The sequence below is a fragment of the Acomys minous genome, assembly GCF_964271855.1.
Source record: "Acomys minous genome assembly, chromosome: 12".
Taxonomy (NCBI): Eukaryota; Metazoa; Chordata; class Mammalia; order Rodentia; family Muridae; genus Acomys; species Acomys minous.
In genome coordinates, this window is record NC_140493.1 from 5138927 (window position 1) to 5424696 (window position 285770).

A 285770-nucleotide genomic window follows, 5' to 3' on the forward strand; every position below is an offset into this window, starting at 1 on the left:
ACCACCATGTGGGTGCTGGGAACGGAATCTAGGTCCTCTGCAAGAGGAACAAGCGCTCTTAAAAGTGGAGCCATCTTTACAGACCCCCCCCCCCACGCTATCCCCTTTAAATAAAAAAACATGTCAATGTTTTCTCTGGGCAAGCTGAAAAGTGAAGGAGTCTGTCTGGAGGAGCCTATTGCGTTCCCCCATTTGTGGTACGTCATCACTCTTGTGAATGTCCGCCCTTTTTCATTCCTTCAGATAACCCTTACCCAGCACACTGTATTCCAGACCGTATTGTTTTCTTAGTGCTCTTTGTATTTTAAGCCACTCCTACAAAGGAAACCACCGTTTCCTGTTTCCACCAAGGGGTACATGAACCCTGCCCCACACCTAGAAGTTCCGTCTATCTCTTCCGGTGATCACACTGAATGTGTCTGGGTGGGAACTGAGCTGGCAAACCACACTGGTCCTCAAAATGGGGTCTCCGGAGGCCAGTGACCAGCCACTGGCCAGAAATTCAGATGCCTTCAAGCCGCAATGCTTTGCCCACTAAGCGGAACAGGCTTGTCCTGGTTCTGTCCCCTAATTTCCTCCGTCCCAAAGAACTAGAGTTAGTCATTAACTTCTGAACCGCCTCCCAGCTCCAGTGATTGACTGGGACCCGGCATTTCACTATCTCATATTTCACACTGGAAAAAAAGCCAAACCAAGCCAAACCAAACAACAAAACAAAACAAAAACACTGAAGTCCGTGCCTCAGGCTCCGCCCCTCTTTTCTTGTCACTACTTTTGCTCCCCAGCAGGCGGCGCCCTTCCTGCTTCCTTCTCACTTGTGTCCTTCCCTTGAGTTTTGATTTGCCTGAGCACTCTCCCCCCTCCTCAAAGCAGATGTATTTCTGCCCCCATTTCTGTCTCTGCAAACCTTGTTTCTCTCTCTAAGCTTCTGGCTAACTCTCCTCTACCCTGATCCACGCGGCCCTCTGCCTACCACCAGTATCACCTTTAACTCTGCTACGCTGGAGTCAACCCATTCTTCCCTCCGAATTGACTACAGCTACACTTCTCCCCTTCCCTCTTCCCCCTTCTCTCTCCATCTTCTTCCCTCTTCTCTCTGCTGTATTCACAATCTCACCCACAGTGCACCACCACCATCCCACCGCTGGCCTCTGCCTGTTTGACCTAGCTCTTTCACTCCCTTTCCCAGATGCTTTTCTTTCCTTCCAAATGCGCTTTCCCACTCTGCCTGCCTCTCATGGGGGAAAGGAAGGGGGCAAGGGAGTTAATTGTTTCCTGTGTTTCCTGAGCCTCAAACTGTCTCGATTCAGGGATATGGGGATGCACAGCTATATGCACCTGCACCCAAGCAGGAGGATGACATCAAGTGCCCTGTTCTAAGTTTCTGTTCCTCATTCATCCCTCCAGCTCAAATAGAGCCCTAGGCAAGTTCACAGAAACTAGAGGCTTAAATGGATCAGCACAGGTGGAGTTAGGACGTGCAGAAAGGTGGCCCTGGGGTTGCTTTGAGGGGGGCAGGGTAGAGCCAGGGAGGCTGAGGACTGGCTCACTGATCTGTTGTTTTGAGACCAAGCCTCTGGGCTTGCAGACAGAAGCACTTCCTGGCATTAGGGTAGCCCAGGAACCCTGGGCTCCAGGCTGTATAGAGAAGCCACAGGACCCCTGCTTAGAGGATGTGCCTCAGGGTCCTGTGCTGATTTGCTTCCCATTGGCCGAACTGATCACCTCGGGGCTTCTTAGGGTTCCTTGTTTTCCTGTGCTTACTCTCACTTCTCAGCCACTTGACAAATATTTCTAACAAATCTGGTCTTTCCCATCACAGAAAGAGGTTAGGGAACTGAAAAAAGAAAGAAAGAAAGAAAGAAAGAAAGAAAGAAAGAAAGAAAGAAAGAAAGGACGGACAAAGGCCAGGCATACTCGTAATCCCAGCACTCAGGGAGGCAGAGACAGGTGGATCTCTGTGAGTTCAAGGCCTGTCCTGTGCATAGGACAGCCAAGGCTACCATGGAGAAACCCTGTCTTGGGGGTGGGGCAGGGGGGCTGAGGAGAAAGAAAGGACAGCCACAATGATTCCAGATGCATTGGGGCAGAATTCTGACTCGATGTCTGCCCCATGTTCTATGTTCACAGTGCCTAAGTCTTTAGCTCTCTGCTTTGGATCTTTGGTGTGTTGCCCCTATATTACTCAGACCACCAGTTTTCATGTTTTTAGGTATTTAGCGTTTGGCTTGAATGGTATCTCAACCAGACTGCTTGCCATGTTGGAGTTCTCCAGAGGGTGAGAGCAGGAGAGAGCTGCTGGTTGGGACCCATGACACTGAGCTACTGTGTGGAAGTGGATTCTGAACATGTGACCTTCTCCCACACAGACACAACATAAACAAGCCAATCATAGGGAAAGACACACCCATGCAGATGCAAGAAACACACAGAACCCCAAATAGACTGGACCAAAAAGAAAGTATAGTTAAAACACTAACTATACAGAACAAAGAAAAGGTGGCAAAAGTGGCAAAAGAAAACTCACGTCACAGTGTGATGGCTATTCTTGGTTGCCAACTTGACTACATCTGGAGTTAACTCTGAAATTCAAGTGGCTAGGTACATTTTAACAGATTTTTTTCTTGTTTTGCTTTTTTGTTTTGTTTTTTTGTTTCAAGATAGGGTTTCTGTGTGTAGCCTTGGCTGTCTGGATTCACTTTGTAGACCAGGCTGGCCTCAGACTCACAGAGATCCGCCTGCCTCTGTCTCCCAGAGTGCTGGGATCAAAAGCATGCGCCATCATCACCTGGCTTAGATTTTCTTTCTTTCTTTCTTTCTTTCTTTCTTTCTTTCTTTCTTTCTTCCTTCCTTCCTTCCTTCCTTCCTTCCTTTTCCCCAAGACAGGGTTTCTCTGTGTTAGCCTTGGCTGTCCTGGCCTCCATTTGTAGACCAGGCTAGCCTTGAACTCACAGCAATCTGCCTGCCTCTGCCTCCCGAGTGCTAGGATTAAAGGCATGCACCACCATGCCCAGGCTTTATATTTTTTTTCTTAATTGAATCATCTAATGAAGAACTCTTGCAGTGGGAAGACCTACCTTTAACCTGGGCCACACCTTCTGCCTGCAGCCTATATAAAGGTCATGGAAGGATGATGCTCTCTCTGCCTGCTCTCTCTCTCTCTCTCTCTCTCTCTCTCTCTCTCTCTCTCTCTCTCTCTCTCTCTCTGGATAGTCCATTCATGCCTCCACTGGCATTAGAGCCCTCTTTTTCAGGATTCTAAATTATTCTGAAAACCAGCAGGGACATCCAGCCTTGTGATCTGGTTCTTGGATTTTCCATTGCTAGATACCTTTGTTGGACTAGCTGGACCACAGCCTGTAAGTCACTGTAATGAATCCCATATGTGTGTGCATATAATATGGATTTGTACATATATATGAATTCTATCAGTTCTGTTCCTCTAGATAACCCTCTAGATTACTAATTCACAGATATAAAGGAAAATCCATCAGAATATCATTTGGCTTCATAATAGAAAATTTAAAAGCCAGAAAGGACTGGAACATTGTATTCTAGGTTCTAAAAAAAAACCAAAAATTCTGACCCAGACTACTTTACCCAGCAAAGCTATCTGTCATGGTTTAAGGACAAAGAAGAACTTTTTATGAAAGACATATGTGCACACACATATACATATATAATTTACATCACCCAAAGCAGCCCTACTGAGAATACCGGAAGTAACACTGCAAACTGAAGAGTGGACTAAGTGTTGCAAAGAGGCCACAGAAAGAAAACAAATGAAGCTATAATGAAACACGAACACAAATAGGAAAAGGAATGATAGTGACCACAATGACTTCAACTCCTCAATCAAAAGAGCTGTTGGAAGGATTGGAAAGAGCATCCGTCTTTCTGTCATCTGCCTATACGAGGTCCATCTTCCATTCAGACTAGGCGACACTTCAAAGTGAACAGACAAAAACAACGTTCCAAGCAAGTGGGACCAGGAACTAGGCAGACAAAACAGACTTAAAGTTAAAATTAAGCAGAAGAGATAAATACAGCCATTTCATCCTGATCAAGGGAACAATTAACCAAGAAGACGTTACAAGTCAAAATTCTTGTCATAAAAATCATGCTAATGGACTTCAAGACACACATTATCTTGAACTCAGTAGATGGTCTCAACACCCCCCACTTTCTCCAATAGATAGGCCATCTGGACAAAAATACAAAGGAAATAATCCACTTGAGAAAGATACACGCACCACATTATTAAATCAATTAAAAGTATGAGTCCTCTATTTTAAAAAAAAATCAACAAAATTGACAGGCCCTTAGCCATATTAACTGGAAGATGGAAAGAAATGAAAGGTCAGTTTTCAGGGAAACACAGATACACAGACACGGGCTGCGAGGGCGGGTGTAGGGAAAGGGAGAAGATAGTTAAACAGAACCCTAAGTAATACAAGAACTACAGTAGGCATTACTAATCCTGATTTCAAGTTATACCACAGAGCTAAAACAAACAAACAAACAAACAAACAAAAATGCCAGCATGGTAGCTAGGTGTGGTGGAGCACGCCTTTAATCCCAGAACTCTGGAGGCAGAGGCAGGCAGATCTCTGTGAGTTTAAGGCCAGTTGGTCTACAGAGAGAGTCCAGGACAGCCAAGGTTATACAGAGAAACCCCGTCTTGAAAAACCAAACCAAGCCAAGAAAAACAAAACAAAACAAAAACCCCAACCAAACAAACAAAAACAAGCATCAATGGAATCGGATTGAAGACCCAGACATAAACTCACACAACTATGGACACCTGATGTTGATAAAGAAGCCAGAGGTACACAACGGACAAATAATAGAATCTTCAACAAATGATGCTGATGAAACTTGAATGGCTGAACTGAGAAGAGTCCAAATGGGTCCAAACTTTTCACCCTGCACAAAACTAAACTCCAAACAGACCAAAAACCTCAACATAAAACCATATACACTGAACCTGGTTAAAAAAAAAGACAGTGCTTTGAACTCATTGGCACAGGGAAACACTTTCGGAATAGAACACCTTTTCCCAGGATAAGGTAAATCAAAACTACTTTGAGATTTTTCACCTTACACCCATTAGAATGGTTAAGACCAAAAAACAAAACAAAACAAAAAAAAAAACAACAACAAAAACAAGTGACAGCCTGTGGGATATGGAGTTAAGGGGAGCTCTCATTCATTTCCGTCAAGAACAAATTTGCGCGGCCACTATGGGAGTCAGTGTAGAAGTTCCTCAGGAAGATGGGCATCAACTTCCTCAAGATCTAGCTATACCACTCTTAGGCAATATTACCCAAAGGGAGCATCATCCTACCACAGAGACACTTGCTCAACCATGTTCATTGCAGCTTTATTCATAATAGCCTGAAACTGGAAATGACCTAGATGTTCCTCAAAAGAAGACTGGGTAAAAGAAAATGTGGTACATTTACACAGTGGAGTATTACTTGGTCATTTAAAAAAAAATGAAAATCATGAAATTTATGGGTAAATGGATGGAACTAGAAAAAGTTCTGCCGAGTGAGGCATCCTAGACTGAGGAAGTGTATTCACTTTTATGTGAGTACCAGGTGTTAAGTCAGTGATAGCCAAGCACGATGCAGAGAACCACAAAGGGTAGGTTATAAAGTAAGGGACCAGAGGGACCAGACCTAAACAGATGATCCTCAATACAGGAAATTCAAATGTCTGAAAACACTTAAAGACATGTTTAACATTATTTTTTTTTTTTGTCGTCAGGGAAAGGCAGAGCAAAACTACTTTGGGATTTCACTTTACACCCATGGGAATGGCCAACATCAGTAACATAAGTGACAGTTCATGCTGGAAGGATGTGGAGAAGGGGACCAGCCACCCATTGCTGGTGGGAGTGCAAGCCTGCACAGCCACTATGGAAATCAGTGTGATGATTCCTCAGGAAGATGGGCATCAATCTACCTCAGAATCCAGGTGTACCACTCTCAGGCATGTACCTAGAGGATGCTTCATCCTCCCACAGAGAGACACTTGCCCAACTGTATTCATTGCTGCTCTATCATAATAGCCAGACACTGGAAACAACCTAGAGCATCCTTAACATAAGAATGAAGGAAGAAGACACATTTATACGGTGGAGAATTACCCTGCCTTAACCAGAGAAGTGTCTCTGCAGTGAATGGAATTTAATTTAGAGATTCCTGGCTCCCCCTGATATTAAGAATATGTGACAGTTAATGGCCTAGACCCAAACAGGATATTATAACCACCCCATCTGACCCCTTAGACTTGACACATAAATACATCACTATGAAGCCACGACTTTTCCTTCCTCATTCATCCTCAAGAGCTCACATTAAAAATGAAATAATTTTTAAAGTCCCATAGTCTTGACAAATTGAAACACGTTAAAAGTCCAGTTGATTTAAAATATCAAATCCCTTTAAAAATTCAGTCTCTTAAAAGGTCAAACTCTTTCACATGTGGGCTCATGCAAAAAATCAAAATTAAGTTAAATACTTTCTTATTTCAAGAGGGAAATGTAAAGGAACTTTTATTCATCCGCTTTATTTGTTGTCTGCTAACCTAGGCCTAGTCCTGGAAGCTTCTAGCCTCCATACATTCTAACCTAGGCCTAGAATGTTTTCTGCTTCTGAGATTTACTGCTTAATAAGCTCACCCTTTCTTCTTTCTAAGCTCTGGGCTGGCTGGTTCAACTTAGCTGCTCTGGCTCAAATTTATTTAATCTGGCTTCTCTCTCAGCCTGGAATTGTTCTGCTTGGCCTCAAACTAACTCAGCAATCTGCTCTAATCTTCTGGCTCCTTCTCATTCTCTGGCTCATTCCATCTTCACCTGAGTTCTCTCTCTGTAACCCATCTCTCTATTACTGTCCTGGTTAAAACAAAACAAACAAAAACAAAAAACAAAAGACTGCCTCCTCTCTCTGTAAAATTGCCTCTCCTGAGAGTTGGGCGTATCCTATTCTGTCAAATCTTCTCTGATTCACCACCTTTTCTGCCACTCAATTAGACATCACTTTCAAACATGGGGGCTTCCTTCTACAAACTAACTTTACCTTTGTTTGGGATGTACCGCCATGTCTGGATGTAAGCTTTTCTTTTCTTTGCCTGATACTTGCTCTTTACCAGGCTGACCCTGAACTCACATCTGTTTGCCTCTGTCTCTTGGAGCAAAGGCGTATTTGTAGGCCAGCTGGATCACACAGACCTAGAAGATATTTGGATGTCATCTCTTACCAGAACAGCCATGTTCTGAATTAATATTCCTCTATGGGGAAAAACCGGGGCACGGTCACAATCAGATCAAAGCAAAACCGGCAGTGTCAATAATGAAATTTGGGGGGAAACCACTCACCATCTTCTGGGCTCCTCCAATGGGCTTGGGTCACTTCTCTAGCTCCGCCCTCTGCAGCGCACATAGCTTGTCTTCCAGGCTCTGGCTGGCTCCACTCCACGGCTGCTGCTGTCGTTGGTGGTCACCCCAGGGTACTGGCATCTCCAAATGCTGGGGTCTTCTGCTGCACTGGGCTGCACTTTCACCAATAGCCTTTCATAGATTCTCTCCCTGGTGCCAAGCCTCAACTTCTCTGCATGACCCCTTCAGTCCTGGGCCTTCAACTGCTACTGAGGCTACGCCTTCACACATGGCTTCCTCCAGCCTCTCACAGTGCCGAGCCTCAGCTGCTCTCCATGACCCCTTCATGCCGCCAAACTAGTACCACCTGGGTGACTCTTGCACATTACCAAGTCCAGCTGCCAGTGTGAGGTGCAATCAGGGCCGCCTCTGGAACATAGCTTCTCTGTGCTCTCAGGGAACACTTCCCAGAAAATTTCACCCCAACATGCTGGCCTCTCCTTAATCATGGCTAATTTCTCAGCTCCAGCTGACCAGCACTGAGATCCCAGGCAAACAGAGCTTCTATTATCTTATTAATCACAGCTGATTCTCCAGCTGAACCACAGAATCTTAATTCAAAACAACAACTGGCCCTGATAGAGTCTTTAAACCTCCTCTGAAACTTCACAAGCCAGGCCTTCACCGTCCACACGAACCTTAATATTCTTATCTTCCAAGCTCACCAAGCATTGGATGCAATGGCTTTTCCTGCACAAAGTTTCAAAGTCCATCCACAGTCCTCCCCCAAACCGTGTAGCAATATTCTATTCATGGATCCAACTTGTCTTGGGGTGTCTACTGCTGCTATGAAACACCATAACCAAAAAGCAAGTTGGGAGGAAAGGGTATTTATACGGCTTCCACGGCTTCCATATTGCTGTTCGTCACTGAAGGATGCCAGGACAGGAGCTACTCAAACAGGGCAGGAACCTGGAGGCAGGAGCTGATGCAGAGGCCATGGAAAGGTGCTGCTTACTGGCTTGCTTCACGTGGCTTGCTCAGCTTGCTTTTTTTTTTTTAATAGAACCCAGGACCACCAGCCCCGGGATGGCACCACCCACAATGGGCAGACCCTCTCCCACGCCACCGATCACTAATTAAGAAAATGCCCTGCAGGTTTACCACAGCTTGATTTTAGAGAGGCATTTTCTCAACAGATGCTCCCTTCCTTCAGATGACTTTAGCTCGTATCATGTTGACATAAAACTTACCCAGCAAACCATCTAAGGTCCAGGAAACATTATCAGAGGGAGCATGGGAAGAAAGCAAAGATAAGAGAAAACAGCTGTGAAATTCCACCCCCCGACGCACAACATTGCAACCTTGAACTCACCACAGCCATGATTGCTTCCACATGTCACTACACCAGACTGGCCCTGTTCACAATCAATCACGAATAGGGCAAGGGCTTGTGGGGCCGTAACCCTATGCCTAAGCTACTGATTATTGGTAGATTGTAAGAGAGGAATCCCAGTGTTTAGCTGCGCACTTACTGCTACGCCCCCCAGGCTCCTATCCAAATCCTAGTCATACAGACAGACTAAACTCAAACCAAGCCAAAGAGGAAAGTGAAAAAGTATTTTCAGAAAAGTGGGGGTAAACAGGTGGGAGAGAGTTAAGAAAGCCTGGGGGATGCAAGTAATCAGAACGTATTTTATACATGTATACATGTGCGTGTGCGTGTGCGTGTGCGTGTGTGTGTGTGTGTAAACCAGAAATCAGCATGTGATATTCGTCCAATTTTCCTGAAAAATGACAGAATTTCATGCTGTTAATCACACTAGATGAGAGACAAGACCACCATCCAAGTTTCTGATTGAATTAGGCAAGATTTACCTTCTGTCAGACAAGGCTAGCTCCACAAAGCAGGGTTTGAGAGACTAGCACTGGACACAGGAGAAAGTGGGGCTTATACAGTCCCCTAAACTGCAAGGCTACGGAGCCTCCAAGAAGCCTCTACATCAAAACTTGGTAGAACATCTCAAAATTATTGGGCAGAACATCTTATCAGGGTGGAGGTCAGGTTATAGCGTGTGCAACACGTGAAGTTCCATAAAGTGGGCCAAGACATGGTCAAACTTAAGTCTTACAGAAAACAGGAATGAACCTATTTTGATCTTGAAATAAGATGGCTTTTCATCTTAAGATGGAGTCATGCTGGCCCATCATTCCCCATTATGTGCCCCTTGCAAATCCTTGATAGGGGATGGCTATTTCTATCTGTGGCAGGGGATGATACTGCCAGAGTAGGGCCAAGTATCTTAGCAGTCTCTGTTTGACAAGAGGTTAATTTGTATCATGGCTAGGGTCTCTCTAATTACATCTGGTTGGTTAGCATAGAAAGAGTAAAAATGTTTAAAGCTATTCTCTTTGTTTTATATAGAGTGGGTCGAGTGTCTTAGCATATTGTAGAACTGTTTTAGCTAATATTTTTATCTATTTAGTTTTAACAGGTGCCTTTTTGAAAATGAGGGAGCCTGGTAAGCTGATAGGCATTATTTATTGCTATTTTGTCCCCGTTGCCAGGCAGATTCCTTTGAGTTTAGCATTCTAGCCTTTTGTTGAAGATAAGGGCAACACAGTCCCTTCTGTAACTACTTCTCGGCTGAAATTAGGACGTCGTTGTCAGGGTCTAGGAAGCCTGGAATGTTAGTCAAAGGCCAGAGGGCGCATTTAGGCAATGGGGCATTCACCATAATCAATTGGTTTGCTGACCAAGCTGAAGAGACAGGGAGCAAGCATGTTGGCCACAGTCCTATTAGCTTTCAGCAAGTTCAGGGCTCTCAGTTTCGTAGGACTACCTGGGTCTAGCATGGTTTAGATCACCTTTGGAACAGTCTACAGTCCACAGCTACAGACTGGATGGCGTTGGTCAGTCACGTGGAAATCTGCCAGGACAGATAGAGACTAGGAACAACAGTTAAAGTTAAGAAACATAAATGAAAATCTTATATGTGGATCTCTTCCCCGAGGAACAGGTAACAGGCAGGGACACACTTTGTTGATTAACATGGCCGGAGTCTGTATTTGGAGTCCATCTGGCTTGTGACAGGTGGTTCACGTTGCAACTCTCTGAAGCTTATAAGAATCTTTGTTTGTTTGTTTGTTTTAAAAAGTTTTAGGTACATTGGCATTACCACTGCTTGTAGTTTGCGTTGAGATCCATACGTAGACAAAGCAGCTGAGGTGTCTGTAAAAGAGCTGGAGTAGACGCGCGTCTTTGAGTCACAGCAAGAGCCATGGCTTAGTTATAAAGCACCAACATTTTTTTTTCTCCAGGGGGCTGGATTTAGAATGGACAGAGAATTTTTTTCTTTTTAGCATGATAAAAAGTATCTATAAGTTTACATTTAGATGGAGACTTAAGCTTGTGACTGATAAAAGTACTCAATGCTTTTCGGAACTTCATTGATCTATGTTAAATTTTTTGAAACTTTGAAATCCTGGTATAACAGTAGTATACAGGGTGAGAGAAATTTAAAATGCTTTTTTTTTTTTTGAGACACGGTTTCTCTGTGTAGCCTTGGCTGTCCTGGACTGGCTTTGTAGACCAGGCTGGCCTCGAACTCAAAGAGATCCACCTGCCTCTGCCTCCCAAGTGCTGGGATTAAAGACATGCACCACTACCACCCGGCTTTAAAATGCTTTTTATTTTAAATTATTTTTGTATCTTTATAACATATGAAGAGCAGTCACTGACTGCAAAGCAGGTTTTGTTTGTTTGTTTGTTTGTTTGTTTAAATAAAGGAATAGTACAAGTTACACCTGAAACCTGTTTATCCTTTAATATGAAGCCTGATATCAAGACAAATCTGTCTGTGAGTTTGGCCTTTCTCACCAGGAGAACTAATAGCTCTAGAAAAACAAAACCTGATCTTTATATATGAAATGCACTGATCAGACGGCTGTTGTTAAACTGATGAAGCTACAGTTAGCCATCAATATCACCAGAGATCTCAGAAGGATAAATTATAGCAAGAATTATAATCCAAATGCTCCTATATCAATTAAAATGATGGAGACTTACCAGCTACCTGGATAATTACCCTAGGCTCCAGTGGTAATTTTGTTGTGGGCAGAGATGGTCTTTGGCAGTCACACAGGACAGCATAGGCCCTTTGGATGAGGAACTTGGGTAACTAGGCCAGGCTTGACATAGGCAGAGCGGGGCAGTCAACCCAACAGTGTCCACCATTTGTGCAGGGCCCGGGGAGCAGGCGAGGGACGGGGCAGTGCTTTGCCCAGAGGCTACCACAGTCCAGCTGGTGTTGTTCTGTGCCTCTTCATCTTCTTCAGATACTTTACGGTCACCTCCAGGAGCCGCCTTTTCTATCACGAGAAGCTTTTTTTATTAAACATTTTAAATGCCATATTCAGCTGATCTCTGAAGAGTTTTAGGACTGTCATCTATTAAGTATGCCTGACTTTAAATAAAGTTTTGCTTGTTTTCAGTTATTTGCTTTTAAAAGGTGAGTGACTATTATGTGCACGTCTTAATCACCTTTGACAGCTTACAACAAGTTAGTAGCTTTTATATGATTAGGATTTGCATTTTTAATCCCTGTTAAATTTAGCCTTTAAAATTAATTATAATTTTTAATTTAAGCCCTTTCAGTATCAAAATAAAACCTTGACTCACAAATGCAGTTCGCAGGGAGCCTGGCAACATTATTTTCCTGAGTAGACTTTAGGTAAGGAGAGACATTTTATAGGCTCCCTGCCAGACTGCCGAGGCTATTGCCTTGCTGAATCATAAGACAGAACTGTCCTAGCTTCTGGCATTCTGTGTTTGCTGCTCATAGCCAGGACTTCAACTCTTTAGCCTCCCCCTATCCCCCATTTTGTCTGGTGGTGCTGAGTTTGCAGCCTGAATGGTACCCTCATCATGGAGTCAGTTGTGTTAAGGTCTGAGGTCCCTGCTTTATCTCTCAAGTGGGAAGAAACAGGTCACAGTCGTAATCTGGACACGGCAAGGTTGAATTCCAACAGCGCAAACACTGCGGTGCTCAATGCCTGGGGTTTGTTCGTGATTCATCAGCTCCGCTAAGAGGCTCAGGTGATCTCCGGCTTTGCCCTCTGAAGCCTATGTAGCTTGTCCTCTTGTCTTCTGTTGGCTCCATTTCGTTGTAGCTGCTGTTTTTTGGTGGCCAGCCATCATGTGGCACTGGAATTTCCAAAAATTTGGGGGCCTATTATTGCAATCAAGCTGTATTTCCACCGATGGTTTCTCCTGGACTCTCTTCAGGAGCTCCAGCTCTGCCACTCAGTGCCAAGCCTCAGCCATGGTCTATGGCTCCTTTATGCTTTTAAAACAAGTACCACCTGATCACTGCTGTATTACAAAGTTTGGCTCCCAAACATGAGGCGTATTTTTTTTTTATATAAACACATGGAAATGGAGCTTTCATATTTTACTAAAAAATATATATATTGTTTCATTTGGAGGCACCTGAACTGGTTAGTTGAAAACATATGGGAAGTTGACACTGAGCCATTTCTTGTACAGTCCAACTGTGTCTTTTGACTGGAGACAGGACGTTCAGCTGGGAGACATTTTCTCACAGAGAGTAGCAGAATTAGGTGGCTTGCCTCACGCAGGGCAGAAAATTTTGAAAGGACATGCTTGAGTTTAAAGTGGCAGAAGCCACATGCAATCCCAGAGCCAGGCTTGTAATGAAGTAGAACAGCACAAAGTCATATTTTGATTTTATCCACACCTGAACACTGAATCCAGTGAGCAGAACAGCAGTCCCAGCAAAGGCAGGGCTGGACAGCCTTCCTTGACTGGGCCTAATCCCCTCACTTTGGGCAGTGGCAAATTTAAAGGGATAGAGACATAAAAAAAAAAAAGATGCAAGCATCAAACATAAAACATTTACATAGTCAGAAAAGATGGGTGGAAAACAAAACATGAGACTTCTCACTAGTGCCCTTGGACAGAAGTTTGTGTACCTCATCAGGTGCCTCTCTGTCCCCAGATCGGATCCCATCAGAAACACTCCCACATATCACCGGAGACACTTTACTATGCATTACCCATGGGGCCTCCTCAGACAGGGGCTTGCTGTTTCCTTTTTAGTGCGACGGTTAGTTCCAACAATCTGCCGAACCAAAAACATTCCTGGGAGCCCTGAAACATCGTCAAGGTTCACACCTCCTGAGGCGGCACTCTGGGCCTGCAGTGCAGGAGTGAAGGTCCAGCTTCAGGGTTTGTGTTGGGAACTTAATCTTGGGGGGCCTCCAAGTGTGAATCCTACCAACCAAGACCATTGCCCAAATATTTGATTGAATTAAGCAAGCTTTATTTTCTGTTAGACATGGCTATCTCCCCTAAAGTGGGGTTTGAGAGGATAGCATTGGACACAGGAGAAATGGGGCTTATACAGCGCACCCCCAAAAAAGCTGCAAGTCTAGGGCATTTCCAAGGGTTGGGAACTTCACAGAACATCTCAAAATTATTTGGCAGAACTTCTTATCAGAGTGAAGGACAGGGTATACAGAATATAGGTCAAGTTACTACAGGTATAAGTTTATTTTGACCTTGTACTAGGATGGCTTTTAATATTAAGATGGAGTCATGCTGGTCCATCGGTTCTTCTTTATGACTTTAGAAAACTCTTGTTTGCATATATCACATTCACTTGTTTGTCGATGGGCGCCTGGGCTGGGTCCACACTTGGCTAATTTGAGTAGATGACCAGCATCCCTGTGGTACATTGATTTAGTCTTTCAGATAGGCACTCAGGAGCTGGAGTGTGGCTGTATCTCTTGGGATGGAGGTCTACTTTTGTTATGTTGCAGAACCTCCACACTGAGCTTCCAGCGGCAGAACTGACCGCTTTCATCCCCAGCAGCCTATGAGGGTTCTCTTCCCCCACATCCTCCTGGCACTAGGGTCTTCTTTCTTTCTTTTATTATTTAAAGACATTCTGACTAGGGAGATAAGGGAACTCAGTGTTTTTTAAGTTTATGGCTCCCCAGTGGCTATGGATGTTGAGCATTTTTCATGTTTATTAGTTGTAAGTCATCTTCTGGGACTACACGGGTGTTGAATTCCTCCACCTTCCCTGCACTTAACTAATCTCCTGGTTTTACATTGTTCTTTGTTTTATTTCTACTTTGTTGACTGTTTTCTTTTCTTACCCCCATTACATTTTGTTTAGCTCTATTAAACCTAAGGCAAATTTAATTTAATTTTCATATTTGAGATAATTCTTGCCTCTTTTTGTTATATCCCTTTGTTGAGATCAATTAGCTTTAATTTTATTTCTCTTTACTTTTCTAAAGTTTTAGAAGTTCTGGTTCAAGATTTTTTTTTTAACTCTGTGTATATTTATGTATATAGGTATGCGTGCACATGTCTGTATGTATGTGTGTAGAGTACAGTGGCAAGTGCCAGGTATATTCCTTAACTGCTCTCACCTTATATTTTTTAATTCTTTTATTTTCACTTTTATTCATTTTTTGAAATTGGCAAACCTATGTATAATATATATGATATATGTACAAATATCAGATTTACTACTCACTTCCTACTCCAGCTCTTTGCAGGATTCCCCATCACATCCCTCCTAACCTCATATCCTCCTTTTACAGTTTTTAACTAATTTTTGTACAATATGTTTTGACCGTTTTCCCCTACCCCAGCTCCATGCCCACCTAACTTCCGGTTCTTTTTATTTTTCCCTTCTTTACTTTCTCTCAGAAAAGCCCAATCTCAAAATAAAAAAATTTTTTTAAAGTGAAACAAAATATCAATAAGGCAAAAACTAAACTAAACAAAAAGCCCCCCCCACCCAAAGTAGAGACACAGAGAAGAAAACCATGGAGCTAATTTTGTGTTCTCCAACTACCCCTAGGCATGGGGCCTGCCCTGGAGTGTGACTGGTATTCCCAGTGGCACTTCACTGGAGAAGGCAAATTTCCCCTTTGCAGATCGCTTCTTGGTTGGAGATAGGACCCTGTGTCCACTTCCTTCTGTAAGTGACGGGACCCTATCCAGCTTGAGCCATTTGTCTTGCTACAGTCTCTGTGAGTTCATAGGTGCATTGGTCCTACTGTGTCTGCAAGACACTCTTTCCTTAAAGTCATTCATAGGGCAAACCTTTCTGCCTGACCCTTGAGGGGAAGGATTTGGTGATTTAGGATTGAGTGTTCCAAAGCTTTAAGAGCATCATTACTTACATGTTTGTTTGTTGAACAATATCTCAAAGCGTTGATTACTGTAGTCTTACATTAAGTATTGAACTTCAGCTGTAAGCACTCTTAACTGCTGGCCCATCTCTCCACTCCTGATGCTGAATGCAGAACCTAGGCTCTATGCAGGTTCTACCAATGAGTTATAAACGCCCAGTTCATGTGCCATTATTTAAAAATAAAATAGACATTTTCTGATTTCCCTTTGTTAGCTGGTTTTGGGGGGGGGGGCGGTTCAAGTATAGTTGCACACTGACCACTCAGACACCAGACTCAGATAGATGGAAGATTATTGAATGCTTAACAAAGTCTGGCTGGTCAGGGACACAGTCTGGATTCAGGAACCAAGATTGTGAGCCTGAGCCATTCTCAGAGTGAGTTTTTAAAGGAAAAAGACCATAACCAAGCAGGAAGAATCAATTCTATTCCAGGTACACTGTGCCTACATAGCTAGACAAAGCATTGCACACTTGTTGGGTGGGATTTAGGGTAGGGGAGCTTGGGGGCTTTCCAGTTCCCTGCCTTTTCCATGAGAAAGAAACATAGCATGGCATTGCAGTTTAACTCGAACAGAACGCATATTTATCTTTGACTCAGGCAGAACATTTAATGACTATTGAATTGTAAATGAAAGGATATTCTTATGTCAGGCAGGCAGAGCCCAAGACTTTGAACTCACTTTCACCTTATGATCAAAATGGAGACTAAAGGCAAAATGGCTTCAGTTATGCTAAGGATGAAAGCAGGAGTCAACAGAGGAGCTACAGCTATGCTAAAAGCTAAAGTAGATCTCAACAGAGAGGTAAAAAGTTAAAGCAGGCCTCAACAATGGCTCAACTGCTATACTCTATGTATCCATTTTAGTCTCTTTGATTTATGTTTTTACTTATTCCTTCAGGAGAATATAAGCTACATAAAGGCAGGGACCTTTCTGGCTTAGTCACTGTTGAATACGTTCACCTGGACTTAGCCCTGACACTTTGTAGGTTTTGGGGAAAAATGTTGATTGAGTGGATAAATAAGGTAACAAGACTTTGATCCAGGACATATGGGCCTGGGGGAGGGGAAAAACTTTTAAGTCTCTGTTAAACTCCTAATCCCTTGAGATCCATCCTCTCTCCAATCAGAAAGTGAGCATAGCCTCCAACTGCTGAACATCTTCTCATTTCTGCTTGTCTGTGTTCCCTTTGTGGGCTTAGCATACCTTCCATCTTCTAGAGAATGTCTTGAATGTTCCTGCAAGTTTTCCCCATCTGAAGGCAAAGGCCACTGTTACATCAGTCTTCTCGTTCTCACAATAGCAGGATGCTTGGTACACCACAGAACAAAGATGCCCTGAATGAGGGGTTGATGTGAGGACTTTGCTGGTACATCATGAATCAGATCCCTGGGTACTTTCTCTGCTGTCAACCTTTTGGAGAAGGTCTGAACTTGCTCAACAGAGTCTTGTTGCAAAGCTTCTCTGCCCAGAGTATGAGCTTCTCTAGTTTCTGAGGTAGATGAAAGAAAGGTACAGATGACTCAATCAACTTTCCATATTTAACAATCTCAAGTAAGAGCTTTAATCACACAGGGCATTGTCTGGCACCCGATAGTTAGATCCACAGAAACGACTTTGTGTTTCTGAACTTTTCTCCCAAGGGAAGCCAGATAGTGGTGCTGAGCACAGTCTGGGGAGGCCCTTGGGTCCCTGCCACTCTCTGCCCAGTCTGGGCTCCCTATCCTTCCTCCCCTCTTCTCTGATGACTGACGAAGGAGGTCTATCGGGGAGGTCTATTGAGAGGAGGCTCTGGGGGTATCATTAGCATTTGCTACCTACACATTCCTGGAAGTTGCAAATGTGAAAATCCCAGTGGGCAGCTTTACTTCAGATCAATTAAGAGCAGCCCCAGTTTAACTTTGACTCCAAACGAGTCTCGGGAGGTTAGTTAGGGAGATGCTTAGAGCAACTCTCTAAGTGACAGACACAAAGGATTAGGACCTGCCGGTTTTATTAAGTGAGCGAGCGAAGGGCCAGTGCCAGCAGGTAATGTTCCAAGCATCCTTAGAAAACTTTACCACCAGCTCTTGCAGCTGTATAACTCTGGCAGGATCTGTTGCCATGCCAACCACCACAGGATTAGCTCTCCAGCACCATTGGATGCTAGAGTGGTCAAGCGAATTGTTCTAAAGAGTTAATGTGGGTTAATGTGAGTGATTGTTACTGTGGTGTGTGCTCTGTGTACACAATGCTAGGCTTGATGCAGGGATAAGGGAGAGAGTCAGAGCAAACCCTCTGTCCTCATGAAAATGGCAGCTGTGGGCTGTGGAGATGGCTCAGCCAGTAAAGGAGCCTGCTGCCAAACTTGATGACCTGGGTTTGATTCCCAGGCCCCTCATGGTGGAAGGAGAGCTGTCCTCTGACCTCCATACCCACACCGTGCTTCGCATACCCTCCCAAACCACACAAATAAGTGTAAAAATGACTTAGGTGGTAATTATGAATTAATTCCTGGATTTTTCAACACCACCACCAGCACACTGTTTTCTTTAATACCCATTATCTGTCGTCAAGCTTAAAATTCAGTTATGTTAGAAAGATAAACTTTAAAATATATTAAAATATCAAGATGTGGGATGATTTACTAATGATCTAAGGTAGAGAAACAAGTCATAAAGCTAAGAAGCCATCGTAAGAAGATTAAAATAAACTGACAGCATAGAATAAGAAGCTTATCAATGACAGAAAAGGCCAGATATAGGGTTCAGTGATCAGAAGATCAAGGGGAAAATATCCTTCTCATGCCTGACAGCAAAATGCTAATGTGTAGATGCCCACTGATACCAGGAGGCACTATTGCAGCAAAGGTGTGTGTGTGTGTGTGTGTGTGTGTGTGTGTGTGTGTGTGTGTGTGAGAGAGAGAGAGAGAGAGAGAGAGAGAGAGAGAGAGAGAGAGAGAGACGCTGGAGAGGATACCTCAGTAAGATGGGAAAACAGTGTTTTGTACATTGGGCTGGTGCTAAGTGGGATTGTCAGGAAGCAGGACAATCTATGATTGGATATCTTAATTGTCATCTATGAGGTTGGGAATACCATGGAGCAAAAACTAGTGAACAAAACAGCAGCAAGCCCTCATGGTTGCAGCAAGAGAGGGCTACTTGTTCATTTTTTTGTCTAGTGTTCCTGTCTATAATGTCTAATATACACTACAATATATATTAATACTATATATTATATATACATATATTATACATTCTTATAATATAATATAACATACATATATGCAATATAATATACATATAGTAGGCATATACATACTTGTATATGTACTACAGTAATATAGTTTTTGAAATGATCCAATGTGTGATTGGAATAATAATTTTGTGACTTTCCTTGCTTGGTGTCCAATAGACCTTGTGTATGGAGCAGATTCCCTGAGAGATTTGTTCACACTGTTCTCTACCTCTTTAAGCTCTGTGACGTTACAGGAGATGGGGAATCTCTTCTTGTGGATATACACTGTGTAATTCATGAAATTACAGTGGTCTTCACTTTCCTAACTTCCACCATGTGCTGCAGTGTTTACATTTTTGTGTTGTTCCATTGCAGTACCACAATAACCTGGCCTAAAGCTGGTGTGTGTTTTTTTTTGTTTTTTGTTTTTGTTTGTTTTAACCAGAGAGCAACTCTATCTAAGAACTGCCTACAAGCCAAGCTTACAGATAGCTACCATTTTTCCTTCTCACCAAATGTGTAGAGTTCTTATCAGCAAACATCCTGGCCAAAAAAACAAAAACAAAAACAAAAAACAAAACAAAACCAGAGAAGTGTGTGAATCACAACGGTATGGCCCAATTGTCACCACTAACACGGAATAGATATTCAGTAACGCTCACTATCTGTAAGGAAGAGGTTCATTCGCCAACAGTCCTGACGTTAAGTGGGTGAGAGCAACGCCTGCTTGGCTCAGCTCTGTCACTGAGGACATTAGAGGAGTAAAACTCTATCTGGTGGAATTTCAAACCATCCCAGCCTTTTGGAGGCAACTTGACTTACATATATTCTTCAACCAGACATTTCTAAACCTGTTCCCACAGAGTTACAAGTATAAGCAAAGAGGTTTGAAGGATGCTCACTGCAATGTGCTTTCAATATAAAACCAAAAAGCCTAAAATCTATCAAAAGACAATGACTAAGTTCTAGAATGTCAGTAAGTAGCTTAAATCTGATCTTACTTAACTTTGTTATTAATTTAAAAATGCCTTGGGCTGGAGAGATGGCTCAGTGGTTAAAAGCACTATCTGATTTTCCAGAGGTCCTGGGTTCAGCTCTCAGCAACCACATGGTGGCTCACAACCATCTATAAAAAGTGATCTGATGCCCTCTTTTGGCCTGCAGGTGTACATGCAGCTAGAGCACTGTATACGTAAAAATGCTTAAAGGTTAAATTATGTCTCTATGCTAGAGTACATTAACAACCACCTATAACATTTCATAAGGAAAATAGCATTTATAATCACACATAATTATGATTGCAAGTTTTTTTAAAAGAACACTTGGATGAAGACATTTATAAAATGTTCTTTCTGAATTGTGTATTTAGATAGTATAGGTTCAAGGAATTCTTTCCTAGCAATTTTCAGCATTTCCAAACCATTCCTAATAAATATGGAATTCTCTCAAAACCGAGTAAGAATGTTTTTATTACATTTTATTTTGTATTGTTGTTTTGAGATGGGTCTTATGTGTGTGACCCTGGCTGTTCTGGAACTCATTATGTAGATCAGATTGGCTTTGAACTCACAGAGATCCACGTGCCTTTGCTTACACACACACACACACACACACACACACACACACACACACCACCACCACCACCACCACCACCATCATCACCAACACAATGACAACAATAACACAAGAAAACAGTAGGCTTTTCTCATGTCAGCAGATGCTTATCTAGATCAGCAAAGTTGGCTGAATGGTTGTCAGGTGCTCTGGTCCCTCAGAAGAGGGTTGAAGGAGCTCCTTCTCCCTTCTCCCTCAGGAAGAGGTTAGGCTTTAGAATTTTGTTTTTAATCATGAAGTGGTGTACTCAGAGGTGGTGAGAAAGTATATTTGTTATTTTTTTATACCCAGTCCAGCTTAGATCTTTCCCTGTTCATCCAATGTTTACGTTTTTCAGCTGGACTTTGGCTTTCTCAGGGGAAAATGTCTCTGTGGGTTGGTGCTCTCGCAGCAGGTACATGTTGGGGAAGGACACCCGAAGCCCCCAACTCCTCCAACATGATGATGTCACTCGTGGTATTGGGGTTTTTAGAAAGCTATTTAATATTCCAATTTCTCAGGCTTCCTTATCTAGAGGATAGTTTTAACAATAACCATGAGACATTGTTGGTGTGACAATTACGATGAACATTGGAACCCACTTGGAGATTTATCAGGTCAGAGCAGAAATCGTGTCTATCATTTATGGTTCCTAGATTTTATATAGATACATAAGAGCACATATGTGTATGCATGGAAGTGGAAGCACACTGTCTAGGGAACAAAGGCAACTGAGTGGATGGAAAAGGAGGACGATGAAGAGGTAGGGACGGGTTCACTGAGTAATACGTACTTGTGTGGAAGTGTCCTTATGTAACATAGTATTATGAACAATTAATATATGCAATGAAAAATGTTAACGTTGGATTATCTACTCATAAGTGCTGTTGTTATTTTGTTTTCATACAGATTAGAATGAAGTTCACACCATGAGCTATTGTTCATTTTTCCACTAGCAATCTTGTATGTCATCATGGTTACCCAGAATCCCCACAATAAACCCTTGAAGCAAAACCATGAGGTATGTGTTGAGTCCTCCCTCGAACCCTGCGTGCATGCCCTTTCCCCCTTGCTTCTAGGTTACAACCAAAACTCTTCTTTAGTCAACAAATGACTTCTCAGAAAGCCATTATTTTGGCTATCCTGGTGACACAGGACAAGTCTTTGCTGTGCAAAATAGTGTGTCGGCATAAAGCCTCCTGGTGGCTCTGCTGTACCCCTGGAAAATACACCCCACCCAATCACCTTTTACTTAAAAATAATAAACATAAGAGTTTCCAGGAAGTTAGATGAAATTAGTTTCAGGGGAGAGAAGTTAAAGAGAGGATTGTTTTAAAGCACATAGACTATTAGAGGTTAAGTCAGGGCTAACTAGAACATTCAATTAAAGATATTAAAAAAAACCTTGCCTCTTATTCCAGCTTGGTGGCCTTGCCATCCTTTCCAGTCTACGCATGTCAGGCCTTTAGTAATCTATGTAAAATTAAGATTTTGTTTAGTTTATAAAAACACCTGTGTTTGCTTTGTAGAAAGTAATCATCCCTGGTCAACAGCAACAGTCCTTCATGTAATGGTTTCCTATAATGGAAGTTGTGGTTTCCTTGTAAACTCAATTATGTTATATAAATATGTTTTTGTTTTAATCCCAAGTGTGGGATTTTAGTTTGGGCTTTAGTTTGTCCACAGCTGATAACTGCCTCCTTGTGGGGCATGGTTTTTGCCAGCTGGTAACGGCCTGTCTCAAGCAGCATGGAGAGGGGCGTGGTCTAGGACTGTGAGGATATAAATAGGAGAGCCTGGAGAGAGAAAGGGTAGTGTGTGGCGGTGGCATGTGGCACAGGCATGTGGCACGTAGCAGTTTGGAGAGACCAGAGATGAGTGGTGTGGTGGTTTGAGGTAGACAGAGAGAAATGTTTCAATACAGTGGCTCAGAGGGGACTGCTTGCTGCGTTTACTGTTGTTAAGAGATTTGAATTGCCCTGAAAGACCCAATTGATCTAAGCAGCTGGGAGAAGTAAAGGGGGGGGGTCTGCAACACCTCTCCCCACTAACCTTTTTTATACACAGGGTTAAGGGGTTGGTGGAAGGGAGGTAGAGGCTTCAATACCCCAAATAAAATAGAGTTTAAAAACAAACATCAATAGTTTTCTGTAAAAGTATTGCCTGAAATAATTGTCTTGGAAGCTTACTGCTGCCATCTGCTAATCTAGGCCTAGTCCTTGAAGCTTCTAGTCTTCATGTAATCTAGTCTAGGCCTAGAATATTCTCAACCTCTGAGACTTACTGCTGAGTAAGCTCACCCTTTCTAGATCTTTCTGAACTCTTGCTCACTGGTTCAACTCAGCTGTTCTGGCTCAAACTTCTCTCCAAGCTGACTGATTCAAGCTGGCTTCTCTCCCAGCCTCTGACTGAGTTGCTCTGTTTGGTCTCATACTAACTTTGGCAATATGTTCTAATCTGGCTCCTTCTCATTCTCTGGCTAATTCTGTCTTTACCTGTGTCTAGCTTGTTCTCCAACCTACCTCTGTAAAACTCTCCCAGTAACTGCCTCTGAACTCCATGAACTGCTAGGAACTCAGCTCCACTGCACCGCCTCTCAGTTCACTCTCAATGAACTCCCTGAACATCACTGACTAGAACTCAGAGATCTGCATGCCTGTCTCCTGAGTGCTGGGATTTACTTTCCAGTTAGGATTGACTTCTCTCTGTCCATCCCATACATGCTTTCTGGTTGGCAGTTCAGTCTCTGTGAGCTCCCATGGGCTCACAGAGTTAGTTGATTCTGTAGGTTTTCTTGTGGTGTCCTTGACCTCTCTGTCTCCTTCAATCCTTCATCCCCTCTTCTACAGGATTCACCAAGCTCTGCCTAATGTTTGTCTGTGGGTCTCTGCCTCTGTTTCCATCAGCTGCTGGATGAAGCCTCTCAGATGACAATTATACTAGACACCTGTCTGCAAGCATAGCCATAATATCATAAAATGTGTCAAGGGTGGGCTCTCTCTCATGGCATGGGGCTCAAGCTGGGCCAGCCATTGGTTGGCCTGTCTTTTAATTTCTGCTTCTGAACCTCTTGTAGGCAGGACAATTTGTGGGCTGAAAGTTTGAGGGTGGGTTGGTGCCCCCCCCCCCATTCCTTCATTGAAAGTCTTTTCTGGTTACTGGAGATGGCTGTTTCAGATTCCATATCCCCCATTGCTAGGAGCCTTAGCTAGGGTCATGCTCTTAGATTCCTGGGAATGTCCATTGTCCTGGGTTTCTAGCTTGTTCCAAAGATCCTCCCCCCCACCACTGGTTCCAGTTCCATCTCCTGTACGCTCTCCTTTCTTCCCCACTAGATCACCCCTGCTCCCCCTCTCACCCCTCCCCCACCCAACTCCCTCTCTCCACTCACCCCCCATGTCTATTCTATTTCCCCTATTCAATGAGACCCAAGCATGCCACCCCTCCCCTTGAACTTTCTCATCCCAAAGGACTGGGAAGCAGGAAACCAATAGGAAGAAGGCTATACAATCCTCAGTGTCCTGATCCCCACCCCAAACTCTACTTTTCCAGCCAGGTTCCATATCCTACAGGTTCTACATTCTCCCAAAACAGCAACGCTTGCTAGAGGCCAGGTACTCAAACATATGCACCAGCCTGCTGGACACAGTTCACGTTCAAACCAGAACACTGAAGAAAACGCACTCTCCTGGTCTGCACTTTGCTGATGAACTCAACTCTTTCCTCGGGTGCCCATGACCCGCCCCTGACCCCTCTCCGCTTCTCTGTGTTCCTCCTAGTCTTTGCAGTCTCTGGTCTTGTCCTAGTATACATGCTTTGCCTTTTGATGCCTATGGCTGCCGTCACCATTTTCCCCTGGGAAGATTCTTCTGTTAGGGTTCTTGTGGACTTGAGACAGGGTCTTGCTTTGTAGCCCAAGCTGTTCTGCAATTCAGAATCCATAAGCTCATCCTCCTGAGCACTAGGCAAGATAATTTGTTCAGTTTTAGGTACTTTTGACCTATCGTGCAGGGATGGGACCAGGAAAACAGCTGTTCTTATGAACCAACATCTGCTTCCACCAGGCAGTGACTCCTGGGCGGGGACTTGAAGATGTGTTTCCCCCTCTCTAATGGATGCGCCATTGAAGTTTCTGGGTTTGGACCTGTGGCTTCACAGGTGTGAGGCCACCTGTGTTACCCAGGTGTGTTACCTCCTGTGTCGGTTGCACTGGGGGAGCAAAGGTGTAGCTTGTTCCTCCTCAGCCTTCTCTGGAAAAGAGATTTTCCAGCCCTGTGAACCTTGCTGCAGTCTGGGAGCCTACCTACCTCTTGAGGTGCCCTCCTCCCCCTAAACAGGCCTCTGACCTTGTCTCCCTGAGTTCATCCTCTTCAGGCTCTTGCTTGGAAAGTGAGATGTACTAAATTTTGCTGAAAATGCTATTTTTATAGGCTATGAAGCTTCTCAGCATAAATATATGCAGGAATGAAAACAGCAGGAGAGGCATGAGAACACTTTGGCTATAGCAACAAAAGGGAGACAAAATAGTGAAGTGTTGTTTTCCTTTGGAAAAAATTCACTTAAAAATTGAATACATTTGGCATTTGGCTTTGGTTTGGTTTTGGTTTGGTTTCTGTGAGGACTGAAGAAATATTGTTCTTTGCAGTCACTTTGTTTATTCTTACCTTCCTTTTAACTTGATCTTTCTAATAGGACTACCTTAATTTTTCAGAGTAGATCCTTTCCAAATATTCACATATTTAGCATCTTGCATATTTTCCATTCTATTATGTGTGCATTAACAAGTTAGAAAAATTACACACACACACACACACACACACACATTATATATAGCATTAAAGTAAAAATAATTGCTAGAGCTTAAGAGATGTGGACGGGTCAGAATTTGCCTGTAACATCTCAGTCTGTTTTGTGTTGCTATAAGAAGAATACAGTTTATTCATAACAGAGGATTATTTTGTCTCATGATTCAGGATGCTGAGAAGTCAAAGATCCTCACACTGGTGAGGGCCTTGTGCTGCCTCAGCTCATGGTGGAAGATGGGAGGGCCAAGATGGAAGGGAAAAACAAAAAACACGGAGTAGCCTTGCTTTAAGAACAGCCTGCAGTTTCAGTAACTAATTTATTCTTGAGAGTGAGGACGTATTCATGAGTTAAAGAGGGCTCTGTTTTCATGGCCCATACACGGGTTAAAGCCCACCTCCCCTCAGCACCATTGCACTATAATTACACATTCCCTGGGGGCTTTGTGGAGGGACAAACCATAGCATTTTACTCCTATTTTATAAGGTTTTGGGTGCCTTCTTCATGCAGCTACATATACCGGTAGTGTTACTGTCACCTGACAGAGACTTGGTACTTTGAGTAACGATTTCAAGGTCAATGGGTCATAGATTTGAGAACTCAAGTGAGGAGCATGCGGCAACTTGTGGGTTCAGAGACGGCAGCTGCAGGCTGGCACAGCACCAACATTAGAGGCACATTGCAAAGCAAGTGCTTTGTAGTGTGGTCCTTGTCTTCTGGAAAGTCATATTTAGGATTCCAAAGCATCGTTTTTCTTCTGGAGAACTGAGGACATCGGATATAAATCCTGAAATCCAACGTGTTCTGCTCTTTAAAAAATTAAATCTTTCCTAAAGCCTCACAGGATTGCCCTCCCCGATGGATATTAAAAATGGCTTTTCAAACAACCACACACTACTGGTTTTTTATTTAGTATTTTGATGGTGAAAGGAAGCATAGGTGGAACACATGATGGAAGTATTTCCCCAGCATCCAACAATGAATGAATGTGAGGCAGAAAATGAGTGTGTTTTTTTCTAAAAATCTAAGAAGGTAAACGCCAATAGGCCAACAAGAATCCAATGTAACGACAGTTGGGAATTGAAATCAGCCTAAATATGCATTAATAGATGCACAGATTTTTTTAAAAGTAGTAAAAAGATGCTATGAAATCTTGTTCATCTGGAAAGGGAAATGAAAACATGATACCTTCAGGAAGATGGATGGGACCAGGGCTTATCACGTAAAGTGAAACAAGCCAGGCTCAGAAAGACAAATACTACACTTTCACTTACATGTACATATAGATTTAGGGAGGTGTGTGTGTGTGTGTGTGTGTGTGTGTGTGTGTGTGTGTGTGTGTGAGAGAGAGAGAGAGAGAGAGAGAGAGAGAGAGAGAGAGAGAGAGAGAGGCAGACAGACAGAGACAGAGACAGAGGGATCATAAAGTAAGAAACAGGGAAGGGAGAAGAGCTGAGGGAAGAAATTGGGAGGAGAGGGTTAATAGAATTCGGGTGACATGAATGCAGAAAGCAAGAATGTTTAGAGAGGACAGAGAAGCTGAAAGAGGGGCAAGAGGAAGGGCACTGGGGAATTTGGGGGTGAGTTAAAAAAGTGTCTGGCTTATATATGAACAACACGATTAATGTAACCCCTCACTCACGCTGACTTTTAAAAGATTAATTGTAAGTGACCCCCGCGTAAGCAGGAAATGTAGGAGGTTACTTTGTTATGGTGAAAGGTAGGGTGGTGTTCAGTTGGAGTTTGCCCTTGACACATTGAATGAAACACATTTGTGTTGGCGCAGCAGTCTGAGTTTAATGCAGACCTATGTCTTCTGACCACAGACACAGGGTTACAGAAATAATTGCAGTTGCGGTAAAGGGTCCATTGTCTTAAAGAGCTTCAGTTAAAAACAAAAAGCAAAACAAAAACTCTTGCAAGAACTTGAAAGTAGGGTTTGTTTTGGCAGACAAAGAAGTAGAGCGGATGGGCAATTAAGAAAGTGTTTTCTGAAGGTTTGAAACCTGGTGGTTCTGGCCCAGCGGAAGTCCTCTGACCCTCCCGTGGTGAGACCACAGTAGCACCTGCCTTTTCCTGCCCTTGCTCACTTTCCACCGTGCAGCCAGGGAGCCATGAGACATAAATGCGTGGGGCCTCTGGGTCCTTGTTTCCTGGAGCCCCTCTCTTACTTTTCACAGACATCATATTGCGTGTTTGGCACGAGTTGGGAGTGTCTCTATTCTTGGGTGGATACTCCAGAAAGGTGGTGGACACAACCAAGAACCAGCCCAGGGCAAATCCATGGAGGTGACGGTGATGTTGTTAGACACATGCAGATGCGAGGAATTGAGATGGCACCGAGGCCAAAGGAGGTCAGCATGCGCCTGGGCCGAGAGGTGCCTCCTTTGTGACGTGGGCGCCCAGGAACCCCACACCTCGCGAGGCGAGGCGCGAGGCCAGACCAAAGCGGGTGGCCCCGCGGTGGGGGAAGCGGGGCCATGGCTGAGGCTGCCCAACCCAGTGGGGAATCCCATGGTTCAGAAGTTAGGACCCAGATCCAGCAGCCCCCAGCGGCGGTGGCGGCGGTGGCGGTGGCGGAGGAGGAGGCAGCAGAGGAGGAGAGAACTCTGAGGACACCAACCAGGCGCAGTCCGCACTCAGTACTCAGAGTGTCCCAGCTGCTGCTCAGAGCCATCGCGGGCCACCAGCGGCTGACTCTGGCGGAGCTCAAGAAGGAGCTCGGAAATGCTGGCTATGAAGTGCGCCGAAAGGTCAATCGCCAAGTCGGGGAATCCACCAGGTCCGAGAAGGGCACGCTCCTGCGGGTCAGTGGCAGCGATGCCGCGGGCTACTTCAGGGTCTGGAAGATTGCAAAGCCGAAGAAAAAGGTGGGACGGCTCCGGCAGACACTGGACCACCAGACTTCTGGGAAGACCGGGTTCAGAACCCCCAAACCACTCAGGCCCCGCTCCCGTCGCAAGGCGGCCAAAAAGGCCAGAGAAGTCTGGAGACGCAGGACCAGGACTTTGAGGGCAAAGTCTAGGAGGGACAGACTAAGGGCCAGGTCAAGAGCCAGATCAAGGGCCAGGTCACGGGCCAGGTCAAGGGCCAGGTCAAGAACCAGGTCAAGAGGTAGGGACCAGGTGCGTGCCAAGTCCAGGGAGCAGTCTCGTGCCAGTGCCAGGGCCAGGGAACAGGCTAAATCCAGAGCCAATTCACTTGAGTGTGTTGGGGCCAGGGAGCAAGAATGTGCCAAGGCCAAGGAGCAGGAGTGTACCAAAGCCAGGGAACAGGCACATACCGGAGCCAGGGAGGAAGCCAGGATCCGGACAGCGGACTGCAGAAGACAGCCTTCAAGGGAAGACACCTGCCTTCGGTCTGAGGCTGAGAGGAGCCCAAGCTCAAAATCCGGGCAAGAGAGAAGGCAGGAACCCGAGAGGCCGGTGAAACGAACCATCCAGAAGCCAGCTGTGGCCAAAGCTGACAGTGTTTCCATCAGACAAGGCAAATCATTCACGAAGACTTCTACCAAATGTGAAGGTTCTGGGAGCTCGGGGAATCCTTAATGCCCGGAGCTGTTCCTCTGGGCACTATTGCCTTTCCAGATAGGCTCCAAGGAGAGTAGCGCTCTCTGTTTCATTAAAGCTATTTACAAGACTGTCCTGAGTCTGTGTTTCCTCTCACTCGCCACTGGAAGGGAAAAGATGCGGTGTTGACGGGAGACCAATGCCAGGAGCTTGGGAGGTGAGATTCCACTATCCTCACAGGGCCCAGAGAAGTTTGCTTCTTAAAGGAAACAGGAAATCTCCGGGGTTACACAAAAAACGCCCATCAGGGACACTATCAAATCCTCAGTGAGTTTTTGAGAGGAGGACAAGAGATGAAAAATGGTCTCTGAATGTCCTGCTGATTTAGACATGTTCTTAAAAATAATTTAAGGGTAAAATTTGATTATAGACAAACTTGTAGCTTTCAGCCCAAATTACAGTGTTTTGATTGAACAAGACAACAGCTTGGGCGTGAAAGACGTTAAATGAGCTCATGTGTGGACGCATCCAGCACGGGGTGTGGCACAGTGCAGGTGTTCATACCCAAGTGTCAAGTGTGTATAAGTAGTCCCTGATGGGGTGTGGATGCAGAGCAGAACAGCACAAGCGGGGAGCTTAGGGAAATCAGGGTTCCAGTATTAGTTCTGCTCTGCTGTAGCCCTGGGTGGTTGTTACCCAAAGAAGACAGCAACCTGCAATTAAGCATTTCTACCTAAAGTAGGCTGTGGGTGACTTGGACCGCTTCCTAGAAACCGCCATACCTCTGTTGTTACTGTTTGTCTATGCAAAGTTTCATTCAGTACAACTTAATGAGTGGTTTACTTTCTATAGGACCAGTGAGTAGGAGATCCAAACGCCAAGTCCTGTCTGGACAAGAGTGATCAGTGCTGTTTACTTCCATTGACACACTTGAGTATTCCTGGGAACCATAGGAAGTCTTGAGAACTCAGTTCAAACTGTCTAGCTCATTAGGCTGAGTGTTCTGATTAAGGAATTCCTCCAAAGGGGTAATTATAGGCCTCACCTCTGGTCATTAACGCAAGACTTGGGGCCCTGTCCTGAGAACACTAAAGTGGATAAAGCACCATGTCTGCTTTTCTATAAAGATTTCATGGTATACTGGCTGGTTTTTGCGCGTCCACTTGACACAAGCTCCAGACAGCAGAGAGGAAGGAGCCTCCATTGAGGAAATGCCTCCATCAGAACCAGCTGTAAGGCATTTTCTCAAGCGGGCCCAGTCCATTGCGGGTGGTGCCATCCCTGGGCTGGTAAGGCAAACTGAACAAGCCAGGGGAAGCAAGCCAGTAAGCAGTAAGCCGTCCATGGCTTCGGCACCAGCTCCCGCCTCCAGGGTCCTGCCGTTCCTGTCCTGTTTGAGTCCTGTCCTGACTTCCTTTGGTGATGCACAGCAATGTGGGAGTGTATGCTGACTAAACCCTTTCCTCTCCAGCTTGCTTTTTGGTTGTGGTCTATTGTTGCAGCAATAGAAACCCTAAATAAGCTGGGCATAGTTTAATGCCAGCACTAGAGAGACAGAGGCAGGTGGATCTCTGTGAGTTCGAGGCCAGCCTGGTCTACAAAGAGAGTCCAGACCAACCAAGCTTACACAAGAAACCCTGACAAAAAAAAAAAAAAAAAAAAAAAAAAGAAAGAAAGAAAAAGAAAAAGAAAAAAGAAAGACAAGAAAAGAAAAAGAAACCCTAAATAAAACACATGGGGACCTTTGGTTACTTTAATCAGCAAATGAAATGTCCCTAGCCTCAGTTCCTGGCTTTCCTATTACCTCACTTGGCTAATACAATACTAATATTATTATTGCTGGTCATGAAAGTTTTAGTGAACACTTATGTGAGACTATTCCAGGAGAGAGATAAACATGTTTACCCAAGATGGAAGTGAGGATACCACCTCAGTCCAACCTGGTGAACCGGAGTTTTATTGGGGTTACAAGAATATGGGTGAGGGGTTATTTATGGGAGTGGAATGACTCAAAGACAGCTATATCACCAAATAGCCCAGGGTCGGCATGCGTGGTAGGTAGCTCATGAGAGCTAAGGCCCTGGAGCACACTCCACAACTCAGTGGCAGCTCAGCAGGCTGGAGAACATCCTTTGCAGGTGGTCCAGTTGGTCTTAGCCTGGTCTGAGAGTGTCTCCCAGTACAGCTTTCTTATGTCTGTGGAGGGATGAGTGTCTTAGTCAGTGTTCTGTTGCTGTGAAGGGATGCCATGAGCACAGCAAACGCCTATAAAGGAGAGCATTCAGCTGGGGCTGGCTTACAGTTTCAAAGGTTTAGCCCATCATTATTATCAGCCTGGCAGGAAGCATGGCGGCATGCGGGCAAAGCAGGAGCCGATGGATCTCTACACCAGGATCTGCAGGCAGCAGGGAAAGAGAGAGCCCCCCCCCGACCCCCCCACCTCCACCCCCACCCCCACTTCCACCCCTCCACCCCCATCCCCCACAGTGACACACTTCCTCCAGGAAGGCCACACCTGCTAAGCCCTCTCAGGTAGCCCCACTCTCTAATGACCAAGCATTCAAATCTATGAGCCTAGTGTATCTGGTCAACTTTAAGGACTTATTGAAACCTTTGAGTTGTTTATTTCGTGTGCTTCAACTTGCCTTGCAGGGTGGAATGTGTCATCTCCCCCTTAAAACGGTTTCACCTCCTTTCTATCCTGTGCCCTAAAGAGCTTCCCTCCGAGGTGGAAGGTTTTAATTGGCAAAAACTGTTAAAACATTTAATGCTCTCTAGGATCAAATATTCAATAGCTGTTTAAAAACTGTTAATAGAACTCCATGTGGTAGCCTTTTAAAACATGAAAAGGTCCAGCTTATTTAAAAAAAAAAAAACCACATTAAATAATGGTTGTATCATAAAATGTAACAAAATGTTCCAGAACCTACAAGGCTGTGGAGAAACAGTGCTGGTAGGTGTGTTAGATACTTTTCTAGTGCTGTGATGAAACACCTGACCAAGGCAACTTATAGAAGACAGTTTGGGTTCATGGCTCCAGAGGGTTAGGGCCCACAATACTGAAGCAAGAGCATCGAACATGGCATCCGGGGCGGAAGCTGGGAGCTCCTACGTAATGGGAGTTTTGGTTTCTTTTTAAAATTATGTAAATATGTTTTTGTTTTAATCCCAAGTGTGGGATATGGGGGTGAGGGTGGGGTTAGAAGGGAGGTAGAGGCATTAAGGAATCCCACATAAAATAGAGTTTTAAAAAAGCACTTACACTCCTACCTTAAAGTGTAGGCACAAAGCAAAGAGGGCACAAGTCAGAAACCCCAAGACCGCCGGTAGTTACACACTTTCTCCAACCACGGTCACACCTCCTAAGCAAATGCCCAAGAATATGGGGCACAATTGATCAATATCTTGTTTATATATTTATGCATGTGAAATGATGCATTTAAGTTATTTGGTGTAGCGTTGCATTAACAAAGCCTGAAAATAAACGTTCCCTTCGGAGCTCTACCTGGGAACCCATGGCCACGCCTGCCTGCCCGGAAGTCAAGGAAGCAAGCTTCACTCCCCTTCCTGCCACACCTGCCCCCCATGTGCACTTCCCCAGCCTCTCCTTCAGCCCTGTTCTGGGGACTTTGCCAAACCTTGTGCCAGATCTAGGTTTCCTCCTTTCTGTAGACCCTTCCAGACCCTTCCTGTTCCTTTGTGCCAGTCCTCCACACCTAGAAACATTCTCCCTGGAATCCCCGGGGGCCACACTTGTCAGGGATTCAGAAACACATCCTATCAGGCAACCCACCGTCACCACAGGTTCCTCAGACCCAGAGAGGCAGGCAGACAGCAAAGACTAAAACACTCACTACAAAACACTACCAAAAAACACCAACACCTTCAATCACAGCCATCGCAACCCCAGATTGCCTAGATGCCACGGCCAAAATACAACCATCAGCACCCAAAACAATATTCCTCTGCCAGAACCCAGCCAGTCCTGCATCAGGCTGACGCACAGGACAGGCACTTCAAGATAGCTGTTAGGCACACGCTCAAGAGCCTCAAAGAGCTTAGAAATAAATCCCTTAATGAAGTCTGTGGAAAGATAAACCATGGAAGGAGATGAATAAAACAGTTCAATATCTGAAAGGAGAAGTAGAATCACTAAAGGAAACCTCAGCTGAAGTAAAACAGGATATGAAGAATTTAGCAAGTGAAACAAAATCTCAGAGAGGCTAAGTCTCACCAACAGAGTACAAGAAATACAAGAAAGACTGCCAGGCATGGAAGATAGGATAAAAGAGATGGATGCCTCTGTCAAAATGTTAAGCCTAAAAATATCCAGGCACCAAAAAAACAAAAACAAACCAAAAAAAAAAATCCGGGAAATCTGAGACACCATGAAAAGAATAATAATAAAATAATAGGAATAGAGGAAGAAGAAATCCAGGTCAAAGGTAGAAAAAAATATATTCAACAAAATCATGGAAGAAAAATTTCTTAACCTAAAGAAGGAGATGCCTACAAAGTACAAGAAGCATAATTAGCACCAAATAGAATGGACCAGAAAAGAAATTCCCCACAACACATAATTAGAACACTAAGCACACAGAGCAACGAATTTTAAAAGTTACAAGGAAAAGAGACCAAATAACATATAAAGGCAGGCACCTTAGAATAACACCTGACTTCTCAGTGGAGACTCTAAAAGCCAGAAGGGCCTGGATAGATGTTCTGAAAACTCCAAGACATCACAGATGCCAGCCCAAACTATGACACCCAGCAAAACTTTCAATCACACTAGATGGAAAAAGACATTCCACAATAAAACCAAATTAAAGCAATATCCATCTACAAGTCTAGCCCTACCGAAAGCACTGTGAGAAAAACTTCAGTCTGAATAGATTAGCCACATACAACACGAGGAATAAATAATACCAGAACAGCAAATCAAAAAATGGGGGGAGGGGGCACCCACACCACGACAAGCAACAAACACTGCTCATTGATAACAATATTGATGGTCTCTAGTTCCCAATAAAAAGACTAACACAATGGATTACAAGACAGGATCCATCTTTCTGCATCCAAGCAACACCAAATATGTATCTTACCATCAAAGATATCACCTCAGGATATCTTTGGCATTTCACCCAAACACAAAGGAATATATCTTCTTCTCAACAGCTCATGGAACTTTCTCCAAAATAGGCCATATGTGGACACACATCAAGTCGCAACAGATACAATAAAAAGCAAATAACACCCTGTGTCATATCTGACCACATTAGATGACAGCTGGCTATCACCAGAAGGGACCAGAAGCTTACAAACTCATGGGAACTGAACAACGCACTAGCGAATGAAAAAAAAAAATGGGTCAAGACAGAAATAAGAAAGAAAGAACTTTTTAAAGTATTGAATGAAAATGAAGACACAGCACACCCAAACCTATGGAATAACATGAAGGCGGTTCTAAGAGGCAAGTTCACAGCACTAGGTGCTTACGTCAGAGAAGTGCTCTCCTGCAGTAGATGCAAACTAATACAGGGACCCAAAACTTGACCAAGTACAGAGAGTGAGATGCCTCAGAACAGGCATTCCTAGAAGAGATAGTTTAAAAACAATCTACCCAGCATTCTTAGTGCCCAGCTGGTGGACCTGTTTGGAAAGGAGTAGGCAGTGTGGCCTTGTTGGAGAAGATGAATCGCTAGCAGCAGGCCTCGAGGTCTCAGAAGTCCATGGTATTCCCAGCTCTCTCTGCCTCCCACCTGCAGATCAGAATGAGCTCTCAGCTACTGTGCTAGCATCACGCCTGCTTGCCTACTGCTATATCCCCACCCCTCGAGGGTCCACAGACTCTCAACAATAAACTTTCCTGGAAAAGTTTTCTTGGTCATAGTGTCTCTTCACAGGAATAGAGTAGTAACTAAAGCGGTCATAGTATCAGAAAATGTGCTACATAGAAAATAGCAGTGATTTCCTCAAGCAGAAACAGGTCAGACCTCATCTATTGGATCGCCATGAAACACAACCAGAATACAAAAATAAAAGGAAAACCAGTAAGGAAGATCAGATAGATGTGGGTTTTGTCATCAATCGTGTTGATGGTGTCATAGATAACACACATTAACCTCCACACTTTTCAAGGTGTCTATATTTAAATACTTGAAAATTTTTATGTCTCAATCGTATCACAAGAAAGTGCTTTAAAACAAGATGGGAAATATTAGAAACTAATTTCCCCTCCCCAGTGCAGGGAGTAAGTGAAGTCCCAAATGAATATGTCCATGTTGAAGACCAAGGCCTCAGACCCACAGGAAATTTGCAAAGCCTTCCCGACATGGGTCAGGCTCAGAAATAGCAAAATTGTCCTTTGGTCTGAGTGCACAAGTTGGCAGTGTGTGTAAGGACACGCTTATGAACAACTAACCACTGTGCGTTATGCCTAGCATCTGCAGCCTCCTCCTCCCAGATGCACAAAGCCTGAGATTGCTGGCCTACAGCACCTCCGTCCTAGTCAGGGTCACTATTGCTGTGATACAACACCAGTGCCAAAGCAACTAGGGGAGGAAAGGGTTTATTGCTTTCACTTCCACATCACTGTTCATTACTGAAGAAAGTCAGGACAGGAACTCAAACAGAGCAGGGACCTGGAGGCAGGAACTAATGCAGCAGAGGCCATTGAGGAGGTGCTGCTTACTGGCTTGCTCCCCATGGCTTGCTCAACCTGCTTTACTTTGGAACCCAGGACCACCAACCCTGGGATGGCCCCACCCACAATGGGCTGGGCCCTCCCTCATCAATCATTAAGAAAATGCCCTATATGCTTACCTATAGCTTGAACTTATGGAGGCAATTTTTAACTGAGGCTCCCTCTTCTGAGGTGGCTTTAGCTTATGTCAAGTTTTCATATAACTATCGAACATGACCTCCTACAGAGCCTCACCAAACCCTGCCCCTGTGTTGTACACAATAAATACGCTGAGGTTCCGTGTCACAGTGCAGTTGGTGAGGCTCCACCAGAGTGTGCGTGGCCCACCTGAGCCCAGCTTTTCTACACGTGTGTCTGTATGTTTGTCCTTTCTTCATTTTGTCATGGCCCCTATCCAGAACTTAAGCCACGCAGGATACAGTACCTCAAAGGAAATCAAAATTGAATTTAAACTATGCGGAATTAATACCAAGAGCCCCACTGCTAGGATGAGAAACCTCCATGAATGAGTAATTTGTTCACCTATTAATGATATTTCAGTGGTTTTCAATTTTTTTGCCATCAGTTTTATACTTTGTAACTTATTTACCTCATGGTTCTTCTTATCCTAGTGCTTTGCTTAGGACCTCAAATACAATGCTGTCTAGTAGCTGTTGTGATAAGCATTCTTTTCTTGCCCATCTTATTTCTAATTTGAGTAAAACTGACTCTGTCTCCCCGTGTAAGATGTCCTATTTTTTTTCCCCAGTAGATGCTCTTCATTACAGAAATGTTTTATTTCTGATCGGATAAGATCCGTTTAAACTCAGCGATTCAGTTTCAAAACGGATTGGGGAAAAGCACACGTGTAAGAATGGCAAACTCTCTCTTTAAAACAGCAGTGAGATTAAGGCCTGAGCTGTGGGTGTACTGTTCAGGAAGTTGTTTCCTGCGCCTATGTGTCCCAGGCTCTTCCCCACTTTTTCCTCTAACTGAGTTAATGTCTCTGGTTTTAAGTTGAGGTCTTTAATCCACTTGGACTTGAGTTTTGTGCATGGTGACAAATAAGGGTCTAATTGCATTTTTCTACATGTAGACATCCAGTTAGACCAGCACCATTTGTTGAAGATGCTATCATTTTTCCATTGAATAGATTTGGCTTCTTTGTCAAAAATCAAGTGAGCAAATGTGTGTGGGTTCATCTCCGGGTCTTCAATTCGATTCCATTGATCCACCAGCCTATTACTTTGCCAGTACCATGCTGTTTTAATTACTGTTGCTCTGTAGTACAGCTTGAGATCAGGTATGGAGATTCCTCCGGAGGATCTTTTATTGTATAGGATTGTTTTTGCTATTCTGGGTTTTTTATTTCTCCATATGAATTTGAGAATTAATCTTTCAATATCTTCAAAATATTTTGTAGGTATTTTGATAGGGATTGCATTGAATTTGTAAATTGCTTTTGGTAAGATGGCCATTTTTACTATGTTAATTCTCCCGATCCATGAACAAGGTAAATCCCTCCATCTTCTGATGTCATTTTCAATCTCTTTCTTCAAAGGTTTGAAGTTTTTTTCAAATAAGTCCTTCACTTGCTTGGTTAAAGTTATTCCTAGATATTTTATATTGTTTGTGGCTATCGTGAAGGGAGTAGTTTTCCTAATTTCTTCCTCTGCCTGTTTGTCATTTGTATACAGAAAGGCTACTGACTTTTTCGAGTTTATTTTGTATCCTGCCAATTTGCTGAAGGTGTTTATCAGCTGCAGGAGTTCTCTGGTGGAATTTTGGGGATCGCTTATGTACACTATCATATCATCTGCAAATAGGGATAATGAGGCTGAGAAGCTTCTGTAAGGCAGCAGACACTGTCAAGAGAACAAAGCGACAGCCTACTGACTGGGAAAAGATCTTCACCAACCCTTCATCTGACAAAGGTTTAATATCCAAAATATATAAAGAACTCAAGAAATTAAACACCACAAAACCAAACAACCCAATTGCAAAATGGGGCTTAGAACTAAACAGAGAATTCTCAACAGAGGAATATCAAATGGCTGAGAAACACTTAAAGAAATGCTCATCCTCGTTAGGCATCAGAGAAATGCAAATCAAAACGACACTGAGATTCCATCTTACACCCATCAGAATGGCTAAGATCAAAAACTCAAATGACACCACATGTTGGCGAGGATGTGGAGAGAGAGGAACACTCCTTCACTGCTGGTGGGAATGCAAACTAGTACAACCACTTTGGAAAGCTATCTGGCGTTTTCTCAGAAAAATGGGAATAGGGCTTCCTCAAGACCCAGCTATCCCACTCCTTGGAATATACCCAGAAAATGCCCTAACACACAACAGGGACATATGCTCAACCATGTTCATAGCTGCTTTATACACAATAGCCAGAACATGGAAACAGCCTAAGTGTCCCTCAGTAGAAGAATGGACTAAGAAACTATGGTACATTTACACTATGGAGTATTACTCAGCTATTAAAAACGAGGAATTCCCGAAATTTGTGGACAAATGGATTGACCTAGAAATTATCATAATGAGTGAGTTCACCCAGAAGCAAAAAGAGACAAACGGTATATACTCACTTATATCAAAACACTAGTCCAAGGGATACGTCCCATGAAAAACCTTACTTACCAAGAAAGTGGGTCAGAGGAGAGGACATCCTATTGAGACTTTAGGCGAGAGTAGCATGGAAGAATGGGGAAATAACAGGACCCACAGGGTCCTGGAAACCTACAAGAAGAACTTTATGACAGGCAGATCTGGGTCCTGGGGTCCTCCTCAAACTAAGGCACCAGCCAAGGAGAAATAGGCAGTAAACTTCGAACCCCTACCAAGACCTAGCCGACGAACACGATATTCTCCACTGTTGAGTGGAGAGTGAGATCTGATTCTCACGTGAACTCTGGTGCCCCTTTTCTGACCATGTCCCCTGGATGGGGAGGCCTGGTGGCACTCAGAAGAAGGATAGCAAGTTACCAAGAAGAGACTCAATAATCTTAGAGCATACATAGGGGGAAGAAGTCTCCCTCAATCACAGACATAGGGGAGGGGAGAAGGGGGGAAGTGGGAGGGAGGGAGGAATGGGAGGAAACAGGGGAAGGGCTAACAATCAAGATGTAATATGAATAAATTAATTTAAAAAAAATTAAAAAAAATAAAAAATAAAAAATAAAACAGCAGTGAGACCCGGATGTAGTTCAGTGGCAGAATCCGTGCCCAGCATCTGCGGAGTCGTGAGTTCCATCCTCAGCCTCACAGGGATGAAGAGGAGGAATTGTGAGGAAACTCTTGTGTTGAAACACATCAGAGAGCGTTGGCAACAAACAGGGAAGCAATGGGAAACAGAACAATGGGCAGAATACAGCATGTGTAAATAGATTTATACCGCACTAGAATGTGACATTTCAGATCAACAGAGAAATGAATGGCTATTTTATGAATGACATCGGGACAGTTAGTTACCCATGAATAATGAAAGTAAAACTCTGCCATCCTAAAGGCAAAGCCTAAGCTTATCAAAAAACCAAATGTGTACATTAGGGATGGGCTTAGTGGTGGTGCGGAGGCTTAGCACGTACAAGAACCCTCATTTAACCCCCGCTGCACAGACGCCAACAACAAAGGAAGTGAGAGAAGACACCTAATACAGAACGGACTCACATGAAGTGTTAGAAAAATAATCTAACCGTGATCCGAGGAAGCACAGCTTCAAACGACACAAAATGAAAAATCCATGGTTTAAGACAATGCATCGATTATGTCGAAATGAAACCCTCTGTATGACAAAAGACATGATGATCAAAATAGACAAATTATTTACCTGGGAGAATATTTGCAATAACTTGCTTACAATTGGGACAATATTGATTATTAAGAAGAAAAACACTATCTTATTTTTTTAAAAAGGCACCAGAAATTAAATAGAAAATTGAACAAAAACGTATGGGAAACCAACACAAAAAGATGCTTAGCCACAAGTAATCAAAAGATATGCAAATTAACACAATAAGAGGCTGTTTTGGAAAATATAATGAAAACTAACAGTAATGACTATAGAAAACAGTTTTGACAATTTGACAGCATTTACCACATTTTTAATGAGCATGCCTTTGAAACACAAAAATTCTTGTTATCAAGAAACAACAGCACAGAATATATGAAGGACTCCCACCAGTTCTCTCAGAACTAATTATGACAGCAAAATATTGAAAGCAGTGACATGCTGCTAATAACTAGATGAATTACCCATTCACAGGGAAGAATGTTCCGCAAATCACATATAAACAAAAGAGGAATAGCACAGAAGGTTCTCTGAGACAGACAGTGAGGTGAGCAGTGTATAACAGGGAATAGCAGGCTGAGCGACATTAGTGAAGGCATGCCTGTAAGTGTGAAACCCTCCTTCCATCCCGCATACAGGCGTAAACACATGCAAAGATATGGACGAACACACGTCACTGGCAATGTGAGGGTACATATGAGGACAGGGCTTGGGCAGAGCAGATGTCTGATAGAAATGTTTGCCTCTCTTGACTTACTTCTTGTGTTCTTCCCAGAAACAAATCATCGTCTTTTTTTTTTTTAATTGGGGAAAAGATCATCCAGAGAGCCAACAGCTGACTCGGCTCAATGTGTCCCTCATAGCTCGCCTTAGTCCGTCCCTCCCTTCAGCATTTCCTATGAGTCCCGGCTCTATGGCCACTTGTCATGTAGTTATTTTTTTTCCTGTCTTCTCCTTGGCCTCTAAGAAATTTTGGAATGGTGGCACACCCTAAGATCATAGGTAAGCCGCTGCTAAAATTAAATCTACTTGAATTAAAAAACAAACAAACAACAACAACAACAACTCAAGGGTGATTTTCTAAGAGTGAAAAGGGAGGGTCTGTTGCCATATTTGGATAGAATATTCAATATTTCTCCTGGCCCTGACTTCTCTAGCTCCTTTTCCTGTCTTCTCTGGTCATACAGAGATCACCCTCGTCGGGGGGCCGGGGGTGGGAGGGGTGTTTGCCATGATCCAGACACAGGAGAAAGGAGATATTTTGACAGGTGGAAGAAGGAAAAGCATTGATTTGCTGCTTGACCTCATGCATATGCAACTTCAGAGAGGACTGGCGTTCATAGCTGAGCCTGTGAGGTACCGAGAGAAGCACCAAGCAAATGGCCCAAGTAGATGCTCTTTGATCACTAGTGTCATTGAAGGAGGACGCGCTCTGTGTAGTCGCCCAGCAGGCTGGTTTGCTCTCACTGTGTGTTGTCGTCTCTCTCGTCTGTGTCATCTTCTCACTGCGACCTTACAGTCCTCTAAGGAACCTACTCTTGTCTTTGAACTCAAGCAAAGTATTGTGAGGATGCCTGTTCACAGCTACATCACCAGCTCTCATTAAATTTTTATTTTATTATTTTGTGTGTACGCGTGTTTTGCTGCGTGTATGTACGTGTGCCCTATGTGTGCCCTATGTGTGCCCTACGTGTGCCCGGTGCTCTTGGTGGTCAGAAGGATCACACTCCCTGGAACTGGAGTTACAAATGATTGTGAGTGATGGTGTCAGCACTGGGAATTGAACCTGGGTCCTGTGCAAGAGCAACTAGTACCCATCACTGCTGAGCCAACTCTCCAGCTCCATTAAATAACTTTCCCCAATTTTTATAGCAACACTGTGGATTGAACCTAAGACCTTGTGCATGTTAGGCAAATACTACCGCTGAGCAATAGCCCTAGTCCTCCCAACTCTCTCTTAATAGTCATGCGGCAAGTAACTAATTTTTTCCCTTGTTATTCTTTCATATATTACATCCCTTCCCACCTACCCTCTCCCCAATATCCACTGCTCTTCCCTTTAGATCAACCAGACATGACATGACAAGATGAAATAAGACTACACATAAAGCCTCATAGCTGCACAAGGCAACCCAGTAGGAGGAAAAGGGTCCCAAGATCAGGCAAAAGAGTCAGAGGTACCAGCAATTCTTTTATTTCAGGAAGATTTTCCTTGCACTATTCTCCAAGATTTGCTATACTCTGTTGTATGTAAGCCAAGCATGGCGACACACACCTGTAATTCCAACATGATCTCTATGAGTTTGAGGCTAGCCTGGTCTACAGAATGAGCCCAGGACAGCCAAGGCCACACAGAGAAGCCCTGTCTCGAAAAACAAAACAAACAAAAAGCCAAAATAAAATAGGATGGTAAGTGTCAGCATATTAGGTGAAATGATAATACAGCTCATGCCCAAATTTTGCATTCTATCTATTCTATCTGGAAAATCCCTTCCGGATCTGTGGGCCTCTAAATATGTATTTCTATATTTGTGAATTTTATTTCCTTTATTTAACTGTTATTGTTTCTTACCATTTAAAATAATTTTCATCTTTAAAGACTTAGATATCCTATACATACAGAAGGATAATTATATCTTAAGTAAACAACTCAACAAACTTGAACAAAATATATTTAGTTGAATAGTCAACATTCCTATGAAGATATAGCCATGGCCTCAGACCTGGCTAAAAAAAAAAAATTCCTGCCCCTGTCCTGCCTCCCTTCATCCCACCACCATGGAACTTTGTGTTCCAGGTGCTCCGCGTCGTGGCTGCAGATGTAGATCTGGGAAGAGTGGGAAGAGAAGTCCCCTACCCATTAGTTCCCTGTTCCCTCAGCCTCTAGACTCATACACACCAATTGTCCCATCTAATGACTGTAGACTCAGACTGGATCTGGTAAGAGGACCTAGCCCAGCCCCAGGCTCCATCCATCCCGCCTGCCCCTGGACACACACGCTCTAGCCCTTCATGCGGTGCCTCTAACGGCTTTGTGTACTTGTTGCAGCACTGGACCCAGTAAGAAACCCAAGCCCCTCAGTGCTGCCTCCTCCAAACTCTTCTAGGCTCTCTATCCTGCCACCCTGCCTTTGGATTCCATCCAGAGAAGCCAAATATAGGGGCTAAAGATACCCTAACTGCAGATGCCCAAGTCCCACCACAAAAAACACAAACATTGAAAAAAAGAATATATTCCACCCCCAAATCACCAATAGTAACAGCCCCCACAAAGAACGGCTTAAATGAAATTCAAGATACAGAATTCAAAAGGACAAGTGTAAACATGCCCAGTGAGTTCAAAGAACTCAGAAGAGAGAGAAATAAACACCTGAATGACAAACGGGACAAGAATAAACTGAAGTTCAAGAAAACACAAATGACTAATAAAATAATGAAGATAATTCAAGATAGGAAAATTTGGTGAAATAAAGAGATAGAAACACCGAAGAAGACCCAAACTGAAATAAAAGAGGAAATGAAAAGACCCAGAAGTCTAATAAAAAAAAAACTCAATAAAAAGCCTCAACAACAGAATAGGGGTGTGTAGCAGACGGAATTGAATCATTGGTCAAGTAAAATGATAAATATTCTACAGTTGTGCTGACTAATTTTATGTCAGCTTGACACAAGCTAGAGTTATCAGAGAAGAGGGAACCTCAACTGAAAGAAATGTGTCCATAAAACTGGGCTGACAGCAAGCTTATAGGACATTTTCTTAATTAGGGATTTGCTATGGGAGGGCCCAGGCTACTGTGAGTGGAGCCAGCCCTGGGCTACAAGGTCCTGGGTTCTACAAGAAAGCAGACTAAGCAAGCCATGAGGAGCAGTCCAGTAAGCAGCACTCTTCCATGGCCTCTGCATCAGCTCCTGCCTCCAGGTTCCTGCTCTGTTTGAGTTCCTGTCCTGACTTCCTCAATGACAGACAGTAATAATGGAGTGTGCATCAAATAAACACTTTCCTTCCCCGACTTGCTTTGATCACGTGTTTTGTCACAGCACTAGCAACCATAACTAGGACAGAAGTTGGTACCAGGAGTGCAGTGTTGCTACGACAGGCCTGACCATGTTATTTTGGGGAGGATGGTGGAAGGACTTTGAAACTTTGGGCTGGGGTCTTCTGGAGCAACTGGGCTGCACCTTCACCACTAGCCTCTCCTGGCCTCTCACAGGGCCAAGCCCCAGTTGCTCTCCATGACCCCTTCATGCCTTTAAACTGGGTTTAAAGCTCAGTGAGCTGTTCTGCAGGAGCTTGGAAGATAAAGTGGAAGGCAGTGCAGACGATGGAGACCTGGCTTGTGAAGTTTTAGAGGGAAGTTTAAAGACTCTAAGGGGCCACTTGATATTTTGAATCTAGATTCTTTCATGTGCTCAGCTGAGGCTGAAGAGCTGGGCATGATTAACAAGGGACCAGCACCGCTGAAGTGAAACCTTTGAGTTATTGGGAAAATTGACGCTTGAGAGCTAGAACTAAGAAAACAGAGATGCTTAAGAAAAGGCCAGCATCACTGAGGTGAACTCCTCTGGGAAGTGTTTCCTGAGACTCAGCACACAGAAGCTGTGTTCCAGAGATGGCCAATGTTGTACCTCAAGCTAACAGCTAAACTGGGCAGTGTAAGAGTCACCAGGTGAAATTTGTTGTAAAGGCATGAAGGGGTCATGGAGAGCAACTGGGGCTTGGCACTGTGAGAGGCCAGGGGAGGCTATTGGTGAAGGTGCAGCCCAGTTGCCCCAGAGGACCCCAGCATTTGGAGATGCCAGTACCCTGGGGTGACCACCAAGGACAGCAGCAGCAGTGGAGTGGAGCCAGCCAGAGCCTGGAAGACAAGCTGTGTGTGCTGCAGAGGGCGGAGCTGGAGAAGTGACCCAAGCCCATTGGAGGAGCCCAGAATATCCATGAGTGAATGGCAGGTATTGGACATTGAGTTATTTTTACACTGTTGAGGTTTGGTTTTTGCTTTGTTCAGATTTTTACTGTGCCCTGGTTCTTCCCTCTTGAAGTAAGGAAATATCTAATTTAGTTTTTTATTTAGAAGGAACCCACCACTGAGAGACTAAATTTTTAAAGGGAGAGAGGGAAATTTTGGAATTTTTTGTTTGTTTGTTTTTGTTTTTGTTTTTGTTTTTAACACAGACTGTGTTTCCAAAGAGACTGGATATTTTAAAGAGACAACTTTTAAAGTGTTTGGGTTTGTAGGTTGTGGGACTTCAAGGTTTTTTTTAATGTTTTATATTGTGATTCTTTATATGTGGGTGGTCTTGGGGATGAACAAGAAAAAAAAAAGGTTGTGGTTTAACAGTGATGTGTTTAAGTGTCAAGTTGACAAAGCGTCAGTCGTGCCAGCTAGTTCTGTCAACTTGGCACAACTAGAGTTATCTGAGAGGAGCGATCCTCAATTAAGAACATGCCTCCATGAGAGAAGGATGAAGGCAAACATGTAGGGTATTTTCTTAATTAGTGATTCATGGGGGAGGTCCCAGACCATTGTGTGTGTGGCCATCCCTGGTGGAGGAGGTCCCAGACCATTGTGGGTGTGGCCATCCCTGGTGAGGGAGGTCCCAGACCATTGTGTGTGTGGCCATCCCTGGTGGGGGAGGTCCCAGACCATTGTGGGTGTGGCCATCCCTGGTGGGGGGGGTCCCAGACCATTGTGGGTGTGGCCATCCCTGGATGGGGAGGTCCCAGACCATTGTGGGTGTAGCCATCCCTGGTGGGGGAGGTCCCAGATGGTTGTGGGTGTGGCCATCCCTGGTGGGGGAGGTCCCAGACCGTTGTGGGTGGAGCCATCCCTGGGCTGATTGTCCTATGAGAAAGCAGACTGAGCAAGCCACAAGAGCAAGCCAGTAAGCAGCACCCCACCATGGCCTCTGCATCAGCTCCTGCCTCCAGGTTCCTGCCCTGTTTGAGTGTCTGTCCTGATTTCCTTCAATGACTAACAGTGATATGGAAGTGTGAGTCTAATAAAACCCTTTCCTCCCAAAGCTGCTTTGGTCACAGTGTTTCCATCACAGCAATAGCTACCTTAACTAGAATACTAATGAATAGAATATGTAGGAACTTTAGACACTATGAAAACACTAGATATACGAATTATGTACAAAAGAGTCGAAGACTTCTAGGTCAAAGGCATGGCAAATATTTTCAATAAAATATTGGAGGAAAATTTCCAGGTCCAGAGAGAGAGAAGATGCTCATCCCAGTTTAAAAGATTTACAGAACAAAAGTGCAAAAGAGAACCTGAAAAGATGTGCCTTGTGACATATTATAGCCAAAACACTAAAAGCACAAACAAAAGAAAGACTATTAAAAGCTGCAAAAGACAAGAGCCAAGGCACATCATAAGCACAGGTCAGTTAGAGTGCCAGCTGTTGGGGCTGATCTGGAGCTACTGTGTATTCAAATGTTAATTACTTGCCCCCCAAGATCCTTACTGTCCTATGAGCAAATTCTCATGTATCCACAATGACGCTGAGTGAATCTTGCCTCCCAAATGATCTCTAATTGGCTAATAAAGTTGCCTACAGCCTGAGCTGGGCAGAAGAGAGTGATGGTTAACAGGCTTGTGGGGTCGCAGAGGGGAGAGAGGAAAGAGGGAGGCAGGAGCAGGTTCCTGTGGGTTAGGGTAACCAGGAGCACATGGCTAAGAGCAGCTTGCTCTGAGGACTGGCCTGGTGGAGCAGGAGCAGCCCAAGCGGAACATATGCAAGTGTTTATGGGGATTTTGGCTGGGGAGTAGACAAGATAGCTCAGAGGGTCAATATCTGTTCAGCTCCAGAGTTTATTTTTTGTTTTTGTTGTTGTTGTTTTAGTTTTTCTAGACAGGGTTTCCTTGAGTAGCTCTGGCTATCCTGGACTTGCTTTGTAGATCAAGGTGGCCTCAAACTCACAGAGATCGCCTGCCTCTGCCTCCCGAGTGCTGGGATTAAAGGCTTGAGCTATCCTGACCAGAGTCAGCTCCAGTGTTTTAAGGCTTATAGTAAATCTTAGAGGTTTCTGTGTCTTTTATTTATAAAATAGCAGATTAAGGAATGACCGCTGCTGTTATTAATAGACTAATTAATTCCTTTTAGATATGCCTTAATAATTACATGAATCAATATTAAATGTTAATTATCATTCTATGACTAGCTGATTATTTGATGGAAACATTTAAAGAGCATGGGAAAAATGCATTCCAAGTTCTGAAAAATCTCAACTGCCAATCTAAATTCCTGGCAAAACTATTTATTAAAATTGAAGGATAAATTTAAAAACTGTCCATAATAACAGACCAAAGGGATATATGCTCAATAAGCCAGCTATACAGAGGCTACTGGAAGAAATACTTTAGAATAAGGAAGAGGCCATGGGGGGAAAAATAAGCAATACCAGAACAGTTAGCAAAAGGGGTCCAAGAAAACACCAACCAACCAACAAAGCAGTAAGTAATAAACATTTTTCAGTAATAGAACTCAGAATATTTATTATCCTAATTCCCCAATAAAAAGACATATACTACTAGATCCGGTTAGGTAACAGGATCCAGATTTGTGCTCCCTCCAAGAAAGATACCACATCATCCAAGATAGGCATCAACTCAGGCTAAGGGGTAGAAAAAATTATTCCAAGCTAATAGAAGTAGGGAAAATGTTGGCCTAACTCTTCCAATATCTGACAAAATGAATCAAATCAAAACTACTTAGAAGAAGCCAGGTGTGGTGGCACACGCCTGTAATCCCAGCACTCGGGAAGCAGAGGCAGGCATATAACTGTGAGTTTGAGGCCAGCCTGGTCTACAAAGTGAGTTCAGGACAGCCAAGGCTACACAGAGAAACCCTGTCTCAAAAAAAAAAAACCCACAACTTAGAAGAAATAGAAAAGATAGCATCAAAACCATTAAGGGGACACCTATCCAGAGAGTGTTACAATTATAAACACTCAACAATCAAATACTAGTGCACCCAATTTCATAAAAGCAAAAACTATGTATTTATTTATTATTTTATATCTGCACCTACTCCTGCATCCACTGTCCTCTTCAGGAAAGGGCCGTCCTCCCATGGATATCAAACAGCCATGGAATATTAAGTTGCAGTAAGACTAGGCACACCCCATCATATTAAGGCTGGATGAGGCAACCCAGTAGGAGGAAAGGGTCCCTAAAGCAGGCACCAGAGTCAGAGACAGCCCACGCCCGCACTGGTTAGAGTCCCACATGATGCTCAAGGCTACACAACTGTAGCCTATGTAGAGAGGACCTAGATCAGCCCCATGCACGCTCCCTGCTTGTCAGTTTAGTCTCTGTGAGCCCCTAAGGGTCTGGGTTAGTTGACTCTGTGGGTTTTTTTTTTCTTGTTGCTGTTGTGTCCTTGACCACTCTAGCTCCTATAATTCTTCCTTCCTCCCCGTCTTCCACAGGATTCCCCAAGCTCTGCCTAATGTTTGCCTGTGGGTCTCCACATCTGTTTCCGTTAGTTGCTGGGTGAAGCCTCTGATGACAATTGACATTAGGAATCATTTTGCTGACTTTTTTTTTCTCCATTTGTGTTTGGTTCTATCCTATGTCCCTGGGCTATCCAGCCTCTGGTTCCTAACCCTCTGGGCAGTGTCATGGGTGGGATCCCTCTCTTATGGCACGAGACGAGTCTCAAGCCAAACCAGTCATTGGTTGGCCACTCCCACAATTTCCACACCACTTTTGCCCCCAGCACATCTTGTAAATAGGACAATTGAAGGTATTTGGATTTATTCATTCATTATTATTATTATTATTATTATTATTATTATTATTATTATTGGCTGGGTTGGTGTCCTAATTGCTCCACAGTCAACACAGATACAAATAACCAGTCAAGGTGCTAAGGACGTGAGATTTTGAGGGCTCATCCCTGAATGGAACATCTTTACCAGCTGTACAAGACCCAAGGAACACTGAGGAGGAGGAAGCAGGCAGAGTGTAGGAGCTGAGGGACGGAGAGGGATTCTGTGAGGAATGCTGTCCTCTGGACACAGCAAGGCTCTTCCACCCCAAGTAGCTGTTGCGACGCACAGGGCATATGGTTGTCTGAGTGACGTCAAGCCCTCTGACGTCCTGGCAGACACATACAACGGGCTCTCTCCAGTCCCCACCACACACCAAGGGTCTGGTATGTTGGTTGCTGGCAATTGAGATTTCTTTTTCTGGGAGGGCGTGGCCACTGGCGGGGTTTCCATGCTCCAGGGCAGGACCCCCAAACACATCACATTTGGACAGCACTAGGTTAACTTAGTGGGCTATCAAAACAAAGGAGGAAGGCATGAAGCTGAGGGAGGACATGTTGGAGGGGGTATGAGGAAATTGGAGGTGGGAAATGGGGGAGGATAAGGGAGTGATTTATGGTATATATGTATGAAATTCTCAAAGAATTAAAAAAAAAAAAAAGAACTCTTGAACAGAAATTCCAGGGCATTTTGTCAGTGAGCAACTGTCCCCTGGGGATTCTGGGTGTGCACTAATGTAACAGGGCTCCTGAACTCCAGCCAAAATAAGAGAGACTCCAAGAGCGGATTATTTGCCAGTTGTGGTCAGCTTCTCATTGGTGACCAGAGAAAAGCAGCACCTTCCTCCTTGATGCTGAACGCCCATTGGCTGCCCCACTGCCTGCCTGTGCGCGCTTTGTGTATGCGGTTACTCCAGCTCATGGTCCTACAAATACCCAGTGGGTTTACGACAGAACTCATTGCACCTTTGCTCCGGATGGATGTAAGAACGGCAGAGCCAATAACCTTGCCAGTCTGCGTCTCTGCTGACGGAAGAGGTGAGTGAGTGTTGCGTTCCGTGAGAAAGCTGAGCCTGCATCTCTGGGCATCCTAGAAATGAACCCTTTGTAAGTTCCGTAACCAGATCACACCCGTACCACACTGTGCAATGGGGTAGATGGGGTAGAGCTTGACTCCAGAATCCCCACACTCGCCTGTTTCTCCTGTAGATGTCTAGTTCTGTCTCTGCCAGCGCAACTCTGGCTGCCTGGATGCCTCTACTTCCTCTGCCTCTCCTCTTTGTGTCGCTGTCTGGAGCTCTGTCTTGCCCTACCTCTGGAGAGAGAAAGATGGACTGTGTGTCACTTTCAGGTTGAATCTCCTGTGGAATTGATCTTTCTACATGGAAATAACACAAGGAGACCCAAGTGTTCTCACCGCCAGAGCCCTGGGATGGGGTCACCTTAGACATCCCGTCCAGGAAGTTGTCTGTACAACCATCAAAAAAGTTCCATCATACTTACTCGGATGCCTTAGTCTGTCTCCTGTTTGACTACTCATTTTTTTTCTAGATTCCTTATTTCTATTGTTCTTTCTGCCCACATCTCTTATCTTAATTCTTTTACCAATTTCCCATCGTCTGCAGTGACAGAAAGGGTATTGTCTGAGCTCTAGCTCCATCTATATCGGCTTAAATAATTTATTATTAAGTATCTCAGAGAGAGAGAGAGAAAGAGAGAGAGAGAGAGAGAGAGAGAGAGAGAGAGAGAGATCTCAGAGAGAGAGAGAGAGAGATAGATATTTGAGGACACTTGAGAGTTAGTTTTGCCTCTTCTGTCCTGAAGCTTCTTGACAAGTCGGAGCATTCACCCTTTTTTCAGGGCTCCCTTCCCTATCCTCCAGAATCTGCAAGGAACCTCTTTAAAGCACTCCCCGTGCCTTCCTTGCTCATGCGGCGATGAATGTAAACTGTAGAGTCCTGCAGAAACCATGCTTGCAATGGTTACTACACTTTTGCAATGTCTTCTTGTTTCCCCTTTCCTCATGTCCTCGCTCACGTCCGTTTTCAATTTCACTTGTTTCCACTCATCTGCCTCTCCCCCCCCCCCTTTATTTACCTCATAACTTATTCGTCTCCCTCTTTTCCCATTAGTGCTTTCTCCTCAACCCGTTCCCCTGAATGAATAGATTTCCTGTTTGTCTGTGCGTTTTCCTTTCTTGCGGCTCCTTTGAGAAAAATAATGTTAGAGTGTCTTCCAGAGGCATGTGACTATATTACAACGAGATCTGTAACACATGGACCCGGCTTTTCCATTTTCTCTAAGATCTACGGAATAAGCAAAACTTAAAAAGAAATCGACTGGGGGCGGCAGTTAGGGATGTGATGAGAGGTTTAAAATTAAATTCGTATTCATTAAAATCCACTCACAATGCTTCTCCCCTTCATCCCCTTCCTCTAACATCTCCTGAGTTCCTCATTTCTCTACTCTGCAACGGGTGCTCTCTTTTTACGAGAACTGTAAGCAACATGATAGTTCTCTAAGTAAGGACTCTCTGGTCTAGAAAAGTGCTCTATAGACAAACTACTGAGACCTTGAGAGATCTCTTCTCACACGCATGGTGCAGGGAATAAAAGGAAATCGTGAAGGAGACGTGGTGAGCAGGGGCCCGGGTGAGCGCTGTCCACCACTTACCCCGATTTTAGTATTCCTGTTATCAGTTCGTCTCTCACAGCAACCCACACGGGAAAGCTGTCTTATCAAAGTGTTTACACAGGTGGCCGGGCTGAGGGGTCGGCGTGTTCTGCGCATCCACAGTCTGAGCGCATAAGATAGAAAAGGCTAAAAGCCCAAACCTGTTGAGGGTCCATAGCGGTCATTTGACTTCATGCAACCATTTGTAGAAAAACTCGGGTACGGGAATCAGTTTATTCGGTCTATCCCCGAGGAGTGAGAAGACCCTTTCCAGCCCCCTTCAGGCTGGCTACCCCTCTCACAAGCATTGTCCTGGGTGGCTGACAGAGTTAGCCCTTTGCTTTGCAAGTGGTGCAAGGTGCAAAATCCTCCACAACACTATATTAAATTACTTCCAGGCTATGTGCTTAAGGTATATATGAAATATAAGTGAATTCTGTTTCCTCGAGCTAACTCATTGAATACAGATATGAAAAATGTGAAACGCAAAAACACTCGTGGTGTCAAGCATCTCAGGTAAGAGATACTCAGCTTAATTTGGTTTACCTAAGTCCAAATCCTGAGCTCTGGGCACATAGCTACAGAACCCATATATGGTTTTCACATATAGCTATTGAGTCTCAAACAAATGTGTGTTTCATGCGCTAATTTTGCCCGTACCATTGAGTAATAAACAGCTTAGTTCTTCCAAAGATGTGATGAATCGTCCTCTTGTCTTTTGCTTATTGATTCTACAACCAGTGTATGTTTTCAAGTCGGCATGAAGAGAGCTACAGCTCTCAGGACCCGTGGTCATGCTGAGGTCGCTGAGAAGAACCAGCCTGATGCTCACCCCTGCTATTATCAGCGTCAGAAACATTTATTTCTTTTCAAACCTATTCTGTACAAATAACCAAACCCTTCGTATCTAGAGGCTAATTCTATGTGTGTATTAACTGGGCACATTTTTCAACTTAGGTTTCTCTGTACCTCGTAGGGTTTTGTGAGTCTGAGTATGTTTTAGTAGAGAGAGGTTTTCCTTGGTGTTGTCTGCTCTCTCACACGATTTAAACGGCCTTGTAGGAGCAGTTCTCAGAAGGAACTTGTGATTACGTTTACCTGGCTGTTTTTACTTACAGACAATTGTGGTTAGCTTGTGTGACCATCCTGTCATGTCCTGCAAATGCTGTTTCCTGGCAAATGGCCACTATTTCTGGCTTTAACAGTTTCTGCCACCTCGGTCACAACGAGACAGGAGCCTTGGGAGAAAGGGATGTGATATAGATGTCCCATTTAGAGCTGAAAATGTCAGTCTTTCATTCTCTGCAAGATAATCCGTGGTGGGGCTCTGTGTAGAGCACCGTCTCCTGCAGCAAGGTGTCTCTGCTGTGGGCCGAGAGATGTACCGATCTGTGGGTGTAAAGGTGAGGACTTGGGGGAGGCCTACTACTATGCCCACTTAGCAGAATGATATTAATTGGTTCCCCACTAGAGCCTATAACCTCACCCACAACAGGGGTTTGGCCCAGTTAGAAATATTATATTTAAGAAGCTTGTTGAATTCATCTAATTCATAGTAAAGAAGGCCTTAAATATAAATCTCCATCTTGATGAGGCCGGGACAAAACGAATTCCGCCAGGAAAGTTGTAACTGGGATACAGTCATGAGTTCCGTGCCAGTGACTCTTGGTTCCAGGAGCAATCCTAACAATTTTTAAATATTGATTTCAGTGTGGCAAAGGGAACAGACAGAGTTTAATAAAATAACCCTTCTCTGGGCCCAGTGATTCATTCTCACAGTGGCAGGTCACCTAGAATTTCTGTTTACCAAATTCATAACATTTTATATACAAATATTTACAATCCTTCAAGTCTCAGAGTTTCCTAATTTTTGCAACTGTCCAGGCTCACAAGATCGTGTACAACACACACACATACACACACACACACACACACACACACAAATTAAATAAGCAAATAATCTTCTCATAGCCCCATCATTTAAAAGCAATCTTTTGGGGCAAAAGAAATTTGCTTTTAAGTAATGCGGCCATGAATATTCCAAACACACTGACATATATCTTGCTTTTTGTTTCACTTTAATTATATTTTTATCATTATCATACGTTCATAAATATAATTTTAATAACTACAAAATATTTCATTTATTTCTCTAAGAAACAATTCTATATGCTAGTTCCTAAATTTTTCCATACAAATAACACTTGGATGTACAATTTTGTGTATAAATATTCTGTTCTTTTCTTTTGTTTTTTGTTTTGTTTGTTTGTTTATTTTTGTTTTTTGAGACAAGGTTTCTCTGTGTAATAGACCTGGCTGTCTTGTAACCCTCTTTGTAGACCAGGCTGACCTTGAACTTATAGAGATCCACCTGCTTCTGCCTCTTGAGTGCTGTGATTAAAGGTGTGTACCACCACACCTGGCTAGTGTATAAAGATTTTAAACTGATAATTTATTAGAGTGAAATTTTTAAATGGAGTCATCTACTTATTTAGTAAATTTTTGTAACCTCATTCTGTGCTAAGTACTGTCTCAAGAATTTTGTAAGAATTATTCATTCCATCCTTGGCTTAGCCCAATAGTATCAGAGCCATCGTTATTTTTGCTCTGCAGATGAGGAAACTAAAACTTGGAGACTTAAATCAGTTCGGGTCACAGCGTTGGTAAAGTGAAGGAGCCATGGCTTAAATCCAAGCCCTTGAACTTTCCAGATGGTAAGTAGTATCTACATTAGAGGGATAAATATATTTTGATTAAATCCTTGAGAATCTCATCCCATGTGTTTTGATCATGTTCTCCAACTCTTCCACTCACATCTTCCGAGAGCCACCCTGCTGCCCAACCAACCCCCTACTTCCTGTACCTTCTGTCCTTTAAAAAAATTTTTTTAATAGCCCATCAGCTTGAATGTGTGATGTCCACATACCTTCTAGTGTGAGGCCAGCCCCTGGAGTGGGTTGGCCTATCAGGAAGCACACCCTTAAGGGAGACTGACTCTCTCCTCCCCTAGAAGCCATCAGCTGACAGACAATAAACCTCAGTTAGGGATTTATTACCCGTACCCCTCCATGCTAGACAGTGGGTAGATTTGATCAAGTGCAGGTTTTGCTCAGTCAATGACAGCTCTGTGAGGGCAACAGTCCTGTCACCCGAGAGGACACCCCTTCTCTCCAGTCTTCCCCAAGGCCTCCGCTTCTTAAGGCTCCCTCTTCCAAGATGATCCCTGAGCCGTGGGGAGGGGTGAGACATAGATGTCCCATCTGTGTCTGAGCACCCGTGGACACGTGTTGACCAGCTGTGAGTGTCTATGCTAACCACCTTTCTCTGATGAGGTCTGAGAGAGAAAATGTCCTACCAGACTGGCCTGTGTGGACAAGCTGTTTCTTCCAGAGTGCAGCCAACATCAGCTGTTCTCCCTGGGATAGCTCCGCTTCGGGTGTCATGGGATCCTCTCTCTTACCTGCCACAGTGACCCTGTGACCAGCCATCTTAGTCACAGCCACACGATGAGGTAAGGAAATCCTTAATCTCTCTATGTCCTGGACTTGCTTTGTAGACCAGGCTGGCCTCGAACTCACAGCAATCTGCCTGCCTTTGCCTCTTGAGTGCTGGGATTAAAGGCGTGTGCCACCATGCCCGGCCTTTGCTGTGAATCTTAAACGTCTCTCTCTATACAAGTGGAGAGACTGAAGATGGTGTTTCAAGACCAACCTAGTAGACACAAAGTCCTTGGTTGATGCTCACTACTGCAACTTACAACAGCCCTGGCATTTTTCTCTACCTTTGATAGAATTTAATGTAACTATAATTTGCTATTCTTTTTTCTCATTCACCCCTAGCCGATACTTAATGAAAGTAGGTTATCCAAAGAGCTCTTTATGCTGGTTAGCCTTTCTAAACCTGACACAAACCTAAACATGCCAAGGAATCTCAGTTGAGGAATTTGCTTCCATCAGTTTGTCCTGTAGGCATACTTGTGGGACAGTGCCCTGTTACTTGATACAGGAGGGCCCAGCCCACTGAAGATGGTGCCTTGTTTGGGAGGGTGTGCTTGGACTGTATTTTAAAAGGGAGGTTGCTGAACAAAGCCAAGGAGAGAAAGCCAGTAAGCAGCGTTCCTCCATGGTCTCTGCCTCAGTTCCTGCCTACAGGTTCCTGCCTGGAGTTCCCACCTTGGTTTCCTCCAATGATGGACTATAACTTATAAGCTAAAATAAACCTTTGCCTCCACAAGTTATTCTTAGTCAGTGTTCTATCACACAAACAGAGAAGCAAAGTGGGACATTCCTACACACTGGTCACTCACCTCTCCTTCCTTTCTTCTTTCTTGAAGCAAACTACAAAAGGTGGACCTGAGGAACAGCAGCACAGTGACAGAGTTCATCCTCGTGGGCTTTGAGCACAGCTCCCCTTCCACTCAGGCACTGCTCTTCACGCTGTTCTTGGCTCTCTACAGCCTCGCCATGGCCATGAATGGCCTCATCATCTTCATCACCTGGACTGACCCCAGACTCAACAGCCCCATGTACTTCTTCCTTGGACACTTGTCCTTCCTGGACATCTGCTTCATCACCACCACCATCCCACAGATGTTGATCCATCTGGTGACCAAGAACCACACTGTCTCCTTTGCCTCCTGCTTGACTCAGATGTATCTGGTTTTTGGTGTGGGTGTGGCTGAGTGCATCCTCTTGGCCTTTATGGCCTATGATCGCTATGTTGCGATCTGCCACCCACTCAACTATGCCCAGATCATAAGTCGGCAGGTGTGTGTCAGGCTGGTGGTTACTTCCTGGATCTTTGGGATGGTCAACGGCATCCTTCTCGACTACATGACATTTCGAGGTCCATTCTGCAGAGAAAACCACATAGAAAACTTTTTCTGTGAGGCCCCCATAGTGATTAACCTCTCCTGTGGGGACGCCAAGTTCAGTCTGAAGGTGATCTTTCTTGATGCCATTGTGGTGCTGCTCAGTCCCATGGTGCTCATTGTCACCTCCTATGCCCGCATCCTGGCCTCCATCCTCGGCAGAGCCTCCTCCTCGGGCAGAGGGAAGACGTTCTCCACCTGTGCCTCCCACCTGACTGTGGTCATCTTTTTCTACACCTCAGCCATGTTCTCTTACATGAATCCCCGCAGTACACACGGGCCTGACAAAGACAAGCCCTTCTCCCTCCTCTACACGATCATCACCCCCATGTGTAACCCAGTCATCTACAGCTTCCGCAACAAGGAGATGAAGGGGGCCATGGGGAGGGCCCTAGGGAGAGGGAATCTGGCTCAGGCTGTTGTCTAGCCTGAAGTTCTCTGGAGGAGGTCAATCTACTGGAAATAGAAGCTTACCCCCTTTCCAGCATTACTCCCCAGTGCCAGAGCGCTTCAAGAAAGACATTCATATCTTCCTTGACACCAGACTCAGACGTTGAAGCAATCACTCCTGATGTCTAAGGCTCGTGTGTTGAGTTGACTTCCATCATAGACTGAGCCTCTCTGGTTTCTCTTGGGAATCTGCTTTCATGATGGGAGACAAATGCAATGCAATAGGGGTTATGTCGTTAATCAAGTCAGGCAATGCTGTCTCAAGATGGAGCAGTTAGCACTGTCTTAGTTAGGGTTTCTCTTGCTGTAAAGAGACACCACGACCTCAGCAACTCATATAAAGGGAATCATTTCATCAGGGCTGGCTTACAGTTTCAGAGGTTTCACCCATTATCATTGTGACTGGAGGCATTGTGTCATGCAAGCAGGGATGGTGCTGGACTAGGAGCCGAGGGTTCTAAATCCAGATGGGCACGCAGACAGCAGAATAGGAGCTGCCCTGAGGATCTGAGACCTCAAGACCCGCCCAAACCACACCTACTCCAACAAGGCCACACCTCCTAATAGTGCCACAAATGTGAACACCGAAATGATTTGGAGAGCTTTTGCTTAGGGAGGATGATGGTTTGAAAGCTCAAGTGTGGATGCAGCGGGTTGGAGAAATATTGGATGGGGGATGCCGAGTGCCGTCCCTGTGTGGCTGACCACAAACTCTTTATGTGTATAGAGGAAAAGAGGGAACTAACCAGCGGCCTCTTGTCACCTTGCAAACCCAACAAGAAGAGGCACGGGATTCTAGATTAGTCTTGAGGAGGGGGAAAGAGAATAGAACTAGATTCAAAGCCTGAAGACAGGAGCCCGCCAGCTCAGCTCGTGGTTGTCATCAGGGAGCTCCATCTGCATCACGAAAGGGCCAGGGGATCTCTGAGGCACTCACTGCATTCAACAATAGAGCTAATCACATTAGCACCTTTGCTGTTTTTATCTTTTTGCTCCCGTTTCCTAGGTAGTGACATTACGTGCCCGAGCTACCGCACCTGGCTGCAGTTGGAGTGTTTACCACCATCCTGGACATACGTTGAACTGATTAATACCCTCATTTTCCTCCAAAGCTGGATCTTGGTAGCTGGGCCTTTATTAACCACCTCAGTGAGCTTCCTTGCCTTTTAGGTCTGGTTGAGTTTACTTAAGGACCGTTGCCAGCAGGATGCAGGGGGACAGAGAGACAAGGTGTGCGTACACTGGGCTCCTTTGATAACCCAGATTCTGCAACCTTCATCCCAGAGTCACAGCTGTCTCTGCTCTTTTCCTTTCCCCCTTAAGGTGGTACATGATAGAAGAAGAAATAGGAAACATGAATGTTCTTTAAGCGCAAATCTGTAGTTTAAATATTGCCATAAATATAGAGACAAACATATAATTGTAATGTCACCAAATAATCAAGAAAAAAGCCTAATTTTGAGTGTTGCTATAGCTAGGATCTTAGCTGTCTGTAACAGCCCAAATGTTAAAGACTTTGTTATGGTTTCTAGCTAGATTGTTCCCCCATGGGTCCCCAGCTTGTGGCCGAGTTTCTAAAGGGCAAACTCCGCCCTGGTTTGGATCTTGGACTCCACTGGTCTCAACCAAGAGGGCAGCTTCTGTCTCTTGCTCCCAATGCCACGGGTGGAGTTGCTGCATCACCGTATTTTCTTCCATTTGGATGAGGAAGAATCTCTGAAACCATGAGTCAGAATAAACCACCCTTAAGTTGTTGATGTCAGGTGGTCAATCACAGTGACTTAAGAGAAGCCAAGTTGGGCTTGGTCCCCAGGGTACTGCCCTAGAAAGATGATGGAACGGTTGGGGCCCGCTGGGAGTGTCGTAAGCTATTGGGGTTGTGCTTTTCAATAGGGTTGAGACCTCAGTCTCCTCCTTACCTTCTTCTGCCTCCTGGTGACAATATAAGAGGACTTTCCTGCTACACAGTCTGGCAATAGCCTGCTGCATCACCACAGGCCTAGGTAAACGAAGCCAATAAATCATCAACCAAAAGCTTCAAAACAACTAATCAAAATAAACCTTTTCTCTGTAAATGTGAATTATCATGGGCACTTTGTTATAGTGATGGGAAACTGGCTCGCACAAGTATAGTAGAAAACAGGGGACCATCTGAATTTTGGGGATGATGTTTATGTAACTTTGAGACCAAAACTTGAAAATGCCAAAATAATCCCCTCCTGAACATAGTGGTGAAGTTCCTAGGGAAAAATTTAATCCCAGCACTCAGGAGGCAGAGGCAGACAGATTGCTGTGGGTTCAAGGCCAGTCTGGTCTACAAAGTGAGTCTAAGACAGCCAGGGCTACACAGAGAAGCCCTGTCTCAACAAACAAACAAGCAAACAAACAAACAAAAGAATTCTATTCTATATGTATTAAGGAATGTTTTGTGACGTCCTGGGGAGATGTGAGCAAACATCTGTTCATCTCAGAGAGGGCAGGGACAACAGACGACAGAAATTATTCCACCCAAATCCAAGGTGGTGAAGCAGTGGGGTTACTGACAGAAACATGGGTGACCCTGTGGCAGCATGTCACCAGAAAGCTCACCCCAGTATGAGGGAACCATTCATGAAAGCTGTTGCTGCCCATGAGCCCTTTACCCAACTCTCAGGGGAAGAGACCCTCCTCTCCTTTAGGTTCTTGCAACCTTGGGGTGGAGCCTTGTGAATTTGCTAAATTCCATTAGCTTCTTGTGCCTTGTGAGTTTCCTTGGCTTTTCAGTCTTATGAGCTGCCCCACCCATATCCCTTCAGGAGGAAATTCAGCAAAAGTAGCTACAAGAGATAAGACTTACATATTATGGTCCAAATGCAGCTATCCCAGAGTTTCAAAGTTGAATTAGCATAAAAAAAGTTACAATAAATCACAGACAAATGAAGAACACACAATCGACTTTACTGCAGAAAAATCATCCATTCTGCCAAAAACTCATACTTACTTATAATTTTTAAGGAAGGCCCTCTGAGCAGAACAGGAATGGGAGAAATGTTCATTAAAGCATTCAATTTTAAACTAAGCATGGTGGTGCACACCTTTAATCCCAGCACTCAGGAGAAAGTAGCAGGCAGATCTCTGAGTTTGAGACCAGCCTGGTCTACATAAAAGCCAGGGTTACACAGAGAAACTCTGTCTCAAAAAAATCAAAACCCGAAGAAAATTTCTCATGCTTTGGGGTCTGATCTGTTCTTGTTTTTCCAAAGCCTCACGGTCCATCCTTATTATTTATTTCAATCTTTCTGTTGTTGTTGTTTTTTCCAATGTAAGCTACACTGTGCAAATGTAGTTATAAATATCCCTCTTAGGGCTGCCTTTTGTATCCTGTAGGTTTTGATATGCTGTAACTCCACTCTCTTTTTCTTTAAAAAAAATTAATAAAAAAATTTTATTATGTATACAGTGTTTTGAAAGCATGTACACCTGCAGGCCAGAAGAGAGCACCAGATCTCGTTATAGATGGTTGTGAGCCACCATGTGATTGCTGGAAATTGAACTCAGGACCTTTGGGAAAGGAAACAGTGCTCTTAACCTCTGAGGCATCGCTCCAGCCCATAAATCCACTTTCATTTCTTTCTAGGATTTCTTTTTAAAATTCCTTCTTAATTTTTTTTTTGATGATGCATTCATCACTCAATAGGGTTTTCCTCTCTTTAAAAAACTTTTAATTGATTCTTTGTGATTTTTCACATCATGCACCCCAATCCCACTCATCTCCCCTTCCCTCCATATCTGCCTTCTACCCTTGTAACCACCCCCGAAGAAAACAAAAATAACATTAAAAAAATAAAATAAAAAAGACACCTCGCTGTGGAAGTTGCAGTGGGTCACGCAGCATACCCTTTCATCCAGATTTACTTGCAAATGTTCATTGCAGTGAGCCATTGGTCTGGTTCGAGGCCTCTGGCTTCTGCTACACCGTCAATACTGAATCCTCACTGGGAATCCTCTTGGAGATCTCGTTGTTGCCCTGTGTCATGGAGATCCTGCGGCTTTGGGTCTACAGGACGGGCCCCTTCGTGTGCTCCACCAGGTCGTATACATGGAGTAGACATTGAGGTGGGCCAACTCAAAGGCCTGGATCTGGGCCTGGGTGGTGGCTATGCTGTTCAGCCCACCAGCTCTCCTGCACCCATGCCACCTGGACTAGCTCTCCTGCCTGCCACAGGTGGGGAGGAGTGTAGGGTGGGGCGTCTCTCCCTCACTCAGTGTAGCCCACTGCCAGCAGGGGGCAGCAGTGCCAGCTCTCCGACTTGCGCCACCAAGTCCGGCTCTCCCATGCTGCCCAGGCAAGGGGCAGGGCCAGCTCTCCCTTGCTTATGCCCTCTGCACAGCCCGTGAGGGAAGAACTACCTCTCCAGCATTCATTCTCAGAGCCGTTCACTCATTTCCCCTGCAAACCAGAACCAGCTCTCTACTGTGCTGCCCAGGCAAGGGGCAGGGCCCGCTCTCTTGAGTGCTGTAACCAGCGAGGGGCGGGGCTAGCACTGTCACTCTGAGGCCCTTGGGGTCAGTCCTCCCACACTACCTGATCTATTTTTATTATTTTTGACTGACAGTAATTATATTGTTTAAGGAGTACTGTGTAATGACTTGATACATGTATTTATTATGCAATGATCAAATTATTATAACTATCATATTACCAGCATGCAGGTCTATCGTTTCCTAATCACTCTAAAATGTCTCATTTGGCTAGTTTGGTATATACAACACAATGTTGCTGGCTTTGCTCGTCCTGCCTTGGCCTGGGACACTAACATTTATCCCTCCTCCTCGCTATGTGTATCCTCGTGCCCGTTCATCAGCCTTTCCCTAGCTCTCACTCGCTTTTTCTCTCTCTGGACTCTGGCAACCATTCTGTTCTCTTTTTCCATTCACTCAGCGTTTTGCTGAGTATGTCAGGCAGCCTTTTTAAATAATATGAAAAATGTAAAGCACATTAGAATAATTTACATGACGATGGGAACTCTTTATAGAGAAAAAAAACTTTGTACAAAATTATAAAATGGCACCATCCAGAAAATCTAAATGAACGAAACTGTGTAGAGACCGTGTGCGTGTGCGTGTGTGTGTGTGTGTGTGTGTGCGTGCAGTATATAGTGTGCAAGTGTGTGGCCAGGCTGGCTACATGAGGCCCTGCCTCAAAAGCACATAGACAGACAGGCTGACAGACAGCACAAGAAAGGAAATGGCATTTCAACATTGCATCTTTTAGACAAAACCACAACTTACTTACGTGAGTATTTCCTAGGAGAATGGTATCTTGGGCAGCGGCTGGAACCCTACAGCGTGGTTGGGTTGGAATTCTGTGAGTGAAATGTTGCAGAAGTCGTAGAAATGTGTGAAATGAACGGACACGACTCCTTACTTGTGTCGGTACATCTTTTAGCTCAAGTCGTTCTGGAACGTTTTAGAGAGCTCTGAAGCGTTTGCCTCTGAGGTGTTGAGTGTCTGTGTGTATTAGCTTGCTTTCTGTTGCTGTGACAAAACACCATGGCCAAAAGCAACTGGAGGAGGGAAGGGCTTATTGACTTACAGGTTACATTTCACCGTCAGCGAAAGGCAGGGCGGGAACCTGAAAGTAGAACCTGAAGCAGACGGAGGAACGCTGTTCACTGCCTTGCTCCCCGTGGCGTGTTCCCATGGCTTGCCCAGTCTCCTTTCTTATACACTCCAGAACCACCTTCCAAGGGAGGGCACTGTCTACACAGGGCTGGGCCCTCTCATATTAATCATTAATAAAAACCCCAAACAAACAAAAACCCAAAACCAAAATTCCCTACAGTCTTGCCTTCAGGCAGTCGGATGGTGGTGTTCTCTCAACTGAAGCTCCTCTTCCCAGATAACCCTAAATTACATCAAGTTGACAAAAACAAACAAACAAAACCAACCAGGACACTATAGGAAGAAGCATCAGACATCTTATACTGGCAAGAGTCTATTTCTTTATGTTTTGAGTGTGTTCCTTATATGCAAATTGAGGTATATGGTGCCAAGATATCCTAAGAATATTAGACTGAGTGAAAACCCAAAGTGTGAGAGGCTGGTAGATGATATTCTGGGAAGAGAGAGTCCCTCGCATTTGGAATGAGTCAGAACACAAGCATCATACACATGAGCTCTGTAGCAACCCAAGGTCTGCAGGAGCTGGGAGTCAATGGGAAAGGTCTAGGTCACGCAGAATGCTAAGTCAGTCGACATCAAGACTCTGGAAGAATGGTGAGTAGGTTAAATTGGAGAATAAATCTGCTTCCAGTAAGAGATTTGTGATACTGGAGAAGGGGGAGAAGGACGAGAGGGTTCTGTAGAAATCAACCTGTGGACATGCTTGCTCCGCGGGGAGATCCTCTGTCTGTGCTTTTACCCACCTTACGTGAAGCGGACACAGCGTGGGTGCTCAGCTCACATTGGTGGTTGGGTTGAACGTGGTATATGATGAAGTGAGAAAATGATTGGGTGGCGGCAACAGGGATGGTAATTAAGTCTTTGGAAGTCTGAGGGAAAAAAATTAATTCCAAGTTAAGTTAGGGAGTAAGTGGACAAGAGTTATAGGGTTCCCTGACCTCATGCTGAGGTTACAACGCTCACATTTGCTAGGTTCCCTGCCTATAGCAGGACACAAGTTTCTCAAGAAAACCTGGGAGTATGTCTGGCCCTCCCGGTCACTTGCCATGAGCACGCCCTCACAGGGGAGCCTTAGAACGTCCAAGTAAAGCTATCCCCCAGGGGCACACTTGGAATGGTCAGGCCTCAAGAACAAATAGTTGGACTTCTAACAGTTGGCTGCCATAGTAACCAACTGGAAGCTCCTGTCTGCCTGGGGAAGGGACAGGGCTCACATGCTCAGGCAAACACACCTGAGAGACAGGAAGGAGGGCAGTGGGGAGAGGAACTCCAGCGCCCTGCCAATAAATGCACAGCTAGTCTGCAGCAAATGCCCTGCACCCGCACTCTGAGCCTCTGTGTGCCTCTTCTGCATCCAAGACCAGCACAGACGATGTCCTCATCAGCGTGCCCCAAGCCCCACGGTCAAGGTCAGTGAATGAAGTCCCTTCTGCTGTGACGCTGACCTTGTCTCTCACCTTGTCACCAGAGCCAAGCATTCTCTGGGTCTCTCAGACACTGTCTGCATTTCCATCACCCAGGGCTCTGTACATGGTGGCCATGAGAGAGGGGTCACAGCTTTGGCTCTGTTAACCTCTGCCTTACTTGGTTTCTCCCTCTTTAGAGTCTGAGTCTCTGCTGTCCTGGAGCTTTCCTGTTCACTTCTTCCTCTGTGTTCCTCCTACAGACTTCCATCAGGACCTCTCAGCCTACCCGCCTGCCCTCCTGGCTGAAACAGAACTCATCTCATTTTCTTCTTCCTAGACCGTGTGGAGGGACCCAACTCCTTGGGTTTGCTTCCACATCACTAGCCAAGCATGCCCAGCCTCCCGGGCTCCTCCCGTGATGGGCCTCTTATCTCGTTTCTTTGTCCTTGTCTGTAGGTGAAGGCTTTTGGAATCTGCCTCTCCCGGTGTGCTTCTCTGTATTAACCTTTTCCTTATTTTCACACATCTCTTCTTTGGCATCTGTATGATCTCATTGAGAATTTTGTTTATGTTTTGGTCCTGTTATCTCCTCCCCTCTAGCTCCTCTCAGGAACATCTCCATCCATCCAACTCTGTCCACTCAGCTTTTATTAACTCATCAAGTATAACTCATTCTGTCTGTACTCTTGAGTGCATGGCGTGTAAGGGTGTGTGGGGCCACACCCTTAAAGAAAACTGGCTCTTCCTCACCCATCTGTCACTTCCTCTGCCAGCAGTTGGACATCATTCCCACCAACCCCTCCATGAAGGGGTTTTGTCTGCCTTGAGGACACCAAGGTCCTGTGTGTGCATAGAACCAACTATTGCTATGGTTCATTTGTACATCTATCCTGATGTGCCAGAGGACACTGTGTCCTTGTAGTCGTCCGCCACCCACCCCTGGCTTTTAGGATCTTACTGCCCCCTCTTCCACAATGATTCCTGAACTTTGGGAGAAGGGGTTTGATTTGTTTTTTAAAATATGTTGCTTTAGGGCTAAGCATTCTTCAGTCTCTCATCTCAGCACCTTGACCAGCTCTAAGTCTCTGTATTATTTGCCATTTCCTGCAAAAAAGAAACTTCTCTGATGAGGGTTAAGAAGTACATTGTCTATGGGTTTAACAATAAATCATTAGTAGTCTGGTGAATTTTATGCCCATTCAACAGAGTAGTAAGGGCTTATTCTTTGTGCTTTGTGACCTGGCTAGCTACAAGTTCTTGACCACAGTAACAGTGACAGGTATGGGTTTCAACTTGTGAAGTGCACCTTATCAAAGCAGAAAGTGGTTAGATACGTTCATGAAATTAATGCAACTATTATACCATGTCATGTCGGACCAGTCATTGTTGTAGCTCTCAGAGGTCACAGCTGGGGACAGCTGACGATAGCGTTTCTCCTCTGTAGTACGCATAGCACCTCCCAGAACTACGAAAGCTAGCCAATAGGAATGAAGCTACGAGGTTCAATATAGGCTTGGTTTCATTTATCACTGTGTTTTAATCCATTTAATCCACTGTTCTTCTCCTCCTTGTCTTTCTGTACTGTTTGGTGTAGTGGTTCTCAGCCTGTGGGTCGCGACTGTGGGAAAACACATAGTTCTGATGGTCTCGGGAACTTAGGAACTCCCAAGCATAAACTGATTCTCAGTGCTACTTCAGAACTGTGAATTTGCTACTGAGTGGTGTTTCGGTTCCTAAGACCTTTGTAACCGTGTGTTTTCCGATGGCCACGCTTCATGGCTGTGTTTTCCGATGGTCACGCTTCATGGCTGTGTTTTCCGATGGTCACGCTTCACGACTGTGTTTTCCGATGGTCATGCTTCACGGCTGTGTTTTCCAATGGTCATGCTCCACAGGCTGGGAACCGCTGGCTTGGTGAGTACCCTTCCTCTCTCTGCCATCTTTTCCATCTTTTCTCTCTTTGTGTCTCTGCTTTTCCATTTGGCTTTTCCTTTTCCTTTTCCTTGGGAAACAGAGGCTGAGAAGTGACTCATGGACAGCCCTCTCTTAAATGTTGTGGCAAAGAGCGTTGCCCCATGTTATGTTGCTGTTGTTGTTGCTGTTGTTGTTGTTGTGTGTCTCGGGAAAGCGGATGGCGGGGGTGCTTTAGGAGCCAAGCAAAAGGAAAAGGTTCTTAAATATATCGGGGAAGGAGCAGGGTGAGTGTGCTGTGTCTCTAACGATGAGCCCAGGGCTTATGGGTAAAAACATTTACCAGACAAAAATTCATATAAGCATTTTAATAAAGAATAGACAATATAGACAAAAACAATGGAAAGTTTCTCAGAGAAGGAGGGAAAGAGGAGAAAGGGGGAGGGAGATAGAGGTGGGGATGAAGGGAGACATGGGAGGAAATCGGCTCTGCTGAGAAATGAGCTCCCTTTATAGCACTTAAGTCTCCTGGCTTCTTGATCTGTATGTGTCAGCTCCAGTTGGACAGCTGAGAGGGCGGAAGCTCACTAGCTTGTTAGAAGCACATTTTAAAGCATCCTTTGTCCTTCCTAGGACTGGCCGTTGGGGTGAGGTGCCAGTGGTCACTAGGCTTTTATCGTAGGGCATTGTAATTCTCCGGGTCACGTGCCAAGCTGCTAGGGACTGAGTGTTAGTGAGAAGAGATTTTGCTTTGTGCTTTCGGCCCTCTACTTCCGGCTTCCCTGTCTCTACGTTTATCCCCTGACAAACTCACAAGATCGAGTCCCTGGCAAGGGCCAGTTCTCTTTTCTTCTGGCACCACTTGGGAAGATGAGAAGGGATAACAGTGTCGTTGCTGTGGTCCAGGGCGAAATAACCATGAAATGCTTGAGCCACACTGTGGAGGGAAGAGGGGCCTGCAGGAGACTGAAGCCTGGGCCATGGCTTGGCTAGAAGTCAAGAGGTCCTTGGTAGTTGGCGACAGGCTTTTTTTTTTTTTCAGTTTTTCAAGATAGGGTTTCTCTGTGTAGCCTTGGCTGCCCTGGACTCACTTTGTAGACTAGGCTGGCCTCGAACTCACAGAGATCTGCCTGTCTCTGCTTCCCATGTGCTGAGATTGGAGACAGGCTTTGATGTAGGTGACAATGATGATTAACAGCCCTAGGGACGATATCAGCTGGAGCTGAATTCCCTGTAATGTGGATGGTATCAATCAAACTTGCTAGGGAATATGCCATGTTTTATATAACAGCTGGACTCATATTTCCACCAACAGTGTACAAGAACGGGCTTTCTCTCCACACCCTTGTCAACACTTATCTTTCTTTTTTCTGATAACAACTGCTCTAATTAGTATGAGTTCATATCTCATATGGCTTTAATTTGCATTTCCCTGATCATTAGTTGTAGTTTTCTCCCTACACCTATTGGCTATTTGTCTATCTTGAGAAATGCCCATTCACATCCTTTGCCCACTTCTATCATTAATAGAATAATAATCTATTATTCTAATAGAATAAATAACAATCTATCATCTTTCTCACAAAGGAGTCACTTTAACCATCTAAATTGCTTGAGTATATAACATTGCACAACTTATAATTATCTATATTTAGCCGAGGACTCTCAATGCCTGAGTGTTTCTATTACACTTAAGGCCTGAAAGGTCACCTTTATGGTGAGTAAGAACCAAGTCATTTTCTGATTGTTACAAGCCTGCTACTGAATTTATTCGCTCCATCCCTGTTCGGTTCCTGATGTCCTTAGGTCATTTCTCCTTTTAACCATGAAGGCAAAATTGGAGTGCATGTCGATGGGGAATGCAGTCTAAAGTGTTCTAGCTACTTTTAGCATTAGGTTATTAAGAGCCCCAGGAGAAAGCGCTCGTCAAGCAGTCACCCCACTCATGAGAGCTAGAACATCACCCCCATAACAGTGGGGAGCCAAATAAACAACTTCCCTGGACTTCTCTGTGTGGTGGGATGAGGTGTCCAGTCCTATGGGGGTCTCTACAACCACCAAGGCCAGCAGAGTGTCAGCCTGTGTGAGGCAAGAAGGAAATTCAGTTCAACATGGCTCAGCCAGCGTTGGTTCAGACATTGCAATGAGACATTTTCCCCACAGGTCTGGTTTGCAGCATCACACTTTGTTCTTTGAGCTCATGGCCATCTACGGAGACCTCCCCTTAACTCATGAGCCCTGTGCTTTTGGTAATCCAGATTGTGGAAGGTGCAGGAGCCTCATTAAAGAGCAGTGGGATCAGTCACGTGAGTGGAGCACGGCAATCTTGCTTAACCACAGGCTTAATGGGTAGAAAAATAAAAAGTTTAGACACTGTTAGAGGTCCTGATGCTTCCTTCCATGGTGTGTATGAACTACTTTGAAAATTGTTGCTAACTTAACAGTGATCACAGATCCTCTGTGTGTCTCTACCCAGAAGCCTGGGGTTAGGCAGCCTCGTTCTCTACTCATTGGTAGCTTGGTAGCTCTAGATGGCAACCAAGCCTCTCAAATAGGACCAGAGAGTGCCCTGGGGCAATGGTTGTCAACCTTACTAATGCTGAGACCCTTTAATACAGTTCTCCTGCTGTGGCATCCCCCAACCATAAAACTATTTTCATTGCTACTTTGTAACTGTAATTTTGCTGCTGTTATGAATCATAATGCAAATATCTGTTTTCTAATGGTCTTAGGTGACCCCCGTGAAAGAGTGGTCCAACTGTCAAAGGGGTCATGACCCACAGGTTGAGAACCACTTCCTACATAAAGCCATGCTCCAGGAGAACCAGAAAAAAAATCAAATGAACAAGTGATGAGTTTCTCTTTCTACAAAAACCAATTAGGTAGGTATATCCTGTCCCGTCTGGTGGTGTGATGGCAAGACGGACACAGTGCAATCCTGTCCCCTGTGGTGGTGTGATGGGAGGGCAGGCACAGAGCAGGAGTGTTATATTATAACAATTCCAGCCACATGGAAAACAGCATGAGGATCTGCGTGATGGTTGCTATTGGTTGTCCGCTTGACCACATCTGGAATTAACTAAAAACCCAAGCAGCTAGGCACACCTGTGAGGGTTTTTTTTTTAAATACATATCATGTGAGTTATGAAGACCCACCTTAAAAGTCTGATCATTTGAAATAGGAAGATCTGCCTTTAATCTGGGTTACACCTCATCATGGCAGCCTATATACATGGAAGAAAGAAAATTTTACTTTCTGCCTGCTTGCTCTCATTCTGGGTGACAAGTTCACATACCCTGATGCTGAGGTACTCCTTCATTGGTCTTAGAGCCCACTTCTCCAGGACTCTGTCATATACAAAAGACCAGCTAAGATGTCCAGCCTCAGGCAATGAACAGCTATTGGGTTCTTGGACTTTCTGTCAGGGAACAGCTACCGGAGTAGCCGGACCACAGCCTGTAAAGTACTGTAATAGATTCCCTTTATGTATGTACAGGTCAGTCCATCATATGTATAGGTCATTTTAACAGTTATTTCCCTCTAGAGAAACCTGACTAATACAACCTCTAACAATGGATAGATTTCCTTTTCCTACTCATTGTACCTATGGATAAGCAAAGGGGTGGGAATCAAGATGGCTGTGCTCCATACTCATAAAACTGATCCCCCAGTACAAATAGCTGCTCTTTCTAGAGGCTCTTTGACTTTCTGCAGGAGTCTCTGTTTTGCTTGTAGATGGTCCTGAAATGTGTCAGAATTGTGTGGTCAGTTAAACCAACTATGACCACACAAGATTCTATGGAAAATTCACCCTCTGCTCTTTGCTACTGGAAAGTGTGCATGAATGACTTCATTGTGCAAGCGAAGTTACCCCGGCTTTCCAGTGAGCTTGAACTACCTCACTAAGGTAATAAAATAGAGGCTCAAATGCCATGATATGCATCAACTGTTTTTAAAGTTGTTGCTAATTTACCTGAGCTCAAAGACTCTCTGGCCTTTAAATAAGGATCAGTGGAGTTGAAGATGGTGTGTTTTCGCTGTACGGTTTCGGCAATCATGATGCTCTTCCAGATGACTGGAGAAATCACAAGTATATTGGGGTGTTTACATGCATATCTTTCAAAAGATGGCATCAATTCAAATAACTTCATTTCTGGTAAGACAAACAAGTCAAATTACATTTCAGACATTAAGATTAGTTGAAGAGACACTGGGTGGTGGTGACACATGCCTCTGATCCCAACCCTCAGGAGGCAAAGGTAGGAGGATCTCTGTGAGTTTGAGACCAGCCTGGTCTACAAAGTGAGTTTGAGGACAGCCAGGGCTACACAGAGAAACCCTGTCTCCAAACCTCCCGCACCAAAAAAAAAAAAAAAAAAAATTGAAGAGGACATAGCTATCATACATTATCAAAAGTAATTTCCTTTATAGTGAGGCTACTAATTTTGTTTTGTTTTGTTTTTTGAGACTGGGTTTCTCTGTGTAACAGCCCTGGCTGTCCTGGAACTCATTCTGTAGACCAGGCTGACCTGGAGCTCACAGAGATCCACCTGCCTCTGCCTCCCAAGTGCTGGGACTAACAGTGGTATCACTACACCCAGCGAGTAAGGTTGTTTTTGTTTTGTTTGTTTATTTTGTCTTTGCAGAAGAATGTTGTGGATTTAGATAAAGCTAAAGAGAATCAACATTTCCTTTTTTTTTTTTTTTGTATTTTTTTAATTAACAAAAGACCATGTCATTTTTAAGGCAAATGTGGACATGAAAACTTTAAAGAGGCAAAAAGGTCAAAAATGTACAATCTGAGTGGCAGGTGACAAGGTAAGAGTTTCATTACCAAATGACAGCATGAGGCAGAGAGCTCTCACCCACACCATAAGGTGCTGTACACATGTAATGTGCCAGTATTGGTTTTGTCTGTAGAAGCATAGATGTCAACAACTGTCAAAGAACAAAAAGCTCAAAAGATACCACTGTCTTCCAGAGTGGCCGTCCAGCTCAGACCACCCTTCCTGGAGCAGCTCTTCCTCAAACACCATGCCATCTCGGTTACTGGGAACCGGCATTCAGTGACATAGCATGAGCAGCAGAGCCACGGGATGAGGTAGGTGTGCTTTGCTTTACAGAATCCCATGTATGTCCACAGATGCCTGACTGGCCAGCTGCTAGTGGTACCCAACAAGGCACTGGATGCTGGCAAGCACAGAATATTATCTGCTCAGGGAACTACAGGCAAGTATTGTCCTTTCGTGGCACTTAGGAAGTCCCTGAGTTAAATTCCAACTTCTTCTTGGCCAAGTCTAAGGATTCTACGGTTTGTATTCTTTGCTGACTTACATTGTCCAAACATTAACTTGGTCTCAATGTTTCTACTGAGTGAAGGATTATGGACCCATATTAGACTATGCCCTATGCTTTCCTTTCCTTTCCTTTCCCTTCCCTATTTTTTCTTTCCCCTCCCCTCCTTTCCCTTCCCTTTCTTTTCCATTCCCTTCTCTTTGCAGACCACAAGAGTAGTCCCAGATACCAGAAGTCTCTAATGTGAAGATGATAGGAGTAGGCCCAGTTGATGCCTTGACCAACCAAGACATCTCACTTAAAGGGAATTTAATCCTGTAAGGAGTGGCCCCAACAGGGTTGTGTAGCCTTCATATAGCAGAAAGGAAATATGAGATCCTGAAAGATTAGAGAGTTCAGTTCGACTTAGCTATCTGGCTGATAACCAGTAAAGATGGGAAAGTTGGGAGAGAGAAAGAGGTAAGATCTAGTAGGAGTTGGAAATCTAAAAAGGGGCTCACGTAGAAGGCGAAATGAGGGTACACCAAAAAGAGAATAGAAGAGGGAAATCTGAAGGGCGGTGCTGAAGAACATGGAGTTTGGCAGGCAAGCCTGGCCGTCTAAGGCATCTGCAGGTGGAACAGACCACATTCACGTTAACTCCAAACAAGATGAGAGCGAAAGAGGTTTAATTTGAATGTAGTGGTTTCCCAAATGTTACAGGAAAGAGTGTAATAATAGTGAACACTAACCCTTTAATGATATAAAATGAACACTGTGCACTCACAGGGCCTCCGGTACTTTGCAGGCCAAGTTCCAGAAAGGCTGGCATCTATGAGCCTCGCTCATCCATTCCCCATTCTCAACCATGTGGTTGGATTTTTTTTTTAATTGAAGTTAGATTATTCTCTCAAACAATACATCCCAACCACATTTTCCCCTCCTCCCAGCTGCTTTCCCATAGGCCTCCCTTCTCCCCGAGAGTCTTTCTGCCCAATGGTATGCAAAACAGACTGGAAAGCACAGGTGCCAGTACTAAGGAATCCCTCCAACCAGACCCCCATTCCTGTGCACAGCACAGTGGTCGAATGCCTCTGAGGGAGTCTGGCTGGGACAGTGTGAATCTCTAGAGTGATCTAGGAATGACTGCCAGGCTCTGTCACCCGAGTGATCTGACTCCTATACTTTGAAATCTCAAGACATCTATCCTCTTAAATTAAGTATGTGAAGACGGAATGTACTTTTCTAGACAGCACTTTCTCCTGTGCTTCATGCCAATGGCCTTTATTTAACAAACTTGTCACCATGACCATCACTCACTCCATTCCTCTGCATCTTGAAACTTCCCTCATCTGACATGAGTCCCAGACATAGCTCTTTTATCCTCTTCCCCTGAATGCATGCAGCCATAAGTAGTCCTTTCATGGTGAAGGCTCTGGAACACACACACACACACACACACACACACACACACACACTACTTCATAGAGCATCCAATCCATCCAGAGTAAAGGGAAACCATCACTTCCTCAACTTCTAAAATTAGAATCTATGTATAGAGCCTATGGTGATCCTGGCATTGCACTACTATGCCACCACTACACAGATTTACCAGAGATAACTAAGTTCCAAAACTTCTACTACCACCTGGGGACAGCCTCTTGCTGGGTGTCAGGGTCCAGGCGAGCATCTGACCTTCCACACAACTGTGTCCTTTGTGCTCTCCCTGCCCTCCTCCTCAAACAGGCCCCAGACAGCTGACCTGAGGAACAGCAGCAGCATAGTGACAGACTTCGTCCTCGTGGGCTTTGAGCACAGCTCCCCTTCCACTCGGGCACTGCTCTTCACGCTGTTCCTGGCTCTCTACAGCCTCGCCATGGCCATGAATGGCCTCATCATCTTCATCACCTGGACTGACCCCAGGCTCAACAGCCCCATGTACTTCTTCCTTGGACACTTGTCCTTCCTGGACATCTGCTTCATCACCACCACCATCCCACAGATGTTGATCCATCTGGTGACCAAGAACCACACTGTCTCCTTTGTCTCTTGCATGACACAGATGTACTTGGTCTTCTTTGTTGGAGTGACCGAATGCATCCTCTTGGCCTTTATGGCCTATGATCGCTATGCTGCAATCTGCCACCCACTCAACTATGCCCAGATCATGAGCCAGCAGGTGTGTGTCAGGCTGGTGGTTACTTCCTGGATCTTTGGGATGGTCAACGGCATCTTCCTTGAGTATCTATCATTCAGAAATCCCTTCTGCAGAGACAACCACATAGAAAACTTTTTCTGTGAGGCCCCCATAGTGATTGCCCTCTCCTGTGGGGATGCCAAGTTCAGCATGAAGTTGATCTTTCTTGATGCCATTGTGGTGCTGCTCAGTCCCATGGTGCTCATCGTCACCTCCTATGCCCGCATCCTGGCCTCCATCCTCGGCAGAGCCTCCTCCTCGGGCAGAGGGAAGACATTCTCCACCTGTGCCTCCCACCTGACTGTGGTCATCTTTTTCTACACCTCAGCCATGTTCTCTTACATGAATCCCCGCAGTACACACGGGCCTGACAAAGACAAGCCCTTCTCCCTCCTCTACACGATCATCACCCCCATGTGTAACCCAGTCATCTACAGCTTCCGCAACAAGGAGATGAAGGGGGCCATGGGGAGGGCCCTAGGGAGAGGGAATCTGGCTCAGGCAGAGTCTGTCTAAGAGGACGCACCACAGGGAAGAAGTTCTCTCCACAGGAGTGGAAAGTTAACTCCTTTCCTGGGCCTCAGCATCTCTGTCAGATTCCAGGAAGGAGCATCCGCAGCCATCTTATCACTGGTAGTTTCTTTTGTGTCCATATCTCATATCTCTAATTGACTTTCACAGATGGATCTTCTGTGATTGGGGGGTGGGGGGTGGGGGCGGTCTCTTCCGCCTTCACGGGCAGCAGAGAGACTTGTCAGGGAGGCAAACCGGCACTTCAGCATAACACGAGTCAGTAGCCAATGCTGGTCCACACTTCAGGTGTCTGAGGTTTTTGTGGTTTGTTTTTTTTTTAATTTAATTTAATTTAATTTCAGTGTATTTAAACACAGCACAATCTGTTGAGACCTGTTCTTGTGATGGATAACTCCACCTTGTATGTGTAAGAAAGCATACCTAAATCTCGTTGAGGAACAAAGTAGGCTGCATACAGCTCAGATGTGAGCACTCATCATCCATAAAGGCAGATTCCATAGACTGACTGAGAAAAGCACGTTTACTCCAAGAGTCTGGAGGAGGGGTCCTGGGTCAGGAAGGCCCCGGCCACACGGTTCGCACAAAGGTCTCCAGGCCAGAAAGCATGCCCACTCCAGCCTTCTGGTTGGAAAACACGTTTTGGGTCCCTTCCTTTGAAGGAACAGCCCTGCGTACGTAACTCCCAGGTTCCCCTAGTGTACGTCTGCAAGCCGATGACCTCTGTGTCCCCTACGCCTCAGTACCACACTTCCACTCTTGGAGGCAGAAGTGCAATGCGAAGGACTTAGTTCACACATGATGGAGATGCTTTCTGAGGAGACGTCATTGAAAAAGACAATCAGATCATGTCTGGGGAGCAGCACTGTGTGTGTGTGTGTGTGTGTGTGTGTGTGTGTGTGTGTGTGTGTGTACTGAAAGGATGGGAATCTTCTGTCGTACGCTCATATTTACAAATGTTTTAAACATCTTTTTTCTTTTTTGAGGCAGGGTCTTCAAGTCTTGATCCCTTTAGACTGAACTCCCAGGTGCTGGCATTGCTTGAGTGTACAGCCATTCCTCGTGATTTTCCAATTTTGTTGGTTCCTGCCATAGTCTCCCTCCCTTATCTCTATTTTTTTTTTTTAAATTTGGTCTTCTCTCTCTCTCTCTCTCTCTCTCTCTCTCTCTCTCTCTTTTGGTTAGTTCAGCTAAAGGCTTGTCAATCTTGCTTATCCTTTTGAAGAACCTCTCCTTTATGTTATTGACTCTTTGTAGTGTGTATGTGTGTGCACATGCATGTGTGTGTGTGTGTGTGTGTTGTATGTTCACTTCCATTTTGTTAACTTCTTTCTTGTCCTTAGTAATTTCTTCACATCTTCTGCTTTTGGTTTCAGTTTGTTCTTGTTTTTTTTACAACAACCTTAACGTGCATCTTTAAGTTCTTTATTTTATTTCTCTAATTAAAACAAAAATACTTTTAGGTGTGAAGAGGCATCTCTGGGACAAGTTAGATGCCTAGGACAAGGGAAACTCCCAGGAATCAATGAGGGTGACTTTATTGCTAAGTCTCACAGCAACAGGGAATACAGACCCTGAAACGGCCACCACCTATAACCAGGCACAAAAACCTTCAACCCACAATCTATCCTGCTTACAAGATGTGCAGGAATAAAGATGGAGCAGAAATCAAAGGAATAGCCAATCAAGACTGGTCCAATTTGAGACCTATGCCATGAGAGAGAGCCCGCCCCTGACACTATTAATGACGCGCTGCTATAATTGCAGACAGGTGTCTAGCATCAGTGTCCTCTGAGAGGCTTCGCCCAGGAACTGATGGAAACAGACGCAGAGGCCCACAGCCAAACATTTGGCAGAGCTCAGGGGATCTTATGGAAGATGAGGAGGAAGGACTGAAGGTGTCAAAGAGATCAAGGACACCACAAGAAAATCTACAGAATCAACTAACGTTGGCCCATAGAGACCCAAAGAGACTGAACCACCAGGCAAAGAGCAAGCATGGGATGGACGTAGGCCCTCTACACATAGGTAATAGATGTACAGCTCAGTCTTCATGCGGGGCCCCTAATAACTGGCGTGGGGGTTGTCTCTGACTCTGTTGCTGCCTTTGAATCCCTTTTCTTCAACTGAGCTGCCTTGATTAGTCTCAATAGGAGAAGATGTGCCTAGTTCTACCTCAACTTGATATGCCAAGGCAGGCTGATATCCATGGGAGGCCTCCCCTTCTCTGAGGAGAGTGGGACAGGGGCGGGGAGGGGAGATGTGAGGGAGGGGCTGGGTGAAGAGTTGGGAGGGGAAGCTGGGATTGGGATGTAAAATAAATGAACTAATGAAAAAGATTTTTATTATTCTTAATTATGTGGTATGCCAATATGTGCACATATATGTATGAATGTAGTGTACTCTTTTGGTTTTATTCAATTCTAGGAAGTTTTTTTTTTTTAACTTTATCCTTAATTTCTCAAGCAGCCTGTTCAGCATTCAACAGTGTGTTGTTTGACCTCTATGAGTTTGTGTACTATCTTAAGACAGGTACCCACTCTGTAGTGCCAGCTGTCCTGGGACTCACTTTATAGACCAGGCTGGCTTAGAGTGCACAGAGATGCCTGCCTCTGCCTTCTGAGTGCTGAGACTGAAGGAGTGTGCCACCACACCTGGGCTCTGCAGTGTCTTTGGCTGTTGATCTCCGGTTTCAGTTCATTGTGGTCACACACAATACAAGAGGGTATTACAACTGCCTTAATTTGCTGATACCTGCTTCATATCCCAGGGTGTTCTCTCTTTTAAGGACTGTTCCGTGAGCTTCCCAGAAAACATTCTGTGGAGTATGAGTGGAATGTTCTGTATCTGCTAGAGCCACTTCATCTCTAATGTCACTGAACCTCTAGTGTGTCTCTATTTTTTTTTTTTTAGGTCCAGATGACCTTTTCCATTACTGATAACGGGAAACCAAAGTCTTCTACTATTAATATTATTATGCTGAGGTTAGATGGGTGAGTTTGGTGTGCATACATGTTCAGACAGGTATCGTCACCTTGGCAGATTTTTTTTCCTTGCTTAGTAAGAAGTGCCCCTCTTTAGCTCTTCTGACTACACTGATTGCAGAACCCATCTCATCAGATATTATAAGAGTGACACATGAATTTTTCCCGGCTCTATTTTCTTGGAATAATTTTCCCAGTCTTTTACCCAAACGCAGTGTCTATCTTTGATGGTGGAGTGTATTCCTTAAAGACAGCAGCGAGTTTGGTCCTATTTTCTAAGCCAGCTTGCTAGCATATGTCTTTTGCCTGGGGAATTAAAATGATTAATATCCAGATTTGTTATCAGAAAAGTTTATGTGTTTCTTCCTGTCATTTTAGTTTATTTTGTACCTTTTGGTACATTCTTAGTCCCTGTTCACTTAACCACTATCATAGGATTGTTTGTTTCCCATGTTGGCCCTTGGATATGCTTATCTTTTTTTTTTTTTTACTTTTTATTGATTCTTTGTGGATTTCACATCATGCACCCCAATCCCACTCATCACCCCATCCTTTCATATCTGCCCTCTGCCCTTGCAACATCTCCTCAAAAAAAAAAAAAAAACCAAATATAGAAATAAAAAAAAAAAAAAAGAAGTTGCAGCGTGTCCCAGTGTGTCCCACAGCATATACCTTTTTGACCAGACAGCTTCACTTGCAAATGTTCATTGCAGTGAGTCATTGGTCTGGTTCGAGGCCTCTGGCTTCCGCTACAATATCAACACTGGGTTGTCACTGGGACTCCTTTTGGGTACCCTGTGTCATGGAGATCCTGCAGCTTTGGATCTGTAGGACTGGCCCCTTCACGTGCTCCAGCAGTTCATGCATGGGGTAGATGTTGGGGTGGGCCAACTCAAAGCCCTGGATCTCGGCCTGGGTGGAAGCTGAGTTTGTCAACCCACCTGCTCTCCTGTGCTATCCCACCAGAGCCGGATCTCCTGCTTTGCCCAGGCAAGGGCCAGGGGCAGCTCTCCTACTCTCACACCCTCAGGCTGGACCTCCCCACCTCTGCCACCTCTACTGCGCTGCCCAAGCGAGGTGCAGGGCCGACTCTGCCATGTTCTGTAACCATGTCAATAACTCTTCAGCTAGGGGTGGGAGTTCATGAGCATCTCCCCTTTGCATGCTGGGAGTTCACGTGATCTGGCTTGACCTCTTGCTGGTGTTATGAATGATGCCACAACTTCTGTGAGCTTATGTGTCAGTTACCCTGTTTAAGCTTATGTGTGTTACCCTGTTGTGTCTGGAAAATATTATTTACTTGGAGTCCCATAACCCTTCTGGCCCTTACAATCTTAGAACCCCCCCCCCCCCCCCCCGTCTGCAGTAATCGCTAAGCCGATGCCTCACATAGGGTTAAACATTCTCTGGCTCTCATTCTCCACACCATGATCAGCTGCAGGTCTCTGTATCGTTTGCCATCCAGCTGCCCACAGAAGCGCCTCTGATGAGGGTTGCACTAGCCTATGGGTGTGGCGGTAACTGATCAGGGGTTCATTTAATACCACGTTCATTTAGAGAACAATAGTGTGAGACAACAAGCACACGTGCTCAACCATGTTCACTGCAGCCTTATTCGTAATAGCCAGAACCTGGAAACAGCCTAAGGGCCCCTCAGTTGAAGAATGGATAAAGAAACTGTGGTACATTTACACTATGGAATATTATTCAGCGATTAAAAACAAGGAAATCCCAAAATTTGTGGACAGATGGATGGAACTAGAAATGATCACACTGAGTGAGTTAACCCAGACGCAGAAAGACTCACACGGTGTATACTCACTTATAATTGGACACTAGCCCAAGAGGCATGTCCCATGAAAGTCTTCACTTACCAGGAGATTAGGATAGATGTGAGGACATCCTATTGGGACTCCAGGTAAGAGAAATATAGGAGATGGGGAAATAGAAGGATCCAGAGGGTCCTAGAAACCTACAAGAAGAACATTGTGATGGGTGGATCGGGGCCCAGGAGAGTCTGCTCAAACTATTGCACTAACCAAGGACAATACAAGTAGAAAACATCAAACCCCTACTCAGATCTAACCAATGGACAGGACATTTTCCACAGTTATGTGGAGAGCGGGGACTGACTCTGACATGAACTCTGGTGCCCCATATTTGACCACCTCCCCTTAGTGGGGAGGCCTGGTGGCACTCAAAGAAAGAATAAACAGGCTACCAATATGGGACTTGATAGCCTATGACCATACAGTGGGGGAGGAGGTCCCCCTCGGTCTTAGACCTAGGGGAGGGGAATAGGGTGAAAAGGAAGGAGGGAGGAACGGGAGGATTCAAGTGATGGGATAACAATTGAGTTGTAATCTGAATAAATTAACTAAATAAAAACAGAATAATTGTGTGAGAACCTACTGTCTAGCTATAGGTTCTTAGTTCTAATAATGGTTCTAATAATGATGTTAGGTATAGGTTTTATTTTGTAGAGTGGGCCTTACGTACAAGCAGAAAGTGGTTGGACCCTCCCACACTGATTGCTAATTGAAAAAATGCCTTACAGCTGGATCTCATTGGAGGCATTGCCCCAACTGAGGCTCTTTCCTCACTGATGACTCTTAGCTTGTGTCAAGGTCAATAGATTAAGGGTGTTTTTATTTATGCACTGGGGCCTTTATAGTTGGTGTTATATTGATGGTTGTGGGTGGGTTTTATTTATTTAAGTCATCTTCTTTCAGTGGAGGCGTTTGCAGCGTTCAGGGGGACTGTGACGTAGTATGGTTGAGGTGTCACTTTCCTCTGTTAGGTCGGAGTTCAGGACCCCAGGCTCTCCTCTAAGGGTCAGCTTTTACCTGTAACAGCGGTCAGTATCCAGGGGGTTAACTAACTCACTGGGAAACAGACTAATGGTCATCTACAAAGCAATCAGGACCTAAGTACAAAGTGATTGGTTACTCCTGTGATATTTGTGCCATTACAGAGCTGATGGCTCATGACATGTCAGATCAGATCATGGTTGTTATTGTAGCTCAAAGGATACACAGCTGGGTAAGACTGCCAGTTGTTTTTTCTCCCTTTGTAGCACTCACAGCACCTTCTGGCACCATGGAGCTAGCCAGTAGGAACGAAGCTTCCCGGTAAACCACCAGCCTGATTGTTCTATGTCGTGTGACTTAAGTGTGTGATATCTTCATCAATGGTTCTGAGAGCAATGACAACGGGTCTGTGGGACCTTACTGGCCAACAACTCTAATTCTCTCCTGGATCTGGGTTTGTACTTGTTAGTCTGTAATTTGTTAGTCTTTCACATTCCTGGTTAGCTGAAATTAAAATTAAAATTAAAATTAAAAAATTAAATGTACTTGTGAGTTTTCAGCCAAATAGATGGATTTTCTAAATAAATTGAGATCATCTATCATTTTTTATTTGTCTATTAATGTGGCGATTTACGTTAATTCACTTTCTAATGTTGGATCAATTTTGAATCATCATAATAGACTCATAATATAAGGGATCCATTTTAATACATTTTAATAATGCAGTTTGCTAAAAAGTTTATCTAAGAATTCTGTAACTATAATTCTAAGGAAATTAATTTATTTTGTTTTGTCAAGTTTTTGTATTGGAGTTATATTAACTTCATTTAGAAGTTGAGATGTTTCCTTTTTTTACTATGTTTGTATTATCTAATATGTTTTGTTTGTCTTGATTTTTGATTTTTTTTTTTTGCCATTATCACAAAACACTTAAGACAAGAAATGTGTGTGGAGGAAAGATTAGCTTGGGTTGATAGTTTTGATTGGCCGTCTTCACTTCTTCAGGCCTGTGGCAAGGCCGCATACCATTTATTATTGCCTGAGCATGAAGTGAGGCGAAACACAGTAGAAGCAAACAAGAGCAAGGATTTTTAATTTTATTTGAGGGCTGTGTGAGTGGAAGGGCGTCTATGGCCTCCTTCTCGGTATGTTTGCTCCTGGTGTACAATAAACCTAACCAAGATGCTGCAGGACCGCTACATTGAAACCTCGAAGGAAGAGATAAAGAAAATAGACAATGGAGCTGCATCTCAATCTCATGGATTGGTAGAACTAATAGTGTGAAAAATGCCGGTTCTACCAAAAGCCATTAGCACAGTCAATGTAATGCCAATCAAAATAACCATCTCATTCTTTTAAGAAATAGAAAAAAATTTAAAGTTCATATGGAACCACAAAAGATCCCAGACAGCCAGAACAATCCTCAGCGGGGGGGGGGGGGGGGGGGCAGGGGGGGCAGGGGGGGAGGGGGCAGGGGGGGCAGGGGGGGGGCAGGGGGGCGGGGGGGGGATGTTGGAGATATTAGAGTTCTAAGATTTAAAGATATACTGCCGAGATACAGTAACCAAAACAATATGATATTGGCAAAAACAGAAAGGTAGACCAACGAAACAAAATCAAAGACTCAAACATGAGCATATATATAAACTCAAAGACACCAAAAACATCCACTGGAAAAAAAAAAAGAAAGCACCTTAAACAAATGGTTCTGGTAAAAAATGGATGTCCACAAATTAGAACTGTATCTATCACCTTGCACAAAAAGTTACCCCACATGGAACAAACACCTAAAACTGAAACCTGAGACAATGAAACTGCTATAAGAGCTGGAGAGATGGCTCAGAGGTTAAGAGCCCTGGCTGCTCTTGCAGAGGTCCTGAGTTCAATTCCCAGCAACCACATGGTGGCTCACAACCACCTATAATGTGATCTGATGCCCTCTTCTGGCCTGCAGGTGTACATGAAGGCAGAGCAATGTATACATAATAAATAAATCTTTTTTTTTTTTAAGAAAGAAAAAAAAAGAAAAGAAAACATAGGCAGACTAGAAAAAAAAATCATCCTGAGTGAGGTAACCAAGATCGAAAAGACAAACATGAACCAGAGCCTACCATAATCATCATCAAAGAGACTTCATCCAGCATCCAGCAACAGATGGGAGCAAGTGCAGAGTCCCACAGCCAAATATTAGGTGGGGCTCCTGGAGTCTTTTAGAGAAGCAGATGTGTAACAGCCTTCTTCAGTTGTCTCAGAGGCTTTCCTTCTGCTAACAAGGCCTAGTCCTGGAAGCTTCTAGCCTCCATAACCTAGGCCTAGAATGTTTCCAGCCTCTGAGACTTACTGCTTAATGAGCTCACCCTTTGTTTTTCTTACTGAGCTCTGGGCTGGCTGGTTCAACTCAGCTGTTCTGGCTCAAACTCCTCTCCCAGCTGACTTGTTTAATCTGGCTTCCCTCTCAGCCTCTGAATTGCTCTGCTTGGCCTCAAACTCTAGCAATCTGCTCTAATCTTCTGGTTCCTCCTCACTCTCTGGTTTGTCTAGCTTGTTCCCTCTTTCAAGTCCTCTCTTTAAAAACTCTCCCAGTAAAACTGTCTCCTCTCTCTCTCTCTCTCTCTCTCTCTCTCTCTCTCTCTCTCTCTCTCTCTCTCTCTCTCTCCCTCTCCCTCTCTCCCTCTCCCTCTCCCTCTCCCTCTCTCTGTGTATTGCTGATTAAGTAGCTTACTTTTCTTCTCTCTTCTCATGAGAGTTGGATGTATCCTATTCTGTCAAATCTTCTCTGATTCGTCACATTTTCTGCCACTCAATTAGACATCACTTTCAAACATGGGTGCTTCCTTCTACACACTGAAGCTACTTCATTGTTTGGTATTAAAGGCATGTACCACCATGCCTGGATCTAAGCTTTTCTTTACTTGATGCTTGCTCTATACCAGGCTGGCCTTGAACTCAGATCTGCTTGCGTCTGTCTCCTGGATTAAAGGTGCATTTATATTCCAGCCGGGTCACACAGACCTAGAAGGTCTTTAGATATGATCTCTTTGCCAGAGCAGCCGTGTTCTCAGTTAATATTCCTCTACATGGAAAGGAAGGATTGGAGAAGCTAAAGGGACCAAGGACACAACAACACAGCCCACAGAATCAACTAACCAAATGGCTCACAGAGATGCAGGTCTGTAGGGGATGACATAGGTCATCTGCTCATATGTTATAGCCATATAACTCAGTGTTCTCGTGAGATTCCTAACAGTCAGAGTGGAGGCTGTCTCTGACTCTCTTGCCTGCCTTTGGGACCCTTTTCCTCCTACTGAGTTGCCTTATCCAGCCTTGATGTGAGAACATGTGCCTGGTTTTATTGTAGCTTCTCATGCCGTATTTGATTGATGTCCCTGGAAGGCCTGATCTTTTCTGAGGGGAGATGAAGGGGGAATTGAAAAGGGGGAAAGAGGAGGTAAAGGGGAGAGGCTAGAGGGAGGGAAGGGAGGAGAAACTCAGTCAGGATGTAATACATGAGAGAAGAATAAATAAAAAGAAAAAAACATAGGTAGTACCTACATGGTGTAGACACAGGAGTGGACTTTCTGCGCAGACTCCATCTGCCTGAGAACTAAGGACAATTGACAAGGGGGACTTCAGAAAACTAAGAAGCTTCTGCACAGTGAAAGAAGCAAACAGTCCACTACAGATGGAGCTCACAGATGGGAGAGAATCTTCTCCAGTTGCTCATCTGACCGAGCGTCGGTATCCAGAATATACAAAGAGCTCAGAAAACAAAGAGTTTTTTTAAAAAAAAAAAACTCATTCAGAAAAATGACCCTGATACCTGAATAGAGAGTTCTCAAAAGAGGAGAAGGTGGCTAAGAAATATCTTTAAAAACAAATTCTCATCATCATCTTATTCCATCAGAATGGCAAAAATCAACAAAACAACTGACAACAAAAGCTGGAGAAGATGTGGGTTTGGGGTGCTGAGGAATCCTCATTCATTGTTTGTGGGATTGTAAAACGGTGCTGCCAGTCTGGAAATCAATGTGGAGAATTCTCAAAAAGCTAAAAACAAATCAACCAAAATGACCCCAAAATACCATCCCTTGGCCTATGCCCAAAAGACTCTACATCCTCCTCCTCCCCCTTGTCCTCCTGCCTCCTCCTCCTTTTCCTCCTCCTCCTCCTCCTCCTCCGATACTTGCTCAGCCACATTCACTGATTCACAACAGACAGGTGTAGTAACATTATAAAATTTTGGTTTCTTTTAAAAACACAGAAATATAAGAATATGTTTTTGTTTTAATCCCAGATGCGGGGATGTGAGGCAGCTTCGTACTGTTCAAACCAGCTGACTATGACTTGCCTTGTGCTGTAGTAGAGGGGCGTTTTTGCCACCTGCACATAGTGTCTGCAATCGTTTGGATTCTGGGAACTTTTCAGAGGGTATATAAATGCTAGGGCTCTTGAGAGGCATGATGGGTGGGTGTTCATCGTTGGGGGTGGGGAAGGGGTTGGTTGGTTTGCTATTAGTCATGTTCAAAGAAGAAGCAAAAAGAAAAAAATAGATTTGGAGATCTTCCACCATCACCTCCATCCTTTCTCTATCTAGTGATAGGGGGTGAAACCGGCCCAGGGTGTGGGGGGGGGGGAATAAAGGATGGAAAAAAGAAGAACCCACAAAGTAGCAAAGGTCTGTTACAGATACAGAATGGAAATGACCTAAATGCCAAATGACCGATGAGTACGTGATGAAAATGTGGTACGTATGCACTATGGAATACTAATGAGCTGTAAAGAAAAGTAAAATCATGAACTTGGCAGTTTCATGAATGGAACTAGAAAAGACCACATTGAGTGATGAATCCCAGGCCCAAAAAGACAAATGCCCCATGCTCTCCCTTGTATGTTCCTGGCTCCAAATCTTCAGATGTTAATACCTAGCCTGCAGTAACTACAGAAACCAGCAAAGTAAAATGGGACCATTTCTAGGACAGAGTTATTGGGGACAATAGAGAGAGGAATAGCAGGGTACCACTAAGCAGGAAAATGGGGGGAAGAGGGCTCTTGAGGGAGAGGGAGGAGGGTGAATACAGAAGACAGTGGGAACAGCAGCCCACTGCTGCTGTTCCTGGTCACCCCCAGGGGTGAAAGGTTAGTCTCCATGGCTGAAAATACTATGACTTCAGAAATAGGGCCCACAGGTCCCTGAGCTAGAACTGAACTGAATGCCCACTCCCTGAGGAGCCACTCAGCTTCCAAGGGAGAGAGTCAGCCAACAGTCCTACCCAGCTATGGCATCCATGAACCACAGCAACAGCCAGCATGGCACAACCCTAAGGGTGCTGCAGTGGCATGCATTCCTTGGTGGCACCAACTGTTGGGGACGATAGGCCATATGGCCAATGTTCAGCCATCTTGTCCAAGTCTGCACCTTTAAATCTCTGTCTTTCCCAGAGTTTACCTTTCACCAGAAACTAGCTGACCCTGTTGTGAGTCAACAGCTAAAGACAGATAGGGATGGAGCGACCCTGTTGTGAGTCAGCAGTTAGACTAAAGCTAGATGAAGACAAAGCAAGATACCCTGCGTGGTAGGACATCATGACCCTGCCTGGAATTCCCTATGTTTTGAGAAGAACCCGCAACTGCGTTGCTATAGCGATATGCTTCCCTGCCTTCTGAATTATAAAAGCTGCTGCCTAATAAAGTTGAGAGCTTGATCAATCAGACTTGCTCTCCTTCCTTGTGTCTTGCATTTCTCAACAGGTGACCTCCCTCCCGAGTTTCAGTCGAATGCTGCAGGTCGGGGCAACCAACTGCTCTCTAACTGAACCCACTCATCAAGACAAAGGCCATGCCTGGTACTGGAGACCTAGTTAACTGCTCAGTGCTGGTGACGTCACGGCTCTTGGAGAAGAATCCACAGCCATTTAGTTGCCAAGCCAGCACGATCCCTAACAACAATCTATAGATTTGTCCTCATGCCCACAGACAGCTGTTGTCTGTACCTCTCATCAAGGAAGCTTCTCTTTGTAATAGACAGAGACCACTATAGAAAACCACAACCAGGGCTGGAGAGATGGCTCAGTGGTTAAAAGCACTGCCTGCTCTTCCAAAGGACCTGGGTTCAATTCCCAGCACCCACATGGCAGCTCACAGCAGTCTGTAACTCCAAGATCTGACACTCCCACACCAACAGACATAAATTAAAATTAAATTAAATATTTTTTTAAAAAGAAATAAAAAATTAAAAAAAAAAAAAAAAGAAAACCACAACCAGTCAATATTCAGATTTGTGGAGCCCAGTGCCAATGGGTACATCTGCAAAACACTCCCACACTCAGGAACCCTCGCAAAAGGTGGCAGAAAGATTGTGTAAGAGGCAGAAGATCAGGGACTCTTCTGTGAAATCATCCTCTTGCAACATCAGAAACTCCACTCAGAAAGTCTCAGCAGTATGACTGCCCAAATGTGAGATGAACAAGGACGGCACCGATGAACATGCCAAGGTGGACAGGGAAAAGCCCATGAGGCCGCAACACTACACAGAGAACTACAGGCAGCTGAGGAAAGCTAGGAGCAGGGGAAGTGGCTCTCCTCAGGGAAACACACACCAGTTGGCTGTCTAGGGACAAATGGTCAGCCCTGAAAACACACGCAAGCAACACTATATGGATACAACAGGTCACATTTGGGAATATATATGTATATACAAATGCATATATTCATACAATAAAATTGATGAAAAGGGGGACATAAATTTGAAGGAGAGCAGGAAGGGATATATGGGAAGATTTGGATGGAGGAAAGGGAAAATGATATAATTCTATTATAACCCCAAAAATATATTTTTAAAGAGTTATGGGCTCCATGACTTGAAGGTGAGGATGCAAGGATCGTATATTTGCCAGGTCTCTTAGCTACAGATGAATACAAATTTCTCAAGAAAACCTGGGAGTATGTCTGGCCCTCCAGGCCACTTGCCATGAGCACGCCCTCACAGGGGAGCCTTAGAAAGTCCAAGTAAAACTATCCCCCAGGGACACACTTGGAATGGTCAGGCCTCAAGAACAAATAGTTGGCCTTATAACAGTTGGCTGCCATAGTAACCAACTGGAAGCTCCTGTCTGCCTGGGGAAGGGACAGGGCTCACATGCTCAGGCAAACACACCTGAGAGACAGGAAGGAGGGCAGCGGGGAGAGGAACTCCAGCGCCCTGCCAATAAATGCACAGCTAGTCTGCAGCAAATGCCCTGCACCCACACTCTGATCCTCCGAGTCCCTCTTCTGCATCCAAGACCAGCACAGACGATGTCCTCATCAGCGTGCCCCAAGCCCCACGGTCAAGGTCAGTGAATGAAGTCCCTTCTGCTGTGACGCTGACCTTGTCTCTCACCTTGTCACCAGAGCCAAGCATTTTCTGAGTTTCTCAGACACTGTCTGCATTTCCCTCACACACTCTATACATGGTGGCCATGAGAGAGGGGTCACAGCTTTGACTCTGTGAGCCTCTGCCTTGCTTGGTTTCTCCCTCTTTAGAGTCCGAGTCTCTGCTGTCCTGGAGCTTTCCTGTTCACTTCTTCCTCTGTGTTCCTCCTACAGACTTCCATCAGGACCTCTCAGTCTACCTGCCTGCCCTCTTGGCTGGTGTAGACATCGCTTAGACATGACGAGGAGAGCTCCCCTGTCTTGCTGAGTGGGTCCTAGTTTGGAGGCTGCGGAGGAAGAAAACCCAGCCTAACCTTTCTTGCTAGAACTCGGAGAACCAGGCTCCCTACTGCTGGTTTTATATCACCAGCCAAGATGCATTTGTAGCCCTCTGCCAGCTCCTCTGACCCTCCATGCTGGGTTCTGTCTTGTTTACTTCTCGGGCTAGGTGGGGGCTCCTGGAATCCCTCCCACTGTCCTATTCTGCACTGACCTGTTGGTTTTCACACTTTTCATAGCTCATTATATTTTTGGTCAATTGAATTCTTTGGTTTTCCACGCCTTTCTTGCTATACTGTTTGGTAAGAAACCCACTCCATCTCTGCCGCCCCCATTTCCCTTGTGCCCCACCCCCCAGTTCTACTCCAATTGCTTTCTTTCATTTTTGCTTTTCCTAAGCCTTTGTCTTTATGTTTGGGCATCTTGGTATTTCCTACTTACTTGGATTTTTCTTTCTTTTTCCCTGTAGAAAGAGAGGCTAGGAAGTGTCTCGTGGATGGTGCTCTTTCAGGATTGTGATAAAGAACATGCCTTCCACATTCTGCTGGGGATTTTCTAGGGGATGGGGTAGGGGCTGGTGTTTGTAATGCCCACAGGAGCCAGATAAGAGGAAAGGGCACTTAAATACAACATTGGAAAAAAAAAGTCAGGTGTACAGAATTCCCTGAGAATAGAGGCAGAAGTATAGAGAGTCTGGGAAAGGACTTTGAGGGGTCCAACAGGTGCTTGCTGCTTCTTCATCTAGTATTGAGCTTACTAAATAAAAGAGGCGGAGAGGCCAGGCGTGGTGCTGCTCGCCTTTAATCCCAGGACTTGAGAGGCAGAGGTGGGAGGATTGTTGTGAGTTCGAGGCCAGCCTGGTCTACAAAGCGAGTCCAGGACAGACAAGGCTACACAGAGAAACCCTGTCTCAAAACAAACAAACAAACAAACAAAAAACAAAAAAAAAGAAAAAGAAAGAAAGAAAAGAAAAGAGGTGGAGAGAGTCAACAAATAGAGGGGTCAATACTTTACTAACAATAAGAACAATAAACATCCATGGAACAGGAGCAGAGGACAGAAATATTGGGTTTCTCTTTCCAAACAAAACAAAACAAAAAAGAAAACCAACTTAGGTGGCCACACCCCTGTCCTCTGTGGCGGTGTGAGGAAAATCAGACGATCCCCTTCATGTGGAGGGAAAGAACAAAAGTGCAAGAGAAGCGTCTCTCTCCCCCCCCCCATCCCCTCCTCCCTCTGCACTTAACAGTGTCTACCATTGTGTTCCTGACTCTGTTATGTCTGTGGCTGACCAGCTTTACCCTCCCATGGCTGAGGCCCCGGGGCAGACCATTGCTCCGCTGAGGTGGTGGACATTCTGGGAGTCCTTATTTCACTTGCAGATGGTTCCGAAGAGATCAGAACAGTGGGTCAGTTAAGTCATCGATGCCAACACTCGACCCACAGAACATTTCATTCCGTTCTTCTCCACTGCCAAACCACGTGCAGCCTCATTGTCCAACACAACTTATCAGCAAGTCTTCAATGAGATTAAATTGCCTCATTAAGGGACATTAACAAAACACAGGCTCAAACAACGTGCTGCATATAAACTACTTTGAAAATTGCTGCTAATTTAAGCCATCACAGATCCTCCAGCCTTTGAATATAATCGTGAGTGGTGCTTTTCATCTGCGTAGTCTGCAGAGGACAGTTACGATGCTCCTTCTGGTCTAACAAGATATCCCACTGTGTGTGTGTGTGTGTGTGTGTGTGTGTGTGTGTGTGTGTGTGTGTCAGTATGTACAGAAATGTCATCTAGAAAGATGTCTCACCATTACTATTATTTAAGACCATTCTAAATACATTTCAGAGCTTAAGACTAGTTACAGAGGATGTAACAGTTTCTACCATTTAGGGTTTTTTAAAGATTTATTTTAGACCTGGAGAGATAGCTCAGTGGTAGGTAAAGAACACTGGCTGCTCTTTCAGCAGGCCTAGGTTCACTTCCCAGCACCCACATGGTGGCTCATAACCATCTATAACTCCTGTTCTGGAGGATCTAACACCCTCTCATGGCCTTAGCAAGTACCAGCTATAAAAGGAATGCATAGACATACATGTATACAAACATCTACACATGTGAAAATAATAAAAATAACTTTATTTTTAAATTTTAAGAATTATTCTATTTTAATCATATTTATTTATTTTAAATGATTGGCCTATTTTTATTCGATGTGCACTGGTGTTTTGCCTTGCATGTATGTCTGTGAGGGGGTGTCAGATCCCCTGGGATAGAGTTACAGACAGTTGTGAGCTACCATGTAGGTACTGGGAGTTGAACCTGGGTTCTCTGGAAAAGCAGCCAGTGTTCTTAAGCACAGAGCCATCTCTCCAAGCCCTCTATGGTGCACTTTTAAGACATTCTTTGTTAGAAGTAATTTTTTTGAGTAATATTTTTTGAGAAGTAATATTATTTGAAGATATTTTTGCTTATTTTGTTTTTGCAGTAGAATACTCTATGCTTATCTAAAACTAGAGAAGTGACCTTTTCTTTTTCTTGTGAGTATTTCTCTTTTTTAAGACTTTATTTATTATGCGCCGCCTGCATGTACACCTGCACACCAGAAGAGGCCATCAGGTCACATTACAGATGGTTGTGAGCCACCATGTAGTTGCTGGGAATTACTCAGGACCTCAGTGCTCTTAACCTCTGAGCCATCTCTCCAGCCCCCTTGTATTTCTTAAATTAGCAAAAGAGCATGGAGTTTTTAAGGCAAGTGTGGACACGAAAACTTTAAAGAGGCAAAAAGGTCAAAATGTGCAATCTGAGTGGCAGGTGACAAGGTAAGAGTTTCATTACCAAATGACAGCATGAGGCAGAGAGCTCTCACCCACACCATAAGGTGCTGTACACATGTAATGTGCCAGTATTGGTTTTGTCTGTAGAAGCATAGATGTCAACAACTGTCAAAGAACAAAAAGCTCAAAAGGTATCACTGTCTTCCAGAGTGGCCGTCCAGCTCAGACCACCCTCCCTGGAGCAGCTCTTCCTCAAACACCATGCCATCTCGGTTACTGGGGACCGGCATTCAGTGACATAGCATGAGCAGCAGAGCCACGGGATGAGGTAGGCGTGCTTTGCTTTACAGAATCCCATGTATGTCCACAGATGCCTGACTGGCCAGCGCTAGTGTTACCCAACAAGGCACTGGATGCTGGCCAGCACAGAATATTATCTGCTCAGGGAACTACAGGCAAGCATTTTTCCTTTAGTGGTGCTTAGGGAGTCCCTGAGTTAAATTCCAACTTCTTCTTGGCCAAGTCCAAGGATTCTATGGTTTGTAGCTTACTGATGACTCACATTGCCCACTCATTAGCTTAGTCTCAACACGTCTGCTGAGTGAAGGATTGTGGGCCCAAATTAGACTATGCCCTTCCCTTTCTTTTCCCTTCCCTTCTCTTTGCAGACCATAAGAGTAGCCCTAGATACTAGAACTCTCCAATGTGAAGATGATAAGAGTAGGCCCAGCCGATGTCTTGATCAACCAAGACATCTCACTTAGAGGGAGTCTAGTACTTCATGAAGTGAGAAATGGGAGGAAATGGACAAGGGGAACAGAGGGCTCACAGAGAAAGCTGAGAATAAATAAATAAATAAATAAATAAATAAATGAAATATAAGAAGAAAAATTGGTGGAGAGAAAAAAGTTAAGCAAGGATACATTGGCCTTTTACAAGCATCAGAAAGAAACATGCTAATGCCAAACAAGATTCAACATTATCAAAGCGACTTCCTGAATAATAGCAATAAGAGGTGAGTGTCTGAAGAAGTACCACGAATACCATTACAGTGACGAGCTACACATGACTGCATCCAGAACCTGTTCACCATCCCCACCTCGGAAACAGCTCTGCTTAGATTCCTCATTTATTTCAACCCATTCAGCACCTTAAATTAGGTACAAGAAGACTGAACATTGCTCTTCTAGAAAATACCACCTTTGCGTTGGCTGTGATGGCAGCTGCCTGTTATTGCAGTGCTTGGCAACTGGAGACAGGAGATCAAGGCCATCCTTGGCAACATAGTGAGTTCAAGACCAGACGGTGCTACATGAGATGTGGTCTCAAAAAAGAAAGAGTGAGAGGTAGAAAAAGAAGAGGAAAAGAAAGGAAGGGAAGGAAGGATAGACAGAGGGAAAGAGGGAGGGAAGAATAAAGGAAGGAAGGAAGGAAAGAAAGAAGGAAATGAAAAAAGACTATAAAAATATACCTTCAAATATCTCTTTAAGCTAATTACCACCCCTTCCATCACTCACTCCATTCCTCTGCATCTTGAAACTTTCCTCATCTGACATGAGTCCCAGACACAGCTCTTTTATCCTCTTCCCCTGAATGCATGCAGCCATAAGTAGTCCTTTCATGGTGAAGGCTCTGGAACACACACACACACACACACACACACATACACACACACACACACACTTCATAGTGCATCCGGATCAGTCCAGCGTAAAGGGAAACCATCACTTCCTCAACTTCTAAATTAGAATCTATGTATAGAGCCTGTGGTGACCGTGGCATTTCATTACTATGCCACCACTACACAGATTTACCAGAGATAACTAAGTTCCAAAATTTCTACTACCACCTGGGGAAAGCCTCTTGCTGGGTGTCAGGGTCCAGGCGAGCATCTGACCTTCCACACAACTGTGTCCTTTGTGCTCTTCCTGCCCTCCTCCTCAAACAGGCCCCAGACAGCTGACCTGAGGAATAGCAGCAGCACAGTGACAGACTTCGTCCTCGTGGGCTTTGAGCACAGCTCCCCTTCCACTCGGACACTGCTCTTCACGCTGTTCTTGGCTCTCTACAGCCTCGCCATGGCCATGAATGGCCTCATCATCTTCATCACCTGGACTGACCCCAGACTCAACAGCCCCATGTACTTCTTCCTTGGACACTTGTCCTTCCTGGACATCTGCTTCATCACCACCACCATCCCACAGATGTTGATCCATCTGGTGACCAAGAACCACACTGTCTCCTTTGTCTCTTGCATGACACAGATGTATTTGGTCTTTCTAGTGGGTGTGACCGAGTGCATCCTCTTGGCCTTTATGGCTTATGATCGCTATGCTGCGATCTGCCACCCACTCAACTACGCCCAGATCATGAGCCAGCAGGTGTGTGTCAGGCTGGTGGTTACTTCCTGGATCTTTGGGATGGTCAACGGCATCTTCCTTGAATATATATCATTCAGAAATCCCTTCTGCAGAGACAACCACATAGAAAACTTTTTCTGTGAGGCCCCCATAGTGATTGCCCTCTCCTGTGGGGATGCCAAGTTCAGCATGAAGTTGATCTTTCTTGATGCCATTGTGGTGCTGCTCAGTCCCATGGTGCTCATCGTCACCTCCTATGCCCGAATCCTGGCCTCCATCCTCAGCAGAGCCTCCTCCTCGGGCAGAGGGAAGACATTCTCCACCTGTGCCTCCCACCTGACTGTGGTCATCTTTTTGTACACCTCAGCCATGTTCTCTTACATGAATCCCCGCAGTACACACGGGCCTGACAAAGACAAGCCCTTCTCCCTCCTCTACACGATCATCATCCCCATGTGTAACCCAGTCATCTACAGCTTCCGCAACAAGGAGATGAAGGGGGCCATGGGGAGGGCCCTAGGGAGAGGCAACCTGCCTTAGACTGCATTTGCCCAGAGGAGGCCACCTGGAGATGTTTCCTTCAAAGGGGAATAGAAGGTTACTTTCCCCAGGCTTTGCTTTCCAATTCTAGAAAAGCTCTAGAAAAGAGCATTTGTAGTTGCCTTGGCACTAGACTCAGACCTAAAAGTGGCTCCTTGTGTCTAAGGCTTGTCTCTGACTTTATTTCCAGAAATATTTTTCCATGAACTTTCCTTTAGGAAATGTGAGGCTTTCCTGAATTATTCCTCTTGTGTTCCTCAGGAGTCAGTGACTACGTGCATTTATCTCTATCTTGTTTGTAAAAAATTCTCACATGTCACGCCCCTGGATAAGTTTTGCACAGACATTTAGGAATAAGTGACCTTTCAATCTTTTAATATTCCGTATTAGTCTTGGTATTGGAACACAAGCAGACACGTGCATCACTGGAACTGATTAGAGGACCCAGGTAGAGGTCAACGTAACTACAGCCATCTGATTTTTGACGGATGTGTCATCAACTTTACAGCACTTGGAGACAAGCCTCCAGCATACCTGTGAGGGACTTTTTAACCTCCAAGCATGCCCTGCAAAGAATTATGTCAATTATAAAAACAGCAAGCTCGCAAGAGTACAACCCTTCATTGCTCTCTGCTCTCTGTGTGTGGATGCAATGTCACTAGCTGCTTCAAGCTCCTGCCCCCCTTAACTTCCCTGCCAGAAAGGACTATATGCTCTGCAACTGTAAACCGCAATAAACTCCAATTTTTTTATTGCTTTGGTTGGAGTAGTTTACACATCACTAGGAAAAGAAATTAAAATAAATGCTAGAGTGTGGTGGAGCACGCCCAGGAGGCAGAGGCAGGGGAAATCACTGTAAGTTCGAAGCCAGCCTGGTCTACAAAGCAAGTCCAGGACAGCTAAGGCTACATAGAGAAACCCTGTCTCGAAGAACCAAAAAATAAAAAAAAATAAATAAATGCTTACCACACTTTGCAGAGAGGCAGCCACTTCAATAAATGGGTCTGGGGAAACTGGCTGCCTACCTGTAGATATCCAAAAAGGAACCGCAACATGACACTTGAAACTCTGAAGCTGCTAGGGGGAAAGTAGGGGTGCGCTTCAATATTCAGCCATAGGCAAAGACTTTATGAGTAGGATTCCAGCCAACAAATGGGACCTTGCATAGCTAAAAGGCATCTGCATAGCAAGAGAAACTGCCAGGCAGCGGTGGCACACGCCTTTAATCTCAGCACTTGGGAGGCAGAAGTAAGTGGATCTCTGCCAGTTGGAAGTCAGCCTGGTCTACAGAGCAAGTTCTAGGGCAGCCAGAGCTACACAGAGAAACCCTGTCTCAAAAAAGAAAAAAAAACTGCCACCCAAGTGAAGAGGCAGCCTAGAGATGGGTTAATATCTAGAATACATGAAGAACTTTATAAAACTAAACATCAAGAAAACAACTCAATTAAAAAGTAGGCTACGGACCCGAACAGAGAGTTTTCAAAAGAACATAATATAATTACATCATTTCTTCCTTCCCTTTCTTCCTCCAACCCCTTCCATGTACCCCTCTTTCAAATTCATAGCCTTCTTTTCATTAATTGTTGTTACATACATATATGTATATATTTTTAAGTGTTCAACGTCATTTTCCAATTCATTATGCAAATGCAAATGAATACTATTTTTAGATTTCATCTCTCTCCAGTCTGAATAGCTACCACCAAGAAAACAAATGGCAGCTGGGTATGGTGGCACACACCTTTAATCCCAGCACTGGGAAGGCAGCGAGTTAGAGGCCAGCCTGGTCTACATAGCAAGTTCCAGGACAGCCAGTGCTATATATTGTCTCAAAAAAAGGAAGGAAGGAAGGAGGGAGGGAGGGAGGGAGGGAGGGAGGGAGGGAGGGAGAGAAGGAAGAAACGATTAGGCCAGTGAGGTGGCTCGTCAACTAAGGCGCTTTCAGTATGGGAGTTCCTGGAACTCTACTGATGGAAGGAGAGCCAACTCCTGCATGTTGTCCCTCGCCCTCCCTCTAGACTCTGTGGCACGTGGGTGTTCATGAACACATGCATACACAAGGAGTGCATACGTGTGAGAAGTATCTAAGTGTGGAAACAAACAATGAGACCAGCCTCCTTCTTTGGGTGCTGCTGAGGCTGAAGAGAAAATGGATCCTTGTTCGTTGTGGGGCTGCGAACGAGTGCGGCCACTAAAAACCGGTGCACGGGGCCCTCAAAAAGCTGACAATAGAATTAGCACGTGGTCCAGCTATAACACCTCTGGGCGTACTCCCAAAGGCCCTAGATACTGAATCAGAGACCCTACTCATAACTAGAAAATCCTATCAGCCTAGATGTCCATCACCCGAAGAGTAGATCATGAAAACAATTGGTCCCCCAGCAAGGTAGGATCATTATGAGGTACTCTCACAGGCCCTGTTGGCACACACCACTCATCCTAGCACTAGGGAGGCAGAGGCAGGTGGATCTCTGAGTTGCAGGCCAGCCTGGTCTACAGAGTGAGTTCCAGGACAACCAGAGCCACACAGAGAAATCCTGTCTTGAAAAAACCAAAGAGAGATACTCTCACCTTATTTAGTATCAAGATCGGAGGTTCCTAGAAGTTGGGGGGTTTTGCTTGTTTTGGTTTGCTTTTGTTTTTCTTTTCAGATCCTGCAGTATTTAAAGAGCATGGCTACCCTTCTCACTCAGGTGCCCTGGCCCTAGAACCTACCGTCCTCCTTTTCTAACATGGCACTGCTGTTGTCCTCTTCCTCAGCAGCTATAGGTGACAGGCACACATCATTGTCCGAGTCGCTGGAGGGGAGGGGCTTACAAGGCCCTTCTCCTCCCTTAAGAAGGGGCGTGGAACTCAGGGTATCCAGAATTATGGGGTGCAAGGAAAGAAGGCTTTTCTTCTAGTGCTAACCCTAGGTGGTCAGTACTCCTGAGACTGACCTCAATTAAACTCATCGGTTCACCAGCAGCACTGGGGTGGAACTTTGTTAAGTCCTTAGCTCACCTACAGAGGTCGGGAAGAACCCCAAAGAGGTGATGCTAGCTCAACCAAGAAGCATTGGAGTGGGGGTGGGGAGCTCTAAAGGGCAAAACGGGAAGGGGTACGGGCTGTTAGGAATAAAATCCCAAACAAAAAAGATTTGTTTTCTTGCAGATTTTTGCATTCAACAAGCAAGTCCAGGCCCGGAATGCTGAGAAATCAGACCCGGCATGACCTGGAACTGTCCTCTCAAGGCCTCCCTGGTGGACCAGGTCGCAAGAAAGGACTCACAAAGGAAGCTTACTGCCTGTGGTCGGTCTCCCCTTCTGCAGCCGTGGACTGTCCCCTAGTAGGAAAGTGCTCCAGAGTCCACAAAAAAAAAAAAAAAAAAAAAAAAAAGCCAGACAGATACTACAGGAAGGGCTCCGGAGAGGCTGGTCTGACTGGACGCGGGAAGACTCAGATGGGCCTAGAGCAGCGGTTCTCAACCTGGCTAGGAATGTTAAAGAGTCGCAGCGTTAAAAAGGTTGAAAAACACTGCATTAGTTAGCTCAGCCCCAGGGAACCCAAACCTTGCCTCTGAAGCCTCCTTCCCTGAGGACGCGTGACATCTCCCTGGCCAGCTCCACCTGGCGGCAGCACCCGAAGACGCTGCAGGCGATGACCTGATTAAACCGGGCGAGCCTGAGACCAATCAGCCTTCCTCAGCCTCGCGGCAACCAATGAGCAGCGCCGTCTCCTTGACGGCTCCTCTCGCGCCGGATCCAGATTTGTCAACCCCAGAGAAACAAGGTCTATTTCGGGATGTGACTGCAGCAGCCGGCGGTGGTCAGCAGCTGCAGGAACCTAGGAGCTCTGGGCATGGGGTACCCACCCAACCCAGTACCCCTCCGCTTTGGCGGAGGCAGCCATATGGGCGGAGCATAGCAGGAGAGACCTTTACCAATCACTTTAAGCCTCGGTAGCTGCCTGTCCAGTCCCGGGATGCGGAGCCTAAATCTGTCCAGGCGATAGCTCCATTTTTAGCGAATTGTGTAATGCTGGGCTGCACTTCCCGCCCGTAAACAACTGCAGTGTCCTCAGCCGCCTTATCACCCCCTTTCAGTTAACCACTCGACCTGGAGTCACTCACTAGGCTCTCTAGGGTCCCGTAATGTGTGTCTTCCTCATTGTTTAAGAGTTAATTTACTTTTCTCTCTACCCAACTAGTGTGTGATTAAATTTTCAGCCCTTGGGGGTACTGTGCCGGTGTCCCTCAAGCAAAATCCTGGTACGTTAAACCAAACAGAAGCAAAGCTTTTCTGACAGGACAAGAGAAAGTACTTAGAGCCCTGACCCTAACCAAGGCCCCTCACCCCCCAGTCACCTCCTGCGAAACAGTTTCTCATATAGAAATATGGTTTATTCGGGTCACAAAATTTAAACGATAAAGCTAAAATTTATAACACTAAATCTGAAAGACCTGGATGTCGTCTGTCTGGCTCTTCCACCCCCTCGTCCTTGTCATCCACCTCAGGGCGTGGAAGATTGACCTGCGGGAACTGTTCTCGTTCATCTCTGCCTTCCTTCCATCGGAGCGCAAGCGTGAATGGCAAAGGCAGAGCGCAGGTTGTGTGTCTAGTGCCCACCCAGCTTTCTCCTTTTTTGGGAGGGGTCCCCATGATCTAGGATTTCTACTATTGATCCCCACCTGGCTCCGTCTCCAAGATCTGGGACAGAGCTCTCATGCTGCTTCTAACACACACACACACACACACACACACACACACACACACACACACACACACAGAGAGGGCTGCAGGTTCCTGGAGACAGACCAACCGGAGCAGAGTGCTGTTTCGTTGATTTATTCATTTGATGAACCTATGCCATGTAGTAGATATTTTTGGAGTGTGTCTGTTACACTACACAGCCCATTTTTCAAGAACTCTTTCCCAATAAGAGTGGACCACTGTCATGAAGAAAACACTGAGATATCACAATCACCCTTCAGCATCACAGCTGGCCCTGCCAAGATCTCAAGATCTGTCAATAAGTATGTGTGTCTCTCTCCTCTCCCTCCCTCCCCCCCTCTCCCCCCCCCCCTCTCTCTGAATGTGTATTGCTATGTAGGTGATAAGACTACTCCAGACTAGAACAGGCAAGAACCTCAAGATACAGAGCACCTGTTTTCTGTCATGTATGTACACAGATAAAAGTTGGTGTGCAGAGCCAATACATTGAAGTCAGAGGGGAAACTGAAACAAAACCCACATTTCCAGAGAAAGAGCCTAAGAGAATGCACCCCACACACACCCACGCTGTTCGGTGTTGGCCTTACATTTTTGCCCTTTGTGTTGTTTAATAACTTTACACTCTTATAATAATAAATTCTAGGAGGGTTGCAGCCCGCCCCTAACAACTATTAGCGATGTGCTGTGTTCCCCGAGGACCACACATCTCTCTCCTCTGTACTTATTTGGGATAATGAGTTCATTTTGCCATCAGAGTTGGACTTCTTCTGCAGGACTTTCTCCTTCCCGCCCTTCATCTCCCAGATATTGTTCTGATATGTTGCGGTTCTGTGTTGTTTGCTCCTCAAGAGATCAAGCTGGCCATGCTGCAGTTCACGGTGCGCACCACTGGTGTCTGCGGTAAAAACTCTCCTGTTTTGTTCTTATCTCTCGTTCCACTCTCATGTTTCGCTTGAGATAGGTAATAATTTTGTACTGTGTATATTTGTGTTTTGTAAACATAGTTGCTCTGTGGAATTTTTTTCCTGTACTGGGATTGATCCCAGGGCCTAGCCCATGCCCTGGCAGACACCTGATGTTGAACTATCCCACTTCCTCGACACTCGTTTTTCTAGATCTCCAAAGCTGCTGAGATGTAGGTCCTATCCTATGTCTGTCTCACTCAGCATGGCTTTCCAGCTCCACACACTTGGGCAGATGCTAGCGTTCTGCATCACAGCCTTGCCTCCCCTGACCCCTGTGCAGTGGCAGACGCTGGTGTCCCCTCCAGTCCTGCTCATCATCCTATAGCTCTGCACAGGACATCCTATAGCTCTACACAGGACATCCTATAGCTCTACACAGATCCTATAGCTCTACACAGGACATCCTATAGCTCTACACAGGACATCCTATAGCTCTACACAGGACATCCTATAGCTCTACACAGGACATCCTATAGCTCTACACAGATCCTATAGCTCTACACAGATCCTATAGCTCTACACAGGACATCCTATAGCTCTACACAGGACATCCTATAGCTCTACACAGGACATCCTATAGCTCTACACAGGACATCCTATAGCTCTACACAGATCCTATAGCTCTACACAGATCCTATAGCTCTACACAGGACATCCTATAGCTCTACACAGGACATCCTATAGCTCTACACAGGACATCCTGTAGCTCTACACAGGACATCCTGTAGCTCTACACAGGACATCCTATAGCTCTACACAGGACATCCTATAGCTCTACACAGGACATCCTATAGCTCTACACAGATCCTATAGCTCTACACAGATCCTATAGCTCTACACAGGACATCCTATAGCTCTACACAGATCCTATAGCTCTACACAGGACATCCTGTAGCTCTACACAGCACATCCTATAGCTCTACACAGGACATCCTATAGCTCTACACAGGACATCCTATAGCTCTACACAGATCCTATAGCTCTACACAGGACATCCTGTAGCTCTACACAGCACATCCTATAGCTCTACACAGGACATCCTATAGCTCTACACAGGACATCCTATAGCTCTGCACAGGACATCCTATAGCTCTGCACAGGACATCCTATAGCTCTACACAGAACATCCTATAGCTCTGCACAGGACATCCTATAGCTGTACACAGCACATCCTATAGCTCTGCACAGGACATCCTGTAGCTCTACACAGGACATCCTGTAGCTCTTCACAGGACATCCTATAGCTCTACACAGGACATCCTATAGCTCTACACAGGACATCCTATAGCTCTGCACAGGACATCCTGTAGCTCTACACAGGACATCCTATAGCTCTGCACAGGACATCCTGTAGCTCCACACAGGACATCCTATAGCTCTACACAGATCCTATAGCTCTACACAGATCCTATAGCTCTACACAGGACATCCTATAGCTCTACACAGGACATCCTATAGCTGTACACAGCACATCCTATAGCTCTACACAGGACATCCTATAGCTCTACACAGGACATCCTGTAGCTCTACACAGGACATCCTATAGCTCTACACAGGACATCCTATAGCTCTACATAGATCCTGTAGCTCTACACAGATCCTATAGCTCTACACAGGACATCCTATAGCTCTACACAGGACATCCTATAGCTCTACACAGGACAGCCTATAGCTGTACACAGCACATCCTATAGCTCTACACAGGACATCCTATAGCTCTACACAGGACATCCTGTAGCTCTACACAGGACATCCTATAGCTCTACACAGGACATCCTATAGCTCTACATAGATCCTGTAGCTCTACACAGATCCTATAGCTCTACACAGGACATCCTATAGCTCTACACAGGACATCCTATAGCTCTACACAGGACATCCTATAGCTCTACACAGGACATCCTATAGCTCTACACAGATCCTATAGCTCTACACAGAACATCCTATAGCTCTACACAGGACATCCTATAGCTCTACACAGGACATCCTATAGCTCTACACAGGACATCCTATAGCTCTACACAGGACATCCTGTAGCTCTACACAGGACATCCTATAGCTCTACACAGGACATCCTATAGCTCTACACAGGACATCCTATAGCTCTACACAGATCCTATAGCTCTACACAGATCCTATAGCTCTACACAGGACATTCTATAGCTCTACACAGATCCTATAGCTCTACACAGGACATCCTGTAGCTCTACACAGCACATCCTATAGCTCTACACAGGACATCCTATAGCTCTACACAGGACATCCTATAGCTCTACACAGCACATCCTATGGCTCTACACAGGACATCCTATAGCTCTACACAGGACATCCTATAGCTCTACACAGGACATCCTGTAGCTCTACACAGGACATCCTATAGCTCTACACAGGACATCCTGTAGCTCTACACAGATCCTATAGCTCTACACAGATCCTATAGCTCTACACAGGACATCCTATAGCTCTACACAGGACATCCTGTAGCTCTACACAGATCCTATAGCTCTACACAGATCCTATAGCTCTACACAGGACATCCTATAGCTCTACACAGATCCTATAGATCTACACAGGACATCCTGTAGCTCTACACAGCACATCCTATAGCTCTACACAGGACATCCTATAGCTCTACACAGCACATCCTATAGCTCTGCACAGGACATCCTGTAGCTCTACACAGGACATCCTGTAGCTCTTCACAGGACATCCTATAGCTCTACACAGGACATCCTATAGCTCTACACAGGACATCCTATAGCTCTGCACAGGACATCCTGTAGCTCTACACAGGACATCCTATAGCTCTGCACAGGACATCCTGTAGCTCCACACAGGACATCCTATAGCTCTACACAGATCCTATAGCTCTACACAGATCCTATAGCTCTACACAGGACATCCTATAGCTCTACACAGGACATCCTATAGCTGTACACAGCACATCCTATAGCTCTACACAGGACATCCTATAGCTCTACACAGGACATCCTGTAGCTCTACACAGGACATCCTATAGCTCTACACAGGACATCCTATAGCTCTACATAGATCCTGTAGCTCTACACAGATCCTATAGCTCTACACAGGACATCCTATAGCTCTACACAGGACATCCTATAGCTCTACACAGGACAGCCTATAGCTGTACACAGCACATCCTATAGCTCTACACAGGACATCCTATAGCTCTACACAGGACATCCTGTAGCTCTACACAGGACATCCTATAGCTCTACACAGGACATCCTATAGCTCTACATAGATCCTGTAGCTCTACACAGATCCTATAGCTCTACACAGGACATCCTATAGCTCTACACAGGACATCCTATAGCTCTACACTGGACATCCTGTAGCTCTACACAGGACATCCTATAGCTCTACACAGGACATCCTATAGCTCTACATAGATCCTATAGCTCTACACAGATCCTATAGCTCTACACAGGACATCCTATAGCTCTACACAGGATATCCTGTAGCTCTACACAGGACATCCTATAGCTCTACACAGGACATCCTATAGCTCTACACAGGACATCCTATAGCTCTACACAGAACATCCTATAGCTCTACACAGGACATCCTATAGCTCTACACAGGACATCCTATAGCTCTACACAGGACATCCTATAGCTCTACACAGGGCATCCTATAGCTCTACACAGGACATCCTATAGCTCTACACAGGGCATCCTATAGCTCTACACAGGACATCCTATAGCTCTACACAGGACATCCTATAGCTCTACACAGGACATCCTATAGCTCTACACAGGACATCCTGTAGCTCTTCACAGGACATCCTATAACATTAGCCCAATCTAGAACTGTGAAAAATTATTTTATATTTGTATAAAGCCACTAGTTATAGCTCTATTTAATAAATGTAAGAATGACTTCCCGAAGATGGTGGAATGGGTACAAGACCCTGTAGTTGTGCGTGTCTGGCCACACTGCCAACTCTTTTATTTATTTATGTATTTATTTATTTATTTATTTATTTGGTTTAGTAGCTATAGAGAGATATCACATTGTTGGTTTAACTTGCACTATAGTACTAACCATTTTAATTAAATTTCCACATGCTGATTAGTTTTTACTCCTTAGTAAACTGCCTGGCTATATCCTTTGTTCCTTTGTACCAATCTATTGTCTTGCTCCTGTTTATTTGAAGGTGTTATTTGTATATTTGAGAATGATGTTTTATTCTTGCTAGTTTTAGACAAAGCAAACATTTTCTCTACCTTTTCTGTCATCAGCCCACTGATGATTACTGTTACAACTAAAAACATTTGAATTTGAATTTGTAACATTTTTATCTATATAACATTATCATATTAAAATGTTAACTTGTGGGCTGGAGAGATGGCTCAGTGGTTAAGAGCACTGCCTGCTCTTCCAAAGGTCCTGGAGTTCAATTCCCAGCAACCACATGGTGGCTCACAACTATCTGTAATGTAACCTGGTTTCCTCTTCTGGCATGCAGGTAAACAAGCAGACAACATTGTATACATAATAATAAAATAAATCTTTAAAATGTTAACTTGTTTGTTTTTGAGACATGGTCTCTCTCTATAGACCAGGTTAGTCTAGAATTCCCAGAGATCCTCCTGCCTCTGTCATCCAAGTGCTGGGATTAAGGGCATGAGCCATCATGCTTGACTCAATGTTAATTTTTAAAGGATATTTCATGCATTTATGTGCATGCATGTGTGTCCGTGTGTGTGTCTGTGTGTATGTGCCACATGAGTGAAGTGCCCGCCTAGGCCAGAAGAGGGCACCAGATAGCAGTAGCTGGAGTCACAAGAGGTTGTGAACCAACCAATGTGGGTAGATTGAGCTCAGCTCCTCCGGAAGAGCAGGAAGCACTCTTAACAACTAGGCCATTTCTTCAGCTGCAGTTAACTTTTTTTTTTTTAATTAAGCTCAATTTTTGTTTTAATTTTTAACCAGAGTCCTCGTGGTGCTTTTGAAAACACCGGTGTACGTGTACCACTCTCTCAGTTGTGTAGATTTTCTGCACGTCTGTACATCTGAGTTCTTTCCATGAGCTCCCACCAGTCATGGCATACACTCCTCCAAAGACACTATACTGACTAAGCATTATCATTGAACCTTTGTGCCCATGGACTTTCCAACTACAAAAATTGTATCATTGTATCTAAGCATTTAAAATTAGATTTGTTTATTTGTTTCACCTGATAGCCTTGGCTATCAGGAACCCACCCGGTGTGCTTACTTTCAAGACTTCCCTTTGAGGCGCAATTAGATCTGGATTAGCAACTTCTGCTGCCAGCACTGTCTAAAACAGTGGTTCTCAACCTTCCCAACGCCGTGACCCTTTAATATAGTTCTTCTTATTGTGGTGGTCCCCAACCATAAAAATTATTTCATTGCTAATTCGTAACTATAATGTTGCTGCTGTTATGAATTGTAACATAAATATCTGATATGCAGGATATCTGATACTGGACCCAGATAAAACAGTCAATCCACACCCACAGGTTGAGAACCACTGTTCTAAGGGATAATATTTTCATTACATCAACTTCTTTCTGGAACCTGGCTCTGTGCCCTTATTTGTTCTTGAGATGTGTAATCCTGCCTGTTTGTTTTCCTAGCCTCCAGGACAGTTTTCGCAAACATGCTTCCTTCCTCTCCTTTTAGTTACAGAAGTGGTTCCCTTTCGAGCCCCACTCTCCAGGACTTAACAGTTCCATACAGACACTGTCTTCATCCTGTGAGGTGCTCCTCTGGCTTTCTTCCACCCCTCTCTCCAGGTTTTGTTTTACTCCCCTCACCTATCTTGTTTTGCCAACCTCCCCCTAGCCCTCTTATTCCTAAATTTTGCACATGCGAGGCTAATGTTCTACAGATAGCAGTAAACCACTTCAGTCCTCCAGGAACAGGGAAACGGTCTGTGTCCCACAGTGAGCAAGCTCTTCCACGACAGAACTTAGCTCTGATTCTCCAGGACGCGGGGCTGGCCTTTTCCTCAGTGCCGTGTTTCAGGCAGGAGGCCCATCCAGCTGTGTCTCTCTGTTGGTTGTGATATTTCATTTGCTTCGTTGTATAAAATGCAAGGATTCGACTGTTCTATACCATACGCTTTGTACATTGGCGCAGATGCCAGATGAAGCTCATCTGGGGATGTTTTGTTGACAGTTTGGCCGGTACCGCTTTACTTACTTTTTCCAGAGTGGGGTGTTGCCCCTGCTGCTCTTTCCTTCCAGTGTTATATAACCTTGTCCTGCCTGCAAACACATCTACTTCCCCTGTACACTGTGCCATTTTTACACTGAAATATTCCCAGTTCAGTCAGCAGCGTTCGCAGAACGGAGGTTTCCCCTCTGTCTTCTGAAAAGCACGTCGCTCCTGCGGAAGAACATGGCATCCTGCTATCTGTAGATCGTGAGCTCCTTAAGGGCATGGGGAGGCGGGATAAAGGAGCCCTTGAAAGACTCGGGCTCTGCACTGGGACTTCCCACGACTGCTTTTCGTGTCTCTCTCCACCCAGCCCACCTTCTCAGCAGTCTACAAGGAGAGGCTAGAGTGTCTAGTAGCACTACATCTCCTGATGAAATCGGAGAAAGGGCTATACGTTGTGTGGCTCGGGGTCACTGATCAGTCGCAGTGAGGCTGCCTACGTGGAGTCAGGGTGCAGGGACAGAGAGAAATACGCCAGCAGACGCTGCACAACTGTCTTGGATCATGCACAGTTCCCCGACTTGGGAACTGGAGTTTGTCTCAAATTTAATCAAATCTCTAATAGACCTGGGGAGTCCCTTTCGACATCTAACTCACATATAAAGTAGCTGTACAAGCACCACCACCGAGGTTTCTTTCAGAAGTAAATAAGTACATAAATAAAGGTTCTGAGAGATGACCATGTGTTTCAGTTAAGTCCTCACTCTGCCTTCGCAGTTGTTCATTTTCAATCTTATAATTCAAACAAACATTTTTTGGCCTATTATCCAGGTGATCCTTTGTGATAATGTAAATTTTGCTTGGTGTGATGGTGCACATATTTAATCCCAGCACTCTGGAAGGAAAGGCAGATGGATATCCTTGTGAGCTTAAGGTCAATCTGCTTTGCAGAGTGAAATCTTTTCTTAAAAAAAAAAAAAAACAAAACAAAACAGGAACAACAAAAACAACAATAATATAATAATAATAATAATAATAGTAATGTGAATGTCACTGGTTCCTGAAACTGTTTTTTTCTCATACATCTAAACATCTTTCAAGTAGAATGACTTCCATAACTGATGGCAGCTTACACCCGTCAGCTCCTGGAAGTCGTGATACAACTGTCACACCCACACAAGCCTGACCCTAGTCACCATTCACCAAAGTGGCAAGACTGGAAACCGACCCTCTAAAGAACTGTTAGTCCCGGGTGTTGTTCCAACACTTACCTTAAACTCTCTCTAGCAAGATCAAAGGAAATGCCTGCACTGAAGGCTGAGGATTGGGGCCCGGAGGAAACTCTCAGAGGCAACGGTTTCTTCATAAGAAACTCTGCTTTGCTAAAACTCAGCATGGCCCCTAATAGAAATGTGTGGGGAAGATACAGACAGCTCCGGGTCAAAAGCGATTCAGCAGCGCCAGGCTCAAGGTGAAGAAATTAAAATGGTGAGAAGATTTCTAGCAATAGTTGTGTACACAATGGTGATCTTTTAAAGTTCCTTTTCAAATTAGGAGTAAAAGATATTTCGATAAGAATGGAACTTTAAATAAGGAAACAATGGCCGTTATTGGCGGTGCTTTTTCCTTTCTTCGGGGATCCTGAAATAAGGTGCCACTCAATCAGCGGTTACCCCAAGTCCTTGGTAGACACCCCCAGAGACCCTAAGCATGATGACTAGTGTACTCAGGGTTGAATGAAAGCGCACAAGGAGTAGAAACAAGACAGATAAAGTTATTGTCCTCCAAACAGGAATGAACAGAAGGACGTGGCCACTCTGAGGAGGACAGGGCCACATGTCTGTATATCTACGGGAGCCCCGGAGGGACTTAAAGAATGGGGGAGGATTTGAACCAGATGACAAGGACAGGACCGGGTCGAAAAGTAAAGATCTGTACCAGATGCAGCCAGATGAAGGCGTCGCCAGAGGACGAGGAACAGCACACTTTGGCCAAGTTCACTTCCTTCTGACTTTACCTGCTAAGGAATTCGATTAAAATTGTGAGCCTTAGCCGGGCGGTGGTGGCGCACGCCTTTAATCCCAGCACTCGGGAGGCAGAGGCAGGTGGATCGCTGTGAGTTCAAGGCCAGCCTGGTCTACAAAGCGAGTCCAGGACAGCCAAGGCTACACAGAGAGACCCTGTCTCGAAAAACCAAAAAGAAAAAAAGAAAAAAAAATGTGAGCCTTGTTCTTAGAAATAAAAGTACAAACTCATAATCGAAAAGGGTTGCATAGTATCTCTGGAGATTTCCCACAGGCAGCGTGAGAGGAAACAGCCAGGGGAGACAGACAAGCAGTGCCCGTGACTCGGACTTCCTCACTCAGGAGATGAAGTTGTGCCCGTCTTTGCTGGAATGGAGATGCATCCAGACTTCTCGCCCGGGGCCGGAGGGAGCAGGATACACGTGAGAGTCATCTGCAGCACTGAGTTGGACGATTTGAGCTTCTGATGAGGGAAGACAGTCTTTAAAAGGTAGCTAGGGAGGCAGAGGCAGGTGGACTCCTGTGAGTTCGAGGCCAGCATGGGATACAAAGCAAGTTCCAGGACAGCCAGGGCTGTTACACAGAGAAACCCCTGTTTTGAAAAACAAAACAAAACAAGCAAACAAACAAAAAGCAACCAGGGAATGAAACAGGGGTGGGGGGTATGGCAGGTCCTTGTTAGAGAGAAGTTTGACCCACACACACATCATCATCATCATCATCATCATATTTTATATTTAACATGGGGAGCACTGGGGAGAAGTTGCAGATGGTTAAGGAAAATATTCAGAACTCTGGTTTAAGACTAATTTTTGGAGTGGTGGTAGCTGAGGGGGGAAGCAGTTAATTTATTGCAATTGCCTTTTATATTCTTCAAATCCACACTATTTACTCAGGTTTGCTGTCTCTCCCAGCCACCCACCATAAGGCACGGGCCAAGCCTTTAGGAGGCATTTGCCAGTCCTGATGTGAAGGACATCAATTCTCTCTGAGGTTCTCTGTTCCCCCGACAGGTGGCGCCATGACAGCACTATTTACAGGGCTGGGTTCCTTCTCTAAACACAGTGCTTGCCCGGCAGAAAAGCTGTTTTTCAGAGGGAATTCACCTTCTGAGGACCATGTGGGATAAGAGGGGGCAATGCTAGCTAGAATAGAAGCTTGGTGAACAGTTCCCTTTTATTAATTTATTCAGATTACATCTCAATTGTTATCCCCTCACTTTTATCTTCCTGTTCCTCCCTCCCTCTTTCACCCTTTTCCCCTCCCCTAGGTCTGTGACAGAAAGGGACCTCCTTCCTCCACTATATGGTCACAGCCTCTCAAGTCTTTGATGAGCATTTCTTTTGTGTTTCAATATCCCAACTATAGTAGGCACCCTGAATGAATGTCTATTTCTAGTCATTTAGATAGGGGGGGATGTTTATGAAAAGCTGCCTTTCGGTGCAAGAAGTTATATGTCTTGTGAGGTGTGCAGGCATACACTTGCAGAGTGCTGTGGCTTAGGTGTAGGAGAACTTCCATTTACAAATGTAAAGCAGAAACCATAATGTGCACCACTACTGAGAGCCCGTAAATCTGCGCGCCGTGCAGAAGGGCAGTTTGTGTCACCGGGGAGCAACTGACTAATCTCCAAGAGCAGAGTTATGCTGTGTCAGGCTAAAGTTGCAGCTTATTTCCACAAAACTGTACGGGCCTTGTCTTTGAGATTAAAAACCGACTCTGAGAGAACCTTAGGCAGATTAGAGATGGGCGTTCTAGAAACAGGGAGTTCTAATGAGTTGTATATGGGGTTGGGTTGGCCCCAAACAGGAAAGTTTAGCTTGAAGCCACAGATGGTTATGTAGTTATTTCAATTAAAATGTGTCTCCCTGAAGGGAGGAGAGAGGCTCTGACTTCACAGGACCCACCCCTGCTTACTGGTGTGGGAGAGACTCTTCCTGGGAGCTGCCTGCAAGCAAAGCAAGGAACTCCATGGATGCAGCTCTCGGGAGCAGCCACCCATGCTGGGGGTGGGCTGTTTCTGATAGCTTGGAGTCACCCGCTGCTCCCCCTGTTAAACAGCCCAATAAACTTGCTACTTCACCAATCTCGACCTGGGTGATGTTGTTTGTTCATCAGTCTGTCTTTGGGGTCCCATCTGGGGTGAATAGAGGTGAACTCAGACATTTCTTAACCCCTCAGGCATCTGCAGCACTTTGAGACACTTCTAATGTTACAGATTTGGAAGTGATGAGAGGCAGGGCTGTAGCACCTGATCGGTGTTAATGTACTTAAAATTCATCGTGTGGCGAATCAGATGGAGAGGATGATTTCAGTTCTGGGCAGGAACTACTCGGAGGCTCCAGGAGGCAAGGCTTGCTGGAAGTGCCAGCCTCGCACAGATCGTTTCTTTGTTGGTGTCTTTTGAGTTAAAAAGTTTCATTACACTTTACCCGACGTCTCTTAGCATTGTTTTTACAAAAGCCTGATTCTTACTCCTTAAGGATTAAGTAGAAACAACAACCCTTTCTCTAGAAAGAAAATATGTATTTGCAGGATTTTGCATTTAATTTCCAATGGTGTGGCTTTCTGAAATTCAACAGTGACGCCTGCTATAAACCCTGGGTGGGAAACTCCAGCTGAAACCCACTTACCAACAGTCTGAAAAAGAAACCTCAGAGGCCACTGGGAAGTAGAGAAGGTGGAACAGGGGAGAGTGAGGCGACCTGGGCAGCATCTCTGAGATGCTAGTATAAGTTAAAGAAGAAGAAGAAGAAGAAGAAGAAGAAGAAGAAGAAGAAGAGCTTTTCTAGGAAGATTTTTATCTATCTGGACTTGCAGGGAATAACCAAGGATAGCGTGCATAGGATTAGAACTGCAGTCAGTGGCTAAAGAACTCAACCAGAACTTTCTTTGGCGTCTAAATAGGCTATGCTGCTTTTTGGGATTTAGGTCAAACCATGGAGGATCTGAGCTAGAAGGGAGAGAAAGCGAGCTCACCTAGGGAGGGAGCGCCTGCAAGCACCTCCAGCAGCCGGTCCAGGCAGTCAGAGCTCCACCACCCACTCAGGGCTGAGAGAGGTCACGAACCAAACCTGAACTGCGGTGGTGAAAACTGACTAAAATGAGGTTGATTTCCTTGAAGCCCCCCAAATAATGGAACAATTAGAAAGATAGTTTCGAGCTAAGGCTCTTTTAAATCCAAGTATCTCAAGGTGAGATCCTGGCTTTGTCAAAATCCAGCCTGTGACCTTGAAGTTTTACATCTGTTTCTGAGCTCTTATGTAAGAATAACGGCTTCTACTTCATATAGCTGTTGGGAGATAATACTGGAGCTAAATAACTGATCAACGCCATGGTAATCGATGCTGAATGTTTAAACTGTAGCAGAAACCTATGCCCCAGTCCCAGCTGTGTACTGGAGCTGTTCTCCTGGGGCCCCAGCACAGATTACCCAAGCGCTGTCTACTTCAAGGCTAGCCTTTTTGCCTCATAGCTCCTTTTGCTTAAAATATAAGGCCCATGCTATCTTGAGAAGCTAACCGTGACCTTTTTCTTAATTCTGCCCTCAAGGGGAAGGGTTCTTTATATAAGGAGAGATTATATTAAAAGAGAGTTTACTCAAGAGGCAGAGGCAGGCAAATCTCTGTGAGTCTGGGGCCAGCCTGTTCCACATAGTGAGTTCCGGGCCGTCCAGGACTATCTGGTGAGATCCTGTCTCAAAAAGAAAAAAAGGGAAGGAGGAAGGAAGGAAGAGGGAGAGAAAGGGAGTGAGAAAGGAAAGGAAAGGAAAGGAAAGGAAAGGAAAGGAAAGGAAAGGAAAGGAAAGGAAAGGAAAGGGAGCAGTACAGAGTTGGCCCGCATGATAAGGGCTGGAGAAACATCCTACCGATTGCGAGCACTGCTGCACTTCCAGAGGCCATGTTTCCCAGAAGCCATGGCAAATAGCTCACACCTGCCAGGACCCGAGATGCAGGAATCTGACACTACACCACATGCACATGTGCGCGCAAACACATAAATAGTAAACCTTTAAAAAAGGGGGGGGGCAGGGAGAGGGCAGTGATGGTGCACACCTTTATAATCCCAGGACTCGGGATGCAGAGGCAGGTGGATCACTGTGAGTTCGACGCCAGCCTGGTCTACAAAGTGAGTCCAGGACAGCCAAGGCTACAGAGAGAAACCCTGTCTCGAAAAAAAACAAAATAAATAAATAAAATTTAAAAGTCTCCAGGACCTTCCCGGCATGGTTTTGCTTTCCTGAAGGAGTCATTTGCCACCCCCAGGAGAACGATAAAGAAACTAACATTTACACAAGACTGCCCAGGAGTTGTACATTTGTCTCCCCAAGTTTTTATTCCTATCATATGCATTCTGAAAACCAAATCTCAGGCAGTCAATTCAGCGCTGGAATTAAAGATTCAAACCCACACCTGTGCCCTTTAACTCTCTTTGTAACAGAGCAATTTTACATGCTACACACACACACACAGAGAAACGGGGGAGGAGGGAGGGGGGAGAGAGAGGAGAGAGAGAGAGAGAGAGAGAGAGAGAGAGAGAGAGAGGGAGGGAGGGAGGGAGGGAGGGAGAGAGAGAGACAGAGAGAGACAGAGAGAGAGAGAGAGAGAGAACCTTTGTTCTGGGGCAGCCTCAGGAAAACTCCGTCACCCAAGGGAGCTGCCTGGAGATGATGTCAGAGTTGACTCCGGGGAACACCTTGCCGGCATCTGCCACTAGAGGCCGGAGGCAGTTATTGTGGTTTCCTTAGTGATGTGTCACTCCAGAAATCCCGGGCAACCCCTCCAGAACAGTGACTCCCACTGACTCCCACTCCATCTCTAGAACAGGTGTCATGCCTGCTGGGCCAGCGCTCTCATTCAGAAGTCACCCTTGGGCAGGGCTGATGAAGGGACATGCTTCACTGCAAAGAAGTCTCTTGCAGGTGTGGCTACCAAAACCTCTTATTAGCTGGGTATGTCCATTCAGACCTCTGCATTTTCCAGTCCACTTTGGATCAAGGTCCGGGGCAGAAGGGAAAGAGGGCAGAGCTGGCAATGCTTGTCCCAACCAGGACAAGGTCAGGTAACTCTTTGGGACTGGAGGCAAGGAGAGAGGAGAAAAGGCATGGTCCCTAAATGTCCTGCTAAGTAAGCCCTGATCCACAACAGTGGACCCAGAAGCCCCACCCTTACGTCCCCTTAGTACCAATCAGCAAGAGGGGAGATGACGCCTTTTTTTTTTTTATTAAGGTTGACACCAAGGAAAGCATTGAGAAAGCATACACAAAGGCGGGGAAAGAGCACACAAAGTCACCACTTCAGGAGGGAGAAGAGAGGAGGCACATCAATTAAGAACCTCAGGACAGCCACATGCTCCATGCCCTGGGGGGGGGGGGGGACAAAGGGGAAAAGAGAGGGGAAAGCGCCGCCTGGGGCTCACAGACAGGTCTGAAACACCCCTGGAACCTAATACTAGAGCCGCAAGCCCTGCCCCTGAGGGCTCACACACTACTGCTACACAAGTGGACACAGGTAACACAAGACATTATGGAGGCAACACCAAAAAGCAGAGGGTAGTGACATATTGACAGAAAAAAGGAACTGAAGCTAGCAAGTATAGCCAGAAAAGAGAAGGTTGGGATTTGTGTTTGTTTGTTTGTTTGTTTGTTTGTTTGTTTGTTTTTGCCTGCAGCCCCTCCCCCCTCCCAAGAGTTCCTCACACATCCCCTAAATCTGGGCCGTTGCTGAGCAGCCCTCAAGTCTCTGCCTGTGAACTGGGCACTTTGTTTTCTAGGCCCAGGTGAGTGGAAAAAGCAAGCCCAGATGAAGTCGGTGACAGGGCAGGGTCCAGCTCTGCATGGGAAATGCCAGAGCTTGAACTACTGTGTCTTCGTGCACGTTCATAGCCAGCTCCTCCCAGCCCAGGGGCCCTTGGAACCCCATGCACCCAGATTCCTAGGGCTGCAGCTGCCTCCTGAAGCTCCCTTTTACCAATCAGCAGCCGCAGAGATCTGTGAGAGGGAGAGGCTGCTGCAGAGCACTGTCTATCTTGGGATTTCAGCAAAGGGGTACATTTCCTGTTGCCAGAACAGAATACCCCAACTCCTTAATTTCTAGGTAAACAGAGATCATTTGCCAAAGTCCTAGATGAGTCCTTTTTCAGTATAGAAAAAGCAGAATTTTATTTACATAATTCAATGGTCCTCCTGTTTCCTGGGAAGAGGGAAAAGGGCACGGTAAGGGGATGGATGGGAGTCCAGAGATGGACACTTCCTCCCCGGGAACCTCACCTTTCTGCAGTTTGTTATGATGCATGGTTGGGTAGGATTCGCGATGCTTCCAAAGTCCTTCACCTTACAAATCCTTCTTTGAGGGAGTCTCTCTCCCTGACCTATAAGAACCACGTTTGGAGTGAAGAACACTGCACCGCACTGTTCAGTTCCCTCGCGTGAAGCACTTGGAAACCCAAAGCCAGCCCGAGTAGTTGGTGCCCTGGTGGGGGTCCCCCTCACAGAGAGGCTTCACCCTCCAGCTGCAGCAGGGTAATGTCAGGCAGGTCGAGGGGTTCCACAAGTGGCCCATCCTCCCCAAGGAGACCAGCACAGGGGCTCTCAGATCGCTCGAGGTGACTGGTGGGTGTGGTGGGGCTGGGCATCTCTTTCTCCTCTTCGTCCTCGTCCTCCTCACCAGGATCGGGACCCAGCAAGCCGCCTTCTCCGATCCCAGGTGAAGGTGTCTCCTGCTCGTGGGGAGCACTGGGAAAGCTCCCCTTGCCTCCGGCCACGCCCAAGCCTCCTTGGCGGGGCGCGGTGGTCATAATCTGGCACATGGAGACTATGGCCCGCTGGTTGGCGCACACGTCGTCCGACAGAACCTGGATGTGCGAGGCCTGTTCATCCAGTGCCCCTCTCATGGCCCTCACGTCCTCAAACAGGGCCTGCAGCTGGGCCTTCAGGTGCTCCATCAGTTCCTTCATGCCACCGTTATACTCCCCAGAGATCACGTCCCCCACGGCTGGCACTGTGGACACCTCCAGAGGCGCCGGCATGTCGCCGCCGTCCTTGGTCATGATCTCCAGCAGACTGTCCTCCATTGAGTGGCAGAAGCGGGCAGTGGCAGCTCTGGGTCGCGTCCAGCCGGGACTCCAGGGTGGGGGAAGGGTGTAGCGGGAAAGAGGTCCCGTGAGGGACCGGGTGGAGCCCAGGGACACCACCTAGGCTCCCTTAGAGGGGTGGGGAGCCGACGTGAAGAGAGCGGGCCCCAGGCAGAGGGTGCGGGCAGGAAGGGCCAAGAAGAGTCGGGCGAAGACCCGTCTAGGGTCCCGGGGCCAGCGTCTTCGGGCTTGCCCAGGAGCAAAAGTGCCCTGCCAGCTCGCCTCCCGAATGATGCCTATGTCCCCGCCGCCCTCCGGACAAACACCGGCAGAGAATGCACACAGGCTCGCCGGGTCACAGAAGCGCTCGCAGAGGGATCGGGGTTGAGACAGCGACCCGCAGCGCGTTGGTCGCGGGACTCCCCCCTGGCCATCCACCAGCAGCGCCCGCGAGTGCGGCTGGAGCGGCAGGGGCGGGTCTCCCGGCAGCGCCACGGTTGCTCCCTCGTTTCCAAGGCGACGCACGGCACGTAAATGACGTATGTCTCCATGGCAACAAGGAAGTGAAGAAGAAAGGGGAAAAGGGTTCCGAGGCTGCAGTGAAGCTCTGTTATATGGGCTAACGGGTGTGGCAGGGACTCTGCAGTGGCCTCAGAGAAGCTGCAAAGAGCCTGTGGCTGCAGTGTTTAATAGGACAGCATGAGAGAGCAGTTCGCTGCACGCCCCCACCCGCAAGCCAGAGAGAATGCCTGGGAAGGCTTTTCATCAGCTCTCCGCATTCCTTCCTTGGAGGATGGCTTGAGAGTCAGATCCTTCCTCCAGCAGCCTGCAGGACTGGGTAGTGAGGCGATTGTTTATAATCCCAAGCGAGGTGACCGCCCCGCGCCAGGCCCCGCGGTGCAGAGGGAGGAGGGCAGGGCAGATTTCCGCCTCTCCGAGCTTTCTGCATAAACCAGTTTTCCCTCGCTCCAGAAAGCTCAACGTGCGATTCTGTCCCTTATGGGACCCAACTGTTTCTACCCAAATTGTTGTGAGCTTTTGAGAATGGTGAGTCTAAGTACTTAAATTTTGAGAATGTTAACTCCATTAACAACAGATTTCCCTCCATCACGGAATTCCCAGCGCTTAAAATAGCGTCTGAGACGCAGAAAGCAGATGCTTAATGTGTTTGTGGAATGGATACTTAAAAAAGAGCCACCAAGTACCATTGCTTTCCTCCTGATTCTCCAGTCCACACACAGTGGACTTCAAAAGACCTGGATACAATTTCGTCTCAGCACTTAAGGATTCGGAGTCCTCCGCTGAGTCATTTTCTTGATGTGTTGGGGTACCGGACTGTGGCGTTTCTAAATCTGAGTTAACACTGCACTGCCACACCACTGTGAATTAATGTTTGTGAGGCCACTGCCCCCGTGTCCATGCTTAGATGTCTACTAAACGCCCCTGTCCTTCGTGAAGACTCCTTTCCCCTATTTAAAGGGCAGAGTAGCAGAAGAGAAGGAAGAAGAAAACTTGGTTCTATTTAGGAGATTACATAGATCGGGAGGGTTGTCACCTTGTGGGCTGCAGCCCACCAGTATCACTTTGGTAAATGAGAAAGCCAAGTGATCACAACCGCAAGTTTACAAGAATCTAGGAAGAAGAAATAAATTAACGATAGAAATAAAGATAGAAGAAATTAAGTGTGAATGAAAGTTGGACACTAGTAGTTCTGTAAAAAGCCAGTGTGTTCTTGAGTTGCCCTGGTTCTGTGTCTTGGTGATGAAGGGGAATTTTTGTGGCCCCTTCTACTGCTATTAAAACAAAAGCAAAGGGGCTGGGTGTGGTGGCGCACACCTTTAATCCCAGCACTTGGAAGGCAGAGGCTCCAGAACCACTGTGAGTTCGAGACCAGCCTGGTCTAAAGAGTGAGTCTGGGACAGCCAAGGCTACTCAAAAAGACCTGTCTTGAACCCTGCCCCTCCCCTAAAAAAAAGCAAATTAAAATATCTTACAGTACCAGGGTTTAAATAAATAACCTAAGACATACATATTGGACAGATCTGAGAATTTTAATTTCCCAACACAAATATGTAAACACATTAACACACACGCACCATGCAGTATTGTTATTGCTCTCACCTCTGCCATGTGCGATATACACGGTTAATAAACCCTACATGAGCCCTACATTTCTGGCTCATAGAGGAGCAGAGAGCTCATCCTAGGCATCCCTAGGCTCATTCAGACTTTTTTTTTTAATGTAGACAACAAAGCCTAGTAATCTGAGTTTGATCTATGAAACCCACATGGTAGAAGGAGAAAACCAGTGCCCACACGTTACCATTTGACTCCCAAGGGCTCACCATGACACACATGTGATCACGTGCAAATGTCTGTTGTTCTATTTCTTGAACTACAGGAAAACTAGGAACAGAGGCAAGACACAGCTGAGCTTACCCAGAATGCTTCCTGATCACACCAGAGCAAAGGCTCCCAGAGCTTTGTCAGTTCAGGCCTGCTGTGCATCCCTCCCACAAGAAAAGACTGACATGCTCCGAGGCTTCCTACCGTGGTCCAATGAAAGGTTCTATCTTGCCCGTTCTCCTCAAGTGTGTTCCCTGCCTTTAGCCTCTGGACACTAGCCCTGTCCCCATCTCTGCTGCCAAATAAGCCCACACAGCAGGAGCTGGGTTATGTCATCACACAAGGTCCTTTGCCACTATTATTGTGGGTACTGTGCATGTCAAGGCTTTGAGCATCAGAATACCATGTCGACCAGAGGCTCTGACCATGCAGGACACAGAGGGCACAAGGGGTCTGGGACAAGAGGGAGGGGAAGTTACTGGAGAAGCACCGAAGATCATGGGAAGCAGGTGCAGAGGTCCAGGGGTGTGGCTGATCCAGTCCAGTTCCAGGTCAGACATTTGAGAGGGTAGGTGGGGACTTGAAAATACAGGGAGGGGCTAATGTTGTGAGGTTTTTTTCCCCTCAGTTCCTCTACTAATCTGGCTATCACACAAATAACTGAGACTCTACTATAATATTTTAACAAGCATCCCAGCACAAGAACTGAGCAGTTTTCACTCTATTCTTAACCCTCTAAGCTAATTTGGCTTCCTCTCAGCAGACATCCCAGAGGTACTTGCACTTTATAGCTTTCCTTGCTGAGCACTCTCTCTCTCTCTCTCCCTCCTCCTCCTCCTCCTCTTCTTCCTCCTCCTCCTCCTCCTCCTCCTCTCTCTCTCTCTCCTGGTCCCTCCTGGATACCTACCTGTTGTTGAATCCCCCACTTCCTCTTCTAATCCTTCTCCCCTGGCTGGCAGGAAGTCCAGCCCTATCTCTTCCCCTACTCAGCAATTGGCTGTAGCTGCTTTATTGGCATATCAGGGGGACAATTGGGGAGCAGTGTTTATACAACATTGAGACAAGAGATTCTCAGAACAAGGATGGCAACTAGATATTGGTGGGGGGAGCGGGGGGGGGGGGCGGTCCGGATATAAATCAGTATTTGAATTACACCGTAACCTTATGCCAACAAGGAGGAAGCACCGGTTGTGTTTGATTTAAAAAATAAAATAAACAGATCACTTCATAAATTCTGCATGAAAATTAGAGATGGGGCCGGGCGTGGTAGCACACGCCTTTAGTCCCAGCACTCGGGAGGCAGAGGCAGGTGAATCGCTATGAGTTCAAGGCCAGCCTGGTCTACAAAGCGAGTCCAGGACAGCCAAGGCTATACAGAGAAACCCCCGTCTCAAAAAACCAAAATAAAAATTAGAGATGGGAAGACAGACAGGTCTAGTCTCAGGAAATTAAGAGTGGTGTATACAGGGAATAGAGCCTTCGCTGGCTGGCTGGGCTATCAGGCTGGGTCATTGGGATGAGTCCCCCATATTACTAAACCATTCAGAGGAACTGCTCATTGGGGCAGGGCAGGGTGGGTGTCTTGCATGGTCTCCTGCTTCCTACCTTGGTCTGGGTATCAATGTAGCTGTTACCATTCTTCCATCTCCCACTGATGAGTGTGTAGGGAGAAGAGGCCTTGGGCTATAAAGGTAGTCTCCTCCATTATGTGTGCCCAGGCCTAAGTATCACATTGCCATGAAAACTGCAATTCTGAGTGCACCCTGCTGTTTTCCCCTCTCTGATCTTGGTTATCTATCCCCATCTGAGATAGCTGGTCTACTTTTGCACAATAAATCTGATAAACACACTTCTGGACTAGAAAAACACACTAAAGTCAAGGTCAACTGAAAGTCTAGCTGCTACAGGTTAATCTAAAATCCCCAGACAATAATCGCCAATATAACTTATGAAGCTGTGTTGACTCTCTCAGCACCTGTTTGTTGTTTTTTCAATTTGACACAAATTAAGAACACCTGGAAGGACAGAACCTCAATTGAGGAATGGCTGGCCCCCTGACTGTCCTCTGGGACACTTTCTTGGTTGCTAATTTATGGGAGGAAGGGCCCACTGTGGGTGGCGCCAGCATTGGGAGATGATTCTGGGTTATATAAGAAAGGCAGCTGAGGCCTTTAATCCCAGCACTCGGGAGGCAGAGGCAGGTGGATCGCTGTGAGTTCAGGCCAGCTTGGTCTACAAAGCGAGTCCAGGACAGCCAAGGCCACACAGAGAAACCCTGTCTTGAAAAAGCCAAAAATTAAAAAAAAAAAAAAAAAAAAAAAAAAAAGTTTTTTTAAAGCAAGACAGCTGAATGTGAACATGGAAACGAGCCACCTAGGAAAGAAATTGTTACCAGGTGTAGGGTGTCGCTGTGATGGACCTAGCCAGGCTTTTTTTGGAGAGCACTGTAGAAGCATTTGGAACTTTGGGCTGAAAAAGTACGTAGAGCCTGGTGAACTGTTCTGTGGAGACCTGGAAGAGGCCGCTGAGAAAATGCAATTCGACAGAGACCTGGCTTGTGAAGTCCCAGAGGAAAACAAAAGACGGGTCGGGATGTCCATGTAATTAATGTTTGGGGTTAATCTGTGTGAGTGAAAATTGCTTTACTAGGATGCTCTAGACACTAACCCTATCCTTGCTTGGCGGGGGTGGGAGAATTACCTGTGGTTAATAAGAGACCAGTATAATCGAGGGGGGATTTTCCAGGGGCAGGGGTGAAGGGGGTCGGGGGAGTCTTTAGAATTATCACTCAGAAGGATAATTTCTAGTTCATTGGGGGCAACTTTTCTTGACAAATTACTTCTCACAGCTTCAGCCCGAGTGTAAAGGAGTTATAACTCTGCCTGTGTAATGTGATGTGTGCACCAAAAACTCCCTTTCTCATTTGTCAGAGTCTAAGGGCATCTTTGTGTTCCTGAACAAATACTTTAAAAAAGACAAACACAAAACAGGGCTTGATGTGTAGCCCAGGATGGCCTTGAACTGTTGACCTTCTTGTTTCAAGGTTCTGGGTTCTGGGATTGCAAATGTACACTACTAGGCCTAACAGTGAAATATCTTAGTGTTTATTTGTTTGTTTGTTTGTTTGTTTGTTTATGGGGTTGTACACAAGCTCAAAAGTACCTGTTGGAGATCAAAAGGCAATTTGCAGGAGCTGGTTCTCTCCTTTAACCTCAGGTCAGCAGGCTTAGCAGAAAGAACCTTCACACATGGAGCCACCTTGACAGCAGCCAAGCATTGTACACAGTCAAAAGACTGTGAAAAAACGGAGGCCTTCACGTCCCTTGCTCACACCTCTTCCTGCCTGTTCTAAAATCAAACCAAACAAGGACTCGCCACAATGGCCCAACAGATGACAGAGGATATAAAAAGCTAAGTCTCCGCAGGACTGCAAAACTGAATCGAATCAAGCATCAATTGTGGCTCAGAAAAGCGACTTTCCAGGGACTGAGGTTAGTCTCGAAATAGCCCAAGGTGGCCAATCTCAATAAAGCCTCTTGCTTCCCACAGATTTATCCAGGTCTCCGAGAAGCAGAGGCAAACTTTAAATGAAATTTGCTGGTGACTGTCTGGATCGAGTGAATTAAACTGGGACCAGATTCTCCTCAGAGGGTCGCCCCAAGGGTTCCTCCGTCGTCACCATTACTGCACACTCTCCTCCAGTCGCTCCTGTTATTAAAATCCACTCTCCTTTACCCGAGGCACCAGTGGCGTCGCTCAACACGGCAGGCTATTAGCCATGACACTTCCGGTGTGGTAGACAAAAAAAAAAAAAAAAAAACAAAACCTGTTCAAATAACTCATACTTAAATGTCTGAAGTTTCAATAAGGTCTGTGGGGCATAATACCTCTCCTTCTCATACTTGTGACCTTTATTAATGCTTGGGGGGACATTCTCTTTCATAGAAAAAGATTGCAGAGAAAAGCTCAAAGAAACGGAGATGGATCATAATGTCATTTGAAACCTAACGTCATAACTTGAGGCCTAAGATAAGGAAGGCAGGAAGTCAAGAGAGAAAAACTTCTCAGTGAAATTTGAACTCTGAAGCAAGCTAGCTTTATTTTCTCTTCCTCCTGGAAAGGTGCAAGCTGTTAGCAGAATTTGCTTGCTGTCCTGGACTCCCTATGTAGATCAGGCTGTCCTGGAACTCACAGAGATCTGCCTGCCTCTACCTCTCAAGTGCTGAGATTAAAGATGTGTTCCACCATACCCAGATTTTAGGCAAGATTTTATCTTTTAAAAAAATTTAATGGTGGAAAGGAAAATATACCTAAAAGTGAAGCTTCTAAAAAAACCATTTGTTGTTCTTCCCTGTCCTGTGTTTGTTCCTTACACTTGACTTTGCCTTGTACTTCAGGGCTAGGTCTCTAAAGACATCATTGTTGACAACAGTTTTGTCCAAGGGAATATCCAGAGTACCCTGTGGGCATGAGGTGACTGTAGTTATAAACCTTCACAAAGGGCTTGAGCTTTGATCTCTTGGCTTTGATTTTCTTCTTGCTCGTGGCAGCTGTTGCTCTTCAGGAACCGCCATCAATTCCAGCCACCAGGACATGGCTGTAAGGATGGTCTGAGGTACCATCACCAATGGTCTTCACGACGACGGCATCCAGAGTAGAATCCGTCCAGGACCAGCACCGCTTTCCCGGGTTTCATGACATTTCCCATTTCAGCAACAGCTGGTACCCAGCAACAAGGGAAGAAGGACCTTAGGCGAGATTTTAAAAAGCATGTGGAAAAAGATGAAAGAGTGAGAGAAGGACTAAGAATCTTCCCTCCAGGGGGCATTAAAAGCCAGAAGACAGCATTGCGGCTGATTTCTGACAGCAAAGAACCCTTTGAACCCTTTCTTGCCTCTGAGCTCAGCTCTCACCACACCCTGGCTACCTGCTGGGTAACCATGAACCCTGAAGCTGCTGTGCACAGAGGGATGGCTGCACACCCAGACGCTCCCAACACTTCTGTTTCCAGGGTCCACAAACACTTTCCCTTCCATGTGTCCCCTTCCTCGCCCACCCTGCCCAGCCCCCTACATTTCCTCCCCTTTCACTAATAACGAAAGTCTTCTAGAAAATGCACTGAGCCTCTGTCTGCACACTCTGAGCCAGTTCCGGAGACCTCCCACGGCTGCAGCCGTGACCTTTCCCTGCCCTCTGCCTTCACTCCTTTCAGGTTTATAGGAATGGAATCATGGCGGAGCTTCAGTATTGCTGCTTCTGCACAGCATACTTGTAAAGATCACCAAAGTCACCGGGGGCCGAGGTTTGTTTGTCTCATCTCTTGTGTTCTGTTGCATGGAATGTGCCATACTGGGGTTTAAAAAATATTATTCTGCGTATTCCTGAGATTATAGTTACATCCCTTCCCCCTTCCCTTTCCTCCCTCCAAACTCTCCTGTATACTCCTCCGTGGTCTCTTTCAAATTTGTGGCCTCTTTTTTTTTTTTTAATGTGTGTGTGTTGTTGTTGTTGTTTCTAAATATATAAGTACAACCAGCTCAACCTGTATAATGTTACTCACATGCCTGTTTTCAGGGCTGACCATCTGGTACTGGATAACCAATTAATGTGCTCTTCCCAGGGCTGGGGGCTGGGGGTGAGGGAGACTGTTTCTCCCACTCCCAGCATTCCTTAGTTGCTGTAGTTCTTTGAGTAGGGCCTGAGGCCTTGGGAGCACTTTCTCTGCCTTCTCCTGTGGTGGCATTCCGATGCTGTTCAGGCCGGGCTGTCACTGACGGCCCTGCGATGAATATTCTGGTACCTGGCTCATGGTGCTGATTGCACAGGTTTCTCCAAACTTTATATTTGGGAGGATTTGATGAACCACAGACTTCAGCTCTACTGTGGCAAATCATCTCCCAATCAGCCAACAGGGGCAAAAGTTCTCACAGCCCACTGTCTTAGTTCGGTGTTAGTTATTTTTACATAACTATGTTTGTTTCTCAGTTTCTCTCTTAATTTGCCTATCACGTAAGTAATTGAGACTTTTATATTTCTTTATAAAGCTTTACAGCACAATCTTGAGCAGTTTAAGTCTGTTCTTAACCCTCTATGATATCCTGACTCCATCTTTGCCAAAATCCCCACGTTACTTGCTTCTTAGTTCTTTATTTGCCCCAGCGGAATCTTTTTCATCTCTCCGGCACCTCTGCCTGTGGCTGAATCCCCTGCTTCCTCTTTTAGCTCCTCCTCCCCTGGCTGGCAGGAAGTCCAGCCCTGTTCTCTCCCCCTGCTCAGTGTTGGGCTTTAAGCTCCTTTATTGGCATACCAGGGGACAATTGGTGAGCAGAGTTTATACAACATTGAGGCAGATTTTCAGAACAAGGCTTGCAATCAGATATTGGGGACACAGAAATCAGCATTTGAATTACACAGTAACCTTATGCTCACAGTTCGGGCTGTCTTGCTGCACCGAGTCGCCATGACCAAAGCACGTGGAGGAGGAAAGGCTTGGTTTGGCCTTCACTTCCGTGACCTCAGGTTTTCTGCCCGTGCCCCAGTTCCTGAAATAATGACTCTAAGACTTTGTTATCTATGAATAAATGCCTAGGCCATAGGCTTTGGCTCCTTCCCCAATTAGCTCATAAATTATTTCAGCCATTTGACCTATTGTACATGTGCCCCATGGCTGGGGGCCTCTCCTCAGTTTCACGCATCTGTCTTCCTAAGGGTCTGGGGCAAATCTTCTGCCTCATTCTATCCCAGAGTTCATCTCTCTCTGCCGGAACTCCCACCTCCTATTTCCTGCCTCAGCTAATAGGCCATCAGCTTTTTATTGACAGATGATGCTTCCATACAGAACACAAGAGATTCTACATTTCCCCCTTTTAGACCAGTAAAGGGCTCTTTCTCTTATTATAATAAAACATAAACAATAAGAACAATTATGAAAACTATCGTTTAAGAATTATATTCGCAGCCAGGAATAGTGGTGCACGACTGTAATCCCAGCACTCTGAGAGGCAGAGGCAGGTGGACCTCTGAGTTCAAGGCCAGCCTGGTCTACAAAGTAAGTCCAGGACAACCAAAGTGAGTCCAGGACAACCAAGGCTACACAGAGAAACCCTGTCTCGAAAAACAAACAAACAAGAATTATATTCACAATGTCCAGCCCATTTGTATTTGACAACTTTCAAGAAAGTACTGTCTATCCTATCTTTGTTGGCTCAGTTTATTAACAATTAAACTTTATTATACAACCCAACTAGCATATACAAGAAGGAAAAAAAGGTTAAAGGGACAGAAGATTAAAACCTCCTGGAATCCGTTCGGCAGGACGGGTCCTTAGGTGTCTCAGTCCCACGAGCTGGTCCCGTCCCTTCCTCTCTCTCCGTGCCTTCTCCTTCTCTCCTTCTACCTCTTCTTTTTTTTTCTCCCCCACCTTCCCAGTCATATGCAAAGGGCGGTCCCTTCTCCCTTCGAGGGTCAATTAAGAAAACAATAGCCACGGTGGGGTTCCTAGGTAGGCTTCCTGAATTCCAAGCCCAGGAAGGCTCCAAACAGTCTCTCACAAGGTATTTATGGTGTGCCCCAAGGGTAAAGCCTGCCAAGACTGCTTCCACCTGCGACAAAGCTTAATCTTTCCCACATATCTTGGTGACTTAAGAGTTCTGTACTTAAATCATTTTCTATCATAGTTTGTATTTATCAACCTAAAAAAAAATCTACTTAGTCTAAAAATATTTTTAAAACATTTTCTTAAATCCTAAACAACTTAAGCTTAATTGTGAGACTATAACTATTACTCAACCCCATCAGAGACTTGAGAAGGAATAAATATTATCTGAGTTTGCATTAAGTGCAGAGCAAGCAGCTCCCAAAACTGTAGACATGACAGAGACAGCTGTTTGCCTGACCAGTCAGTCACCCAAGTTTTCTCTGCAATGTCGGAGCATCATCCTCGGCACTCTGGCTCAGTATAGAACAGACTTTGATGAGGCAGGAATTGTGAAGGACTGCATACCTTGCCTTGGCAAAGCTCAGCAATCAACTTCGTCCACGTCCTCCTCGCCGACAGCTTGGACAGCATGCTGTCTGCAGTTGAAGCAAAGACAGTTTTTCCCCAGTGGCTAGCTTGTCACTTTTGAAGCAAGCTCCATATGGAGGTTCTTTGATGCTTATCATCTTCTTTGACGTAGGATGGGGGTGCTGCCAGGAGCTGGCATGTCTCACTATCCAAAAAAAGCTTTGGATCATTAAGGTTTTTGAAGACCATCTATCTATAGTGTATCTCAATAAGCAAACACTGTTTCCAACTAATATCTGTTCAATCTAGGAAACATATTCCTGTAGTTATTTAGACTAGTGTCTAACATGACCATGAGTTTGATTGTCTTACTACTAACTAACTTGCACTTCTTTTTTCTTTCTTTCTTTCTTTTCTTTCTTTCTTTCTTTCTTTTTTTTTTTTTTTCCTTCTTCAAGACCCGGTCTCTCTCTCTCTGTAGCCTTGGCTGTCCTGGACTCCCTTTGTAGACCAGGCTGGCCTCGAATTCACAGTGATCCACCTGCCTCTGTCTCCTGAGTGCTGGGATTAAAGGCGTGCGCCACCACCACCCGGCTAACTTGTACTTCTTAATTATCCTAAACAGTTTGTAATAGTAGCTTTCAAGGACTAGAACTTCATATGCTTTTTTGGGGGGGGGTGTTCAAGACAGGGTCTCTTTGTGTTAGCCTTGGCTGTCCTGGATTCGCTTCGTAGACCAGGCTGGCCTCAAACTCACAGAGATCCACCTGCCTCTGCCTCCCAAGTGCTGGGATTAAAGGCGTGCACCACCACCGCAAACCCTTTTTAATGACAAGCATCCATCACCCACAGAACAACTAAAAACCATACACCCCTTTTTGGGAAATGGGCTTTGTTTTCTTAAAACCACTTCCTGAAGTTTGGGGATGATGCTTCCTATGGGGGGGCAAGAAAATTGGGATAACGACCAAGTCTTAGGAGAGCTAGCTGTATCAGTCTCTATGAGCTGTGAAAATGCAGGCTTAGTTGAAGCCCTGACCGGAACAGTCTGTGATGCTGGATGATCTAGCTAGACATTTTAAGTTGTTTTGAGCATATTTTGGGGTGGGAGAAAACAGCTACTGAGGCAGTCTGTGACTGGATCAAGAAGGATGCTGCAACAAACATGTCTCAGCATCTCAGCATCCTTTGGGATGGATCCTGTCAAGGCTGCTCCAACTCCATCGGTGGCCGGTCCTTCTGTCCTGTAAACTTAAACACTTTCACAGGCGGTATACACTTTCATAGAAACACATGTGTGGAATGTGCAGTGTGCACAATTTAGCTGAAAATGATTCTCTGCTCTTTGTTCGAGCAGGTGAGAGGCATCTGTCTTTCTTTTTAAAGCCAGTCTGGACTGGATAACCAAACCGTAATGCCAATTTTTCATCTACGCCCTATGAAAGGATGGCATGACAAGTCCTGAGGCTGAGACATTCAGAGCTATTCCCATAGAGAGAGAGCAACAACTCAGGTTGTTACCTGTTTTGTTAGTCTTCTTGGTTTCTTTCTTCCTGCAGCCAAGATCTTCAGAGGTTTTCCCCCGAGTCAAATCTGATTTGTATTAATTTGGGTGGGATTCATAGTTTTTGTTCTGTTGAAATAAATATAAAACCTCTCCAATGTAACACAGTTCCTGCCTTCCATTCTGAGGTCAGGACGCCCATCGGCTGATCTAATTCAGCAGTCCTTTCTAAAATTCAATGTTTTTTAGTAGCTGTGCTGTTTGTCTCATTGAAAATTTTTAAAAAATTAAAGTCAATAAAGCATTATTTAATTTATGTCTGGGCGACCCCATAATCCCCTTCTCTTCTATGAGCATTTCCTTTAAAGTCCTGTTAGATCTCTCTACAATTATTTGTTCTGTAGGATTGTAAGATATATCTGTAACATTTTCTATATCATAATGCCTAAATATTGTTGTATTTTACTGGATGCATATCATGGAGTAGCATCAGCTTTATTCTCTAAAGGCATTTTAAAGATAGTCATCACCTCTAATAAATGTACAATTTCAGAATCATCCTTTTCAGAATTCAAGGCAAAAGCCCATTGGAATTCTGAATATAAATCCATGGTATGGTACACATTTTTTAGTTTTCCAAACTCTGCAAAATGAAAAACATAAGCTATTGTGTGACATTTGTCTAAGGTAATATTGAGCAGAGTTTTTGTTTTTCGAGACAGGGTTTCTCTGTGTAGCCTTGGCTGTCCTGGACTCACTTTGTAGACCAGGCTGGCCTCGAATCATAGCGATCCGCCTGTCTCTGCCTCCTGAGCGCTGGGATTAAAGGTGTGCGCCACCATTCACGTCTTAGAATTTATATATTTAATTCAGTATATAGACCTTCATCTAATAATTGATTCTTGTTAATATACTTATAATATCCAGGTTGACCAGGAAGGCGCATAGCTGAAGCTCCTTTATCTAAGGTCTCAGTGGGTTGCCATTCTGCAATCTCGTCACAAGGTGGCGCTGTAGGCTATAGATAGGATTTTGTCATGCTACCTTATTCTGATTTAAATACTCCTCTAATCCCTGGTAGATGGCCTCCATTCCAGTACTTGATTTTTCAGTCTTTTTCTTCTGTAAGTCTGTTTTCTTCTGATTTTTCTTTAAAGGATATATAAAGTTGCAGTCATTATTGAAAACAATTGTATGCTGATAAGCATAACAAAATACGATAACCAAAATCTGTCATCACGTTTTGCATTTTTATGTCTTATTCCTTTTAATTTTACTTAACTCTATTTTTAAGAGAGCTTAATTGTTTTTAAACTATTTTTTGTGACTGTCTATATACGGCTTCCTTTCTTTCTTTAACATTTAAGCATATTTTTAAAGCATTTTGTACCTGTTCAGAGGCTTTTCTGTGCTAGGACTGATTTTCCTGCCTGTTTCTGACTTCTGCTCAGCTCAGACCTCGTGCTGTGGCGGACTCCACCCACTCAGGTCAGTGCAACTCTCCCTCGGGTCCCAGCTACAGATAGCATCAGGCCTGCAGCAGCAGCAGCTCCTAGCCTGGCCTCCGCCCGCCCCCATCTCAGTCTTGGGCCCACACACATGCCCTGGCCTTGGGCCGCCACTTCTGAGCCAGAGAAGTGGGGGTGACTTTAGCCTCACCTTTCGCTCTCAGCCTCTCTGCAGCTTCCTGCTTTGCACTACAGCTCTTTGCTCCAGGGAAGGAGGTGTCTAAAGGGGCCGCCTTCTGCTCCTAGCCTCTGTACTCCTAACAGCCATGCTAAAGCAGAGGTCTCTGCCTAGTCTACGGCTTCTCCGTTGCTAGGAAACTGTGTCCGGCTCTGTGTCCTGGAACTTTTGGTCTAGTGTCTAAGCTTGGATTCTGTGTAAATCCTTGCCCCAGGGTTGGTACGTCGGGTTTTTCGCCTGTGCTCCAGTTCCCGAAATAGTGACTCCGAGACTTTATTATCTATGAAAAAAAAAATGCCTAGGCCATAAGCTTCGGCTCATTCCCCGACTAGCCCATAATTTACATTACCCGGGTTTTCTATTCTATGTGTGCCACGTGGCTGGTTAGCGAGAGCGACTCGCCCACCTCCCTCTATCCCAGAATTCACCTCTCTCTGCCAGCACTCCCACCTCCTACTTCCCGCCTCAGCCGATAGGCCATCACAAGAGATTCTCTCTAGAGGCTTCCTTATCACTGTTAATCATCAAAGGACATCAGGACAGGAACTCAAACCGGACAGAAGCTTGGAGGTAGGAGGTGATGCAGGGGCCATGAGGAAGTGACGCTTACTGGCTTAAGCCTCATGGCTTGTTCAGCCTGCTTTCTTATAGAACCCAGGACCACCAGCCGGGGGATGGCTCCACCCTTAATGGCTGGGTCCTCCGCCATCAACGCTAATTAAGAGAATACCCTGCAGGCTTGCCTCCAGCCCAGTCTTGCGGAGGCATTTCCTCATCTGAGGCTCTTTCCTTCTCTGATGACTCTTAGCTTCTGTCAACTTGACATAAAACTAGTCTTTTTTTTTTGTTATGGAAAAAGGGCTGGAGAGATGGAACCCCAGTCCCAGGGGATCTGGTGGCCTCTCCTGACCTCTGTGAACACCAGTTGCACACGTGGTGAAACTTCCGTTACACGTATACTAAACTACTTACTGCATACACAGGTCGTTTTTGTTATAATTCCTTCATTTTCAGTTATTCTGTCTTTAGGTTGTCTGATTTTGGTTTGTTTGTTTGTTTGATTGTTTACACAGGGTTTCTCTGTGTAGCCCTGGCTGTCCTGGAACTCGTTTTGTAGGCCGGGCTGGCCTCGAACTCACAGATCTGCCTGCCTCCGCCTCCTGCCATGCGGCACCACCCAGCTTCCTTTTGTTTTCTGTGATCTGTAATTTACCCTCAGTTCTTCCTATAAGATGTTTAACTTTTATTCTTGTTTGTTTGTTTGTTTGTTTGTCTTTGGAGACACAGTCTCTCTGTGTAGCCTTGGCTGTCCTGGGCTCACTTTGTAGACCAGGCTGGCCTCAAACTCAGCGATCCACCTGCCTCTGCCTCCCAAGTGCTGGGATTAAAGGCGTGCGCCACCACACCTGGCTAGGCTAATTTTTCAGCTATATTTGTGTCTCTTTGTTCCCAGAAATTTCTCTGGCATCAAAGAAATTACCTTTCCCCCCATGATGTCTGGGGCAAATATTATGTTCAATGGACCATTTTCCCTTTGGCCTTTCTAATAGTGCTCTGGTCACGCACATTTTAAAATTATGTCATAGCAGCCTCCTGATTTTGGATTTGGAGTCATAAAAATGCTTTGCCCACTACCCCTGTGGATCCGTTACAGAGATCTACCCACAAATTCTTCCAGGATTTCATTCTTGCTGCACTGTTTAACTGACCTAGGTGGGGTTTTTAATCTTAGGGTAATGTTATAACTATGGATTCTACGTTACCCACCCACCCCAAATAGTGCCTGGGAGAACAAAGGTCCTTGTTACGCAACAGCCCTAGAGAAACCAGGAATGTTAAACACCTGTTTTTCCACCCATGCAGCTGGGAATGGAGGTGGCTAACAGCCAGGTCATCTGTGCTATCTGCAGGGCCAGGCCAAACCAAGCTCCCACAAGCAAGACCAGGGTGGCTAAACAGTGTAGGTCACCTTTGCATTATCTGTGTGGCCAGGGGCTCCCCCAAGCTCCCCCAACCATGGCTGGAGGTGACTAATAGCTCAGATGACCTCTGTGCTCTCTGTTTGACGTGGTGACTAATAGCTCAGATGACCTCTGTGCTCTCTGTATGATGGGGACCACAGCAAATCTACCCCTAGGCCCTTAGGATGACACATGTAGCCTTTCTCTAGGAGCCATCTTCATGGAGGAAGTAACATGTACTCTGAGAAGAGTTTTCTCCTCGTGCACGGGGGATTGCACACCAGGAAGCATTTTTCCAAATTGTACTGCGCTTACACATGCTTACAATAAACCTGGCATCAGACACTAGAAGCCTGAACCATCGGATCATGGGGCTTTACTCTACGAGCCCTGGTGTTTGCAGAGACACCTACCACCACCACCACCACCACCGTCAACACACACACACACACACACACACACACACACACGCGCGCACAGAAATAGTACTCAAATATCCCAAAATAATTTATTTTAAAATTTTCCCATGTTTTGAGCTGGACAGATGGCTCAGTGGTTAAGAGCACTGCCTGATCTACCAAAGGACTCGGGTTCAATTCCCAGCACACACGTGACAGCTCACAACTGTCTGTAATTCCAAGATCTGACACTCTCACACCAAATGCACATAAATTAAACTTAAATAAAATATTTTTTAAAATGTTTTTTCCAGGGCTAGAGAGATGGCTCAGAGGTTAAGAGCACTACCTGCTCTTCCAAAGGTCCTGAGTTCAATTCTCAGCAACCACATGATGGCTCACAACCATCTGTAACAAGATCTGGTGTCCTCATCTGGTGTACATGCAGGCAAAACACTGTGTATATGATAAATAAATAAATCTTTAAAAAATTTTTCCATGTTTTATGTCTTTATTGCATAGCAAGTTTGTACATATTTTAATTTGCTATCTGAACCCTTTCTTTTACTCTGTCAGCATATTTGTTCATATGAACCAGCTCTAATACCAGTTTAATTATGAAGGCTTAATGTATTTTAAATATTGGGTTGACAGGCCCCTCCTCATTGTTTTTTGTTCCAGTTTTTTCCTGGATATTCTTGGGGGATTTTTGTTTGTGTTGTTTTGTTTTGTCTTTATATGAACTTAAGAGTCAATTTGTATAACTAAAAATCAAATGCACTTGCTAGAAATCTCATAGGAAGTAGTAGAATTTATTTTTATTAACATTGTATTTTTCATTTATTTATGTCCAGCTTTATATCTTCAGAGAAAATATTAAAAATATTTTTCATAGATTTAACACATTTTCCTTTAACAATATAGCTAGGGATTTTGTAATTGCAGCCTCTTTCAATGGGCTTTTTTTTTTTTTTTTTTTTTTTTTGAGACAAGGTTTCTCTGTGTAGCTTTGGCTGTCCTGGACTCGCTTTGTAGACCAGGCTGGCCTCGAACTCTCATCGATCTGCCTTCCTCTGCCTCCCGAGTGCTGGGATTAAAGGCGTGCGCCACCACCGCCCGGCCTGCAGCCTCTTTTGAAAATTGTATTTTGATGGCCACTTCCACGTTATCCTCTGAGTCTTCCTTGTACAAGAAGCCTGTTGGCCCCATTGATGGCTTTTATAACTACTTCTGCACTGGCCCATCATGCCCTTTGTGGTACTTTTCCATTGGCTTCTTGTCCTTTCCTAGATATACCATCCAATAAAAGTCTTGCAAGCCTAATTGATTTCTTCTGTAAAAATACATTGGCAAGTAAGTGTGGTGGTGCTCGCCTGTTACCCTAGTAGAAACAAGTGGGCTGTTAGAGTTTGAGGCCAGCTTGATCTACATGGCATGTTCTGGGCCAGCCAGAAGTATATGACAAGCCCTTGTCTTCAAAAGAACATAAGAACACAAATGCTTCGGCAAGTAGCCCCCAAGTCATGTGAAGTGTTGGACAGATGGTCGGCATCACTGTCTTCCTCTGGACATGGGAAGAGCCTCCTGTCTTTCTGCACGGTTACAGTAGGATACATGTGAATAGGAGGAATTGTGGTGTTAGGAATATACACTTTTATTCTTCTGATGAACGTTATTATAGTAGGAACTCATTTTGAAGTTTTCAAATGCTTTTCCAGCATCTGTGGAGATAATATTCAAAACTTTTGTTTCTATATACAATGAATTTCCTAACATTGATCTATCTTTGTAGTCCTGAGACAGTTGTGACATTTTGTACTTTGATTTTACTTCCCAATATTTAGCACTTTCTTTGTGCTTTCTCTGCAGTTTTCTCCCTTGTATTATCTTGTATTTTAGTGGCAATGTAATATTTATATTTAAATGGAAATGTTGAAGTTTTCCTTTTCTTTGCTTTGAAATGGGGTTGGGATAAAAGGTTTTAAACTTCCATTTTGAACCACTTTGGTTACTTTTATGAAGGTCTTTTTTTTAAAAAGCATCAGACTAAACAGTGTTTTAATTGCTTCATTGAGATGACAGAACTCAACTGAGCATGGTGGTGCACTCCTTTGGTCTTAGCACTTAAGAAGCAGAGGCAGGCAGATCTCTGTAAGTTCAAGACCAGACGGGGCTACATAGTGAGTTTCAGCACAGCTAGAGATACATAGTGAGACCCTGTTTTGAAAACACACACACATACAACGACAGAACTCTATTTAGCTCTTAAATTAATTTTTTTAAAATTTCCTCTGGGGGAGAAGGAAAAAAGCTCCCACTTTTCTTAACAGGATCTTGTAATTTTTTTTAAAAAAAACTTTGTTCACTTATTATCCCCCCTAAAAAGTCTTCACCAGACTCCCAGGCGGTGCTAAGTGCTTTCGTGGCTGTCCACTGGACAGTGTCCGTTCTTGTGTCACTTACTTCATCAAATAACACATGAATGAAAACAGCAATAATTACAACAAGCACCACCCTAACGGCATGGCAGCCTCTGTAGGGCAAGCGTCTTGAGGATGAGCATCTAGACTGCCTTCACTTGTAACTGTCAGTGTCTAGTCCCTAGCACTGTGCTCGACGTGCGGTAGGATCCTCAATATGTAGGTGATGGGTCCACCTTGAAACAGACTGTCTCAGCCCAGCCGATGGCCTCAACTCATCTTTTTCCTGTCATAACTTTGTAGGTGGCTCCTTAACTCATACGTGAGCACGCAGGAGCCTGGGAGAAGGAGCCATGTTTAACTAACGTCTACTTTAAGCTTACAGTCTCCACCCGGCCGCTACTAATTCTGACATTAAAAGATATCAACTTCTCCCACATCTCTGTGGCAGCCACCTTCAGGCCCCATCATTTTTACCTAGATCCCTCAGATTACGGTTTTCATGTCTTTGATCCTTGCCTTGCCGTGTGTAAAAGAGTCTTTCTTGGGAAGCCAGGGTGACCCTTTACAGATGCAGGCGGGACTATTGGTTTGTATGAAGCCTGGTGGTGGCTCCCCTTCTTCGGAGACACAGTTTGGACACTCTACCGTGGCCCCCAAGGCTCCACATGGTCTTGAGGCTCCCTGTTGCTCTCAGCCTCAGTTGTGTCATCTACTTGCCATTCTGGCCTTTTTTTTTTCTCTTCCAGCTTCCTGTCCTTTTTGCCTCTCAGAGTCTTTGCACTCTCTGGCGCTTGGTTTATTGCAGCATCACTCCTCGAACTGTGTCCTCACCTTAATCTGTCTTTGACCCAGCTTCTAGATCTGCATTTCAGATCTCTTGTTTTCCTCCCATAGGCAGTAAACAAAACAAAACAAGAAGAAGAAGAAGAAAAAAACCCGTTTGTGCAAGAGCTCACCAATTTCAGTGTCAGTGTGCCAGATAGTTAAACCACAACGCTTATGATCTTGGAAAAATACACCATTTGTATGTTATATCAATATCATCGTTAGTGTTAAATGTCTTTACTGTGATTCTTTTTCAAAACCTCCCAAGCATTCTTTCTATATGAAGATCTAAAGTGTTTTAAAAATATTTCTGGTAGTAGAAAATATTGGAATCCTCTGTCTCTCTTAGCTCATAAGACATTCTCCTATAATGGTCTTTGTGAGATCACTTTTCAGTAATTCATGTTATCTTGTGTTTGACATGTACCCACTGTCTTAGCTCTGGCTACTATAGCTGGGGTGAGCATCATATACCCACTGTCTTAGCTCTGGCTACTATAGCTGTGGTGAGCATCATATACCCACTGTCTTAGCTCTGGCTACTATAGCTGTGATGAGCATCATATACCCACTGTCTTAGCTGTGGTTACTATAGCTGTGATGAGCGTCATATACCCACTGTCTTAGCTCTGGTTACTATAGCTGTGATGAGCATCATATACCCACTGTCTTAGCTCTGGCTACTATAGCTGTGATGAGCATCATATACCCACTCTCTTAGCTCTGGCTACTATAGCTGTGATGAGCATCATATACCCACTGTCTTAGCTCTGGCTACTATAGCTGTGATGAGCATCATATACCCACTGTCTTAGCTCTGGTTACTATAGCTGTGGTGAGCGTCATATACCCATTGTCTTAGCTATGGCTACTATAGCTATGATGAGCATCATATACCCACTGTCTTAGCTGTGCCTACTATAGCTGTGGTGAGCGTCATATACCCACTGTCTTAGCTGTGGTTACTATAGCTGTGATGACATTCATATACCCACTGTCTTAGCTGTGGTTACTATAGCTGTGATGAGGTTCATATATCCACTGTCTTAGCTCTGGTTACTATAGCTGTGATGAGCATCATATACCCACTGTCTTAGCTGTGGTTACTATAGCTGTGATGAGCATCATATACCCACTGTCTTAGCTCTGGTTACTATAGCTGTGATGAGCATCATATACCCACTGTCTTAGCTGTGGCTACTATAGCTGTGATGAGCATCATATACCCACTGTCTTAGCTCTGGTTACTATAGCTGTGGTGAGCATCATATACCCACTGTCTTAGCTATGGCTACTATAGCTGTGGTGAGCATCATATACCCACTGTCTTAGCTGTGCCTACTATAGCTGTGGTGAGCGTCATATACCCACTGTCTTAGCTGTGGTTACTATAGCTGTGATGACATTCATATACCCACTGTCTTAGCTCTGGTTACTATAGCTGTGATGAGCATCATATACCCACTGTCTTAGCTCTGGTTACTATAGCTGTGATGAGCATCATATACCCACTGTCTTAGCTGTGGTTACTATAGCTGTGATGAGCATCATATACCCACTGTCTTAGCTATGGTTACTATAGCTGTGATGAGCATCATATACCCACTGTCTTAGCTCTGGCTACTATAGCTGTGGTGAGCATCATATACCCACTGTCTTAGCTCTGGTTACTATAGCTGTGGTGAGCATCATATACCCACTGTCTTAGCTCTGGTTACTATAGCTGTGGTGAGCATCATATACCCACTGTCTTAGCTGTGGCTACTATAGCTGTGGTGAGCATCATATACCCACTGTCTTAGCTCTGGTTACTATAGCTGTGGTGAGCATCATATACCCACTGTCTTGGCTATGGTTACTATAGCTGTGATGAGCATCATATACCCACTGTCTTAGCTGTGGTTACTATAGCTGTGATGAATGTCATAGTCAAAAGAAACTTGGGAAAGGTTTGTTTGTCTTACATATCCTGAGTCAGAGTCCAGTGAGGGAAGCCAAGGCAGGAACTCAAACCAGACAGAAACCCATAGGCACAAGCTGACACAGAGGCCACAGTGGAGGAGTGCTGCTTACTTGCTTGATGTACCTCATGGTTTACTTGGCCTGTTTTTTACCTATATCTCTCCTTGTGTGTTTATTTTTTTCTTAAAAATAGTTTTTTTCATACAGTGTATTTTGATTACAGTTTCCCCTCCCTCAACTCCTCCTTGATCCTCCCCACCCACCCAATCCACACCCTTTCTCTCTCAAGAAACAAACTGAAATATATAATAATAAATAATAACAATAAATAAATAAAATATGATTAAAACACAAACAAACCTGAATAGGACAAAACAAACAGAAAAATAGATCTAAAGGAAAAGCATAAGGAACACATACAGATGATCACATACACACATTTGTACACACAGGAAATCCATTTAAAAAACCAGAAACCATAATATGCAAAAGATCTGTAAGGTTAAAAAAATAAGAGACTAGAGAAAGCATTGTGTGAAAAGAAACGTCCAAAAGTTCCATTGAATTTGTTTTGTGCTGGCCTTCTGTTGCTCGGCATGGGCCTGCCCTTAGGTGTTATTTGTATGCCCAGTGAGTCTCTGTGGCAGAAAACTAACATCATTTCTCAGTAGTTATGAGTAGGGGCTTGTGTCTACTCCCCTGCCCCAACAACACGGGGACCCTATCTGGCTTAGACCAGTGCAGGCTCTGTGCATGCTGTCTCTAAGTTCGTAGTTGCGCCAATCCTGTTGTGTCTACAGTGCTGTGTTTCTTTGGTGTCTTGGCTCGTACAACCCTTTTGCCTTCTTTCCCACAGTTTCCTGAGCCCTGAGCCCTCCCTGAGGGGAGGGATTTAATAGAGACAGTTCATTTAGGCCTGAGCGTTCCAAGGTCTCTCGCTCTCTGCACACTGCCGTTGTGAGCCTCTGTATTTGTTCCCATCTCCCACAGGAGAAAGATTCTCTGATGATGGCCAAGAGAGACACTGAGCATCCCTTTAGCAGAACAGTGTATTTCTTCTTCTCTAGGCCTGTGGTGTGTCTAGTGTCAGGTTCTTGGCCACCTGGGCAGTGAGGGCATAAGCTCCATCTCATGGAGTGCGCCTTAAATCCAATCAGATATCAGTTGGTTGCTCCCTCAGCTAATGTGCTACTGCCGCACCAGCATGTCTTGCAGGCAGGTCACCATTGCAGATCAAAGGGCTTGTGGCTGGGTTGATGTTTATCTTTCTCCTCTGGTAGCCTACGGAGCACCAGTGCCCCGAACACTAGTCGGCAGGGGTGAAGGCTCTAAGTAGGCAGTGGCTTGACTTGTCTGTGTTCAGTGAGTTATGTAGATGTTGCCTTCGGCAATACAGACTTGCTATCCATTTGTGGAGAAGAACCAGTAGCCTTGGCTATAGCGTGGGTTGTTTGGGGGTTTCCATGGAGTCCCTTTGGCCGACAACTCAGGTAGATGAACACAGTCCTGGCACTGGAGGTTTCAATCAGTAGTAAGAGATGTCGAGCCGGGTGTGGTAGCGCACGCCTTTAATCCCAGCACTCGGGAGGCAGAGGCAGGCGGATCGCTGTGAGTTCAAGGCCAGCCTGGTCTACAAAGTCAGTCCAGGATGGCCAAGGCTACACAGAGAAACCCTGTCTCGAAAAAACAAACAAACAAAAAAAAAGAGATGTTTAGTTGTGGGGTTGCTTTCTTCTAGCACACAGGTCCATCAGCCTGGGGGGGGCGGGGCCGGCGGGGCGGGGGCGGGGCCGGCGGGGCGGGGCCGGTGTGGGGGGGTGCGTCACACATCAATCACTAATTAAGAAAACGCCCTACAGGCTTGCCTACAGGCTCATCTTAGGGACACATTTTCTCAGCTGAGTTTTCTTCCTCCCAGATAATTCTGGTTTATATCAAGTTGACATAAACACTACTCATCACACGTATTGTGTGCTGGGACTTTGTTACACAGGACAAATGAACATGGGGAAAATGTCTTATCCCTCAGAGGGCCAAAAGGACAAAACACTTGGCAAGCTAATATGAAGATGGCATAACTAACAGCCCATAATGCTTCATGTAGTATATAAAACTGCTCTTCACAAACACGGCCTAGGTTTTGTGAATTTAACCCTTGAATCGGGTGTTCTCTGGTCTCGTTGATCGGGTCAATAAACTGAGGCTGAGATGTGGAATGCGGCTTGCTCAGAATTGGAATGTTGGTTCCTACTTGCTTACATGGTATTGTTTTATTTCTAACTATAAAGAATTACATTAGCGCTCGGGAGGCAGAGGCAGGTGGATTTCTGTTGTTTTAAATGAAAATCCCAAACGTTCTATTTTACCAATGAAGACTCAGGAGCCAGATGCTGAGGTGAAAACTTGCTATCTCAAAGAGGCAGAGAAAGCATCTAGCTGACCTTCCTACTCAGCTCACGTCCCGATGTGAAAGGCACAAAAGGCTCTCTAGCTCAGCTGACAGCCCAGGAGGAAAAGGCCAAAAAAACCCAAGGCCAAAGTCTTGCTAGCTCAAAGACCAAAAAGCCAAAGGCCAAGGAGCTGAGGAACTCAAGAGCTAGAGAGCTAAAAACCCAAGAGCTCCTTCTACCTCTACACGCTGTCTTAAATACAACTCAGAGTCCCTCCTCCTCCTCCTTTTTAATCCCTGCCAGCTGGTTTCTTGCTCTGCCTCTTGACCTAGGGTTAACTTTATTAAGTCCTATGTACAGAAAGCTCTTGGATCAAAGGTGCATGTTAGGGCTCAGCAGCACCAAACAAAAGACAGATTTTTACAGTTCTCAATCTCAGGGATCACAATGGGATCAAATATCCTGCAACTGATCTCTGTGAGTTCAAGGCCAGTCAAGTCTACAAAACAAGTCCCAGTACAGCCCAGGCTACACAAAGAAACCCTGTCTTAAAAAACAAAAACAACAAAAACAAAACAAAACAAAAAAAACATTAAATGAAAACCTTAAACATTAAGTTCAGAGAAAGGTAAAATATACTTTTGTGTTAGTGAGGGGGGAAAGTTATTTTTCCCAACTAGCTAAATAGTGGGTGACACATGGATCCTAATTTTTCCCTTTCCTTTTCCCTTTCCCATTCCTTCTCTCCCCATGTTTAAGAATACCTCAGATCCCTTTGGCTTACGTTTTAGTCACCTTCCTCTAGGAAGGACACAGGGAAAACGGACGTCAACATTAGACATGTGACCCTCAAGAAGGAGCTCTGAGGCAGGGGCATATTGGATGAGTTTGGCCAAAGCCCAGAAAACTGTTGTGAAAGGCTCTCTGTTACCACTTAGAAGCTGACAAGGCAGCATCTCTCTCCTCCAGCTTCCTGTCCCTCCAAAGGATCTAATTAAAACCACAAAAATATTTGGAGCTAGTAAGGGAAGACAGAGCGTTTCACTCCTAAGAGGAGTCATGTGCGAGGCTTAAAGGGCAGGACACAGATCTGGAAGCCGCTCCGTCCCTCCCGTGGCCTCTGCACAGGCTGGATGCTGATCCTTGTTGACTGCTAGTAGCAGTGGGTACAACCATAACAGCATTATCAAATTTCCAGCTCAAGTTTACGCCCAGCTCTGAAAATAGAAACGCAAGTTAGACTGGCTGCCAGTTAACACCATCTACCGGGCCCTTCTTGAGGGCACGGTTGTAATTAACAAAGAAGAAAATGACCTAAAAGTCTTATGGGAAACGCAACGTGCAAACAAAACAAAACCAAAAACAAAACACCCAAACCAAGAGCTCACGACTTGCTTCTATTCAAACTACTAAGGGCAGAACTAACTATGTACAGTGAGTAAATAGGGATGAAATTCAGACGTGGGATGCACAAGTCATGGGGTATGACTGAAATGCAACATTTTTCTTTTGGCTTTTAGCATCTTTTCAAATGTTTTACCTAGGAACAGGAGATTAGGCTATCTTCCTTATAGGCAGAACTTTACTTTTTGGCTCATGCTCTGAAACTAACCATCTTTTACAGAATTGTCCTGGGGGAGTGGGGGAGACAGTCTAGATTTAGTAATCAGAACATTTACAGTCCAAAATGTTAGTCAGATTCTCAAATCTTCATTCTAAGGTATTAATCAGTCCAAGTCTGCTCTCTCTTTTCCCCAGGTAGGGCCCACGGCTGGTGGCTGCCAGCTTTCAGCTTTCTCCATCCTCCCACGCTACCAAGGCTCCCCTCCCAGGTTAGCACGCTGCTATTCCATCTGCCTGTGGGAAAGTGGGAGGAGCCAGGACACCTGAGTCCAGACAGCTGCTCTTTGGAAGGGCCACACTGTATTTGACAGGTGGTAAAAGCTGATTTTTTTTCCCCCTAAAGGAGGCTTTTATTTGTTGTTTGGAGATTCCCATCACCAGGGCCCTCTTTTAAGTTTTTCAAGGCAGGGTTTCTCTGTGTTATCATGGCTGCTCTGGACTCTCTTTGTGGACCAGGCTGGCCTTGAACTCACAGCGATCCACCTGCCTCTGCCTCTCCAGTGCTGGGATTACAGGCTTGCGCCACCACGCCCGGCTCACCAGGGCCCTCTTAAGTAAATGCATTTCGCTTAGAGAGACATAGAAGTGGTGGCCTACAACAAAGTATAGATTTTAGAGTTCCTTTGTCTCTAACTTCAGGCCACTGGGTTCCTCCATGCCCCTAGACTGCCGTTTTCAGGTAGGCACGTCCCTGTGGTCTGCCTTTTAAGTGGGCCACATTTGGGTCTAAGGAAATCCTGAGGAGTTCCTCCTCTGCAGCAGCAGCTCTCCCTCACTTACAGGCAAAGGGTGAATGTAGTTCGTGGCTTTACAGCGACAGGGAGCACCTTTCAAACTCTCTGCTACCGAAGACCCTCGTTTGCTTGAGGAAAAAGAAGTATTTGGGTGGAAGGACAGGAGCGACTCAGCAGCAGACATTTTCCCCTGTGAGGCTCTTCCCGGGTCTCCTTCATTTTGACTTAGTACACAAAAACTTTGTTGACGTGATCATCCTTAACTGCAATCAACAATTGTAATGATTAAAAAAATAAAATGCCAGACAACCGATATGATATGGAGAATTTTATTATAAGAGTTTGGGAGAGTTTTCTCCCGACATCTTAGAGAGGCTGCAGTGGTTCTAGCCACTCTCCTAGCTTCGCCATGCCGCCCAAGGAAGACAAAAAGAAAGAAGATGCTGGAAAGTCGGCCAAAAAAAGACAAAGACCCAGTAAATAAGTCTGGTGGCAAGGCCAAAAAAAAAAAGTGGTCCAAAGGCAAAGTTCAGGACAAGCTTAACAATTTAGTCCTGTTTGACAAAGCCACATACGACAAACTCTGTAAGGAGGTTCCCAACTATAAGCTTATTAGTCCAGCTGTGGTCTCTGAGAGACTGAAGATCCGAGGCTCCTTGGCCAGGGCAGCCCTTCAGGAGCTGCTTAGTAAAGGGCTTATCAAGCTGGTTTCGAAGCACAGAGCCCAAGTAATTTAGACAAGAAACACAAAGGGTGGAGATGCCCCAGCTGCTGGTGAAGATGCATAAGCAGGCTAAATCAGCTGTATATTTGGGAAAATAAAACTTTATTAAATTAAAAAAAAAAAAAGGTATGGGAGAGCAGGGAAGTGGGAGGAGCACCCCTGAGAGGAAGAGACAGAGAAAGAGACACAGAGAGAGAGGATGGGGTGGGTCTGTCCTTTTATATAATGGGCAGGGGCGCACCTAGTGGCCGGTGGGTAATGACATCATAGGTTGCTAGGCAGACTGGGGCAGTATGCTAACAACAACAATCACATTTGTCTTCCAACCCTTAATCAAAAGGAACCACATTTCATCCCTGTCCCCAGAAAAGCTGAGCCTATAAGAGTGAGTGCTTGGCAAATGCTCCGTGAATGGGCAAATCTAAAACTTACTTTTGTTGTGACAACAGTGTCCAAGACACTTCAAAATAACCCACATGGGTGGTCTATTTTATCACCTACTAGCAAAATGCAATCATTCATACATGTATGAAATACTTATTTTTTTTCTTATAATATAGTCTTTAATATTTAGCACTCAATAAATTTGGGGAATGAGTTTCGGGGAGGTGGATACCATCAGGACAGACTGTTAGGGGAAAAAAATCCCCCAATATAGCAGAAATTACTCACATTTTTTGAGTAGTTTGTTGGAAAAGAAAGAAAGAAAGAAAAAAAAAAGAAAACCAATAACAGCCTAAATCTTGAAAAAAGAACAACAAAACCAAAATTAGATTTTTAAAAAAAGATGTGTTTACTTTATTTATTACATATGAGTGCTTTACAGAAGAGGGCAGCACATCTCATTACAGATGGTTGTGAGCCACCATGTGGTTGCTGGGAATTGAACTCAGGACCTCTGGAAGTGTAGGTGGCTCTCTTAACCACTGAGCCATCTCTCCAGCCCCCAAAATTAGATTTTAAATGTGACAAAATTTCAATGTTTTACAAAATGAAAAAAGATTTCATGTTACTATTCTTTCTAGTTTTTCTGTATATTTGAAATTTTTATAGCAAAAGTAATGTTAAAATTTAAGATTGAGCCGGGCGTGGTGGCGCAGGCCTTTAATCCCAGCACTAGGGGGGCAAAGGCAGGAGGATCACTGTGAGTTCAAGGCCAGCCTGGTCTACAAAGCAAGTTCAGGATAGCTAAGGCTACACAGAGAAACCCTGTCTCGAAAAACCAAAAAATAAAAACAAAAACAAACAAACAAAAAAGACTGAGGGCTGGAGAGATGGCTCAGCCGTTAAAGGCTAGGCTCACAACCAAAAATATGAGTTTGGTTCCCAGCACCCATGGCTGTCTCTCCATCCACTAAGGGAAAAAGAAAGAAGAAGGAGGAGGAGGAGGAGGAGGAAGAAGAGGAAGAAGAAGAAGAAGAAGAAGAAGAAGAAGAAGAAGAAGAAGAAAGGAGAAGAAGGAGAAGAAGAAGAAGAAGAAGAAGAAGAAGAAGAAGAAGAAGAAAGGAGAAGGAGAAGAAGAAGAAGGAGAAGAAGAAAAGAAGAAGATTGAAAATCACTGTTGTCCTTACCTTTCTTTAGAAAGGAGACACCAGAGGAAGCAAAAATGGAACAGTTACTGTAGGTTTTGCAATGTTTATAACGAAGTCTCACAGGTTCCATTTTGTAGTACTGTAGAGTCATGATAGCTGTTCAAATCTGGGCAATGGAGCAAACATTTTGGAAGCAAGACGCTTTGCGTTGGAGTTAAGTAAAATAAAAATTTCTACAAATAGAAGGATCTTTAAGTATCCCACTAACACTGGCGAGAGAAACCGAGTGAAATAACAAATCAGTCTCAACAAATGGCCTAGGCTTGTGTGCGGTTCATGACGGTGAACTAGAGCTGTCGAGCCCAGAACTTACAAACAGGGTGGATGCCACCCTCCGGGCTACAGGTGGAAATGTAGTTGTGTAGTGGGTGAATTCTTAAGAGAGAGCAGTGGTTCAAATAAGCCGGGTTTCATCCATGAGATCAAGAGTAGAGGGGCAGTCACCAGCCACTCACTGGGTCAGTTATGTGAAACTTGTACTCCACTTGGAAATGGATGGTGCCAAGCGGAGGATGCTGTTGGGATGGGGACTGCTTTCGGCTATAGACACAGGGAGGCAGCCCAGTGGGATGCTCCCACGTTGGCCCGGTCCATAGACTTGAAAGCTGGAAGTCGTGGGTTTCTTTTCCACCACTGGACCAGGACGCCAGGCCGGAGGCTGTGGGCGAGCTATCGATTGAGCCCACGCGCATTGCTTTAGAGGTCGAAAACGGAGAAAGAACAGACTCCCTAGGAGACTTTAAGTACCTTGGGTTTCCAGAGTCCACGCAAGCGCACTCCGCTTTCTCACATTGGCCAGCGCGCAGGCGCCCACGCAACTCGGCCGACTTCCGCTGTAAACCCAGGGGCTGCGGCGGGCCGCTTCTGCTTCCGGGTCACGCCTTGACAGCGGCTTCCCGGACCGGTCTGCCCCGCGGCTCGGTGAGTGCGACCGTGGGTGCGGGACGGTGTGAAGCCGGGTCCCCGGGCCGGGAGCTCCGCAGCCAGTTAACGCCCCTTCGCCGCCTGCCCGGGCTGCGGGCCGCCGTTCCCGGTCTTACCGGGTGGCGGGGGCGAACACTGGCCGGTGTCCGAGGCCCCCGGGTGCAGGTTGAGGCTCCCGGACTCCCCCAGTTGCTGCGAGCGCCCGGGGGTCTCCGCCGCAGGGGACTCCGCAGCCCTGGCATTTCGTGCCCTCGTCGCCGCCCCTGGGCTCGGCCAAGCCCGGCGGCCGCGAGCCTCCCGCGGCCCATATGGTGGGGTTGGGAGCCTCCCCGCGGGGGCGAGGTCCAGGCCGGCTGCCCAGGGCAGGAGCGGTTGGGTGTGCTGAGTGTCTTTATGCATTGCTTAAAAAACAGAAAAGGAAAAAAAAAAGTGTCCTAAACCCGGCCTGGTGGCGCACGCCTTTAATTCCAGCACTTGGGAGGCAGAGGCAGGAGGATAGCTGTGAGTTTGAGGCCAGCCTGGTCTACAAAGCGAGTCTAGGACAACCAGGGCTACACAGAGAAACCCTGTCCCCAAACACCCGCCCCCCCCCCAAAGGTGTCCTTTGTACATTCCATAGGGAAAGAAAACAGGGCATGGGGCGCATAAGCCCCAGCTGAGGCTCAAACTGAAGGATTGTCGTCCGTGGGGCGGCGAGGTAGATTATCCTTGGTCCATCCTGACTGCGGATGCTAGCCTCTCTCGGTTTCACCTGGAGCTTGAGAGTAGTTTAGAGTTCTTAGCCTGGACTCCCCGAAGACCCGTAAAATGAGTGCAGGGTTTATTAGTTTCATCTGTTTAACCAGAAATGTAACAGAACCACAGCAGCCCAAGCCTTCAGCTATTGATGGCCCGGGTTCTGCCCGCACCGTTGTTGGAACCGGAATTCAAACACAATTTTGTGCCCCTCCCCCCACCACCATGCTTTTGTTTGCTTCGCTTCAAAGTCTAAGGCACAGATCTTTGTCTCTGATGGTCTGTGTGTGTGTGTGTGTGTGTGTGTGTGTGTGTGTGTGTGTGTGTGTGTGTGTATTTTGAGTGCTAGGAACTGAAAAGGATATGCCAAATTCTACCAAGCCTTGTATACCTTTGAGACAAACATAAATGGCTATTGATTAGAAAAAAACAAAAAAACAAAACAAAACAAAAAATTTTATACTATACTATCTAATGATAAAGGGATACCCCATCACAAAAGCAAATATATATTACAAAATTAACAAAACTATTTTTCAGGTTTGTGCTCTACGTGGTTGCATGTGTAATTACAAAAAATTATTATGCTCCAAAGTGGAAGTTTTTGCTTCTGGGTCACACCTAGACAGCAACTTTCCTGACCCAGGCGTTTGTGAGTGCAGACCTGGAAAGTGTGAGGCCAAGTCAAATACTGGTTTAACAAATGAATATTGAGGACCATCATGTACCAGGCACTACTTTAAAAATCCTCCTGCTATCTTTACTCTTGGGGTGAGGGTTGGTATTTTAATAAAAACACAGATTCCTAAGCAAATACACCAAGGAATTAGGCCTGCTTCCTATACTTTTTCTCCAGTTTTTGATCGGTGCTTTTTTTCTGTAAAAATGCATCACTTTGTTAGCTGTCATTTGAAGATTTGTCACTTAACACTCTTTTTTTTTTTTTTTTTTTTTTTTGGTTTTGGGTTTGGTTTTTCGAGACAGGGTTTCTCTGTGTAGCCTTGGCTGTCCTGGACTCACTTTGTAGACCAGGCTGGCCTCGAACTCAGTCATCCGCCTGCTTCTGCCTCCCAAGTGCTGAGATTAAGGGTGTGTGCCACTACACCTGGCCACTTAACACATTTTACGTAGTTTTAACACTTTTATCATAGTTGAATCTATGTATGTTGAATTATTTTCTCTTACCCTAGAATTCTCCACTATAAAGCAGTTTCAACGCAGTTACACACCTATATTTCTCAGGCATGTTGACTAGCTAATTATTAAAATGTTTTTATTTTGAATTGCTTATTTCCTATAACTGAAGCATATTTTATTGGTCTGAACTGTAAAAATATGTTGATTCCAGAGCGGTTATACGCTCACTTTTCTTCCTTAATTTAGAATGTTACTTTATTTCTTGCTTTGTGTCTATTTGAAAATATTTGAAAATGTTTCACAGGTGACTTATCATCAGGATAATGTCTGTCCCCTAGCCTCCCTGGCCCCACAGCTACCAGGCGTCTTCCCACTCTGCCAAGCAGCCCACATTTGTTAAATGTCCACATTGTGTGTGATGTGGTGGTTGGCTTTGCCAAGCAGAGAAACAATGTTATGTGCATAAGTATATTGTAAGGCAAATATGTAAGGAACCCGAAGGTGGGTACCGAAAATAAATAACGATAGTCTGGAGAAGGAAAAGTGTTTCATTTTATCTTCAGCCTTCAGGAACTCTTCCTTCTTGCTAGGCCTGTAGACCAAGCTCTGCTCTAGGAGCATCTTAGAACCACACTTCTTAGGGAGATCTTGCCCCAGTCACCTCAGCAAGGACCTGAGGACGTGCATATCCGGGTTTTCTTAACATCCTAGCGACACTGTAGTCTAGGGCATTCCTGTTCCAGGAGGAGCAGTAATTAATCACTGATTAATCCCTGGTCTCCCTGAAGTCGGCTTTGATCGTGGGAAGCCCTCAGAAAACGCTCAGCCCTAAGGAGACGTATGCTCAGCGACCCCGCGCCCACCTGAACGCGTTCGTTTCAGGCAGTTTGGAGCATGTGACCGCCCTCTGAGCCTTGATGAGTTCCAGCATGTGGTATGTCATGCAGACCGTTCAGAGCAAGTACTCCCTCTCCGAGCGCCTGATCCGAACAATCGCTGCCATCCGCTCCTTCCCACACGACAACGTGGAGGACCTCATCCGAGGGGTGAGTGGGCTGGTCCTCGCAGGGCAACCTTTGAGGGGAGCTTGGAGGTCCCTGCCGAATCCCAGGAGGTGTTCCCGCTGCACCCTTGACTTAGCACATGCTCCGTGTTCGTCAGTGTTCTCAGTCTGAGCGCTAAACTACGGTCTCTAACTTTTGCTTCACCCGCTTCTCCCTCTCACTTTATGCCTCTCGTGTTCTTCTTTGTAAAATGTATTCTAGATAACCCTACTCTTGCCATTCTTTTTTGGTTTGGTTTTGTAAGATCTGTCCGGATATGAGGCATGCACATATGTGAAAGCCATGCAGCCTGGAGTCCTGTACACATGTTTTACTGAGGCTAGCAGGAGGCAAGCACAGGGAGGTCAGTTTTTCAATCCGTGGAGGTCCCCCTCAAATCCGGGTCACCCTGACTACGTGGAGAGAGTTCGGTCTCCCGTGTGGTTACTACAGCTGCCGGTTTTAGTTCCGTAGAAGACACGGTCCCCTAAACTGTGTAGTGATTACAGACTAAGAACATTAGAGACTGGAGAGGTGGCTCAGTGAGGGAGAGGCTGCAGCTCCCAACCACCTGTAACTGTAGCTCCAGGGCATCTGACGCCCTCTTCTGACCTCATGTGCAGAAACTTAGGCAGGAAGACACATACATGTGTTTAAAAATAAGTCTTTTTTTTTTTTTTTTTTTTTTTTAAGAAAAGAAATCCTTTTTCGGAACTCTAAGTACTACCGCAGATGGTCTGTTACACGCCTGGTGCCCAGGAAGTCCTGGTGCCTTCCCCCTTTGAAGAGATGGTACAGAGTGGTGTGCCGTGTAGTTACTTCACACTTCACGGTTTGAAACAACTGTAAAGCTCCCTGTCAGCCAGGGTCTGTAGCTGCTTCAGAGCTGCACTCCTGCGGAAGGAAGGCGCAGGGACAGCTCGTCCTCAGCCAAGTGCCTTGCAGAGCACGGTGGTCACAGACTGTAGGCAGCAGTCCAACTTTCCTGCACCCTTTTTTTTTTTAAGATTTATTTATTTATTTCATGTATACAGTGCTGTGCCTGCATGTACACCTGTAGGCCAGAAGGAGGCATCAGATCATAGATGGTTGTGAGCCACCATGTGGTTGCTGGGAATTGAACTCAGGACCTTTGGAAGAGCAGTCAGTGCCCTTAAACTCTGAGCCATCTCCCCACCACCCCTCCTGCAGCCTTTTAAGGTCATGTCCTCAGGGGTGTCCAGGTGGCCATTTCGGCAGGCTGTGTTGTGGAGAAACTCTATAGCTTAGCCTGGGGAGCTGTGCACCAATGCACGCCCGGTGCCTGAGGAAGCTGTGGTCTCCCGTGAGGGGCTGGGAGTCAAACCCAGGTCCTTCACAAGAACCAGCGCTCTTACCGACTGAGCCGAGTCTCCAGCGCTGGTCTGGGGAGCTGCCTTCCTTGTCTTCCTATTCAGTCTCCCCTTGCCTGGAGGACTGGCACTCATTATGGAAGTAATAGGTGCCTGTAGTCGAAGCACGCTCAGGCTGGGGGCCCTTCTCCATCCGGTCACTTGTGTGTCCTCTGACCCCTTCCCGCAGGGAGCAGATGTCAACTGCACGCACGGCACCCTGAAGCCCCTGCACTGTGCCTGCATGGTGTCGGACGCCGACTGTGTGGAGTTACTCCTGGGAAAGGGAGCGGAGGTGAGTGACACCCTCAGCGCACTGACGCTCATGAGTCACAGAAGCTTGGCCTTCGTGTTTTCTTAAACTTCCCTTCGCGCCTTGCAGCTTACTTTGTAATCCGCGGTGGCCCTGGCATGTACGTCACTAAAGGAAGGCGTGCCCGTGAATCCATGAAATGAGTCTAAGGATTTTCTCCCTTTGCGTTTCCCCTTCAGTGAAGCTGGACATGGCTCCGAGGAGGAGTTTTATTTCTCTTTCCCTCCCAGCCTACCTCCTGGGGGCTGTTAGCGTTTCCACTGCCTCCTCCGCTGCTGACGATCCAGTTACCATAGGTACAGAGGCTTCTCAACGCTCATCAGCGCTAGCCATGTGAGATGACTCTCGGGGTGTCAGTCATGAGGCCATCCCTACCCCAGTGTCTGGCCGCTTGTGCTCTTTTGTTGCCCACTAGTTGTTTTTAATATAGCTTGGTCTTACCTTCTTTGTAATGTATCTTAAGATAAAAGCCAAGATTAATTTTTGAAAGTAGACTCTTCTTGGCTTTGGCATGCGGCAACACAGTGTAAAGAATGGTTATTTAAAGGGATAGACCCTGAGCCAGGCATGATGGGAACAGCCCATCTGCGATCCCAGCACTGTGAGGGGTGAGTCGGGACTGTGAGGCGTGACCAGCTTGGGTATAAAACAAGACTGTCTGAAGCCGACCACTGCTCCTCCCCCAAACACCCCTGGAACCAGATTTCCTAATTCCATTTCCAGCATGGGTGCTTCCAGATATGTGACTTGAACAGGCTCCTTCAGCCCTTCCTTTGCCTCAGTTTCCCCATCTATCAGGAGGGCATGCAGGATGGGTGAAAGTGTTTGGATTGCCAGCTTGCAGCCATCACTAAGTACATGACAAATGAATCTAGCGGCTTTGCTGTTGGTGAGCAGTCTTGAATGTGGTGCATGCTGAGGTGCTGATCTGCATCAGACAAGCCATCAGGCCACTGTGCAGTCCCAAACACACTGGGCAGTAAGCTGAAGAGCCGAGTCCTAGCGTACCATCCTCATATGGCCATGATGTTCCCTGCTTAGCACTAGCTAGGTTCTAATTTCGTAATTAAACCTGCTTATGTAGGTGACCCTGAAGTGAAAAACCGGTTATACTGTGAGCAAATAATACCAGTGACCAAAATGAGAGCGAGGCTTAACAAAATAAAACGGCAACTCCATTAAATGGTTTGGTTTTGCTCTATTGCATTGTATGGTATAAAGAAGATCTTAATGATAGTTTCAGAGAGGCAGCTGCCATTTCAGCCCTGGCAATGTGTGCTGCTCCTGCCTCATGAGTTCATCTGCGTTCTCTGTGGGGCGAACAGAGCACAACAAAGCTGCAAGCACAGAGTTTTGACTTTATTATTTTTCTCTCTGGTTTCTATTAATCACAGGATACAGAAAGTGTCAGGGTAAAATAGAATTTCTTCAAGAGCAGTATTGAAGACTTGGACTTCATCTTTGTTAGCATATAAGCAGCTTCATAAGCCTGCCTTCAGTTTGCTTAGCAACTGATGATGTCATCACCTCCCGCCACCAGACTACAAAGGGCCACCTCTCTTGCATTCCTCTCTTGCACTCTCCTTTAAGAGGCCCCTCTTGCCCTTACTCTCTCTCTGTCTCTGGCCCCACCTAGACGCTAACTCCTCTCCCCTTCTCTCCCCACACTTCTACAATAAATCTCTGCATATTCACGCATCTGTTGTGTGCCATCTCATTTTTAATCCTAACAGTCGTCCCGTCCTCACTCCCCACTCTATGGCAGAGATGCTCATAAGTAGAGAAGTGGATGCTGCAGTCCTGCCAGCTGGGCATATGCAGACGGTTCCTGTATCACCAAGACTTCCGGGGAATTCCACATTACCTTATTGTTGAGAGCATTTCATGGCAAAGACAGTGGAGAAATAAGTGCAGGATTCTTCGCCAGCCTCTCTTCCTCCCAGTAACCTGCCCACTGTAAAACAGGTGCTTCCTTTCTGCAGGTCAATGCCCTGGATGGTTACAATCGAACAGCACTCCACTATGCAGCCGAGAAGGATGAGGCTTGTGTGGAGGTCCTGTTGGAATATGGTGCAAACCCCAATGCACTGGATGGCAACAGAGATACTCCGCTTCACTGGGCAGCCTTTAAGAACAATGCTGAGTGTGTGCGTGCTCTCCTAGAGAGTGGGGCCTCTGTCAATGCCCTGGATTACAACAACGACACACCGCTCAGCTGGGCTGCCATGAAGGGAAACCTCGAGAGTGTCAGCATCCTCCTTGATTATGGTGCTGAGGTCAGAGTCATCAACCTAAAGGGCCAGTCGCCCATCTCCCGCCTGGTGGCCCTGCTAGTTAGAGGACTTGGGACAGAGAAAGAAGACTCCTGCTTCGAGCTCCTCCATAGAGCTGCTGGACACTTTGAATTAAGGAAAAATGGCACCATGCCACGAGAAGTGACCAAAGACCAGCAGCTGTGTGAGAAACTGACTGTGTTGTGCTCAGCACCAGGGACCCTGAAAACCCTCGCCCGCTATGCTGTCCGCCGAAGCCTGGGTCTCCAGTACCTGCCCGACGCAGTGAAGGGGCTCCCGCTGCCAGCGTCACTGAAGGAATACCTGCTGCTCTTAGAGTAGCCTGGAGGAGACCGTTCTGCCGCCATGCAGACAGCTCAGGGTGAGGGTGTCTTTGAATACTGTCTATTTGTTGTGGAACACGGAAAGAGCTTGTTCTGTTGCGTGGTTTATAGATTCTGGAGCAACACATCACATGAGTAATGTATGTACCACCTCCTCTCCCATACCTAGCAACTAAACCATACCAAAAAAAAAAAATCACCTCACTTCTGTTTGCTGTTTTATTGCGTAGTTGCCTTTCTCAGCCCTGCAAAGTACTTGGCAATGTAAGTAGACCTCCCTAGGAAGATGGAAAGTACTCAGAGTGTACGCTTTTCCTTGGGCCAGGGTTTAGCATTGTGAAAGAGTTCCTTCTAAAAGGTTTGAGTTGATCTGAAGTTTAAGAAAAATCACAATTTCAATTAACAAGAATTATGTCCCAAGGATAAATGCTTGAACTTCAAATGGGGTGTAGACTCAGAAGTGGGCATTGAGAAGGCTGGCTCCTTCCTCCTCACAGAAGGAACAACTGGCTTTGCCTGTGAGCTAGTCGTCCCGCAGTGTGATTTCACAGGGGAGGCGGGTATCTTGCTGCTGAGGAGACACAGATTCAGGATTCTCAGCAGCCCGAGGATGTCCAGGCCAGTCTTCTAGTTGCTCTTTTCTGGTGAGCTGAGCATGAGTTCCCTGCACCTTAGACAAAGGTGTCTCTCTAGCAAGGGAGGGTGGGCAGCACCGCCTTTTCCATGGAGCTCCATTCCCTAAGGGTTTGGAGTTGTTGGTTTTTCCCCCCTACTCTTGGAACTTTGCTTTTTATTGAGCTAGAAAATGGTAGGGGAAGTGGAGCTAGGAACAGAATATAAAAGAGTTCCTTTGGGATTGGCCCACCTACCTAAGAAGGCCTGCTTCAGCGAACAGTGTTCTGTGTTCTTAAACTGGATGGAGTTGATTTTGCCCTTGTCATCTGTATGCAAGTTTGGAAAGCACTTTTTAAAAAGCTGGCTGGAGACTACACCCAAATGAATAGGACCTTCTGAGCAGCTAACTCAAAAAGTATGCCTGCCTTTGTCCTTCACTGTTGCTGGGGTTTGCCCATTTGAAAAAAATAAATAATTCTAAAAGCAAATTTGGCAACTTCCAGTTTCTACTTTTCTCTGCTTCCTCTCCTACCCACTTATAAGAAATGGCTTGGCTCTTCAGCGGACCTTTCCTCCTGCAAGTGGCTCTGCGCATGGGTGAACAGGAAAGTTAGGGCATGTATTTTAAAAGCTTCCACCTCCCTCATCTTCCCCAGATGTGAAATACCCGTTTTGATCTTTAGCCTCAGCTTCAGGGTGTAGCTCAGTGATCATAGCACATGACCCACATGCTCAAGTCCCTAGGTTCACTGACCTGCAAAAAACGAGACTAGAGAGATGGCGCAGCTGTGGAGGACTGGGGTCCAGCTCTCAGCACCCACATGGGAGCTCACAACCATCTGTGACCCCAGGTCCAGGGGTCTGATCTCTACAGGCTACTATCTGCAAGCGGTACACTTAAACTCATGTAGGCAAACACATCCATAAAGTAAATGTTTTAAATGAAAAACGTTACAAATTAAGTCTCTAAGGAATCTTTAAAAACACTAAGGCCAAGATTTCACACACATACCCCTACGTGTACTGCTTGGGATTTCTTGAGTTAAGGGCTGGGTTGATTTCAGAGGCTTCTGCAATGTAGCCAGGAGCAAGACCCATGACTGTGGGCTGTGGCTCGCAGCCCAGCAGTTACTAAAGGCCATGCAGGGAGGGAGATTAAAGCTAACACCTGAGCCCTGTCCACCAAGGCTGCACTGGGTCAGAATGGAACTGGGCATCAGCATTCTTGGGTTTTTGTCCTGTTTTTCAGACAGGTTTCTCTCTGTCTGTGTAGCCCTGGCTGTCCTGGTACTTGCTCTGTAGACCAAGCTGGCCTCGAACGCACAGCGATCTGCCCACCTCTGTCTCCCTGAATGGTTCAACAGTCATGCCCCCCCACCACCACCACCTGGCAGCCAGGCTAACTGTGCTGCTGTTCAGCTGGGCCTGTGAACCATGCTGCAGGTGCCCTTCCGTTTCTCACCATTGACACCTATGACATTTGGGTTACCCATTTTCTCAGTCGCCTCATAATTACAGTTGGTGACTGGTACCACACCCAGCCACCCAACACAGATGGAATGTACTTAATAGGTTATTTTTCCTTTTAAGGGGTCTTTGTTTACTTTTTTTTTTTTTTTTTCAGATTTCTTTGAGATCCTAAAACACTACTCTCTTTGAAGTGTCATTTTTCTTGTGATTCGTTTTCCACCTGTCCTTTCTCTTTCCACCATTTTCTCAAAGAAACAAGTGCTTGGATTAACAAGGGGAAGGAGCCTGTGAAACAGTGGCAGTTGGCACTTGTGTCCTGGTGTGTGTGGCTCTCCTTCCCCCTCCTTCTGTAGGCTGCATGGCTCTTTGGGTTTGGGTAGCATGGTAAGGCACAGAAGGGTTTGACTGGGACCAGAGAGATGGTGCTGCAGCTAAGGGCGCTGTTGCTTTTGCAGAGAGAGGCCCGGGGCTCAGTTCCCAGAACCCACAGGTTCCAGGGTATCTGACACCCTCTTCTGACCTCTGTGGGCAGCAGGCAGGCATGTGGTGCACACACAGACAAACAGAAAAACACTCATATGCACTACACATAAAGTAAAATAAATCTTTTAGAAAGACTTTGAGATAAGGTTTCTCTGTGTGGCCCTGGCTGTCCTGGAGCAAACTCTGTAGAATGACCTGGCTTTGAACTCACACAACAGATATGCCTGCCTTTGTCTCCTGAGTGCTTGGATTAAAGGCATGCACCACCATACCTGGGCTTTTAAAAAAAAATTATTTATTTATTTATTTATTTATTGTTTTTATGGTTTTTTGAGACAGGGTTTCTCTGTGTAGCCTTGACTGTCCCGGACTCACTTTGTAGACCAGGCTGGCCTTGAACTCACAGCAATTCACCTGGCTCTGCTTCCCGAGTGCTGGGATTAAAGGCGTGCGCCACCACACCCAGCAAAAAAAATTTTTTAAAGATCAGTTTGACTCCCAGTTTAGTTAGGCTCTAGAACCTAGGAGACATTAATCACTCAGACAGTGTCCTCATCTCTGAAGAACTGTCAGCACGCCCCCTCATAAAGCTATTTTTGGGACTCAATGGTAACGTGTACAACACCTAACACAGCACTTGGTGTTTTATGTTAATTTCTCTGGCCTTTAAAGAACGCCAGCAAGCACTGGGCTGCCTTGAGTTCTGACTCTGGCCGTAGCCTGTTTAGAACGGCCGTGAAGCTGTAAAGTAGGACTACAGGCAGCCAGAGCCCTGCCGCAGCAATGCCACGCGTCTCCTCCTGCGTCAGCAGGCAAGAGGCGAGCTCTGGGCTGGGAGAAAGAGGCATGTGTGTGACTGAGAGTCACAGTTGGCTGTGTGGAGGCTAATCTTCAAATTAAAAATAGCACGCTCTCCTGTCAACCTGGGGTACTGTTTACAGGCTCATCCTGAGGCTCAGCTGTAGTGGACACGTCAGTGCTGTGGAACAGAAGACAGATTTCAGCTGAGTAAGAGTCAACATCTTTCCAAACAGCCCACCAACACAGCCCAGAACTTGGTGTCTCTGTCATCCAGACTTCCAAGATAAACATGTCTTTCCCATGAAGGAAGTGTCAGATGGAGTCTGGCTTTCATCTAGAAAGGGCTGGAAAGAATGCTGAGCTCCGCAGAGATTGTGGGATGGCTAGAAAAAAGTGAGCCTGGGTAATGGGTATATGACCAAGAAATAAACCATAATTTCCTGCTCGGAGACAGGCTCACCATCTTGGCTGCAGAGCATGACAGACTAGTGGGGCATGGGGCTGAGGGCCAGTACCCTGTGTCCTGGGTGTACCAAGAGATGCTTCACTGTTCACTGTATACACCAAGAGACGGCTAAGAAAACAAACAAGAAACCCCAACAAACAGAAGTGCACGTGACAGTCACATGTGCTGTTCTCTCAGGAGTTCTGTCCAGGTGCAGACACAGGGCTGATACCATTACACCCCGCCTGTGGAGATAAGAGCAAGAGCAGCCAGATCGCCATGAGTTTCAGGCCAGCCTGGTCTACAAAGTTGAGTCCAGGACAGCCAAGGCTAACACAGAGAGACCCTATCTTGAAGAACCAAAAATAAATAACAAGAGCAGCCCAAAGCACAGTGACCAGCTGGCATTTATTAGTGTAGTTAAACTTCATCACTGTGGTAAAAGTAAAGGGATCTAAAACTCTTTGTTATCACAAAGAAATAAATAAAGCTTACTTTTAGGAGAACTCTGAGTAGCTGGCGTCTAGCGGTACACTAGAGAAGTCCAGCCCGGGTGACAGCTGAAGCTGGGGTACAAGGAGTGGTGAACTACCTAGGAGAGTCCCTCACTGCCCATCCCCCAGCTCCTGGCCACAGCTGATCCTAGCTGCAGGTACACAGTACGAGGAAACCTAGAAGGGTAGAGGCTACAACACTGAGAAATCATGGGCTTAGATCGAGCAGGGCAGGAGCTGGCCATGATCTGATATTTCCCCTCACTCCAGAGAGGTCTAGACAGCAGCTTCACCAGACCGCTTCCTGGAAATGTGCTCCAGGTGGGCGTGGTCAGAGGTGTCCAAGTCAATCTCGTACTTGGCCAGGATTTTGAGGATTGGCCTCAGCTTCAGCCACCACTGTTCTTTGGGGATTCGGTGCCTACAGAGAAATGGAGTAATGGTGGTGTGATATCATTGTACCCCAGTGAACTTCTGCCAAAGGCTAATGGGCAGAAGGTAGGTGAAAGGGGCTGGGTCGAGGGCATAGACACCCACAGGTGTTACTACGAAAAGAAAAGCATTCGAGACAGTGAACAGGCTGCGGAAAGGAGGGCTTGACAGCTGGCAGCAGGGGAGAGCCGTTCTAGAATGTAATGACTTACTCAAAATCTGTTTGGTCCTTTAGCTCAGTCACGGGCTGAAAGACCAGGGCCCTCTTACGCATCCCCAGAACGCAACCTGAGTCCGGAGTATTGGCAAAGATCCGTCCTGGAATAAAGGATGGTCAATTAGTCTCTCCATTAGTCTCTGTAGAGGGGGCTCATCCTCCCGGCTCACGTACCATTGCGGTAACTCTCTTTGATTTTCCCAGACATCCAATTCATAGCCTTGGCACCCATCTTAGTGGCAAAATTCCTGTCAAAGGGAGTTGGGCTTCCACCCTGAGGGGGGAAAATCAGAAAAATTAAAGGGAAAAATCCTAATCAAGTCCAGAGATCTAAATATACAGGAAGAATGGGTCCTGAATTTATAGGGCCATGAAAGTACACTCAGAGACAGTGAAGGGAGCCAGGGGAGCTGGCTGTGCTCAAATGCAGAGGCACTCAGGCAAGGGACTTGGTAATCACACAGCTCTCTTCACTTCACCACTGTCAGATCCCGTTTCAGTCTCGTTGCCTACTTTTCAGTGTGACAGCTGGGCAGTCACCATCGTCACTGATACCAAAATGTCCTCTGTAACACAACCTAGCTGCTCCAGGGAGAACCTCAGAATACTATGTCAGGTTTTCTATGAACTAAGAGAAAGTGGGTAGACAAGTGGGAAAAGGACATAGGATATGCACACACACACACACACACACAACACACACACACACACACACACACACACACACACACACACACACATCTCCAATAACACTCCACCCCCACAGGGGCTGCGCCTTCCCTCAGCCTGAGATATTGGGAATTAGAGAAACGTTTGGTGTTTAAGAGGCATCAGTTGGGCCACCTGGGCCATAGTGCTACTTACAAATGAGGCCTTTCTCCTGAAGCCTGATTAGTGGAGATAGAAGTCAATGCTAACAACTGCCTACACGTGCTCATCACACTCAAGAAAGGAGAAGAGGTGGTGGAGAAAGCATCTTAACCAGGCCAACTCGGCTCTAATTCACATTTGGTAAGAGACCCTGAAAATGTTTTTCTCTCTGGACCCCATTTTCCTCATCACAATCACTGGTTCTCAACTAGAGATCCTCCGGGGGACATCCTCGGGGGCTGTGTTCAGAGATGTTTTGTTAAAATTGAGGGCGAAGGCGGGGAGGTGTGACTGCCTGGATGCTGCTAAGCTCCTACAATGCACAGAGCAGCCACCTAGCAGCAAAGAACTAAGCATGCCCCAATGGCAATGGTGCCAAGGCTGAGGAACCCTGCCCTAAGCAAAGAGGATGGTCATATCTCTAGGGCCACGCTGAATAAGAATGCCCCCATAGGCTCGGATATTTAAACGCTCCATCACCAGGGAGTGGCACTATTAGAAAGGATTAGAAGGATTAGAGGGTGTGGCCTTGTTGGAGGAAGTCTGTCACTGTGGGTGGGCTGTGAGTTTCATAAGCCCGAGCCACGCCTTGTGTCAAGTGTCATTCTCTATTTCAGCCTTCAATCTAGGATGTACCACTCAGCTACCACTGTGGCACGTGCCGTGCCTCCTGCCATGTGTGCAGCCATGTTCCCTGCCATGGTGATAATGAACTAAGCCACTCATCAAATTCTTTCACTTAGGAGACTTGCCTTGGACATGGTGACTGGGCTATGCTTTCTTCCTACCTAGAAGTAACCCATGGTCAAGGTTGTTTTGATGTTATGACCCAACTTTGTTCCACGGTGACAGTGAGGCCTCAGCTGACTGGAGAAAGCCAGTGCGAGCCTGTATTGCTGTTGGGGGCTCTGGGTAACTAGTAAAGGCGTGACTCAGATGTCCCCCTACCTGCTGCATGTGGCCAAGCACATTTTTCCTGCTGTCGAAGATGCCTTTCCCCTCTTCAGAGTACAGGTTGAAAATGAAGTCAGTGGTGTAGTTTTCATTGCATTTCTCATTCCTGCCAGGGAAGCCAGGAGCCCAGGTCCATCCTTACCCTCACCAGGGGAGCCAGAAGCCCCAGTCCATCCTTACCCCACCAGGGGAGCCAGAAGCCCCGGTCCATCCTTACCCCACCAGGGGAGCCAGGAGCCCAGGTCCATCCTTATCCTCACCAGGGAAGCCAGAAGCCCCGGTCCATCCTTACCCCACCAGGGGAGCCAGAAGCCCCGGTCCATCTTTACCCCACCAGGGGAGCCAGGAGCCCAGGTCCATCCTTACCCCCACCAGGGGAGCCAGAAGCCCAGGTCCATCTTTACCCCACCAGGGGAGCCAGGAGCCCAGGTCCATCCTTACCCCCACCAGGGGAGCCAGAAGCCCCGGTCCATCCTTACCCCCACCAGGGGAGCCGGAAGCCCCGGTCCATCCTTACCCCACCAGGGGAGCCAGAAGCCCAGGTCCATCCTTACCCCACCAGGGGAGCCAGAAGCCCAGGTCCATCTTTACCCCACCAGGGGAGCCAGAAGCCCAGGTCCATCCTTACCCCACCAGGGGATCCAGAAGCCTATGACTCCAACTTCATCCCTGCCCTCTGCTTTCATAGGCTGTTTTACCTCCTCCCAAGGTTCAGGGTTTAGGTTCCTCCCTTCCTGTCCCCTTCTATCAGGTTCCTCAGGTGTCCCCACCACAGGTCCATCCATGGACCAGGGCCACACTGACTACTTTCTTCTTAGCTTGGGAGCAAGCTGTTAGGAAGGTACCTTAACACCAAGCCTCTTTTCACCGTTGTTTTCATCTTCTGCACCAGGTGTTCAACATTGACCTGGAAGCGAAACAGTGGGTCCAAGGTTAGCTGGGATTGGTCAGGGTAGACAAACATGCTTGTCCCTCCTCTACATCAAGCCTTTCCAGAAGGGGACAGGGCATGGGAGGGGAGTTGTTCACAAGTCTGGGCTTGAACTGGGGCTGTGTCCCTTAAGAAGTTTAGCGCCAGTGAGACTTAGGAAGACCCAAACTGAGACAGGTGGATCTGAGAGCGAGCGGCAGAGAAGCCTGCATGATTGTCCTTTCAGCCTCCCGCTCTCCTCCCTCTCTGCCCAGGAGCTTCTGGCTCCCCTCCCCTCTGCTCCAAGAACTGGCTGCTAGGCGTGTGGTTCTACACTTGTGACATGGGCTGCTTGTACGCAAAGTAGTGATTCTGCTATTAGGGGTGTGCACCCTCATTTGAGCTTCGAGGTAGGCATGAAAACAAGAGTGCCACTCTGCCTGTGGCAAGGACTGGCTGGGATCCTGAGCTAGGAGTTCCCTCGAGCTGCTGCTAAATCTCCACCCTGTAGCTTTCTTCTTTACTGAACTCAAAACCAGAAAAATAGTGTTCATTGGATCCCCTCTGTGAGACACGAGGTGAGTCCGGCCCAGAGGTGAAGGCATTAGTTCCCTCAGAACTGGAATGGCACCAAGAGAAATCTGGGGAGAAGACATAATAATCTGGGGAGAAGCATTTAAACTAACAAGCTTTCTGAAGAGTTTTGACGGTTAAGCGCTTTAACCGTTTCCCACCTATAATATGGAAGCGATAGCTTTCCTGCCTGTGCTGAAGATAAAATACAACCTACATATACCCAAGGGCTTAGCGACACGCTACCTAACAAAACGCAATCCCCAAATAGTACGTGTCATGTAGGAGACTACCGGAGAATGACCGCAAGGAGCCCTTCTGGTCTTCATGAGGCCCGGCCCGGCAGCCCCTCCTCCCCTTGAACTCTCACAGCGCTAGTGACCATGGGGGACACTCGGGAGAGAGACACCTGGCAGGCTCTGGCGGCCATCTACCTGTAGATCTCGAATGGTGAAGGGCTCCTCAAAGATGTAGGCCGCATCGGCCCCAGCCGCTAGCCCTGCCATGGTGGCCAGGTAACCACAGTAGCCGCCCATCGTCTCGATGATGAACACGCGGCGCTTGGTGCCCGCTGCAGACTGCTTGATCCGGTCGCAAGTCTGTAAAGACAACGGGCCGTGGGAAGATAGGGTCAGAGGTCAGACCCTGTGTTGTTCTTCAGCTTTTATCATTAACTCAACTACACAGCTATGTCCTGCTAGGCCAGTGAGACCCCTGGACCTCACCAAGGTCCTGCATTTAAAGCGGGGACTGCATTCTAGAACTTCTCCCCCGGGAAGAAAGCTGTTCCTTGTCTTTTATGTTGTTCAGAATAGGGATATTAAACTGTGTAACCTCAGAGGACACACAAAACACCAGGCCCTTTGATGGCGATGGGTTATTTCTAGGTAGGAAGAAAGCATAGCACAGATTCCTGGGCTGGACCGAGAATTTCTCACGCGCTGCTATAAAGGAAGAGGCTCACTTTCCACGACCAGGACAACAATCTAGCCTGACTGAGTTGGGGGCTGGGGGTGGCAGGCTCACCGTGCAGATGGTATTCAGTGCGGTGTCAGCCCCAATGCTGAAGTCCGACCCGGGGACATTATTGGAGACGGTGGCAGGAATGACCACAAACGGGATGCAGAGCTCATCAAACTGCTTCCTGCCCTCCATCAGCTCCAAGCCCCCTGTGTAAGCCTGGAAAGAGGGCCGCAGGGCAGGTGTGAGAAGAAAGGGGAGGTGGGGGGGGGGGAGAAGAGGGAATGGCGGGGCACTCACCTCAAAGCCCCCAATGATGACGAGGCCCTGAATGTTAAATTTAGTTATGTTGGCGCTGATCTGCTCGAAGTTCTTCTTGGGTAGAGTCCTAGTTGACCAGCGGCAGGGAGCAGGAAATTGAGGGTAAGACAGCAAGACGGAAGGAGAGGAAAGAATTAGAACGTGAGTCGGTTGTGGTGGTGGTGGTGGCACAAGCCTTTAATCCCAGCACTCGGGAGGCAGAGGCAGGCAGATCTCCGGGTTCGAGGCCAGCCTGGTCTACAGAGTGAGTTCCAGGACAGCCAGGGCTACCTGTCCCCAAAACCGAAGCAAACCACAATGAGAACATGCTTCCTTTAATGTCTGGACCTGCAGCACCATCTGCCTCCCCCACCCCCGCAGCACACACACACACACACTCTCACGCCATCCTAGGTACACAGTGGGTGTCTGAGTGGCCAGGTCTGCTACGTGAAGATGCTATCTATGAGTTTGAAGAGTGGTACCCATAGGACCTGACGTAACAGACTGACGCCCATATTCAAAAGCATCTTGAAAGGGTAACTGCTTGGGGATGCTCCCACAGCGCCATTTACCTCTTAGTGCCAAGTTTGGAACCACCTTGACCAGTCCAGCCTCCAACATAGCTCCAGCCAGCTTCTTCAATCTGCAGGGGAAAGCCACACAGCTCTCCATCGTGGTCCGGGGACCAGGAAGCTCATGTGTGACAAAGGCCACCTCTTGAGCTCTGACCCTTCAGAGTTCCCCTAGGTTGGAAGATGCCCCAGATGCTGGCTTCCACCCTTCTGACTCATTCGGGAACAGCAGACGCTGTGCTGAGCTCGGGACAGAGAAATAAATGGGCGTGATGTTTGGAAAGGTTTGTCCCATACGCCAAAATTAACTGTGCTTCCCGGAGAGAAGTTAGGGTGGGAAAGAGGCAGAGACGATGGACTGGTCACCCCTATGCTGCCCTTCCATGGCCCCTACTACACGTGCGTCCACTCCTCTGTGTGTCCGTACCTGACCTTTGGCCAGCCCCTCAAAGCCATCGTGCACGACCAGCACTCGGTTGCCCTGGATGAGCGCGATCCTCACGGTAGAGCGAACTGCAGCGTTCATGCCTGCAGCTGGGGCCCCCACATTCATCACAGCCACTGTGTGCAACCCGCCCTGTTCAGGAGGAAGCCCGGAGAAAAGGAAGGGAGAGACACCCCCAGAGGGGAGGTCACCAAGAGAGGCAGAACTCTGAGCCCCTGGGGATATGTGTGACAAGATACTCCCCCAGGGAATGCTAGCACAGGGCCCGGGGCTCTACCCTACAGAAGCAAAGTTCTTTACCACAAAGTGACACACAAGCCAGCGTCATCATCACATAACAGACAACAGGTCTTGTGGAACATTTCCCAAAGTGTGGTCCTTGAGCCACTTGCATCCCATTTGACCTGAGCAGCTTATTAGGTGGCACATTCCTGTGTCTGCTGGGGATAGGGCCCATAAGTATCCTGGATAATTCTAATCAATAGTAAACACTGAGAACCGCTCTTTCAAGGGAACGGGTGCTGAGGCAGATCTGCGGGTGACTATACCCACAGGATCAAAAGCCCTCTCTCCTGTTTCTTCATGCGCTCTTGCCAACCCTCAACTGGGTGTGAGTCTCGGGTTCTCTACACAGGACAAAGTAAAAGCCTGGAACTGGTATCTGGGGTTGCTCACAGAAAGTCATCGTGCAGGGTCAGGGTCCCAGCACTGAGGAAGACTGGGGACCAAGACATGGCTAAGACATGTGGGCAGCACTTCATAAAGAGAGATGGAGAAACGGGAAGGGTAGATGGCCAGTACCTTAGAGACAGGGGGTCTGACGTGAGCTAGAAGCTTGTACACCTCCCAGTTGTTCATGAAGCTCCTATCAAAGTACAAAGAGAACAGAGTGTCGTCAGGACGCTCCTCACGGCAGGCAGCCACAGGAATCTATCTGGGTCAGGAGCTGGGTCGCAATGGGTTTCCACAGGGTAAACCCCTGAGGAGCTAACCAGCTGAAGAGGAACTACACAGGGCCTTGTAGGGGAGGCGAGGGCATTCATTCATCAAACACCCCTGAGTGTGTATGTCCCAGGTGCTGGGCTCGGTATATGAGGCAGTGCCTTGCTTAGCAATACCTAGCACCTAGCTGAGGTCACCTCTAGAAGTAACGGACTAGGATAAAAGGCTCTTTCCGAGCAGAGTGCCCCTGGACCAACTGAGTGTCCTGGGCACCTCACAACTGATTTCCTTGGGAAAGAAATCGTCACAGACAATAATCAGAAATGGCAGCTGATGTCTGGGGCAGCTGATGTCTGTGATGCAGGCTTCTGCCTTCACTCTGGCATTTGCTATAGTTAGCCAGTTCCTGGTGGCTTTCTCACCGGCCTCTCAGCTTCATGGCTTCATCGAATCTCTTCTCATCCATGGCCTTGGTCACGTCTTTGGTCTAAGGGAGGAACACAGCGAGAGTCACAATTCCCAGGCATGGTTCTGCATGACTGCGTCTCCTGTGACGGGATCTCGCTCCTACGCTGCCCCTTCCCTACATCCCCAGGCTATCCAGAAATATCTTGCTTTTTAACCTTTTCTGAGTAACAGGCAGCAGAAAGGGGACTAGATTAGAATTGTGGGGCAGTGAAGGAGTGCCCACAGGCTGTGGAGCTTCTTCCCCGCTACACCCAGGTCCCCGCCGGCCTTGGGGACCAAGGAAATGAAGGGTCCCTGCCTCATGCTGCTCAGGCTCTTTGTAGATGAAGTCTCAAGCATGGCTGCAGGTTACTGGGCTTCTCGAGTGTCAGAGAGACACAGGCCCCAAAATAAGGGAAACTCAGGCTGCCCCAACCACCAGGACCAACGCCCTAGTTGTGGTGCCAAAGGAGTGGCTATCCTAGAGCAGAGACGCTAACGTCTTCCAGATGCTGTGTCAGACGCATCACAGCTTTCCTTCAGCCTGCATCATCCTGGAGGTGAGTGGTGGTTGCCTGATGTTGGTTTAGAGACACACGTTTGAAGTAGATATCACTTAAAGATAAGAGGTAACTGGCCGGCTACCAGTCAAGTCTAAGCATTTCCCAAGTCGTAGGAGCTCATTCACACTTCACTACATAACTGTGTGAAAAGGACGGAGGCTGGCGCTTACAGACTATTACAGACTGTGTGGCCCTTCCACCTTCCTTAGAAATACTTTGCAGGTAGGAAACTGATGCTGAGCAGAGGGCATGGCTCTTGGACTGAGAGGGACAGCAGCCTGTGGTGCTCTTTTCCTTATGTCTCTTTGTTTGTTTGGGTTTTTTGTTTTTGTTTTCCTTTTTTATTAAATTAATTTATTCCGATTACATCTCAATTGTTTTCTCCTGTATGTCTCTTACTGCACCGTCCCACCTTTGCATTTTTCCCCTCCTGGGACCACAGACATTGCTCCCGTGGGGCCGGTACTCACCACCTGCACACACTCCATGAGGGGCAGGCGCACAGCCTGGTTACCAGAGAGGCTCACCACACAGGCTGGGGTGTCTGGGGTCCCCTCCAAAAGTGCCATCACTGCTTCCACACCCATCCTGCTGCCCTGCAGGAGTCACGGAACAAAGGATTGGTTTAGACCTCCCTCTTTGGCTTGGCTAAGAGCCAGGATGCTCAGGACCCTTTCCGAATCCTAGGGCTGGGTTCCACATTGAGAGGCTGTGCCTAGGTACCTGCTTTACCTCCCTACCCAGACCCCATCTAAGGCTCGATGGCTCTCTGCCTTCTTGTCACCAGAACTCTGAGGTTTGTACTCGGTTCTGGAGAAACCTGTCCATGTCATGTGGTGGCCTAGAAGCTGCTAGGGCACAGCATGACTAGTGACATGAGCCCGGCAGAAGTAGGACAGCAAGGCTGGGGGCTTGCAAGGCATGGGAACCTGTCAGGACCCTGTGACTTACCAGGATCCGGTCAAAGGCCGATGGTGTCCCACCCCGCTGTACATGTCCCAGGACAGTGACCCTTGTGTCATATCCAAGGCGCTTTACCACTAGCTAAAAGGACCAAGAAAAGGAAGCACAAGGTCAAAGGCAGCAGGAAATAAGCAGAGGCTTACTTAAGGTAACTACAGTTACAGTGTTTCATCTTGTGATGGCTCCTAGTGGGAGAAAAGCAAGGAATAAGGACCACGAGGAGATGCAGGGTCATGACTCAGAAGCCACCCAGGGGTCGGCCAAGGGCGCTGGGCGATACAGCGTCACACTAACGTTCTTGATGTCCTCTGAGGTGATTGGTTTCCCATTCTTGTCGATTGCGCCCTCAGCAACAATGATGATGTTGAGGCGAGAACCACGGGTCCTTGTCTGGTCAAGAGTGAGAGAGAGAGAGAAAGTGGTTAATGGGATTAAACAGATGCGGTAGGAAATCGAATCGCCCATGGAATAGGGTGAGGGGTTTTGTTCAAGTGCCAGTACCTCGCTGAGCCGACGACAAAGGTGTTCCTCCCAATCGTCATCTGGCGGACACTCAGGGATGAAAACCCAATCAGCCCCACAGGACAGAGAGGTGACAAGGGCCAGGTATCTGGGACGAGAGCCAGAAGCACAGACTAGGAACCTTTATAATCCACAAACAGCTTGTCACGCCCAGCAAGACCTCCTAGTCCCCGTGGTTGATGAAAGATACAGGGGCCCTGCATTTCGTTCCTGAGACGGGTGAACACTAGGCCTGTTGACGAGGCGCTCTCCTTGGAGATCGCCACCACGGGCTTCCCAGCTCAGAGACTGTCCATCATTTCACGTGGACCTGAGCGTGTGTCCGTATGTGCATATGAGTAGGTAAGGGAGATGGCGCAGACACAGGGAGGGTTGCATCTTCTAGCATGACTTGCAGACCCTACTGCCCCAGAGACCACACCAGACTCTCTGGGAAGAGGAAAGGGCCGTCTCTAGGTCAGTGGACCACAGGGGACAGGGCGGCGAGCTTACCCGCAGTGGCGTCCCATCACTTCTAACACGAAGGTCCTCTGGTGGCTGCAAGAGAAAGATGGGACTTACAGCCCGCATGTTCCTGTGGCCAGGACCAAGACCACACCATCCACACCTAGGTCCCCTGGCCTCAGGGAGATGTGCTTATGTTGCTAGCCATCCAGTAGGTTTCTGGAAAGACTATGATGACACGGGAGAAGTAGTTAGCTTCCTAGGATGGTAAGAAGACTCCATTGCAGGAAAGGGAGAGTCCCCAAAGCAGAGAGAAATAGGAAAGACGTGGACACAGGACGAGGTGAACCTGCAAGATTACCTGGGTAAATTGGCAGCCTATTGCCTTCCCATTTCCTCCACTGACCCTCTGCCCCACCTCTTTACTTCTGAGCAACAGTGCTATGGCATCCACACAGCTGGAGGGGGGGGGGCATCACAGACCCTGAGCTCCCTATATCTGCTTTAGTCAGGACCACAACCACCTAAGACACCAGTTCTCAACCTGTGGGTCATGACCCCTTTGGAGGTCACATACCAGATATCCTACACATCAGATATTTATTCACAATTCACAACAGTAACAAAATTACAGTTATAATGTAGCAACAAAATAATCTTGTGTTGCAGCATTGGGGAGGTTGAGAACCGATTCAAGGTATTCAAGACCCCAGAGGAACATGCCTGAGAAGCAGGCACAAACGGACTGGAGAGCGGCAAAAGGCATCTTCAGTGCTCCAGGGTGAGCCTCAGAAAAGCCATCACAGTGGCTGTAAATGAAATGTTTTCATTCTCACCGGCTCTTGTCTGGCCTGGAGTCTGCTCTTCTACTGCCTCCCTGCTAGGTGCCCTTACCTCTGAGCGGTGGTGGTGATGGCGTCGACGATCTCTACAATCCGGTGCAGGGCAGAGTCGGTACCGATGGTCATATCAGTTCCACAGAAGTCATTGTCGATGGAGCCAACCAGGCCCACGATGTTCAGGAAGCTGGACTTTGTAGCCTCCTCGGCCGTGATCTTCCCTGTGAGGGGAGCAAACCAGAGGCCAGCAGGTGAGGAATCGTCCACACGTACAGAGCGGATTATTAGAGAGGCTGTAAGCAATGGCAGGAAGGACGGCAAAGGTGGCTCCTTTGTGCGTGGTAAACGGTTTTCTCTGATGGGAGGTAAGAGTGCGTGTACAACACACGTGTGCACAACACTGTTGCCTGAAAAGTGATACTGATGAAAATGCCTCACCCTCTTTCTGGAGGTCACTCAGCAAGTCGCTCCACTCTGACCGGAAAGTGTCAGCCCCAGTGAGGCTGCCGTCGCCTCCGATGACACACAGATTGGTGATCCCCCGCTTCACCAGGTTGTGGGCGGCTCGGAGTCGGCCTTCTCTCTCCCGGAAGTCTTTGCATCGGGCACTTCCGATCACTGTGCCTCCCTTTATGGGGGAGGTAGAAGGCAGGTCTTCAGATGGCACAGCCAAATTTGGGCTCAACATGCCAAGATGTCCCCATTCCAACCCAGTGACAGACCCGTGTAACCATGCCACTCCCCGAAGTTCCCTGACATCCCTAGGTCACTTGTCCCTTATAGAGGAAAAGAGAATGACGCTGGATGTCACAGTGCCACCCATATTCTGTCACATACCCTAGGAGATCACTAAGATCAACTAGTTCACTGATGACTTTACCATCAAAGTAATCATATTCAAAAGAATTTGTGTAAACATTAGTTTCTATTCTAGAATTATCACCCTGACTCCAGTCTTTGGATTTTCCTTAGTGCCTGGTACTAGTAGATTATATGCAAACTACTATAAGGATACTTGGCCATATCTCTTCCTCTCTAACTCAATTCTACCTAAGATTATCCAGACACTGTCAACTTGTTCCCCTTAGTTCCTTGGGATCTATAGTGTTAGTGGCAGGAGCCACAACACTCACTTATTCGTGGGAAAAGTGGGCTGCGGGGGGGGAGCTCTGTGTGTAGGAAGTCTTGATTTCCCAGGGATTTAGAGATCCTCCAAGAGTTAAGTATATTTAAGGGTTTTCATAAGTAATAGGTGCTCCTGGGCATTCATGACTCTAGGGGAGGAAGAACCAGTGGATCTCTGTGAGTTCGAGGCCAGCCTGGTCTACAAAGTGAATTCAGGACAGCCAAGGCTACACAGAGAAACCCTGTCTGGAAAAACCAAAACCAAAACAAAACAAAGCAAAACAAAGTGGCTTCCTGTTGGAGGTTGGACTGGTCTGCCCAAATGAGCAGACTCACATACCCAAATTGTTTGTAACCTTGCCTAAGAACTTATTCCTGTTTGGTCAATAAAAAACCATCACACCTGAGCAGGGCAATGGGACAGGCCTGGCTAAGATTCAGGGGCTTTGGGGGACAGAGACTGGAAGAGGAGAGGAGGAAGGAGGAAGGCTGGCGCCATGAGTTAGGTGGAGGAAGCAGCACATGGCCGCCATGAATGGAGATTTGTTCCAGATGACACTAATATTTAGGATATGAATGGGAGGTAGTTCGATAAAAATTATTAGAATCAGATGGCATGGGATTGGGGCCCGGTATAGGATACCTGCTCCGATATGGGAGGTAGGGAGATATCTTCCCTGCCCCAGGTTAACTAAGGCTATTTTAAAATATAACAGGTCTCTGTGTTTCATTGATTGCTATAAGGTTGGAAAATTCCACCGTAATAATAATTACAGGGCTGATAACAAACATTCACTAGGCACTACTTACAATTTAACCACAACAGCTTCCCTTGGCATTTTTAGGGGATTTAGGTAGAGAATGGGACACAGATATAGTTTGTAAACTTCTCACTAGGTCAGCAGATGGTTACAGTTCTCAGCTAGCCCGGAGTGGACAGGTCCCAGAAGGACACTTGAACAACACGGAGTAATCACAGAGGCCTGTGGATAGCAAGACCCAACTTCCCCGGGACTCTGAGAGCCTGCAAGGCTGTCTCCATTCCCTCTCCCTTAAATAGCCTGGCTTCGGGCTGTCATGACTCCGTCACGTGAGGACTGGCTGGGTTTAAGTCCGCTTCTGGTTTCAGGCCTCTAAGGTTATGCTCAGAGCCAGACTCACCCCGTGACCCCCGAGGAGGACTTGCTTATGATGTGCTGGTTGCAAAAGTCTTGCTGTGACCTTTCTATAAAGGGCAAGCCACTCCGGGACCAGATTCCTACCCGCTTTACCACTGCGAGAAGCCAGGAGGATGTTTTCAAATGCAAAGAGCAAAGGGCAAACACGAAGCCTTCGCTTCGGCTGTCACCAAAACCTTTTCACACTGGGACGCCAGAGCAGGATGAGGCAAGGATGGCACAGGCACAGGACACGAGTTCCCTGGAACATACCAGCTGAAGCATCATGGAAACGCTCTCCCAGGTGGCCTCCCTGATGTGCTCGCCACCATCCACCAGGCCTTGGTAACCCTAAGGGGAGCAGGGGAGCCATTAAGCCAAGACCAAGACAGCTTTCCCAGGAAGGGGTTCAAGTCACACCCTCCCAGTAGAGACCCCTGACTGCTGATTAACTGGAATAATCTAGTTAGGGAATCAGTCCAAGGAAGGATGTGTCAACTTTTTTGATATTCCAGTTTCCCCCATTCTTTTCTTCCGAGACAGGGTCTCTCTGTGTAGCTCTGGCTGGCCTAGAACTCACTACCTAGAGCAGATTGACCTCTGACCCACAGAGCTCCGCCTGCCTCTGCATCCAGAGTCCTGGGATTAAAGGCGTGTGCCATCATGCCTGGCTCTCTCCCACTCTTGGAATATCAAAATGCCCTTCCATTTGAATGTCTTTTCTTCCCACCCCCCACCCCCCCATCTTATTTCCTCCAAGATGTTTCCCAGGAGACCTAGGAGACAGCTGGTTTTGATCATCTGAGAGAAAAGGAGGCTGGGAATACTGGAGGAAGAGAAGAAACAGGACTTATAAAACTGCCAAACTTGACAGAAGGGCAAACAGACTGTACAGAAAAGAGAGTGGGCACAGCCTGAGAGGAGCTGGGAAAAGCAGCCAAGGAGGAGCTGGGACCTCAGAAAGCTGGGAAAATTCAGAAACACAGTGAGACTCGGCCTGCATGGGTCTCCCAGCTGAGTTATCCTAAACATGCTTGAAAGGCCTCCCATGTCAGTTCTTTTGGTTTGAGTTTCCTCTTTTACATTCAACAAGCAATGGGAGAACTCAGCTTGCAGAAATCTGGGTCCCAGCATTGGTGTTGAAGTTAAAGGTGGGAAGGAATGACTCAGTGAGACAGAGAGCCAAGAAGAAGAAAACACAGCAGTGCAGCGAGGAGGCAAAGAAGAGAAGGTGGGAAAAGGGCGGGAGGCAAACCTCATGGACAAAGAAGACGCGGGCGCCCGTGAAGATACCGACTCGAACCACGGCCCTGACGGCGGCATTCATACCTGCAAGGAGGGGAGGAGAAAGTCAGGAGGTTACTCTGCAGCCCGCAGTCCATGCCAGTGATGTCTGCCTAAGGCCTGGAGCTGGGCCTCTGGCCTGGGCTCTGACATCAGACTACTCCTCTCACTCCAGTTCTGGTCTCCCCAGTTTCAGTCACTGCGGCCAATGCTAGTGGAGCTCCAGACCCGCACCCACTCCCCCTCCGGCCCGCAGACCCGCACCCACGCCCCCTCCGGCCCGCAGACCCGCACCCACACCCCCTCCGGCCCGCAGACCCGCACCCACGCCCCCTCCGGCCCGCAGACCCGCACCCACGCCCCCTCCGGCCCGCAGACCGACACCCACTCCGCCTCCGGCCCGCAGACACCGCACCCACGCCCCCTCCGGCCCGCAGACCCGCACCCACGCCCCCTCCGGCCTGCAGACCCGCACCCACGCCCCCTCCGGCCCGCAGACCCGCACCCACGCCCCCTCCGGCCCGCAGACCCGCACCCACGCCCCCTCCGGCCCGCAGACCCGCACCCACTCCCCCTCAGGCCCGCAGACCCGCACCCACGCCCCCTCCGGCCCGCAGACCCGCACCCACGCCCCCTCCGGCCTGCAGACCCGCACCCACGCCCCCTCCGGCCTGCAGACCCGCACCCACGCCCCCTCTGGCCCACACTTTTTCTGGGCCTTCTGAGGATAAGAACGGTGACAAAGCAAGCACTTTCTCAATGTGTTTTGAGAGTTAGATACTGCTAAGAGTTGATCAAATATTGTCTCTTTAACCCCTCCTACAATCTGGAGTTTCCACTGTTTGGAAGATTTCAAAATGGAAGCTCAAAGGGGCCAAGGTTGCAAGGCCAATAGCCCCGCCAAGTTCCACTGTGACTCCAGGCCCTCAGTGCCACTTAGCACCCTGCCTGCTCTTCCACGCCCACTAGCCTCCGTGGCTTCACTAGGTTCCCTTGCTTTCTGCACTCGAGTAGAGACATCCAGCTTTCGGGTGCTGTTTGTGGGGAGACATGACTTTCCTATGGCTAAGTGGTCTAATGGAACACACTTTGTTTCTATGTTTATTATAGATGGTGGATTCATCCAGGGACACACACACAGAGCTACCATTGGAGTCACCTACATCCCTATGTGTGCCACACGGCTGTGACTCTCTAGCTCTCTCAGCGCCAGGAAGTATCGTGACAGTGTGGAGAGAGAATCAGTGAGGTGTGTGCTTCCCAGCGTCCTACTCTGTAATGTCACCAGGGCTCATGGGGATGTTCACTCATCTCAGAGACAAATCCGCTTCTAAAACTGCCGTATCCCAGCACTCGGGAGGCAGAGGCAGGCGGATCTCTGAGTTCGAGGCCAACCTGGTCTACAGAGTGAGTTCCAGGACAGCCAGGGCTACACAGAGAGACCCTATCTTAAACCAAACCAAACCAACCAAACAAACTGTCTTAGTCTTTCAACCTAAAATGTCATATAATTCTCAAATCCCGCCTGGTAAAAGATCATACGCCAGTGAACACCAGGGCAGCTGTTACTGTTGGGAACTGTGCGGTACAACTGAAAACCAGTGCAAACTAATGAGCAATCAGGGCCACTTAGAATAAGTAAGAACAGGCTTTCCCAGTCTTTCTTTTCCTCTCCTCTGACCTCCTCTCTTACAGGCCAACACAGTATCTATTATGTAGTTATTAGCTCCAAATCAGAGTGCAGGTCCATTCAGCCGCTGAACGAAGACGAGCAGGGCAGCCGTCATCTTCTACACGGTGCTAAGTGCTGCGGATGCAACAGTGAACAGCACAGTCTGGGGCCGTCTCAAGACAGGAAATGACAGCGTGGTAAGATGATTCCCTGAGGGAAGGTATGTAGAAGCACAGTGTGCACGGAGTGGTCCAGAAATGCAGCACTTGTCCCGAAACCTACATCACGGTTTTCTGTTCTTTTTGTCAGGTAGATAGCTGAGGAGGACTGTTCTGGACACAGGGGGGGGGGGGGGGGAACTGCAGCGGCGAGAGCCAAGAAATAATTTTAGGTAATTCAATATAATGAAAGTAACTTGAATGTGATGAGAAATAACGCAACAGGCGGGGAGGTGCCGTATGCCATACAAAGAAGTCTGGCTTTTATCCTGTAGGTCTGGGTTTGACTGGGGGTTCGTGGATGTGTGCTCAGTCTCAGCAAATCCACCTGTATAGCACGTATAGGAAACTATATTAAAGTTTTATGGCCATAGCATTTCTTCTGGGAGAAGATTCACAACTTTCCTGATTCTTAAAGGGTTTTGTTTTTTTTTTTTTTTAAACCTCTCTCATACACGAAAATAGTTGCAGATAATCAAGACTTTCTAAGAATTTCGAAAGTTGGGGGACGTGGTAAGATCTGCATTGCAGCTTGGACGGGCTCTGTCAACAGGGTGACAGGCAGCTGGGTAGAGGGGTCACTGGGATTGGGAGGCCTCTGGTGTCCTAGATAAGACACGAGGGGGCCTCATGGGTCAGGGGCATGTGGGAGAAAGGAGATACTGGACAGGAGCCACTCAGGGAACACGGGGCACGGAGATTAGATGTTACACCGTGAACAAAGAGCTGTGACTGCAGAGCTAGGCAAAGGGTCAGCTGAAGAGCCATTAGCTGCGAGATGCTTGCTTTGGTTTGGGAAGAGAGGGGTGGGGAACACTACGTGCGCTGAAATGTAAGCACTGTGGGTCATCCATGCTAACTCGGAGGAGAAAATGTATATGATTAGAAACTCAAAGGACAAGGGACTGAGCTCTGAGAGGTGACCATGGTTGCTAGTAAACAGTAGCAAGAGAGATAGATACAAGAAGAAACAGGGCTTAGCAAGGACTTGGGAGCCAAAAGAATCATTTTGAAGCCAGGTGTGGTGGCGCATGCCTTTAATCCCAGCACGCAGGAGGCAGAGGCAGACGAATCTCTGAGTTCGAAGCCAGCCTGGTCAACAAAGTGAGTCCAGGACAGCCAGGGCTGTTACACAGAGAAACTCTGTCTCGAAAAACAAAAACAAACAAACAAAACAAAACAAAACCAAAAAGAACCATTTTGAAATATAGGAAAAGTTCCAGACGCATCTAAGATAAGAAGGAAGGTTGGGCTTGTCAGCACAGGTCCCTGTGAACACAGCTGACTCTCAAAGTCGCTTAGGCAAGTCTAAGTGCAGATACGGAGTCAGGATGATTCAGGAGAACAACAAAGATCTGCGCAGGCTTGAGGAACTCCAGTGAGTGTGAGGGGGCCGTGGGAGACAGGGCAGAGCGCTCGAGGCTTCAGGACAGAGGACTAAAGCCGGCTAGTACAACCACCACAGACCTGAAACTGCAGCTTATTTTCCAGCCTGCAGTACAGCCAATGGGACTCTACTGAATCTGCTGCTCTGCACTATACAGAGGTAATAAGAAGTTTTGCCTGAAATGTACAGGGAGGAGCTCAGTAAAGGCAGGAGAGGCATATCTAAAGAGAGACAAATGCTCTCAAAAGGTCTCCCCGGTAAAGCAAGCAATCGTTGGCAGGCAAGGAATGCTCAACCTCGTTTCCCAAGCAGCGCAACCCTGCCGGTGTCCAGCGGCCACCACTCCAGCCTTTAAACTGACTGTTTTCTAATAGTGTTAGGATCCCCTTTGTTCTCCTGTGCTCAACCCTAGATGCCCCAAAACACCAGACTGGGGAGTCCCCAAGTCTTTGGTCTCTCCTCCCCAACCTCACTGCTAGTCTGGCCCTAAGCCGCTCCTGGCCAGACTTTTCTTGGCTGTTCCATGTTTCCCTAAATAGCCCTCTATGAGCAGCTGCATGACTTATTAGAAGCAATATAAAGGATAAGATTACAGGGAGCAGGCGAGAGAGATTCTGGGGACAACCAGGCTATTCGCTCACAGTCTGAAGCAGCCAATGGCCTCTGGGGAGAGGAGCTGAGTCACATGTAGGTAGCTCCACAAGACTAGGCAGAAAACGGAAGCTAATAAAACAAAAAACAAAAAACCCACTCTACTGATGATGACCTTGCATTTCTGATCCTTTTGCCTCTACCTCCCCATGCCCAGTATGTGTGGGGTTCCAGGCACCCAGGCAAGCACTCCCATCAACCAAATCACAAGGTTCCTGTAGTCAGTCGGTACTGAAAACTTCCTTCCTGAGCTGTGGAAATTTATGACAAATGTTTGCTATGTGTCAATTGTACTTTCTAATGGATGTAGACTGAAAATTATAAGCTCTAGTATAACTATCCAGAGAGGCCACAGAACCCCAGTTCTGTACTCCTTTAAGAATAGGATATGCACGCATTTGAAGCTACGGCCGAGCTGCTCTCCAAGGCAGGAAATGTCAGGTCAGGAGGTTCAGTGAGATATGGATTGGTGGGGCTGGGGCCTTTCCGGTTAGAAAACCAGGATGATTTAGTGTTCATTCCATCCAGCCCAACATTCCAGAATCCCTGACTTTTGAGCTCAAGACGTCTAATTCCTGGCCATATTTCTGCTTCAAGAGATTGGCTTTGCAGAGCTCAAGGAGCGACAGCCGTGGCTTCTGTGGGCTTTGTGGAGGTCAGTTTTGCTCTGCCATGATGCCTGGGGGCCCTTGGGAAAGCAGTGTTCCCGTGCTGCCCTCCTGGGAGGCCCAGCACGCTGTCTGGGGAAGCCACCTCTGTACTGAGAGTCCTCCTTCAGCTGGGACCTCCCAGCAGCACGGCAGCTTCTGCTCTGCTTCCTTGTCGCCTTAGGATTTCATTTGCTGCCTCTCTCGATCCGTACTGCCATGCACCTAGCTACTATGTGGATTCACAGATGACACTTAATGCAACCGTCACACAGTCCCAGAGGCCTGGGCTCTCCTTCCCTGTCTCCCCTTTTTCTTCTCCCCTCCCCTCTCTCTCCCTTCTCTTCTCTCAATCTTCCCTGTCCCCCTGCCCCGCCATCTCTTCTTTCCAGAGAAGGCTCCTTCCTTTCATTCTTGCCATATGGCTTCATAGCTTTCTTTCCCCAACCTGACCGTCTAAGTACAACAGGGTACAGGATCAGCACTAAAAGACCACAGGACTGGCTGGAGTTCTACCAATGGAGAAGAAGCCATAGGGTTTGTGTTAGCAGCATCTCCAGGCACCACCAGGGCTCTGTATTCCTAGGCTGACCACTCAGGCCTCTGTGCCTTGGCCTCCTCCCTCAGTTTTTTCACCATTAATTCTGACTTGTTATATACATATAATTATAGTCAATAAATATGTTAAAATTTTAAAGTCTGTTATTTATTTACTTATTTATTGTTTATTATTTATTTACTTATTTTCTTTATTATTTATTTATTATCTTTCAAGACAGGGTTTCTCTGTGTAGTCTTGGCTGTCCTGGACTCACTTTGTAGACCAGGCTGGCCTTGAACTCACAGAGATCCGCCTGCCTCTGCCTCCTGAGTGCTGGGATTAAAGGCGTGCACCACCATGCCTGGCTTTGAAGTCTGGTTGTTAATTATGCTAATAGAAAATACCACGGCATACGGTTTGGGGAGATAACTCAGACAGCGAGGAGCTCAGAGTCCAGCACCCATGTAAAGCAGGGCACAGTAGCAAGCGTCTGTAAGCCCAGTGCTGGAAGTGTGAACACAGGTGGGTCCCCGGAGACGCTGGCCAGCGTGCACTAGCCATGTGGGATGCTTATGTAATCAGTGAACTTGGCTTCTGTGAGAGACCCTGCCTCTAACCAAGTAACTAACTAAGGTGGAGAGACACTGAGGAAGACATCCAACATTGACCTATAGCTTACACACACACACACACACACACACACACACACCCCTACCATGAGAACAAATATTCCCTTTTTCACTGATGCATCCTTAGCACCTGCCATTCTGTTTGATCACAGCAGGAACTTTTTATTTATTAACAATCCACTAACTGTACTGTGGCCAACTACTCTTCTAACTACCATACGTGAGTGAAAGGATCAGGGTTTTCCACTGTTTGTTTTTGAGCATTTTTCTTACGAAGTGTTTTCCAATTGCTCTCACCAGGACTTACCCATTTGTCGCATAAGCAAACGCAGCATGGCTAATGCACACTGGCTTACTTTATTCACGTGCCTGAGTAAGACCCCCAGTGATACATGTGACCTCTCTCAAGGGAAGCCAGCTTCTTCGCAACAAAGATGTGGACAAAGTGAGTGCTTAGTGCAAGGTCTGCGAAGCCTAGGGCCAGAAGCACTAGGTGGAACCTTCCATTTCTTCTCTCGTCTTTGTCTCCATGCCCTGTCAACCCTTCAGAAAGACCCTTCTCTACTGCACACCACCAACATGAGCGTAAGAAGACACAGCGGCACGTGTTCTCTCTGCCCATCTCTCCCACTTTTTTTCCCATATACTTCACGTTTTTGGCTTCTTAGACTCTGCTCAGAGAAAGGTTTCTCTGGCTCCTGCCTCTCGGGCCCACTGGGTCTGCAGTGATTAGCTGATGCTGTTCCCGTTGGGGCAGAAGGCAGGGAAGCGGGTGACAGCACCACCTGTGAGTGCCGAGCTCCCCAGGATCCAGCTGGCTTGCCCAATACCAACCACAAGGCTCTTCCCTTTCCCCCTATCCCTCAAGTTCGTGAATTGAATCCATCTATTGCTTTCTCAATATTCATCTCCAATGCTCCCCAATGCTGCTCAAGGACCAATGGCAACGACTTCCAGAGGAACTCGACAGAAGTACTATGAACATTCAGGGAAACCGTAGCAGAGCAAACGATATCTAAATACACCAGAGGCTCACGGCAGACACTTCTAGGAAAACTCAGGATTCAGTTCTTAGTCTACAGGTTAAGGGAGTCGAGAAACTCAGGGGTCCCAGCAACCACATTTCTGTCCTCTTTTACTTACCTTGGGCATCTCCACCAGAGGTTAGCACGGCGATGGCCTTGCCGATCCCCAGGGTTTTGGCTGCATGATGCTCCTCATGGGTCATGATCCACTCTAGAATTCAAGACAACGGAGAGTTAGGATGCACTGGATCAATGTGCCACTTGCTCAAGAAACGTCTGTCTTAGACTGGCTAGCCACCCAGTCAGACTCTCCCACTAAAGCTGGGCTGTGCAGCCGCAGAGCTTTGGAGGTCTTCCAAAGGAGAGCCACACCCTCTGAGAGACAAGCTAACGTGTCAGAGTAATCCAGACCAGGGCTGCATAAGTCCTGGTTTACCCTTCCCTGCCCCCTCCCACCCCACTGGAACCTGTCAGGCTAAGGTCAAGAGGAAAGGGCACTTGACTTGAAAGAAATGAGAAGGCAAGGGGGAAATCTGAGCGCATCTTGGGATCCTCCCTTTTAATGAAGGGAGGAGGTGCTGCAGAGGGCACAAATCAGGGGAGGCTTGAGGTCCAGGCAGAACCGGCAACGAAGAAGTGAGCACTTAGGCACAGGTTGGCTAAGAGTGGGGTTGAGTGATGCAGAACTAAGCAAGGCTGGGTGACAGGGAGCAAAGACTGGAGGCTGAGGCTATGCAGGCACACTAGGGCCAGACAAACTAATGCTTTCAATCTAAGGAACTGTCAGGGTCTTTCCACGGTGCTGCCCGCTCTGCTCAGGCTTTCAGATTTCTGAGCAGCTGCTGAATTCTTCGTCTAAGGCCTTGCCTCTCACATTATAAATGGAACCACAACAAAATTTCTGCCACACGTAGTCATGTGCGACAGACACACAGACACATACATTGTATTATGAGAAGAGTTTTAGTAGCTTATATATATTATAACATTACATATGATAATATATCGTTATATATTATATATATGGAAATATAACACACAAGACCTACTTTTATATTCTTTAAACATATCTTTTGTTTAAGATCTTATTTATTTATTTATGAGTGCTCTATCTGCATGTACACCGTATGTCAGAAGAAGGCATCAGATTTCAGTATAGATGGTTGTGAGCCACCATGTGGTTGCTGGGAATTGAACTCAGGACCTCTGGAAGAACAGAGAGTGTTCTTATCCGCTGAGCCATCTCTCCAGCCCCTACTTTTATATTCTTAAAATGCCAATAGGTTCATCACTCCCTGTTACACAGGCTAAAACCTGTTACTTTAAAATGTATCTCACCTGCCTCTCAGGGTCAAAACTGCCACTAAACCCTATTATCCCTCCTTTCTCTTCTCCCTTCCCATCCCCTCTCTTCTATGCTTGCTGCCTCCTTCTACCTGAGTTGTTGCGGCAGGAGCAGAGCTCGTCTCCCTTCAACCCAGTAGCTTGCACTGCCCTTCTTTGCCTTACTAGAAAGGCAAAGAAAACTTCGTGGGAAGGCTGCAGGCCCCCAAGGCTTTTGTAAAGGGGACTTGTGCAGAGGGACAGCAACTTTATAGGAAGGTTGTGTCTGGCATCTGGGAAAATCAGGGTAGCTGCTTATAGCAACTAAACTACATAAACATACAAGCCTTTGGTGCCAATAAAATACATATGGTGAGATAAACATGAAAAAGACACATACAGCTAGGGACAAAGATTAATGAACATACTACAAAACAGCATTGACAGGTCGAGTCTATTCTTCTTGATTCCAATGTTTACAGCCCTTACGATTGAGTCCCTCGCCTACTGATTCAGCCTTCTCATTACCCCACTACCCATGGATCCTCTGATCTGCTGCCATCTGAGCATTCCTTTCCTCAGCCCTGTGAGCCTACTGATGCTCTGCCCAGTCTAATCTGTCTCTTTCTATCTACCCACCCACCCATCAACCATCCATCCATCCAATCATCCATCCATCCATCCATCCATCCACCCATTCATCCATCAATTGTCCATCCATCCAACTATCCATCCATCTAACTCATCCATCCAACCATCTATCTATCCAACCATCCATCCATCTATCCATCCACCCACCCATCCATCCAATCATTCATCCACTATCCAATCACCCACCTATCCACCCATCCATCCACCCAACCATCCATCTATCCACTCACCCAACCAACCAACCATCCATCCACCTAACCAACCAACCATACATACATACCCACTTCATCATTTTAAGCCACACCTCTTCACCCTTAGTAACTTATTAAATTAAGCTATTAAATCTAAGTTATCAAATGTCCAGAAAGCCTTCTTTTTTAATCTCCTGCAAGTCACATATTGTTTGGAAGTAATCATTCATTAAGCATTTAAATACAACTTGAGTGACATTTTAGTTGCTTCTTACACACTAACAGGAGGGCTGGACTAGATCAAAGGCCAGCAAACTACAGCAGGGCACATCCAGACTATCTCACTTATTTCCATGGCAGCCGACTATGAAGGGTCCTTACATTTTAGATGGTCGCAAAAATATTTTATGACATTAAAAAAGCATCCAAATTCAAGCTCTTGTATAGCTGCGCATGGTGGTGCTTGCCTGTAGTTCCAGCTGTTCCAGAGTCTGAAACAAGCTAAGTAACTGATAGAATTCAAGAGTTCAGGACCAACCTGGCGACATACCACAACCCTGTCTCTGGGATGGGAAAAAGAAAAACAAAAGGCAGTGTCCATGCCAGCCATCCTTATTCATGCCCACGCTGTGCTCTAACACTGGGGCAGGGACTCCAGCCAAGCCCTGCTGGCGTGCAAAGCCTAAAATACCTTGCCCTTTCAGTAAAGCTTCCTGACCACAGGGCTACATTGTTGTGAATGCACTTTCTCCAGGGCAGGGACTGTGCTTATTTTTAAAACTACTTCCAGTGCTGGGGAGATGGATCAGCAGTCCAGGGCACTGGCTGTTCTTCCTGAGGACGTGAGTTCAATTCCCAGCACCCACATGGCAGCTCTCAGCTGTCTGTGACTGTCTCCACTGGAAACCCTCTTCTAGTTTCCACAAGCATGAGGCACACAGGTGATGTACAAACATACACAATGAGAGCTAAAAAAACGAAGGCCAATCCCAACCCCAGCCATAGGAGTCTGCACACTGAGAAGGTCAGTAACACTGGCTAACAAGCCTCGGTGAGTAGACACAGCACACATGTACAGGGAGCAGGCTTGGGAATGCGGATAGCTCCATAGTCGACTCCTAAAGATGCACCCAGGGCTGGGAAGATAGCACAGGCGTACAGTATCTGCAAGACCCTGGGTTGGATATATCTCAGGTTTAAAAGGTGTGGTGGCGCACGCCTTTAATCCCAGCACTGGGGAGGCAGAGGCAGGCGGATCTCTATGAGTTCAAGGCCAGCCCGGTCTGCAAATCGAGTCCAGGGCAGCCAAAGCTACACAGAGAAACTCTGTCTCGAAAAACCAAAAGGGGGGGGGGGGAGGAAGAAAGAAAAGAAGGAAAGGAGGGAAGGAACAGGAAATGGAATCAGTCTAGATCGCCATCAACAGATTAATGGGTAATAGTATTGAGGCACATAATGGAATTTTACTCAGCTGTAAAGAAAAAATAAATTATTATTTTTTTAGGAAAATGATGGATCTGCAAAGTACACTATTAAGTGAGGTGACAAACTCAGACAAAAATTGCATGTTCTCTCTCTCTAATAAAGTTCAACCCTGTAAAGTATACCTGTATATCCATGAGTGAGAATAAATGTGAGTAAAGCCAAAACGTTAGAAAGGAGCTGGAGAGTGCAAACGTAGGTGATGGGGGGTGGGGGTAGGGTAAGCAAGGAACATGAAAGAGGAAAAGAGACCAAGGGGGGCAAAGAGAGGTCACGGGTGGTAGGAGAGTTAAGGGGAAAGGATAATCTACTAACACACACTCTGTTCTAAAATGTCATATGATATCTATTAGCTTGTATACTAACTTTAAATTAAAAAAAAAAACAGACACAGACATACACATATGCCTTTATACGTATACCTAGAATGTCAACATCTCAGTTTCTGCTGTTCTTGAGAAAGACTACATGAGTGGAGAAAGTAGGAACCCAAATTTTTTGGGGAAAAAAGAACCAGACATCTGCCTATGCTGCTCTTTTTTCCCTTGAGTTTTCTTGGAGTTTATCAGCGGATTGGGATGCTCATCACCTGTAGAAGCCCCTAGATATCTTAATGTCGTAGTTTCAGTCGGGGAGGGAGTTCACCCTTCCAAGGTTAGGAGAGCTGACCTGTAAACAGCAGCTCACGTTCTCCTGAATCTGTACGTCAAGAGGCACAGGGCACACACACACACAAAATGCACGCAATTCGCACACCCACATCCTTTCTAGACCCACAGTAATACGCATGTGGACACAGTCACAGATGCTGAATATAAATATACAAAATCATATCTGTATGAGCACGCAGGAGGCAGGCACGCAGCCTAGCAGCATCACGGGTGCACCAATTTGAACTGGATGTGTGCCAGGGGAGGGGTAAGGCAGCCAAACGCAAGGCAGCCCAGCACCCGGGGCCCTGCATCTGGGACCAGAGCGAGCAAGTACTGGAAGGTTAACCGAGGGGCTCTGCTGCTTCTCGCGTGCCCAGCACCCATCCCCCTCTCGCCAGCGATTTCGGATGCCTTGTCACGTCTGGCCCTCTGTTCCTTTCTATCCTCCCCACCGCCTGCTCCCGGCACGTTCGCTCCCACCTCACTCTTGGCTTCGCCCCTCGCTCTCCACCCAAGGCCTCCCTCTTGCCTTGTAGTTTTAGTTCTCCTCCACCGCCGCTTTCTTGCAGATTGTCCTTGGGGAAAGGGGGAGGGGAGCTCGGTGAACACTGGGAGGAGCCAGGTGGAGGCAGCCTTGGGAGGAGGGGAGGCTTCCAAACCTCTACTGGCCAAAGCTGGCAAGGAGGCTCCGCCTCTCCCTGCTCGCCTCTCTCCTCCTCTTCCTCCTCGCCTTAAGAACTCTGCCGCTGTGGCCACGGGTTGCACGCCTGCTTCTCCAAGACCGCATCTCTATCTTGGGAGCTATCTGCTCCCGTACGTGGTGAGAGTTAGAGATTACGTAGTTGCTAATCTTGTTTCCAACTGAGCCAACTTCTCCCTTCCTGGACTGTGCTGGAATTCAAACATCTGGCAGTCTTAAAATCCTACCCCGGCACTTGATCACCTCTGTCGCTCTTTCAACGAACATTTTATTCAGAGTCTGTGACCTAGGCTTTGTATCAGACAGATCCCCTGCCTTTAAGAAACACCCAACACTGGTATCTCTTACAAAATAACTTCAAATCTCTTTCTACATTTGCATCACCTCTTAGAGAGAAAAAAGGGCGAACCCAGCTTGCACGGTACCAACGACCAAGAGGAAAAAGGCCCTCGCCAAGTGCGCAGCAGCAGGGTTTCTGGGGTTTGGACGCGAGCAGAGCACCTCCGTGTGCAAGCACTCTGAGAAGAGTGGCTTGAGGATCCCGGTGCATCCGGAGCTCAGATCCCCGGCTCTGATCCCTTTGCTCCGCCCTTTTTCTTTGCTTCAATGCTGCCCACAGTCAGCTCCACTCGTTTCTCAGGACCTTCAGATTTCTCGACTGCCCTTTCTCACGCTAACTTTGCCTCTACCGTGTACATTCCGGTGCCGACAGCATGGATGCAGGTGAACAGGCAACGAAACCGTTTGACTGAAAACGTGTACACACGTAACTATAAAACGGAAGACGGTAATTGCAAAGTATGTATCTGATAAAGGGCTGGAATGTAGGAGAAAGAAACCCTGCACTCCTGCCTAGTAACCGACCTCGTGCCTGCCTTTCTCTATCCCCTTCCCCACACACCCACCAGATCTACACATCCCTCAACCCTCACTTCGGAGTTTCTATTTGTGATTAACACAACAGGACAAAGTGCCACAAATCAGATGTTACCTCCACCCTAAAGGCCCACGAACCATCTCCAAAGAAGCAGCCAGAGACTCTTACCCACCTAACAAATGGTTCAAATGGGTTTGTTTGTTTCTTTGTTTAATGGACATAAGGGTTCTTTCTGTCTGCATGAATGCCATCGGACCAGAAGAAACGCATCCCATCCCATTATTGATGGTTGTGAGATGCCATGTGGTTGCTGGGAATTGAACTCAGAACGTCTAGAAGAGCAGCCAGTGCTCTTAACTGCTGAGCCATCTCTTGAGGCCAAATGGCTCAAATAGGAAGAGATGATAATACCAAATAATGGTGAGAACTGCAAGGCCACCCTGAACATTAGTGAGCATCACTCATTGTTGGCAGGATTCACTTTAAAGACAAATCTGTTTTCTGCAAAGGTAAAAGTGGGCTTACCACAGTCACGGCAGTCACGTGCCTGTTTAACTTAAGTCACATTATGCCCACAAACATATGTACGGCAGCTTTATTCATGGTTGCCCCAAGCCTGAAGCAACCAAAGCATCTCTTGGGGTTTTATTAGACCGGGAATATAACTGAATAAGTCAGTAACCCTGTAACGTCTATAATTTATCAAATTCTTTGGGGGGGGGGTGTTTTGAGACAAGGTTTGTCTGTGTAGCCTTGGCTGTCCTGGACTCACTTTGTAGACCAGGCTAGCCTCGAACTCACAGCGATCCACCTGCCTCTGGCTCCCGAGTGCTGGAATTAAAGGCATGCACCACCACGCCTGGCTTATCAAATTCTTAACATATTAGTTGAAAGTAAATAACGAGAAAAAAAAGTCAGGGTAATAAGTATTTAGCATTATCCATTCAGTACTGCTTAGGGAAAGGCACCAATGAACACAAATATTCCAAAATTAGAGAAACAGAGGATGAGATCTCATGGGGACAGCTCATCACAAGTGGCTTTTCCTGTCTTTTCATTTTAAACTCCCAAACTGAACAATTCTCTTTTTCCAAATTTTCTTTTCATCAGACAACTTTTACATTCAAAATATGATTTTCTCTGAATATTAACAACTTGGATAAGGCGCTTTTAGCTAGCTGTAGTCGATTTACTTAGTGAATCATAGTTTGAATTCACAAATCAATGCTGGACTGGCTATGGAGACAATGCTAGGATCTCAGCAGTTCTAGAAAATATGGTGTGTGCTCGACTCCATCTCGCTGGAGTTGAGAAGCATCCCTGAGAGCAGGACATTGGGGAACAGAGCCTGCGGGCTAAAGTGGTGACTGAGGAAGGCAGCAAACGTTGCTGTACCACCTAGGGTGCCCAAAGGGGGGCAGCAAGGAAGACATCTAAGCATCGCTGTACCACCTAGGGTGCTTAAAGGGGAGCAGCAGACTTAGAAGAAAGACCAGAGGAGGATGCAGAAAGTGAGAGGGTGCAACAAACTCCTGAGAAAACTAAATTAAGGTCATTTTCATTGTAGGAAGTTTAACTGGGCTTCAAAAGTATGCACTGTACCCTTCTTCCAAAAGAGAGAGCTGAAGCCATGAGAATCCTTCTGCTCCAGTGACTGATGTACAAGAAGTAGGCTTGGTGCTGCTTGAAGACTTGGTTTGGGCCAAAATACACAGCAGCTTCAGCTTCTGAAATTGATCATTCTGAGTTAGGGCTTTGGGTAGTGGACCCTAGCTGGGAGAAGGGGGTGGGGCAGGGGCGGGGAGAAGTGCTCCAGATCAGGAGGCTGCAGGCTACCAGCCTTCTGCCTTTCATTGTCAGGTAGTGGTCTTCCTGTATTTAGCATCCAGGGAAAGCTAAGGTGTACAAAGAGTGCCCAAGTGAGATCTTACTTTATGCCACATCCCAGTACCCAGAAATAAAAGGCCTATTCCTTTTTTAAATTTTGCATGTGTATGCATATATGATGGGTTCACATGCATGTGCTCATGTGTATGTAGATATACATGTGTGCGTGTTCATGTGGGAGCCAGAGGTTAACACTAGATATCTTCCTTGGTTGCTTTCCATTTTATTGACTAGGGAAGGGTCTCTCACTGTGCCCAGTTTGCTGATTGAGCTATCTTGAGGCCAGCTGGCCCCAAGCATCCAGTCTCTGTCTGTCCGGCTCTGGGACTGCCACCCAGCCTTATGTGTGTGTGCCAGGGATCTGGACTCTGTGGGCCATGTTCTCTGCCCCCAGAAAGGGCTTTTCCTTATGTTGGTCCTCAGTACCCAAGAAGACATCCAGAGGCTTCTCAGAGCTCTAAGGGATCCGGCCAGCCTCTGGGGTATCATGTACCAAGAGACAACGGAGTTAACAACCAGGACGAGAGCTCTGAGAGATGGAGTGTCAGACGCCTAGAAAACCCTGCTGCCTGGAAGTCAGGTAGAGAAGGTGAGGCACTCTAAGTTACCTGGCGTCTGTGTTCTGCCTGGTGTTGTGAGTTGGGAAATGGACACGGGCAGAGCTTTGAGCAACAGCCTCCAAATGGGGGACAACTCCATAACACTGGAGCAAGAGAAAGGGGGGGGGGTAGCTGAAGTAGGGGAGAGCCGAGCTATATAACTCTGGAGGGAGGGGAGCAGCCCTGCGGAAAAACAGCAAATAGCAAACGCAGTCTGAGGCCGTGGCAAGTTAGGAGTGCCTTATCAGAGGACCAACCGAGTTCCTGGGACTAGAGTCAGAATTATAGACAAACTGCAATAGCTAGGTGGGTTGATATAAACCAACAAGGAGACAGGGGCCTCTCTGGGGAGTCATTACCTGACCAAAAGGCTGTTTTCTTCCCCCACTACAATGTGAGTTTTGTGAGGAGAGATGCTGGGCACACACACAAAACCATTCTCTACACCAAGACTCACGACTGTTCTAAGAGCTGCGGGGTGAGCCTTGGAGATGGTGGCGCCTAGTGACATGTCTGTCTGCCTACTCCATCTTGCATGGAACAAGCAGGCAGGATCGCCCCGTGTGCTTGGTGTGGTCTGAGACAATGGCAGTCAGCTAGCACGGCATGATGAGTTTCAGCCGGAAACAGGCTGGAAATGCACATTCTCGGGTCTTGCCTGGGATTGCTAACTCGGAGATTTGGGGGTGGGCTACTCAACGTATCCTAACAAGCCTTCTAGGTGATTCTGATCCAAGCTGAAGTTCAGAAACCACTGTTATAGGCTGTGGAGGTCCAAGAACACCATCATGTGAAGAATGAGCCTGCATGTCTATGGAGTAAACACACCAACTAGAATAACTTTAGAAAGGACAGTTCAAGGAAGAGGCCATAGAGCCCGGCGTGGTGGCGCACACCTTTAATCCCAGCACTCGGGAGGCAGAGGCAGGCGGATCGCTGTGAGTTCGAGGCCAGCCTGGACTACAAAGCGAGTCCAGGATGGCCAAGGCTACACAGAGAGACCCTGTCTCGAAAAAAAAAAAAAAAAAAAAAGGAAGAGGCCATAGGACCCCTATGCTAGGCTGAAAACACTATTTTCAGTGTTTAACTGGGGCAGAGATAAACAAATTCACCACCTGAGGTATAAAACCTTAAATTTGGACCAATTTCTCTCTTTTTTTTTTTCCTTAAGAAAATACATTTTGGGGGCTATAGGACAGAGAATGCAATCACTGTATAAGCCACTCCTGGGAGTCTTTCACATGACATCATTAGCATTCGTCAACACTGCTGTACTTCCCTGTCTCGGAAAAAAACAAAAAACAAAAAACAAAACAAAACACTGCTGTACTTGTGTAAGTGCATGGCCAAGAAATACACTTTTCCCAGGGTGACTGACAGGTGATGTGCTTTGAGGATATCCTGAGGAGAGGAATTAAAGAGGGTATGGAATGGGGATATGTCCTAAGAAATGCATTTTTGGAGAATTTGGTAATTTTATGAACATCGTAAGATATAATTCCATAAACCTAAATGGTATAACCTATTATATACCTCACCTATCACTTCTAGACTTCAAAACTGTAAAGCACATGACTGCTGAATATTTCAGGGTGTGTAACACAATGGTAAATTGTTGTGGAAGTTTTGGTGTCTTTAAAAACACAGTTATGTTCTGTAAACATGTTTTTGTTTTAGTGCCAGGTGTGGGATATGGAGCTGATTCAGATTGTCCACAGCAGCAGACTATTTGCCTTGTGCAGGCTCTGAGAGGGGCTCTTTACCAGTTAGGGAAAACAAGAGCTGAGAGAGAGAGAGAGAGAGAGAGAGAGAGAGAGAGAGAGGAAGAGGAAGAAGAAGGAGGAGGAGGAGACAATGAGGAGAGGAGGGGGGAGAGAGGGAGGGAGGGAGGGAGGGAGGAGGAGGAGACAGCGAGGAGAGGGGGGGGAGCTGTGAGAACGTTTGGATGGTCGGAGGAGGAAGAGGGGGGCTGCTGTTGCGTTTGCTGCTGCTGGCTGACTACCCTGACAACGGAGATTGGTAATGCCTCAAGGAACCGGATGGCCCTAAACAGCAGGAAGTAGCCCAAGAGAACTTACACCCCTTCTCCCCACTGACCTTCTTTCTCTCCTACCTGGTGTTGGGGTGTTGGAAGGGGTTGGGGTGGAGAGGAGAAAGAGATATAAGAAAACAAAATAAGCCAGGCGTGGTGGCACATGCCATTAATCCCAGCACTCAGGAGGCAGAGGCAAGAGGATCGTTGTGAGTTCGAGGCCAGCCTGGTCTACAAAGCGAGTCTAGATAGCCAGGGCTACACAGAGACACCCTCTCTGAGGGGTGGGGAGACGGTGGGGGTGAGAAGGAAAAAAGGGGGAAAAAAGTAGATTTAAAAAACATGCCTAGCGTAAATACTTATAGATCCAAACATATTGAAACAGAAAATGTTAGGTGATGGAATTATTTGATTATAATAGTGACAGTCATTGCATGTGGTATGCCATTAGTCCAACTAATGTAATGCATGATTGTGTTAATGTAAAGGATCATCTCTAATGAACCATGGATACCAATGAAGGAAGCATCCACATGACTAGTATTACCTTTGCATAGTTTCCTGAAAGAACATGTAACGGTATTTGCCCCACCCTAATCAAAACAATGTTGAAAGAGTTAGCTGTGTTGTCGTTATTGTTTGTTGTTTGAGACAGGATTCCTCTGTGTCTCCCTGGCCGGACTCACTTTGTAGACTAGGCTGCCCTCAAACTCACAGCGATCGGCCTGCTTTAGCCTCCGGAGTACTGGGATTAAAGGCATGCACCACCACGCCCGGCTTCTGAAAGAGCTAGCTTTTTGTCAACTTAACCCAACCTTGACTCGTGGCTGGGGTGGGTGGCACATGGCTTTAATTCCAGCATTTGGGAGGCGGAGGCAAGGAGATTTCTGAGTTTGAGGTCTGCCTGGTCTACAGAGTGAGCTCCAGAACAGCCATAGCTACACATAGAAACCCTGTCTCAAAAAACAACAAAGCAAAAAAGAAATCCTTCACAAACTATAGTCATCTGAGAAGAGAGTGTCACATTTAAGAAAATATTCTTATAAGATAGGCCTGAAGGCAAGCCTGTGTGTGTGTGTGTGTGTGTGTGTGTGTGTGTGTGTGTGTGTGTGTGTGTGTTGCATGTAGGTGTGTGTGGGAGGTGGTGAGTGTGGGTCTTAATTAGTGATTGTGTCTCTGCAGTGCCCTCTGTGGATTGTAGTTTCATCTTCAAGGTCACAGGATGGAGATTTTAACACTGCATGGCGAGAGGTGATGAAAAAGACAAGGATCAATTCCCAGCAACCACATGGTGGCTCACAACCATCTATAATGTGATCTGATGTGCATTGTATACATAATAAATAAATAAATCTTTAAAAAAAGAAAAAAAAGAAAAAGACAAGGAACACAGCACACAGGGAATCCACGAGTGTTCTCAGTGGCATCTGCCTCGCTGTCAAAGGCGAGGGTCATGGGAAATAGACCACAATGCTAAGAAAACTGTGTGAGACTTTTTTGTTTTGTTTTGTTTTGGTTTTTTTGAGACAAGGTTTCTCTGTGTAGGCTGTCCTGGACCCGCTTTGTAGACCAGGCTGGCCTCGAACTCACATCGATTCACCTGCCTCTGCCTCCCGAGTGCTGGGATTATAGGTGTGCGCCACCATGCCCGGCTTGTGTGAGACTTTAAAGACACAGGACACTTTCCTAATCTGATAGAACCTAGATACTCTTGATTTAGGCAAGGGCAAGAGTGGACGCCGGGAAAGCAACCAGACATATATAAGGAGTCTTGGCTAGACTGCAGGCCACAAACATCCCAACGGATGTGTATGATGAAGATACACAAAGGCTGGGCACATTGATGCACACCTTTAATCCCAGCACTCGGGAGGCAGAGGCAGGTGGGTCTCTATGACTTCAAGGCCAACCTGATCTACATAGTGATTTCTAAGACAACCAGGGCTATGGAGAGAGACCCTGTCCCAAACAAAACAAAACAAAAAAGACATCACAATGTATTTGAATTAGATACAAGGTGTCATCCAGTGCATCACACAGTACTAAGTTATCCAGAAGGGAATTGAGATACAGCAAGAATTAAGCTATAAGAAAAATACTATGTAGTCTTCTACTGTGAAAAACATTGGTTATTTAGAGAAGCACCGTCTTAAGAATAAAGACTAAACACTAGCGATCTGGGATCAGCTTTTTATACTAAGACATAGAACATGCACGCTCATGCTCCTTGGAGTTTCTCTTCCGGTAAGAATTCTCACATGGGTAAGAGAGAACTGTGGGAGTCCTCCCACACAGGAAGGAGCGCCAGTGCCAGCACACCTTGGGAAAGAACCGCATCAACTTTTAAACATTTAAAGGGAAAGCTCTCCTAGTGTGACTGCTCTTAACAATCACAAAGCTGGAGCAAACAACTGAGAAGTAACCGAGATTCCTATCCGTCTCAGCAAGTCTGACATTTGGGGGTACACGACGACTCTTTGTTGTGAGGACTCCTGTGCACTGTGGGATATTTAGCAGCACCCTGGGTGTTTTGGAATATTAACTGCCATCACTTACAAAAGCTGGGGAGCAGGGCTTAGGGGTAGGAAGAGAGACCTATGTGATCCACTTCCCTGAGATGCCTCAGTGCAGAACCAAGTCTCTTATGTTGGTAATTGAGTTTCTGTATTTCTCTCTCTCTCTCTCTCTCTCTCTCTCTCTCTCTCTCTCTCTCTCTCTCTCTCTCTCTCTCTCTCTCTCTCTCTCTCTCTCTCTCTCTCTCTCACACACACACACACACACACACACACAACACCTCATCGCTGCACAGGACAAGGCTGTTTATACTGATGGGCAAAGAGCGAGAGAAAACAGCAGGTGTGGCTGGCTTCTCTATCCAGCATGAAGCAAACATACACTCCGTTTTTCCGGAGACTAGATGCAGCTTTGGATGTAGCCGAACTTAGGTCACAAAGCAGAGCACTCTGGGAGGAGGGTCTGGCTATTTTCTCTTTTTAGAAAAGCAGAGGCAGCAGTAAGAGAGTCGGCCAGGGTTTGCCAGGGACCAAAAGGCCTGAGGCCGACTCCCACCCATTCAGTATTTGCAGCCAACATCCTGCTGGGCCACTCATTAGGTATGCAAGGCATCCGGCTTAGTCCTGAGAAGACAGCGATCTGATCCTAAGATAACCACAGAGATATCCTGCTTTGTCTCACCTGAAAGACCCCTCCCCTTGCTAATGTTCCCGGGGCTCAACCCAGAAGATTTTGTACTTTTCCACTACTCTCCTTGCGTACCCCCGCCCTCACTAAAGCAGGTTTTAAAAAGCCTGCCCTTACCTTTAATAAACGAGCTCTTGACAAGCAATTGTTCGCTTGAGCTACTGTCTCTCTCCCGCCCATGTCTTTATGTACAGGTTGCGACCCCCCTCGATCCCCCAATAACTGACCAGCTGGACTGGTTGGTGGACTAATTATCGTTACATGGATTAATTTCAAGGGTTCATGCACACTTGTGTGTTCCTATCTCTGGGTTCATACACATTATTTGATGGCATCACTGTCATTGATATCCTGTATGCAAAGAGCAGAGCAAAGGCGGCGGGCACCTAAGGCAGGGCCCTACTGTTGCCTCCCTTCCTAATGCTGAGACCTTTAATGCAATGCGTCAGGTTGTGGTGACCGCCCCCCACCCCGCAACCACAAAATTATTTTTGTTGCTACATCATAACTGGAATTTTGCTACTGTTATGAATTGCAATGTAATATCTGATATGAGACCCCTGTAAAAGGTTCCTTTAACTTCCCCCATCCCCAAGGCTGCTACCCACAGGTTAAAAACCACTGCTCTAAACCATCTTCTACCTAAGAGACTAAAAGATCATTTTAAGAAGCAAATCTCAGGGTTGGGGATGTAGCTCAATGGTAGCCTAGTATGCTCGAGGTTCTGGGGTTACTATCACTCACAAAACAGAACAAAACCCAAATGAATTTGTGATTAAATGTTTCTGGTTTTGGGTTTTTTTGTTTTTTGGATTTTTTTCGAAACAGGGCTTCTCGGTGTAGCCTTGGCTGTCCTAGACTCACTTTCTAGACCAGGCTGGCCTTGAACTCACAGAGATCCACCTGTCTCTGCCTCCCGAGTGCTGGGTTTTGGTTTTAATATGATCCTGTCACTGTTGGCTTCCCATAGTGAGAAGGTACTTACTTTGCATCCTCCCCAGCACTCAGGCCTCACTGGACCACACTACCTTTCCAATGAGCCAATCTCCTCCCAGATTCAGGGCCAACTGTAGAGGAATGTTAATTCAGAACATGGCTGCTCTGGCAAGAGATCACATCCAAAGACCTTCTAGGTCTGTGCGATCTGGCTGGAATACAAACAAGCTCTTAATCCAGGAGACAGAGGCAAATAGAGCTGAGTTTGAGGCCAGCCTGTTCTACAAAGCGAGTCCATGACAGCCAAGGCTACACAGAGAAACCCTGTCTGGAAAAACCAAAACCAAAACCAAACCAAGCAAACAAACAAAAAACCCATCATCCTTTTAGCCCCAAACAAAGGTAAAGCTAGTTTGTAGAAGGAAGCACCCATGTTTGAAAGTGATGTCTAACTGGGTGGCAGAAAAGGTGATGAATCAGTGAAGATTTGACAGAATAGGGTACGCCCAACTTTCCTGAGAAGAGAGAGGAAAGGGAAGCTACTTAAGAGGCAGGCTTTCAGAGAGGAGGCAGTTTTACCAGGACAGTAATAGAGAGATGGGTTGTAGAGAGAGAACTCAGGTGAAAACTGAATGAGCCAGAAAATGAGAAGGAGCCAGATTAGAGCAGACTGCTGAGTTAGTTTGAGGCAGAAAGAGAAACCAGATTAAATAAGTCAGCTGGGAGAAGAGTTAGAGCCAGAACAGCTGAGTTGAAGCAGCCAGCCCAGAGCTCAGAAAGAACAATTAAGGATGAGCTTAATAAGCCCTAAGTCTCAGGCTGAATACATTCTAGGCCTAGGTTAGATTGTACGGAAGGCTAGAAGCTTCCAGGACTAGGCCTAGGTTAGCAGAAGGAGGCAGTCAGCCTCCCACACAACAATTGAGCAAGGAGAAATAAAAGGTACTTTTACAGCCAAGTTACTTTTTATAGCCAACTGTCCTTTCTGGAAAATGCTTCCGTCTGCTCCGCCTGGCTAAGGCAGTCCTCCCCCTGGCCTCCCTGAGTCAGTCCCTGTTTCCCACGCTGAGTTTGTGTACCGCTGTCCTTCCCTGCACTCACACTATTCCAACTCTACGCCCACACCTGATGACTGTCTTCCTTTCCACAAGACTATAGACCTCAATCAAGAAGGTGTATGTTTTGTTTACCTTTATTTTCAGTGCTAAATAATGTGTCTGACATAGTATGTGCCCAACAACCTTTCTTGGTATGAAGAGAATATAGATAGATAGATAGATAGATAGATAGATAGATAGATAGATAGAATAAAATGGAAGGGAAAATGGCAGCAATCAAGAAGACCCCAGTAAGGCTGCAAGATGCTTGATTTCCTGTCTCTTGGAGGAGGAAAGCAGGAAGGTTAGGAGAGGCTTTTACTTGAGGCCTCGATGTTCACACACAGAAGCAGGATGTCATAATTTTGTCCATGGGATAATGGAGAGCGCAAACTACAGAAACGGGCCCAAAGCAGTGACCAGGGCACAGGGCACCCGAGGTGGCTGTGAGGTACAGAGCAAATGAGAACGGGACAAGTGGGAACGACAGGGGCGGCTGGGAAACAGCCTGCGCACACGCAGTGGGAGAATAGGTGCTGGCCGCCCAGCTGCTCACTGTGCACGGGCAAAGCAAGTCAGATTAAAGGACACCCACAAATAGGTACCCCAAGTATTTGAATGAGTTAATATTCTTGAATATAACCATTTTTTAAAAAAAAAATCATGGGTTTGGTTATACTAGGTATACTGAGAAAACAGCCTTAGGTTTGAGGTCCCGTGGGATAACGGGGCCCCGCCGCCCTGCCACACCTACACAGAGAGCCTAAGCACTTGCCTGGCACCACACATCTCTATGTCTCTATGAGATCTTTAGAAATTCAACGTTTGAACCAGCACCACCAATCTCTCAGCTTATACACAGTCTCATATATTGCCTCTCCTTGAATGTCGCCTCCCGAGGAATCGGGAAGCCATCTAGTTCCCTTTCTTATCTCTTTCTGAATCTAATACAATGAGCTCAGATAGCGCATTCTCAAAAGGTATGGAAAACTATTGTTACCTATTGCATAGATACTGGAACACTTAATTCAATTGTTAACTTCTATTTAAATTTTTGTTTTCCTTTTATGTGTATGGGTGTTTTGCCTTCATGTATGTGTGCATTGGCCATGAAGGCCAGAAGAGGGGGTCAGATCTCCAGGGGGCTATAGTTACAGGCTGTAGTGAGCTACTACGTGGATGCTAGAAATCAAACCAGCCAGTGTTCTTAACTTTGTGAGGAAAACTTTTTAGCCCTCAATTCCTTATGAAAATACATGGAAGTTGAGCTAAGTAACTTCTCAGACACTTCTGTCTTCGCTATATTTATTTATTTAGTTAGTTTTTCAAGTCCGGGTTTCTCTGTGTAGCCTTGGCTGGCCCAGACTCACTTTGTAGACCAGGCTGGCCTCGAACTCATAGCGATCTGCCTGCCTCTGCCTCCCGAGTGCTGGGATTAAAGGCGTGTGCCACCACTGCCCAGTGACACTTCTGAATTGTAACTCTCAGTATAACAATAACGCATATGTCTGTCTGTCTGTCTATCTACAAATTTACACATACATATATACCTATATGGAGGAGTCAGTCTTGATTAGCACAAATGTCATGATGAAATGTCTTATTTTGTATTCTACCTTAAAAATATCTCTTGATTGGCACGTCAGTTGGGTTAGGTATGCATGCGGGCAGTTAGTGAGACAAAGCTCTGGATCTGTCTGTGAGGGAACTTATTGAGTGTGTTACTAAGAAGAGAGACCTCGTCCTGTGTGCTGCTGGCACCATAGGATAGACTCACTTTGTAGACTGGGCTGGCCTCGAACTCACAGAGATCCGCCTGCCTCTCGGGTGCTGGGATTAAAGGCATGCGCTACCATGCCTAGCTCGGAATAATCTTTCTTTCCTTAAGTTATTTGCTAAGAGCATTTTGTCACAGCAATGAAAGAACACAGCATGTTTTATAACTTATCATTTCTAACATGTCACTGGCACACAGGGGAAAACGAAAGAAGTATTTTCAGTGACCTGCCTCCAATATAGACACATTTGAGAAGGGACATATAGATGTGTTTCTAAAATTTAATATGAAGTATCGGTGAGTTGAACCTTTATTAAAAGAAACAAAAGAAACGTGCTATCAAATTTCTCTCAGGGTAAGTTTTGCAGTCTTTGGAATCATTTTGTAAGATAATAATAACAACTCCTTAACTTAGCCCACTAGTGAGGCGGCCCATTTTCATCTATCAAGTTGACTAACAAGAAGGAAGGCAGATTGAATAGCTTAGAGCCGCGAGGGACGCACATGACGTAGCATCGTTAAAGCCTGGAAACAGTGTGAGGAGGATATCGCCCCAAGTTTCCTGTGTTGAAAACATGGTGTTCAGTGTTAGGAACAGGCGAAACCTTGGGAATGGGACTTGGTGGGGTGTAATTAGGTTACTGGAGGTACAGACCGGGGAAGGAATTAATGAGGTTCCTGTGGACCCCAGTTACTCCTTAGGAAAGAAGGCTGTTATAGACGAGGCAAGCGGGGCCCTCCCCACTCTCTGGCTGGCTGTTTCACTGTGTGATCTCTCCTTCTTGTTTAAGTTCTTGCTATGAGGTGGCTCAACTCAGGGACTCCTCAGCAGAGGCCCAACCAAAGGAGCTGCCCACACTTGGGCTCCTAGCTCTCTAAATTGTGAATAAAATCTCTTTGTTTTATACATTGCTCAGCATTGGGTATTTTGTTACAGCTGAAGAAAAAAAAACCTAATAGAAATATTGAGTGGATGAAATTAAGTATTGTTTGTACAAAGAACTATTCTTCTTTCTACAGTTTTTTTCTCTTCCCCTCTGTCTCTCCACACACATTGTCCCTTGTGTCTTAAATTGAATCTCTGGCCAACTGTGACTCATACAGTTAGGGATAAACTTTGTGCTTTCCAACCCTTCCTCTCATGCCCATCTCCGTTTACCCACATGCCTCACCAGTATCAAGAATAGGAATATGTCCCACGGTGTTCGGGTCATCCACAGCCCCTAGTTTTTTCAAGGAATCTGCCTTTGCTTGATGCGTCTGGATGATCATGGCGGAAGTTGAAGCTTCCTCGGCTGAGAAGCAATAGCTGTAAGTCACCCTCAGGGTGGGGATCAGGATGGGGTGCTCTAACACTTATTTTCCCTAAGAGGCTTAGCTCTTCATAGCTTCCTTTTCATAAATACAGTAGAGAAGATTAAGAGAAACGATGATTGTTCTCAATAACTAGTGTACTACCTCTGAAGGGTCCTGTTCCCTTGACAGTATCAGAGGCAAAGCAGAATCCATTACTCGTGATTAGTTGGCTTCGGGTGTTGGCTTACATGTTTGGGGGTGCCTACTTGCACTGGCAACAAGGGCTCCCACAAGTGAGGCCAGCTAGATTAGAATAACCTATGAATTAAATAGAAATCAACACCCAAGCCTGGCATTTAATCCCAGCACTCCGGAGGCAGAGGCAGGCGGATCGCTGTGAGTTCGAGGCCAGCCTGGTCTACAAAGTGGGTCCAGGACAGTCAAGGCTACACAGAGAAACCCTGTCTCAAGAGAAAGAAAAAGAAAGAAAGAAAGAAAGAAAGAAAGAAAGAAGAAACCAACACCCATCCCGTGTTCCACACATCTTGTTCTCACTCAGCTCTCAAGTCTTCCTTATTTGTTTGGGACAAGAAAAAGATATAGCACCATGACCAATAGTTTTCAAAGTAAGAATAGAAGTAGACAGGCCAGTTAAGCCCATCAGTCTACAATTATACCAGAAGCTCTCAACCTGTATAGCTTTAAAAACAAAACAAAACAAAACAAAACAAAAAAAAACCCAACGCATCCTTTGTCACTATAACGGCCAGTGGTACCTGTGCTCTGAGCAGTCCTGACTACATGGCGAGACTGAATCACGCACATGAAAAATTCCAGATGAAATTCCTCCTTACGCATGGCTATTTCCTAGGAATAAACAGAGTTTAATCCAGATAAATCGATCTGTGGAATAATTAACGTGTCAAAGGTTGGCCGGGGTCTAGGTATACTTAACAACGGTGGATTTTAGGACTTGGCCATATAAAAATACCAGCTCCCCCCCCCCAAAAAGTGATGTAAACAATCTACTTTTATATTTACAGTAAGTCAGGGTCTCCTGAACAAACAAGTTCACTTCCTTATGCTGAGGGTATGAGAAAGACTGGAAGCTTCTGGAGGCTTTCCTTACTTCAAGACTGAATCCAGACAAGGAGTCAACTGGGTCTAGAATACCCGTGGTGAAGCACCTTTCCAAAGCTTCAAAGTAGGGTCTGGGCCAGATGCCTACTCAATTTAAGAAGCTTAGTAAGTAAATTCAATCAACAAATTTCCCCTCACCATTCTCTCTTAAAAAGTCTGCCATGCATTACATGTTTAAGACCTCTGGTGAACCCTATTAGAGATCACTATTTTAAATTCCTCCAGTTATGTATGGTTCTGCATGTTATTAAAACTCTAAGCTAAGTTGTTCCCGAAGTTTCTCTTCCCGCTCTCTGGTCTCTCTCTCTCTCCTAGCCCCACTTCCTGTGATCGGTCAAGCGTGACGAGATGCACACTTATTTCCAGAAGATACAGTTTGAAACCAACTCCTCATTTGTCAGAGAAGGCACAGGTTTCCAAACATCTATTGCCACGGCGAAATGCTGCCATGGAAACCTGAGCGGAAGCCAAAAAAAAAAAAAAAAAAAATATCAACCAACGGAACCAGAAGACAGCGGGCTAAGGGAGCCGAGGGACAGAGAAAACCAAAGGACGGCGGGCGCACTAACAAGTACTCCAAGTGTGTGAGAGAGAAAAGGCCCAGTCTGACAGGGTGACAGGCAGGGTAAGACTGAGTCAAACGCTCCTCCGCCTTCTCGGGCCGCGCCACCTCGCGCAGGCGTTCCACGCGTCGGTAACTCCGCTCTTTGACCTATTGCCCCACCCCCTTCCCTCCGCGGCTCCCGCCAAGTGGTCTTCCGGTACTGTAAAGACGGTTCCGGTTCCCGGAGGTTCCCGGGCTTTCCGGTCCGCTCCCGGCCGGAAACCCCTTTGCCTAGCAGCCGGTTCCGGTTCGGTGAGTGGCGGCGGGAAACTGGGGGAGGGGTGAGGATGGAGGGAGACTGGGCCGGGAGGCTGTGTCGGACCGGGCCCGCTGGCCTCCGCTGGGCCGAGCGGAAGGGAGGACCGCGGCGGGGACAGTGCTTTGGCTCCCGCCCCGCCCCCTGGGACCACCTCCACTCCCCCCTGCCGTCCGGTAGCGGCTGTCTGGCCCGCGGCTGGTAGTTGGGCTTCCCGGGGCCGCCTCTTCTGGCCTCTGTCTCCCGACCCCGCGGAGAGGCCCTCTCCCCGCGGTCACGGCAGGCCCCTTCTCGGCGCCCAGCACTACTTTTCCGAAGAGAAAAAGGCCGGTTGGGATTCTGGGAGTTTCCCGCCAGAGCCGGGTCCTCGGAAGGGAGAGCTGTTTGCATCACGGAAGTTGAGCTTTCGACCCCACCTGCCTCACCTCTCTTCTTCCCCCGAGACCTGGAGTGATCCTTCTCGACTTCTGTGTCTCCCGTACACAATTCTCCAACTCTTTTACCCTGTGGTATTTCCCTGAGATGTGATATTGCTAGTGCCACCACCAGAGAGGATCACCTGGACCCTTCTGCACAGGTTATGAAAACCCCCTTTACTGCCACAGTTTTCTTACCTGGCTCATCGCCTCTCGGTAATTGCCTCGAACCTCTCCTTCGTGTACCCTAACGTGATCTTTCTGGCTATGTGCTGAGTTTCCCTTGTCCTGAGCTTGGTGATTTCTGTTTTTATCAGTACCTCTACAGTTTCTCTGTTATCTTGTTGGCAATAACTTGCCCCTTTATCACGTTTAAGTCACACTCGTTAAAATTATTTAGTTTATGTGGCATACTTAATTGTATCTGGAGTGGTGGTGATTCTTGGGAAAAAAATTGTATATGGTCCTTTTATAGTCTATTAACTATTTGACTTAGGGGTTTTCGTTGTAATCGGAAATTCTGGATGAAGTGGGACATGTGTAGGTGTTCTTCAGGACTCCTGCTGACATGTGGATTACTGCCTTTGAGTTTACAGTGACACCTTAATAACGTGACTTCAACCTTCCACTTAGAGTGCCTGTTGCCCAGTCCCTTTTAAAGAGCTTCATTCATTTTGCCTGATTTCAGTTACTGATCAGTACTGATGAATATATCCTGCCTGTCATGCATCTGATGAATTAAGTCAAGGGAGGGAGTGGATGAGTATACAGACAGGTTCTGCCACTTGTGGCTAAGGTGATGTCATTTTTTTCTTCCACTGACCTCTCTTTCTCCTACCAGTTGTACTAGTTTTGCTGTGTCTGTATCTGTGAATAGATCTGGCTTCCTCTCCTAGCCTAAAAACTTTTTTCTTTATTTTATTATTATTATTATTATTATTATTATTATTATTATTATTATTATTATTATTAATGAGACAGGGTTTCTCTGTATAGCCTTGGCTGTCCTGGACTCACTTTGTAGATCAAACTGGCCTTAAACTCAGAGAGATCTTGCCCCTGCCTCCCCAATGTTGGGATTAAGGCATGTGCTATCACATCCTGTGAAATATTTTCTTATCTTTCTTTCTTTTTTTTTTTTAAGATTTATTTATTTATTGTGTATACAGTGTTCTTCCTGCACTCCAGAAGAGGGTACCAGATCTCATTACAAATGGTTGGGAGCCACCATGTGGTTGCTGGGAATTGAACTCAGGACCTCTGGAAGAGCAGCCAGTGCTCTTAACCGCTGAACCATCTCTCCAGCCCTAAAGATTTTCTTAAAAGAAAAAACTATTGAGGCTGGAGAGATGGCTCAGACGTTAAGAGCACTGGCTGCTCTTCCAGAGGTCCTGAGTTAATTCCCAGCAACCACATGGTGGCTCCCAACCATCTACAATGTGGCCTGCAGGTGTACATACAGATAGAGCACTCACATATACATAAAATAAATAAATAAATAAATAAATAAATAAATAAATCTTTAAAAAAAAAAAAAGAAAAGAAAAAACTGTCATCCTTGCTAGAATTTGATGACGACATATAAGGCTCCTTATTAAGACTTCATGTATAATCTTGATTTTGTTGTTGTTGTTTGTTTTTTTAAATCTCTTCTTTCAGTATTGTTGCTAAGGAAAGTTCTAGAAGCATACAAATACCTTTGTATTAAGGTATAAATATGGAGCTCTAATCATCTAAATGGATGAGCCAGGATAGATTACCCAAAGCTAATTGGAGATTATTTTCCCATTGCTCAGGTGAATCTTTGATGAGGATATCTGAGGGTGTAAGGCTGTGCTGTACTTGGGAAGTGCACTTGTGAGGGACTCTGGGGTCCTTCACTTTACCTCATCTGTGGGATTTTATGCAAATCATTTAACTTTTTGAATTATTGAATTTCTAGTTTTCCCCTTCCAGATCTCTAAAATGAAAAAGAAATTAACTGGGATTATTCTACTGGATACTAGATTTTTGTTTTTATTTATTTATTTTTGAGAGAGAGAGGAGAGGAGAGGGAGAATGAATCTTGCTTTATAATCCAGAGTGTCCTTAAACTTGGAATCTTTCTATATCCCACGATGTAGATACTAGACTTCTTAAGTTGGTCTTTCTTTTCCTTTCTTTCTTTCTTTTCTTTTCTTTTCTTTTTTTTGAGACAGGGTTTTTCTGTGTAACCTTGGCTGTCCTGGACTCACTTTATACGCCAGGCTGGCTTCGAACTCACAGTGATCCACCTGCCTCTGCCTCCCGAGTGCTGGGATTAAATGCGTGGGCCACCACGCCCGGCCCAGTATTTTTTCTTTTTAAAAGGCAGGTGGCATGGGCTAGTCATATTAGAAAGTGACTTTGGTTGGTAGGATATTTTCCCCACCTTAATCTGAACCCTGAAGAATTATACTCAAGGGCAGGAGGAATAGCCCAGTGGCTAAGAGCTGTGGCTTCTCTTCCAGGGGACCCAGGTTTCACTCCACCCCCCCACGGCTCCTCACAGCCATCCATAGCGCCGGTTGCAGGCGATCTGAAGCCCTCTTCTGCCTCTACAGACACAGGCACACATTTGGGAAAAAAACTCATACACATACAATAAAACAAAGAAAGAATCGTCTAGAGAAATTTTAGGTAGTATTTTTTTTGCTGAGTTGAGCCTAAATCTAAGGCTTTAGCCCTGTGGGGTCCTTCGTGCCAACCCTGAGCACTCTGATCACTCAGGCAGCCCTCGCTGCACTGCTGGTTCTCTATGTAAAGTTCAGCACTTGCTTCAGAGACATACACGGGAAGCCTTGGGGACTTCTATATAGATAAAGGAGCTTTGGCTTACACAGGCTTGAGGTGTTTTTTTTTTTGTTTTTTTTTTTTTTGCTTAATTGTATATTTTGTTTTTTCCATACAGGGTTTCTCTGTATGTAGTTTTGGCTGTCCTGGAACTCACTCTATAGACCAGGCTGGCTTTGAACTCACAGAGAGCCGCCTGCTTCTGCCTCCCAGAGTACTGGGATTAAAGGTGTGCGCCACCACATCTGGCAGGCCTGAGATATTTACACAACAGAAAGCAGGAGACCCTTCGGTAACAACGACCACACTCACGACTGCAGCCAGGTCTCTAGGTGCAGAACTCAGCATTTGAACACACAGTGCATAGAACCATCCCCCAACAGAGCAACTCACTGAGGAGCTGAGAGAAGCCAGTTTGAACCAGTCAGCTTGGAGAGGAGTTTTGAGCCAGAACAGCTGAGTTTAACCAGCCAGCCAAAGTTAGAACTAGAAAGGGTGAGCTTATTCAGAAGTCAGTCTCTGGGCTGAAAACATTCTAGGCCTCGGTTAGCAGACGGAGGCTGGAAGCTGAAGCCTTCAAGGCCTGGGCTTGCAGAAGATTAGATTGTATGGAGGCTGGAAGCTTCCAGGCCCTGGCCTGGGGATATTTAGATAGAAGTGCTCTGGGCTCAGCCCAAGCCATGTATTAGTGAGCTCGGTTCGACTCTCAGTTCATCCCCTCTTCTGAGGAAATAAAAGTAACATTTACAACATTTGTGTCATTTTGTTTGTCCACTGAGTAAGATTTATGGGAGAGAAATCTTAGGATCACAAAGTCTGTAACTTGCTTAGAAAAATGATGTAGTGCATTGTAATGGAGTGGTGTTGGGAAGACTCTTGGCTGTGATCTCATCGCAGTCTCCTGAGGGGTGGCTCACTCAGTTCCCTGACTCTTGCCTTGATGGCCTGTGATTCTCTGGCTTGGCTGTAGGTGCTGCTCAGCGCAATGTAGTGTGCAGCAGTGTTTGGAAGTATCTCAGACCAATTTTATTTTACTTTTTTTTTTTTTAGTTTTTCCCAGCAAATCAATAGCCTTTACCATTTTTCTCCATGAAGGACGTAGATGTCACTTCTGTACAAGTTCCTGTTGTATGATATTTGGACCAGATGCTTCACTGTGTGGTGTTTATATTTTGTGTCTTCTTTTACAGGATTTTGTATCTTTGCTAAAGTCAGTGATGTGAGAAGGACCTGGCATGGGTAAGGCTGGCGACTGAGACTGCCTCTCTGTGTGTGTCCTGCCCCTTAGCGGCTGGTTAGCTGGAGAGAGAGGGTGCGCTGCTGTCCCACTGCCCGCTCTGTGTGTGTCTTTGTGCATAGTGATAACATTACAGAAGCCTCGTCCTAACTAAAAGCTGCTGTATTCTCAGCCTTATTTTTCTTTGGTTAATACATTATTTACAAAATCATTTAAGATCATATTTGTATTCATTTTATGGGGAAAAAAACAATACACCCTAGCAGTATTTGGTATGCTTACTATGTGTCTTTTCTAAGTACTTAATATGTATTTATTCATTTCATTGTTTCAGCCATCGTAAAGGATACCTAGTAGTATGTACAAAATATACGTGGTTGTACCAGCAAGGAGAGTGGGACACAGGGTTAAAATGTGCTTGGAGTTGTGTGGTCTGTCCAGCAGTGTTCAAGTCCCTGTTCTCTAGTGCTGGGTCACACTGCCTCCTGTAGGATAAAACATTTCAGTAAGGTAAATATTTTATTTCATGTGGCTAGTGATGAAGAAGCTTTGCAATTGGGACATTTCCCACTGTTTCATATCTGTAAAGGAACTCAGGGTAGAGACTGGAACAGCAGCCAACTTAGGGATAGCTTGGAGTGGCTGGACCAGGAAGGCTGTGCACATCAGTTTACGCAGCCTTTTCTTTGCTTAGGTTTGTCGCTACCACCACCGCGCTCTCCCTTCCTTAGTCTTCTCTCCTCTCTTCCCTCTTTGTTTCTATTTTCTCAGCTGTTACCAGTGTAAGTCGCACTGTCTTGGCTCTTTTATGGTAAAAAATGTTTCTAAAGTAAGAGTCTGCCATGGTACTGTAGTCACTGAGATGACACTAAGAGAGATGCAGATAAATTCTACTTTTATAGAAAAAAGAGCCAGGTGGATTAAGTTTTTTCTTTTTAACAATGGCTGGTATTTGGGGGAGGTTGCATGCATGTCTTTGTGCAGGTATTGCCCATGGGAATATATGTACAGGCCTGAAGAGGATTCTGAAGATCCTGTCTGCCTTACTCCTGCATCACTGAATTGGAGGCTTACTGTTTTTGCTAGGTTAGCTGGCTGAGCAGCAAGCTCCCAGGATCTGTCTGTTTCTGCCCCACAGGGCTGGGGTTACAGGCAAACACAGCTGTGTCCAGCTTGTTACATGGGTGCTGGGGATTCAGATTGAGGGTCTCATACTTGTACAGCAAGCACTCCTACCCTCTGAGCCATTCCCCAGCTCCTGGTTAAGCTTTAAAGCACCTTTTTGAGTTAGAACAGGAAAAAAACCAGTGTGAATGGTGTTTTTGCAAGTGACATACACTCCCTCCTCCCCTTCTTTAAGTGATAGGGCTTGTCATGTTGCCCATGCTGATCCCCAGCTCATGGGTCAACGCATCAGAATTCTGCCTCTTCTAGAGCATGCCTTTTTATCCAACACCAAATATATACATAAAATACTTAATGACATTGAAAGTTTTCTTTGGGGGACATTTCATTATTTTAAAAACTATAAATCAGGCTCCCCCCCCCTTTTTTCTTTTTTTAATTCTTGTGTAGGTTTTGGCCTGTTTGTTAGATGATCTCAATCAGTTCTAAATGGACCAGTGTCTTCACATGCTATGAAAGAGGAGTTTGTTTATCTGTATATTCTTCTTTGAGAACACTTTTTTAGGTGAGAAGATAGTCTCACAGGAAAATGCCATTGAGGACTGTGTGACTTGATCTCATTTGCATTCTTTCCTAGATGACACTGCTGACGGGGTGAAGATGGACGCTGGAGAAGTGACCTTAGTGAACCACAGCTCCACCTTCAAAACCCACATCATGCCACAGTCTGGTTTTCCAGAGGACCAGCTTTCACTTTCTGACCAGCAGGTTGGAATGATTCTTTTCCTTTAATTAATTATTTTGTTCATTATAAATATTCATCTGATATAGTTTCATTGCCACACTAACAACTCGAAGCAGATGAACTTTTTACAATCAGTAATTTTAGTGTTGGCAAGGCACAGTGGTACACACCTGTATTCCCAGCCCTCTGGAGGCAGAGGCAGGCAGATCTCTGTGAGTTCGAGGCCAGCCTGATGTATAAAGTGAGTCCAGGCAGCCAAGGCTACACAGAGAAACTCTGTCTCCAAAAAAAAAAAAAAAAAAAAAAAAAAAAAACCCAACAAGCCAAAATAATAATAATAATTTTAATCTTAGTGTTGGATTTCTGCTTGATTTAAGAAAGATAAAACATGATATTTGAATTAAGAATAATTTTGTTTTTGAAACAGGGTTTCTCTCTGTAGTCCTGACTGTCCTAGAGCTCGCTCTTTAGATTAGGCCTAGCCTCGAACTGAGAGATGTGCTTGCCTCTTGGTATTAAATGTATGTGCTCACCACTGCCTGGGAAGAGTAATCTTTTTAGAAAGCTCTTCGTTGTTCCTCTGACTACTAAACTGTCGACACATAGATCTTTGTTCTTTTACACTAGGTCTTAAAATTGCTAGGCTTGGGGGAGAGAGATGAATGCACAGCCACCCAGAGCTTTGTCTGTGACCTAACTCAGAGTTTGAAGGTCTGGCCCAGAGTGCAACATGTTCATTGCCTGTGAGCCTGGCAGAGACACAGGTCCTGAGCATCCGCCCCTGAAACTGCTTTAAAAGCACTCCTAACTGACTTACATGCTATTAGAGTAACAGGAATGCTGCTGAAAAAGCAGTCTTGGGCAGAGAGATGGCTCAGCACATAAAGGTACTTCTGCCAAGCCTGATGACCCTGAGACCCACATAGTGAAAGGAAAGTACTGACTCCTTCCAGCTGTCCTCTGACCTCCTTGCGTATGCCATGGGATATGCAATAAGTAAATGTAATTTTAAATATTAAAACAAAGTAGTCTGGCCCCGTAGGAAAGCCTAGTAATGTGAAAGAGCTAACTTGTTGCTCTTTGAGTCTGCTTAGCTGCAGCCGGTTGGACCCTCATCTCCCACCGCCCTATTGCTTACATTGCGCTAACCCTGCAGCAGCAGCACCCCTGATGAGAGTGACTCTCCAGAGTCTTCAAAGGAAGCAAAACCAAGTTGATTTTCTCAGCTTCTAATGTGTTACAACTTATTTTCTGATAGACTATAGTAAATGCAAGTATACCATCCAATGAGCATTCCTTAAGTTGCAGAGCAGATAATTATCTTCCATCTTTCCCTTTAAGTCTGAATAATTTCATTAAATTGTCTTTATCTTTTTGTTTTTTTGTTTTTTGTTTTTTGGTTTTTCGAGACAGGGTTTCTCTATGTAGCCGTGGCTGTCCTGGACTCGCTTTGTAGACCAGGCTGGCCTCGAACTCACAGCTATCCACCTGCCTCTGCCTCCCAAGTGCTGGGATTAAAGGCGTGCGCCACCACGCCCGGCTCTAAATTGTCTTTATCTTTTTAGTATGCAGCTTGTTTACAATAAGATACATGCATATTAAAAAATTTATCAGATGTTTTTCATTTCTTTTCTTTTTTTTTTTTTTTCCTTTTTCTTTTTGAGATAGGGTTTCTCTGTGTTGCCTTAGCTGTCCTGGACTCACTTTATAGACCAGGCTGGCCTCGAACTCACAGAGATATGCCTATGTTGCTGGATAGTTGATCCCATTGTGATTCCTGACATTGTGAGCTGTAAAAACCTGTCTTTTGCTTAGTGCGGGTGAGCCCTAACACAGACCTTTAATCCAAGAGCTTTCTGTACAGAGTATTTAGTAAAGTTAACCCTAGGTAAAGAGACAGGACAAGAAACCAGCTGATAGGGATTAAAGACCAGGAGAGACTTTGAGTTGAAAGGTATTTAAGGCATCGTATAATAGTAAAAGGGCCTCTTTGGCCATTAGCTCTGGAGCTCCTCAGCTCCTTGGCCTTTGGCTTTGTGGGCTTGTTGAGCTTTGAGCTAGCAAACCTTTGCCTTTTCCTCCTGGGCTGTCAGCTGAACCATTTGGGCCTTTGCATTGGGACGTGAGCTGAGCAGGCAGGTCAGCTGGGTGCTTTCTCTGCCTTTCTGAGCTGCAGGTTTTCACCCCAGCATCTGGCTCCTTTATTGGTAAAGCAGAACATTGGGATTTTCACTTAAAACAACATGCCTGCCTCTGCCTCTTGTCCGAGCGCTGGCATTAAAGGCGTGCTCCACCAAGCCCGGCTAGTGATATTTTTCTTAATGTAAACTTACTTCTATTCTCTTTAATTGTCAAAAATATGATTTAAGAGAACAATCTTCTGTTTTCAGATCTTGCCTTTCAGGCAGGGGACTTTGGACAGACCTTTCACATGTTCTACAAGAAGTGCAGCTTATAATCCAGATTATCATCCAGGTATGCTTCATTACGTGTATTCAAGATGCTGCATGCCCTTCACATTCCTTCATAGCGAATATTTTGTGTTTACCATCTCTAGAAGTGAAAACATTATCAGGTATTGGGACATGTCTCTCAAAGCCCTGGGTTCTTGCCCAGCGCTGTCAAAAAAAAAAAAAAAAAGGCGAAAGCATTGTCAAAAGCAACATGGCACTTCCCACTAACACAGCATTTGAGTAGGGTATTTATGGCTATGTATTTGGTTGCTATAGTAGTTTGGATTTAATGTCAATCAAATACTGACTTCTAAGTGGGAAAGTCTTTTTGGAATCTGTTCTCCTCCTTGTCTACTATTCCATTATAGAAAATGATGTAGCTTTGTTTTGTTTTGTTTTTGCTGTGTGCATGTAATACAAAGAGTATTTGTTTTGTATTGATTGAAACCACATAGCTAACCTATTTCTGTTCTTGAAACAGTTAAGCCTGAACATTTATTTCTGCCCAGGTTTGTTCCTCCTTTAGGGCAGGAAGGTTAACTGCATGTTCCTGTCTAGCACCTGCCACAGCCATATGCTTGTGTATTCAAGAGCTTTGTTTGTTGTTCAACCTGTGACCCATGGTAGAAGTTAGCATTCTCTAAGTGACTCCTACCCTGGCCAGCTGGCTGCAGTGTCTGACCCTTCCTAAGGTTTAGACTTCTGACAGTTTCTGCCTCTGAGTTGGAAAACTAAGAATTTTGTCCATTAGTCTCTTAGTACTGTGACTCAGGAAAATACAGTAGTCTTCCCAGGTCTTTTTTACTCTGCATTACTTAAAATCTTATTTTACCACAAATATGGGAACAGTAGGAATCCCGTGGAGCCTGCCTACATAGTTTTGGGTTTTGTTTTTTTTTTGTGTGGTGGTGGTGGTTTTTTTTTTTTTTTTTGGTAAGGATAAGATTATGATAAATCTGAAATAAATATGCACATAATAATTACTATTATTTGGCTTCCTCAGGATTCTTTGTCAGCAAGATGAGATCTCCTCCCCTAAAAAGACGTTAGTATGATGTTCTTTTAGACTTATATTTAAGTGTGCATTATTTAGGTGGGTGGTGCTATTCCCTGGACACTACATGTCCCCGCAGGTTGAACAGTGGCCTCCACATATTATGTGTCAGTAATTTTAGTGGTGAAAAGCAATTGAGAAAGTATCTGTTTTTTTCAATATTGAAACAGCCTTTTGGTGAACAAAGAAATTTGGTGTGGTAGTTTATTATAATTCCTACAGAAAAGACAGAGGATTAAGTAGTTAGGGAAATCAGGTCATTAATGCTTCCATTTGACTCATGCTGTGATTGTTTGTTATTTCATATGCCAGTTTATCATCGGAGAGAACCATTCCACTGGGTTTCAGATAATTCCTTCATAATTAACAGTTGTGTAGAAAATTAGACTTAAACCCCTTTGGCTAAAAACCAAATATTACTTAACTCCATTCACTTTGGCCTCTTCTGATTTTTATCTCTGTATATATTCATGATACACATTATGTGATTTGACACATAAAATCTTTATAACTCAAAGTTTGTATTTTTTGTTTCATTTTGTTTATTTTATGTCAGTACACAAATTCCTCCCCATATTTATTGTTTTCTATTGACTTTTAATCTTTGGCATTGTGATGCACAGCTATAGTCACTTATCTGTAGTTTCAAACTCTAAAAAGCATTTTTTAGATTTGACATTAAAATCTACGTGAACTGACATGGAAGAGGTTTCTGTTTTGATGGGTGCCTGTAAATGCAAGTGCATACCCATTTTGCTGCATGTACCAGTAATTATTTATAGATTACTGTGCTGCTCCAGATTATATTGACAAGTGATATATAGAATAAAATAACAGGTAATTTTGCTAAGTTTCAAGTGTGTAATTCTGCAGTACCGTTGGACCTTTATGGTTTGGGATAGTGGCCTTCATTGTTATCTGTATTTTTCCTAGTGCTTAGGTCCACTCACCCTTACTGAGAAAGCATTTTTAGAGCTTTTCTCTTTAATTTTAGTTGAACCTTAGTACTGACAAAGATCTACCTAAGATCACCCAGGCTGTCATGTTGTTGACTGGAGCAATATTTAACCAGGTTCCTGGCTTCCTAATTGGCCACAGATCATTGAGAATTACACTTTTCTGTATTTATCATTGTACTACAAGTTGGTCCTCATGCCAAAACTCTTTAAAGTTTATCTCCCACTTGAATTATTGATGTTTTTAAGAAAATAAAAACACTTGTAATAATTCTGTATAGATGAGAGGAAAATAGCCATGCTGAAGGGGGCTGCTGAGCTCTGTTAGACTCACTCTCTGTACTGTTACAGCTTAAAACAGCACTCAAATCTGTTCATCTTTCACAGTGGTCTCAGCCTTCCTAATGCTGTGACCTTTTAATGTGCTTCCTCATGTTGTGCTGACCCCCAAACATAATATTATTTTTGTTGCTAATTCATAACTGTATTTTTGCTACTGTTATGAGTTGTAAATATCTGATATACCAACCTGTGAGGGGGTCCCTGTACCCCCAAAGAGACCCTGGCCTGCAGGTTGAGAACTGCTGATCTATCAAGGTTTCGTCTACTTATTGATTAAACAAGCTTATGGCATGCCAAAGACCTTACTGAAAGATTTTTACATCTAATGTGGATACACAGGCCCCAGGGCTTGATTGCCCAGCACCAAACAAAAACAAAGCTACTTTTTACAATGTACTTTCAAATCTTTTTCCTTTGTCATACCCATTCCAACTCATTACAAATACTGCACAACTTGGTCTCTACCTGCTTTGCGCTTGAGCCTGTCCTTCTGATGGGCTAGGTATGGCTCCCGGGTACCTGCCAAGCCTTCTCCTCACAGCCCTGCTGGGGCTCAGCTGCTGTCTGGCCATCCTCAGTCTTCCACCAAGACTAACAGATTGTAGAGTCTGGAGCTAGTGATTTACTGCTCTGCTGGACCTAACTCTCCGAATAAAGCCTTTCAACTCCGTCTCTCTGTCTGCTCAGGATTAAACTATTGAGAGGAAGTAGCTTTTCTGAATTATTTAGAAAACAGAAATGCACACTTGAATAGCCAGCTTTATAAAGAGCACAATGGAAGAAATTTAAAGCATTTTTAGTCCTGAAGAGCAGTTAAAAAAAAAAAAAAGTAGGTTGAGATGAAAAGAATTTTATAGTGCTTTAGGCTTATCAATATCTTTGGAAAATATGTTAAATTTGGTTATTAAACTAACATGACTTAGGCTAGGTTTACTTAGTATCCTGTAACTACAATAACTAACTAATCCCAGTGTTAACAGGACTAAAAGCTTGCTTTCACAGTGAACAATTAGCTGACACATTCTTCCTGGGTGTTTTTTGTTTGGTTTGGTTTGGTTTTTGGTTTTGTTGTTGTTGTTTTGTTGTTGTTTTTTGTTTTTGTTATTTTAGTTTTAGAGGGAAGTTTATTATAGATCCCATAGGTAGGAGCTTGAGGGGAGGTGAGCAAAGAGCCTCTGACTCTTGTTTTTAATACAGTTTGTTACTTTCATTAAAGTACTCCCTGCTTCTGCGTAAAACTTAGAGAGAAAAGCACTTAGTCGCTTCCTCATTAGAACAGAACCACAGTTACATTTTCAGTGCATCTTGTTTTGTATGCATGTATGAGCACATAATAAATTGCCTTGTTTCTGGCTTTGTAACTCTAGCTTCTTAGTGATGACAAAATATCAGGTTAAAATTGGCTAATAAAAATATATCTGCAGCCTCTTATTAGTCCGTTATCCCCACTAGCAGCCAGCGGAGTACTCGATGACGTCATTGGCTGCGCCATGCTTCCCCGGGCGCCTTAAAGCTGAAGCCGAGTCCAGCGTTCTAGTAAGGCTGCCCTGGCTTATCCCTGATCTCAGGTTTCACCCTGTCAAGATAATTTGTATTTTTAACAGATTTCCTCCTCAAATATACATTTTTAGTTAGATTGTGAAAGCCAGTTATTTCTACTGTTGCTGCTTTGCCTTAGCAGCTGCTGTTCTCTGGGCTTCTCACTGAGACTCCTGTTCAGAAGCCTCATGTGCCTGTCCTTAGAGAGTAACAGCAGTCAAACATGCTAAACCCACATATTTACTACAAGGGAAGACAGCTCTAATTCATTTTGAAAATGAACTTATTTTAATTATTAGCCTAAGTTACTAACTGACTGGTGAATCATTTGATACTAACACCACTGTGGATTGCTTCTTCTTCCCCTATGTTTACCCCAAATTCTGTTTCATGGTTTACTTAAGGAGCCTTCTTTTTGAAGGGTGTTTTATTTGGATAGAGTACTAAAAGACAGACAGATGCTTTTATGTGTGTGTGCATGCCTGCGTGTGTGTGTGTGTGTGTGTGTGTGTGTGTGTGTGTGTGTGTGTGTGTGTGTTGAGACAGTCTCACTGTAGCCAAAGCTGGCCTTAAACTTGTCCTGCCTCGGCTTCTCAAGTCCTGGGGTCTTGGATATCACCATACCCACCCTAAATACTTTAAATAATATAAGTGCACACTGTTGTGCAAAGCTCTATGTTAATGGTCTCTGAAAGGTGCGCTTCAGAGTATTGTTAGTATAAGATGGAAGTTCTGGGGATGGAGAATCCCATTCTTACTTTTCCACTGACGCTCTGTAGAGCTGCACAGCCTAATGTCGGAAGTTGTTCTGCGGGAGCTGTTTTAATTCACCTGATCTTCCTGATAGAGAGAGGAAGGAATGGACATTATTCTGCTACTCCTAGCTGAGACTTCCAGAAGGTTTTGCCATTCCAGTTTATAATCTAGAGTTGATGAAGTTAAAACAATAAGCAAATACTCGTCAGTAGCAAGCACTGGAGTTTTGCTGATCTAGCTGATGGCTGTGGCCTTCAGTCACTGCAGAGGAAGCTAGAACCCGAGGTGTAGAGTGGGTCACTCCTGCCATGAGCAGACAGTGTGAGCCAGGTTAGACGGTCTGTCCGGAGGGAGTCTCTGGGTCTGGAACATGACAGCTACAGAGAAGGAAGTGACACCAGCTGCTTATTAAGCACTAACTGTTGTTCATTTGAATTACAATCTCCTTGGCCCTCCACTTGCTTCTTACTGGTCTGGCCTACCTTCTTTCAGGCCCAGGCCTGGGAGTGCTTGCAAGATATAGTTGGGGTAAAATGTTGACTTTTGGTGGACACCACGGAGTCACATTGATGCAGATAAGGCACATGGCTGTGGCAGGATTCAGCTCCTTCATCAATTTTCAGGTTAGTATGGCTGAATCGATTATAGTTTGTAGACATTCCCTTACTGCAGATTTATTGGCAGTGGAAACTGGGATCTTTTCCATGAGAGACATGGTTTACATTGGAATGCAATGATGGAACATGGTTGCAATCATTAAAAAAAAAAGAAAGAAAGAAAAGAAAGAAAGACAGACCTAGATCTAGTTATTTGTTCAACTTATTCAGACTTTTATTTTCTTTTAGATAACACTTCCTCAGACAGCTTCCTTGGCTCAGGTGACATAAGATCCTTTGGCCAAAATGCAAATGGACAGTGGAGAAATTCCACTCCAGCGTCAGTCTCAGCGTTACAAAAACCAAGAAATAGCCGAAGTCTTTACCTCGAAACCCGAAAGACCTCAAGGTTAGTTTTTGGTCTCAAACCTTTTTTCAAATATAAGGGGAAAGTGGCTGTAAGGTAGATGTTGCATTAGAATTTTCAATAAGTAATATCATTTTAGGGCTTTAAACTATAGCAATATACAAACGTTTATCCTTTGTACTGAATTTCGGTGGTATCTAAATCATTGGTAGAGACGCTTTAAAGGAAATCCTGGTGGGTCTGAGTGTTGAAGGATTCTGGAATCGTGTTCAGATGGAAGTCAGTCTCTAAAGTAGCAGTGGCAAAGAACGCAGCACTTCTTTTTTTTTTCTTTTTCTTTTCTTTCTTTTTTCTTTTTTCTTTTTTTTTTTAGTTTTTTATTTTATTTTATTCAATTTATGTATTTTTATTTCATGTGCATTGGTGTTTTGCATGCATGTATCTGTGCAGGTGTCAGATCCTTTGGAACTGGAGTGACAGTTTTGAGCTGCCATGTGGGTGTTGGGAATTGAACCCAGGGCACGCTGGAAGAGCAGCCAGTGTTCTTAATGGGTAAACTATCTCTCCAGCCCCGAACTCAGCCATTTTACAGCCTTTCACATGAGCTAACTTAAAGCCATCTGCCCCACATCTGCACTAGTCAGCTAGAGCCTAGTATCTTGTAACTTCTGGAAAGTAGGGGTTGTAGAGAAATGATGGTAGATTCACTTTGGCCTGGAGAGTTCAGAGTCTGTTCCTGACTGGAGCTTTGCTTCTGTGATTTGAATATAACCCAAATGTTGTTACTTTGTCATTATATAAGTGACCAACTTTACTTAAGATAATCCCTTAATTATTGATATCAATTGGTAATCCTTATCTAAGGTGCAAAAAGACATTGTAGACAACCATTTTATCTTTCCCAGGCACTTGCACTACCACTGCTATCTTGCTAGACACATCCTCCCAGCCTAAGAACAGAAACCCAAGCTGAAATTCAGAGTCTTTGATCCTTCCTGTACTATATTATACAGAAAAGTCCATAGATTTTTAAATAAGAGAGTATATTTGGTTTTTGGCTTTCTTTAGATCTAGTCAGCTCATTTAGATTGAGACCATATATTTATCTCAGTTTATTGAGTCTAGTTTAGTCAGGTATGAAACTATTTTGAGTCCTTTGGGGTTAATGGAAGAAAAGAAAAATTCAGTTTGGTTTGAGTAAGTACCTCGCTCAGGCTTGCTGGCTAATGGCCAATGGAAACCGTCATCTGAGGAGGGAAAATCTTAAAGTTGCTAAACTTTAGATGGTTGTGGTTTTGAGGTCACAAAGGTATTTTTCTTGTCAGTTTTCCCACTAGAAAGGACACATTAAGAATCCACAGTGAACTGTGCAGCCTGGTAGATCACAGAGCACGCTGTACAGCCTGGTAGATCACAGAGCACGCTGTACAGCCTGGTAGATCACAGAGCACGCTGTGCAGCCTGGTAGATCACAGAGCACGCTGTACAGCCTGGTAGATCACAGAGCACGCTGTGCAGCCTGGTAGATCACAGAGCACGCTGTGCAGCCTGGTAGATCACAGAGCACGTTGTACGGCCTGGTAGATCACAGAGCACGCTGTACGGCCTGGTAGATCACAGAGCACGCTGTGCGGCCTGGTAGATCACAGAGCACGCTGTGCGGCCTGGTAGATCACAGAGCACGCTGTGCGGCCTGGTAGATCACAGAGCACGCTGTGCGGCCTGGTAGATCACAGAGCACGCTGTGCGGCCTGGTAGATCACAGAGGACGTTGTACGGCCTGGTAGATCACAGAGCACGCTGTGCGGCCTGGTAGATCACAGAGCACGCTGTGCGGCCTGGTAGATCACAGAGCACGCTGTGCGGCCTGGTAGATCACAGAGCACGCTGTGCGGCCTGGTAGATCACAGAGGACGCTGTACGGCCTGGTAGATCACAGAGGACGCTGTGCGGCCTGGTAGATCACAGAGGACGCTGTGCGGCCTGGTAGATCACAGAGCACGCTGTGCGGCCTGGTAGATCACAGAGCACGCTGTGCGGCCTGGTAGATCACAGAGCACGCTGTGCGGCCTGGTAGATCACAGAGCACGCTGTGCGGCCTGGTAGATCACAGAGCACGCTGTGCGGCCTGGTAGATCACAGAGCACGCTGTGCGGCCTGGTAGATCACAGAGCACGCTGTGCGGCCTGGTAGATCACAGAGCACGCTGTGCGGCCTGGTAGATCACAGAGGACGCTGTGCGGCCTGGTAGATCACAGAGGACGCTGTGCAGCCTGGTAGATCACAGAGCACGCTGTGCGGCCTGGTAGATCACAGAGCACGCTGTGCGGCCTGGTAGATCACAGAGGACGTTGTACGGCCTGGTAGATCACAGAGCACGTTGTACGGCCTGGTAGATCACAGAGGACGCTGTGCAGCCTGGTAGATCACAGTGAGCTCTGCAGCCTGGTTTTAAAAAAAACCTAGTTGTTCTTCCTGAAAGGGGAGAACCCTCTGTAGTTCCTGTAGGGAGTTTTGGAATTTACTTGCAAAGGTTTTGTTATGAGACTTCATCTTTATACGTCTTTACATGTTTAAGGTAATTCCAAAGCGCTTTAGGGACAGGACTGTGGAATAGAAATGTGAACTAGTAATAGAAACAATATGTAAAAAAAGAAAAAAGAAACATTACGTATACACTTAGCATGCTTCCACTTCATGTTTTCCAAAAAGACTAATCTGATTTGTTCTCTCATGTCATATTGATATTTGGTTTTTGAGAGAAGAAATTCTAGATTGTGGATCCAAGAAAAACAGTTTTAGTTATTTGATAAATATATGATTTAGCAATCTAAGACCTTTTAAGAGGCAGAACCTGATGTTATAACCTTATATGTCAAATCCCATATTTCCCACAAGAGTACTTCTGTCATTCTAGCTGTTTTGTTTTAAGGTGCATTGGTGTTTTGCTTGCATACATCTTTGTGAGGGTGTCGAATCCCCCAGAACTGGAGTTACAGACAGTTGTGAACTGCCATGTGGGTGCTGGGAATTGAACCCAAGTCCCCTGTAAGAACAGCCAGCACTCCTAACCACTGGCCCATCTCTATCAATGTTTTTATTATTTATTAAAAGTAAAAACAATCACTAGGTTTATCTTAACTTTTCTTACAAACTTCTTTTTTAGTGGATTATCAAACACCTTTGTGGGAAAGTCAAACCATCACTGCCATGTGTCTGCGTATGAAAAGTCATTCCCCATTAAGTCTGTCCCAAGTCCATCCTGGAGTGGCTCTTGCCGTCGAAGTCTTTTAAGCCCTAAGAAAATTCAGAGACGACATTTCAGCACAGCAGAAGAGGTAAGAAAAAACTGCAGCCAGAGACTCTAAGAGCAGCAAGGGCCCTTTATGCAGTGAGCCATTTGTTTGCTCTCATCTACTTGCTTATAAACCATTGTACTTACCTCTTTATGCTTTTAAAAATGTTGTTCATCTGGGCGCAGTATTAAAAATTTTGTTCAGCTGGGAACAATGGCTCATGCCTTTAGTCCCAGCACTGGGAAGGCAGAGGCAGGCAGATTGCTGTGAGTTCGAGGCCAGCCTGGTCTACAGAGTGAGTTCCAGGAAGCCCTGTCTTAAACCAAACCAACAATCAAGCAAACAGAATATTTGTTCTAAGTTCAAAAATGTTAGAACATTATTTTTTCTACTGTCTTCTGTTCCTGTTGTTTTATAATCTTTCTGAGCTGTTGTTTTCTTTGGTAAAACCAAGAACTTTACAAAAACAAATTTAAAAAACAATGCATGCCTTTAATCCCAGTACTTGGAAAGCAGAGGCAGGCAGATCGCTGTGAGTCGAGACCAGCCTGGTCTACAAAGCGAGTCCAAGACAGCCAAGGCTACACAGTGAAACCTTGTCTCAAAAAAACAAAAAGAAAAAAAGAAAAAAATCCCAGTTTTTGTTTTAATAAATTTGATTTGGTAGAACACCCGCTCTTTTCACTAGGAATAGGTTTCTTCAATTATAAAAAGAAAACATAAAATGAAAATAAATTACTTTTTAAAAAAGCCAATGAGGGGACTGGAGAGATAGCTTGTTCAGTAAAGTGCTTTCTATTAAATATCAGGATGTAAGTTCAGTTCCCAGCACTCATATAAAAAGCCATACATGGTGGTGCATGCTTATAATCCCAGTCCTCAGCAGGCAGAGACAGGCAGCTGCCAGGGTGACTTGGTGACTTCCATGCCAGTGAGAGACCCTGTTTCAAAAAAGAAGACAGATGGCTTCTTGAGGGACACCCAGGGTTAACCTGTGGCTTCTACATGTATGTTTGTACATGTACCCGTGAGTGTCCATACACAGGCACGCCAGAGAGGCAGGCGGGTCATTGTGAGTTTGAGGCCCTAACCCCTTTCTTTTTTCTTGGGTTTTTTGTTTGCTTGTTTGTTTTTAATAGAAGTTCTTGGGGTGCACCCCTGGCCCTCTTAACCTCTATGAAGCTCAGAGTGGCCCAAACTGGTGGTATTTCAGGTGTTTATCACCATACCCACCTACCCCTACCCCATATCTAAAGTCCACATATGAGATGAACCACAGTATTTGTCTTTCTGAGTTTGGCTTAAACGCCTGATGTCCTTCTCTTTTTATAGGTCCCATGTGTGTCTGTGTGTGTGTGTGTTTGTATAGTGTATCTCCTTTATCCATTAATCCATCCATGGACGACTAGGTTGATTCTTTAACTTGGCTATTGTGAGTAGTGCTGTTATAAACATGGCAATTTATATTTGTTATTTTTTTTTATTTTATTTTCATGTGTACAGGTATTCTACCTGCATGTATGTCTGTGCACCACTTGCAAGCATGGTGCCTGAGGGTGTTGGATCCTGTAAAGCCTTTATTTTGAGAGTTTTGGTTTTTGTTTTTTTTTTGGCCTCTTATCTATCTTATCTCTCCTTCAATCCCAGCACTCAGGAGTCAGAGGCAGGTGGATCGTTGTGAGTTTGAAGCCAGCCTGGTCTACAAAGAGTCTAGGATAGCCAAGTTACACAGAGAAACCTTGTCTTAAAAAGCATATTTTTTTTAAAAAATCTTTTTGCAATTGAGGTGACAAAATATTAGAACACATATCATTATCAAATGTTCAACAAAATTGATATTTATTGAATTCTGATATTACCAGCAATGCTGAGATAATACCTTTTCTCCATTTGACCTATAGTGTTCTAGTGGTGTGGTCTTTTTTGGGGGAGTGGGTAAGACAGGTCTCCTGTCATGGAACTCATTATGTAGGCCAGGCTGGCCTCAAACTCAGTCACTTGCCTTTATTTCCCAAGTACTGGGACTAAAGGCATGCACCACCATTGCCCACCTGAAAACAGTGTTTTTCTTCCCTCCCTTTCTTTATTGATGTTTAGCTGTAGTAACTCTTTAATTTGCACACAATTCTTACTGTCCTTTAGGTCACCTTCCTATTTCTCTGGGTATTGAGCTGTCTTGTCCCCTCTTGATGCCCAGTGTTCTTTCTCTTCTTGGAATATAGTTTCTCCTTTGTTCCCCTGGCTGTTGTCATTTCTTGTGTCTCACAGGAACTTTGAACTCTTTATTCTGAGGAACTTAACCAGTGTCTCAAACACTAGTCAAGGCCATCAGCACCACACACACAATATGATGTGCCAGGCATTAAGCTGTGGCCCCCATGCCCTGCAGACAGCACTGCAAGCCCTTGTTTTCCCTTCGGGGTCTGTGTCCACCATATGCTTGCTTGAGTCTTCCTTTGTTTTAATCATTTAGCTGTTCAAATTTTAGGGTAGTTGGAGTTGTCATACTTCACAATTTAAATGCATCTAGTAAATGAGCAGCATTATAATAACAGTGTAATTAAAATTTACAGCAACAGTGCAAGATTCAGAAAGGGAAATGTTAGTCTCTGTTTACTTTCATGGTTAATTGCTTAGTTCACTCTGCTTTTAACAAACATTTTCAATTACATAAAATGTTACTGCACTTACTGAAATGCCGTAATGCAAACCCTAACACAGTAGAATTCCATTTTATGAAGATTAGTAGCTGAAAAAAGCCACTGAGACATGATTCTTCGTGAACCCAGTATTACTTCTGTGTAGAGTAGGTGCTTTGCAGTCGCAGGTCCCCATGGAATCCTTTCTCCCAGTGGCTCCTTTGTTCCACTCTTCCTTGCAGGGTCCTAAACCGCTTGAGTACATCAAGCCTTTTCCTTTCGTGGGCATTCATATTTGCATGTGTGCGTCCTTATAGTCTTTATTAACTTCCTCCTCTAGTTTAGGTTTCTGATGAAATACCGTATTTCAGATCAGATCTCTTGCTGTTTGCCCTCCATGAGTTTTTATCCCCCTTGCCCTTTACTTTTCTTCATGTCACGAACAAGTTTTTGATTGACAGTCTCTATAATAACTAATATAAAGGCCACAAAAGCTGTAAATATATTTTATTCAATTTGTGATTCTCAAATGACTAAAGCATAGTAGATGTTCAAGTCAGTGAGAAAAATGTTACAGATTATGAGGTTTTTTTTTTTCTAAATACTAAATTGAAACTTAGAGAAAAATAAGTAATGTTAAAAATGGAGACCATCTTTGAAAAATACTTGCACCTGCATAGCATAAGGAACTGTTGGTGAGATGCCTGACAGCGCTTGACTGTGTGCTTCCCTCCTTAGGGCCCAAGGGATCATTCGGGATTCTAAGAAGTCTTAAATGCTTTATTTCTGGACTCATTATCATTTGAGTGATTAAATAATTGCTTCCTGACTTTCTGATTTTATATTCAATAGCTTCTCAGCACTGCTAAAGCTCTCTGAGATTTAATTTGCTTAGCCCTCTTCTGCATAGAACATGGAGAGTATCATTGTTGTGCAGTGTTTCTTTATCTTGAGGACTGCTAGAGAGTCTGTCTGCATGTTGCCTCACTGGAGTATCTAAGATCTTTTTCTCTCTCCCTTACAGACAGTTCAAGAAGAAGAAAAAGAGATCTACAGACAGCTGCTGCAGATGGTCACAGGGAAACAGTTCTCTGTAGCCAAGCCCACCACACATTTTCCTTTACACCTGTGAGTCACGAAGCATCTTTCATATGAAGTTAACTTCACTGTTTGCTACTTGATACTGAAACTATACCTTTCCCCTACTAGGTCTCGGTGTCTTAGTTCCAATAAGAACTCTTTGAAAAACTCGCTGTTGAGAAATGGAAACTCTTGTGCGTCTCACGTCATTGGCTCTGACACGTCATCCTCTGGCTCTGCCAGCATTTTAACTGCGCAAGAGCAGCTGTTCCACAGTGCACATTCCCTGTCACCTCGTACCCCAGATGTTGCATTTGGATCCAAAGACTCTGATCGTCCCCATCACCTCTCTGCTCCTCACCAGCCAGATAGCGTCCCAGCATCAGCTACACCATCTGAAGGTGAGTAGTGCTAGCACCCAGTTAATGACTGTTCATTGGATCTGCTGCAGGCAGAGTGTAATGCATGTAACTTAATACATGTGAGATTTTACAATACATGAATCAGGTGCCGTGCCACGATGAAACCAGACCGACAAATAAAATTCATTCCTCTTTTCTCCTTTCTCTCTCTCCTCTATCCCTTCTTCCCTCCTCTCCTTTTTAAAAGGGTATTCTTTCTTCCTACACACAAATGACTTGGTATAATGTTTCACTTACTTATTTTTTGAAGAAGGGTCTTACTATATATTTCTGGCTGCTTGGCACTTGATATATTGTAGGCTGGCCTTGAACTTGTGGCAGTCCTGCCACCTTGGCATCCAGAGAGCTGGGAATACAGACATGCTGCACCAAGCCAGACTAAGTATTTTAACTTCCTGAGAGGGTCAAAGCTCACCTGCCCAACTGCTGCAGGAATTTCTCTTTATAATGGTTCTTTGAAGTTCTGTGAATTTTCAAGCATTAATCAAGTATTTATCATAAAACTTAATTTTGATAGAAGCTTCATTCATGTCAGAATGGTTGATCATTTTAGAAACAGAGTCTCCTGTCCAACTTTCAGCTAACGCACAGCAGCCTGAGCATTGGTGGAGGTGAAGCTTTTGTCATGAGGATAACTCTCCTCCTTTTTAAGTATGTACTGTAAAGCGAGGGTTAGGTGAAGTGTTAGCTCTGCGCACAGCGCACCTGTCTCTTCAGGCTCTTCCCTCCTTTCTCAGTTCAGTTGACTTAGTGCCATCCTCCTCATGCTCATCGCTTTCTGAACGTTTGTACTTGGGGATCAGTTTTTAATGAGACCACTTTTTAATTAATGATAACGTGAAAACTTGTATTACATTTTATGAAATTATTTACTGATAACTATCTTTTTACTTTCCAAAAATCTAAAGTTAAAAAGTCTCCAACATCACGTAGTAGGCTACTGGGATGAAGCTAGAGGGAACAGCATTCAGCACGGCGTTGCATCTGTCCTGTGCTGCAGGAATAGTCTAAGGGAGGCTGTACATAGCACAGTGCTTGAGAAGACCTGAGCCCTGCCCTTAAGGAGCATTTAAGATACACAGTGATGGAATCTGTGCTTTTAAAGTTATTGCTACAAATTCTTCTTTGTCTTCCCTCTTTTCTTTCCCTTCTTTTTACCTAAGTTAGTACATGTTATCAACTCCAGCCTTAGAAATTGTGGCATGCTTTTGTTCCCTAGACACAGCAGGAGGAAGCCCAGGAGCAGGGGCGGCCCGAGGGCAAATGAGCTTGTGTTTCTAGTTGTTCCTTATTTCTGGGGGCAAGAATGGAACTGTTCCACTTTTCCGTCTCTAGCTTTACCCATAGGCTGCTGTTATTCTCTCCGTGCCTGATGTTGTGCTTGTGGCATACGACATAATAACGTGTAGAAGCTTAAACTGAAGCCAGACGTGGTATATGGTGGCATTTTACTAATAACACTCTTATATTTCCTTGTTTAGGATCAGACTCTGTGATTTTACTCAAAGTGAAAGAATCTCAGACTCCAGCTTCCAGGTAAGCCTAGGGAAAGGGTCGGCTAATTTCCTTTTCTTTAGTTACAGTTTCTTCACTAAGTCACATAGTATAAAACTGCCCCCATTTAGGTCTCTTTCATGTGTTTTTCAAGTTATTTCAGTGACTTCCTGTCCCATCTTTTTCTCCAGCCTTCACTCTTCTTTATTATGGCTGGCACCAAGTTCTCCATGGTCTGCATTCCATGCTCTTGCCACAGTGTCTTTCTGAAATTCATGTCTCATCATTAAAGAGGTTTAATGGTCTTTAGTTATTAAATTACCTCAAGGATACCTTATTAAACTAGGGTTAAGCCAGAATGCCTTAGTGTGATGTAAAAAGAAGTCCTTCTCATATCTTAAATTCTCTGGCACTGTGTTCCCTTTAATGAGTATTGATTGAGAACCTGATGTGTGTTCGGTATTGGTATAGAGACTTGGACAGCAACAGTGACTAAGACTCGTTGTTCTCGAAGTGCTACATTTTACCTTTTCTTTTCTATTTGTTTGTTTGTTTAGTGTTTTTGTTGCTGTTCTTTTTGAGACAGGCTCTCACCGCATAGCTTAGGCTAGCCTGGAACTTGCTGTTTATTGCTGGGATTAAAGGTGTGCCACCACACCCAGTTATAAGGAGCTTCATTTTATATAAGGTTACAAACAAGTAGTGAGCAAAAAGTGCTATTTACCAGTGCTGTGAAGAAAAATGAATTAAGAGAGACTAGGGTTGAGGGTAGTGTTTATCTAAGGTGGCTGGAACAAGCTTGTGGTCAAATGCCAACTGATAGAAGTCAGAGAATCTTTCCTTCCTTCCTTCCCTTCCTTCCTTCTTTTCTTCTCTTCTCTTTTCTTTTCTTTTCTGAGACAGGCTGTCCTGGAACTCTCACTATAGACCAGGCTGGCCTAGAACTCAGAGGTCCACCTGCCTCTGCCTCCCCCCAAGTGCTAAGATTAAAGGTGTGCGCCACCACCACATGGCTGGAGCCATATTTGTAAATAGATCCCTTTTTTATGTCTTGATATACTAGACTGTTCTTAGTTTGTATGTATAATAGATGTTTTTGTCTTAGTATCATTGTTTCTTCTGTCTTTTTTATAACAATTTTTTTTTAAGATTTATTTATTATGTATACTGTGTTTTGCCTGCATGTACACCTACATGCCAGAAGAGGGCACCAGATCTCATTTAGGTGGTTGTGAGCCACCATGTGGGTGCTGGGTATTGAACTCAGGGCCTTTGGAAGAGCAGGCAATGCTCTTAATCTCTGAGCCATCTCTCCAGCCCCCAGAGTTTCTTCTGTCTTTAATGTGCTCTTTCCTTCAATTTGTCTGACACTAGTGTAAGTCTTCCCATAGAACATGACTTCTCCTGGAGGTTTCAGGCACTTCTTCCTCTGTGGTAGTTACTCAGGCTGCTCTGTCATCATCGTATATAGCCTTGGCAGTGTGACTCTAGGATGATAACAGTAGCTTTTTTTTTTTTTATGAGAAGATTACAGATGCTAGAATGTCTGTCTCAGCCCATCCCCTACTTCTCAGCTCCAGTATTTACTCTAAGCTTTGGGTATTCTACAAAAGTTTTGCTGTTAGGTGTGGAGAATGTATAGTTTGGACTTGTTATTTCTTGTCTGGTGCTTAGAGGCAGGTCTGACTTATGCCTATAGCTTCTTTTGGCCTTCATATAAATTCAAACTATTCCCTTGAACCTCATTTGTCAATAAAATTCCAGCATTAAGACCTTACCTGTTGAACTGAACTGTGTGAAGAGTAACATAGTGTAAGGTTGTGGTGCACTCCTGTGATTCCTGCACTTAGCAGGTGCAAGCAGGAGGATCAAGTCTTCCTCGTCTACACAGTGAGTTTGAACCCAGCCTCACATGGGATGGGTGCTTAGTAAATAAAGCTTTCCTAAATAAGTGATCAGTAAAAAAAGAAAAAAAAAAGCCCCAGATGCCCCACTTGAGTAACCCAAGTACCCAGTTTTACTCGTTGTTTAATGTGTTAGCATGCTGAAAGGCATTTCAACACTAGAAGAAGAAGCATAGTCTTTGGAATTGCACAGATAAATCTTAAAATACTTGTTGTTCCAGGACAATTTGCTCTTCTGAACCTCAGCATGGTTTGGTTTGGGTCTCTGTAAAGTGTGAGTATGAGGAGTCCTGTGGGTAACTGGGAGTTTAAAAGCGCTCCAACCACACTGTGTTACACATCTTGAAGCTGATGCCCGTAGAAGCCAAGTGACTTACTAGAATGAGAAAACTAAATGGCGCCAGGTCTCCTAGCTTGCAAGTTGACCCTTATTTACTTGTTCTACGGGCCTCAAAAGTTTCCTTTGGAGAAATGTCCACTCTCCTTCCAGTTGGTTCTGTGATAGATCTCTTAGATATCTTCAGGGACATAGAGCAGTGTGTGTGGGGGGGGTGGTGATGGGACCGTGACCCTCCTGTGACCCTGCTCAGGGTCCCCATGGTGTCTGTTCACAAGAGCCTGTGGAGTGGAGGAGGCCTGCTGTGTCCCTACCTTGGTTCATTGACTTCTTAACCAGTGTGACATGGAATATTTTATGAGTGGAGATTTTTACTATGTTCTATTATTATTTGGTTGGGTATGTTTTGACTCAGAAGTGCAAGAATTCAAAGATTTGGTTAAATTTTTAAAGAATCCTGTCAGCCTGAACCATTTGAGAACAGTATTTCTCCTTTTCTCTCTACCCCCGCGCCCCTCATATATGCCATTCTCTCCTACAAGTTGAGAGCTGGGCTCTCTGAGCTTTAGGTCATTTTAGTACATGTGTAATAATCTTGCTTTTTAATTTGTCTTACTTTGTATCAGTTGGATATCTTTTATTTCATAATTGCAAAGCAGGCTTACAAACTGTTGAAGTGATTGCTTTTGTTCAGGGAAGTGTTTGAATTTCCCCCATAACCTCTTCTGCTTATTTTCTTTCTCCACCTACAGTCCTGCTTTCTTCCAGGCAGAGCTATGGATCAAAGAGTTGTAAGTTATGTTTTTTTATTATTATTATTTCATTTTCATTTAGGAAGAAATAAAAAACTAGCTAATTATCCTAATTGTCTTTTCTCAGTGAGAATTACCTATTTGTGCTCTGCAGATACTGGATTTTTAAGAGTCTCTTACAGTTACAGTAGTTTGCTTTTTCAAATGTTTTTATTTCATGTGTATGAGTGTTGTGCTGCATGGACATGTGTGCGTCTGGTGCATGCAGTGCCCACCGAGGCCAGAGCCTTTCAGTTGGCCTCGGCCTCTGGCTTGTGAGCCTGAGGACACGGTGTGCAGCTGCAGTCGTGACAATGGACGTGGCCGCTCTGGTCTCGGTTCTGCATTTGGGTGGAGTCTAGAGTAAAGCTTCACTTTCATGAGCTATACAAGAGGCGTGCTCTCGAAACAGGACTGTTATTCACAGATACCCACAGAAGTCTACGAAGTGTGTGTAAATTGTTCCAGTAAAAGTGATAGAATAGTGTAAATAACCGTGTTGTTTTACTGTGTCTTGAGGTGTAACTGTGAGGTCGGAGTGGGCTTTCTGTCCCTGGGAGCTATGTCTGGCCCTGGCTGTCTGCCGGGTGGGGCAGCGATGTGACTGGAGATAAGACGCTGATCTGACTGCTGCTTTTCCTTTCCTAGAACTAGTGTTTATGACTCTCGAGCACGGGAAAGATGGCGCCAGATTGAAGAACAGAAAGCGTTGGCCCTGCAGCTCCAAAACCAGGTAAACCAGCAGCAGTGTTAAGATTGAAGTAAGGATCTGCTCAGCGGCTCAGAGCACTGGCTGCTCTTGCAGAAGACTGAGGTCCCAGGCCCAGCACCCACACAGGGGCTCACAATCCTCAGTAACTCCAGCTGCAGGGGATCCGGCATCCGCTTGGCGTACACGCAAACATGCAGGCAAAGCATAAAAGATAAAAATCAGCTAGGCTTGGTGGCGCACACCTGTAATTCCAGCATTTAGGAGGCAGAGGCAGGTGGCTCTCTTGAGTTCAAGGCCAGCCTGGTCTACAAAGTGAGTCCAGGACATCCAGGGCTACACAAAGAGGCCTTGCTTGGGGTGGGGGGGAAGTGCTTTTGCCTGATACCCATCTCCAAAAAATAAAAATAAATAAGGAAATAAAATATTTTTTTAAAAAAAGATTATAAAATAAATAGCACATCCAGGCTGAAACTGTTGGGGAGGTTACGTGTGCTTGAGTGTTGGCTGCACACTCATGTAGTGTAAGCAGCATAACATTTAAGATATGTGGCCGATGCACCAGACTGACTCACCTCACAGAGGTCAGATAGCAGGTTTCTTTGTCCCACTTATTCTAAAGTTCTATCTCCAGAGACTGCAGGAGCAGGAACACGCAGTACCTGACTCCGTAGAACTGCACCTTCGTGTACCTCTTGAAAAGGAGGTTCCTGTAACAGCTGTCCAAGAAATCAGGAAAAAACAAGAAATAACTGATAGTGAAAACGAATTTCCTGAAATTACAGAGGTAAGGGTACATACTGAAAGTTTCTGCAGTAGAATTCCTACACTACAGGGTGTGGTGGCCCACGCCTTTAATCAGTACTCTGAAGGCACACTGGAGGCAGAGGCAGGTAGATCTCTGCATTTGAAGCCAGCCTGATCTACATAGATGTTCCAGGCCAGCCAGAACTACATAGTGAGCCCCTGTCTCAAAAAAAGAAAGAAAAGAAAGAAAAATTCTACAATTGCTTTTTGTTTAGAAAGGATGTTGTGGGCAGTTTCAAACACAATGCAATCGCGTATCTGACATTTAGATTGTATTTGTATAGTTATATTTTTATTTGTCTTATGCACCAGTGTTTACTTTTAATGGTAATTAAAAATTGTTAAGATAATTATGGGTGGGTTTTAGCACCTTCAGTGAAAAGATAGGTAATAAAGTTATATTTATTTTTTGTTGTTTTTGTTTGTTTGTTTGTTTGTTTTGTTTTTGTTTTGTAACAATTATTTATTTATTATGGATACAGTATTCTTCCAGGGCATATGCTGACATGCCAGAAGAGGGCACCAGATCTCATTATAGATGAGCCACCATGTGGTTGTGGGAATTGAACTCAGGACTTTTGGAAGAACAGCCAGTGCTCTTAACTGCTGAGCCATCTCTGCAGCCCCTGTTTTTGTTTTTTGAGACAGGGTTGCTCTGTGTAGCCTTGGTTGGTCTGGTCTCTTTGTAGACCAGGCTGGCCTGGAGCTCAGAGATCCGCTCACCTCTGTTTCCTAAGTATTGGATTATAGGTGCTCACTATCACGCCCGACCCATATTTTATATTTCCATTTGTAATACTTTTTTTATATTTCAAAAAACAATTTTTGTTGTGGGTTTGGCTTGGGAGATTTTGTTCTGCTTTGATTGCAGTTGTAGGAAGTGGGCACTGTTTCACATATACTGATCTGTGCCCCCGGCTCACATAAGAAATAACTGGATAGCAAGCTATGAGCTGAGAAGTACAATTTCTTCTCTGTTTTTGTTCTGTCTTATTTTCTTTTAAATTAGCATGCAAAGGGTTTCATTACATTTTCATACATATTTTCTTTTTATAATGTTTCTTTTTAAGCAATAAAAATCCATTGTGAAAAATTTGAAAAATAGCTAGAAGTCTATGTATGTTTTTAAAATCTGTTTCTTAATTCATAACCACTTTCAAAACACTGTTGCACTGGGTGCAGCTTAGGGGTAGAGTATTGCCTTCCAGTGCAAGGTCCTGGATTTGATTGTGAGCACCATTAAGATGAAATGGCCGCTGTGTAGCCAGTGTGCACCACATGCTCCCTATAGCTGTACCAAACTCCATGTTTCGTATCTGTAAAAGTGAAACAACCCTGTCTATGAAGAGAGTGTCCGACTAAACGATGCTGCTTTCACTCCTTACCCTTTGCATAAGCTTTTGTTTCTTGGAAAACTATTTGAACTAGAAGCATAAAACATAAAGAAACCTTGTAAGGGGCTTGGAAGATGCAAGCAAAGGTTATGTCAGTTCTCAGGATCTGATAGGAACCAAGGATCTGAACGTTCTGTGGAAATAGAAAGAGGAGGGCTAAGAGGGTGGAGGGGAGGGGTAACAGGAAGAGAAGCCAAGCCTTAGAAAGAAGGGAACCGTAACAGCAGACAGGCCGGTGTTGAGTCCTGCTAAACATAGTGTGGGGGTTGGTGAGAAACCGTCTTCCCCCAGAGACCATTATGTTTGATCTTTTCCTTTCTTAGGAAATGGAGAAGGAAATAAAGAATGTGTTTCGTAATGGTAACCAAGATGAAGTCCTCAGTGAAGCTTTCCGCTTGACCATTACACGCAAAGATATTCAAACTCTAAACCATCTAAATTGGCTCAATGATGAGGTAATCTTGCACTTACTTTATATGCAAATTGTGTTATCTCAGTGTTTCGCAGAGTGTGGTTCTTAGATGACAGCTAAGGTTCTAAGATGGCAGCTAAATGCCTCTCTCAGACATGGTACAGGGCAGCATTTCACATAGCGCGGTGCTTCTGTGTACTGGAAAGACAGTGGTTCTGATGTCACCTGCCCCGGTGGATCCTGAAAGGAAAGCCATGCTCACATGAGTATTCTCACTCTGCTTAAGGTGCCTGCTCTGTAGTTCATAGTTCTGAGCAAATACTTAATGTCTGACCTCACTGCACATGAGGGGACGCTTTGGGAGCTAGGCAGGAACCAGGTCTGCTTCCTTTTCCTCGTCTGTTTGCTCTAGGTTACTTATATTGTACATGATAAATTTTCTAAAGTGGCAGTCATTTGTATGTGGTATTTCTAAAACTGATGTTGAAAAAATTAAATTGTTTTTATGTGGTTGAGAGAAAGAGGGGAATTTCAATTAAACATATTAATTACGCCATAATCTTGTCTTTATCCCAAACATTTGAAAGCCTGTTTCATTTTAAAAGCATAGGAGATTAAGAAACTCCCAAGGTCATAGAGGTAGTAAGTAGCAGACCCCGGCTCTGTGTTTACTGTAAGCCATTGCCTCGGAGTCTTAAATAGGATCCTTTAAGAGACAGCAAGTGTAGAATTTAAGGCCATACATCACACCCAAGATGTTGATTTCCTTTAGGCCACTGTGTTGCTCCATCGTCTGTGGTGCTGGTTAGTTTATAAGATAAACTGTGCGTATTATTTTTTGACTTAGAATGGTAAGGAACACATCTCTGTTAGAAACCCTCACGTCTTTTGGCTCCTCAGGTAATAAAACGATGGATTAAACGATAGTAGAGAAGAGCTCATCAAATTAAAGAGGGAAAAAAGTCAGTCATAATCTAAAGTGTCCTCTTACAAATTGTTTTTGATCAGTGATCACTTACTATATTTTTCGGCCTATAAGACGCACTTTCCCCCAAAAGTTGGGGGAGGGATTAGGGTGTACCTTATGGTCCAATCGTTGTTTTTACTGGTTTTCTTGTTTACTGCTCTAAAAATGGTGTGTCTGGCTCGAGAGGTGACTTAGAGGTTAAGAACACTTGCTGTTCTCCCAAAGGTCCTGAGTTCAATTCCCAGCATCCACATGGTGCCTCACAACCATCTATAATGAGATCTAGTGCTTCCTTCTGGCCTGCAGTTGTTACATGCAGGAGAATATTGTATACATAATAAATAAATAAATCTTTAATAAAAAACACATAAAACAGGGTGCGTCTTAGAGTCCATTTTTCTTTTCTTGCCACTGCTGGAGAAGAAAATTATTCCAAAAGGATTGTAGCCTGTTTGTTATGTTATACTAAACCTAGGGGGCAGCAGTGAGTAGGATATAAGCTGCATTCTTGCCCTTTACTGTGGCAGTTACCTCAGAGAGATTCCTTACAGAGGCAGCATTCATCAGGACTCTGCATGCAAGTTAGTGGAAATTACATGGTTTAGTGTAGATGCAGTGGAAGAAAGATTCTTTCTCTACTGTATCTCTCCTCCACCCACCTATGTTGTTGGAGAGGGTGCTTTTCTTCTGAGTTCAGAGCATTAACTTCTAAAGCAGATGCAAAGTCACTTCTTCAAGATTATAATGAGAACTATTTTAAGAAGCACCAGTTTTGAAGTATCATATTTCTTAGGCTTAAATAGTCAACATTTGATGAACTATTAGATATACTTAAATTCTAATGTTTATTTTATAAATAATTAATTCTTTTTCATCAATTATGAATATTGAGTCTTTTATAAGTAGCTCATGTTTTTTTCAATTCTATTCTTCCCTCAAATATTCTTGTAAATAATTTTTGTTTTGTGTCCTGTCATTATTATAAGAAGTATTAAAATTCTTTGCAAAACAAGATAACTCATAAATTTTTCTTACCATTGGCAAGATAATATAAGAGCCAGGAAATGAAAAGAATCAGATTTATTTTTCATTGACAAGATAATATAAGAACTAAGAAGTGAAAAGAATCAGATATATTTTTTAAAGAAAATAAAATTCTCGGTATTCCAAAAGGAGGAAGGGAAGGGGGAAAAAAGAAAAATTCCAGGGCCAGAGGCATGGCCAGAGCAGGTAAAGGTGTTTGCTGCCAAGGCTGATGACCTATATTTGGTTCCCAAGACCCACATAGCAGAGAACCAACTCCTTCAAGTTGTCCTCTGACTTCCACTCCTGTCTGCCATGGTGCAACTATGTTCATACATACATAAACATATACACATAAATAAATAAGTAATAATAATTTTTTAAAAAAGATTTTTATTTATTTATTATTTGTACAGTACGCCGCATTCTGCCCACATGTGTGCCTGCCCACCAGAAGACGGCACCAGATCTCATTATAGATGGTTGTGAGCCACCATGTGGTTGCTGGGAATTGAACTCAGGACCTTTGGAAGAACAGCCAGTGCTCTTAACTTCTGAGCCATCTCTCCAGCCCCAGTAATAATAATTTTTAAAAAGTCCAAAAGTCCTGTATTTGGATATAAAGCCATTATACTACCCTAGTCTCTTTTTCATATTTGCTTGCTTGCTTATTTATTTATTTATTTATTGGTTTTTGTTTATGTTTTTTTAAAGACAGAGAGTCTCTACAGCCCTGGCTATCCTGGAACTCTGTGGATCAGGCTGGTTTCAAACTCACAGAGCTCCACCTGCCTTTGCCCAGCCCTCCCCCCCCCCCACCTCCACCTACCCCCAGTGCTGGGATTAAAGATGTGCACACCACACCTGGCCCCTGATCTCTTCTTAAAAAGAAAAATAAAATTCAATGACACTCATCTTTAATACCAGCACTTGTGAGACAGAGGCAGGCAAATCTCTGAGTTTGAGGCCAGCCTGGTTTACAAAGCTAATTCCAGGACAGCCAGGCTACAAAGAGAAACCCTGTTTCAAAAAACAAACAAACAAACAAAAAGATTTCCATGCCTACTTATTCAATAGATTTTTAATTTTATTTTTATAAATGAACTTATTAAATTCTATGTGGTTTCAAAGGACTAATTTGAGATTTTTACTGCTACATAAGAAAACAAAACTTCTCAAAAATAGAATGTAGGAACTGACTACCCTGTAAAAAATCACACACAATAAAAGACTGATAAAATGGATACTGTAGATAAAGATTTGTATCCTGATCAAGAATTCAGTCATCAGTAATGTCTAAAAAGAGGAAAGCAAAATGAAAGAAAAAATGTTTACCTCAGCAGTCGATGGGAGTGGACATGAAGAAGCAGGTGTTTTCACACGAGTGGCAGTACCAGCAGTCACTAGTTCCTAGAGGCAGAACTCCCTGACTCCTAACGTCCTTCGGCTTCAGGAGTCTGTGTTAATCATTCTGATAAGAGGCCTGCTTTAAGCTAGATGTCTTTGCTTCTTTGAAGGCCCAAGTGTTGCTTATTTTTCTTTTTTAAAAATTATACTAAACTAAGCCAGGCGTGGTGGCGCACGCCTTTAATCCCAGCATTCAGGAAGCAGAGGCTGGTGAGTCGCTGTGAGTTCGAGGCCAGCCTGGCCTACAAAGTGAGTCCAGAACAGCCAAGGCTACAAAGAGAAGAAACCCTGTCTCAAAAAATTATACTAAACAAAACATATAAAAAAGTTCATACATTGCAAGAAGGTAGTGCACAGTTGTCCCCGAGAGAACAGACGAGGGGGATGGTGCCATAGTCTAATCGTGTTTAGAGGAGGCTGGGATGTGGCTCAGGGGTAGAATGCTTGGCTTTGCCCTCTAGCACCAGAAACAGAGAAGAGAAAAAGAACTAAATAAAATTAGCTCTAATATGTTTTGTTTAACCCAATCATATCCAAAAGTCATTTTTGCTTTGTAGTCCATATTAAAATATTAATGAGTTATTTTACTTTCTCTTTGAAGTAGGCTGTAAATTTGATATCTTAGTTGGTAATAATCATAACCCAAGAACTTAACCTTGACTAGTTGCTACCATTGGACAAATGTCAGTGAAAAAAAGGCATTGAGTTTAAAAGTAGAGGCTGTTAGACTGGTAAAAGAAAACTGTAAGAATCGACCTTCCCAGCACTGCTGGCACTGAGCCGAGGACCCGTGTGTTAGTCATGTACTTTTTAGTGACCCACATGCCGAGAACGTAAGGTCCTGTTCTGAATGCTAGGATACAGAGGGTTACAAACTGGAGGATGTCATGCAAACGCTAACTTAAAAAGTGACTCTATTAACAGCACACAGTTTATTTTGGAATGAGGACTGTTAGCAGTGATAGAACTTCATAGTAAGAGGGGTCAGTTCACCAAGAAAACTTCACAGCGTCAATACACACATTTAATAACACATCCAACACACGTGAAACGGGAGGAGGAGGAAGCACACTGCGCTCCCCAGGGCTTTCAGCCCTTCTCACTCCCCAGCAGTGATAGAGTACGTGGAGAGTCAGCGCAGTGTGACGAGCAGCCGCAGCGCTTCCTTCTTCCTTTGTCATTTGTCCTCCAAGAACCGTCCCCATACCAGCCCTCAGGACTAAGTCACATGGGTGAACTGGAAGCTAGCCAAAAGATACGCCTGCCTTTTTGGGAGTGGGGGGTGGCGGCACACTCACAGTAATTATTTCCAGTTTTTTGTTGTTGTTTTGGGTTTTTTTGTTTTGTTTTTGGTTTTTCGAGACAAGGTCTCTCTGTGTAGTCTTGGCTGTCCTGGACTGGTTTTGTAGACCAGGCTGGCCTTGAACTCACAGTGATCCACCTGCCTCTGCCTCCCGAGTGCTGGGATTAAAGGCGTGCGCCACCACGCCCAGCTTGCCTGCCCTTTTAAAAAAATTTAGCAGTAATTCTGAGCATTTGTTCTTGAATTACACACGAGAAGACAAAGTCATATGTATAGTAGGGTAGCTGCATTTTCTAGATTAGTCTAGAGCTTGATCAGATAGTCTCGGAACCATAATAGCAAGTGCTACTATTTTGTTATCTTCTTATCCCGGTGTCTGATCAGGAGGGTTACGGTGTGCACGGTTGTGGGAACATTTCCTCCTAAACTAAGCAGTTAGGTTCAGAGTAGCCATGGAAGAGCCAAACACTAACACCTCCCCACTAGGGGATATGATACTTTGAGATTTGTCTGGTTTATTGGATAAGAAAAAGGATACAAATACCAGTGATCATTTATGCTATCATGGTAACATTCAGCTATGGGGAAAAAAACTCAACTGGGGAAAAAACCCAGTCTTAGTTTGAAAACACTGTAGGATTTTCTGGGCTGGAGAGATGGCTTAGTGTTTAAGACCACTGGAAGCTTGCAGAAGACCGAGGTTTGCTTCCCAGCATGCACATGGCAGCTTAAAATGGTCTGCAACTCCAATTCCAGGGGATCTGCATAAAAGTGGTACACAGACATGCATTCAGGCAAAAACACTCATATACATAAAATAGATACATATTTTTTAATTTACAAAAGAAGACATTGTAGACTTTTAAAGAGAAGCTTCTTTGCAGCTTAAGGCTGGCGACTCATCAAATAGAATAGAAAAGGAACAAAGACACTGTAAACAAATTTCCTATCCTCAAACAAGGCTGCATAGACAAGCAGACGCTGTGGCCAGGCTCTTCAGGGAGCAGTAGGAACGCAGTTTCTTAGGCACTGGCAGCCACAGGCAGCAGGCAAGTGCGTGCCAGAAAGGGTGGCAAGTGGACTAACCTAGCCGTGGCAAGACCCCAGACTGGGGTACGTTAGCCCCTGTTTCAAAGGGGCTTTAAGATCTGCTGGGCTAAAAGAATCTTGTGGGCCAGAGAGAGCTCTTGCCATTGGGAAGGAAGGACTTTTGTTCTCATAAGATACAAGCAAATGCTGTGGCATCGCTGCTTCTCTTTCATCTTGAACACTGTGGTCCCTTCTCTCATCTCTTCCCTTCATCTCCAGCCCCACTCTGTGGGATGGCACGGAGGATTTTTTGTAGCTTATTTTGAGTATGATTGTGTCTTGGCTGAACTATGGTAGCTCTCCTCGTCTGAGAGAGATTTGCATCTAAATTTAGCCTGGATATCAGATTGCAAATTCTCAGTTAATGGGAGGGAATGTCGAGGCTCCCAGGCTCCCTCTGCTAGGGTGTAGGGGAAATGGAAAAGGACCCAGATCATTCCATGGTGGGAGGAGCCATTTCCCTCCCATAGGCAAGACACAGCAATGAGACAAGAGTCTCTGTCCTCCTCAGTCTAGCTTTATAGTTGGTTCTTTCAGGGAGCAAGGAAAAACTGACTTGTAAAAAATTGTTTTGTTTTTAGAAAGTTTTCCTTCTGAAAAATTAGGGTGCTTGTGTATAACACGCCAAACCCTCACTTCTTAAACTGTGCACTGATGATTCCGGAGGTGACGACCTGGTAGATGCCCGGAGAGAAGCACCTGTGTGGCCTGTGTGCTTGCCTGTCCTTGTCTCTCTGCCCATCTCTCGCCTTACTCTTTAGTCCTGATTGCTTGATAAAGTATACAGCCTGCCCACCCCTGCAGAAAGGGTGGCTCTTGGTGACTGTCTGGTTATCTGCCTATATCATGGATGATATATTTTATATATATATATAAATATATTTATATTTTATATATATATATAATATATCATGGACAACATTGTAGACTGGGTAGATTCTACCTAATTCTCTGAGAGAAAACTTATCTATTCCTTTCAGTTAATTTTCTCTCAATAGAGATTGTGGTTTATTTTCTAGACATCTGTGCTTGCCTAGGCCGATCTGCCTGTATTAGTAGCTGTTTTTACAAATGGAGATATATCATTTAGGACCATTATTTTCTGGCAGTTAAACTGAATACCTAGATTTGAAAGCATACCATCTGATTGTATCTTGATTCCTTTGCATTATTTAAAACAACCAAGAACCAGTTAGCTTCTGCACATAGAATTAGCCACAACCTAAGTCCTCTGCTTCCTCAGGGTCTTGGGCGCAGTGATCAGAGCTGCAGCAGAAGCAAGTCTTCAGACCTGGCCCCATCACCTTAGAACTCTTACTGCAGTTTCCCTGAAGCTGCCTCCTCATCTGTGTCTATAGGCCCTTTCTCTGGTCTAGACCATCTCTGGTGTGTTCCTGGCAGTACTCCCTGCTGCTGGACAGTGGCTCACTGCTCTGGCATCCTGGTGTGTAAATATTTGTCAAAGGACAGGGGCATTTTCCCATTCCTCAAAAAACATTCTGAAAAATGTGCCTGTTTTCATAGCCATATTTCCAAGCTGTGGCTCAGTTAGCCCATTCATTCCCTTCAGTTGACAGACACGGGCCTGGCCTCAGCTATTCATACAGGGCAAGTATGCCGTAATTTTTGGCCCAATAACTTTGAAGTTTTAGTACCAGGGAGTCCTGGACCTAAAGGAGCCACAGACAGCATAGATACTGTTACAGAAAACGGTGGCTTCCTGCGTTTCTTTTTTTTTTTTTTTTTCCGAGACAGCGTTTCTCTGTGTAGCCTTGGCTGTCCTAGATTCACTTTGTAGACCAGGCTGGTCTTGAACTCAAGCGAGCTGCCTGCCTCTGCCTCCCGAGTGCTGGGATTAAAGGCGTGCGCCACCATGCTTGGCTTTCGTGCATCTCTTCTATCAAACATTTTAATTTGTACTCATACTTGATATTGACGGAGCAATGAGTCAACAGAGTCAAGAAAACCAGACATCTAGATTCTTCATGCTTGTGATTGGCTCTTAGGTCTTCAACAAAGAGTAACTGTGTACTACATCATGCCCGGCTCCTAAGTGCAGTTGCTGTGCTATTGTGGGTACTTTTCTGGTTCGTCTCATGGTTTTCTGGTCACTTAGATCTGCCTGAAACCTAAGCAGTTTGCCACTGCAGTGTGGCTGGTAAGGCTTTGGATGTGGAGCTGGGTTTTCTCTTTGTACAGATCATGTAACATTCGAAGTCTTTATTCCCAGCACTTAGCTCTCAAACAGATGCACCACAAGTTCGAGGCTAGCGCAGGCTCTATAGTAAGTTCAGGCCGTTCTGCTACAGAGTGAGCCCATCTCAACACAGGGAAGGAGGGAGGGAGGAGAGGAGCGTGTCAGGGAGGGAAAGAGGAAGGAGAGGATAAGAACTGCGCCCAGGAACCACTTGCTTGATACAAAGGTATTAAAGTAGCTGCCACTCCGCCCTTGTTTCCTTATCTCTGACGCCTCCTCAGCTTTCTCTTTCCCGTTAATTTTCTACAAGTCTGGCTAGTGTTTGCCTATTTGCTCTGGTTTCCAGCAGTTAACTTAGTTGTATGATACTTCAAGAAGTATTATTAAGAAAATCTTTATATTAAGTAAAAACTAGATATTTTAAATCTATCCATTTAAACATTCATTGAGTTGATTGGGATCAATTACATAATACATAAACGTATGCTAATTGTTCAGCATAACAGCTGCTTTCTCCTTGTTGAGCCACTGTCTTGACTGTTCTAATGTGCTATGTCTTCCTGCAGATCATCAATTTCTACATGAATATGCTGATGGAGCGCAGTAAAGAGAAGGGATTCCCAAGTGTACATGCATTTAATACCTTTTTCTTCACTAAGTTAAAAACTGCTGGTTATCAGGCGGTGAAACGCTGGACAAAGAAAGTGGATGTGTTTTCTGTTGACATTCTTCTGGTGCCCGTTCACTTGGGCGTGCACTGGTGCCTGGCTGTGAGTAACTGCTTTGTTTTTGACGTCATAAAATCTGCACAGACAACATAAAGCGTCATGAGTTATACATCTGTGCTTGATTATAGGAGAGGTAGGATTTAGTGGTGGTGACTTGGCTAAAACTCAGGTCAGTTGGTAAATTTCCTGTGTAGAGTAGGAGATGCTTAGACTTGGAAGTTATGGGCCATCTAGTCACCTCAGCGTGAGACGAAGGAAAAAGCTTGTTCGTGGTGTGCCAGCTCTAGCTGCAACTTCCTGTCTACCTGTGACATGCCTTGTGCATATGGGGATCTAGATTTCTAGGACTCCAGGAGCACAGATTCACTAATTTAATGTTAATAAAAGTTATTGTATAATCTGTTTTGAATTACATTTAAAGATATCAATCCTAAAAGAAAATCTCAAGATAAAACCCAGAATCTTTCTAGGTCACCATCTTTCTGAAACTGTAGAAATGATTTTAAGATAGTTAATTTTCTTTCAATCATGTGCTAATGATCATAGGGAAAACTGAACTGTAGAAAAAAATTTTAAGCCAGTTTGTAAGCCACCAATTGATCAGCCCCCAGCACTACTCTACATAAATACTTGTTGATAAACACTTGCTCTTAAGCATAATATAATGCAAAACATTCACCAGACTGGTCACAATTTCACAGCAAGCCAGGGGAAGATCAGGGTGAGGGAGGAAAGCTGCTGGGACACTGGGTCCTCACTGTCGTCTTGTTTCCAGGTTGTAGACTTTAGAAAGAAGAGCATCACCTACTATGACTCGATGGGCGGAGTAAACAACGAAGCCTGCAGGATCCTCCTGTAAGTGCAAGTGGGGACAGAAAAAGTGTCACTGTTCTCTGAGTCTTTCCAGCATCAAACTCAGTGTTCGATACCTTCATGAACGTGATCAATGACATTGTCATATCAGTATAAGTACATAGTTTAAATCAAGTAAAGTTTAGCAATATAATACTACAATATGTATTAATGAAGGCAGTTGTTGTCTTGACATACTAAAATATAGACTAACTATATACAAGAAATATAGTCAACAGAACTCATTTAATTCAGCTTTCTGAAATTTTAGAGGAATCAAGTCCCACAGACGTGACTTTGCTGATGTCTTTACTACTTAGTGGCTTACCTGGAAATTAGAATGCAACTCTTTTGTTGTTGTTTGCTTTTTGTTTTGTTTTTCAAGACAGGGTTTCTCTGTGTAGCCTTGGCTCTCCTGGACTTGCTTTGTAGACCAGGCTGGCCTTGAACTTAAGTAATCCACCCACCTCTGCCTCCCTGAGTGCTGGAATTAAGGGTGTACACCACCATGCCCGGCTAGAATGCAAATCTCTTATACCCTACTTGCTTTTCTTTCTCTGGCCAGGAGAAAGTAAGCGCCTGAAAAGTGAGCATTTAAGACTTTAAAAGAATGTTCTTGGTCTAGGGTGAGGCTCGGAGGCTAAAGGGGCTTGCTATACAAGCAGGAGAACCACAGTTTGGACCACCAGGACTCACTTAAATATTGTGTGTGCATGATTCCTGCTTAACTCCAGCCTTAGAAAGCAGAGACAAAGACCCACAGAGCAAACTGGCTAGCAAGACTAGTAGTATCAGTAGCTCTGGATTTGATTGAGAGACCCTGCCTCAATGAATAAGGTTGGGTAATGATCAAGGATGACTTCTGATGTCGACATCAGGCCTCTACATGCACACCATACACATAGACTCGTGCCCAATGAGTGTGATGGATGGACGCACATACCACATACATCCACTCTACAACACATACACATGAAAGTTGGGGAGGAGTCCTCTGTGTAAATTTGTCCTGGGTTTTTTTGAGACAGGTTTTCTCTGTGTATCCCTGACTGTTCCAGAACTCACTTTGTAGCCTCAAACTCAGAGATCCACCTGCCTCCCAAGGGCTGGGATTAAAGGCGTGCACCACCACTGTTCAGTTTGAATCTGTACTTGTTAAGTTGATGGTTTGGATTGAACTTTTAAAAGGAGATCATAACCTACCGATGTTAAAATACATACTCTGAAATTGCTAGAAACACTTTTAATAACATATGTATAATTTAATAATAAATCATTCATTACATTGATAACTCTAAAAGGACCATACGAACCAAGAAAAATACTTGAAAACTCTTCTATAGGAAGGTTAGTAGACTGAAGAACATTAGGAAGAAGAATATTGCCCATCAGAATATCAGAAGCAGAGGTCCTGTCCCTCCTGGGTTGGCAGAGCGAGCTGATGGTGGGAGTTTTAAAAGTTGGCTTCCGGGGCTGGAGAGATGGCTCAGTGGTTAAGAGCACTGTCTGCTCTTCCGGAGGTCCTGAGTTCACTTCCCAGCAACCACATGGTGGCACACAACCGTCTATGCTGGAATCTGATGCCCTCGTCTGGCCTGCAGGCGCATGTGCAGATAGAGCATTTGTATGTAAAATAAATAAATAAAATCTTTAAAAAAAATAAATAAATAAAATAAAGTTGGCTTCCAAGGATTGCAGAGCTGTACACAGCTCATCTCATTCTCTTCCTGTGTTTTAGGCAATACCTAAAGCAAGAAAGTGTTGACAAGAAAAGGAAAGAATTGGACACCAATGGCTGGCAGCTCTTCAGCAAGAAAAGCCAGGTACATTTCATGTTGATGTCATATAAGGCCTTTAAGAGTACGGTGTGTGGGGAGGAGAAGGTTGTAGTTCTGTTGGTTCTCGGGGACGTTCTATCTTCATGTTTAGCTTGACTTCAGTTCCTCAAGGAAGAGGAATTATTTGTGGGACGCTCAGAACGTGTAAAGCTGTTTTCTAAATGCCAAGCTGGTTCACTGAAATTGTTACTCCTGTGAGAAACAGTTGTTGACTATTCGATGCTTAGTGGAAAGACCAGTTCCTACACTCTTAAGGTGCCATGAAAATCTGAGATAGTCCCTTTGTGATTAATATGAAGTAAAACACAACAGTGGGACTAAAATGCTACATTAAAAAAAAAAAAATCCCCTCCCCTCCTAAACTTTTCATTATTGTCTTAAATAGGAGACTCAAAGTCATGTGTTCAGAATTTAGGGATACGGTATAAAATTGATGAAGAAGTTTATAAAAATATTGTTGTTATTGTTCTTTTTAGGAAATTCCACAGCAGATGAATGGAAGTGACTGTGGGATGTTTGCTTGCAAATATGCTGACTGTATTACCAAAGACAGACCAATCAACTTCACCCAGGTGAGGTGGGCCTTCCGGGTGGAGCCTGGGCACCTGACACTCACGCTGTCTGCAGCTGCTGCTTTCCTCTCTCGCTGTTCTGTGGAGGCTCTGCTGTGACCTTTACATGACACTGTACAAAAGTAGACAGTGATGTCATATCCCGGCTTACCACGTGTCACACACAATAGTGAGTCTTGGGTTAAAAAGAGTTTTAGACTGTCCATCTCTCCCACCTACCTCATAGAAAACACAAAACTGGAACCAGAGAAAGACTTCTCCAGTTCCCCTGAATTTAGCATTCAGGATTTGGAATAGACCCAGGTAAATCTCATGCACTTTGTTACAACATCCCCATCCTGTCCCCTTGATCAGTGCAGCTGGTCAGTGTTCGCTCAGCAGGGGGGTGGTCATTTTTCTATATATTGTCCTGAACCAAAGTGGATTGAGACTAGACATTATGGCTTGTTCTGATATGTTTTCTACTGAACTTTTCACTTCTATTTGAATCAGTGTCCTTTCTGGATTTTGACTGAGCCAGGGCTTCTTAAACATTTTCCTCTTGCTGAGGCTAGAGAGATGGCTCAGTGCTACTCTTCTAAAGGACCTGGGTTTAACTCTTAGCACCCACATGGCCATATACAGCCCTTGGTAACTACAGTTCAGGAGATCCACTGCCCTCTTCCAGTGTCCACAGGCACACTGCATGCAAATGCAGCTCAGACATATGTGCAAGGAAAGAATTCATGCAAATAAAAATGAATGAGTCTTTAAAAAGAAACAAAAATGGCTGGGCATGGTGACGCACACCTGTAATCCCTGCACTTGGGAGGCAAAGACCGGCAGATCTCTGTGTTCGAGGCCAGCCTGGTCTACAAAGCAAGTCCAGGACAGCCAAGGCTACACAGAGAAACCCTGTCTCAAAAAAAAAAAAAAAAAAAAAAGGAAAAAAGAAAGAAAGAAAAGAAAACTTACTATTTATTTTTACCCAAGAAGTTTTTACATGGCCCTAGATATGTAAGATAAATGAAACATTCTGATAATAAATCAAAGAATTTATTTTAAAACAGTTCTCTGGTGTACATGTAGTTTTACAATTGATTAAAGACAAAAGCAAGTTTGCACACATGAGATCAATGTTCTTGTTTTTTGCATAAAGAATTGAATTTGTCTGACTGACATTACAGGGGTTTCAGAGTTGATTGATAGTTTAGTTTATAATCCGCAGTGCTGAGAATGCTGTTGCACAGTACTAGTTCAAGATGGCTAAAGTGTGGGAATCAAGTCAAACCGCAATTTTTAAATATATATATTACTTTTTAATTTGGGAGGAAGGGAACAACATGCTTGTGGAGGTCAGATGGCAACTTGTAGGAATTGTTTCTCTCTCTCATGAGTTCCTAGGGTCAAGCTCATGTCACTGTGCTTGGTAGCCAGTCTCTTTACTCACTGAGCCAGCTCGCTAGCCCAAATAACAATTTTTACAGTCAGTATTATAGTACAATACAATACAATGTTACATGCTGAGGAGTGATGGTAGGGAGGTAGTAAAAGTCTTTGTTTTTCATAATTAAACCATTATATTTCTATAAGAGCAGAAAATGTTATGTATCAGTTAAAAACAGTACAGTTCATGATGTACACTGGTCTAGCATCTGATTCGGGTGGGGTGTTTCCATCATTAGTTGGCAGTCTGGGGTGTCACAGACCACACCATGCAAAGAGTGTGTTACATGTGTTGTATACGCAGAGTCAGGCCTGAAATGGCGTCATACAACACAGGGAGCTCTGCCAAAAGCACACTGGGTTCATTTTACATTTGAGCCTGAATTAAGTCCAGGACATGATATGGTCAGAAATCTTTTACTGTGCTTGGATTTTTTCACAGTTCCCATATTCATTTACCAATTTAGATCCCATACGGAGTCACAGCCCAGAGTTTAAGAAAACTCTTGGGAAAATTGGGCGTGATGGCACATAGCTCTAATCCCAGCACTTGGAAGCAAAGGCTTGTCTCACGAGTTAGAGCGCTGCCTGGTCCACACAGAGTTCCAGGCTAGCCAGGCTACGTAGTGACAGCCTGTATCAAACAAAACTAAGCTAACGATTAAGACACTGGGATATAGACCAAACCGGGCGATTTGAAGTCCTCTTAGTTCTTCTCTAAGAAAGTGTTTTTCATTTTCAGGCCTTAGGCTCATATACTCTTGAGATCAACATAAAAAAATGATAGACAAAATTCTTGGAGTCATTTGAGAATGTCCAGAGGCTCCAGATGGTGCCCACTGTGACTCCTTAAGGCCAGAGAATGCAGATAGCAGAAGAAAGAAGCAGTAAGAGAAAAAGCTATGTGCGACCAAGAAGGAGTAGTTTGAAAGGCCAGAAATGCCACTGAGTCTGTTAGGTGAAAACCTTAAGGAGAAAGGAGTGTTGTGCCTACTTAAGTGAAAGTTAAGACTATGTCTGTGTCCCTACAGCAACACATGCCATATTTCCGGAAGCGAATGGTCTGGGAGATCCTCCACAGAAAGCTCTTGTGAAGACTGTCAGTGAGCAGACGTTGATAGTGTGGGAGACCAACCTTTGCCATCGACAGCCAGAGACCTTGGAAACAGCTGCTCCTAACCCCTGTTCTGTACAGCCCTTGGCCCTGGACCAGACCAGGCGAGATGCATTCACAAGCACATCTGCCTTTCCTTTTGTATCTCATATACTATTTTTGCAAAGAAACTTTGGTGCTGTGAAAGGGGTGAGGGGCATTTCTAAGCTGAAGAGAGAGTGTTTTTCACGTGAGCTCTGCTGGCTTGTTCTCAAGGGCTCCAGCCTCACTGAGCCCCTACCTAGGAGCCCAAGGAAAACTCGGGAAAGACCTTGGTTCATATAGTCTTTTGTTGCTAGGCCTTACCAAGGAGAAGGACAGGGCACGGACAGTAGCCAGGGATAAAAACCACCAGCACGTAGACACACACGATTCCCAGGATACAGAGTTAACAATGGGACTGTAAACTGGACACTCGGGCACAGGCGTAGATCCCCCCTCCAGAACCTTCCTATTTATATGCCCCAATTTGAAAATGAGCTACTTCTCCGCAAAGCTATTTTCCCCCTGGTAGAGTCATCCCATCCTGAGCACAGTGCACAAGCCCTAGCAGACCCTAAAGTTGTAAGAAGTCCTTTCCTAACAAGCAGGGGGTGCATGTGCTAGCGAAGTGTGCTGTGGGAGGACCCACCCACAAGTGTTGAGTGCAACAACAAGGCCCCAGCCTCACTGTTGCCCGCTTCTGACCAAGAAGAAGGGCCTCGGCTGTTAACATCAACACCAGAGTTGGATGAATACAGGTCTAGTTGGTCTGTGGCTAGTTAGTTTAAATATGTTTCTAACCACAGAGAGTTTTATATACATATATATCTATATGTGTGTATACACATATTTATGTATACACACAGTGTGAAATAATATATTTCACAGGGATATGCTTTTAAAAGAAAAGACTGAATGTGTTCACCATTCAGTCTAGATTTATTTTCATCTTTCAAATCCCAGTGCACAGTGATCCCAGCAAGCTCTGTGTTCCGGGCGTCTGTAGACTCCTAAGAGTATTTTGAGACCCAAATGAATCTGGTTTAGGAGTAAAGGTTATCAAGGTAAAGGACGCTGTCAGCCAAAAAACGGGTGGAGCTTAGATTGATAAACTATTATTTCTTTTGTTCTTTCCAGCATCTCTCCCACCCTCCCAGAGCTCCTAAGGTTTAGACGGTGAGATGATCCAATGCCAGTGTCATTTTGTACTAAAGTTCCAAAGCAGGAACATTTTATACCTTTTCTGTATTGTAATAGGTAGTTTTATATGAAGTCTTTTCTCCTCTTCGCCTTGGGCCCCATCCCTCCCAGCATTGTGCTTTCTCCTTGGGCTTATTTGAGAATTTTACTCTGTTTTATACCAAGCTTGTTTAGTACATTTTCTATGTTTTACCACAAGTTGCAATTTGAAAACAACAACTATTTTTTTTATATTCCATTGTTACACTGAATGTTACTGTGTCCACTCCAGCGATCATGTCCTCCCTCTCCCCTTCCTCCCCGCATGTTGGAGGACGAGACCCCGTTGTACGTTTATGTTTCTTTCTTGCTACTTCTCTTTCCTCCCTTTTTCTTTTGATTTTTTCATAGGAAATAAATAGCTTTCTCTATATGAGTTGCTGGGACCTTTCACGCTCTCTCTTAGAAAACTGTGGCATGCAGACTCACTGTAGGACTCCTAGAACTGTCTGATTCTTGGTACTTACTGTATTTAAGTGACAGCTTACACAGTGGCAGTGTGGACTGCTAATGTAAACAAAGCTTTTCCGGCTCTTCTCACTGTTGTCCGGGGCTCACCACAAGATAGTGTTGTATGTTTATTGTTTGTTCCTTTAGACAATATCTGTTTTATCTTTCTCAGAGACTTTTTGTATGGACCAAAGCAACAAATATTTATTGCCATGTATAGCAGAATATGAGACATGCAACAAAAGCACTTTGCAAAATATATAGAATTGTTGAGCCTGTCTGAAGTCGGCTCCCTTTATCCAGTGCAATTTCAATGTACCAGAGGTAAAAGCTAGTGAACCTAAGGCCACTGTGCATCCCCGGAATACTAGGAGAGGGTCAGACTGACGGGGTGGCTTAGGGAACTAAGTACAGACCTGTCCAGTAGGCCATTCTTAGAGAGCCAGCCAGCAGGAGCAGGACAAGGATCTGGAAGCTTCCTTAATTCAAGAGTGAGCTTTGATGACCAAGACTGAAAATGTTTCTGTATTTCACGGCCATGAGTATCTTGTTTAACCTGCTTTAAATGAAATGTGCCTATTGTTTTCCTTCTTTTTGTCTCTTTTCCCCTGTGTTCAGTGCTTATAACCATCTCCTCTCCCCTACAAAAGGGATGTTTGAAGGATGATAAGCATTACATGGCAGTTACATACTCCTGAACCAAAAACAAAATCCCAGCAGTCATCCCTGGGCTGTGTACGGAGAAAATAAGACAGGTTCTGCCATTTTGAGAACATGTGCTATGATGTATGGAAGTCGATCTGGTTACCTCTTGAGACCCACTGACTCCCGAGAGTCCTGTGTAGGCTTCGGTGTACGTGCTTTTCCGTCACACAGTTTAGAGATTGCTATCCGCTCACTCCTCTGTGTGTGAGGAGTCCGCCCTTCTATTCTTTAGTCACTGTAGTCATCCTAGTCTTTCCTGCTCACTGCCCTCAGCACTGCTAGCTTCAGTGTTTAGTGGTTCAAGGTAACAGCAGACAACCTGGCAAAATCTCCCCGCCTGCCCATCACCACCACCTGGTTTTACACAGGAGAGGCTCATTCAAGAACCTCTGAGCTTTCTGAGCGGAGGAACAGCTGTCAGTTAATTTGATGATGTCTAAGGAAGAGCCAGCTGCTAGGAAAGGAAAGAGGGAGAGAGGTACCCAAGAGCGCAGGCTCCATTCTGCTCGGGCAGGCCCTCATTCAGTTTAGGCCTTTCGTAAGTACCTAAGCACCCAAATCTGATTTAAAACCCTCTCTGGTCACACTATCTTAAACTCTCATCTGGACTTCTGTAGTCTTAATGAGAGACGCCCTAACTTCCCCGTTCGCCTTGTTGGCTGCCTTTCTCACCGGCGGTGGACCAAAGCATGGAACTGCCAAGGCCAGAAAATGAGTTGGTGCTGTTTTCTAACCAAGAGTATAAACTTCTGTGTCCTAGTCTGTCGAGGATAAGGCAGGGCTCCTCTGAAACTTTTCTGTAGAATAACCGTGTTGAGAGGGTGTGAGGAAGAGTTGATGACTCGTCATAACTTCCAAATGCTGTAGTCCCTCACCTTCCCACCTTCGCTCTGAGCGCAGGGCTCCGCTTAGAAGCTCCCCAGCTCAGCATGCTGCCACTGGGGCTCTACCCCAAGAGGCTTCTCAGACAGGTGCCTCATCCATCTTTTTGGTTTTTTTGGACAGGTGTATCCCTTGCACATTCAGACGATGGGTGTCTTTTACTTTGGCCCTTTATAGGCACTTGCCTTACCTGAAACTCACCAGGAATCCTTGTCTAGGTGTTTGAGAAGTGTGAGGTCAAACATTGGACTTAGGAGCCCTGAAGGGTGAGAAAAGATGGTTAACCTTGTCCTCAGGGTCTTACAGTCTGTATGTTTATAGTTTGCCTGATCTGGGAGGCTGAACACGCACAAATTATCAAGAATTCAGGCTCCTTAGCACATAGTTTAGAGAGAAGCTAAAGTGGAGGAAAGGACAGAGATGGAGATGTGTCAAGGGTGATGCTGCCTTCATCTGTGTGTGTGACTCCCTAGGTTTTTTTAAAAATTGATTTATTTAAAATAAATTCTGTGGGTTTTGCTTCTGTGTTTTGATTGGAGACTCTGAACTCAATAATATCAATAAGATATTTCTCTGAGACTGTTCAGTCTCCTCATATAAGGAAAAAAATATAGATATAGATACAGATATCCCCCACTGTCTGCAGATCGAGACTGTGATTGGCTCCTAATTGTGCTCTGGGTTTCTGAATCCACCCCTTAACCAGGCGATTGAACACTGTTCATTGATTCATTCCATCCCATATACCCAAAGTGAAGCCTGGAACACAAATAACGTGCCAACCTGGGGCTTTCTGGTGGTCTTAAAAACTAACCTTTTCTGCAGAGACTGCCAGGGAGCTCTCTTAAGTCCAGCTGCACCCGTCAGGACTCCAGGCAACCGGCTGCTAACTGCACCTCCTGTCTCTTTGCTGCTTTCCTGCACCCCTTTCTCACCATATTGCCTCTTCTAAGTGCTTCCTGTACATCCTCACAGGAGTGGAACTAGGAAGCAGCCGCTCACAGCCTCGTGGAGGAACATCTGTCTGGTGGGTTAGGAGAGCCCAGGTTGTCTCTGGACAGGTGTTTGAACTCTAGGTTTCTTAGGCATGATTAGGGGTTTGTTGTTTGTTTGTTTGTTTTTTGTCTGTTTGTTTGATTTCCAAACCACTCATAATGGCTGGAATGAGGAGAGACCCCTTTAAACCATGTATGGTGAGATAGCTGGCTGTTGCCTGAATCTTCTCTACCTGATGCCAAACCAGGAGACTGTGCCCAGTGTCCGTATAAAAGACACCCTCTCCCCAGCTACTCCTGGGTGGTACGCTGGTCATAGCTCTGCAGAAAGTTCCAAAGGAAAAGGGGTGGGTGCTGGCGCTTCAGGCACCAGACATGTCTCAGACCTAGGAGAAGCGTCTAGCTCCTTGTCTACTTGTGTACATTTACTAACAGCCCATCCCATTGCAGGCCAGCTGTCTGTTTCTGCTGTGGCCTGGCAAACCCTGCATTTGGCTCAGCACCTCTCTCTAACAGCCACCTACCTACTCCTGTGCTGCTTGGTGTTACCGCCCTGGCCTCCTGCTACTATTTGTCTAACAAGCCGACTTCTTTCCTTTGTTTTTGGTTTTGGGTTTTTTGTTGGTTTTTTTGTTTTTTAGACAGGGTTTCTCTGTGTTAGCCTTGGCTGTCCTAGACTCACTATGTAGACCAGGCTGGCCTCGAACTGGCAGCGATCCGCCTGCCTCTGCCTCCCGAGTGCTGGCATTAAAGATGTGCACCACCACGCCCGGCTGACTTCTTTCTATTTTACACCTCACTGCTTCCTCTAATTGTTGGAATACCCAGATCCAAAGTCACAGCTTCCCCACTCACATTTTTCTCCTCTGTGCTCAGCAGCATCTAGGTACATGTGCTGATTTGTGTTAAGTGCCTCCTGCTAAGTTCACTCCTCCAGGTGTCCAGAACAACTCAGAGAGGCAGATCAGTGAGGAATCAGTGAATTGCTGTCATTGATGCCTCCCAAGTTGGGTGTTGATTGAAAGAGTCAGTTTTGTAGCTGAGCATGGTGGCGCATGCCTTTAATCCCATTACTCGGAAGGCAGAGGCACCTGTATCTTTGTGAGTTCAATGCCAGCCTAGTCTACAAAGCGAGCCCAGGACAGCCAAGGCTACACAGAGAAACCCTGTCTTGGGGGTGGGGAGTGGGGACAGTTTTGTGTAATTCAGGCTGGCCTCAAATTTTATGTAGCCAAGGGTGAGCTTGAACTCACAATCATATCTTTGTCTCCCAAGTATGTATCACAACTAGCCTTTTTTGTTTTCTATTGTGTCTTCTTATGCTTTTTTATGCTTACTGTGCTGTATTATGTATTTATTTATTTTGATTTTATGTATATGGGTGTTTTGCATGCATGTGTATCTGCACACCTGTGTGCCTGTTGCCTGCAGAGGACAGAAGAGTGCATCAGATCTCCTTTGAACTGGAGTGACAGACAGTTGTGAGCTGTCACATGGGTTCTGGGAATTGACTCTGTGCTTCCTAGAAGAGTAGCTAGTCCTTTAACTGCTGAGCCGGCCCTCCACCCTGTGGGTTCATTTTTTGAGATAGTCTCACAGTAAAGCCAACTTTTGATCCTCCTTGTTCTCTTGAATGCTGGGATTAAAGCATGCGCCTCCATACCTTGCCTTCCCTTTTGAGAACTTTCACTCTGGTATTTATTTTGGAGAGAGGATCCCACTATGTAGCTCTGGCTAATCTGGAACTCACCATTTACCAGGCTTGCTCCCAACGTCTCTCAAGTGCCAGGCTGGCCCTAATCTGGGTTCTTACTCCCTTGGTTTCCCTCCCATGTGCTATAGAGTGTCTGGCTTCAAGTGTCTTCTCCACTTAGCAGCTAAAGCCATTCTCCGATAGTATTGATAATATGCTAACAGGAAGATGCACGGCCCTCCCTCGCACGTACTTACATGCCAGGCACTTGATAGGCACTGTTCCACTAATCCACGCTTCTGAAATGAGAAGACGGGGTGCAGCCGCTGCTGCATGCTCACAGGGACGCCCCTGACCACAGACCTCTTGCAGCTCTGGGAAGCTGGAGCCCGAGCAGAGAGCCTTGCATGAAGTCCACTCAGCCCCTCCTCTCCCGTGAGCACGGCTGCGTCTTTACTCATCGTTTCACCGTAGTTCGGGAGGGTGACGGGAAAGGTAGAGTCCCTCTGCCTTTGGTGACAAAGGTTCTCTTCCACCCTTCCCCAAGTGTCATTTTCCTCTTCACTTCCTACCCGGTATTTTTCTTTGGTCTCATCTAACCCAGAAAAAGATAACCCCAAGGATGAATGGAGGTGATGAGTTACAGAGTCGCCAGGTGGCCTTAGCCCATCCACATACGTGGCAGGAAGCAGGCAAGGTTTGTGTTAGGTAGCAAGCCCCCACCCCCGCCCTCACCCCAAGAGGGGGAAAAACAAAACTGGAGACATTTCTAGTGGTCCGTTCTGTCTTTCCACCTCTGCCTCACTCATCTGTCAGTGTGGCGTTTCCTCTGCCCTTGCTTGAGAATCTCAGGAATGTGGAACTTAGTGCCCTCCATCTGCCTCCCTCCCTCCCCCTGTGTGCCCTCCCCCCCCCCCCCCCCCACTAAGCCCCTTTGCCCTGTGAGGGAACTTTTATTCAAGGAGCGAAGGGGGAGGAGTCCTGACCCTCTCTAACTGGGGAAGAAAAGCAGTGCCCTCTCTGCCCTTCCTCCCACCCTCTGGTACTCCCCAAACGTTCAGCCACTTTCATCACAGATGGCTTCCACCCTCAGCAGAGGCCTCTCTTGATGGTAATTGCTCCTAATTGTTTCCCCTGGCTTACCAGGCCTTTCTTGGCTGCCCTGAGCCCGTAGCTCTCATGCATCTGCTTAGAACATGGGACTCGGTGAGGGGGACAAGCCTCTTTGGACCTCAAGCCCCAGCTTTCCAGACGTAATTTAGTAACCAGAAGAGCAATGTCCTTCCCTAAGATGCTCAGTCCCAAGGATCTTTGGGGTCTGTCAGGGAATTGCAGCACTCCTGGTGGAGCTGGAGAGCTTGAGGGCTGCGTACAGCACTGTCCTGTTCTCCTTCAGCTGGGCTGATCCTCTGCCTCCAGCAGACGGGTCCCAAGGAGTCTAATACACTGCCTAGACAAGGATTTGGAAGGTGACAGCCAGAGAGAAGACACAGAAAAGTTTTATTGGCTTAGCATTTACTGCTGTGCCTGTGGTGTGTCAGGCTCCTGTGCTAGGGCTAGGAGCTTTCTGTCCCCTAGCTCAGCTCCACTGCTCCTGGCAGCCTGAGCTGCAACCCAGTGGGTCACGTCACCCTGACCCACTGCACCTTCACTCAGGGGAGTAGACGTAAGGATGGAGGGCGGGCCGGTTTTACACAGCCTGAGACCTCTAAGGTAGTCTCACAGACGTGTCAGAAAGGGTCTGGGCTGAGAAAATTCCGTTAGATACACTGATGGAATGAATATGCCATCCCTACTTAAACATTTCCCGCATTTGGGTTATCAGATAAGATTTTTATAAAAATTTCTTTATGGGCAGATGAATATTTTCTGTCTATATATTCATCCATCCACCTGCTTCTCTGTCTACTCCCCTCTACCCAACCATTTGCTGGCTTTAGGTTCTACTCTGTGCCAGGCACTGGGGTGTAGGTGTGGTATGCGTGTTGGTCTCCATGGGTCTGTTCACTGGTCCCCAGGAACCTCTCTCAGCTCTGGTTACTTCTCCAGAAGCTAGGTCTTCATTCTGTCATGTAGGGGACCAGACTCCGACCCAGGAGGTCCTCCAGTGGATAACTAGAAGTCTTAAACCAGCGGCCATTGATAATTAAGGCCAGGTTAGTGGTTGGAGGGATGAAGAAGGCACCCAGCCAGGCCACCGAGCCCATCATTGTGGCTTGGCTCTGCTGGTTAAAATAGCAAGCTTGGACAACTGTCCCCCTGTGTCCTGTGCTCCAGGCTGCTCCCAGACAGGAGTCACTCCATTAAACAAACCACAGCCAAGGGCAACAGGGGCCTGGGCCCAGAGAGGTCTGGAAGTGGGAATGCGACCACGGGGCCCCGACAGGACTTGCGCCTGCCTGTCCGTTACAGACAAAATTGTCCAAGTGAAGCCTGCCTGGCCGACTGGAGGTATGAGCACACAAAGTGACGCTGAAGCTGAGGTAGGAGAAGGGCGCACGTGAAGTGAGGTTGACATGGGCGTGGCGAATAGACTTTGTTTGCTGGAGCCTGTTCAGAAGGAGATAATAGCAGGACACTGGGTCGGGTGGCAGCATGCTCGCTGTTCTGAGCTGCAGTTTATGTGATAGCTTCTGCATGTTTTCGTTCTAAAATCAGAAGGACTGTGTACTTTGGGCTTGTCGGGCCTCTCCCCTTTCTGCGTGTGGCTGAGGCTGTGTTAATGGGACCTGCATACACAGAGGCTCACACAGCCTTGAAGACAGAGGCCCATTCATCCCAGGAGCCGCAAAGCACCTCTCAGGCTGGCCTGTAGTCCTCATCCTGTCTCACCAATGTGCAAGGGAGGGACGTGCGTCTTTGCACATGCAGCCTTGCCCTCAAGCACACACACAAAAGCCACACTCAGGCAGTTCACCCCTCCTCGCCGCATGCCCCTTGGCTCAGACTCTGCCTGTACCTTTCTCAATCTTTTACCCAAAGTTGGGTGCATTAGAGTTATCTTTAACAACCTTCTGGACCCCAGGAGCCCACCTTAGTGGTACTTGTGGAACTTCCAGGATTTGGGAAGAGAAATAAACATCTCAGCCAAAGGACGACATGGACTTGTTACCTGCCACAGAGGAAGAGGGTCTGAGTGACAGCTGTGCCACTAGCAAACCCTCTGGGTTTCAGTCTCCTTACTGTAAGAACAGAGAGAAGAGCTAAGTAAGGGCCCTTTGTAAGCCCACTGGGACGATGTGCAAAGCACAGAGGCCTTTGAGTCCTCACCATCCCCATCCCCTCCAAAACAAAACAAAACCTTAAGAAGCAGGAAGTGGAGCCTGGAGTGGTGGCCCAATGGTTAAGCGCATTGGCTGTTCTTATATTGGACCTGCCCAGGGTTTGGTTCCCAACCTCCATGTGACATCTAACAACCATCTCTAATTCCATTTCCAGAGAACCCCAAACCCTTCTCTGGCCTCTGTGGGAATTGCATGCATGTAGTACACAGACATGCATGAGGGCAAAACACCCATACATGTGAAAAAAAATTTTAATGAATTTTCTGAACATCCCAGGAGTCGGCTTCTTTGTAAGTGATGCAAGCATTGCCAAGTAAGCCCACACAGTCCTTTAAGTCAGGGCCAACTTCGCCCTCCCCTGCTCACACTAATCTCTCTTCTAATGGACCACTCCCTGGAATGAGTCCAGCTCTGCAGGGACCAAGGGAAGATGACAGTGGCTGGGGGGAAAAATAGCTTGGTACTGTGTGCCAGGAAGTATATGACTACAACTCCATGGGGCCCTCAATTTCTAGATGTTTCCTTCTCACCCTGCCTGTGCAAGGGTGGGCATGAGCATGTTCCCAAGCAGGAGCCTCTTCCATACCTGAAGACCTTCCATTCCTGCCCCAGCCAGCCTGAATTCCTTCCCTGAAAGGCCCTGTGATAATGGGGGGGTGGAGGTGGGGGGCTGTGGGATCGTGGGATTAAGTGTCAAATAATTGATCATTACAGAAAAAGTCGGAACTTTAAAATTCTTCACCATTACAATTGCTTTTATCTTTTTAATACCAGTCTTTCCATGATTGGTACTTGGAAATGTTTTAATCCAACGCTAAGGGCTGCAGTGTCCCCATATAAAAGAAACAAAGAATTTGTCCCCCAGAAGACCAGAGAACATGGGACCAAGAGGCTTTGTCCCAGCCCCAGAGCTGCTGCTTGCTAACTAGGGACCCGTGGCTTGCCTTTCCTGTATCCAACTTGTTCGCCTCGGTCATAGTATTTCCAGCTCTTACCTATGACGTCATACGGTCTCTTTATGCAGTAACTGCAAATGAGGCTTCAGCTATGAACGCACTGACAGAGGCCACTTTGTCAACGTTTGTTACTGATCATCATCAGGAAATGATGGGACAGAAGTCAGAGTGGCCATGGGAAAAGTTAGGTCATCTCTCCATCCTGGCCTCAAGTCCAACTCAAAGATCCCCCAGGGAAGGAGACCCCAGGCCCCTCCAGGTCTGGGCTCACAGTTTGCTGAATGCAGTCTACAGTGATGAAATCAACACTAAAAAGGTAATGAGAAAATTAAACACTCTTTTCACATGAACAACACTTCAAATTTCATTCAAGGCATTTTTCTTAAAAATGGTTATCACTGCTCTACAAACCACAGAACCAGGACCATGAGAAGCACGGCTCTTTAGAGCTCCTTAGTCCCATCCTCCCTCTGGCTGTGACAGGATGAAGTTCAGTGTAGTCTGTCGGACGCATGGCTGTCCCAGCCTGGGCATTGGAAATTGGCTCTCCCTGGACAGCCCCCAAGAGCTGCATATTTTTTTTCAGCACCTCTCACCAGCCCCACAGATGAATTTACCTTTTCTACATGTGCCATTTGGCTGCTTCTATTGCAGGAGAGCACAGGTTCAATGGGCTTTACTGTTCTGCCACACTGACAAACAGCCACGGCTCTGTTCTCTCAGCCAGCCCTGGGGCCTGGAGGCCTGCCTGTGGGAATTCCAGAATGTTAGAATCTTAGAACTGGAGGAGAACACAGCCCTTGCCTAGTACTGCCCCAGCCACTGCATTTGGGGAAACTGAGGCCTGGGGGGCTGACAGCTTAAGGAGCACGAGATGGCAGGCTTTCCTGTGTCGAGTCCAGCATGCTCCTCACACTGGCACCAGTGGTCTCCCAAAGCCCCGGCCTGCAGGCCTTAGCTACTGCCAAGTCAGATGCTCATTAGCAGGAAAGCTCTTCTCCATCACTGGGCTAACCTCAGATTCTCATTCCCTTTAGTGCCCAACATTGTGAAGTCTCCCGAGAAAGACAGGGCTGAGCTTGCTTGCTTTTTTTTTTTTTTTTTTTTTTTTTTTCTTTCAAGACAGGGTTTTTCTGTGTAGCTTTGACTGTCCTGGATTTGCTTTGTAGACCAGGCTGGCCTTGAACTCACAGTGATCCACCTGCCTCTGCCTCCTGAGTGCTGGGATTAAAGGCATGCACCACCACACCCAGCTGAGATTACTTTTCTTGTTGTTGTTGTTTCCTGATTGAAATCCATTTTCCCCAGATGGGAGTGACACAGACAATTCCTGGCCCTTCTTAGGCAGCCTATGACCACTAGACTGGCGAGGCTTACACCCTGGGTCTCATATAAAGGGTTTTAATTCACAGAACTGAGAATCTGGAAGCTATGGGCAGCTTGGGACAACTTAATCAAGCTTTAGTTTGCTTCCTTGCCTCTGCCCTCCTGTTTTGTTGGCCTCCTTGTGAATCCAAAATGCCCACACAAGTCCTGCACAAGAGGAGAGAGGGGTCTTTTTCTTCCCCACCATTAGATATGACTTCGTCCTAAACTTTGTATGGACAACCCCAAAGAAAACCTCCTCTTGGCCGGAGAGATGATGGTTCAGAGGGTTAAAACGTGTGCTGCTCTTGCTGAGGACCCTGTCAGGTGGCTCACAACTGCCTGCAACTCCATATCCAGGAGAGCCCAGACACCTGTACTCTCTCTCTCTCTCTCTCTCTCTCTCTCTCTCTCTCTCTCTCTCTCTCTCTCTCTCTCTCTCACACACACACACACACACACACACACAATAGATCTTTAACAGAAAAGAAAAATCCATCTCTTGAATGGGTCCTGGAAGGAGCCTCATTGGCCCAGGTCACTCAGGGCCTTTCTGTACACCAGGGCTTAGAGTGGACTCTGTGGAAACAGCAGCTGTCTGCACAGTGGTGCAGAGTGTGGCAGATGCCAGCCACAGGATCATTTATAGAGGGCATTCATAAAGGCTGAGTGCGATAATGCATACAGGGTCTCGGATGGCACCTGACACATAGGAAGTGCCACCATTTTTTATGAACTGTTAGCATTGCCGGTTTCCTGAACACAGAGTCACCTTTCAATACTCCACTAAGGGCTAGCTTGGGGATGTGTTTGCTGTGTGATACGTTTGTGTGGAGTACAGATAACTTAATGCACACACAGTGTATAATGATCCCATATGAATAGTCAGGATTTCCATCACCACAAACGTTTAAAATTTGTGTATGTTGAGAATCGTTGAGTTCTTTTCTAGTTGTGAAATGTCCCCTAAATTAAGAAGGAATTTCCCTTAAGAACTACATGTTTCAGCCGGGCGTAGTGGCACACACCTTTAATCTCAGCACTTAGGGGGCAAAGGCAGGCTGATGTCTGTGAGTTCGAGGCCAGCCTGCTCTACAAAGTGAGTCCAGGACAGCCAGGGCTATACAGAGAAACCCTGTCTCAAAAAACAAAAACAAAAACAAACAAACAAAAAAAATTACATGTTTTTACTTTTCATGTATAAGTGTTTTCCCTGAAGGTATGCCTATATACCATTTATGTGCCTGAATTCCCTAGAACTGGAATTGCAGATTGTTGTGAGCCACCATGTGGGTACTGGGAATTGAACCCAGATTCTCTAGATTAAGTGCTGAGCCATCTCTTCATTGCCTCAGAGGAATTTCTTTATCTTTGGTACCCATTATCTCTACCCTTCCTCCCGGCATCTTGTGGCTATTATTCTCCTCTCTTCTTTTATAATATTGGCATTTTTGGCTCCCACAAATGAGTGAAAACGTGGTATTTGCCTAGCTGTGCCTGGCTAATTTTAACATGTAATAATCCTCAAGTTTCATCCACACTGCCACAAATGACAGGGTTTCATTCTTTTTATGGTAGACTAACATTCCATGTGTGTATGTACAATGCCTTCTTCATCCATTCATCTACCTATGGACACCCTGGCTGGTACAAGCCTACCACAATCTCTGCATGTTGTTGCTTCTCTCTTGGGCCTCTAGCCCTAGGCCCCAGGGAACTTCAGCTCTGGAGCGCTGCCATCCCACTCCTGATCATGGCTTCTGCAGCTCTGTATCTCTCTCCCATCTGCACCCAGCATCTATTTTTTTTTTCAAGATGGCTTCCTTCATAGCCAAGGCATTTTAGGTTCTTCCTCTCCACATTGTTTTAAGGCATCCTGGACCCAAGCCCTGCTCTGTTCTGCCCTTTGATTCGTGTTCCTCCAACACCAGTCCTACAGCTCGTGGGAGATAAATGTCATCCTCTGCTGATCCCCTGTTCCCTCAGCAACACAACCCTCTCTCCTAGTCAGAATGTTCAGGGAGATCTTCAATGGCTCCTTCAATGGGTCCTATCAGCCTCTGGTTCTATAGGTTGGTCCCAAACCTTCCCCTTGGGAAAGTTCTATGAGCAAAGGCCTCATGCGTAGTTTACTCCACACTCTAGTCCAGACTGCCGTTCTACAAGCTTCTCTTTGGCCTTCTTGGCACAGCAAACACAGCCAATCCTACAGCTTTCTGGGCATGAGCAGTACTGGTTCCTAAGATTCTGGTGGCTTGTAGTTCAGTATCAGCTAACTGCCTTTAACTTGGTGTGCCTAGAGGAAATCGTCCAAATAGGTCAGTCCTTCTTGCCTTGTTGGCACCAGATAGACCATTAAGACTCTGTATGCAAGATCTGCTCAGTGGCTCAGTGAATAGGAAAGGGAAGCTTGTCATCTGAGAGTTAACAGTAAAAAAGACTAGGAGGGCTAGAGATATGGCTCTGGGGTTAAGAGCATTGTCTGCTCTTCCAAAGGACCTGGGTGCGATTCCCAGCACCCACATGGCAGCTCACAACTGTCTTTAACTCCAGTTCCAAGGGATCTGATATCCTCATACCAATGCATAAAATAAAATTAAATAAACTTTTTTTTTTTTAAACCTGGAAAAGAAGAAGACTCGTCTGGAAAAGGCTTAAATGACTTAAGACCACCCAGCTAGCTGGATGTTGCGGCACACAACTTTACTCCCAGCACTCGGGAGGCAGAGGCAGGCAGATCTCCAGCCTGGTCTACAAAGTGAGTCTAAGACAGCCAGGACTACACAGAGAAGATCCTGTTGTAGTAGAAGTTTTGGTGTCTTTAAAACCTCATAAATGTAAACCTGTTTTTGTCTTAGTCCCAGGTGTAGGATATGGGGCTGCTTTAGATTGTCCGAAGCAGCAGATTGTTTGCCTCATGCAGGCTCTGAGAGGGTCGTGTTCTTTGTCAGCTGCATATAGTTTAATTCTGGGGACTCTGAAGAGGCGATAAATTCCAGAGCCGGGGTCGGGGTGGGATGAGAAAGGGGACCCCTCCAAGGAGGAAGAAGGCGACTGCTGCCCCTGGCTGCTGTTGATGCAGTCTGACGAGAAGTTGGAGATCTCCTGAAACGAAGACAAGGAACCCAACAGCCATAACCAGCAGGAAGTAGCTAAAGAGAAGTACGCCCCTCTCCCCGCGCACCTTTCTCTCCTACGTGGTGTTAGGCTGTTGGAAGGGACTGACTGGGGTGGAGAAAGGAGAAAGAGATATAAGAGACCCCAATAAAATAAAATAGATTTTTAAAAAATGCCAACACCCTGTCTTGAAAAACCAAAACAAACAAATGACCACCCAGGTGAACAGTGGGGGAATATGCTGCCTGCAAATCCACGTCTTTCCTTTGGCAAGAGATCCTTCAGGGTCCCAAGCTGGTCCTCATCTGGTACCTAGCCCAGGGCTGGCTTGGTGGGTACTTGCAATCCTTTGTCTTTTCTGTCACACTCTGAGCTACAGTGTGGGTACTGGGCTGAGCAGCAGAGCAGGCGCATAGCTTATTTCCTGCCCTGTCTTTGTCTCAATGATAAAAAACAAAACAAAAAACAGTGGGGATTGAGAACTGGGTCAAAATCTTAGTTACATCTAGAAACATGGCCGCAGCATCACGCTGAGTTCCCGGGCTCTCCAGTTGAACCCCTCCAGGCTTTCCTCTGACTTGAGGCTCTGATTCACCCTGGCTCCCCCTCTTTGGGACTTGATTGTCCTTTCTCCCGGGCTCTTTGTCTCCGTTATCTGCCCTATCAGCGTTCCTCTCTTATTAATGGTCCTTGCTTATGCCTCCTTCAGAGCTTCTAGACCGGCTGGCCTGTGAGGGCCTCCTCGCAGCCTTCTGTGGGCCCTGCCCCTCTCACCTTAGCCGCCCCTCCTTGATGGTGGGTGGGGGCTGGGGCAGGCAGCAGGGCTGCAGTTAGAGCCACTTCCTCGGATACAAAAGCTTCTTTCTCCCCCTCAGAGATGAGGTTTCCAGGCAGGTTATTTTTATAGCAGGATCCTTCAGAGAAAATAAACAAAGTCACACACACCAGTCCTTCACACCCCTCACCCCCGTCTCTGAAGAGGGGCCCAGCCTGCCTGAGCCGACATGAGGACGCCCACTGCCCCAGAGTGGCTGCGGTTCCCAGAAGCAAGGGGCCAGGCTGGAGGAAGGGTGCCTGGGTAGGCACTTGAACTGATTAAGACCCTCCCCCCAAGCAGGGGTTTGGGGTCCGCTGGAACTCTGGGGGCTTTCAGCATAAGGCGCTCTATCTCTGTGTTTGTAGGAAAAGCTGTCGACCCAGACGTGTTGGATGGTTTCCTAACTGCCCATCAACGGCCAGCTGGGCTTGCAGCTCTCACACGCGTTCCCCACATTCTCCATTCACTGACTATGATCGGCTGCAACTAGTCTGCCAGGCACTGTGTGAGGTGCTCGACAGACAGAAATAAACAAGACACACACTCGGAAAGCTCACCCGCTTCGGCGGGGAGGGACCCTTATCACTCCACCACAACAGCGTGTTTTTATGCTCCCTTTGCAGTTGGTAAAACTCAGGCGTGGTGAGGTCGAGTGACTTGTCAAGGGACACGTGTGCCTTTGAAGTCAAAGGCGCCAGAGCTCCCGGGATGCCCCCATCAGGTTCCCTGTAAGGAGGAATTCCAGCTAAGAATGTAAGAGCGCAAGAACCCTGAGAAGAGATGCGCGGGACAAGGCTTAGACTGGTGTGCGGATCCATCAGCATCTCAGGACATTCCAGACCTAAGGCGGGCACAGCAATTCCCTAAGCCTTGGGGGGGGGGGGGGGGGGGAGGGGGCGGGCAGCCAGCCGTGCCTTCTGGGACAGAGCCTCAGAGAGGAAGGCCTTTCATAACCAGGTTCTCTGCAGTCTCAATGCTCCTTTATGACGAAGTCTCAGGTTAAAAAAAAAAAAAAAGAAGAAGACATAAATCATGCACATTCCCGGCCAGGCATGACAAAAATACACGGCCTCAGCAGGTCCCTGCACAGCAAAGGCAAATAGATCCCTGGAGCAACGCTGGGTGTCCACACAGACGGCCACTGTCCTCAGCCTCCCTCAGCAGAGCCTGTGCCCCAGCTTGGAGGAGCTTCTATCATCCTTGGCAAGACAGAGAATTCCAGATACCGGACATTCGCACCAGTTCCCCTACAAGAGGGGTGGAGCTAATTCCAAGTGACCTCAGCCTCCGCGCTCATTTGGACCGTTTATGATTGATTGTGGAGCGAAGGAATGTGTCCCTTGTTCAGAAGCTCATGGGGGGAGGCGGGGGGGGGGGGGAGGGGGCTGAGATCTAGTGAATTCTCCAAAGGCCCAAAATAACACACTCAGGTATCTGCTTCCTTATCTGTGGGACAGAGCTAATAATATGTATGTCACCAAAATCCTGAGAACTTAGATAGCCAGAGTACTCGGTGAATCTGAGCCTCCACTGGCCTCCTCCCCAGGACCCTGACTAAATCCTGACTCCATCAGCCAAGCTTGAGAACGGCTATACTGAGACTCAAAAGGCTTACATAATGAAAGCTGCTCTGGCCTTACCTCTTAAACACCCCAAATCAAGCCAAGAGACCCCGTAGCCCCTTAGGATCCTGCCTGGGCCAGAGACCCTACCCTACAACACTTAGGTCACCACCTGCCCCTTTCTGGGCCTCCGTTTGTTATTTTGTGTTCTGGGGGGGGGGGGTGCCTGGCCTTAGTGATGGTTTAATAGCCATTTCCTGCCTTGGCCCCTCTTTAACTGACACCTGGAATGCCTCACTGAGCTGCCTCTTGCTTTTCTGTCACTGCTAATGAGAGTCGCTGGGAAGTCCACTGCTGGACTGCCGCCTGAGGGCCTGGGCTTCTGTGGAAGGAGATGTGTGGCAAAATTTCCGAGAAGGCCATCCGGGCAGGGGTGGCTGGGGGCCGGGGGGGAGGGGTGGGTTGCATGCAGCAGGGGCCTGCTTGTCCTTTGGCATGCCTCAGAGTGGCCACAAGACTCACCCCGCCCCCCACACTTTGTAGCCACCTAAGCAAGAACTGAAGGAGCCAGGACACAGAGGTAGGCCCTGAACCTGGTGGGGTGCACCTAGTCCAGTGCCTGGTGCAGGTAGAGGCTGATGGATGCTGGTAGCCTCTGGGAGTCTGTCCAGAACACCTGTCTCTCAGGTTCCATCTGCCATTCCCCCCTCTAGTCTCCTGCTCTGGGAGAGTCTATGCACTCGCTCCACCAGCTAAACCCGCTCCTGGGAAGATGCTAGATGTGTGGGCAAACTGGCCTTAGAAGACAAAGCTTGAGGAAGGGCCTTGGAGATATAACTACGCAGAGGAGAAGAGGCTGTGGGGGAGGCCAGGGGTAGCTATCACTTAAGAGCGCACAGGAAGGGACTCGGCTCTCAGTTCTACGGAACCTCCAGTCAAGGGAATCCACCATGCACGAACTCACTACAGGACACACACAAGCACTGTTTATCATACGCCTGCTTCTGTGGGAACTGAGTGTGGAGAGACTGTGCTCGGCAAGAGAAGAGAGCTCCACTCTCAGTGGAGACACAGCATCACTGGTCGCCTGTTCGTACAGATCTCGTTTTGTTCCAGGAGCGCCATGTCATTCACAGTCGATATGGCCTCCGTCACCTGCTCGTTGCAAGTGAGACAACTGTCTGACACAGAGAGGACACAGGGCTGGTACGCACCAGTGCCGGGATCACACTGAAAGCTGCCCTTGATCACGCGCTGTGCCAGCTGTCTCAGCTGCAGGGAGGACAGGCGAGGGTGAGAGAGACAGGCAGTTCATAGCTATAGAGCAATTTAAGCCCAGGGGAGGCCAAACAGAGGAGCCCCGCTGACCTAAGCAGGAAGCACCTGGATGTAAAGGCAAGGCTGGCCTTGGCCTGGGGATGGGACCGGGTGCTGTGACTCTGGAAACAACCCAGGAGTTGCTGCCTCTTAGGTGAGAGCGGCTCTTGAAGAGAATGAGTCTGGCCAGAGCCGACAGGCAGAGGACAGGAGAACCATGGCCGTGTGTGCCAGGACAGGTTGCTGGAGTTCTTTGGACTTGGAGCCTCTCGGCATCTGGGGGTAGACACTCCTGGTTCAGACCAAATCAAGTGAGTCTATTCCACTATCAGATTGCAACATCCAGGCAGAGTCAAGTGAGGGCCAAGATCAAGCATGGAGCCAGTAGGGACTACAGACTTAGTTGTTGGCTTAGTAGTTTCCTTACTCAGCTCCTCGTGTCCCCCAGCTTTAACTTAGCCATTTGAACAGAACCCTCCCCAGATCACCCAGCAGCCTCTGCTCTCAGGGTGTGTTGGCTTGTGATCTAGCCCCTTGCTTTCCCAGCTGAAGTGACGTCACTGGAAGAGACCTCCTTGGAAAAGGCGTGTTAGAACATTACTCAGTGCCAGGGGAGGGAAGGAAACCATGCATAGGGTATGGGGGTGTCTCTTTAACAAGGCCCAGTGGGGTACATTGGCTGTGAGACTAAGGGACCTAGGAAAGTGAGTGAGACCTTATAGAGGGCCCCTGGGCAGCAAGGCTGTGTGCAGTAGCAGTGTAGTTTCCAGTAACTTCAAAAAATATTTGTGTTAGCCAGGCGCGGTGTTGCATGCCTGTAATCCCAGCACTCGGGGAGGCAGAAGCAGGCAGATCACTGTGAGTTCGAGGCCAGCTTGGTCTACAAAGCGAGTCCAGGACAGCCAAGGCAGAGAAACCCTGTCTCAGAAAACTAAAAACAACAACAACAACAAAAATGTGTATTTTATATGCATACGTATGCCTGATTGTATGTATGTGCACTGTCTGTGCAGGAGCCCTGGGAGGTCAGAAGAGGAATTGGGTCCTTGAGAGCTAAAGTCATCAGCCGCCACGTAGATGCTGGGAACCAAACCCAGGTCCTCTACAAGGGCAGTACGTGCTCTTACCGGCGGAGCCATCTCTCCAGCCCTTTTCCATAACTCTGTAGATGGCTTCTTAATAAACACCAGAGCTCTCTGCACTGAGTGCTGGTTGTCCCTGGCATGAGGAGGCTGGGTGAGGGGCTGCTCTCCGCAGGTCACGACTCTGCATCTCCCCCACCGTGCTGCTCACATTCCCCTTTGTCCTCTTTCCAACCCAACAAAATTAGGACAGCTCCTAATTGCCCATGCCCTGGCTCTGGTATTGTGCTAGATGCCTTCTCTACTTCGGCTTAATAATATAAGCATCTCAAAAGTTCAAAAATAAAAAATAAATAAAATAAAAATAAATAAATAAAATTTAAAAAGCCGGGCGTGGTGGCGCACGCCTTTAATCCCAGCACTCGGGAGGCAGAGGCAGGTGGATCGCTGTGAGTTCGAGGCCAGCCTGGACTACAAAGTGAGTCCAGGACAGTCAAGGCTACACAAAGAAACCTTGTCTCGAAAAACCAACCCCCCCACAAAAAAAGCCAGAAAGAAACAAGCAAACGAAAAACAACAATAGCAAAATAGCTGCTGTGGCTCTCACCTGTCATTCTCCCGTTCACGAAGCTGAGCACAGGGCTCATCACTGTGGGCGTGAGGTCACATGCGGTACATGGTAAGTCCAGGGCAGCCTTGACAAACAAACTAAACAAACAAATATTAAAAGGGTGAGACAGCTTGACCATCCCTCATTCAGAATTCAAAACTAAAAGTTTACAACAGCTTTTTCTTTCTAAACTCTTTCTTTCTTTTTTTGTTTTTTGTCTGGTTTGTTTGTTTGTTTGTTGGGCTTTTTGTTGTTTTGTTTTTGTTTTTGAGACAGGGTTTCTCTGTGTAGCTCTGGCTGTCCTGAACTCATTTTGTAGACCAAGCTGGCTGTGAATTCACAGAGATTCGCCTGCCTCTGCCTCCCTGAGTGCTGGGATTATAAGCATGTGCCACCACACCCGGCAAGATGTTTCTTATACATATTAAACACATAGCCTGAAGGCATATACAAATACTCTAAAATCTGGGAAAACAATAGAAATTGGAAATTATTCTGAGTGGGAATAGTGGTACATGATTTTAATTCCAGCACTTGGGAGGCAGAGGCAGGTGGATCTCTGAGTTCCAGGACCATTGGTCTGCAGAGTAAGTTCCAGGACAGCCGAGGCTACATAGAGACCCTTTCTTGAGGGAAAAAAAAAAAAAGACATACTTCTGATCTCACATCCCTGTGTTAGGAAATGTAAACACATCAGGTTGCTTAGCAACTTAGCTGCCTGGATCCAGACTCAAGACTGTAGATCCAAGCCACTTGCAGCCTGGTAACTTCCATATCGCTCTCTCTCACCAGAATGACTCCTCTCCTGGCTGCCTCCAAATGTCTTCTCAGAGCCAGCAACAGCTGGTGGGTCTCCCCACCCACAAAGATACCTGAGGAAATCGGCTTCCTCGTGTCAACACACAGGTGTGGATCCGTCCTGGGATGCGCTGATCAGCCTAGAGCCAAGCAACCTCTGCAGCCGTTGAAAGTTGTTTGGACTTTTGCACTGGCTTCCGAAGAATAGAACGGATGAATCTCAGGCAAAGGAAGTGGTGCTTTCTGAGACTTCCTCAGAACTAGGCATCTCAAATCCAAGTTCTGCTTGGACGTACGAACTTCAGTGATGTGCCCGTCTTTCTTTAGTGGACGTATCATGGGCTATATGAAGTGATAATACAGATATCTTAAGATGTAAGCCCAAAGTAGTTACTAGACAGAATTTACAAGGGAGGAAATAAAGTTCTCAGATGCCAAGAGACGGCTGTGGGTATGAGGCATTCCACCTGTGGCCCCAGAAAACACTAGTCACCTTCCCTCGGCCAGCTACCCTGTCGCTCATTACAAATCAGCCAGCGGGCTGCATCCAGCACTGTGTCCCGGTCCGGAGCTTCCTGTTAGTTAGGTTCAGTTGATTTTAGACATAGAGTTTGCAGACTCCTAACATGGAAGCGGTCAGTTGCCAACTCTAATGCCTGGACAATAAGTATCTGTCTCCTGACTCAGTAGGCGAAAGAACTTTTTGGGCAAACCCGAAGACCCAAGTTTGATCCCCAAAACCCACTGAGAAAGGAGAGAATCACTCCAGAAAGTCATCACTCTGACCTCCACCTGTATGTCGTGACACTCGGGCACCCTCCCTCACACACATAATCAACACACACCCTTAATGCTTGACGCGGTGCCTGTTAAAATCCCCAGTGCACGTATGCGTCTCTTGGACACCATTTTAGAGCTACTCTTCCACTGTACGGGCCTGCAGATCATAAGCTCCAGAGAAAAAATGTCAAGCCTAGGTGAGGAGCGCTGCAGAGAAAGCCAGGAGACCGCACGCTCGCTTCAGGATCCTGCGGTGCATGTCCCCAAGGATGATGGTCCTTAGCACAGGGGCACCCCATTCAATACCATCTAAAAAGATAAAAGAGGGAGCCTGCGTGGATGTCTCAGTGGATAAAAACTTGCTTGCAAGCATGAAGACCTGAGTGAAACCCCAAGAATTCACATAAAAATGGCAGCTGTAGTGGTGCGCACATGTAATCCTAGTGTTGGAGATGCCGTGACAGGAGCGTCCCTGGGGTTCACTGGCCAGTCCATCTAGCTGAATGGGTAGACTCCAGGCCAGTACGAGACTTTTTCCTCAAAGGAAACGGACAGCATTCCTGAGGATAACACCCCAAGGTTGTTCTCTTGCTTCCATACGTACCCCTACACCAGTGAGTGTGCACCTACTTCCGTGAACACACATGCTCACACACACATTTCTTTCTGAACACACACTTTTTTTTTTTAAACACTACTAGCTAAGGGACTCTCCCAGCAGACGAGCCCAAGCAAGGGCTGTTCCATTCAGGGGAGAGGAGACGTGGAGAGTCAGACACCGGAGAAAACGGGGCCAGTTCCTCCGCTTGCCGGTCTGTGAAGGCTGCTCACACACCACCAGCCAACTCTCTCGAAGTCTTGCCTGGGACAGAGAAGGCTTGTTACCAAGCAGTTCCTTTGGGGTTGAAATTCCACTTCGGGTCTCAGCACCTACAGTCATTTTTCTTCCTTGTTTACGTTTCCTGTGGAAAGTCTGAAGAAAAATCCACGGGGCATCTTTCAAGTTTGCATTTGGACGGGAGAAAATAGGCCTCTTCTCTGCTGGACAAACACCACAGACATTGGTGCTTTCACAAGTCAAACACAGCCTGGGTTTTCAAAGGCCCCGGCTTGGCCTCCCAGGCTCCACGGAGCTGGTGAAGGGGACCAGCGAGACACAGCCACCTGGGACGGGGAGTTTGCTTTGGGATCAGGACTTGGAATTTGTGATTTTTTTTTTTCTACTTCAAGCACATCCAGACGTGTGGTCCTCACCCATCTCCTGCCCAAGCTCATCCAACCAGTGTGGGATGGAGGAGGGAGAAAGCCCTGGCCTCAGGTGAACCCTTCCTTCCCTGCCCCCACATAGCTCCTGAAGAGAGATTTGGCAGAAGGTTGCAGCTGGATAAAGATGGCGTCAGGGACTCTCTTTCTTCTCTCTGGGTGGTGAGGAGGGGAGAGGGTGGGGGTCAGGGCGAAGAAAGGAATTTGTGGCTGTGCTCGCAAGTTTTCCAGTTCTAGGATGCTACAACAAGACCGCTAGACTTCCATCTTAGAAAGCGAAGCCACTGTGGGCTGGCTAGTCCTTTCAAAGCAATCTAGCACGGTCCACCCTGCCCTCTGCTCCCCTCCCCCTCCCCCTCCCCTCCTCCCCTGTCCCTCCATCTTTCATGAGAGAATAATATAATAAATTCCCAAGCACCCATCACTCGCTAACGTTAACTCATGGCCAAAGCTATTTGATCTACAGCTGCACTCCGCACCCCATCTCTGCCTTCCCCTCCCCCAAATATTTTGGACCAAATCCTATAGTCAGCATCATTCTCTCACAAATACTTAGCTTTCGTGTTGGTGTTGCATTCAGCAACATCAAGGAGTCTCTTGTCCTATGTCTTTAAAAAAAAAACCCTCTCTATTATAGACCTGCCTGGAAGTTGTCAGTCACAGCCAGGTACAGACTGCTGACACTTGACTTCCTAAGCACACCGGGGAGCTGTACCCCTGTGCTGCTGGTAGGCTGTCCCTTTGAAGGATATGCTTCTTTGGTGATTGTTTTACTGGCAATTAGCATTTACTTAGCGCCTGGCGCCCATCCTGGGTCCATGCGGACCTAGGAGAAAGGGGCAAGACCAGGAGATTCCAGGGACTGACAAGGGACTCAGTGCAGGGGCCAGAAAAGTAGCCTGCCTGGGAGCAGCCTGCCTGGGAGCAGCCTCTGTATACCAAGGGGAAGGAGCAAAGAAATCTCAGTGACAATTACAGTGCTTGTTTAGGGTTCTTATAAAGTCTTTAAGGTCAAGGCCAGTTCACTTTACAAGGGGCCTTAAGTCCTGGCTGGGAGCTATGGTAGGCAATTTCCAGATCTTTCTGACATAGAAAGATACGTCTGTCTCTTGGGGGAGGGCATTTTTTGTTTGGTTTGGTTTGATTTGGTTTCTTCAGACAGGGTTTCTCTGATAGAATAAAGGGAGTGGTTACCCCAGAGCAGGGCCCCACCCAGCTGAGCTTCCAGTTTGTGAAAAAGAATTAAAGAAAAGCTTAAGGTTGGGTGGGTGATGCACACCTTTATTCCCAGAACTCAGAAGGAAGAAGCAGGCAGATCTCTGAGTTCGAGGGCAACCAGGTCTACAGAGTGAGTTTCAGGACAGCCAGGTCTACACAGAGACCCTGTCTCGAAAAACAAAGTAATAAACAAACAAATAATTGAAATGTAAATACAAAACTAGAAAGAAAGCCAAAGGCACCAAGGGAAAAATTTAAAATATGCAAAAGAATCCGTATGCCATAAAACAAAAATATGTTAAATCTGAACATTTGGCAGTAAGAAGTGTTTTAGTGCACTCTGTGTATGGAAACTCTGTGGATATTGCATGGTCAGGCCATACAATCCTGGAGAAAAGGGGGCGCCAAAAAGGGGAAGGGAACAGTAGATATCCGCCCGCCGCTGGGCAACCGACTGGTGAATCAGGCCCTGGCCATGCACAGGACCACCAGGCAGCGCAGTCATTGCAAAAATGGAGGAGATCAGCCGCATGCGGAGTTCTGGGTTTCACTGCCCTGTGTCCTAAGGCTGTGCTGTGCCCACAAGCTGCTTGCAGGGAAGAAAATGGGCAGAGAAGGCACAGTGTGGCAGAGTCTGGTCAAAGGAGCAAGGTTTTGGAAAGGTGTCAGCTGGGTTTGCAAGGAATGCAGGCTTCCTGGCTTCAAAGGCAGCGCAGGTCAGTGGGCCAGCTGGGGAACTGGTCTACCTCTTGGTGCGTGCTCCCGGACTTTAGCTCTCTCCCTGCTGCACCAGTGCCTCTGTTTTATCTGCAGCAGCTACAACCATGTGTGGGCAATAGCGTGAAGTTTATTGAACTTTCAGATATCTTTGCTTCTTTCGCTGCATAATAACCAGCAGATAACACGTGTGACTGTGTTATGCCACAAGTTACAACTCTCCACATACTCGGAGGAGCAGGGAAGTACTTGAGGGTGACAGACAAGAAGGAAGTAGACAAGATCCTCATGCTGTCTGTCATTTTGCCTCTGACATTAGTGTCACCTTGGCAAGTCACTACTCTCCATGCAGGAGCTGACCAACAACGCAAATTCATTTTTCTTCCTTTCTCCCTCCTGCCCTCCCTCCCTCCTTCCCTCCAGTCCTTCCTTTCTACTACAGAGTCTCACTTTCCTGTTGAGTTGATCTTCCTGTCTTAGCCTCACGGGTGCTAGGACTACAGCCATGTCCTACTGTATTTGGTGTACAGACTCCATGATGTATGTATGTATGTATGTATGTACGTATGTATGTATGTATGTGCTTGCTTACTTACTTACACATGGTCTCATTGTGTATTATTGATAGCTGCTCTGGAACTTACTATGTAGACGTGGCTGGCCTCAAACTCACAAAGATCTACCCACCTCTAACTCCTGAGTGCCAGGATTAAAGGCATGCACCATCACACTTGGCTTTTATTTAATTTTGTAGTGCTGAGAATTAAACCCAGAGACTCACACATGCCATGTAAGGGACCCTTGACTGAGCTACATCCTCAACCCTCAGACTACAAAGAAATTACTGTTAGTCTGTTAGCATTAAAAAAAAAAAGCTTACTAAATAAGATAAACTGTATTTATTACATTTCAAATATATGTTAGTATAAGAAACTCATAGTAAAAACATCAAAATTTTAAATAAAGATGGGTCATTATTAATGAATTTTTCTTTGGTTTAGCACTGCCTCAAGACACTCCCCTCAGCCACCCCTACTCCCCACCCCACTTCCTATAAGTCAGAAGGAGATAAAGACTTTTGACCAGAGATCATGCTAACTGCCTTTCTTGACTCTCCTCCGGGGACTGGGTTTAGACCCAGCACAGAACGGCTTCACTCAAGTATGACTTGTGGTCCAGGCACCTAGTGGTGACAGAGCCTTCTAAGTATACCTCCTGAATGCTTGGTACCTGCTCGTGGAGAACAGGGCAGCAGTGGCATCACCTTGCTCTGCTATCCTAGGACACTGGAGCGTTTGCACTCTGCATCATCCTGGTCAAAGATGCTCTCTCTCCATAAACCTGTTAGTCGATGCTCCTCCCTTGGCAGCTCTTGGGACAACCTTACTGCCCGTGGGACTCAGTTTCCCCAATGCTTATTCCTGGTGAATATCATTCATCCTCTCCATTGCTCCAAGACCCTCAAGGCGAAATAAACGGCGGGCTCTCTTGTAACTTTCCTGAGGGCACCTTTGCCTTGACCAAGTCCTTGAGGGCCTGTATGAAACCAATGCGAGAGAGAAACTGTGGCTACAAAGTGCAAGAAATTCCACAGGTGCAGCGAGGCACCGGCGCCAAGCTAAGGCTCCGGTAGTTGGGGAATCCCATTTCCAAAGTGGAGCACTTGCACTCTGCATCATCTGGGTCAAAGATGCTCTTTCTCCGTGAACCTGTCTGTCAGTTGAGCTCCTCCTCTGGCAGCACTTGGGACAACCTTACTGCCCGAGGGGCTCAGTTTCCCTAACGCTTGTGTCTCAAGCCCTCGCCAGCTCAGAGGTGAACCTTGATCTCAGTAAGTATCACTCATCTCTAGAAAGCACATGCAGCCTCCAAGGCCTGGTTCTGATCAACACCTTGAGAGAACCCAGCTCTTCAGGAAAACTCACCTCTTCCCTCTGGCCACAGTGCTCCTTGGATGCCTGCTGAGGTGCAGCAGGAGGAGCCGGAAGGCTCCCAGCCTTGGAAACAGCAGCAGCGTCCCTCCACCCCGCATGGGAAGAATGGCTCTCTTCATGGGGACTGACTGCTCTGGGGTGCCAGGGTTCTGCAGGCCCCTGAGGGAGGAAGTGAATCAGCCTTCAGCCATCCGGACTTGTTCAGTACCCTTTCCTCGTGTGGTATTTGGACATGTTTTGTCAAAAACTAATGAACATCTCACTTAGATGCTGGAAACAAACACAGGTCCTAGCCAATTCTTACACTTGCAGAGGGATGAATACGCAAGCGCCCTGGCTCCCCAGCTGGCTGGCCGCAACAAGTGGACTCAGAGGCAGGGAGGAAAGTCACTGCCTTTTGCAAGGCCTCATCCATTACAGTAACCCCAACTGGCTGCAGGGCCTGAGGGCAGCAGTTCGAAGCCTTGGACATATATTGTAATCACCTGAGACCCTTCGAAAATGCTCGTGCCTTGGACAGCCTGTCCAAGAAATTCTGGTTTAATTAATCTGGGTTTCAGTATTAAGATATTTAAAGCTCTCCCAGGGCTGGAGAGACGGCTCAGAGGTTAAGAGCACTGACTGCTCTTCCAGAGGTCCTGAGTTCAATTCCCAGCAACCACATGATGGCTCACAACCATCTATAATGAGATTTGGTGTCCTCTTGTGGCATGCAGACAGAGTATTGTGTAAATAATAAATAACTTAAAAAAAAAAAGTTCTCCCAAATGGTTCTAGTATGCAAGCAACAATGGGGACTACGGCCCTTAGACCGTGCTTAAGTTCTTATTGTGCAAACAAACAGCCCCCAGGAGCTTGTTAAATGTAGGTTCTGATTCAGCAGGTCCAAAGTGGGACCAACAACCTTCATTAGTCCTTGCCTGCACTGCACATTGGTTAGTAGAACGTGCTACGTGGTTCAGTGTGGTAGCTCTCAACCACATATGTCTACTTAAGATGAGAAGGGTTAACACTAAGCATAGTCTAAAAACATAGCCACAATTCAGGTGCTTTAGAACACACGTGGCTGTAGTCATCTTACTGGACAGCACAAACGTTTTGATGCAAAAAAAAAAAAAGTTCCATCCAGCCGCTATGTTTTGGATCAGTGATGCCCCCTTTTCTTTCACCTTTAAAATTGCAGAGGTGCGTGCACAGTCCCAGGTGCACGTGCAGAGGTCAGAAGACAACATTCAGCAATCAATTGTCTTTTTCTACCACATGGGTCCCAGGAACCCAACTCGTTCTCAGTCTCTCGGTGGCACTGGCTTTAACCCACTGAGATCTCGCCAGCCCAAGCACCTTGTCTCTTAATTCCCACACAGTTGTCCTCTCTTGGAGTGTGGGAAGAAGGTCTCTTGGTGTCAGGACTCGGAAATGTCTCTTTTGTGGCTAGACTTGTTGCAGGTGCTTAGCTAATGATACCCCCTGTTAGGATGTTTACAAAGACTCCTGTGGTGTAAACACTAGCTAATTAGCTGCTGTTTCTTTGGACGTTAGTTAGCATTCTAATAGAGTTGTTCCGGAGGACACAGCTCAGTGGCTGTCTCAGCTTGACATTGGCCACTGGCGAGGTGGCAACACAGATGCCTATCTTATCCTGGCAGGTCCATGGCTCAGGCTACGACAGTCAGGGGTGTACAGGGTCTCCTCTGCCAAGACATCTGCCCATCCTTCCCCACTAAAGGCCATGAGGTGGGCCTAGGTGACAGGCCCTTGAGGCATTTCTCTTGGACCACAGAGGAGGGGCGTGCCTGGAGGGAAGGCTGACTTCAGCTCCTAGCTCATTGCTCTCTCTCTCTCTCTCCTTGGGCAAGTACCTCAGATGCGAGAGCAGGTGGGCTTGTGTGAGGGAGATTGCATCCTCCAAACAGAAGGTAGGAATCACAGCCATGGCCAAGCAATGCTGCTGTGTTTTAGCTTTTGCAGTGGTTCGTTTTAGTATCAGCCTGAGGGGTTGCTGGGAGTACAAGATCCCACGATGATTTTAGAGGCAAAGGAGAGGAAGCAGAGCTGGTGCCTCCCATCACAGAGCCCTTGGGCCCCTCATGTTACCCAGGGAGACTCCGAGCCACAGAAAAAAAATCCAGTTGCAATTATAGAGGAGCTTTAGAGTAGAAATAAAAATGGAGTATATTCGCTTTTTTCTGTTTTCTTCCCTTTGAATGGGGTCCTCTAAAACTTATTACCAGCAAAAGGCCTTGTGGGTGGCTCTTCCCCACTATGGGTCTTCCTGGTTCTATCAATCCACCTCGCTTTAAGCTGTCAGTCACCTCTTTCTATCTTGGTTTTCCTAGGCTGCAGGACAACCTTGAAGGTTGTTATCCCTCCTGGGAGGAAAGTCGTGTTAGAGTACTGACCAAAGAAAGGGATGTTCGTGACTATAAACCTTCCTGTGAGCCTCCCGGTTCAGTACTGTGTGGACAGCTCACACTGGTTGATTGTGCACTGGTCGCACAATGTCAGGGGAGGGAAGTGTGATGCACACAGTGTCCTCCGCTCTCAGCCTCATGAGAATGCCATCCAGGCACAACTGGGTGAGGGGTACGGGGTAAGGTCTGGTTCCCCCAGGAGAAGAAGAGCAAAAGCCTTGCTGCTAGCCCAATATTACACCCAGAGGGCAGCATGCAGAGAAAGCAGGTCTTTGATGATCTTGGCCATCAGTTACCCCAGGGGACAAATGCAAATGGGCTCCTTTCACTGCCAAAGCCTGTGTCCAGAGGAGATCGTTCAGCTCAGGAGCAGATAGATTGTCTGTAGATGACACTGATAGGGCTCTGTAGCAGAGCAGATGACACCATGACACCTCACAATAAGGTATGTTACAGCCTGTTCACCTCCAGATTCAACTCTTTATGGGACTATCCCCCTCCCCTGAGAGGGCTAATGGGCTTGAGGGACAGAACCACTTCTAATACATCATTCTTTGTGTCCTCACCCCTCCTGATGAGCGCCTGGGACATAGCTAGCGCTCTTGCACAGTGAGGCCTGGTATAGGAGGGGGAAGTGACAGGAAAGAAGGCAGGCAGGTGGGATGGAAGAGAGAGAACATGAGAGGCCTCCTCCTCTCTTTCTGATAGCTTTCTCCTGGGAGAATAAGCCCATACCTTCATCATCTCCTGAGGGCTCACCCCATATCCAAACATTGCCACAAGGTCAAACATCATGAACTTCAGGTGAGCAAGTCATGTTCAGACCATCCTCCGGGATGGATTTCGTGTGTGTGTGTGTGTGTGTGTGTGTGTGTGTGTGTGTGTGTGTGTGTACACATGCACATGTGTAGAGGCCAGAGGTTAATTGATCTCTCTCTCCGTCTTATTGTTTGAGATAGGTTTGCTCACTGAGCTTGGATCCCACCAGGTCCACCAGCAGAGCCTCAGGGAACCTCCCCAATGCGGGAATCACAGATGTCATTGCCACCCGACCCAGTTTTTACACCAGTGCTGGGATTGAACTCGGGTCCTTGTGCTTGTGTGACTCAGACACTCCATGGCTCTCTGGTACTTGCCATGCTCTGAAGAGTTCAAGGAAGCCAGAGAGATGGGAAGCTGAAGCTATTTTGTCTTGTCTTGTGAGTTATCGTTCCTTTGGAGGTGTCTCCTGGAGCCACCATACTGTGTGGTGGCTCCCCAGCTGTAGGAAACAGATGGATGCACTTGATGTAGAACCAATTCCTTCATGTGCAGCTTCTGCCGGGAGCCTTCAAGTGTCTCCTCTTTGAGGCATTTGCATTTTTCCTTGTACCCCTTAGAGCCATCATGAGCCAATGAGAGACACCCATTCCTAGAGCCAGAAGGCTATGCACTTCAAGAAAGCACAAGGTTTGGTATGAAAGGGTTTTGTTTAAAACAAACAAACAAACATGAAAATCTTTATGGATAAAAATAAAGCCTTCTAGCCGGGCGCGGTGGCGCACGCCTTTAATCCCAGCACTTGGGAGGCAGAGGCAGGTGGGTTGCTGTGAGTTTGAGACCAGCCTGGTCTACAAAGTGAGTCAAGGACAGCCAAGGCTACACAGAGAAACCCTGTCTTGAAAAACCAAACCAAAACAAACCAAAACAACCAGCGTTTTTTCCCCCACAAGGAAATCTAAAACACCAGACATCTTTATTTCCCCATCTTCATTCTCCCAACACCATCCAAATGTCTGGCTTGCTAGCAATAAGCAGAAGCGGCTAAGATACAAGCAATGCAGGTCTAAGCAAGACCCAGGGGCAGAGCTAGACACAGTGGCGCACGCCTGTAATCCCAGCGCTCTGGGAGAGGCAGGTGGATCTCTGTGAGTTCGAGGCCAGCCTGGTCTACAAAATGAATCAGGACAGCCAAGGCTACACAGAGAGACCCTGTCTTGAAACAAAACAATACAAAAGACTCAGTGGCAGCGAGTGCCTTTCAAGGAGCACCCCCATGTCTATTTGTAATTTCTACCTTTATTTCTACGTTTTATGCCCCCACCTGTCTGGCCCTTGTAGTTTACGCTGTTCCACACGCCCTGCCATGCTGTCTGGCTTGCTCCATTCCACTTTGCTTTCATACAGGACTTGCTTGTCTTCTCACTGGACATCTGCGTTTCCAAACCCAGGCAACATCAAATTCAGTTCCCGCAGGAAAGCTGCGCCTGCTTAGTCATTGTTTTCTGTAATGCTTCCCTTCCTTTCCCTTCTTGTCCCTTGTCCTCTCCCTTGCATCAATGTTCCCTTTTTCCCTCCTTTTGAAATAGAGCTTATTCCCTGTATTTTTCATCACCGCATTTCTCCCGTGTCCCCCTTGGATTCAGAGGTAGCATCTAAATTCTCTCTGTGCCTCTATTTTGCGGAGAGGTTGATGTCTAACATAAGTACTAAACTGGTATTTGTGTGGCACTGGGACGGGCCTGAGTCTGCGTGGGGATTCTCAAAGCTGTTTGCATTTGAGGACACACAGTAGCGCATTTATGCTCTTATGGAATGGAATGTACACCATAAATCTGGAAAAAAACCCTATCCTGGACAGTCCTGATCCTGTTACTGTGGCCCAAAAATGCCAAAAGAAAACATAAACACCTCTTGAAAGGCTGTCTGCCCTGAGCCCAGCCAACAGAGGCCGCGCGTCAGGGGGAGCCAGGCCTAACCCCGGCTCCAAGACACTGTGAAGCATGTCATTCAGCCCTTGCCATATTTGGGGTGGACTTTACCTCTCCGGAATGCAGATCCTTCCTTGCTTTATCACTATTTTTAAGTGGATTTAGGTAGAGGAAAAGAAAGAGATATTCTCTTTACAGTACACCTATTAATATCTTTCCCAATAAGGCAGTGTCTACATAAGTCTAAATTTGGGCTGAGACTATAGCTCAGTGATAGAGTGCCTGTTCAGTATGTGAGAGGCCCCAGCACCACAGAAAAGTCTAAATTAATATCCTCATGGAAGGAAAAAAATAGTGAACCGCTTATTTTGTCTGTACAACACAAAATCTCCAACTTGATTGATCTTCTTTGTTGAGCCGTCTGATTTGGGGTATATAGAGACTGTGTCTGTTCAATTACTAACTTTCCTAACTCCTAGTGTGTGGACTCGCCCTGAAGGTGCGAGCAAATGCTGATACCACAAGGAGTCCTCGTACTCAGATGAGCAGGTCCTTTCCCCTGCTGAGTGGGGGAGACAGAAAGTTTTGTTCTAGCTCAGTAGCTAGAGATTGTGACCTCCTCCCATCTGTCTGATGTTGGCATAAAAATTTTTCATATTAAGTAAATGTGTGTAAGCCAGGTGTATTAGTGCATGCCTTTAGTCCCAGCGCTCAGCAGGCAGAGGCAGGTAGGTCTCTGAGTTCAAGGCCAGCCTGGTCTACAGAGCGAGTTCCAAGAAAGCCAGGACTACACAGAGAAACCCTGTCTCAAAAAACAAAGACACAAAAAAGTAAATAAATAAAATGTGTCTATGTGTGCATGTGTGTGCGACTGTGTATGCATGTGTCTGTGTTTGTGTGTGTGCGTGTGTGAATGTGTCTGTATTAGAAATGTATATTCCTAAATATGTAACGTAAGACTGTTCAGTCTTGCAATGTTATTCGCACGTATGTTTTCAGGGCTGACCATTTGGTATCGTATAACCAACTGGTCTGTTCTTCCCTGGGGAATCCTCTTCCCTGGGGAAGACTATATCTCCCGCTCTCAGGATTCCTTAGTTTTCTGCAGATCTTTGGGTGGAGTTGAGACTTCGTGGGCTCCTCCTGCCCCCGCATCCATGTTGGCATGTCCATTGCTGTTCTTGCTCAGCTCATGTTTAGGTAGCCATGTTGATGGGAGTCCATGGGTGTGGCTTCCGACATTTCCCAGGACACACAGTCTCACAGCAAACTCCCCGTTCCTCTGGCTCTTAAAATCTTTCGGTTCCTCTTCTGCAATGAGCCCCGGAGCCTTAGGTGGGACAGTTGTATTGTAGGCGCTGGGATTAGGCTCCATAACTCTGCATTGTGATTGGTTGTGGTTTTCTGTAATGATCTCTGTCCACTGCAAAGAGGTTTCCATGATGAGGGGCGAGGACTACACTTATCTTGGCACAAGGACAGATATTTAGAGTGTAGTTATAACTTAGGCTGGTTGAATAAAGCGGTGGTTGTAGGTTCTTTTCTAAGCTCCATGACTTCGTTGGCCCTGTGTAGTCAGCGAAGTTTCTGGTCCCGGGTGTGATTTCCCTCTGTGAAGAAGGTCTTAGGTCCATCCAGAGAGCTGCTGGTTACAGCCAAGGTCTTCCTGCCATAGCAACCCTTACTGCCATAGCAACCCTTAGGGCTCTCATGCTGGTCATTGATGAGTTCATAGGCATCATAGCTGTGTGTACACTCATGGCTGCTCCCCCTCTTCCTTCTTTTGCGTATGAGTGCTTTGTCTGCACGTACACCTGCAGGCCAGAAGAGGGCGCCAGATCCCATTACATATGGTTGTGAGCCACCGTGTGGTTGCTGGGAATTGAACTCAGGACCTCTGGAAAAGCAGCCAGTGCATTTAACCACTGAGCCATCTCTCTCCGGCCCACCCAGCCTGCTCCGCCCTTTTTCGGAAGCTTGCGTTGTGCCATGTGTTGCCGTGAAAGCTAGCCCTCGGGGATGAGGTTTCAAGGTCAGTCCTCGTCAAGAGGAAGTGCAGGAAGCTATGAAACAAGATGTTCTCCAGGGCCATTGCACGCTTTTCCCTCTTGACCCCGGGTATCCATCTCTTACACTCTCCATGTCAGCCCCCACCTGCTGTTTGGATCAGCAATGGTCCTCCCCACCTCCCAGTGTTAGGGGCAGAAGCCAGGACCTGTTTGTTGTCTCAGAACAGTCACTCTACTTGTGTGCATCCAATTGGTGAGGTCAGGTGACACTACCTTTGGAGCACAGGTTAACCATGAGCTGATAGACGCGAGGTAGGGAGGATGCCTGTGTTCGGGCTACTTAGATGTTTTCCATTCTTTTTGGTCCCATCACTATTCTCTATACAATGAGGTTCTATGACTGGGGGATTTCAATAATTTCCATTGACTCTGGCTTTGTCAATTTAAACTTTGACTTGGGTTTGCTTTAATCAATTCTCACCTCTGACAGTTCTGTTTTTAATTACAGGAAATGGTGAACTTGATCCAGAGTTCCATGTAGATAATTGCTTTCTGGTCAGAAAAAATTAAAGTTAGGGGAGAAATCAAGAGCGTCCCACTTGCATTGCTCACGGAGCTGGGTCATTTTCCTATAGGTTTCCATTCTATTCATCTGTTTCAGCATGTTCGTCAAAAGTTTTACTGTTGAGTTTTCGTGATTGCTTGCACTGAGACAAATTATTTGGACCAGCTTTTCAGTTTCCTGTGCATGACTTATGTCATAACATAATTTCTACTTTATAGGACCTGGTGGGATTGATCAGGCAAAAAGGCACCTCTCACCTCCCATCCTCAGAACCCATGTGTTGGAAGGAGAGGAGCATTGCACACACAAGAAAAAAAAAATAAAGTGTAAGATAAATTCTTTCTTTAATCTAAGTAAGTTAGTCCAACAAGAATGTACCAAAATGTTCTCCTTTGTGCTGAAATTGTGCTAGGTACAGCTTGCTCTCACAGACCTTCCTCACACCCAATGAGGCCAGTTTACAGGATATAATGAAGAAAATGAAAATTATACCAAAATGTAGGTAGCTTGGGGTACAACTGTAAGTTATGGATGCCAGAGGAAACCTGGAACGCAGAAATGCACTGCATTCTAAGGATATTAGGAAAGACAGCTCAGAGATCCGATGGGATGTTTTCCAGGCCAAGACAGGACAGCCATGGTCCTGAGAAAACTTGGGCACTGCAGACTTGAAACCAGCTTTCTAGCAGAGACCAAGGCAGAAGGATCCAAAGAGGAAGGCTGAGGAGAGCCATAAAAAGACTCAAGCACCCCCTCCCCAGACTGGTTGAAGCACTCTGCCCTTTCCCAGACAGCACACTAGCATAGAAATTAAGTTTTACACTCTCAAAACTCTTGTTTCTGTCCCAAGAAGCTTCAAAGCCTGAGGTGGTTGGTGTGGAGGCTTAAGCCCAGTACACTCCCTGGGCAGTCCAGCCACGTCTCTGGAGGTGACTTCTCCCAAGGACCGCCGGCTTCTGGAGGAAAAGGACACAGAAATCAGGCCCTAATTTCCAAGTTCCATTTTGCCTAAAGTTCACTGGCGGACCATTTCACTCCTGAGGGAAAATATGTATTTAGGGGACTTTTCCTCCTTGTTATCAAAGGAGACATGGTGAATACAGCAAGGGCTGGGCTGAGCCTAGGATTTTGGCAGTTTTGGGCTAAGGTGTGTGTGGGACACGGGGTGGGGTGGGGGGACAACTAGGAAACTCTGCTCCCCCTGGCCCCCCCAACACCTCACAAAACTGAATCCGGTTGGAGCAGCCTCCAGACTCTCTCGCCAGGGCCTGAGTGGCCAACAGCAGTCCCTGGCCTGCGTTGCCCTATCCAGGCTAAGGGTGCCCACTCTCCCTCCCGGAGATTCCTGGACAGGGCCCAGGAAGAGACTGGAGCTAGACAGTGACTCCAACCCGGTGCTGGGCGTACCGTTTTGCCCTGGTGGTTCTCTTGATTCTCTGTGGTTCCTTCAGTTCCCCCTCCCTGGCCTGCCCCGCCCCCTACACCTCCACACAGGTCTGCCTCTGTGCAGGATACACCAGTCCTGGTCCAAGCCATCCGTTCAGTCCACGGCTGCCTAGGCTGCAGAGGAGGCCCTTTCATAGCCAGTTGCATGGGGGATGGGTGAGGGGGGCTGCGGTTGCGAGCCTCCAGGTGGAACCGAGGGGCAAGTACTCCCTAAAGGGGCTAGAAGGCAGGCCCATTTTACTGTCTCCCAGATTTAGGATTCTGAACAACTGTTCATCGGCTCATACTTTGGTCCCCCCACGAACCTCCTCTCCCCTAAAACTCCCCAGCCCCACCTTCCTTGCTCCTTTCTGTAGCTTCGTCCTCCCACGTCTATTCTGTCCCGAGTCTAGAGCTCCAGCTTAAGCCTCTGCAAACAACCCCCTCCCCTCTAACCCCAGCAGAACTCCAAGAGGAGGGGCCGGAGGCCCCCCCTTCCCGCCTGTGGTTGGAGGGGGCAGTGTGGCAGTCCCAAGTGGGGGAGACCGGAGGCAGTCTCGGTGCCCCGCCCGATCAGGCCACTGGGCACATGGGGGGCGGGAAGCTGGGCTCACGAGAGGGGCGTCTAGCCTTGGCAGGTGTGGGCTCTGGTACGGACTGGGCGGGCTCCGGGGGCGGGGTCTCAGGTTACAGCCCCGCGGGGGGCTGGGGGCGGCCCGCGGTTTGGGCTAGTTTGCCAGCCTTAGGAGCAACCGGGCGCATATAACGGAAGCCACCGCCGAGAGAAGACGCAGAGCGCCGCTGGGTTGCCGGGTCTCCTGCCTCCTCCTCCTTCCTCTAGGGCCTCCTGCATGAGGTCGCGGTAGAGACCCGGACCCGCTCCGTGCTCTGCCACCTCGCTGCGCCTCGCCTGGGCCAGGCTCTGCCAGGCCCCGCGGTGAGCCATGATCCGCCTCGGGGCTCCCCAGTCGCTGGTGCTGCTGACGCTGCTCATCGCCGCGGTTCTTCGGTGTCAAGGCCAGGATGTCCGTAAGTCGCCCTCAACCCCTGCTTGCTTCCCTGACTTGCGTCCCTTCTCTTCCTCCTCCTTCCCAGGCCCGGTCTGAGTTAGGGAGCCTAGGCGCACAGTACACAGGAGTTTATTCTGAGCTGAATTCTGCGAGCGAGGAGCTCTGTGGCAGCATCCTCGGTGAGAGTCGAGACATTTGCAGGTCCCTGCGTTAAGCAAGGTTATAAACTTGCAAAGTGTCGGATGCGACAGGTTTGAACACAGATGTAAACGAGCCCCGTTCCACCGGCTGTGATCAGGGGGGCTTCGAGATCAGAAGTCCCACGCTTAAAAGTAAGAGAGATCGAGAGACGCCTACAGGTTGACTTATCAGCGTAGTCCAGGATTAGATGCCGCAGGGCTCAAAGGGGCGCTAGACAAAGGACTAACTCTGACACTGATGGGTTGAAATCCGAGGCCACAAAGAAAAAGAGGCTCTCTGCGACTTCAGCGCCGCTCTCGAGTTCCCTCCCCCTTCAGGCTGGCCCAGAGTAAGGTGCAGCCAGCCAACCCTGAAACTCGGCCTCGCCTCCCTTGGGCTTGACATCTCCAACCAGACCTGATTTCCAAATGCACCCTCAGGAGCACTCCCTCCACGGTCTCCTGAGGGTCTACAGTGATGTACTTTACTGCGTGTGTAGCGATGGATGGGTGGAGGGTGAAGCTAGTGACCGCTTATGGCTATCATTAGAGATGGCAGCTGTACAGCCTTGGTCCAAGGGCGGTTCCCCGCACCTTTCCACCTCCTCCCTGGGTAAGATCCACTGTCTGGGATTATATTCAGGATAAACGAAGCCTGGAAAGTGTATTAGGTAGAGAGAATTTTCTTCCACGTGTTTGGGCATGTTTCCGATGGCTAGGATTCCAGCCTTGTCTTTGTATGTTACAGACTGTAAATCAATCGCAGGTGAAACTGTTTGGGCAGTTTCAGACCCCCTGTCCCTGAGGCTTTGTGCGCATTCCCTTGCCACCAGGCTGTCTCCAGAGGTGCTTTGGAAGGCGGCGGCCCCGGCGGACTCTCCTTTCCTTAGCGAGGCGGACGCGGCGGGGGCAGGGCTGGAGCGGAGAGCGCTGCAGCTCTGAGCCCAGGATAGCACGGTCCGGCCCCTGCCGTTCTGGGTGGCAGGGCGGCGAGCTAAGCCGGAGTCGTGTGCTCGAGCTCGGGGTGGGGGTGGGGTGGATATCGAATTGTTTGTAAGTGGTCTGAGATGGGCCTGACTATATTTTTGTCCTAAATTTGTAAGCACACACCCACAAGCTGTGGTCTTGATCAGTGTTCTCTACAGAGAGCAAAGGAGTGGGCTGAGTATCTAAACATTTTTTTCTACCTCTCCACCTGATAGTAGGCGCTCGCTTAAGCAGCGAAGAGCTCTCACTGCCTCAACCTTCTAGCAGGAAAGTGAATTGCCACAACTTTGGGGAGGAGGGGGATCTAAAAATTTCAGTCTCCTCCTCCTTAGGAGGAGTAGGATTCTGTATCTGACGGGTTGGTTTTGCATCCTGGTCTGTCCCATCTATACAAACACGCCCACGCTCCGGTCTTGGGTCCAGAGGACCCGAAGACCTGACAGTGAGGAAAAGCATCGCCTGCGTGAGCGTTAGGAATGTCGGGGAAACTAGAGCCCATCAATGCTCCTCCTCTCCATCTTTCCACGAGTTTGGGAAACTTCTTGGCCGCGGAGATTTTGACCCACATCTGCATTTCTCAGCCCTAGCTTCCAAAAGGACTGCTGGCTGTGGCGGGGAGACCTCAGTCCTCCTTTGTGAGGCTTGTTTGCGTTGGGAGATTGGCAGCGATGGCTTCCAGATGGGGTGAAACCCTGCCCGTATTTATTTAAACTGGTTCCTCGCGGAGACCTGTGAATCGGGCTCTGTATGCTCTCGAGAAAAGCCCCATTCATGAGAGCTAGGCCCGGTGGGTACCCCACCCCCGACTCCCCTAGCCCCCTCTCCTAGAGTGACCCCCCCTCCCTCGGTGCCTGCCTGCCGCCACCTCCCGGGCTCCGGCCCCCGCGCGCAGCGGCGACGAAGCAAAAACAGTTCCCCGAAAGAGGTAGCTTTTTAATTGGCCGACCACAAAGAATCTCTTATGCGACGCGGCGGTAACGAGGGGAACCGGATCAGGAGGCCAGGATGCTATCTGTAGCCCCTTTCGTGCCACAATTAGGGTGGTGCTGCCTTCCTCTGACCGCGCTAGGGGATCTGGTTACGGTGTTGGCTCCTTTCTTAAGCAGTCATTTTATTCCCCTTTTTTACTCTCCGGGTGTCTGTCTGCCCGAGAGCTGTGTCCAGAGCCCCAGCCACAAAGAGTCAGCCAGCGGCTCTCACACCCAGCTCAGCTCACCCCCGCCTCTGGCCCGCGAGGCCCCGGGGCGCCCTCCCTGGGGAACTCGACCAGTTTTTGCAACCTCCCAGGGCTTTCCTCCGGCTCTTGGGGAGATAGAATGATCTTTCTTAGTCAGGACTGGACATCATTAGCGGATGCCTTCGCTTTCGTCACCTCCAGCTATTTTAGCGTCGCTGGGGGAGAGGAGGGGCGAGGTCTGTCCCAGAAGCTTCGACATTTTCCCTGCACCTTCCCCTTGATAGTCTTGCCTAAAGGCTAGACGAGTTTCTTCCAGTGGAAAAGAAAAGGGAGACTTTGATCTTTAGGCTCTCGCTCTCCTAGAAGAGTAGAGGGCAGGCCCGTTTTTCTCCACGCCCACTGGGTCTGTAGCTCTTCGCTACTATTCATCCTCAGCTTTTGCCATTGCTTTTGAGAATTTGATGAGAAAAACAGCACTGGGCGCTGCCTAGCACGTGGTCCGGGCTCTTTGGTCCCTGGCGCTCTGAGAAGCTCTCTTGTCAGCACAGTTTTCATGTGCAGGGCGAATTCCAGACGGCAGGGCGCTGATGGAGAGGGTCCAGTCGAAGCTTTTCCTTTGCATTCTTGGAAGACGCGGGTCTAGACTGGTCAGTCTTAGCCAAGGCCAGGCATTAAGAGCCTCTTAACGCTCATATTGGAGTTGTCATCTTCAGATAGAGGCAAGACTTCCTGCCGGAAGCTTACCTTTCAAGTTACTATTTATATGTTCATATCTTTTAATGTCTGTAGGCAGACTTCTCTGGGCTTTCTCTGAATGTTAGCTGTCAGTTGTATTTAGAAAATCTTATTATTTCTATAGGACGGGAAAAAAAAGATGTCTTTGCTCTCCAGCTAGAGTCTCTCACCGTTTCACCTTCCAATGTATCCTTTCCTATCTCCAGCTTCCCTTCCTCTATGCTGGAAAGATGAAGAGAATATAGTAAAATAAAATAATATGCAGAAATATAGTAAACAGCCCTCCTCTATTGCTAGGGTCATGATTCCCATGTAGCAGATACTGTAGAATACACAGAAAGATGAATTATGCTTCCCAGAACCAATTTTTTTAAGTTCAGTCAGTCTGGTAAGGTCTGACCCTCCCATCCCTTAACATTTGAATTATGTCAAGTTGATTGTAACCTCTTTCTCTTTCTCTCTGGCTCTTTCCCGCTCCTTGCTTTGGCCTGCTGCCGCTCCCACCTCCCTTGGTGCAGAGGAGGCTGGCAGCTGTCTGCAGAATGGGCAGAGGTATAAAGATAAGGATGTGTGGAAGCCTTCACCCTGCACCATCTGTGTGTGTGACACTGGGACTGTCCTCTGCGACGACATAATCTGTGAAGACACAGAGTGCCTCAACCCTGAGATCCCCTTCGGAGAGTGCTGTCCCATCTGCACCGCTGACCTCGCCACTGCCAGTGGTCGTAATTTATTTATTTATTATCCAACATAAATAAATTACTTGCAGACGCAGCAGCAGATAGCTTCCCATGGATGCTGGCTCTTCTCTTCAAAGCTGAGAAGCTGCCTGTCCATTTGGTCCCTGCAGGTGGGGCAGGAAGGCAAGGCTACTTCTCGATTGCAAGTTGAAAGTCACTAGAGAGACCCTCCCTTGCCTAACACCTCAGGTGTGTGTTTTCAATACGGAGGGAAGTTACAGAAAGGTTTCCTCTTATGACTCAAGTCAGCTAATTACTAGAGCCACAGTGGGAATCAGACTCTGTCTAGCTACAACATGAGTTAATTTGTCCCGTGTGTCACCGGTGCCTTGTCCTCTCTATAGAAAGGACATGGTCATTAATGTGGAGAAACCCCTGTCAGTAAGCAAGGTGGACAGCGTGGGTTCCCACTTTGGAGTAGAGTACAATGGAGGTATTTCCTCTTTGCATTGCCCACCCCCCCACCTCCAACTTGGTGTTGACCACCTTGTAAGGGACAAAAGAGTGACTGGACTGTGAGAGTCCGGACGGTGTGATCGCATTCCTGCACGCTGATGGTAGTTACCTACTACTCACAGTTAGATCCAGCGCTGACGAAAAGTATAGGCGACCCTCTTTCCCAACACTCAGACATGTGTCCCATCTCCCTGTAGAGAAAGTGGAGGGCACATGCACAAGTCTCTTGTCCGCTCCTACTCATGTGGAGAGGAGAGACAAACAGGAAATCGAGAAGTCACCTTTCCTGAATGCTTGCCCAACACTGACACCTAGTATGGCGCAGACTCTCAGATAATCCTATCCGAGGGGCCCATGCCAGTGCAGTGTTGATGGCCTATAGGGGTTTGCTGCTGTGGTGGGGTAGTGGCTTCTACGTTTGGGATGGCCCTGGCTGCGATGCTCTTTATAACTTCTGTGTTCTGCTCTTTTTTGTGCTTGCTTCAAGGAGGCGCCACGCTAATGTAAGGCTTCCTCAGGCTCCTCTTTGGGAGGGCGTGGGTTGGGAAGGGCTGCCTGACCTCTGGGTCTTCTGTGCTCTGCCCCCTGGTTGCCTCTCTCCTGCTCTCAATCCATTCCTGTACACTATGCATGCTTTTTTTTTAACTAATAAACTTAGAGGCACCTCCATTCCTTATGAGTCCTCGGCAACAAAGTGGCTCTGTGATCCTCACACCTGCCACAGAGGGATACAGGGGAGCAAGAGAGGAGTCTGCTTCCTCCATTTGCAGTGGTTCTTTTCTTTGGTCCTCCAAAGAGAGTTTGAATGACAAGATGTGGTCCCTGTCTTACCTTCTCCTTCTCTGTTTTCCCTTGCAGGAAAACCAGGGCCAAAGGTAAGACACCTTTTTTTTTTTAAATTTAATTTAATTACATCCACACTCCCCGCCCAGCCCCATGTGATTGTATGTATGGTTATGGACACACGTGTGCTATGGTGCATGTGAGGCAGATGGAGAATAACTCAGAGAAGTTGGTTCTCTCATTTCACCATAGGGGGCCGCATGCTGGCTCCGCAAGAGCTTTAGCCACTGGTCGTTTCACTGGCCCTGCAATTTGCTTCCTCGTGTCCTTCTTCAGGGTCACTGAGAGGCTAATCTCCTCTTCCTTAGACCTCAGAAGATGTCCGGTCTGAGAGGCTAGGGTAGCAGGGGGCGGGTAGTGTTGGGGCTAAGTGGGCTCCTCAGCTTCCAGCTGCCAACACTTCCTGTTGCAGGGGCAGAAAGGAGAACCTGGAGACATCAAGGATGTAAGTGCACATCGTCCTCACCCTCCCCTGCCTCCCCCCCCCCCACAACCGTGCAAGGGCTGTCCTAAATGTACCTCTCTAACCAATGGGCCTGCGGCTTCTCCCTCACACAGATCGTAGGACCCAAAGGACCCCCTGGCCCTCAGGTAAGAAAGGGGGAGAGCGTTTCCTCCATTCTTCCCTTATTGCAACTGAAGCCATCATGGCCTCCAGTCTCATGCCATCCCACCATGCTCCTCACCTTCAGGGACCTGCTGGTGAACAAGGACCCAGAGGAGAGCGCGGTGAAAAGGGACAACAGGTGAGCAGGCAACAATAAAGTCTGACTTCTGTATTTCCCCCCCTACCCTCCCAATCCCCGGGTCCTCCAAAGGCCTGGTTACCTCCTGAGAGCTGCTCGGGATGGAGAGTTTCTAAAGCAGTGTTTCATGCTACCGGTTTTTGTTTGTTTGTTTGTTTTTTTCTCTCTCTCTCTTTCTTCCTGTCCAGGGTGTACCTGGACCTCGCGGCCGAGATGGAGAGCCTGGTACCCCTGGAAATCCTGGCCGCCCTGGCCCTCCAGGCTCCCCTGGTCCCCCTGGCCTTAGTGGGGTAAGTGTCCTCAGTTCTCCTTTCTCCAGGCTGACCCTCCAGAACTGTGGCTTCTCACTGGCTGCTCGGTCTTCTCTGGCTGGCTCCCAGGACTGCCTGCAGCATGTACATAGGCCGTTCGTAGCTTTCACCTCAGGCCTATAATTGAGTAGAACCACATTATGAGGCTTGAGGCTGCAGGGAGAAGGGCTGACTTTTTTTTTTTTTTCTCACTTCACTGGGTTTCTGTAAAGAAGGCCTTCAGCTACCTGGCTTCCTGGCACCCCCATCGTGCGGTTGATTCTTAGGGGGTGGGTGTAGGGGTGTGGGAAAAGGATGACTGGGCGCTTGTATTCCTCTGGAAGAGCAGTGACCACTGTCCTTGGAAGACATTTACCCATAGTCCTTGCCAAGTACATTCCAAGAGGCTATTCATTCTCATGAAAGAGTTCCACTGAGTGAAGGTGTGTGGCTTCTGTCGTGTTTGGAATCACACCAGCCAACAAATTATATGACTGCCCCGCTTTTGTAGGTGTGCCATTTGGAGGTCTACTATGTTTTAAATTCTTCAGTTTAAGTGGGCTCACAGACGTCCACTGTAACCCTTCCTGAAATATCTCAAGACTAAGTGTCAGGCCTTTGCCAGACACCAACGTTTTAGAGAACAAAGAACACCTTTAAAGAAGGATGTTTTATTTATGTAACATTCTAGACTGTAGAAGTCTAGAATTTATAAAGCAGCGCATGAGGAATTGAGACCACTACAAATAACACTTGATTTTCCAGAAAAGGGATCCCGCCACTGTCACATCCCCAAAACCGTTGTCAGGTGTCCTTGGCAATTCTGATCAATGTTCAGCTGGTCTCTAATCAGTAGAGGCTAGGCAAAATTCTTTCTGACGGCCGGGTTGGGGGGTGGGGTGGGGGGGCCTTAGCCTCCTAACGTGGTTGGTTGTGTTGCTTTGCAGAACTTTTTGGCTCAGATGGCTGGAATTGACGAGAAGGCTGGCGGCGGTGCCCAGATGGGGGTAATGCAAGGTCCAATGGTAAGACTTTTACTACCTAGAAGGGGGAGGCGCTCACCCTCAGCAAAGCCAGACACCTAGACGACCTCTGCCTTGCAGATAGTTGTTTGGAGCATCTCATCCTCCATAGGCTAGGTAAACACCTCCCATTTAGTTAGCCCAAGGAGTCTGGCTTTTCATGGTGATGGATGCCAGTTTGAGTGATGCTCTAGACTGTCTAGGAAGAATGAGGAGAGAGAGAGAGAGAGAGAGAGAGGTGCATGCTGGTGTATTAGCAATAGCCAGCTGCTGTTGCTGTTGGAAGGAGAACTGAAGAAGGCAGACCGCAGCTACTGTTCTCCAGCATCCTCAAGGCTTCCAGCAGGAAATCTCAGCCTGCAGCGCTGGCTTGGCACGTGCTAAATGAAATTCAGACTTTAGTAAACATGGCTGCCATCCAGGGGGACAGCAAGGCCAGCTTCTCTGTTCAGATGGTGCCTATAAATAAAAATAGATGGTTGAGTGGGGGGCGGGAAAGAGGAGAGAGCAGCCGCAGGAGGCCCTTTGTTCCTCGCCATCCCCCCCACCCCACTCCCCCCAGGGCTCCCACAGTCTCTTCTTGTCCTTTGTTTGGCTGCTGGAACCCTGAGAGCTGACTATGAAGCAGGCCAGTAAGTGTCTCTCTCGTTTCTCTGTTCGAATGCAGGGCCCCATGGGACCCCGAGGACCCCCAGGCCCTGCCGGTGCCCCCGTAAGTGTTCAGTCTTTTCCTCTTTAGTGGCATTGCAGATGCTCATCAAGCTCTGACAGGACAGTTTTGGGGGGGTCAACGTGGTGTCCTTACTTTCCCTTCTTAGGGCCCTCAAGGATTTCAAGGCAATCCTGGTGAACCTGGCGAGCCTGGAGTCTCTGTGAGTACCATAGGCTACCCCCTCCCAGGAGCTTCCGGGTACCATAGGCTATCCCTCCCCCAGGAGCTTCCGGGTACCATAGGCTATCCCTCCCCCAGGAGCTTCCAGGTACCATAGGCTATCCCTCCCCCAGGAGCTTGGGGGGGTGCTCTCTTTTACCAGACAAGCTCCTGTCTGCATCCAGGCTCTGCCAGCTCTTTCCCACAATGGGAGAGCCATAGGAGATTCAGGTGGTACTCCCTACCCATGCACTACTCAACCAGAGAACCAGTATGGCAGGAACTCCATCATGACACTTAGCTTTGGGGGGGGCGGGGGGTCACCAGCTGGCACTGTCCCTTTTTCCTATCGTGGTCTACTTGACAATTTTTGTCCTGACCTTTTTTTGGCCTTCTCATCACAGGATAGCTAGCTTCCAAAACTACCTTTTTGGTCTCACATTTTGTCCGTCGTGTCTCTTTCCAACTGTCTCTTAAATTCTCTATTCGTAGGGTCCTATGGGTCCCCGTGGTCCTCCTGGTCCTCCTGGAAAACCTGGTGATGATGTGAGTAGGACCCCAGAAGTCCCCATACCCCAGGGAGCGTGTGTGCTGGGGATTATGGGTAGAGAGACTTCCTGAGGACCACCGCTGGCCAGTCCTAAATTCTAATTGCAACTAAGCTTGCGAGGTCCCTGGGGACTGTTTTAGATCCAAAGAGAGCGGGTATACTTAAAACATCATTAATTTCAGGAAGAAAAATTGAGAAATAGGAGAAGGGACGGGGGGGGGGGGAGGGGGATGGGGGGATGGGGGGATGGGAGGGGAATGCAAGGCACAAAGATGTAGAGTAGAAAAAACAAAGAGAGAATCGGTCAGTAAACACCCTAACATCATCTCAATTGTAAATGAGGTGGGAAAGCTCAGCCTGAGCCAGGCTGTCTGCA

The 285770-nt window shown here is 46.1% G+C and overlaps 10 protein-coding genes and 2 long non-coding RNA genes across 19 annotated transcripts in view; 8 read left to right on the plus strand and 4 right to left on the minus strand.

Moving 5' to 3' along the window:
* The first annotated feature begins 27650 nt into the window (after positions 1–27650).
* Positions 27651–28868, plus strand: H1-7 (H1.7 linker histone). The gene has a single exon (XM_084749088.1). It carries the CDS (start codon positions 27713–27715, stop codon positions 28778–28780), a length of 1068 nt encoding a protein of 355 aa, XP_084605214.1. The 5' UTR covers positions 27651–27712; the 3' UTR covers positions 28781–28868.
* Positions 28869–55086: 26218 nt separating this feature from the next.
* Positions 55087–55973, plus strand: LOC311579769 (olfactory receptor 10AD1-like; the record flags this gene model as incomplete). Its single annotated transcript, XM_084750613.1, has 1 exon — positions 55087–55973. The coding sequence occupies exon 1, from the start codon at positions 55140–55142 to the stop codon at positions 55971–55973; it is 834 nt and encodes a 277-aa protein (XP_084606739.1). The 5' UTR covers positions 55087–55139.
* A 14081-nt stretch (positions 55974–70054) lies between these two features.
* Positions 70055–72965, plus strand: LOC311579033 (olfactory receptor 10AD1-like; the record flags this gene model as incomplete). The annotated part of the gene is made up of 2 exons (XM_084749240.1): positions 70055–70079; positions 71999–72965. The coding sequence occupies exons 1-2, from the start codon at positions 70075–70077 to the stop codon at positions 72963–72965; spliced, it is 972 nt and encodes a 323-aa protein (XP_084605366.1). The 5' UTR covers positions 70055–70074.
* A 12978-nt stretch (positions 72966–85943) lies between these two features.
* On the plus strand, positions 85944–92147 carry LOC311579770 (olfactory receptor 10AD1-like; the record flags this gene model as incomplete). Its single annotated transcript, XM_084750614.1, has 3 exons — positions 85944–86104; positions 89456–89575; positions 91196–92147. The coding sequence occupies exons 2-3, from the start codon at positions 89571–89573 to the stop codon at positions 92145–92147; spliced, it is 957 nt and encodes a 318-aa protein (XP_084606740.1). The 5' UTR covers positions 85944–86104; positions 89456–89570.
* Positions 92148–110591: 18444 nt separating this feature from the next.
* CCDC184 (coiled-coil domain containing 184) lies at positions 110592–114715 on the minus strand. Its single transcript, XM_084750666.1, has one exon. It carries the CDS (start codon positions 113070–113072, stop codon positions 112488–112490), a length of 585 nt encoding a protein of 194 aa, XP_084606792.1. The 5' UTR covers positions 113073–114715; the 3' UTR covers positions 110592–112487.
* Positions 114716–119468: 4753 nt separating this feature from the next.
* Positions 119469–126798, minus strand: LOC311578624. The gene is made up of 3 exons (XR_014772914.1): positions 126587–126798; positions 124945–125056; positions 119469–120166 (listed from the first exon to the last, which is right to left on the minus strand). It is a non-coding gene; the product is annotated as an uncharacterized lncRNA (long non-coding RNA).
* A 12471-nt stretch (positions 126799–139269) lies between these two features.
* On the plus strand, positions 139270–139778 carry LOC311579808 (small ribosomal subunit protein eS25-like). The gene has a single exon (XM_084750667.1). It carries the CDS (start codon positions 139370–139372, stop codon positions 139664–139666), a length of 297 nt encoding a protein of 98 aa, XP_084606793.1. The 5' UTR covers positions 139270–139369; the 3' UTR covers positions 139667–139778.
* A 2239-nt stretch (positions 139779–142017) lies between these two features.
* ASB8 (ankyrin repeat and SOCS box containing 8) lies at positions 142018–150487 on the plus strand. 3 transcript variants are annotated; one of them, XM_084750663.1, is made up of 4 exons: positions 142018–142166; positions 144924–145087; positions 146645–146749; positions 148750–150487. In XM_084750663.1, the coding sequence occupies exons 2-4, from the start codon at positions 144959–144961 to the stop codon at positions 149380–149382; spliced, it is 867 nt and encodes a 288-aa protein (XP_084606789.1). In that variant the 5' UTR covers positions 142018–142166; positions 144924–144958; the 3' UTR covers positions 149383–150487. The 3 variants fall into 3 exon arrangements, with proteins under 3 accessions (XP_084606789.1, XP_084606790.1, XP_084606791.1); XM_084750664.1 differs by having other exon boundaries at positions 142049–142166; positions 144928–145087; XM_084750665.1 differs by having other exon boundaries at positions 142077–142166; positions 144830–145087.
* Positions 150488–153587: 3100 nt separating this feature from the next.
* Positions 153588–195501, minus strand: PFKM (phosphofructokinase, muscle). 4 transcript variants are annotated; one of them, XM_084748638.1, is made up of 25 exons: positions 195396–195501; positions 194463–194553; positions 193563–193685; positions 175103–175195; positions 168186–168259; positions 167204–167281; positions 165087–165276; positions 164704–164869; positions 163858–163902; positions 163345–163453; positions 163138–163233; positions 162832–162924; positions 162351–162476; positions 161293–161357; positions 160730–160793; positions 159911–160060; positions 159484–159554; positions 158909–158996; positions 158675–158827; positions 158083–158247; positions 157011–157072; positions 156160–156271; positions 154516–154615; positions 154337–154442; positions 153588–154113 (listed from the first exon to the last, which is right to left on the minus strand). In XM_084748638.1, the coding sequence occupies exons 2-25, from the start codon at positions 194542–194544 to the stop codon at positions 153969–153971; spliced, it is 2556 nt and encodes an 851-aa protein (XP_084604764.1). In that variant the 5' UTR covers positions 194545–194553; positions 195396–195501; the 3' UTR covers positions 153588–153968. The 4 variants fall into 4 exon arrangements, with proteins under 4 accessions (XP_084604764.1, XP_084604763.1, XP_084604765.1 ...); XM_084748637.1 differs by lacking the exon at positions 195396–195501 and adding an exon at positions 194816–195221; XM_084748639.1 differs by lacking the exons at positions 193563–193685; positions 194463–194553; positions 195396–195501 and adding an exon at positions 179814–179956.
* Positions 195502–195688: 187 nt separating this feature from the next.
* On the plus strand, positions 195689–242184 carry SENP1 (SUMO specific peptidase 1). Its single transcript, XM_084748641.1, is given in 19 exon segments — positions 195689–196318; positions 200104–200141; positions 200143–200152; positions 201913–202043; positions 204411–204495; positions 209966–210125; positions 213250–213421; positions 217043–217146; positions 217228–217499; positions 219002–219056; positions 222008–222046; positions 222695–222779; positions 223390–223542; positions 225280–225411; positions 233921–234124; positions 234858–234937; positions 236673–236757; positions 237249–237344; positions 239801–242184. Coding segments are annotated over 19 exon segments (2016 nt in total). The 5' UTR covers positions 195689–196266; the 3' UTR covers positions 239864–242184.
* An 8040-nt stretch (positions 242185–250224) lies between these two features.
* On the minus strand, positions 250225–256274 carry LOC311578468. Of its 2 annotated transcripts, XR_014772878.1 has the most exons (4): positions 255965–256274; positions 255365–255504; positions 250726–250856; positions 250225–250416 (listed from the first exon to the last, which is right to left on the minus strand). It is a non-coding gene; the product is annotated as an uncharacterized lncRNA (long non-coding RNA). The 2 variants fall into 2 exon arrangements; XR_014772879.1 differs by lacking the exons at positions 250225–250416; positions 250726–250856 and adding an exon at positions 254430–254578.
* A 20271-nt stretch (positions 256275–276545) lies between these two features.
* Positions 276546–285770, plus strand: part of COL2A1 (collagen type II alpha 1 chain) — a 29734-nt gene continuing 20509 nt past the window's right edge. The window contains exons 1-11 of one of the 2 annotated variants that reach the window (XM_084750307.1): positions 276546–276817; positions 280395–280598; positions 281931–281947; positions 282328–282360; positions 282474–282506; positions 282608–282661; positions 282850–282951; positions 283899–283976; positions 284641–284685; positions 284792–284845; positions 285337–285390. In XM_084750307.1, coding sequence (XP_084606433.1) covers positions 276733–276817; positions 280395–280598; positions 281931–281947; positions 282328–282360; positions 282474–282506; positions 282608–282661; positions 282850–282951; positions 283899–283976; positions 284641–284685; positions 284792–284845; positions 285337–285390 — 759 coding nt within the window. In that variant the 5' untranslated portion in view covers positions 276546–276732. The remainder of the gene's footprint in view (positions 276818–280394; positions 280599–281930; positions 281948–282327; positions 282361–282473; positions 282507–282607; positions 282662–282849; positions 282952–283898; positions 283977–284640; positions 284686–284791; positions 284846–285336; positions 285391–285770) is intronic. The other variant, XM_084750306.1, reaches the window with a different exon arrangement.

Coding starts and splice junctions, on each gene's coding strand:
- CCDC184 (XM_084750666.1), bottom strand. CDS start 113,072: ATGGAGGACAGTCTGCTGGAGATCATGACCAAGGACGGCGGCGACATG.
- PFKM (XM_084748638.1), bottom strand. CDS start 194,544: ATGCGTAAGGAGGAATTTCATCTGGAATTTTTCATGTGCGTGATTCAG. Junction 193,686..194,462: donor CAGGACTGCTCAGAGCACAG/GTACCACTGGCC, acceptor ATTGCTTCTCAG/CCGAGGAAGCTTCAACTTCC. Junction 159,555..159,910: donor AGGGGCTGGCCAAAGGTCAG/GTACGGACACAC, acceptor TTTCCCCTGCAG/ATTGAAGAAGCTGGCTGGAG.
- LOC311579808 (XM_084750667.1), top strand. CDS start 139,370: ATGCTGGAAAGTCGGCCAAAAAAAGACAAAGACCCAGTAAATAAGTCT.
- H1-7 (XM_084749088.1), top strand. CDS start 27,713: ATGGCTGAGGCTGCCCAACCCAGTGGGGAATCCCATGGTTCAGAAGTT.
- ASB8 (XM_084750663.1), top strand. CDS start 144,959: ATGAGTTCCAGCATGTGGTATGTCATGCAGACCGTTCAGAGCAAGTAC. Junction 145,088..146,644: donor TGGAGGACCTCATCCGAGGG/GTGAGTGGGCTG, acceptor CCCTTCCCGCAG/GGAGCAGATGTCAACTGCAC. Junction 146,750..148,749: donor TCCTGGGAAAGGGAGCGGAG/GTGAGTGACACC, acceptor TCCTTTCTGCAG/GTCAATGCCCTGGATGGTTA.